Genomic DNA, 288,358 nt, shown 5'->3' on the forward strand with positions numbered 1-288,358 from the left:
TCCATCTATAATGTGTAATTATCTGCTCATGGGTGTAGGTACTTGGGGGTGGTTTGGGCAAAAGGAGACAGAATAGACTGAAGGCAAGCAAGAACATTTAGGAAGGTTAATTGAAGGTATAAATTTAGCTTTCTCTCCCCTGAGGACTTCCCCCATGGCGTGTACAAATGCACATAACATTGAGAAGGAGAACCTCCTACCACGTCATCTTTCGTCATCGGGGCCAGAGTGACCCACAGGGAGTGCGGAACTGAATTTAGGTGCAAGGCTTAAGGATCACTTAGGAAATGTCTACGAAGCTCGATGTGTCATTTGCAGCCTTAAGCTGACCCAGCTGAATTTAATCCCTCTTTTCTCTGTCAGTATGCTGGCCTTCTCCTGAGGGCCGGCACTGACATGGTGAGTGCCCTGTTAGCTTAAGGGAGACCAGGGATTCTGAAGGAAGCTATCCTGATATGGAAGCAGTAAACCTGGCCGTTAGGATGTAAAATGTATCTGTCCCCACGGCAGGCCCTCATCATCTCGAGGTGCTCAGACCTCATGCTGGAAAGGAGGGATTGCAAGTTTCCTGATCACTTCTCTCAGTTAGGGTTCTTTGGTTGCTGGTACGCAAAAAAGACTCTGGTTAACTTCAGCCAAAGGCAATTTATGGGAAAGAGATGGAATACCTCACAGATTCTAAAGGCCTGCTGGAAAACCTGACGTGGAAAGCGTCCTAGGGATTCAGGGAATAGGAACTGATCTTACCACATCTGCTGGGTGAAATCAGCTCCACCTTTAGTCTATGCTTGCAACTCTGTCTTTAGGATTCAACTCCTGAGCCTACTGACTTAGCTTGGGCTTTGTGTTTCTCCCATGGCTAGGAATTTAGGGAAAAACGTTTAACTGACAGTCCCATGTCATGGGGGAGAGGTAATTTTCCAAAAGCAAACCACAGTGCTTTTGTTCCCTAAGAAGGGGGAAGTCAATGCCCAATTCCTGTGATACCCCAGCTGGTCCACTAGCACATGTTAACCCCATGTGTGGCCTCTTGGTGGAGCCTTGGGCTTTGCCTCATTCCAATCAAGGAACGAGAGTATTTCCTTGCGTCGCCTCCCTCAACCTCATCTATAGAGCATTGGCGAGGCATGTAGACTTCGCTGAAGATTTAGGGGGGAGGGTAGAGAGGGTTGGCATTGACCATCATAGGGAAAGTGACTCCCCACACGTCTTGAGTAGAGACCACGACCATCTATTCGCCGTCACATCTCAATTCCTACTACAAAACTTGGCTTAGGCTTCTGGAGATAAATAGTTGAGGGAATGAATCCATTTTATAACCGAAATTCTCTTGAACTGGCTCCCTGCCTTTCTCTTCATCCTTTCCCCGTGTGACTTTTCCAGGACCCCCTAATGTCTTGGTCAACTTAGCTCTGGCTCTAAAATTCTATACTCAGCAAAATAAAAGGCTTATTGTTCGTCAGACCTACCCACCTTAGAAAGGCATATCAAAGGTATTCACCAAATACAAAGCAAGACTAGGTGAGGAAACAGAGCAATTCTGCTGCTAAAAAAATCAAGATGATTTCATTATGTGTATTATTTCAAATGTTTGATGATCATATATCCCCCAAATTCTGATTTTCCCCCTATACTGGGTTGAATGGTGACTCCCCTAAAATATATCCATGTACTAGTTCCTGGAACCAAGGAATGTGACCTTATTTGGTAAAAGTGTCTTTGCAGATGTAATTAGGGATCTTGAGATGAGGAGGTCATCCTGGATTATCTGGGTGGGTTCTGAATCCAATGACAAGTGTCCCATAATAGGCACACGGGGTACTTGACAGAAGAGAAGATACAGACACACAGAGGAGAAGGTGATGTGAAGATGGAGGCAGAGATTGGAGCTATGTGGCTGGCCACAACCCAGGTGGCCAAAGCACGCCTGAGGCCAACAGAAGCTGGGAGAGGCAAGAAACGGCTCCCCTAGAGACTTTGGAGGAGGTGTGCTCTGACACTGTGATTTTGGACTTCTGGCTTCCAGATCTGTGGGAGAATACATTTGTTTTACGCCATCAAGTTTGTGGTGATTTGTTACAACAGCCACAGGAAACTAATACACCCCCTCAAGGACTGTAACAAGCTCCCAACTGTCTTCTCAGAATTCCTTAAATGCAATCAATGTAGTCTTTTCTGCCTCTCACACCTGGAACACTCTCAACTCTATCTCTGGCCTAGCAAGGGGTATTGGTAATCATATGTTACCGCTTCAGGTGAGCCAATCAAATTGCCCAGGACACAAAGAAAGGTTGAGCACCACTGTTCCCACCACATAAGATAACTTGCATGCATCTCTTCCTTGTTCCCTGACAGAGCTTTAATTTAGAAGCTGACCACTAGGCTTCTCTCTGCATCCCAATATCTGCCTACATTTATTGTAGACCACTATCATTGGCAAGATATTACAAAAATGGAATTTTGGGTTTCTTATGTAAGCTCAAAGATCCTTTAGGCTAAGGGGTACCCAAAAGATTATCTAACGAAACCTGTGATTTTTCAACTGACTTTTAGATATAGAACTCTTTGCTGTACTAAAATTTCAACTCTTAATACATAAAAGACAAAAGTGAAGTTGATCGAAAATTGGTTAGGAAGAGGGAGGACGGGTGGCTCAGTTGGCTAGAGTGCGAGCTCTGGGCAACAGGGCTGCTGGTTTGACTACCACATGGGCCAGCGAGCTGTGCCCTCTGCAACTAGAATGAAGTTGATGAGCTGCTGCTCAGCTCCCAGGTGGCCACATGGCTCAATGGGTGGGAGCGCAGGCTCTCAACCACAAGGTTGCCAGTTCGACTCCTTGACTCCCGCAAAGGGATGGTGGGCAGTGCCCTCTGCAACTAAGATGGAACACGGCACCTTGAACTGAGTTGCTGCTGAGCTCCCGGATGGCTCGGTTGGAGCACGTCCTCTCAACCACAAGGTTGCCGGTTCAACTCCCGCAAGGGATGGTGGGCTGCACCCCCTGCAACTAGCAATGGCAACTGGACCTGGAGCTGAGCTGCACCCTCCACAATTAAGATTGAAAGGACAACAACTTGAAGTTGAACGGCACCCTCCACAACTAAGATTGAAAGGACAACTTGACTTGGAAAAAAGTCCTGGAAGTACACACTGTTCCCCAATAAAGTCCTGTTCCCCTTCCCCAATAAAATCTTTTAAAAAAATATTGGTTAGGAAGAGAGGGGTCCCAGCTAGTGTTGTTTCAACCGGACCCATTTCAGTCCTTTTTTGTCCTCATTTTTAAACAAATCCCTTGAAATTATCCTGGCTTCTGTTGTTGAAAAATTTTGTTTCTAAGTTTGTCTCATTTCTGGGCCATTGCTACAGAGAACAGCTCCTTTTCCTAATCTTGGTTGTTTCTTTAGGAGACCAATAAATCACTCTTCTCTTTTCCTCCTCAGCTTGGAACCAACTGAGAGATAATCACAGTTATTAGAGAGAAAAATGTTAGCTTCATTACTGGGAAGAGCTGGATTGGAAGATATTCTATAGTGGTGTAGTCATGTGGATGTCCTAAAATGGAACCCCAGAATTTGAAAGACGCCCCTGGTCATTGACACAGGTAGGCAAGCACAGGATGGAGTTTTACTAGTCTTACCACCAGGAAGAGCAGAGAAGACGGCTTCCGGAGACCTGATAGACTTTACAAGGGCTAAACTCAGTTCCTTAATCTCTTCACCAATTATATGTCTTCATCTTGGAAGAAAAATGAGTTTCTTGTTTACTTTTCCTTCCTGGGAAATTCCCTCTCTTCTATGGAAATGTAAGGAGTAAGGAAACATTTCCCCCTAAGAAAGTATTTCTCCCTAAGAATGTCCACTTCCATTCCCATGTACAAGACAGAGAAGTTCCTCTTGGAGACCCAGGACCCAAGTGGCCTCTTTGTAAGGCATATTGCATATTGGTCAACAGATTAGGCTAATAGCTGTAACAAACCTTAAATCTCCATTGCAAAACACAACAGAGACACATTTCTTGTTCAAATCACAGTCCAATGGAATGGTGAGTAGGCCGGTGGGATGGTGGAGGTGAGGCGGGGGAGTGGGGAGCAAGGAGTGGCTCTGGTCCATTATGCAGGGTCTCAGTCTCCTTTCATTTAGTTCAGGGATTTTAAACTTTGTGTGTGTGTGCCACGGTACATCACCTCCTAGGTCCCCAGTGTCCTCCACTGAATTCTTTGTAGGTGGTGAACAGATGGAGAAATAGCACATGGAGGGCTGTGCAGGAGATTTTAGTTAGCGGCCAGGCTGAAAGCCTGTCATTTCGGCCTTCTCCTATTGGCTGGCACTCAGTCACACGGCCCCAACTGACCCCAGGGGAAGCTCAGAAACCTAAGTCTTCCCAACATCAGAGGAGGAACATTCCATGAAGTTGCTTGAACACAAAGCATTGTCTCAGCACAGCATCACATTCACATAAACAACCCAGCCAAATAAATTCACATCTTGAGAAATCCAAAGATCAGATCTACAATGCTGCTGCTTTAAAAAAAAAAAAAAATTTATTGAATACTGTACCTTCAGGAAATCGCACACATCCTAAGTGTACAGCTTGATGTGTTTTTACAAACACATCAAGGGGTTGGTTCATTGGCAGAAAAGTGGACGGCAGATTGTGGATCGTGTGGCTGCTGCTTCCTGTGTCTCCAACCCAGCTGCCAGTGAGAATATAGTGGTACGAACCCCCTCTCCGTGGCTCCGTCGGTGTTCCTTTTTGGCCTCACCATATCCTGCGTTCTTGTGCAGGGAGCAGGACCAGAGACCCCGCATGACAGGCCTGCTGAAGAGGGTGCTGACCAGAGGCAACTGGACCATAAGAGTGACCCCTGTGCTGGGGTCCCGGAGTGCTCTTGCCGAAAGGTCTCTGGTCACTGCTCTGACTTCACCTGCAGCCGCTCTGATTAACATGCACTTGGGGGTGGGGGTGGGGGAGGTCCCAAGGCCCGAGATGAAGCTGAGCATCAACTCTGGAGAAATGCATTATCATTAATCAGCATGACTGGGGCCCCACTCACAGAAGTGGCCTCTTGTGATTAGGAACGGGCCCTTGAAAAAGAAAAACGCAGTGTTTTATCATTTTGAGTGTGTGCATTTGACAATGGCTTTCTGGATAGCTGTGGGGGGTCAGGAGGAGAGTTCATGTGCAGGGCCCTATGGTGTGTGTGTGTGTGTTGGGAGGGAACCGGCCTGGTGTCCAGGGCCTGAGGAACAAAGACAATTGGAGGAATTATGGGTCTGGCCTTAGTGACAGGAGAGCAGATTCTGTCCACTCCAGGTTGAATTCTGATGGGGTAAGTTTCTTTGGGCAGGAACTGGAACCTGCAGGGGTGATGAGGACAGCTGGGCTTGGAACTGCCTCTGGGACATAACACAATCATAATACACCTGGAATTCCGGAACTAGAAGGAAATAATCTGGCTCCCACCTTGGAAGGCTATTGTGAGACTCTAATCAGGTAACAAATAGAAATCATTTGGCTCTCCTCAGAAATGTTAGTTTCTCTTCCCTTCCCAATATCTAATCCTCACAATTACCCTCTGAGGGTATTACAAGCCCCAGACTGCAAATGAAGACACTGGGGCTCAGAGGAGGCCAGTGACTCCCATCACCAGTTAGAGGCAGAACCAAATCCCTACCTTCCGTTTATTCAGCGTGGACTGGGAGTCGGCAGACTTGGGCAAAGCTGACACTGCCCGTTACCAGCCCTAGCACCTTGAGCCAGTTATTAGACCTCCGTGAGCTCCTGTTTCCTCAACTTGATAAAGAGAAGGATGAGACCCACCTCATAAGATTAGCACGACAATTCGATAAGCTACTGTTTGGGAAGCATGTGGTACAAAGACTGTCCACAACAAATATTAGTTCCTCTGCCTTCTTTCCTTTTCCCTCAGATCAATCATCACGACAGCCTGAGGAGGTTGGTGTCATTGTTACAGATAAGGAAACTGAGGCTCAGAGAGATGATGACCCTGCCACTCGGCCATGTCCCACTGCAGTGAAGCAGCACTAAAAACACTTAGCACCCTCCTGCCATCAAAGCAGTATGAGTACAATGGGCCCAGGGGGTCAGCCTAAATTCCACCTTTAAAAATGATTCTATTCGCTGTCAAGCCAGTTTGGGGAACGGTTTGTTTAAAATCACCTTTTTTCCCTATAAAAATCTGAGTTGGCCCCAGTTCTGCCTTTCCTTATGTAACATATCCTGCAATGCACATGAAGGACGTGTTAATAGCAGCATTATTTATAAGCGTAAACTAGAAACGAACCAGTGTCCATCAATAATTGAGTAGGTCAAGTGTGGTTTTCTCCCACAATGGAACACTACACGGCCAGGAACAGGAACAAATCACTGCCATAGACAGCAATGTCGGCAAATTCCAGAACGTTGCATGAAAGAAACCAGGAGCAAAAGCGTATATACTTTCTGATTCCATTTATATAAAATTTGAGAATAGGCAAAAATAATCTATGGTATTAGAAGATCACGTTTAGAGAGGGGGCAATTACCGGGAGGGGCCATTGGGGGGTACACCTGGGGGTACTGGTAATTACTAGTACCTATTTACTGATTTGGGTTATGGTTCATTTGATTAAAATGTATTGAGCTGTAACCTCATGATTTGTATACTTTTTGTAAGGACAGTATAGTTTTAACGTTTGTTTAAGAAGATTATTGGGTAGCTAAGAGAATCAGGCTTCAGGCTAAGCCCCTGGCAATACATTATTACTCTGTTGCACCCTGTCAAGGACGAAGGTGAGCGAATGGCTTGCGGTAGATGGACTGCCACTAGTCTAGGGTACTGGGAAAGCTGAGACCAGAGGGTTGAGGTCTAGGATTGCAAAGCTTAATAGGAGAAATGTTACATTCCCACCCTGTGGACAATGGCCAGATGACAGCTACCCATGTTATCCGTTATCACAACCAGCATCGCTTGCTATGGCAAAGTATTATTGTGTATATTAGTACATTATCTCATATAATAACCACCTGTAGTGTAGGTATTGCTGTCACTTTAGAACTAACCAGAATGTGGCCCAATTTGGTAGGGATTTGTTCAAGTCACATACAGGTACTAAGTGGCAAAATTGATAGTAGAACCCAGGCCTTTTGACCCCAATTTTTTTTCTCCACTGCACGATGCAGTTCTTATTCTAACTTCTTACTTAGTATGGCATTATCTTAGGAGGTAATCAGGATAGGTATTGTTATCCTAAAGCCACAAGGAAGATAAATATCTTTTAAAGCATTTATCCACCAACTACTCATTCATCTACTCATCCATTCACCCATTCATCCATCCATTCACCTATTCACCTAATATCTATCCATCTGTCCACCCACATATCCATCGACCCATTGACCTATCCAAACATCTATCTACCCACTCATCTACCTACCCAAATACTCATTCACCCATCCATCCATATATTAATCAATTCATTCATCAATCTATCCAGTCACCATTCAATTAATCAACAAACATGCATTAAGTATGTACTATGTACTAGGCAGTATATTAGGGTACTGGAGCTACAAAGAAGCCTGGGATATGATTCTTGCCCTTGAGGCACTCTGTTTCACGGTGGAGACAGGGTGGTAAGTGTCACAACAGAAGTCTATTTAAAGGGCGATGGGGAATCAGGGGAAGGAGCAATCATCTCCCTGACACAGCAGTATAAAGGAACACAAGCTCTTCTCTGCAGGTAACAATGCTAAAAATACTTGGTGTAATGTGAACTATTGCCAGTGATCATACTCTGGGGCTGAGGGATGCTTTTGTCGTCAGTAGAAAGATGCAGATGCTTATTGTGTGTGTGTGTGCACATGTGTTGGGAAAGGGAGAAAAAGGAAAATTTAAACATATTTCACGGACAAGAATCTTGTCTAATTCTCAGAGAAAGACAAATACCATATGATCTCACTTATATGTGGAATTATTTAAAAAGAATAAATGAATGAACTAATCAGAAACAGTCTCAGAGACATAGAGGAAAAACAGGGTTGCTAGATGGGAGCAGGTGGGGATAAAGGGAAAGGGGAGGGAATTAGAAAACACAGTCAGTAACCACAAGATGGCCATGGGGATTCGAAAGTCAATTTGGGGAATGTTGTAAAGATTTTGTAGGGTATCCGATGGACACTTGTCTCATTAGGGAGACCACCTCAGGGGTGATGTAGATGCCTGATCACTGCACTGTACACCTGAAGCTGAAGTTGAACAATAATGAATGTCAACTGCAATTTTATATATATAGTTACAAGAAGTGGAGCACAGCATTAGGAATAGAGACAGTGGAAATGTAATGGCTCTGTGCCATGTCAGAGGGATAGTGGATGGGGGGAGGGGGATTGTCACTGTTTGAGGGATATAAATGATAAACATCTAACTATTACATTGTTTTGTGCACCTGAAACTAATAAAAAATGTTATAAAAATTAATTAAGAATGTTTTCTAATTCATGTTAGTATCCCCAGCACATAGTATAGTGCTGAATATATAGGAGGTGCTCAATATATGTCAGGAAACCTTGCTGTAATCTGCGGGGAGAGAGAGATGAAATGAATGGATCAGGAATGACATCAACAACCAACCGCCTACTACCACGTTAAAAGATACTCAACTTCATTTCTCCCCGACCCTGCTTCAGTTTGACTTGGGACTGTTAATTTGAAGGCAGATTTGTCTTTCATTATTCCTTGAGATCTGCAGATGGTCTTCCTACTTGCTCGAGCCTGTAAAAGAGGAGGCTACTCTGGTTTCTCATAGCATATGTTGGGTCAAATTTACAAGGGACAATTCGCCTTGCATGGCTCAGCTACTTAGGAATAAGTGCACTGATGACTGCCAAAGACACCTTGATGCATGGCTGCCATAATAATGTTTATTGTAGAAAAAAAAGAAAGCTGGTGCTGGAGTCATAGCATTTCAGTTCTGGTCCCGGAAGATGGTCTTAGTTCTGGTCCTAACTAGAAGATGAGCTTAGGCAAATGAGTTGCTCATGTTGGACTGTTCTTTTCTCATCTCTAAAACCAGGGGGGCTGGGTTGGATGAATTCCAGCACCTTTGCATTTTGGTGGCTCTGAATCCATGGCTTATTTAACTGATTCCTGACTGGGATCCATTTGTGTCCATTTGAGCTCTTGCCTTCCTCAGGCTGGAATTCCTCTCGTGACCCTGCTCCACCGTGAGCTTCTAGGACCACTGTTTTCTGCTGTGTGTGCTGCTAAGGCAGTCAGCATCCCTGATGCTGTGACATTTGAAATAGAAACGTGCACTGAGTGGGTCTGCATCATCCAGAGTCCCTTGTCCTATCGTTGGCTTCTGCTTAGGCTTGGCCATGGGAGGCAGTGACAGGAGACTGAGGGTGGGAGGAGAGAGAACACTTCTTCTTCGTTTTCTTTCTCGTTGATGTTGTGTCACCAGCAGTAGTTACAACTCCAAGTCCAGCTCAGGGGTCCCTTGTCCGTGGTGCTAGCAATCACCGGGGTGTGGTAACACTCTTCCCTCCACTGTTCCTTCAGTCTTAGGGGTGGTAACGGCTTCTCACGGTTGCTGGTCTCCGTGAGCCTCCTCTTTCTTCACCCTACCCACAATGTCTAAGTGTCCCTGCAAGGAAACCTCTTCATGGGAACCACCTGCGGCGAGTACATTTTCTTCTTAGGTTTCTGACCGTTTCATTCTATACCAGTGCCTTCCCTACGGTATCTAAGTGAGTTCTCTCCAATCTCCAGGATGCAGCCATTATCTTCCCATTTCACACCCAAGGAAACCAAGGCTCAGAGAAGTTCAATGACTTGCCCCAAACCACAGAATTTGGGTCGCCTGTTTTCAAAGTCTGTTCTTCCTCCCCAGTTGTGCTGTGAGTGAGGTTTCCATCTCCTTCCTTGTCTCTAGGCAGCGTGGTGTCTAAACGCTTCCGTTCTGCCTGTTTTTCCTTTCTGGCATCTTGGAACAGGATATTAGTCTGTCTAGGCTCTACCATTTAGGTCTAGAAAATGTCAATGTGCCTTTCCAGAGTCTTAAGTCATCTGTGTGGGCAATAATTGGTGTGTGTCGTTAGTTTAAACCCAGCTTTCACGTTTGGTCCACATTCAGCTCAGGCAGGTGGGGAGGCAGCGTCCTGCTGCAGAGTCAAGGCACAAATAAGGAAAAAACAACAGGCAGTCTAACACCACTGTCTCCAACCCAGGCCTTGAATCTTTCAGGTTTGGCTTTGACCTTGAATCTTTCAGGTTTGGCTTTGACTTTGAAAGCCAAAAGCCTCTTCTCCATTTGTCCCAAGGAACTACTCAGAGACCTGGGAGAAGAAGGATGAACAAAGATTGTAGTGGGGGAAAAAAAAAAAATTAGAAACAACCTGCATGCCCATCAGCAAGGGATTGGTTAAATAAATCACATGGCCTGACATTGGACATGACTCATTAAAAAATCCACTAAAACTGATCTGCATTTGTTGACATGGAAACAATGTCCAGAGCAAGTTGTGAAATGAAAGGAGCTGCTTATAAAACAGTACACATGGTGGGATGCCTTTTTTTTTTTTAAAATAAAAAGCCATCTGTTTTGCTATATCTCCATATTCAACCTGGCAACCTACAGTCTCCAAACTTCAGGCTCATTGACTCCTCACTGATTCCAAACACATCTGCAAAACCCATCTCCCCATCCCTACTGGGGAGCTCCTATTCCTCCTTCAAGATGGTTCCCATCACAACTTCTCGTACCTTCTTCTTCTGCCCTTGAGCTCTTTGCTCACCACTGTGACAGCTCCCATTGGGTTGGGAAGTTACTCATCTGATTTTCTGTCTTGCTCAGTCGTGAGGCCATGGTTGGATTCAATTTGGGGGCATCAGAGCTTGGCCTGTACTGCGTGCTCTGTACGTGTTTGTTGGATACATGATTGAGTAAATGGACCAAGGTAGGATGCTGGAGGAAAGGGTCAGAATGATCTAGTTTCTTTCACATTTGTGCTTTGGCCTGGGTCCTGCTGATGCTGCACATGATGTGAGAAGCAGAAGAAATTGGCACCAAGATTTAGAATTGTTAAAATGTAGAACACGCCTTTAATCCCCCATGGAAATGTTTATATTAAAAAAACATGTTTTTGAGTCCATACTGTGAATAAACAAACGAATGCTAGGGGTAGAAGAGGCAGCTCTTCTTTTCAGTAGGATGCCAACTGATAAACGCAGAAGGAAAGAGAGCTAGAAAGCTACCATTTTGCAACCGTCAAAGTGTATTCATTGATTCAAACAACAATCATCAGTGGATGACAAAAACCATTGGGTGAAATGCGGTTGGAGAGCAGGGCAGGGTATTTACACAGTCTCAGAGTATCTGCCTCAAACAATCGGTCTTAGATCACTGGTTGTTTACAAAGGCCAAAGAGGTACCTTTACAGGGGAGAAACCTGGCAGATACCACTTTCACAGTGACCAGCATCGACACCACCAATAATAGGACAAACTGACATCTGATACCTCTCCAAGTCTCTGACTGAGAAGGCCACAGCAGTGTATGCAGCGTTCCTGCCAGAATCCTATAGTATTCGAGAATCGAATCATGAGGACACAAATCAGACAAATGCCGCAAAACAGTGAGCCTTACTCTTTAAAGACGTCATGTTGTGAAAGACAAAGAAAGGCTGAGAAACTGTTCCAGACTGAAAGAGAGCAAAGAAGCATTGACAAGTAACTACAAAATGTGACTCGGAGTTGGATTCTGGAAGCAAACTTTGATAGAGAGGGCAGTATGAGACAATTGGCAAAATTGGAATATGAGATGTATGTGCGATATGTGGTTTTGTAGCAATGATAATTTCCTGAATTTGTTAGAAAACTGCTTAACTGCTTAAAACTTTCGAATGTACAAAAAAGTGGTGAGAATAGTATAAGCACCTGTATACTCATTACTTAGGTTTAACAATTGTTAATTTGCTCTCCTTTGTTTTATATGTAACTCATGACATTTTGCCACTTTAATATGCATCTTTAAAAGTAAGGACTTTTTTTTAATCATAACCCTAGTACCAATAACATGCCTAATGATAAATGATAATATCCTAATGTTATCTAATATTGATCCATATTCAAATTTCCCCCTTTTCTCTACATGTTTCTTAGAGTTCGTCGGTTCAAACCAGGATTCAACCAAGACCGTGTCTCATGCTTGGTTATTATATAAGAAGAGCCTTAAATTTATGTCCTAGATCCTTGTTTTTATCTCCTACTCAATTCCTTTCTTCTTTTCCTCCTTCCTTCTTTCTTCCCACAACATTGATCAAGAGCCTTATGATGTGTTATGCATTGGGGATACTAAGATGAATAAGATAAGCTCCTTGCCTCAGGCTTCTCACAGACTAATGAAGGAGAGGAACAGTCACGTGACGAGATAATTATAAAACAGTGTGTGAGCGCTCTGCCCGAGATAGATGCTGGGTATTCCACAACTCTTTGTAACTTCCATCGAATAATGAGAAGAAGAAAAGGAAAGAGAAACTGGTTTCGGGAGGCAGTTGGAAAAAACAATGAAATAAAATTTTACGGGTCATGATGTGGGTTTCAAATTGCCTTCGTCTCCTGCTCCTTCATTCTTAGGAGTCAACAGGAGTGGGTCGTTAAAATCACTTGCTGTCCAAATTGTTTCAAGTCTGTGTTTATTTCTCTTCACAGAGTAATAAAACCCCAACCCTTGCCTTCTGTTTCCAGTTAGCCTTACATGACCACAAACATGGAGAGTCCTTGCAAGGAAGACGTCCACTCCCTTAGAGTAGAAGTGGATGGAAGAATCCCTGTGGGACATAACCCACATATCAGCCTGTTGTGAACACGCGTGTGCCCACGTGCTGTTCTCAATGTTGTAACAGGCCACTTGATGTAGGGCTAGAGCGATGTGGTTAAAAAAACATGGGTTTTTAGTCTCAGAGAAACCTGGGTTCAAATCCTGCCTCTGACACTTCCTAGTTTCTGTGGTTCTGGGCAGATTTCTAAATCCAACCTCGAAGATGTTTTTCTGAAGTCTAAATTGGACTCCCCGATGTGGAAAATTTGTGCAATTTCCCCGCTGCAAAGCATCACCATTTTCATGTGTCATGGAAGTCTTTCCTTCTTGTAGCCCTAATGGTTCTCACAACATGCTGCCACACAAAGGAGTCAGAAGCACCCTGTAAAACTTCTTCTGGAACACACATGGATTTTCATAAATCCCTTGTAGAGAAATTCGTCCTGCCAAGGCCAATCCAGTGCTCAGCCTGGTTCCCGGGCCAAGGCCTGGAAGGTTCATTCACCTCTTCTGGGAGGAGACGGTGCGTAGGAGCCTGTCCAGGCGTGGAGCAAGAGCAGCTGTCTATCCAGAGCAGCTGGTGAGATGACCCCAAACAAAGGTTCTCTGTTTCTCTCACAAATGCTATTGTGCATGTAGCTTGGCTGAGGAGAGACGCAGAGTGACAAGTTCTGGGTTTGAAGAAATATTTCTGAACAGCCTACTTTTTAGTTTTCTATGCTGCCGTTTGCTGCTCTTTAATTAAATGCTCTTTATGGGCACATATGCGTCTTCAAAGCTCCTCCGGGGAGCTTGCTGATAATCTTCACTCCAAAGCTTTAGAGCTGTGCCCTAAGACTTTCTTTAGTTCACTGCTGTCCTGAAATATTCCTCCAAAGCCTTCATTTGAGGGTAAGGGTTTGGGAGCGTAGGGGTTTGGAGGCTTTTAAGAGGCGTGTTGGCCCAGGCTCCTATAATCATAGAATCTCAGAGTTGGAATGGTCGGTTGATTGTCATCGGGTCTAAACGCCCTCAGTTTTCAAATGAGAAAACTGAGGTTCAAAGAGAAGTGACTTACCCAGGGTCATACCACCCATTAGTGGTAAAGCAGGGGACTGAAATCAGGGCACCTGAATCCTGGGGTGGCCTGGCCTTGGATGGTCCATGTGATTGTGGAAAGTCACTTGTCCTCTGCTGCGTACCTGTGTTTCTGTCTATTCTGGGCTCAGGAGAATTCCACCCAGACAGACAACAGTATGAGCAAATGTGAAGATGAGTTTGGTCCATGGAAAGGGGTAAGGAGTCTCATTCTCTTCATAGCAGGATATGCTTTCATGGGTTTTCCAGTTTCATTTCACATTTATGGAAACGACTGGCTTGTGTCACCCTATTGAAGCTGTGACCCTCATGATCCAGCCCTAGAGCCAGTCACAGAAGCATAGTCCAAATAAGCCAAACCATGAGGAAAAGGGGATTTAATTTTTGTCTCATCTTTCTGGAAGGACATTAAGCAGGCTTCCGTGCATTCCCCGTGGCAACATGTCTTACAGGCGATTTCCTCTCTCCGTTCTTGATTACATCGATTGATTTGATCTTTTTTCCTTAGATCCTTCTACTTCTCCTTTGACTCCTCTGCTGTGGTCCTCCTTTGCTGACTCCAGACTCTGCACCAAAAATGTCGAGGATGTGGTCTCTTGGGGGACGGGGGAGAAAGGAGAATTAGGCTGTCAGTGAGAGGGCCTCTTAGGTAGGATAAAGGGAAGAAGTTTGTGAGATTTAATCGATTTTGTCCCATTTGGGTATTTTCCCACAAACGATTCTTTTTTCCTTCAAATATCTAACTACCATCCTTAGTCTAATTACACTTCTGAAGTTGCTAGTGCTGATTTATTCCTACGACACATGGGTGAATGCATGTTTGCCTTCTCCCAAGCCCGGCATGTGAAGATAAAGAAGACCTGGCCCCTGTCTGCAAGGAGACCACAGACTTATGTGGCAGACCAACCCAGAGACAATTATAATACTGTGTGCCCAGAACTATGATAAAGACTTGTGGAAGGGGGGTTAGCAGCACAGAGGAAGAAGCACCTGACTTGGCTGGAAGGGGCAGGAGAGGATGCTTGGAGAATATGATGTCTATTTGGGATTTGCATGAGTCAGAGGAATATGCAGCTAAAGAAGGAAGAAAAGGGAAGTTCAGGCAACAAAAACAGTCAGTGCACAGGCACCAGCAAAAGGGAACCTGGAGAGAGGTGGGATCTGGAATACAATGGATCTGAGGCTGGGCGAGACAGGCAGGGCCTGGAGCCCAGAGGACCTGTGTGCAGAGCTCAGGAGCCTGGGTTTTCTTCTGTAGGCAGTGGGAGCGTAGGAGAGACATGGTCAGACTTATGCTGTACAGAAGATCACTCTGCTGCTGTCTGCAGAACAGAGGGGGTGGGTGGGGGTGAGACTGGGGCAGGAGACGAGTTAGAGGGCTGTGCAGGGAAACAGGTGAGCGTCTGAATGGTGACATTAGCTGCAGCGATTGGGGAGGGATCATTTGGAGAGAGATTTGGGAGCTAGGAGTGAGAGGACTTGGTGTTTGGTTAAAACTCGGGATGAATGACAGGTGTGAAAAATGCACCCCCCCACGCGCCCCCAGATTTCTTGCTTGGACAATTGGATGCTGCTGCCTCCGTTCCCCAAGACAGGAAATGTAGGAGCAGGTTCTGGGGGAAAAGATACATTAAATTTGGGATATGTGCGCATTCCTCAAATTCAATTTCCCTGTAACTAAAGTTTAACTTTTCTATTTGGTTTCTAATTTCTATTGTCACACTAAATATATATTTAAACAGCTTTATTGAGATATAATTTACATACCAGACAGTTCACCCTTTTGAAATGTACAATTCAACGGCTTTTAGTGTATTTATGGAGCTGTGTAACCATCACCACAGTCGATCTTAGAACATTTTCATTACCCCACAAAGAAGTCTCACACCTCTTAGCCCTCACCCCCCATCCTCTTTCTACTCTCCTGCCCCCTCAGCCCAAAACCACTTTCTGCCTCTGTAGATTTGTCTATTCTATATATTTCATATAAATGGAATCATAGCCAATATTATTTAAAAATATAATTGAATCTGCTTTTTTATATTTTCAATTGTTACCAGTTCTGCAGACATGTGCTGGGCAGTGGAGTGATAGCGTGGGTTTTATCACCACTCTTTCATTTCCAAATGACAGCAATGCAACTTGACCTAACTTAAGCAAAAGGGAGATTCATTGGCTGACATAACTGGGAAAATGGGGTGGGCCTAACTTTAGGGCTGACTGGACCTAAACACTCAAATGATGTCATTCGGCTTCTCTCTCTCCTGCATTTTGTCTCTTTCCATCTCTTTATCCACCCCCACCCCTTCAATTTCTATAAACCTCAAGAAAGACTCTGATTGGCTCAGCTTGGGTCATGTGCATACCACTTGGACTGCTCACTGAGGTCAGAGATGAGTGCTATGATTGGCTACCCCTGAGTCACATGACCACCCAGGGACAGAAGAGTCCTGTTCTAGGCTGGTGGCACACAGACGTCCTACAGTTGGGATAGGGAAAGAGCAGATTCATAGAAGACTTCCTAAGAGGAAGGGATGTGAGTGTTGCTAAAAAAGAGGGGAAAGCGATGCTGGGTGGATGCATTCAGCACACTTCCTGACCTAGAAGAGCATCACACAGAAGGAAGATTAAACAACTAAACCCACATGTGGTTAGGACTACATAAATCCTCACCTGATGGTAACTGCTTCAAAAGTGCAGAGCATCAGGGCTCTTAAATCTAGTTTTTCTGTTACCCAAGATTTACCTTTATTTGGTCTGGTGGAACTTCATCTGGGCCTGGAAAAACAGGTAGGAGGATTCAGGCAAGAAATGGGAAGGAGTTGAAACTGCAGGGACCCAGGGAGTGTTCATCAATCAAAGATCACCAGTGTGGCTCCAGGAAGAGACTGTGTAAGAAGTTGGGGGATAAATTTGGAGACATGGGCCTGATCCCAAGGTCTGTGACCCCAATTCAGCTATGGGAAGTAAGTCCCCGGTAAAAGACTTTTAATATGTTTTGTTTCACTTTACATCTGTTTTATATAATATTTTAATTGTTTGGGGAAACCCTAAACCACTTTTCGATTTCCCATCATATGAGCAAACAGCATAATGTTTGGCTGTTTTTCAGGTTCTTTCCAAGTAGATAATCATTTCTGGTTTGTTTTTTTTTTTTCATGACTGGGTTTGAATTGGGGTGACTGTTTTTCAAAATTGGTTGTTCAAAGCAGACGGTTTCTTTTTTTGTTACATTTTTGTTACACATTATAGACTGCTTGTTGGATTTCTACTACTCAATATCCTGACACTGTATAAACTCATTCATTTCTGCTGCCTGTCCCTTCCTCTGATTTATCCATTTGGCAAAGTCCTACTCATCCTGCAAAACAATGATCAAGTTTCCTTCAGGAGGGAACAGACTATGCCTAACTTATTTCAACACCCAGCAATTAGCACAGGGAGAAGCGAACACATGTATGAGTAAGAGGATTCCTATCTATGTAGCCTAAGGACGGCACGTGGGTTTTGTGTCAATTAGGAGTGCATTTGATTGCAAGCATCAGACAAATCCGATGAGCGGTGGATTATCGAAATAGAAGTTTACTTTTCTAACATTTCAAGAAGTTTGAAAACTTTAATTGTAGCACAGATTAAGGGACTCAATGAAGCCATCAGGGGCTTATCTCAAGATCACCAATGCCTACACGGGAAGAAGAAGGGAGGAAGGGGAGTGGGACCAGCTCTGCAGTGGTCTTCTGTGTATGTCTCATTAGCCACTCCTAGCTGCAAGGGCAATTGAGTTTCTCACCTGAGGCTGGGGTGTGTTACTGGGTCTGTTAGCAGGAAGGAGGGGATGATATGAGCTAGATGATCGATGGCACCCACCATGTATTTCATCTCATGTTCTAAGGTTGATAGACTCGAGGTGGAGCTCTGTGTTAAGTATTATGAAGACTTGTCCAAGCCCAGCAGGCAAAGGCCTTTTGATTGATTATTAGTGCCTGCCGGGAGTATGGAGTGGGGCAGATGATCTGCATGCTTGGTGTGTACCCTTCTCTTTGGTGCAGCCCATAGATTGATCTGGGTACAGGGAAGTCGACTCTAATGGACTGGATCACTAGATCCCCTCACGCTCTGACTTCTGGTTGGGTCTGGCCATTGAGAGGCAGTGGCAGAAAGGCAGAGGATGGGAGGGGAATGAGGTCAGGATGTTTATTCCCCAACTCCCTCCCTGCTGGGTCACCATGGTTTATTGAAGTCCCCAGTTCTTCAGGTGGCTCGTGCTGAACCTCTCTCCTCTTATAGGTCCCAGTAACTGCTCCGTCCTTTACCCCTTCAGGGTACTCCATCCAGGAGGAAAACCTAGCCAGCCACCCGTGCCCATTTACATTTACTGCCTTTCCTTGGGTGTTTATCTCATAATCTCATCAACGCATTAGACCTGAGTTTCTAGTGAGAGAAACCCAACTCAAAAGGTTTTTAGCTTAAGTGAAAAAGAGAAATATGTAGGTTTCTATGAAAACTGGAAAGATGGGGAGCGGGACTTGGGAATGGCAGGGTCCAGGGACTCAAATGCTGTTGCCGTTGTGGTCACCACCACCACCACCACCACCATCCTCACCATCAAACTCATTATCATCCTCATCTTTCTCCTTTCATTGCTTCCTTGCCTCTTTTCTTGAATTTTTTTTTTGTCCTCACTCTATCTACAGACTGGCTTCCTCTCTCTGGCAGGGGCTTTGGCAGGTGACTCCAGAATGATGTCACACTCACATGGTAAAGGGGACTCTTTCTCCCAGCGTCTGATTTCTCCTGCATCACAACGCACCCGGCTCTGTGGACGGGGGGCTGGAATGCCAAGGCTCGCCCTGTGGGAGGGGTATGGGTCACCCCAATGGGCAGCCCTCAGGATCAGATGAGTGGAGAGCGAGATGAATGTACCTTAAAGGAAGAGAAGGTGGTGCAAAGAGGTACGGGGCAGATAAAAGCAGCAGATTCTTATTCCACCCTACTATTCTCTTCCACCTAAGAATCCCATCCATCTATTCCCTTTAAGAACCTCTTACTGGTTTCTGCCACCCTTTCATCATTCTCAATGGAGAAAAGATAGCTTGACATATTTTGCAGGGTGGTTTAAAGAACACAGCCCATCTTCCCTGTGGAGTTTCATGGCACCCAATTATCAAGGCTTCTCTTTGGTGCAGAACTTAAAATTAAAAGACAAATTGTTCTGGCTAGGTTTTCCTTTTGCTTTCCCCAGGCATTTGAGAACATCTCATACTGCTTTGCTTGAAGAATTTATTTAAATTCCTTGAGAGTGACAAGCAAACAACAAGGGTGGTAAATAGCAAGAGGGGAAGGCAGCTGCCCGCCAAAGGAGCAGCTGGAGGCTGGGTTTGGTCTGAAGTTCATGAATGGGCTGGCAGGACAGGACAACATGGGGAGATGAGGCCTGTGGAAGGTCCAGTGCTGGGAGCATACACAGAAAACGCCGGGTCGGTAGGAAACAAGTCAGCTAAAGTCACTTTTCGCTTTTTGTAAGTAAGAAATGTGCAGGTTAGGATTTGTGGATTTGGGGGGTTGAGGGGTGGTAAGGAGAGGATTGGTTAACAAATGGCAAAATCTCCAAATTCAGAGGTACAGGTATCTGGAACGTCATCCCAGACCTGGATCCAGCTTCTTCCTGTCTGCCTTCCTCTCACAAACATCCCATCTGGCCACGGCACTGCCTGGCACAGTGCCCCTCCCCAGTTAGAGCAGCAGGAGGGAAGGAACATTTGTGGAGGAAATACCTACTGTGTGCAGGGCACTTTGTGTCCATGAACTCACGAAATCCTCACACCAGATCTACGATGAAAGTCTGTACCTTCAGGTGTCAGATGAGAGATAGGGAGGTAAATTCCAAGATCACGTCGGTGATCGCCAACAGAGCTGGATTCAAACTCAGCTCTGTGTGACTGCAGAGCTGGCATTTTCCATCCATCCATCTATCCATCCATCCACCAAATATTTACGGAACATTTACTATGTGCCTGACACTGTGCAAGGACAGAGGATATGGGAGAGGGAACAAGATGGACACAGGCCTTGCTCTCCTGGATCTTGCGATGTAGGAGGATGAAAAAGACAGCAAAAAAAAAAAAAAAAAAAAAAAAAAAGATACATACCATGTTGTGAAAAGCGAGGTGGAGGAAAATAAAGTAGGGTTAGAGGAAAGCATGCCAGCTACGCAGGGTCAGGGCTACGGTGAGGCACCTGAGGCATGTAGGACGCAGAATTTAAGGAGGTGCCTATTCTCAGGGTCCTGCAAGTACAGGGTTGGCACTTGCATGACCTTGGCTCCTTAAAATTTTTGCACCTGTAGGTACCTTGCTCACCTCACCTTCGTCCTGGTCCTCCAGATAGGGAGTTGTGGAGGGCAGGTGATATCTGAAGAGAGACACCAGGAGCCCTTGCAGTGGTCCAGGTATGGAGTTAGGTATCTAGAGCATGAGCTTTGGGGTGGGCGCAAGGACTGAGCAGATTCCACAAAGCAGAAGACATCCTCACATCCTGACTATATCATAGACTGGGGGCATGCGGGGGACCGAGGGACGGAGAATGAGGAAGGGGTGAAGAAGGTCTGGAGGAAGAGATTAGTGGGCAGATATCTCCAAGGCAACTGGAGCCCACAGCCAATGGATGTGGCAGGATTGCAGGGTTTCCAAGCCAAGGATCAGAGCTCTCCCACAATACAACTGCGTTTGACCTCAATAGGGAGGGCATCTTCCAGAGAAGAGCCTCTTTGGAATTTTTGGTTGTTCCCTGTTTCCTGTATTTGGGAAGTGGGAGGAGAGAGGAAGCTTCTTTTATCTGAAGAATAGGCGTATGCATGCTTTATACACATTTAGTTTAGATAAACTGGCCTAACGCCTGTAAGTCCATGGAAAAATGAAACCTCTAGACCAGAGATTCCCACAGTGGGGTCCCTGAACCCTGAACCAGCAGCATCAGCCTCATTTGGGAACTTGTTAGCAATGTGCATTCTCAGGTGCCACCCAGACCTACTGGGTCAGAAACTTGAACCAGCTCTTTAGGTGATTCTGGTGCCTTTTCAAACCTCTGGTCTCGATGAGAGTCACTAATGAACGGTGAGGGGCTCTTTAAACCTCACGTGGGCAGAGACACAAAAGCCAGCCTTCTTGGAGAGATGGCAGTGTCCTAGTCACCAGTAGCCTGGGGACCAAGTGACTTACCTGAGGGTGAGTGGTGGTGCTGGGCATTGCCTGTAGGTCTCATTCCCATTCTGATACTCTTCTCTGCAGTGCTTTATGAATCTATTTGTGCAGCCCTGGAGAAGCGGGGCCTATCGCTTACTTTTCTACGTCAAAGAGATATGATAAAGATCCCCACATCAACATTTACACTGGTTTTTAACGTCCCAACGTGCGGTGTCCAACCTCACCCAGACGGGAAATGAGAAATGTGGTCATACGGATTTGAAACAGGAGGTGGCTGGGTTGGAACCCTCATGCTGTTCCCTGGGAACCTAACAGAAATGAAGAACCCGGAGCAGAGGAGAAAGTTATAAAAATGTTTAGTCTTTGCTTTATTGAGTTACAACAAATGAGCAACAAGTTAGAAAAATCGTATTTCCCCCGCCCCCAAACTCCCTATTGTTTTATGTGTGCAGTGTACTCAAACGGGGGGTGGAGGGGGCTTGCAAACACAATTCATATTGCAACATTTACACCAGCTATGTCTCTTGGTTTTTTTCTTAAAAAGTTAGGACTAACTGGAAAAAAGAAAAGTGCACTCAGGAATCTAAAATTGGCCCAAAACAAACACACAAACAAAAAAAAAAATCAATTCATGGTGAGGCTTCAAGCTGAAATCTTGTCAAATACCACACTGAAAAAAGGCAGTTAGGAACAGAAATGAAAACCAAAGCAATTCATCTTTGTATCATCTACATAGGAAGATCTCTTTTTGTTTTCATTTCACAAAAGTAATGATAAGGCTAACAAACGTGGGGGCCCTTTCTGCAGTATCTAAAACCGGCTTAAAAGGTCAGCCACCTGCTACCTAGTCCTCCCGGTGCTGGTTGGGCCCCAGGTCTGACCTAAGAGGCCAGGCCGTTGAGAAACCAGACTTGTAAGAGGCAGTTCAGAAAGTCTTATGTGTGGCTAAACAGGGACCCACAGGCAGTTGGAGGAACAACTGGAAACGGATTTGATTTGGAAGATCTACCATCTGTAAAACCTTCCCAGTTGAGACCGATGCCTGAATCCCAGCCCTTCTCCCCGAGAAATCTCCCAAATTTCAAACTACCTTTAAAAATGAACTCTTTCTACCTAAAATCCAGTAGATATAATGGCACTAATGCTAACATTCCCTCCCCCCCCAAATTAATAAAATAAAAATAAAAAAAGGAAGAAAGAAAAAAAAGCACATGTGATCAGCCCTCCCCTCCTGGAAAAACCTTACAATGGTAATGCTGGAAAAGGAAGTTGCCCTCGATTAAAAAGGTAGCAAAATTCCCACATTGTACAAATTGGTTCCAGTTGAGCAAGAAATGGGGGACAGGGCAGAGGAGCAAACTATTTACAAGGACCCACTGAAAATGCAGTAGTAGGACTTTGGCACTATGAACAATTCCCACCGGTCCTCTGGGAGGGGTGTGTGACGGGCTGGGTTCCTGTACCCCGCAGGCACACGCCAGCTAAGTAGTTCCGCTTGGAGTCTCTGGCCAGGTGGCCCACCAGCCCAGGAGGGAAGCTCTCTTCTTTCTTCAGAAGCAGAGCATCCCCTTTATCGGCACAGTTGTTCTGACGGACTTCCCTAGAAGGAAGACACAAAACCAGAGATAATATGTCAGGGAGGTGACTGGCATTCCCTGGGTGGACAGACTCAGGGGTGGCCTCCTCCTGGCTCTCCTGGGGAGGACGCCCTTCCAAAGTCATCCTGGGGCTTGGAGGAGAGACAAACAGCCTTCACGTTTGGGACCTGTTTTAAAGAGTTTCCTGAGTACAGTCTGACATGATGGAGAGCACGGTCCAGAATCAGGCCTCTGAAAACAGGATGGCTTTCTGGGGAAGTGAAGGAGATTGCCTGTGAGTCTTGTCATCCTTACAAGACCCTTTTATTATTGCTGTGGAGGCAGCCAGTCGCAGTGGCTCTGAAAAGGCCACAGTCAGACAAACCTGGACTTGGGTCCCAACTTTTCCATTTACTGGGGCTGCACACATGTGACTGATTCCGTCTAGGGCTTGCTTAGTCTTTGCTTCTACAAAACAGGAATGATAACAGCATCCACCTGATGGAGTTGTGATGATGAAGTAAATTGATATACGCACCAGCATTTGGAATAGTGCTCAGTACATGGTTAGTATTTTACATGCTTTCACTGTTTTTGTTAAATGGAGCCTTTTCCAAACAGGGCAGGAGATATATATATATATATATATATGTATATATATATATATATACACACACACATATATGTATATGTATATGTATACATATGTATATGTATATATACATACATATCTATCTATCTTAGTAATTATAATGAGATAATTTTTAAGTGCACTTTTTATTTAATATTTATAGCAACCCTCGGAGGTGTAGGTATTACCATTCCATTTTATAGGTGGGAAAACTGCGCACAGAGAGGCTAAGTAATTTGCCCAAGATCACACAGCTATTAAGTGGCAGAGCCAGGATTCAAACCCAGGCAATCTCCAGAGTCTGCGCTGATGCTATACACATGGTATTTTTCAAAAGAGTCAGTATGGAGAAATGTTTAATTCTTACATATACTTTGAAGTGATTCAAATAATCCCAGGACCTTGTTATGGGTTGAATTGTGTCCCCCCAAAAGATATGTTGAGATCCTAATCCTCAGCACCTCAAAATGTGACCCTACTTGTATATGTGCTGCCGAAGCGAGCACAGAATGTGACCGTACTGGTAAAATTCCCTTACTTAGGGAAGTTAACATGAGGTGATTAGGGTGGGACCTCATCCAGTATGACTGGTGTCCTTATAAAAAGGGGACACTGGACACAGAGATGACATACACTGGGAGAATGCAATGTGAAGGCAAAGACAGAGGTCAGGGTGACGCTTCTATAAGCCAAGGAATGCCAAGGACTGCCAGCAACCCCCAGAAGTTGGAGAGAGGCATTGGGACAGACGCTCCCTCACAGTCCCCAGAAGGAACCAACCCTGCCAACACCAGACTTCCAGTCTCCAGACTGTCAGAGAAATAAATGTCTGTTGTTTAAGCCACTCAGTGTGTGGTACTTTATGGCAGTCCTGGGAAACTAAGACAGAACTCTGTTATTCCTTTTGTGGGCTCCCGGGATCCATAGATCCTGGGCCAGGAATCCCAGGGGAGGGCTCAGGGACCTCAAGGGTGCAGCCAGTGTTCCACGACAGGCTGGAATTTTATCAAATGGTAGAAGCCACTGGCTTTTCCTTTGCCTCCTTCCTAGTAAGGACGTGTCACTGCTCTGCTGGCCACTTCTCTGTCTGAGAAAGCCCTGAGAAGTGGTTTTTCTTTCTTTTTTTTTTTTCATGGCACCAAGAGCCAGAAGACTAGATTCTCAGCCAAAGGTATCAGCTGATCATCTATGTAGTCATTTATTCCTAATGTCTGGCTACCAAATGTACCCACATTTCCTAGATGCGCCTGACAAATAAGACTGAATCTTGGAGTTAAGAAACCAGCTTTCGAAAGAAATGTCTATGGATGAAACCAGATTCCAGAGGTGTCCTTGGGATCTGGTACCGCCTGAAAGGGATCCAGCAAAAGTCACCGAATCATAAGAGCTACAGAGATCCTTATGGGTGATTGCAACACCACTCATTTTACGAGGGAAAAAAATGGAAGCACAGGGAGAAAAATTCATCTCCCTAGGTCACAAGACTCGTCAGCAGTGCAGTCAGAAAGAGTCGTGAATCACGACTGTGACCATAGTGAGAGGAGCTAATACTTATCTCACACTTGTTTTGAGCCAGGCCCAGGTGCTAATACAGAACATCTCATTTAGGCCTCACCGTAACCCAGGAGTTAAGTGACTGTTGGGCCCCCTCGGCAGTGAAGAAATGAAGGCTTGGAGAGATTAAATGACGCAAATCAGTAGTAAGTGGTGGAACCCGGATTCTACCTTGGTTCGTCCAATGAATTGCTCCTCTCCATACCTGACCCACGGCCAGGGCTCCTCGTCCTGCGTGCACAGCCTCTCCCTGCACGGCGCCTCCAAGGGACAGCAGAGAGCCCGTCTGCTTCAAGGGCAGGGGCTGGCAGTCCCCTGCAGAGCCACCGCACCCTGATTTAGGTGCACAGAGGACAGCCAGCCTCCCGTGTTCCCCACGGAACAGGCATTTCCCCAGCAAACGGGGTCTTTCACCGCCTTTGGAAAGGGGGCTGTCTCTGGTTGGATGTCCACCTGTACAGGTCTCAAGACACCAGGAAACAAGGCCCAGGACATTGGATAGACAGCTACTGTTCTTCCTTCTCCCAACCAGGCTGACGAACGTCCGGTCAGCCCAGGACTGTGGGTACCGGCCGTGGTGGGACAGAGTGGAAAGAGATGTGAAGTTGGAGGAAGCTGGATCCAGGCTCTGCCGTTTCCTCTGTGCCAAGCTCAGCAGACGTCCCCGAGCCTCATTCCCACAGTTCATACCCGACAGGCTGCTGGACGGTCATACATAAGGCAGGAAGATGCTCCAGAAACATCGCTTCTTGAGGAAGGCCAGGTGTCAATTAGGGTCTTGGGTGTAAACGGGCTCACCTATGTGTGTGAGAGTATACATGTCTTCTCCCTTTTTCCCTCTCCCATAAACAAAACTGAACCCTGTCTCTTCCAGTGATTGGCAGAAACTCACGGTTTTAGATAAACCTCAGTATTGAGGAGGATTTCCATCCATCTGGCAATAAGTTTTTATGATTTCCTGTGTAATTTCTTATGGATGTGAACATGCATAATCCTCCAACCATATGCGTGAATAAAGAAAAAAGATGCTGAACAAGTCTTTAAAAAAATTCAAACAAACAAACAAACAAAACCCCCAACCAACCAACCAAACAAAAAACCCCACCACAACAAAAAAAAACCAGATTGCAAGGCCAAAGGGATGACTTGGAGAAAGGGTGACCAAGTCACTTTTTTTTGCAGCTTTTGTAGACCTCCCAGATATCTGTTGTAAGCACCATTGGAGCTGCTGGACTTCAAATCTCCTTTGACCTTTCGCAGGGCAGCGTGGGCAGGACTTGGGCTGTGGGAGTTGGCAGCACTCTCACAGGAAGGCTGGGAAAACCCTGGATGCAGAGGGGGTGGAAGCAGAGGCAGGGGTGGTGTTTCCATCGGGCCCAATTGCCGATCCCCTGGGCAGCAAATTCCAGGTTGCCGGCCACTTCTCAGATGCCTGGTCCCAGCCACCGTTAGTTCTCGTCAGTTCTCCTTGATAAATGTCCCTGAGCAGGGGCTTCCCAGCACACCTTCCTCAAATTGCCTGGTTGATTGTACATCCTGTGAGACCCCTGAGGACATGGTCGGTACCCCTTCTACCCCCTGCCTGCACTGTGTCTGGCCCACTCGGGATACTCAGATGTCCATTAATGAATAAAAAAAGGGAAGAGTGCATGGTGCTGTTAGAGGTGGTTACACGAGGTTGGTGACAAGATTCACATTTCAGGGTTTTTATAAAGAGGATCAGTGATTTTTGACTATGTGGCCTCTTGCTAATCTCCTGGGTTTCTATGTGGAGTCTTACCCGTTGGTCACAGCCATTCTCCAACGCAGAGAACCAACGACCTATGCTAGAGCACCAGGTCTCAGCTTGGGGAGGAAACCGCAAGGTCATTGGGCCATTATTCCAACATTTCTACCAACCAAGTGGATAGAGACGTCCAAGTCCAGTCTCTCCCTGCACTATGCTGAGGACAGGGGACCCACGGCCTCCCGTAGCGGTCTTTTTCTATCTTGGGGGACAACGTGGACTGTTAAAAAGTACTATCTAATACTTTAGCAAATCTGCTTGCCTATTACTTCAACCATTGGGGAAACATGCAACAGTTAGAATTCTTTTCCCATGCGATAGCTTTTTGTTTCTGCTTCTCTTTAATTTTTCCTGTAGGGATTTCCCAAAGTCCTGCGGATTCAGGAGAGAATAACACTGTATTCCATGAGAAAGAAAAACAAGCACTGTGGTAGTGATTCATTCTCTCTCTCAATCATATTTCTGAGTCAAACGGTCTTTTATTAAGCGGGGACTATCAGAGTTGAATTAGAATCGAGATAAGGAAAATACAGTGGCATGGAGAGGGATGAGGCAATTTCCCAGCGGACACGGAAAACTCCATACCATCCCAGACAGTCCCCACACCAGACCTTGGCCAACTCTGGCACATCTGGCCAAAGCTCTTCGGTCAAGAGGAACCCCAACCGAAAAAGGCAGCTTGGAAAGGCAGGAGGCAGACGGCCAAATTCTTGTCCATATGGAGAAGTGTGTGCAGCTTCAGAGTCAGCAGCCAATGAGCAGCAGACGCTAATGCCAGGTCCCTGCTTAGGGGCTTCCACTTATAATATCTCATTTAATCCTGACAACAACAGACAACAACTCTATTAGAAAGTGTTACAGACTAAGGTATGTCCCCCACCTCTGTGTATAAATTGAAGCTTTAATCCTCAATATGCCTATCTGGAGATGGAGACTTTGAGGAGGTAATCAAGGTTAAATGAGGCAGTATGGGTGGGGCCCTAACCTGACAGGATTAGTGTCCTTATAGGAAGAAGAGACACATGCACGGGGAAGAACGGCCATGTGAGGACACAGAGAGAAGGTCTGTAAGCCACGGAGAGAGGTCTCATCAGCAACCAACCCTACTGGCACCCGGATCTTGAACTTTCAGCCTCTAGAACTGTGAGAAAATAGATTTCTGTTGTTTCAGCCACTCAGTCTGTGGTATTTTGTTATGGCAGCCCGAGTTGACGAATATAGTAGGTATTAAGGTTACAGCAACTTACTAATGGAAGAGAACAAAGTAAAATGTATAGGCATGTGGACGCTCTAGAATTTTCCACCATCCATCCTCCATTGCCCACTGGAGCAGAAAAGTCTAACCACCCAGACATTTGCAAGATGACTTTTTCCTTTTGTTTCTTCCTTGCGTATCTCACAGGGTCTCAAACTTTCTCTACAGGATCACACACACAGAATCCTTTATTGGTGAGTTAGAGGAGTTTCAAGGGAAAATTTGATTATCTGTGAGTCCATCTAACACCCCTGCCCTTCTTTCTATGCAGTGTGAAAGACTCATAGCCACAATAGCCACCTTTCAGGTCCCCTGATGTGGTACGTTCCCTCTGGCCTCAGAACCCGTGAGTGGTATTTTTCTGCCTGGAATGTTTGTCCCCTCCTCTCCACCCAGGCAACTCCTACTTAACCTTTTAGATTTTAATTCACCCACTAACTCTTTAGAGAAGCCTTCTTTGACCCCTTCAGTCAGGTTTAATTCCTCTATTCTATACTCTCACAGCACCACGTACCTTTCCTTCCAAATACTTGCCAGTGTAGTAACTGTCCTTTTTTGTTTGATGAAAGATGGATGACAGCTTCATTCCCCTTTAGACTATGGGCCCCATGAGGGCAGGGACAGGCTAGGCACCACTGCCTTCCAGAGTCTGGCCCATGACAGACAGTCCACAAATACTTGATGGATGAATGAGCTAAAGCACTGATCATGAATGTCCCTGAACTTGTCACTTCCTCTCGTCGGGGCCCACATCCTTCCTCTGAAAAATGAGGGGCTTAGGTTTCATGATTCCTAAGTTGCTACAAGCTACCCAAAGCACAGTGAGAATTCTTAGTGTGAAAAGCTCCGGAATTAGGTAAATGGAAGTGATAACAGTTCATGTTCCATTAGGTGTCAGGGTACTGAGGGTTTTGTGCAGTCCCTGAGAAGCCATCACCCAGTAAATATCCAGTGACCAGTCTTCAACAGACCTTTCCCTCGTGCTGCACACACACATGAAAAGCAAACTGTCCCCCCTAACTCCTCGGACTGCTGTCATCTAATGGGGCTAATGAGAGATGAAAAAAAAAAAAGAAAAAAAAAAGAGAAGCAAAAGGATGGAAATACCAGACCCTGGATAATTAAAAGCCAACTGTCTTTGGTAATTCTTAGGTTGGTTCAATAAATTGTTATTGAGCATCTGCTCTGAGTAAGGCAATGGGGATTCAGAGACCAATGGGCTATGGTCCCAGCCTTCAAGGGTCTGTAGAGGGGAGACAGGGAAACAGATAATTACAGTATTTCCTTCAATCCTTCCTCCCTCCCTCCCTCTCTCCCTTCTTTCCATCCATCCATCCATCCAAATATCTGTATTTGGGCAGCTGATCTGAACAGACTGTGGGGACATACATATCCTGGGTCCTAAATTGTAGCCAGGGTGCAACACTTGGCAGCCTTGAATATTTTAAGCAAGCTGAACTATGGAAAATATTTTGTTCTGACAATTCACACATTTCACCTCTTCCCTAATTATCAGGAGATGGGAATAAGCAGACATCAGGAGGCAGCAAAGTAGTGAGTGAATAGTTGTGTATTAGTCTCCATTCCCACACAGAATTAAGAAATGACCATATCCTGTTGGTTTGCTTATGTGGTGTCACTGTTGGAGAGGTGGCGGGCCATGGTGGTTGGGTCAGGCACTGGCCTGACAGACGAGAGGTGGCCTCCAGTCTCCACCAGCTGCTAGCTGAGGAACCCAGGAGAAGTCTCTCTGAGCCTGTTTTGCCTTCTGTGAAAAGGGGGAAAGAGCCATACCTATCTTATAGGATTGTCGTGAAGTTTAAATGACTTAATAGATGTGCTTAGAAAAATGCTGAGCACATGGCATATACAAATGAATAGAAACTCTTCGTAGTAGTAGTGCCGGAATATTCCATCTGGCCAAACATCAAGGCATATGTCTGACAATGTCTTGTTCAAGTACTCTAATTTTTAGGAAAGGAGTGATTTATGTTTCAGCCTCTTACCAGGACAAGTCTCTCAACGGATGGCTCGAGAATTATTTGGACCCGGAAATTGAATCAAGACAACACAATTCAAAGCTTAGGAAAGATTGCTTATCTCTGTGACTAACCCCAGGACCGAGGTGAGCCGGAACTGAGTCAAATGCTGTCATGAGCCTTGCAAAGAAAGTATCAGTCAGAGGAAATGGTCAGGGGAGATGCTTAACTGCTGCCGAGGAAATCCCACCCTAGTGTCAGCTCTCAGCTGCTTACCCAACTTCTCTCTCTCTCATACGTACATCATATCACACCTTTTATGAGGTCAAAACCATGCATTATTTTCAGGATTATTATATGTGTAACAACTGAACTCAACTGCAGCTTCCTAAATAAATATATGTTTAAATATAGGCATTGCTGAATATTTATGAATTTCAAGACACCCATGTGTTTGGCTCATAACAGCTGTGAAGTAATTTGGCGAGTTTATTTTCCTCTAAGTCAAAACGTTCCTTTAAGGAACCTCTGTCCAGGACGTCACCTTTTAGTGCAGACTGCAGCCCCTTCCTCAGTGCAATGGCACCTCCGAAATATCAGGAAGCCCGTTAGGGATATTGGATGTCGCTAGGTATTGAGTAGACCTTAGTGTCTGGTTTAGGAATATTTGCCAGTGCACACTTGTGGCATTTACCATAATTTACCATAAAACGGGGTTCCTGGGTATTCCTGGCTTTTCAGGGACACAGCCAGTTCCTACGTCTCTGAGTTATCAGATGTTAATGCAAAACTCAACTCCAAAACCTCTAGGTATTCCCTCCCCTGCTACTGGGGGGGGGGGTCAACCAGAGAAGGGGCATTTATGTCAGAAATAAAGAGGCAGAGACGACAGTGGGAAGAGTGAGGGGTGATGAAACTGGGGTGCTGGCTGGGGGCATGTGCTAAGTTCTTTGGTTTCTGAGTCTCAGTTTCTGCGTTTATAAATGTATAGATAACTTACCTCTCAGGGTTGCTAAGAGAACTGCATGAGGCCATCTGTTCCCAGAGCTCCCAGCTCAGCCTGTGCTACTCAGGACACTCTGCTCCACCCTTCTATCCTTCCTCCTGTCCTTCCCGAAGCTCCTCTTCATGGTTTTAGCTCTGCTTTCCCCTTCTGTTTCTCTTGGGCCTCTGGTGGAGGCCAGGCACAGTGGCAGCCAGCCCAGGTGGGCATTTTCAGCTGATGGTTGGGAGAGAAGGGATAGGGACAGGTGGCCTCTGGGGAGCTGCCCCCCGCCCCAGACAACCTCCCACTCAGTGATGGTCATCCAGAAGCACCGTGGAACTCACTCTGGGATACAAAGACATAGCATCCTTATACTCCAATGCAGCAAACACAACTGCTTCAGAATAGCTTTTGCCTGCTGTGGGAAACCACTGGGTTTTCTTTCAATTTGCCTCTTTTCATTGTTTACTGAACCTCAAACTCTGGTTGCCTTGTCTATTCCTTCCACTTGAACCACTCTTTTCCTTGTCTGTGGATTTGGGTAACTCCTTCCCTCAGCTAGCTCCTGAGTCAGATGGCCCTTCCTCCAGGAAGCCTTCCCTGATCTCCAACCTGGGTGCCCCTCCTGGATGCTCCCATACACGGCTGTGCATGTCTCCATCATACCCCAGAGCCTGCTGGCTAGGAAAGGGAAGAACAGTTTCCTCTCTCCTTGGCCTGGCTGAGCTCCATGTGAATGAGGACTCTGTAATCGGTCTTCACGATCTCCAGCGCTCACCACAGCTACCGACACACAGTGGATGTTCAGAACGTAGTCGTTGAATGGAACTGAACTCTATCATCTATTCAGTGGTAGGAGGAATAAGTAATCATGGAGACTTATGTCATGTATCTGAAAAGGTCAAGGACAGAAGACAAGGAAAGCTAGGAGCTTTCAGGCAGATTCTGACTAGACCAGAAAAGAAAAAAAACTGCTCCTTCATCTCAGTAAGGGAGACAGGGGCTGGACTGACAGGGTTTTGTAAGAAGCAGGAAAGTGGCCAGAGGGAGGATGAAACTGAGGTAAGCCAGATAAAAGTGGATAGTTGGTGCTATTGGTGACGTCAGTAGCCTTTAGCCCCCTCCTGTCACTAGCCCCCCCCACCCCCACCACTGGACTGCATCTTCACCCACAACCCATTACCACTTCCTCCTGAAAAGCGAGAGGAGAAAGACCTGATGGCTTTCTGACTAAATAGCCGGTGAAGCCAGCTAAAACAAGGTTGCGAGAGGACTTTTTTTTTGCCAGGTGCCTCATTTTATTACCGAATAAATAAATGAATGAGGGACATGGCCAGCCCAAGTTATCCACGTTCATTAATGAAGAGGCATGGTAATGTCCAGGGAATTATCAATCATTCTGGAAGTTCTTATCTTTATTTCATTATTTTGAAAGGTGACCTGGGGGACCTCTTCCATTGCCTTTTAAGTGATCTGTGGAGAAACCAACCTGGGCGGGCTGTAAACCCTGCATCTCCTTCCTGGTTTCAAGCTGTCTGTGGAATATTTCCGCTTTGGCCAAGGTGGACCTTTCTTTCCCTCCTGACTCCTTCTCCCCACCACCCTCCTTCCCTGACCCCCATTTTTAAATTCACCACCAAGCAAGCTGCTGTGCTTTAGGCCTTGATTTGCATGGACCTCTTGTGAAACACACACACCAAGGGCTTGGGTGACACGTCCCATCATGTGGATGACATGGCCATTAGTAACCATGGTAACCTCCCTTCCCCGGCTTCTGTGGCTCCACAGGCCTAAATTTATACCAGAGTCTCCCAGATATGAAGGGGTTCTGAGGATCCAATCAGTGCAGCTAGGAGCAGGGTCATTTAATGGGACACATAGTGCACCTTCCATTAGCCACGACGAGGCAAACATCCAAACCTTTCAGGTTAATAGAAACAACCCCAAATCTCTAACCAGTAAACTTGGATACTTACTCTTACAAAACTCCAAAAAGAAAAGGATTGAAAAAAAAGAAAAAGGGAAAAACACATCCTTTTTATGTTTGTTTCTTACAGCACCAAACATAAAACAGGCGGAGGATGTTCTATTACAACTCCGACTAGACTTTAGCCTGGACAGGCCCTAAAGAGGCCACAGGAAGCACTGCTGTCACCCATCAACACAGCCTTTCCAATAAGAGCATGAAATCTACCAGCCCCCCACCCCCATTTTTCTTCCTTTTTTAAAAAAAGAACCCATCGTCTTTGTCAACATCTGTGTATCCTACAAACTATATGGACTCTGGAAACATAAAGAAAGACACCCAGCATCCTCCCCTAGTTACCGGTGGGGGGGGGGGCAGCAAACAGGTGGAATTACCTGTCTAGGCCTGGCCAGCCTCGGCAGGGACGCTGTCGGAGTCTGAGTCGGCCAGCTCGGCTGTGCCTTCGGGGGCAGTCTGACTCCAGCTGTCCGACCTGTCTGAGATGGCGTCCTCCTCTCCGACTGTCACCTCCACCCAATCCACAACGCCGGACTCCTCATTTTCATCACTGCCCTGGCCATCCCGGCTGTTGCCCTCTGACCTGTCTGAGGTGACCTCTGAGGGCTTTGCAGCTGGCAAACTGTCTTTTGCTTGCTCGCTGCCCACTTTTACCCTGGGTACCACCTTCTCCGAATCCTCTTCACAGAGCTTTTTGGGGTCCTTGTAATATTGCTGACCCACCGCACTCCCGTTCTTTGGGCTCTCGGGGACAGTGGCTTTAGCTGCTTTCCTGGATGCGATGTCATAGCCGTGATCCTCCGCTACATGCTGTTGCTGGTACTGCTCCATCCACTTCAAGGTCCCAGTTTTTAGCAAGCATCTGTTCTCCTTAAACCAACGCACAATTTCAGTTCGGACCAGGCCGGTCTTGGCTGCCAACTGGTCATACTCCTGGGGGGTAGGCCACTGGGTCCTTGCAAACGTGCTTCTCAGGAGATGAACCTGCTCTTGACTTTTTGTAATGGCTGGTGAAGGGCTGGGCAGAGTACTGACCAGCTGGGCACTGGAGAGCTGGTCAAGTCGAGACAGAGCACCATTGGGGGCCACCACGTCTTGGCCTCTTTTGCCAGACCCCATGGAATCCAAGACTGCTTGTTCCATGCTGTCCCGGAGCTTCCGCCTCTCCGAGAACCAGGAGTCGATCTCCCTCCTGCTCAGCTTGGTCTCCACCCTTAGCCGATCCAGTTCTGCTTGGGTAGGAAAAGAGCTTTTCAAGAAGCTGTCTTCCAGGAGTTTAACCTGACCTTGTGTTTTCTCCTTGAACTTCTGTGGGGCAAAGTCTGGGTACGCATGGTACGTGCGACCGTGTCGGGAGGCTGCGATGGCCAGCTGGTCTTTGGCAAGGGATTCGCTGGTGATGTGGACGATGCCCCTTTGACAGCGGTACCGGTGGTCACTGAACCACTTTTTGATCTCACTCCTGGCCAGGCCGGTCACCTCGATGAGTCGGTAGACCTCGGCATCGTCAGGGAACTGGCTCTGGAGAAAGCTTGCCTTGAGATGTGCTATCTGCTCCTTTGTCTTCTTGCGGTCGCTGGATGGGGTCAGCGAAGGGTTGGCCACTTTGGGTGGGGGCTCTGGCACCTGAATGACGTGTGGACGCTTGGGCTCAGGGGCAGCTTGGGGAGTGACTAACGGTCTCTTCTGGCCGTGGTTGGTCACTCCGGCCATGGCAAGTGTGATGGGGGAGCAAGAGACAGTTGTCGACCCGCTCGTCACCTGAGTCAGCACCAGGCTGGTCTGGCCGAGGATTTGGCACGGTAGAGCCGTCTGGAGGATGGGCTGCGACATCTTTGTGGGGGCCAGCTGGGCGGGCAGCACAGTGATCGTCGGGGAGACCGTCTGGATGGTACCATTAAACATCTTCTTCCGGGCTTCCTCCACTTCCTCGGGGGACCAGCTGATGCCATGCTTCAAGCGCTGGGTGGCAAACCAGATTCTGATGTGCTCTTCTGGGTGTTTGGAAGCAGCTGTCAGCCAGGACAACTCCGCTTGGGTTGGGTAAGGGAACTTGTTGAAGGAGTTGATCATGGTGGCGTTCGTGTCCAGGGCAGAGTTGTATTTGGTAGTATTCAGTGGGACGGGGACCTTGGGGACAAGGTTGATATTTGGTGGGAGCTGGACTGAAGGCATGACGTGCCCTAACTCCTGGAACAGCTCCACACCTCCGAGTCTTGAGAGGATCTCAGCTGCGTCCGTTACCAGGCGGGCAGTCCCTTCCATGTGGTTCTCGGGGGCGGCCTCTTCAGGCTTCTTGGGCACCTTCTTGGCATCAGTTTTCGGTTTCCCCGTCTTCATGATGGGAGTTTTACTCACTGAGATCCCAGGGTCACTGTCACCACCTCCAGGGCCACTGGTGGTGATGGATACGATGTGGTTGGTGACTTCGATGGACTGCTCTAAGACGGTCTGATTATTGCGCTTGATTAACTTCAGCTTGAAGTTGGTCTCCCCGGGATGGAACTTGGAGTTGTGGTCAGACAACGAGTCGTACTTTTTGGTTGTGAAGTTACATTCGGCACACACGTACAGGGGGTTGAGAATGACATTGGGGTGCTGCGTGTCCACGTGCTCCGTGAACTCGTTCAGGTTTTGCGTGGAGTAGGGGCAGTATTTGCACTCATAACCACCTTGGAGCTTTTTGGATGGGTTCTCCCCTGTAGATTTCACCTCTATCACTTCATTTTCTTTGGAAGAGTTTTCAGGTTCCGCTGCCCAACTGTCCTTGGCCATTTCAGGCTGTGGCGTGCTGATCCCTTTTTCTTTGGCCCTGTCTCCTTCCTCGGGCACATCTTGTTCTAGCACTTGTGATGTCCGAACCATGCACGGGGTCGTAGATTTTCGTTTGCTTGCCATGGTGCTTGTCTCTGTGCAATGGCTTATTTTGGAGAGGGCAGGGCACGTAGGAAAGGGGCAGTGAAATTTTTGGAACAAATAAGGTCAAAGAAAGGCTTTTGGCTTTATCCCCCCTCCAATGGCTTTGGCTTCCTTTCAGTACTGAAATCTGGTGTTTGAGTTTCCAGTGTGATCTCAGCACAGAAAATTGTAATTGCTCCAATGGCTAAATACAACTGGCAGCATCATATCTGTAGGACAAGAACAAAGAAAGGGTCAGTGTTTCTTCGACAGGCGAAAGAACTAAAACTAGCATTTCTTTCTGAGTTGCACCCATGACACACCCAAGGGGCACCCAAAGCAAACACCTAGGAGAGCACAGATGGTGTGAGAGTGGGTGCACGTACAAATGAAAGATCATGTTCTTCTCCTCTTCCCTTCTCTGGGAAGGACAGTGGGAATGGGCCCAAAATATGCAAACAAGGATGTAGGTCACGAGTTCACGTTTAGAGACAAATGGACCCAGAAAGCAACAAAGGTAGTGGGATCCTCTGAAGCGGTTGGTGAACGTTGCACATGAAATGTGGCTGGGCTGGCAAGGTGCTTTAATTGACGGTAAATCAGAAGCAAGATGTTTACCTGGGGCTGGCAAGTGGCCTTTATTAACATATGGGCATTAGAAAATAGATAGTATGCACTTTGATCCTGTATCATAAACGTACAGGTAACCCCCGTATAACACGGTTGTTAGGGTCCTTAAAAAATGCCATGTTATACGAAACCCGTGTTATACAAAACAAAGAACTAGTACAAAAAAGGGGGTTAGGTTCCAAAAATTAAAAAAAAACATACTATTATATTTTTAAAATTAAGTGACATATCTTTATTAAAGCAATTTTCACCAAAAGTATAACATATTACTATGTATTAAATAATGTTTTCTTCATCATCATTGCTAAGCTTTTATTACATTCCGTGTTGTTCGGGGATTTCCCTAATTTCAAATGAGGTATGTTTTGCTCTTAAAAGGCTCTTCTTGCACTCTGTGTTGTTCGGGGATGTCTCTAATTCTCAAACCGTGTTAGAGTGAAGCTGTGTTCTAGGATGCCGTATGATACGAGGGTTTCCCCCAGTTTTCGAACACTGTTAGAACAAAACCGTGTTATAGAAGTGCCATGTTATACAGGGGTTACCTGTATAACATTTTCACTATAGAAAATGTTATTTTCACTATAGAATAAATGATTTTCACTATAGAAAATCCAGAAAATGCATTTAAGTACAAAGGAGAAAAAAATCATCCCAAATATTGTAATTCTTTCATTTCCCTTGAAAAGTTCCCGATTTTTATAAATATGGAGCAAAATAATGATTTAAACATGACTGTCTGATGCTACATTGTAGCGATATACCATACATAATACATTTAGCTATTCAACTTTTGTTGGACACTTATTTTCAATTTTTGGCTTTTCTTAACAAAATTGCAATCGACACCCTGAATCTTTATTTCTGAGAAGTACCTGTGGATGAATGCTTAGAAATAGAAGCACTGGGTCAAACAGTGTCAACATTTTAAGTTCTCTTGGCTCATATGGCCAAGGTTTTGCACCAATTGGCCTTTCCCCGGCAAGGAATGACAGTGCCCAACTTACCACTCAACCTACATCAACTATTACCATGAAAAAGCTGATAAGATAGGTTAAAATTCTATTAATATGCTTTTGTGCTTTTTCTTGATTGCTAATAAGGTGGAATGGTTTTCAAAGACTTACTTGCCTTTTGTATTCTTCCTTTGTGAATTGTCTCTTTATGCGATTTTTATATTGTGATTCTCAGTGGTTTTATTATTAATTTGTGAGAGTTCTCTATACATTAAGAATAGCAGTACTTTATTGGTTGTAAAATTTTCCCAGTCCATCATTTACGTGTTAGTTTTTCATATAGTGCTTTTCATGTTTTACACATCAAATTTTAATTTTTAGGTAGCAAATTTATCAATCTTTTCTGCTTGCGGCTTCTTTCATTGTGATTTTATGTATAGAAAGTGATTCCCTGCATTGATAGCAGAGACACACTATTTTGTAATGTAAAAATAATAAAGCTTAGAATGATTTAGCTTTATTTTTTACATTTAACTCATCTGGAATTGATCGTGGGTTCAGCTGTAACACACAACTCGAACCATTTTTCTTGAAAGTTACCAGTGATCTCAGTTTGCATGTATTGTGTTATCTTTCCTCTTCTCAGTTATTTGTGACACCATCTTTGTTATACATTCAAGTTTTAGATATTCTAGGGCATTTCTGGATTATCTATTCCATGTTTCCTACTGAGCTATTGAGTCTCACACTTACGCCTAAATTCTTCCCCCCTGTAGATTAGATTTTTTTCATATCTGGAGATATTAAGGGAGTTCTCCCTTGTTACTCTTCTTTTGCAAAACAGTTCTGGGTTATTTTGATCACCTATTCACATAAATCAGTTCTCGTAAAGCAGAATCATCTGCAAAATCTAGAATTTTGATTGAGATTGCATTAAACAAATATTAATTGGGGAGTATAGGAATAATTGGCTTATTATTAGGAGGTAGGATATGTGAACAGAACCCAACCCGGAGAATGGATGGGCTATGCATCTAAATGCATAGGCCGATGTGGAGCGGGCCTTGCATTTTGTGGCTAAAGGAGGAGGGAAGTGTGTTTTGGAACACGGAGAGCTGACATCTGGGGAGAGGGGAATGGAAGAGATGGAATATCACCTCCTGCTCCTTCCACTGGCTTGGTTTCAGGTCCCTTTGATGAGAGTGCTCAAGGGCAGAAGTGAAGACTTAGTTTCGTGAGCTACTACTCTGTGGGACTCTGAGCCCACACCCATCTCCTTAGGGGCTCAGGTGACAAACTTGAGCAGGACTCAGGAGAGGGGTATTCCTTGCCTTGTGAACTCAGAACTCACTCGAAGGCTGGAGCCCTGGCATTTTCATACTAGGCAACTTCATCTGTAGTGGGTAAGGGTCCCTCAGGGCACTGGTGAGGACAGGACACGGGCACAGTTAGAGCAGACTGGCACATGTCTTTTTGCTGACCACTCTCAAGTGACATCTTCAGCTCCCAGGCCCCCACTGAACATTAGATTCTTGATTCCCGCCCCCCCCCCCACATGCCTCACTCCCTCCAGAATTCTTTGACTCCAACAATGCTTCCACCATTGCTCACTTGGGCTAAAAACCGCTCTGCCTCACCCCACACAGTCAACCCATCAGCAATCCTGTTAACTCTGTCTTCAAAAGAAATCTAGTACCATACCACTTCTCACCACTGCCACCTCTCCCTGCCCTGTTTAAGGCGCCCTCACGTCCCACCTGGAAGCCTAGAGAAGCCACTCGTGGGTCTCCTGCTTCATTCCTCTCCAGAGCAGCAGAGGGATGTTTGAAGATAGGAATCAGTTTACGTCACCTCTGTGCACGCCAAAGGCCTGTCGGCTTCCCACCAGAGTGAACTCCAGCCTTTACTGTAGCCTGCAAACCCCGTACGTCCTGGCCTATGCTTCCCTCTCCTCTTTGCGCACCGTACACTGGCTGCTGGAATGGGTGTCCCACTTCCATTACAGATGCCAGAACATCCCATCCCTAGAACCCCTCAGTTCTCAGGGCTCCATTTAAAAGATCCTCCCACAGACCACCTTAGGGATACTGTGGATGCCTGATCATGGCATTGTACACCAGAAGCTAAACATTAATGAATGCCAACTATAATTTTACATATATAATGTGATGGCTCGGTGTGAGGTCGGAGGGATAGTGGATGGGGGGAGTGGGGTTCACAGTGTGAGGGATATAAATGATGAACGTCTAAGTATTACCTTGTCTTGTACACCTGAAACTAATAAAATAAAATTAAAAAAAAAAAAAAGATCCTCCCACAGAGAAGCCTTTCCTGACCACCACCCCATCTAAAATAATGCCCGCCTCAGGCTCTCTCGTTCCTTACTCTGCTTTGCTTTCTTCATAGCACTTGCCAACATCGAACATTTATTTATATATTTTTGTGGTTGAAGGAAGGAGGAGAGAGTATTTACCTACTGGTTGGTTGTTTGTGTCCCTCTCTACAACTGTGTTCGCAATATGGCAGCCACCAGTCACATGTGGCTCTTAAATTTAAACTAATTTAAAAAATGCCGTTCCTTAGTCACACTAGCCACATTTCAGGTGCTCGATAACCACACGGGGCTGGTGGCTATTGTATCAAACAGCGCAGGACATTTCTATCATTGAGGGACATTCTACTGGACAGTACTGCTCTAGAATGTAAACTCCAGAAAGGCAGAAACATCTCACTATGGTTTCCCCAGAGCCTGAAACAGCACCTGGCCCTCAGTATGCTTCCCACAAACATAAGGTGAATAATTAAATTAACTGTAACCGATACAGAGTGATCAGATATAGAAATATTTCTTGTGGGTGCTCAGTAATGTGTGTGTATGTGCACGTGTGTATGTGCCTGTGTACATATGTGTGTGCGTGTGTGTGTGTGCGCGTGTGCGTGTGTGTGTGTGTATTGGGACTTGTATGAGTGGAGGAACTCTGTAAAGGAAAGCAGGTCCTAAGTTCCACAGTGGGTATTATTGACACAGCAGAACGTAGCTAAATTTGCACCCATTAGTCCAGAGGCTTGGGCATTTGAATTACAATTTTGTTTTGAAGAGAGAGAGCAAAAGGAAACTTCTCTTTTGCAGAACAAAGAAATGGGGCAGGAATGGGTGTGGAGGAGAAGAGATCTTTCTTACAGAAACTCCCCACATCTAGAATTATTTAAATCTGTTGACAAGTGAGGCGGAGGAACGAGCCACATTGTGGGGAAACATCCTAAAAGCTTCCCAATGTTCCAAAAACTGTGGTTCAGAATAACCAGTATCTTCTAAAACTTAATTGACAACCCAGAATCCCAACCATAGCAGATTAAAAGGAAGGAAAGATGAAGGAAGGAAAGAGAGAAAAGGGGGAGGGCTGTGAAAATGCTGAGCCTTTGAAGAATTCATCTCTGGGCGGCCCACTGGGGGTGCTGCAAGAACCCTTGCCCATGGGAGACTAATCCTGGGGCAACCGGGGGTGAGTGTCTGTGAACAGCAGCAAGCTGGTGTCTGTCTTTTTGAAAGTCTGTAAGCCACCAATGAGGTCAGGACCAGTGAGGCCTGGTAATTGCCGGCATGAAGGCTGCCGTGTTTCTGGCAAAGTCTGCAGGTTCAGGTATACACTGGCTAAAGTTGGCAAAAACAAAAAACAAACAAAAAAACCTGAATGAACGAATGAATAAAATGCATGTTAAAACACCAACACAGTCCCTTCTACGCTGTGGTGAGTACCCCAACAGACCAGCTCTGCATTGGGGTCTTACCCTGGGCCAGCTTCCCCGTGGGTCTGAACAGGGCGCAGACACGTTCTGTGCCCACCTGCAAACACACCACGTAAAGGATTTCAACATGTGCAGTTTTGGGGGCCGGGGAGGGGGCAGAATTCAGCCCATAACAGCCGGGCAGGGCAGTGCCATCTGAATGCCCCTCGATGGCACAAAAACGATTTGTTCATGCAGTCAACAACAAATACTGACCAAGCACACATCACTGCTAGTCTCGGTTCTAGGCGCCGAGGATGCAGGAGTGAACAGACAGGAATCTGCTCTCGGGGAGCTTGCATTCACGAGAATAAACAGGCAGGACGCCCGATGATTGACAGATACTCTATGGAGAAAAGCCAAGCAGCAGAGGATGAGGGGGGTGCGCAGTGGGCAACGGTGATTTTAAGCAGGGAGGTCAGGGACTCCATGAAAAGGGGTCAGTGGAGCCTCTGGATGCTGCTTAGACAAGAAGGAGAAAGAGCTTATGAAACACCGAGGCGCTGTGCTTCATTTTGTAGGATGGGGAGGGAGAAGGATGCCTAAATGCTTCACAGGGGAGATAATGTTCCTCTTAGGAACAAAATGGCCATGACCGTGATCAACTGAAATTCTCCATACTTTGTTGATGAATCCTCACAACAACCCTGCAAAGCAGTTGTTAGTAGCTTCAACTTACGGAAGAGAGAACCCAGGCCAGGGAGGAGAAGTGCCTTGCCCAGGGTCACGTGGCTAGTTTGTGGCAGAGCTGGCATTTGAACAAAGTCCATCCACGCTGCGCTTGGGCTCTTGGCACACAGCACATGGCCTTTCCCGGTTAAGCAGGGCTCCAAAGGTGAGGTAGGCTTCTGCCTTGTAGAGAGAAAGGAAGAGCAGGCAGAGGAGACAGCAAGAGCAAGCAACTGTCTGAGGAATGACAAGGACAGAGGTTACAAGGCAGGGCGTGAGGGTGGAGCCGGCAGGAGGCTGACAAGTGAAGATAGTTAAGGGCCTTGAATGCCATGCTGAGTTAGGATTTCATTCTGCTGGCAACGGAGTGTCAAAGTCTTCCAAGCAGGGTCACGGAAGCAGCAGCGTCTCAGAGATGTTTGGGGGTGGGGAGGGTAGGAAGAGAAGGCACATCGATGAAGGTAAGAACCCCCAAGCAGATGAACCATAATCTTCACTAACCCCAAGTGAAACAGTCAGGGCTCCGGCTGCTAAGAGACACTCTCCTCTCCAGCCTCCAAGTTTGTCCTTGAAGCAGACATTGCGGATTCTTCACTTGTCACCTGGAACTTCCTTGCATTCAGCTTGGACTTTCTTCCTCACCAAGGTATGGCTGGATGCTTTGGGTTTAAATGTGGCAAAACTGTCCTTTCACCATTTTCCCAATAACAATGACAGCTAACGTTCCCTGAAGGCTTAGTGTATGCCTTCAAGTCTCAGTGTTTCACTTCTCAAAAAACCCTATGTAGCTACTGAGGCTCAGAGAGGTTAAGGAGCTTGGTTAGGGTCACACAGCCTGGAGCCACCATAGGGCTGGGATACAAGGTTTTTGTGCAAACTGCCTGGGGATCTTGTTCAAACTCGGATTCTGATTCTGCAAGACTGAATTTCCAACAAGCTCCCAGGTGAGAATGGTGCTGTAAAGGTGGCCCACGCACGGAGTAGCAAGGCTTTATACGCCTCCCTAAGTAAGCACTTCCCGCTGTCATGCCCTTGGTCGCCCTCCTCCAACCCTTATTTCCAGGGACAGGGTGGTAGCATTTCCTGACCTTTCCCTACTAGTGGACTGTGGCCCTCAAGGGAAGGAAAAATGGGTCAAACCATCAGACCAGCCCTTGGAAACTCTTCTCAAGGTAGCTGACATGCAGCCTGGCTGTCAGATGAGGGAAATGTCTCAGTTCGTGAGCTCCCTAGGGGGTCATCTGGGAGAGGCGAAGAGTCAGACTGCAGAGGCCCTCCCATGGCCAGGGGTCTCCAGCCAGAGGGGCAGAGGGGCTTAGAGTTCTGAGCAAGTGGAGGAGCCCGGGCTCCCGGCCTCCCAGGCGGACTTATGCCTACTACCGGGGAGTACATGTGCTCCTTTCAAGAAATCGCACCTTCAGGCTTCAGGGGGTGAGGGGCAGACACCACTTCTCATTTCAGAGCCTTTCATTAGGTCTGTCAGAGGAAATAACAAGGCTGTCTCGGAGCTTTTTCTTTCTTTCTTTCTTTCTTTTTTTTTTGGAGCTTTTAAAGGAAGTATCTTGTCAAGATATCAAAGCCAAAAAGGATGATTTTAGCTTTGCAGGGTCTTCTGACAGAGCTGTTAACAGATTCTGCTTCAGTTCAAGGGTAGATGCATGTGTGTGTGTGTGTGAGTGTGTGTGATTGTTCCTTTATGTTTTAAAGTCACAACACTTCACCTCTTCCCCCCAGAAGAAGGAATTCTGATGTGTGGGTTTGTGGTGGTGGAGACGAGATTGCGGGGTGGGGTAGGGAAAGGAATTGGATGCAGGGGTCCTCGGTTTTGCTCTAAGCTTCTGGCTGTGCAGCTTTCTCCTCATGTATCTCCATCCTTGCCTCCATTTTTCTCATCTGTTAAATGGGCATTACTTTTGAAAGGTCACTGGTGACCATGAATTAATTCCCAAGTTTTACTGATTTCTCCTCAGCCTTCTTTAAATCTACACTTGAATTTGGTGGGGAGCCTACAGCGTGCCTTCCAAACCAGCCTGGGTGCTTTGTCAAAATACCCATTCCTGAGCCTGAGTCCAGACTTATTAAAACCAAACATCCAAGAGCAGGCCCAGGAATCAGGATTTCTAACAAGCAGCCATGTGACTGATACGCAGACAGGATTGGAGGCCTTGGCAAGAAGACCTCCCTTGGTTTCTCCTAATTCAGACGTGGACGGGCTGAGGCCAACTCAGTGCCACAAAGACAGGAGATGCCGCTCACTGCATTCCATGCCGGACTGGAGCAGGACAGCGTGCTCCAAGGGAAGTGACAATTCAGAGGATGATGCAGAAATGGAGGGAGAACTGTACAAAAGAATGATGGTGGTAGAGAATAGAACAAAGAACGCTGGGTGCTCAATAACGTAGTGTCAGACATCTTTAAAAACAACAGGGTCCAGAGCAGCAGAGTTGGAGGCTGGGGAAGGTGAGGTTTAAGAGGTTACTTCCTGTTACCGGTGTCTGTGCTTAGCTTTTATTGCTCAGTTGCTCAGATGATATATATATATATATATATATATATATATATATATATATATATATATATATATATTTTTAAAGAAAAGAGGGCTTTGCGGATCTAGTTAAGCGTGGGCAGGAAAATGTAGTAACAAGGTACTGTTTACATGTAGAATCTTAATAGTCCCACAACAGCAACAGATGTGTGTATGTGATCTCCATTTCACAGGTGAGGAAACTGAGGCGCAGAGAGGTTAAATGGGCTGCTGAGCAGGATGGAGCCCATATAATCCTGCCTCCACACCCACTGCTTGGTTGTTAATCGTTAGCAATTCCATTTCCTGACACTGAGTCGATAAATTAGATTTCTTATAAATTCCAAGTGGCTTTCCCTCTCTGGGAGTGTTCAAAGGAGAAATATTTTAATTGAATTATAATGTCTTTTTCAACTTGCTACTCTCGAGGCACTCTCTGATGAGGTAGAAGAAAGCCTGCATGGTCTCCTCTAGCCGAAGAAATTCAGAGGATGACAGGAAGTTTGCGGCTGCTCCCCCTTACCCGCCACATTAGTGGCACCATGCCTGTAGGTGACAGGGCTCTGAGAGGAGGCTGTTGTCCTTCTAGCAGTGGGGTAGTAGTGGTGACCTGAGACACTCACTATTCAGTTAGTACTTAGGAGCAGAGAAGTCAGCTACGCCTGAGAAGGCAGACCCGTCCTGGGTCCTTGTGAACCTGGAGCCCAGAATTTAGTCATTTACTCAGACACGATGAATTCGAAAGCTGACACTTTTCCCCCTTCGGTAGGTGAGAACTGGGCGTCCAGTGGCCTTCCTTCCCTCAGCACTTATCATTCGTGTCCACCTGGTTGGTGGAAGAGGGCACAGCCTGGCGTCCGGCCTCCCCAATTTGGATCCTGGCTCTACCACTTACTAACAGAGGTATCCTTCTCTGGCCACAGCCAGGATGCCCACCCCAAAGGTCCCAAACACACCACAGCCCAGAGAACACCAAATGCAGCACACCCTTTCACCATGGCCAGCCTCAGTTCCTGCAGCTGTAAAATGGGGTGAATCTCCACCTGTAGGACTGGATTGAATGAACCTTTAACACTGGCAGTTGTGGTCCCCTTAAAGGATGATTTTAATTAGTGAGCTGGTATTAGTGACGAGGGACCGTTCTACCCCCCCTCCTCTTCCGTCTACTTTCAGATCATCTCGCCCTTTTCCCCCCATGACCCCCTTTAGCTGCCAACCCGTGTATAAGGTGCAGCCCGTTTACACCAGCTTATCTCACCTGAGTCATGCTGCTCCAAGATCTGTTTTCTCATCCTTTGTTCATGCCCAAAGAAATTTCTATGGCAACTGTGTCAATATTTTTAATTTCCCCAACTTTGCCTCTCTGTTTTAGTAGGAGATTTTGCCTTGTATCTTGCTGAGAATATCAAGGTCACCTGATGAAGGTCACAAGACAAAGATCACCTTCTTCCCCATCGCTATACTCATCTCTTTTTTCTCCACCTTGGAGGAAGTAGCTGGACTCCTCATTATAAGGCCAACCCTTCTACCTGACTCCAGCTCAGCACTCATCAGCTCTCTTAACTCTATCTCCTTCCACCAGATCCCCTCCCTTTTCGGTCACAAACACTGCAGGTTGCCATTTCTCTAAAAAAGTAAACGAAGCAAAACAAATACAGACAGCAACACCGAATTTCCCAAAGCTGCTCAATTCCGCCATCGTCTACACATTACTATCCCAACTCTTGCTTCCTCTGGCGGCAATGAAGTACTCAGGCTCCCGAGTGAAAGAGGCTTACCATCTAGGTCCGGTTCTGCCACTCATCAGTATGTGAATTTGGGCAAGTTACATCAATCTTCTGAAGCCTCAGCTTCTCCATTGCAATAGGGGGACGAAAATGGTACAAATGAGCTATTTGAGCACAATGTTTGGCTCTGGGCCCCATTCATGATGAGCTCTGAGCTTGCAACACAGGATACCTGTTGTTCAGATAACGTAACCATCAAACATCTCCAAGGAAGTTTGAGATTCCTGCTGTTCATTCCTTCTGTTACTGCACTGTCCGTCCCTCACACTCAGCACATTCTGTCCTCCTGTTCTGTTGATGCTTTTGTCATAAACTGCCAAATAGAGCCCATATTACCGCTTCTGGGGGGTGAACTGTCTTCCTCAAGCCCCCACCTCCACCACCACCCCGGCTTCCCTGGGACAGGCTCCCGGTTCTCCTGGCAGCCCTCTCTTTGCTTCCTCATCCACTTTCTGCTCTCATAGGTGCGTCTGCATGCCCTTGGCTCTTTCTCATCCCTCTTTTCTCCATGCTCCTTGGAGATCCCATCCACTCCAAAACTCTAAACTCATCCCTGTAGCGAGATATCGACCAAAACAGCCTTTCTAGTCCCAGCTCCTCTCTGCAGAGCCCCAGACCTGCCATTCTGACTGCTGGATGACAGTGAGGATGGGCTACACGGATTCGTAAGTGGACAAAGGCTGGAGTGGCCATTCTCCACTGAAACCTGATTTAAAAAAAAACAAAAAACACAACAAAAACAAGGCCAAGATGATTTATGAAAACCGAAGAAAGGACCATATAAGAAAAAAAACGGAAGATCCATTCCCAACAGGTTGGATAACAGACTCAACTCAGTTACCAACACCTGGAAGGTGTATCTGAAGGGAAAATTTGGCAGAGGCTGGAATGTCTGGCCTTAGTGCCTCTTCCAACTGTATATATACTCTGTGCTTTTCTGATCATCACTGGGAGTCGTGTGGGCACCTCCAATTAACACATGTAGAACCAAGCTCATCACCTGCCTCCCAAATCTGATCTTTCTGTAATGTTTCTTTATTCAAAAAAAAGCACCATAATCTACTCAATCAGGCTGGAAACCTAGCTGACTCCTACTCCTCCACTCTCCCCTCACCCCATAGTTTATTATGTACCAGGTCCTCCCAATTTTTCTTCCATCACGGTTCCTCATTCTTCATTCCTCTGCTTTAGACCGAGACTTCCTCCTGGCTTCGCCCGGCAGCTGCAGGAACTCCCTACATCGTGGTCTGGCCTCTGGGCTTCACCTGTTTGTGGCAGGCATCGCCTGTCCAGCATTCCTTCCTTCCCCCTTTGGCAATGGCAAGCCAGGTCTTCCTAGAGAAAGACCCCTACCCACTCTTGGTCCAGGTGGATCCTGCAGCAGTAGGCATGTGACTCCGGCCTGACCACTGAGAACATTATGTGAGTAAAGAATGGGCTGGTGACCCAGTGGAGCGGTCAGAACCAGTGCGGGCTCCATGCTGGAGCCTTTGTTGGAACCATTGGGAGAAAAATGTTCTCCTTTTCTGGTGGCGTTGGTGAAGGGATTGCACGTAAGCCCAGAAGCGCCAGTGGCCATATTGCCACGCGAGGGGGAACATGCCTGAGAGCTGAGAGGAAAGCCAAGCTAAGAGATGCAGAGAATGAGTCCTGATAACATCCCACTAGATACTGCCACGCCCAAACCCAACATCTTCCCGGACTTCTACATTATGGCAGTTTGCTTAAGCCAGTTTGATGGGATTTTTCTGTCACCTATAACTCAAAATATCCTGACAGAGTTTCAGGCCAACCTCTTCACTGCCACCATTTCTTTCTAAAACAGCAATTCTCAGCCATTTCGTGCCATGACAGATGTGCTAGGTGACACGCCCATTTGCAACATTCTCTCATTCTTGTTGTGTTGGCTATTACTCCGCACCATTCCCTCTTCCTTAAGAAAGAATCTTAGGATGTTAGTGGAAGTGACATTTTTATAGGGATAACCTTGAGTCCTTGCTAATCAAGAAAAGTGAGTCATTTATAAACTCCAATAGTTTATTTTTAGAAACAGATTTCTTGCCACGACATACCTCACAACTGATGCCATGATTGAACATCGTGTTTCTAAACACGAATCTGACCACACCATCCTTTAAAACCTCCCTAGAAGTATTGTGAGCTGGCTGTGCAAAGTGCTTCTTGCCCCCCATTTCCATCTTGATGTTCCATTTCCAGCCCCAAACATCCTTGGTATTTTAAAAGGGAAATACAGCAGAAGACCTAATTTTTTTAGAAACAGAAACATGGACCTTTCAAAAGAGAACACATTATCAGACCTACATTCCTCCGATCGTTCAATTCATTCATTCTCGAGTGCTGGCTATATGCCGACACTGCCTTAGATACTCGGGAAATAAGACATAACATTCCTACTCTCAAGGCGCTAATGGTCTAGGAGCAGGAGGCAGAAAATAAATAGAAAACAAAGAACTTACAGATAGTGGTAAGTGCTCTGTAAACAGTTTCTAAAAGTGACGTGATGGAGACTGAAGAGCTACTTTCCATGAGATAATCAGGGAAAGCCTCTGAGGAGAGGATTGATAGAGCAAACTTGACACAATAATGAGTACCAATGAAAACTGAGGAGGAGACTCACTGACTACTTATGACATTCGTGTTCAACGGCAAAGTAATTTTCACATTGTTCCGTTATTAGTGACAAATTCTATTCTCCTCAAAGATACTTCTTTTTTGAAAGGTCTCAAAAAGCTTCACTGAAAAGTACAACTGTTTTCCTGTTAATTATCAACATGAAAACAAAACTCTTCAATGGCCGCATCGCGGAAAAAAAGTTCTTCTTTTCCCTACTTTGGACAGTTCGGGACTAGATAAATATGAGATGAGTGGAGAGCCCCGAACAGCTCCCAAAAGGAGGAGGGGAGTCGTCTGTGCATCTAGATCAAATATTAGAAGACATTTGAATCCCAAGGAATAGTTTGGAGAAAGAGGATTCAAAAATAAAACTAGAGCACATTGTTTTTTGAAGTAGCCAAAACGAAGCACTGTCATGATAGCTGGTAAACACTTTGCCCCCAAATACCATATTCTGCCTTTAATGCCAGAAGCTAAAAGAGAAAAACCAGAATCAAGAAGGTGCACAGGGCATCGAAGTCGGAAGGCTCTTCGAGGTGACTTGAGCCTGTTTATTGGGTAAGGCCAACTATGATATCTGGGAAGGGAGAGAGTGCAGAGAGGAATCCGAATCTAGTCCTTTGTCATCATTATAAGACTTTAATGGCCGACTGCCTGGGGCAGGTGGGTGAAGTTTCTCTTAGAAGTGGTTGTGTTGGGGTGATGGGTTCTGCTGGGTGGCTGTCTATTCCCAATGTCATGGTGAGATCAATGTGTTTTAAGCTGAATTGGTCCCCGAGCAGCCAATTAAGCAGAGTGCGGAAATCCGCTAGCTTTGGCATTAGAACAGATCTGGGTGTGAATTGAGGCTCTCTCCAACACCCACCAGTTGGATGACGCTGGCAAGATACTTCACCTGTCCTAGATGTGGCTTCTTTACCTATAAATCTGGAGCTAATGCCTACATCCCAGGATGGTCAGGATGCCACAAACGGCGTAATGCTTGTAAAGACCTCATCAAAACACGAGGTAGCGGCAAACTCTCAATAAATGGCGGCAATGCTGATGATGACGCCAGAGCAACTCCACTACGACATATTATAAAGGAGGAGTTAGTGTTGTAAAAGATGGGAAGCTGTTGTTGCGTGTGTCTGCCTGGGTTTCCAATCACAAATCGATCATACTGGAACATCTTTAATCCCTCTCTTTCTCTGAGAAATACTTTTTAAAAAAGCAACAAGATTTAGACATAGTTTGAAGCAAAGTGGCTTCATTATTTTTGTAGTTAATATTTAGCAGTTAATTATCGTCTTCTCCAAGGCAAAGCATCCTTTTGTCTGGGTAGAAAGAATCATAACATCCACCACCCCATACAGGCACACACACCCACACACCCACAAACATGGAAAACCAGGGCTGGGAGAAGAGTGATGTGTTTCTGAAAGCGGAAAAAAAAAAAAAAAAGAAAAACTCTTGCTGCGACAGAAAGAAAAAGGAATGAATTCTGGTTTCCCATGTCATGTACATAAATAAATAAGGCACTATCAAATGCTTAAGATGGGCCGCCTCTGATTTACAATCCATCAAATTCTGCTATCAAAACGTTTAGAAAGGCTGTGAGACAGTAGGGATTTATCATATTGACAATTCCCTATGTAACCTTTTCATTTCATTCTTTGGGTGGTTCACGCACACTCCATCTTCTTCCCGGAGCCAGGAGAGTAGTGAGATTTCTCTATTCCCCAGACACAGATCAGGGCGAGACAGGGCTTTCCAGCAATCACTGATTCTGTCAGATCTCTCTCTCTTCTGTCTGCCAGCCCTCCCTCCAGTGCTCCTACCCAGCCTTTGCATCACCAAACATACAGCTGTCTCTTGAACCTCTTTTATCTCTACCTCGAAGAGACTTCCCTTCACCTCAAAGCCTGGGATAAAGGATGAAGGTTTACTTGTACTCTCTGGTACAATGTCCTCCACAAAGCCATTCATCCAAGCCCGTTCAATCCTAGACAAAAAAAATCACACAGGTTTAGATCCATCTGGGGGCTACACTTCTCATCTCTGCACAGGACACAGGCTATAAAGCAGACTGAATAATGGGCCTCAAAGGTTTCTAGGTCCTAATCCCTGGAACCTGTGAATGGGACCTTATATGGCAAAACAGACTTTGATGAGGTGATTAAGGTAAGGGTCTTGAGATGGAGAGATTGTCTTGGAACCTCCAGGAGAAACTGGCCTTGCCAATGTCTTGTCTTTATGGCGGTGAACCTTGTTTTTTGACTTCTGACTTCCAGAACTGTAAGAGAACTTGTGATGTTTTGAGCCACTAAGTTTGTGGTCGTTTGTTACAGCAGCCACAGGACACTAATACAGAGGGCAAGCTGAGCTAGGTTTGCAGCCTGTGATCTTTCTGTCACTTCATGCCACATGTTAGGCGGGCTCCTCCCTGTTTCTAGGCAGAAGCTGGAGGCCCGGCTCCCACCAGCACTGGTGCAATACGAAAATAAAAACAGTAATAGTAATGACGACAACAGTAATAAGAATAATAGGATGTCCTATCTTTATTGCAAACCCAACTTGTCCCAAGCCCAAATGACCACCTGGCTTCCTCATTTCTTCTCCCACACCTATGGGAGTAACCCAGCTTTCTGTCGTCCGGGATGGCAAACACAAGTCTTTTTGGATACTCCCGGCGCCGTGCCCTTCTTCATTATGTGTTCCCAGGGAGTGATACCTTAGCTTATGAGTGTTTTTCTTCTCTTCAATCTGAATACAAGCTCTGTCATTTCTTGTAACATTCTAGATGGTTCCACATTAGCCCAAGCCATCGTTATACCTCGTCTGGATTACCAAAATGGAATGACTTCCCTTTCTTCCCCCATTTCCCCCATTCCAATTTGCTTTGTGTCTGCTGCCAGGCAGACACATCCAAGCTCTGAGTTTACTCCAGCACTTATTTCGTTGATGCCCAGTCACGGCTTCCTATCCTCCACCGAACCCCATTCCAACTGTCTGATGAGCTTTCAGGGTTTCCCAAGACACAATTCCAAGGCTCTTACCAAAACTCACACACTCTTCTCCCTGAACCTTCTGTATCCAGCAGGTTCTTTGCATCCCACCCCTGCCAAATATTTTTTGATGACTCGCCAGGCAGACCTCTAGTCTAGGCATTGGGGAATGAATGAAACAGTCCATTTCCCCCTGGTAAGCCAGTATTCTTAAAAGCAAGACTGTCTGGCTCTTAGCAACCCATTAGTCTGAAGTTTCTTTATTTACTTAATAGGTATTTGAGCAACGACTAAGCACCAGGTTTTGTCCTGGGGGCTGGAGATGTGGGGGCGGGGGGGCGCAAGCTAGGCTTAGAGCTGTCCTCTTGGAGTTTAATTCTAGTAAAGGAGAAAGCAAATTACAGAAGCAATGATAATGCAGGCGTGCTAAGTGCAATCTTAGGGGCAGTATGGGGTGTTCAGAGAGAAAAGCAAGAGGAGAGCTGAGAGAGGCAAGCAGAGGCCTCAGTGGACTTTATCGTGAGGATGATGGGAAACCACTGAAAGGGGAGGGGGCGTAGGTGCCGGTGACTGGCATGAATTGACATGTGTTTTAGAAGGTACCAAGTTAAATCCTTCTATGCCTGACACTTCTGTAGCTTGCCTCCAGCTTTCCTTCTGGATCCCTCTGGGTCTGACTCCTAACACAATGCGACTTTGATCAGTCAAGGCTTTGAGTTTATACTGTTCATCTATTCATTCACTATGTCACTATGTCCCAGGAGCTGGACTAGGTTGTGAGGCTACAAAGGTGAATGAAAACCTCATAGTCCCCTATGACTGGTGGTAGGCTGAATAATGGCCCACCCAGAGATATCCAGGTCCTAAGCCCTGGAACCTATGAGCGTGACCTTATACGGCAAAAAAGATTTTGCAGATGCGATTAAGCTCAGGATCGTGAGATGGGGAGATCATCCTGGATTATCTGGGTGGGCCCTAAACGCCATCATAAGTGTCTTTATAAGAGGGAAGTAGAGGGAGATGTGAGAGAACGAAAGGCCTTGTGACATAAGCCGAGGGAAGCAGTCACACAGAGAAGATGCTGGCTTTGAAGATGGAGGAAAAGGCCATGAGCCAGAGAATGCAGGGAACGCAGTTCTGGCTGCTGGAAGGGAGGGGAACAGATTCTCCCCTAGAGCTTCTACAGGGAGTGTAGTCCTGCCGACACCTATGGCCTCATGGGAGTTCCCAACGACCCGTTGAATGAGAATACACTTAGGCCTGGTTTACAGGTGGGTCTGCACGATATGCCAGCTGGAAGGGAACAACTGCAAACGATATGCAGCCAATAGCTCATGGAATTCTCTGGTCTTCCATGTTCCCCATGATCCTGAAGCAGCCGGCTTCACAGAATGGTGGAATGACCTTTGGAAAGTTCATTTATAGCAGCCACAGGAAATGAATACAATTCCCATTTTCATGGCGCTTACCTTCGAGTGCCAGACGTGGCTTTTAATTTAAAAAAAGCACACGAATGAATAGCTAATGACAAACTGACAATAGCTGGACAGCCTAACTTTATAAGGGAAAGCATTTCTCCAGGGCAGGGGCAGAGGCAGGGGCAGGGGCAGGGCTGTCACCCTTGGCTCCTCACTGGCATGAGCAGGGGAGCTCTTAAATACCCCAGCGCTCAGGCCACACACCATACCAATTAAGCCAGATTGCCTGGGGGTGGGGTTCAGGCATCTGTATTTTTTAAAGCCCTCTAGATGATTCCAATGGGCAGCTGAGCTTGAGAAGCACTGGTCTCAGGAGAACCACTTCCCAGGAGACCTGAGTTGGGGAGCATGGGTGTTGCTTCTGTGGAGACTGCTCTAAGATGGGGGATGGGGGTTATTCCCACTCTGTTCTCCTGCTAGGTGGGGTCGTAAATCTCGGCTGTCATCCCACTTGAGCCGTTGTCAGAAAGTACTGGCCTGAAACTAATATACAAAAATATTGAATATCAACCATAATTGAAAAAGGAAACAAAAGACAAAGAAAATAAAAAAGAAAGTACTAGCCATTCTACTGTGTCTTCTGCCGCAGGTCAGGCCTCCCTCCTGTGTCACCTGCACTGTCACGGGGCCTTCCCACTGATCCCCCATACTCAGCCATCAGATTTTCCCAGGGCATTGTCCAAACTGCTGCCCTGTGATCCACCTCCAAAACAGATGATGGCACACCACTCCCTCCTCTAAACCCTGCACTGGCTTCCCAGTACTCCTCAACTATTGTCCAAATTCCTCGTGTCGTCATCCAAGCCCTGCCGATACTGCCTGGGTTTCTGATCCCCCCTCACCTGCACTGATTGTTTTGGAACCTGCCCTTCCCACACCCACCGCCAGGCCTCGTCCGTGCAGTTCTCTCTGCCTGGAATGGCTCTCCCTCCCAAATCGTCCTATCGAAGGCCAACTGAGCCTGTCTTTCAAATCTAGCTCCAACTCTTTTTCCCACAGAATCTGTCCCAGTCCCTCTGCCAGTGTTTGCTCTCTCCCCTACTCTCAAAGCACACAATGTGAAGTGTCCACAGGGTTCTATTAGAGTTACTTGTCCAGGCGTCTCTCCCGCCGTGGGTCAAGAGCTCATTCCGGGCAAGGACCTTGACCTCTCCATCACTGTGCCTTTCACATCTCAGAGCACAGGGGCCTGCTCAGTAGGTGTTCGATCAACATGTACTGCCCATCAGTCACACCCCATTACTTTATCCTCTATCCTGCACCTTTCCTTGGTGTCTAATGCAATTTGCAGAACACAGGCCCACTGAGAACCTCATTTGGCAATTATTTGACTTCAAGGAGGATGACAAATTAGTACCCTCTCGTAACAGCTGACAGTAGAGGAAGTTATATAGTCTCATCTATATTTTTCTGAATAGCAGGATATTGCTGGCTCAACTTCAAAGGAGGATCAGAGGTCTGTCAATACTCCTGTATTGTTAGCAGCAGAAGCAATCACAGCAATAACAACCCAGAGGCCCTTAACTACCCAGCCACTTAGGTTCGACCCACAGGGTATGGGGCAGGTTAGGTCTTCTGCTCTCTCTGTCAAGGCCACTGGCTGTTTGTTCATTGGTTGACTGGTTTGTTCACTCATTCATTCAACAAAATACGTACTGATGGCCTAATATATGACAGCATTATTTAGGGCACTGGGAATACTGCCCTCTGGAGTTTATATTTTGGAGGCCTGGGTTATGGCGAAAGAGAGAGAGAGAAAGAGAGAGAGAGAGAGAGAGAGAGAGAGAGAGAGAGAGAGAGAGAGAGAGAGAGAGGAAGTGAGATGGCATGAGGTCAGGGTTTAGCCCAAGTTCCTCTCTGCTCACCACTTGTTATGGGTTGAATTGTGGTCCCCCCCAAAAAAGATATGATGAAGTCCTAACCTCTAGTACCTCAGAATGTGAGTGTATCTGGAAATAGGGTCTTTACAGAGGCAATCTACTTAAAATAAGGTTATTAGGATGGGCCCTAATCCAATAGGACTGGTGTCCTTATAAAATGGGGAAGTTTGGAAGCAGAGACAGACTTGCACAAAGGAAGATGATGTGAAGAGACACAGGGAGAAGACGGCCATCTACAAAAGCCAAGGAATGCCTCAGGCTACCAGAAGCTAGGAGATAGGTATGGAACAGATCCTTCCCTAGATTCCTGCAGAGGGAGCATGGCCCTGCCGATCTTCGTTCAGACTTTTGGCCTCTAGAATTGAGACACAGTGAATTTCTCTTGTGTAAGCTACCCAGTTGGTGCTTTGTTAGGGCAGCCCCAGGAAAAGAATACACCACCCAATGCAGGGATATCTTCTTTCCAGGCCATTGTGGCCTGGAGAACCAGCCTGGCTGATTCTGCCAGTTTTGAAAATCTGGACTCACCTTTCATCAGGAAAGAGCACAGGGACTTGGAAATGGAAGTGCCTCACTTTAAGCAAACCTATGTGTGAAGACATGGCACTTACGCTCTCGAGAAAATGAGGGGTGGCTGTGTTACCGATAGGAACCGGTCAGAGAGCGTAGCATGGAGCTTTCACAATTCGAGGCCCTTCCAGAATTCTGGTTTGCATAAAAACCTTCAAGCAGCCTTCTACCCTGAAAGGTGTGCTATCCAAACTCCACCTTCACCTGTGATCAGTGATGTCAGCCCTGCCTTTGGGTTCTGCTCTTAGGTTCCACCTTCAGCTTCTCAAACTTCCTTTCTAGGGCCAACAGGCAGGTAGATGTGGTGACGTTGAGGCAGATTAAAGATGGCCACACATTCTTTGACACTTTTCCCACTGATAGGTGGGGTACATGTCCCCACCCTTACCCTCCTGAAAACCGGGCTGCCTTATGACTACTTTGGCCCGTAGAATGTGGTGAACGTGACACTATTACAGACAGTTCTGGGCCAAGGCCTTCAGGAGGACATGCAGTTTCTGCTTCCTTCCCCTTGGAGCTCTGGGCTGCCAGGTAAGAAGTCTGACCGCCCTGAGGCTGCCACGCAGTGAGGAAACCCAAGCTACCCACATGGAGCGAGAGAGATACTCAGCCAGCCCCCAGCGGCTCTAGTGCCATCATGTTAAAGTCACTCAACTGCGTTCCCCAGCCATCACGGAGTAGACGAGCCCTAATTGCTACACTCTGCCTGAACTTCTCACTCACAGAATTGTGAGGTACAATCCATTTCTGTTTGAGATTCCTAAGTTTTTTTAGGCAGCCATAGTGAGCCAGAACAGACCCAAGATATCAACCAAGAGTGTGACTTCAAGACTGACAGGTAATCTTAATGAATGAAGGGTGCTGAGGAAGGCTTGAGGTGGGGTCCATACCTGATGGGGCCACCTGGCTGGCTCTCTCAGCAGGACGACAGACACAAGCTCAACTGCCCCTCCGCAGCCCATGGCCACCCCCGGGGGCAGAGAGAGCACGTGACTAGAAGGCAAGAGCATCAGTTTCCATTCTAGGACACTACTGTTAATAGGTCTGTGCTGGCCACTGGGCCAGGTGCCTCACGTATTATTGCTAAACTTCACAAAACCTTGAAAGTAGGTGTTTTACAAATATGGAAACTGAAGCTCAGAGGTGTCGGCTAACATGCTCAAGGACTAGAGCTGGTCCATGGCAGAGCTGGGGTTCAAGCCCAGGTTATGAGGCTTGGCTTTTGGAAGGAATGCATGGGGGTCAAAGGTGGGGTGACTTGACACAGGAAACGGCGGGGGGAGCGGGAACAGGAGGAAGGCCTTTAAAAGAAACAAACAAAATGGAGTTCAGTTATTCAAAGGTTCCCCTTGAACGGCTGTCATGTCATCCATGTGGCCAACATGGAATATTCCAGACACCAATCTAGATGCTCGGCAAAGAGTTTTCTGCAGGACTGAGAGACTGACGCCGTATAAGCCCTAACATCTGCTGATTTTGTAAGTGGATATATTTAGTGGTGGAACAGTTTTTCTTCCAGTTTCGTAATACTTAAAAAAAAAAAAATCCTGCTTGTCCTATTTTATTCTTTTCTTTCTTTTTTTCTTTCATAAACTCGCAAGTGATGTCGCCATTCTTTCCATAGCAACACACTAGAATCCCGACTCTGCTTTGCTGGGAGAAGTTCAAGCAGGACGCGGGCAGAGGGAGAAGAAAATACGGGGTTGGCGTGGGGAAGAAACACTAAAACATCACCACTCAAAATGAAGGCAGAAAAGACCTCGGCCATTTTGGTACCGAGAGCTACAAGTATCACCAGCTCCCGCTCCTATCCCACACGGAGGGGACGTGTTCTGCAGCCAGGGAGCAGATTCTGGAGACCCTTGTGGATTTGTTCCCAATGGATCATGATGTTGACAGTTGTGTTATTCTTTCCGAAGTGCTCCCTTTCTTCAATTCTCTTTCAATCCTTCTGATGATGGTTGGGAGACAGCTTTAACAAGGTGACAACTTGTCTTCCGTATTTTTCCTTACCATCCACTCATCTTTGCTTTTTAAAGGGAGGTGGATCCAGACATTTGGGGAAGGTTAGAGAGTGGAGGAAGGAATGGAAAACCAGCCTAGGTGCGGGTCCTTGTGGTCACACACGCTGTCTCCTTTCCTCCTCTCAATTGCCGTGGGGTGGACATTCTTATCTCCATTTCCAAGAGAAAACTCTGGATCTGAGCCCAAAAATCCAGAGGGTGCCGTGTCTAAGCAAGGGCTCTAAAGGCACCGAGCTGGAGACAAACATCGGTGCCGTTTGTTGTGGTTTGGCATTGTCCGGTGCCTACGTGGAGCTCGGCCACTTTGGCCTGCAGGCAGAAAAGCCAGCACCTCCTCGTAAGGGTGACAAGCATTAACCAGATCCATTCTGCCCTGTTCTTTCCAACATGACCTTCTATCTCTCATTTCTATTCTCTGAGAGGCTGCCGCTGCTGTAGCAAAGTGGAGAGCACATGAGATGGAGAGTGCCCGGCAGTCATTAAAAAATAATACTTTGAAAGAAAGTATAATGACATGGGAACATCCTCATATAATGATAAGTAAAAAATGAAATTACAACACACCATATGATTCCATTTATCGTATGTCTGGAAAAGGCAAAATTAGAGAGAAAAGCCAGTGGTTACCAGGGGCTGGGGGTGGGGGTTGATGACAGGGGCACAAAAGAATTTTTGGAGTAATAGAATTGTTCTATATCTCGATTTTGATGGTGGTTATTCAACTACATGGGTTTACCAAAAGTCACAGAAGTGTACCAGGTGGTGATGGCCCTATCCCGAGGACGGTTAAGAGTTACCTGCGGTAGCTCTGACACCCTGCTCGGGGCTGGGATAGCCGCCTCTGTCAGAACACTGAGACCGAGGGGGATGTGACAGAGAGGGTCTTCCCCCACTAGCCCCACCTACACCCCAGGTGGCTTTGGCTCTTTCACAAATTCTGATGCCATCAGCTGAGCTTGGGGGTGTTACAGAGGGAGGAACTAGCTTCTTCTACAAGAACACCGAGGGCTGTCAGGGAATAAAAGACATTAGTCAGACTCCAGCTCTATTCTTTCCTCTCCCATTCATTTTACACTCCTTGAATGAGCCTTCTCTCTCAGTCTCCAATTCAGCTCCCCCATTCCTGAATGTAGCTCCCATCCTCTTCTCTTTCTATAAAAACTGTGATCCAAATACACGATTTCTTAAGGGCTACGCTAAGCAATATGCTAGGTTCTACTTCTGTCCCCAGGGTCTATTGCAGCACCTGGCACAATTGGCTGCCTAATAAAAATGTTGGCTGAACCACTGAAATGACAAAGGCGGGTCGGATACAGTTTCTGACTTGGGAACCTGTAGTTCCTGTGTCTCAGGTTCCTCATCTGTGAAATGGGGATAATAATGGCACTTACTTCATATGATGGTGAGGATTAAATGTGTTTAATAAGAGGTACTTTGAATAGTGCTGGAGTCAAGGTAAGAGCTCAGGAGATGGTAACCATTAGTTTTGTTATTACCACTTGGATGAGCCCAGACAAGACAGAGTGCCGAGAGTTATGAAAGGTAAAAGAAAGGTGGGGTCATTTCCCACAAGGGGATTCAGAGAGCCTTCAGAGCACAGACAGATGTGGTCTGTGGTACCTCTGAGAGGTGTGTTTACAGGAATCCTAATGGCTTCCCTGGACAGAAACTGTGCTGTGATTGATTACTGATGTCTGTTCTGGGCAAGGAAAGCGGCGTGGTGGTGTGTGTGCCTTCTCGGCCTATATTATGTTTGCTTTAGGATTCAGCCATGTCAGGGCACCTCTGGAATTCTGGCAGGACAGGCCTGCCGACAAGGTTTTGAATTCTAAGGCCTAAGGGGTTTTGGGGGAAGTAACGTATCTTTGGGGAAGGCACAGACCCCGGCTGAAAGACATCATCTTAGACAGCAGAAGGCAATGCAGTTCTGACTGATACTGGTGCCTGGTCTTCGTCAGAGCACTCTTTGGCCCAGAGCCCAATGATCCATGTCGGAGTCCAAGAGGAGGGGACAAGGAAAACCTGACAGAGCTGTCTGAACAAAAATCTCTGCATGAAGCAGCGCTGTGAGGGTGCCCTGGTGGAATGTCAGGAGGGGGGAGGGTTCTCCTCATTGCAGCAGGAGGACACTGTGGGGACTTGGGCACTCTGGCAGAGCACGGTGTGGCTGCTGTGTGGCCTCCCAGGGCCCAGGATAGGAAACCCAACTCTGGTACGTGCCGGTGGTGGTTTTATGGTGGCTCTTTAGAGTAAATACCCACAGTGCTCCCTGAGGACTCCCAGAAATAGTTAGGGGGCTGGAGATGATCCAGTGCTGAAGCCCCCACCCCAGTGGGTTGGGGACAAAGCCTTACGCGTAGTGACTCAAAGGTGAGCCCAAGGCTGGGAGCCCTGAGAAACACACAGGTCATAGTTTTAATGCCACGTGGGGTGAGAGCTCCAAGTGCACAGGCGAGGGAGTTGCTAGCTGTCTGGCATGGCAGCAGGAAGGCTTCATAGAAATGAGAGTTGAGCCAGGTGAAGCTGTGGATGGGGATCTGGAAAAGGAAGGACACCCTAGACCTGAGGAGATGCATAAGCAGACCTACAGAGGAATGAAAGGGATGCTGGGTCAGGGGATGGTGTGGATTTGGGGTGGATGGAGGCCAGGAGACAAGCGGTGGGCGAGGAAGCCAGGACGGGCAGGGAGTGGGGAAGCCAGATGGGGAGGACAATGCCTGCTAGGAACATAAGAAACAGGTAAAGTATAGGATGGATCGATGGAAGGAAGGAATTAGGATTTAGGAGAGGGTAGAGGCTCCCCTCCTTTCTTTGAGAGCAATATGGGAAGGAAACCCCGTTTGGCCTTTTAAAGGAAAGAAAACCGGAAAAACAAGATCATGAACAGATACAGCAGAAAACGAAGGGTAGGCGTGAACATATACGCACAAAGCAAACGGGTAAGAGATGTGTTGTATTCTCCGCTCTGGGCCTCGGAAAAGTACCTCTAGGTTTCAAAGAAAAGAAAAAGAAAAAGCAAGGCTCCGAAGCCCCTCTCCACTGGATTGAGGTGGAAAGCACAAAGCAAAGGGATGATTAGAGCGTTCCCAGGATGCAGTGCAACTTCCTGCAGGCACCCAGGGGAAAGGACCCCTCTTAACCTGGTCCTCGGTGCTCCCTTCCCAGCCTCCATGGCTCAAAGGGACACGGCTGGAAGACGCACAGGCCAGGTCGCCCCGCCCAGCAGGGATGCAGCGGTGAATGAGCCTTCTTTCCTTGTTCTTGCCTTGTTGCCTGTCTTTGGAGCCTTGCTGAGAAGGAGAAAAATGGGGCCAAAGCTGAGATGAAAGTGCCTGTCATCTCATAAAAGAGCCAGGCGAATGCTCTGAAAGGCACAGAGGAGCCAGCACCTTCCATTTGCACTTCAAGGTTTGAAATCCACTGAGGCAAGAGGACTGTCTGCCTTGCCCCGCCAGTGCCCAGACAGGGGTGAGTGATGGCCCTGGCGACCAGTGTCTGCTGGCCGTACACAGGGGCTGTAGGAGGATGAGGAGGAGAGGAAGGCAAACCGCCGAAGCCCTGGGCCTGAAACCTGCACATCAGAGGGCTGGTGACTTAAAAATCTATCATCTCCCCTCTTTGCTGGACAGGGGACTCATCGATCACTTTCTTTGGTCTTCGGACCACTGTGAGATGGGGAAAGGTACCCCCAGACCACAAACAGACATGTCCCTATTGTCATCACAAAATGAGACTCTACCAGAACTGAGAAAAGCATCGAGTCTGCTTCGGACGGGGCACTAATGCAGCCTGTGCTGCTTTTATTTGCTCTCCTGAGAAATTCTGTAACCCTGCTGGAACCCAAGGCCCGGACGGGGTCCGATGAATCACTCATATCTGGGAGAAGAAAGGTTTTTCTGGCAGAAATGTTCCACCCGTATCTGGGAGAAGAAATGTAAAGCCAAGAGAGCAAAGGCAGAAAGAGACAGACGATTTTCCAAGTGAAATCCCCAAACGACCAGTGCAGGTTCTCTAACACATTTCTTACAATTGATTTTCTATTTTCCACAAATGATCTAAGAAGAAGTATTCGGGGAAATCTCCAAGTTTGAAGAGAACACACCGTCCTTTTAGGTTGTGAAACACCAAGGTGGTGGGCGAGATCATGGGAAGCCGAGCTGAGGGGGAAGACAAGCTGCAGGATAAATTCAGGGGTTATTCAGCCACGTGTGTAGCACGGTGGGCTCTCAGTTACCCACTGTAATTATGGAAAGCCATCCATGTGGAGAGAGCCCTTGTGGAGGGCTCTCGGTTGCCCACTGTAATTATGGAAAGGCATCCATGTGGAGAAGGGAATCAGGAGACCTGAATGCTACTTCTGATCCCATTCCTAAGGTGTCATTGTATTATCTATAAGTCACAGGCATTGGACGAGATGAGCTCTCCGTGTTCAGCTCCGCCACTCTAGGGCTCTGAGATGCTAACAGCTTTCCTGAGAAAGGTGAAGGAGTAGCACGGCAGGCAGTCAGCAGGAATGGGTAAGTGGGGGTCGGGCAGAAGATGCCCAGTCTTGGCTGTAAGGAACCAGACGTGACACACCTAGCCTAGAGTTAGGTATTGGAAAGGCAAAGAAGAAAGCAAGATGCTCCCTTTTGGGAATAACATATTTATCTCAGCAGGAATAATCTTAGAGAGACGTGCCACCCCAAAGCAGTTTGTCTGGGGATATCTGAATTACAGACTGAAAAACCCAAGGGAGAGGCGACGAAGCTCGGATAACAGAGCAATAGGGAGAAAACCAGTTCTCCAGGAGCTGACTGAAGTATCTGAATTAACCTGTAAGATTTCTGAGTGAATTAAGGTCCACTGTTTTAAGAAATTAATTGCAAGTTTTAATCAGTTGGCGTTTTTTGGTAAGTGGCGAATCTTGGAAGCAGTAAAATGCCAAATGAAGGGCCTGAAAGGGCAGGTCTCAGAAACCAGGGGCAGGGTGAGCATTTCACTCCAGCAGAAGCATATAATGAGCTTGAAAGTAGGCCAGGGCTGCACCAAGGGCTGCAGGCGTGGCTGAGAAATAAACAGTGGGGCCCTTGGGCCTGTCAGGTGTCGGCAAATGCCATCTGCTGCCCACTCTGCCCCATTGTCTCCCCATTTCCCCATTTGTGATTACGGTGACCCTGGCTTGGGGGACTCAAGAGCTGTTAGTGCTCTTCTGTTCCTTCTTAGTACATGTTGCCACCTTGGGCCAGGCAGCCTTCCACAGAGCTGGCTGCCAGGACCAGGCAGAAGGATGAGAGCAGCTTGTCTGCTTCCTGGCTTGTCTGCTTCCTTCCTTAGTCTTCCCCGAGGTGCCAAGGACTGTGCTAGGTGCTTGGAATAGAACAATGAACAATCTTTTCTCCCTGGGTCCGAGGAGGAGGCAGATAAGGACACAGACAGAGAAGAGACAATAGATTGAGTGCTGTGAATGGACAGAGGATACTATAGACAACCAGAGAACAGAGTGTGTGGGGTCTGTGATGTGGAGGTCAGGAAAGGCTTGCTCCAGGAGCCAGCTGAGCTCATTAAGGCCATAGGTATAGGATGGGTTCACCATAGACTTGGCAGAGTTTGCAGGGTTCTATGCACACGTCCTTCCCTTCTTTCAATAATGGACAGTGTCACAAAACCCTCCTTTTGTCATAAGAGGGAAACAGGTTAGAAGGTGACTGGCTCAAGGAAGAGCCACGAGCGACTTGAAACACATGCTCTGTTAGTGAGCAGGTCCAAGCCAGAAAGACACCACATTCAGGCTCCACTGCAGATGCTGCCCAGACTGCTTAGGTAGTCCCCTGTAGCCCCTGAGTTTCGGGATGCTCAAAATAGGGCCCCTCAGCCTTTGCTATTTGCCTGCTCCTGTCATGAGGGGCAGTGGTTAGGCTCTGGAGATGGGCAGAAATGGGTTCAAATCTGGGTTCCTGCCACGCAAACTCTTGTATCTGAATGCTCAGTGCAGCACTATTCATGATAATGAAAAAGTGGAAATGCCTGTCAACTGATGGAGAGATAAATGAAATATGGTTACCCATACCATGAGATCTTACCTGGCAAAAGAGGAATGCTGACATGCTACAACACGTACGAGCCTTGACAACATTATGCTAAGTGAAATAAACCAGTCACAAAAGAACACATACTGTATGATTCCGTTCATATGAAGTGTCCAGAAAAGGCAGATGTACAGAGACAGAAAGGAGATAAGAGGTCGCCTAGCGCTGGGGGAGAAGGGGATTGGAGGGAATCGGGAAGTGACTACAAATGGGACCAGGGTTTCTTTCTGAGATGATGGGAAATGTTCTAAAATTGCACAACTCTGTAAACATATTAAAAACCACTGAATGGTACACTTCGAAGGGTCAATTATATGGCACATGAATATATCTCAATAAAGCCGTTATATCAAAAACAAATCTGGGCTCCCACCTCTTCTTGGTTCCCTCTAGACTGTAAGGTTCACAAGGGCAAGGACCCCTTTGTTTTGCCCACCATTGTCTTCGGAGGACCTGGCACAGAATAGGTGCTTTCATATTTACTAATGAATGAATACGTGGCCTTGGGCAAGCCCACAGGCTCTTTAAGCCTCAGTTTCTGCATCTGCACAATGAGATAAGGAAGCCTTCTGCAAAGGGCTGCTGACAATTAGGAGACAAAGCAGTGGAGGCCCTTGGCAGTCTGAGGCACACAGTAGGGCTGATTAAAGGGTAGTCCCTGGATTTGCAGCTCAGTGCTATTAACCAGGCTCTGCAAAGGGGACATTAGCTCCCTCCACCCCACCTCCCATCACATGTCCATTCTTAGCATTCAGTGACCACATGGTCACACAGCGCAGCCTGCATGATGCCACGAGTCGGCCATTAGAAGCCGCTGTGGAAGGTCAGGCTCACAGGCTCCCCAGTGCTGACAGCCCAGACCAGCAGGGGGGCTGGTGCATGCAGGCGTCAGGCTGTATTTTCTGTTTCTGTCTGACAGCCTCTGTCAGACTGTGTCTGTCACTGCCTGCAGGTCCGATGCCAGCTCCGAGGAGGTCGTGCTGTGTGCTAGCAGTACACACTGAAAAGGTACGGTATTTCCAAAACAGCTGTGTGGGTGTCAGAAGGTTCTGACCTCTGGAAGCCATGCCACCATCCCTATAACCTCATCTTGCAAAAAAACGTGAAAGGGAACTTCCAGGCCACCAGATACTTAGAACTCCAAGCCTATCTCTTTGTCATGTTCAAATGGGGTGGGGGGTGGGGTGGGGGCAGAACTTCAGTGGGGTTCAGTGGGGGGGAGAAACTCCGCTGGGGGTCCTGGTGGGCAGTCTTTTCACGGAGAAGCCCTCTGTGTGGGGAGAGCAGGGGGAGGAGAGAAGAGGAAGGAGGGGGTGTGGGGGTGAGGGTTGGAGGGGGGAGGGGGGAAGGGGGTGTGTGTGGTGTGTGACTGCAAGGGACAGGGAGGGCTTGAGGAGATGGTGAGGCTGGCCTGCTGGTCCCCTCTAACTCAGTCCACCCACACTTTTACCCCCCACCATCCACCCTTCATCTTGGCAAGCCCCTGTCCTCCTCTGGGCACCATCGGGGAAAGGGGGCAGTTTAAAGCTGGCAGAGACCCTACCAAGCAACCCAACAGGTGACTGCAAGGGGCCGACTCACTGGTTTTCAGCCGTTTTTGACTGAAACTCACAGTGAGATGTACATTTTATGTGGCAATCCTGTGTGTGTGTAGGCCCACGTGTAAAAACAAAGCGGACCAAATAACACCCTCACGATACAGGGTGCATTCTAATACCTTCTATTGTTTTCTGTTTCATTTCCGAAAAGCTTCCTGTCATGACCTGCCAGCAGGGGCGTGCAACCAATACCATGGCCAGGGCCCCGGCTCAGAAGGGGGTCCTACGCTTCAGCTATAATGTTCTGTAGTTACCGGCTCGAAATTCTAGACCGTTTTATCTGCGAATTTTTATTTGGTAAGTAAAGTTGGATGGGACACAGGGTTCCACTTCCCGGGTTGTGGACCACCCACTTCCTGCCCCCACCCAGCGAGGGCTGCTGTCCCCCCACCCATCAACTCAGGGTACTGCGCACTGACTCAGAATGGGTCCTGGTCAGATGCGTGTCCAGGGTACCCATGAGGGTCGGCACTCTCCCAGGGATATCTGCATGCCTGAGGGAGCACGACATTAAATGGTGAATAGGAAACACTGTGACAGGTTGAGAGATGGCAGAAGAAAGGAAAATACTTTTCCCTGCTTTTCAAACAAGGGGCCCTGCATTTGCATCTCACCCTGGGACCCACACATCATGTAGCTGGCCCTGCCTCGTGGACCAATTTCACAACTCCCTAATGAATTGTGACTGGCAGTTTGAAAAATCCTGCAGTAGGCAGCAGAATGTTGCAGCTGACCAAAATGCAAGCTTTCATCAGACAGACTGAAGTTTAAAGCCCAGCACCGCTATGAATTGGCTGTGCACCTTTGGGCAAGCCACTGAACCCAATCCACTTTGGTGTCCTCATTAGCAAAACCAGGATAACGACAGGACCCGGTTTTATAGTTGGGGTGGACACTGACTTCGATAAGGCAAGGTGCCAAGGGCAGTGCCCTGAATTTAAGGAAGAAAGCAGCTAGTATCCCTAGATCCCTCTGGTCTTTGTTCTGGCTCTGATTTTTCCCACTTTGACTTACTTCTCTGAAGAGGGGAGTCGTATGCTGAGTTTTGAGGAGCAAGCAGGAGTTTACCAGGTGAACAGAAGGGGGAGGAGGATTTCTGGGCCTAGAGGCTGCAGGGCAGAGGCTGGGAGGTGTAGTGTGTGTGAGGGAAGTGGGAGCTGAGCAGTTTTGAGAGGGTGCACTTCTGGGGGCGGGAGGTGAGCCTCTGGGAGAGCAGTGGGGCTGAGGGGGGCGGGGGGAGTGGAATCCAGGCAACCTGAACTTACCTGGTAGCCAGGGAAGGCAGGGAGGATTCCAAGCAGGTGAAAAGGATGCCGCTTTCAAGGATCACCCTGGGTAAGGGTGGGAGATGGACAGGGGAGGGTAAAACTGGAAGTGCCGAAGAGGTCAGGTGTCAGATTCAAGGTCCTGCATGGGTCACACAAGTGACAGTGGGGATGGAAAGCTGAGGGTGACGATCACCCAGGAGGTTGGAGTGAGCAAGGGAGGTGAGTGTGAGTGTCACCGGGGCCACCTTCCAGGTTTCTACTCTGAGTAAGTAGAAACAAGAGCAAGAAGAGGTCTGGGGGAGGCAGGAGCAGGATTATGTGCTCTGGGCTCCGGAGGTGAGTGTATCAGAATAATGTGTGTTTCGTTTATTTCTAGAAACTACCAGGAATGCAAAGTCTATAAGTTAACTGAAGAGAAATGACTATTCACAAAGTCGTCCCACCCACCCCCCTGCCCCCATTTTTATTTTTTTTTTAAACCAAACCTAACTCCTTTTGGCTACTATGCTCAAATCAGATACACTTTAGGCCACAGTACAGGTGAGTTCTAACCCTCATTGGTTCAGCTTTATTGATTACTGGAACCAGGTGGAAGAAATTTAGAACAAGTTAGAACTAAGTGGCATCTATGGAAGAGAGGAAATCACTAAGGAAACTTTCAAAGGTGATTGATCCCTTGCCCCGGGGCAAGGCAAGTTTCCAGCTGCCAACAGAGTTCAGGTAGACCCAGATCAGACCAGGAGCCAAACATCTACTTTGGAAAACAATGCCAACAACTGACTTCTTTTCTGGAAGGGCCGAGCTTTTCCTGTGCTTTCTCATTTCGTAGTTATTATCCTAGCCACAGCCATTCACTGGCAAGCAGTTTTTAAGTATTCTGAAAACTTAATTTTGGAGCCAAAGTCTTCAATGCCTGAAAGCTGGCTAGGTGAGGGAAACAGGTAACTTCCTACAGTTTTAGGAAGGGGGAAAGGGAAGATGGTGATAACCAGGGTTTTCCATACAGACAGCGCTTTACAGTTTACACAATGCTCCCACAGTCGCCCTCTTATTTGTGTTCACAATAGTCCTGCAAGATAGAGGGGGTAAGGTTTGTCGTCCCAATTTCACCCACATGGAACCCGTGGCCCACTGTGAACTAAATTATCGGATCAGAGGGCAAGTATATAGGCAGGTCTGTCTTTTGCAGCGGTCCTGTCATACTACCACCCACGGTGAACCCCTTAACTATCTTGAAATCATATACCCGGGGTGCCAAAGAAATGTATACAGGTGGACATTTTGGTCAACGTTGCTCAAGCAGTAGTTCGCCGTCATCAGAAGTGTCTGGAGGCTGATGGGAACCACTTTGAGCACCTCTTGTCATTGCAGAAATCAAACATGACTTGTATTTATCTTTTGTTATCGGTATATATTGAGTATTATTACAATTTTAATAGCTTTTTCCTTTCTTAAAATGTGTATACATGTTTTTGGGAAATGTATTTGGGAAACGCAGCAACAGGTATTAGAATTAGTTTGGTTTAGATAACACACACACACACACACACACACACACACACACACACACACTTCTGTAGTACCTGTCACACACCTTTCTCTGGGCTCTATGCAAGGGGTAGGATAAAGACGCTACCACTGCTACCACTTCTGAGTACTTAAGATCGAGGCACTTTATACATCTTTGATCTCATTTAATCCTCACGACACCCTTATGAGGTCAGTGTCATTAGCCATTTCCTAGATGGGGAAATGTCCTCCAACCTTTGCTCAGTGGCTCTGGGCATCCAAACCAAGGCTGGAGCTGGACTGACTTCAAGCGGGTTGGGTACCTTCCATGCAGCTGTACCTGTTTCATTTCTACAACCCTTCTGGGAAGTTTCCCATTTTGAGGAAACTGAGGCTCAGAGCTGTGAAGTTGATGATTGACCCTGAGATGGGGTAGGCCTTCAGGCTCTCTGTCCCCCTTAAGTTGAAACCATTTACATTTTTTAATCTCACACGCAACATCTGGAATTTATGAAAATCTAAATGACACGGGAGCACTTAAAAGGACCTCCCACCTTCGCTTCTCTATTTCCATTCCCCAGAAGTAACTGCTTTTAACGGTCCGATGTATATCCTTTTCCCGTGCACAAACACCCCCACACATGGAGCTTATTTTTCACAGAAGGACTGCACTGGATGCATTATTCAGTGACTTGTGTTATTCACTCAGCCACATACGGTGGTGATACCACGTCCTCACATAAGGAGTGATCCTTACTTATCCTCTCGGGCAGATCTCATTGTCTGAATGCAGCATAAACGACTCCCCTATTGATGGACCCTTGGTTGTCTCCAATTTCTCATTAATTCTGCACCAAACATAATTGTAAGTGTAACGGATCCTTGAGATATAAGCTCTCAATAAACATCAGGTAAGTTTTAGCCTCCTTAGCTTGGATTAAATGATGGCCTCCATTCAGTTGCTATTGGAATTTAGCGCTCATTTCAAAGAGATGGATTAACTATGCTTCTGTCTTCTGACCATTAGGAAAACTGGCGATTTTCTTGGCCCAGAGGTTCTAGTTACCTAACCCAAGACTGAAGTTGGGTTTAGATAGATAGTAGTATCAGTTCAAAACTTTTCCCAGATTTTCTGACTCATTCCCTAACTGAGGCTTTCTTGAAGGAAACTCATTAGAGTTGTGTTTTAGGTTTCTAAGAGAAGCTGTGGAATTTTTGCCCAATATAAAGAAGGGAGGAAGCCCGACAGCCTAACATTTCTGCTCTAGTCCAATTCATTTTATTCTACTAATTCCAACACCACGAAGTTGAGCATAGAAACTGCAGATTGTGTTCCCAGACCACTTTTTGCTCTGGATAGAGACCAAGTTATCCCTCTCTTCCATCTCAGAGCATCCTTGAGATTCAGACTGTCTTCCTTTTTCAAAACTGACTCTGCTTTGCTTTTTGTGGTCCTTTTCTTTCAAGATGGGCAGCAAAGTAGAAAACCAGTTGTGTATTCTTCCTTCCTTCCTGATATTCCCAAATTCCTTCTTTTAGCATTTTCTGTCTGTCTAGAGAACTTACTCTAGCCATTCTTTTAGGGTAGGTCTGCTGGCAACAACTTCTCTTAGTTTTCCTTTATCTGAGAATGCCTTGATTCCCCTTTCATTTCTGAATGCGGGAGCACATGTGTGCACTTGCGTGCGTGTGTGTATGTGTGTGTGTGTATGTTGTGTGTGTGTTTTGCTGGATATAGGATTCTGGGTAGACAGTTCTTTTGGGGCACTTGCCTGACTCCTTTTAATGGACCTAAGCCCCTTGAGGGAAAGGACTCCATCTTACTCATGTTTGTATCCTCACCACTTACTGTAACACCCAGCAGAATGGAAGCCTGTATCACATATTGGATCAGCAGAACTTGCCTGGAAGGGCAGACCACTAGCCACCTCACCTGTCCCAGCTACATTCTGATTCCACACAGTCCCTTGAATTAGGAGGTGATCTAAAGCAGGTTTTTGCCAGGCTACTCATTATGTTTCACACACAGAATAGAATTTCAAGGACCACAGAGCTCTCAATAATTTCTGCCAGAGCATATTTTTCACATCTGGGGAACCTGAGTTTTCACATCACTCAGTCCGAGGAGTGGAAAGTTAGCAAATCCCTTCTTGCCACATCTGCTGAATCCAGCTGTGACTTGAAAGGTTTATCAAAGTGGAATCAAGTTACTAATTTAGCCCCGGGATTCTCAACGGTAGATGGTTTTGTCCCCTTTGGGGACATCTGACAATGTCCGAAGACATTTTTGGTTGCCGCAATAGCGGGGATGTAGGATGTACTACTGGCATCCGGGGGTAGGGGCCAGGAGTGTGGCTACACATCCTCCAATGCGAGGGTAATCCATCACAACAAAGAATTAGCCAGCCCCAAATGTCGATAGTGCTGAGCATGAGAAATTCTGATTAGCCCAGCAGCCCCCAAATGTGCATGTGCAATTGGTTTCGGAGAAGAAACATTGCTTAACAATTAAATTAGGTTTTATGAGATTTTATTCCCAGAGAGCAGACCTAGGTCACTGGGGGAAAAATGAAAGTGAGCATTCTGTACATAAGTGGAACCATCTTTATTTGGGAGCTCTTCTGAGGCAGTGCTTTGAGAAGTAAGGTCTTAGGACCTCCTACCATAAACCCACCTGGGAAGCTTATTCAAATGCAAACTCCATAGCCTCACCTCAAACCCACTGAAGTAGACTGCCTTGGGGAGAGTCTGAGAGATCTCCAGTTTAGGCCATTTGTACAGAGCATTAATTATGAACACAAAATGGACTTTCATCATTCTGATAGCTGTGTCAGTCCCAAAGTGACAGTCAGGCCAGAGTATCCGGCGAAAGGCGTACCCTGTGAATGCCCTAACCAGATAACTCCAGACACAGGGTGGAGTGTGACCATCTGGACGGCTTTATCGGACTGCAGATGGGTGCACGGCACCCAGTCTTGAGCGTAAAATCAGAGCTCTCTGACAGCTCATTGCTCAGGCTTCCCCTGAGGAGTTGAGAGCTGCATCTGCAGTCCTCCCAGATGGAGCACTGGAAGCTTTGCCTCCTGACCGTCTCTCCAGCCCTACCCGATGCCCGATGGTACACACCCCAGCGCCATAGGGACACTCGCTGAACACCGGACGCTTTCTCTCATCTTTCTTACGTAAGACTCTGTTTGCCTGGCCTAACCCTATTGTTGCAAACCTGTGTGACCCTCTTGTGTGAAACTGCTCGACTATCGGAGACTATCCTCTGGCAGGAGGCTTGGTTAATGCCCGTGGTAAACCGAGTCAGTAGGACTAGATCCATGGCTTTATTCTACTAAAGGCTGACATTGTGGACAGAGAAACGTGTGTGAGACTGCTACTTCGAGAGCCACATCCTGCTCACCACAGGCACCCAAGGTGATTCAGACACACACTGATAGTTTTCATCAATTCTTCCAGAAGCAGGGAAGATAAATTGGGGGGATGGGAGTGGAGGAGGAACGCGGGGGGACAGACCATATGCGTGGTGTTTTTTTAAAAAGTTAACTAAAAATGCTCACATTCTAGCATGGTTCCTCCAGCGTCAGCCATTGATTCTCGTACTGCATTGTTGTGAGTTACGTTCTAGACAAATACCCCCTGTACTATTCTTTTCTTAATAATTGAAAAAAAAAATCATTTTGTAAATTCTAGCATCATGGGTAAATTCTACCCATGACAGCTTTGGTCAGCAGCTAGTTATATATTTTTTTCTAACACTAAGGATACGCACATAACTATGAAAATAAACAATATTTGCCCATGCCACTTATGAGCCTTTGAAACCAACCACCTTGAACCCAGCGCTAGGACAAAATGAAGGACCGACGTACTTTGAGTATCACTGAGCCTCAAAAACTGGAACCCACAAGTGTGAGGAGCACCCTAAACCAGTTTCCAGGATCATCCTCCTGCTTCCAGAACCCCCGCTTTTTAGGTTTGGTGGGGGTAGACAGAGGCAGAAACATGATACATTGAAGGCTACAAAAAATTTCATGTCTCTGCTAAAAATCAGAATAAACATCTGTGGCTTACATGTCCCTTCACATCCTTTTCCCCAAAGCCTAAACTTGACATACTGTTAGTTTTAACTGCACACAGCCCACCTTATTACAAATGCAGTGAATAAAGCAGCAGCACTATGTGAGTGTGCCTGTATTAGCTAACACCCCTTTATTTCTGTCTTTCCCTCCAATTTGCATTAAGTCGCTTGCATAATTTCCACCTCAGGTGAAACCTCTCTGCATCAGCTGTTTCCTGCTTGAAATACATTGATTTTCCATGTAAGTCAGAAGATTGGGAAGTGGAGAGGAAGGTGTGATTATGGAACTGGGTTAACAGGAGGTTAAGACATACCATTTTCAGACTCAGGCAAGACAAGTGCAGCAAAAAGGCCTCCCCTTACCCCCCAGCATTTCTTTTTTGGGGTAAATACAGGACATTCAAGGTGGTGTCCCTGTGTGAGGAAACTGAAACTCACAGAGAGGGGAAGTGACTTGCCCAAGGTGACACAGTTATGAAGCATGAGTATAAATACATACCCTTTTCCTACAGCTTCACAGGGCCTGTTATTTAAGAAGCTTCTCTCTTTGTACAATTGGAAACCATCCCCATTTAGCTCTAACTGGAAAGACAATACAGGGTAGGAGCTTCTTCTGTTAAGAAGCATTTATGGAGCGCCTACTACTACAAATCAAGCAGGTTTCAAGTATTGAGGACAAAAGTCCTGCTCTCCTCCAGCAGGAGTAGGGAAGATAAGCAGTTACAATATCCGTCAGGGAGAGGCAGTGCTCTCAGAGCTGTGGGCGAGGGGCTGTAGGGTGGTGAGAAAGTCTATGTAGGACTCACAGGGGTCTGCCGCTCTGGGGAGGGAGAAAAAAATACAAGATACGCTGCAGCCCTTGGGAACGTGGGGATTCCATCAGGATATGGATGAGGACCTGGGCTCATGGTGACCAGTTTGCTGTTTTGGACCCAGTAAAGATTCAGGACAGGTTTGCTGAATGGATGGGTGTTCTATGGCTGTTGACTGAACCCCTAATCCTGGACACCCAAGACTTTCGTGAAATTGTGAAGAGATCCAGAGAGCGAATATTGGACAAGTCCATGCAAACCCACTGCAGCAACGGGCAGAACCAGGCTGAGAGCAGGTTCTGCGGAGCTGCGCCAGGAGCCCAAAGGTGCAAAGGGGAGGAGCAGACTGGGGCGGCCTGCCTGGGCACATATCCCGGCATGGCCACTTTCCAGCGGAGTGACCTTGGTGGGTGACTTCGCTTCTCTGTGCCTCAGTTTCCTTATCTGTGAAATGGTTATAATGTTACGTGTCTCACGGGATTCTTAAGTAATGAATACGGGTAAGTGTTCAGAACAGTGCTTGGCACATAGAGAGTGCTGCATACGTTGTGGCTGTTATCATTTTCTTGTCAGTGGAACACACTGGGATCGGTTGGTTCTATTTGGACTAGAAGCGAAAGAAAACAAAACAAATCCTACGATGTGAAGCTTGTGATGTTTGAGGGTGGGGAGGAAAAAAAAAATTCAGAAGCAGGTCAACCAGGCTCAGTTCTGCCTCTGGACCTTGGAATTCATACTTGCAAACGTCATTCTTTGTTTTTGACTTTTTGCTTTTCTTCAAAAAAATCGGAGTTGAATACGTGTACCTGTTCATCAGCTTTTAGATCCTTTTTGGAAAGTGAATAGTTCATAACATCACCCCCTCCGCCACCCCGCCCCTAATCAGGATGAACAGCAGCAATTTTTCACTGATGGCTAACACCACCTCCATTACCATCCCTGAGGCTTTTTCTACTGTTTTCTCATCCCTAATACTTTCCCCCCCAGGGGTTTACCAGAATGAATAAGAGCTTGGCAATGAAAAAGTCCCCTGCTCGATAACTTCATAGCTGTGTCATCTTGGGCAAGTCACTTTACCGCTCTGAGTTTCAGTTCCTCATCTGTAAGATGGGGTTTCTGGTAAAAACTGGTGATAATGTACATAGCACCTAGCCAAGGTATGCTTGGAGATGCTGAGTAAATGGTGGCTGATTTTCACAGAGTGGACAAATTAGGGAGTACCAAATATGCCCAGTTCCCTTGGAGGACCTGAAATATGTCATTTACTTGAAGAGGACTGGTGGCCATAATTTCTCCTCATGAATTTGGGGTTCCAGGTTGAGCAAGACTGCTGGAGGCCTCTAATAAGCCAAAACGTGCCCTATGTTACCCGGGCCACCACATCTGGCAAGAAGAATCAAGCCGTCTTGACACACTGATTGGGGACACCACTGTCCCTGCATCCAGACTGCTCCTTCTCTTGGCCCACACTGCCAGCTGCTTGGTTTTACAGAGTTGACCTGGGATTGAGAGAAGAGGCTTCACCACTGACCAGCTTACAGAAACAGACTTAGTTCATTGTCAGAAAAAACAAAAATCACTCCATGTATGAGGCAACATCCTGGGACCTGAACCCAGGCTTCACTTGCCCCATTCTTTTAACAATCTGCTTCACTACATGGGAATGACATTGCTCCATTAAATCTCCAAACACCACATTAAAAAAACAAACAAACAGACAGAACAAAATATTCCCCGTCTGAAGGATATAAATTCAAAACCAAATAGTGGGACATGATGTTTTCCAGAAACAATTAGAGTTGATCTTCAAACTAAGAAATGTGATCATTAGTGATGTCTTAGACTTTCAGGGTTTCGTCAAGTTCTTTAAGAAAAGAACAAAGCTACGGTGCCAGAAGGCATTGAGTAATGGTGGCTACTCTTTTCCCCGGAAGATGGTCACTTAATTCTCGTAACAATCCTTTGAGGTAGGTAGGTACCATTATTATTCCCATTTAACAGGTGACAAACTTGAGGCACAGGGAGGTGACCAACTTGCTGAAGGTCACACAGCTAATAAGTGGGGAGCTGGAATTTTAACCTTGGTCATAACCACTAGGCAGTATTGCCTCTCATGAACTAGAAGAGACTCCAGCACCCTGTACCAGGAGGAGCTGAGGCTCCCAAGGACACCCAGGCGTATCAGGGTGCCAAGAAATAACTCCTACTAGCTCAGGACATCATGGCTTTTAATGTGTGTTCCCATATCCTGGTTGTTTGAAAGTCCACGTAACCTTAGGTGTTATACTTATCCCCATTCCACAGCCATGGAAACTGAGGCTCACAGGGGTTCAACAACCTCTGAGGTCACACCCATTATCTCCTAATTCCCAGGCACTGTTCTCTGCTTGATGACATGTAATTGAGTCTAAACAAAACTGGGTAAGAGTAGGGGGAAGCTTCAGACACTGACAAAGCTCTCTCCTTACCCAGAACCATGCTCAGACCCAGGGAGGCCAAGAGACAGCAGAATAGGGACTGGTTTCAGAGCCAGATAGGTGGCTATGTGACCTTGGCCCCATAGCTTCCTGTCTCTGATCCTTGGTGTCTTGGTCTATAAAAGGGCGCCTGGTATGGTGTCTCACAAGAGCATGTCCTGAAGAAATGCTTGCATGGCACTGTGTGGAATGAGTAACCCTCTCCACTTAGTCACAGACAAAAAATTCAGAGGCATTTTTCTGTCCGTTCCAGAAGATCTCAGTACGGCCTCTTAATTCTCATATTGTTTTTCAATCACCAGAATTGATTTCCTTCATCCCTCTCCCCAGGGTCATTGCCAAGGAACTGTATTAAATTGCAATTAATGTTGACATGTGTCCCTCTCCCTCTTTCGCTCTCCCTTTTGTTAAAGGGGGCACACAGGTGGTGGCAAATTGAAGAGCCAATACTAATCAGATCACAGGGGAGGTGTGAGGGCGGGCGAGGGCATTTGCAATTAAATTAGGTGGAGAAATGTGCTTTCCGAGGAAAGGGACACCAAGGGGACGACGCCTGCTTCAGGGGAGCTGGCTTCTCTTCAGAGGCACCGGCCGAAGACAGCCCAGAAGAGGGTGTGGCCGCTGGGAGTGTTACAGCATTATTGGCTTTGCATGGCTCAAGTTTAGCAATTTCTGTAAGCCCCTTTACAGTCGGAATTCTAAATAAATCTGTGCGCTCTCACCCTGTAGTATTCTTCCTGCTCTTTCTTTTGTTTCTCTGTTGTCCCCACTAGTAACAAGACTTCTTAGGTCAGGGATATGGACCAGATATTGTCAGAGCGACTATGTTTGGGATGCTACATTGCTGTTACAGGGGATGAGCGGGGGTCCCTGCCCTGTAGGCACCTAGGAACCAGGCAATTTCGATGTCGTGTGACAAATGCTGACCAAGGTAAGTGTAGCAAACGATCACATTCTGCACTTTGACCATCAGAACCATTTCTTTAAAGTCTCCTGTCGGATCCCCAGGAGAACCCCAGTCCTCCCACCTGCCACGCCAGACTCTTCCCAAAGAATAAGCTTTAGCAAGAGTTTCAATCAGCTCACTCTTCAGTTTTTTTTCTCTCTTGCAATCAGGGATTCATCAGCCCGCAATTTATTAGGACCACTATTATTGTCAGTAAGAGCACAGCTGGGCACTCAGTGTCCTGGCCGGAGCTCTCTGCAGACAGGAGGTGGCTGATGGCAAATGTAAGGGTGGGGGGAGTCCCACCCTGCCCCATCCTGGGATGCCGCTCAGGAGGGAGGCAGCAACGCCCAAGTCTCCTCTTCCTGGACTGATTCTGGAGCCTCCCTACAGCTCCTTGCTGTGACTTTTTTTTTTAAAGGTACAGTTTTTACTAAAAGGGACGAGCTCTCCTCTAAAAAATTCTTTCACTCCCTGCCCTCTTCTCTGGTTTCCTCTTGCACAAAATAGGCCTAGCCAGACCTATTGCCTGGGATTCTTGGGAGGATATAACAAGTTATGACGATAAACACCCAATGCTATGTGTCACTGGCATTTTTTGAGCACCAGTTCTATGTTTTACGTACTATGCACACAGTATCTCATTTAATCCCCACAGAAACATTATGAAGTGATTTTTGGGGGTTTGTTTTTCAGGAAAAAAATCAACAACTCTCCATTTATTGAGCACCTACTATGTGCCAACTATTACGCAACATTCTGGGGACCCAGCCATGAACAAGCCAGTGCCTTGCTGACAAAGAACTTATGTTCTAGTAGCTGCTGTTATAGCATTTTACAGACCAAGACGCCAAGGCTCAGAGACATGAAGCCACTTGGCCAGACAGGTGACACCTGTCTGGCTCTGAAGCTAGTCCCAGGTCCTCATGTGGGTTTCTCTGTTAGTGGGTGAAAGATGAGGGTCAAGATACTACGATGGATAAAAAGGTGACGAGGTAGAATTAGGAAAGTGGGTAAAGAGAGAGAGGAATACCATCTTCCCTTCTACGTATAACTTTATAAAAGATGTGAAAATACCAGGGGGTGCAGCTGGACCTTCCTTCCATAGTTGTTGGTCCAGAGTGACACGATCAGACTCCCTCAAGGAAACTGGGTGGCACAGAACAATTCATTCTTGCACCTCCTGAAGGAGACAAGTGGCTATTTCTGTGTCTCTGGACTGTCGACGCCGCACGCACAGTCTGCAGGACCAGAGGCAGTCCTTTGGGTTTATACATTGCTCACCCACGTTGAAGGATGAAATGGCTGCTGCCTGGTCCTCATATTCTCTTTTGGAAAGAGAACACCCTTGGAGAAGAGGGTGTGGGCTCCTGTTGCTGGCTTGGAACCTTCTATACAACCTTGGACAAGAGGAGATCTCTAGGACCACCCAGGGTGGGAGGCAGGCTTTAAATGCAGCTCTCAGGCTGGCCAGGGCCCAAGGGAAAGACTGGTCAGCTTGGGTCACAGCCATACACTATCTCACGAGGAGCCCTCGTAGGCAAGCAGGCAACACCCACAGGAAGAGGCCCAGACGCAGGATGGGGAGAATGGGATAGGGACAACCTTCGTTTGCCCGGGCCACCAGCTCCAGGCAGCTCTAGGGGACATGGCTCCTTGTCTTCTTCCTCCATCTACTTCTGCCACTTCGTTTTGTTCCATTTTCTTCCTTTTCTCTTCGTCCTTCATTTGTGTGTATGCATATTTTCATTTTTTGATGCTTTTCTTTCTTCTCTTGCCTTCTATCCACTCATACTCACCGATCAACCAATCTCTCTCTTCTATGTCACACACATTCACGCTTATACGGAGTGTACAGTGGCACAGCACAGTGTCAGGTACATGAGCCCAGGAAATAAATCTGGTTCAAATTCCATCTCTGATGCACATGACTGAACCTCTCTGAGTCTCCATTTCCTTGTCTTATAAAATGAAGACGATAATTAGAAATTTCCTCCTCGGGTGATGGTGGCGACTAACCCTATAGGGCTCAACATTTTACCTGCTTGGACCTGAGTAAATGCTCTTTAAATGAGAGCTGTTTCTTCCTTCGCAGTTCTGTTATAACCCTTGCCAACAACAATGACAATGACAACTTTTTATTATGCGTTTTCCTTTTTGGAAGCACTCAATAAGTGGCTGTTATGATAATGATAATAATTTTGTTAATTCCGTTATATCACATTGCTTAACTTGAAAAAAATCAATGGGCTAATTTTTAGAGCAGTTTTAGGTTTACAGAAAAACTGTGTAGAAAGTACAGTTCCCACGACGTCCTCTCCCCTTCTCTCTGCCATTTCCCCTAGTATTCACATCTTGCAAACGGTGTGGCCCATTTGGTACAAGTGCCAAACCAATGCCCACACAATGAAACTGACCACTAACCGAAGTCCACAGTTTACATGAGGGTTCCCTCTTTGTGTTGTACAATCTATGGGTTTTGACAAATGGATAATGACACGTATCCATCATTATAGCATCACACAGAATAGTTTCATTGCTGTGACTGCCCCCCTCACCCCCCATGCTCCACCTAGTCACCTCTCTCTGTCTCCCCCTGTACCCCTGGTAACTCCTGATCTTTTCATTGTCTTGATAGTTGGCCTTTAGCAGAATGTGATAGAGGTGGAAGTGTACAGGGTGTGACCGTTTGAGACCGGCTCCTTTCACGTACTAATGTGCACTTAAGGTTCCTCTGAGTTCTTTTGTTGGGCTCGATAGCTCATTTCTTTTATGGCTAAGTAGCACTCCATTGCGTAGATGGACCACAGCTTGTGTACTGATTCGCCTACGGAAGGGCATCTTGGTTGTTTCCAATTTTTGGCACACATTGCTTAACTTTTAGTGCCATTTTGGCGCATTTTCATTATTTTTTCCCCTTGACTTGGCAGCCTTTCAGAAACACTGATCTAAACATATGTGTATTCAACTCTTCATCAGTGCGTCCCAAAGATGCCGAGCAAGAGGTTTCTGTATCACATGAGGACAGCAGCAGAGTCCACTGGGCCCCACCGCCCGTGCTGCAGACCATGGGGTTTTGTCACAGGCCTGAAAAGGGTTAACGATTCCCCCCAATGTTGGATGTTTATGATATTTTAAATCAGGGTTTCTCAGCCTTGACACAATTGACATTTTGGGTCAACTGACTCTTTGTTGAGGGGGGCTGCCGTTGCGTTGGAGGATGGTTAGCAGCATGCTAAAATCCTTCACCCACTAGACACCAGCAGCAACCCCACCTCAAACTGGGACAACCGAAAATGTTTCCAGACATTGCCAAACGTTCCCTGGGGGACAAAGCTGACTCACTCAGCCTTCCCACTGCTGAGAACCACTGTTCTAAATATTTTGTTATTGTTAGTGTTAGGATGAGAACTTTTGATACCACCTCAAACCTCCAACACAAAACCCCGAAACAAAACGCCACCTGTAGGAGGGGCCTCTGTTTACTAGGCAATAAGGAGGTGCCCTCATCTCCCCATGACTTCCTGCATTTCACTCTCATTGAGTGTGTTTGCATTCATTACAGCTGAATGCTGCCACTGTGCAGACTGGCCTCTGGATGGTTCCTCTAGAGATGACAAATGCAACATTTCCATGATTTTAAGCTTTCACTGACTTGCCAAATATCATACTGCTGAGGAGGGCAGGCCTGTCTCCTGACTGCAGTCCAGTGACTTTTCCATGAGCCAAAAAGGTCTCACCAATGGAGTCATGACAGGCAAGAATCCTCCCTTCCACTCATTCCAATTTATCCATCAGCAACTCCTGTTGGCTCTTCCTCCAAAATATACCCTGAATCTGACTACTTTCCACCACTTTTCTAACCCGGGTCCAAGCCGCCATCTCCTCCTGCCTGCTCTCCTTCCTGCTTTCTGTCCTCCACTCATCCAGTTTCTACATTGCTTCAGGATAATATTTAAAAAATCTAAATCGGATCATGTCACTCCTAGCTCCAATAGCTTCCATTTCTGTTCTGAGTTTGGCAGCGTTGTTACCACTCTGCCTATGAGCTTTACCTCCACCCCTGAAGAGGTGTCTTAAGTGGAAGAACCAGAGGCTGGACATATAAGGGTCAGGAAAGGGCAGGTGGGCTCAGTGTACGTACTCCCTAGCTCTGCTGGGTTTACTGGGCCCACCTGCACCCTGGTTTCCACCACTTGCTCCTGACTCCAATAGTTTTCTCAGTCTCCCTTCCCCTCCCGAGAAGGCCAGGTGTCAGCCTGGCCAGCGTTACACCCTTGATATGGGGGCCGCTGCCAGCTTCTGCCCTCAGGTTCCCCCTGTCCAGTCCCCAAGGGCTCTGGCTTCTCCAGTGGCGGCCCAGAGGGGCCAGGTCAGCACCCTGAGCACAGGGGACAGTTAGTGCCAATGAAGACTCTACCCCATGGGAGACAGGAGAGGGAAGGGGCTGACAAAGATATTCCTCACTCTTTCTGCCCCGATGGGCTCGTCTGAGACATGGTCTTGTCAGTGCTGCTATCATGCTTGTTTTGAAAAGGCAGATTTGTTCCAACACGATTGATATACAGATTAGAGAAAAAGTTGCGAAAACCTAAATTTTGCATTTGTTTGTGTCCAATTGCATCTGTGAGAAACAGCAGGCAAACACAGACAACTTTAATCCAGCTGAACAGGGCCTCGCTGAAATACCCATGACGCACACACGCTCCCACCTCACATGTGGGCCAGCTACCTCAGTTTACCTGGTGTTCTGAGCCATTCTTGTCCACACCTGGTGTTACCACTTTCGTCCAATTTCATGCTCCGTCCTCAACTTCACAATAACCCACACACTGCAACCCCTATGACACCCAATTCCTCAAGCACACAGGTCCTTCCTTAAAGTACCCCATTTATTGTAGTGTTGGTAGATTTCTAAACTGTGTGTGAAACTATGCTACTGCTTTTATTAGATTCTCTCTCTCTCTTTTTTTTAACGTGACATGACAAAGTTTTTAAGTGTTGTGTCCTTAACCTCATTTTCCCCATAAGTCCTGTGATTTTTATTGTGCAGTTGTGCATTGTGTGGTAGCTTTGGGTAACATACATGCTGCAGTATAGTACAGCTGACTATATTCTATATCGCCCTTCTGAAGACATCCCAGGATTCAGAGGAACTGGCTAGATTTTCTGATGAAGTATGCAGTCCGTGGCACAATGCATTTGTAGCCTTGTTTTCTTGCTGCCCACCTGGCCCTGTCCCCACACTGCTCCCTCATAACGCCTTAGGATTTTGCTTCAGCCTCTGTTTTCCAGGGAACCCAGGCTAAGATAGAACATTGAACATGGAGGGACATACAGCAAATGCAAACCTGTAAGGTGGACGCAGGGTGGTTATATCTGGGGGACAGGAAGACAGCTGGCGTCGCTGGAGCACAGTGGGGGGGAGAGAGAAGCAATGTGTAGGAATGTGGTTGGAAGGGCAGAGAAGGAAGAGGTCTTTTAGGGTTTGGTCAGCCAGGGAAAGGAGTTTGGACATCAGTTCAGTCGCAGGGAGAAGCTATTAGATGTTTCTTATCCCTGGGAGTGACGTGATTTGATTTGCACTTTAGAAAGATAGCTGGCTCAGATGTGAAGGATGGATTACACGTAGCAAGACTGTAAGTGGGGAGATCACTCAGGTCCAGGTGAAACGAGGGGGTCTGGACCCAGGTGGCAGAAGTTGGCCCCAGGAAGCGGCAGGGCATCACAGTTGTCCTGTGGACTTGGAAGGGAAGGGAGAAATTCTAGGGGACCCAAGGTTCAGTTGTGTATATTTCATTATTTTTCAGTTTGGGGTGGGTCACTATTCTTCAGAGGAAGGAAGAAAGAATATTTAAAGAAATTAATGATGATTCCTGAGGGTGGAGGCATTGGACGTGGTAGTAAAAATGCAACAGCTCATCTGTTGGCTTTGGAATTATTATTAAAAATAAAAAGAGGTGTGTGTGTGTGTGTGTGTGTGTGTGTGTGTGTGTGTGTGTGTAGAATTATGCAAGGAAAGGCTATTGTTCCCATTCACTCCTTTCACAGAAAAATAACCACAACATGATAAACTGCAGTGCAATGCTTGTCTACGTCTGAAATGTGGCCAAAGAGAGGAAAGATTAATCACACAGGGGAAGCTGCTATCTCGGGGGCAGATTTAGACAACAAGCTAGCAATCTGGAGTCTGATTAGAAACCGCTAACATCAGAACTTCCAGTTAGGGACTATGCTTTAACAGCCGTCTTTTTTTGAGGGGGGCATGGGAGCAGGGAGGGAGATTGATTTCAGTTAATTAAACCTAGTGCTTCATTAAGTGTTCTCAGATACAAACGGTATCCTTTATGCATGGTTAATGCAAACTGCGTTCACAGCTCCATCAAGTTTGCTGGCTGGAAGTTTTGGGGAAATGGGGGTGGTTTCCATTAGATATATAATAACTGCGGGCACTTTTTTAACTGTGAGAATCGTGGAGTGGTACAATGGGTGACTTAGAGATGGGACAGAGCCCCCTTCTCAGGAGAGTCAGGCAGCCTGGAAAAGCAGAAAAGTTTAAGATCTTGGGGTCAGGGAAGCCGGCTTCCCGTCTCCATGGGCCTCTCACCAGCAGGGTGACCTCAGGCAAGTCACCTAGCCCAGTGGACTCTAAATGTTTTCATCACATGAGATGCCTTTTGTGATTCCATCCCCATGCCCTGATAAGGATTTTGTCCACAAACCGCATTTATCAAACTCGACTTCATGTCTATTTAGAATTGATTAAAATACACATACGTAGTTATCGCGTGCTTCCTACGTTTGTTCTAGGTAGGCCCTTGCTTAATGTCATTCCATCGGTGCTGCCACTTGAAGTGAAACGACAGATAACAAAACTGATTTTACCACAGGCTAACTGACATAAACAAGACTTAAGTTCCTGCGGTATCTCATCAACATTGTAAGGAGATGTGGTAAGGAGATGAACCAAATGACATTATTCATGGACGAGCTATCTGTTCTAAGCACATGGCATGGATTCACCATTTAATCCCCAGAACAACTCTAAGACGTAGACGTTATTATCCCTATTTTATAGAGGAGAAAACAGAGGCACAGAGAAGTAAAGTAACTTTGCCAACGTCCCACGGATAGTAAAGGATGGAACAGAAATCTAGACCTAAGGTTGAATGCAAAAAACAGAGTTTTTGTCAGTGTCAGACTTGACCTGTTTTGAGAGGGGCTGGCAGCCAAAACGTAGCTGCTCTGGCTTTGGTTTTCTTATGTGTAAAATACGGGCATGCATCTCTATCTAACTGCCTTCTAGGAGTTAAAAGGCGCCGACTTCAAGATGCTTAGAAAGCTTTCTGAGATACACGATATGGAGGATGAGGGTAGAGGGGCCTGAGTGCTCAAGCACGGGTCCTTTTGGCAACCTCACGTGCCCAGCAAATGAACCCGCAGCAGTATCTCACCTGAATCAGAGGAATTTGGTCACATAGGTCATTTGCTGTTAAGTGTTACAGTGATGATGCTATTGCCTTCTGAGTCATCGGGTCAGTGAACTCAAGCTTTGGATGGAGCAGGGTTTCTTTTCTGTTGTTTCTTGGGGCGTGAACTCCTGGTTCTCTATTGTTCCTATTATCTGAAGGGACCAGGTGCTTGGGCTGCATCTGTTTGAGATGCTTTTTAGGGTGGTAGCAGGGTTTTACCTTTGCTTCTATTGTGGCATGCCTCTTCTCAATCTCACGGTGCCAAAGGGACAACGACAGCTAGTATTTGTGGGGTCCTTGCCGAAGCTTTACATGGGAAGCCGAAAATGCAAAAGCTCTGGAGGCAGATGGCCTGCATACAAGTCCCAGCTCCACTATGGTGGAACCTCTGGAAAATCACTCAGTGTCACTGAGCCTCAGCTCCTCCCCGTAAAAATGAGACAGTAACTACTTCTCCCAGGGGGGTTTGAGGATGAAATGAGAGTGCCAGGAACATTTCCAACCATAGGGCAGCACTCAAGAATCTTAGGCATTCATTTTAAACTCCTTTACTTCTCATAACACCCCTATCAGGGAGATAAGATTCTCTCCAAGGGAAGGAGAGGGCAAGTGACATCCAAGGCCACATGTCTGCCAGAGGCAGAATCAGGATTTGAACAGTCTGAAGAGTATGTGGGAAGGTAGCCCTAGGACTGAGTTGCAGATTGGTGGTGGTGGAAAAAAAGTGAGAAAGGGAGAGGTGGGCTTCACACGTGGCTTTGAGGAAGTCACTTAAGCTCTCTGAGGCTCAGTTGTCTCATCTGTGAAATGGGAATAATGCTTGTCCTTATTGTTATGGGAAGTATCAAGTACAAAATAAACTCAAGGTACTGGGCTACTATGAAAAAAAACGATGTGGAATTAAAAAAAGTCCTTAGACAGGTCTTTCTGTTATTTGACCTACATTTCTAGGCAGACTGCCTTTAGGGCAAACCTTGTGTACCAAGGTCTGTAGAGAGGCACACAGTTAACCTTGAGTTCCCAGCGCTGTGCTGTACCTGCCCCGTGGGGAAGCAGCTTAGGACAAGCAATGCATCCAAACTTAGAGCTATCGGGAGTACACCAGGTCCCCATTCCTCTAGTGATGATTCTAATTGTCACCGCAGACACCTTGGGTCAGGGACCAGGTGCTAAAGACACAGATGCTAACATAATTGCCACGCGTTAAGGATTCACTCTGAGGTTAAGTCCACCTTGCGGCTCCTGAACCAGAGGAAATTATGCAACTATTACAAGATTGTCTTTGAGGACTCCTCCTCCCAGGTGGCTGGGTGATTTCATCTGGTGGATTTGGGGAAACATGGTATTGATTGTGGTAATAGTTCTGATTCTGTACCCCTCCTTGTATCCATGCTCTTTTACACATGACCTTGGAGAGCCCTTCCACTGTGCCTCTGGCCACGTGACTTGCTTTGCCCAATCGGATGTTTGTTAGCAGAGGGAATGCAAGCCAAGGCTTGGAAAAGGAATAGCATCTTTCTGCCTGCGCCCTCACTCCTCTGCCACCACGAGAACATGCCTGGGCAGGACAACTGGAGGATACACGACGTGTGGAGCTCTGTCAGCTCACCTGTCATCCCTATTGAGGTCACTTTAGATCAGCCAGCATCCAGCCGACTATAAAGAAATGGGTGGGCCCAGCGGACAACACGGAGCCACTTAAGCTGACCTCTTGAGTGAATCCAAGCCAGACAGGTTAAACCCTGTCGATTGTGAGCTAAATACATGCTTCTTGTTCACCCGTGAGGTTGCTGGGGGTTTGTTATGAAACACTATTATGGCAATAAATAGTGTGTGTGTGCACACAGACTTAGAAATGTACTATGCTATGGCTTTGATTATAATTAAAATTGCTACACGATCTAAACCTTCCTTTCTCTGCCTCTTTCTTTGCTTTTGGACGTTCTGGTACAAAATGTTTTCATTTTCCATATACATACCCAGTTGATACAGATATTCTCATGTTCTTCCAACTAAATCCTGCTAGAAAGAAATGGAAAACTCTAAAAGCTTTGTTCTACCCCATTATACCTCACTCTTCCTCTTCCAATCCATATAGCTTAAATAAAAATCTAAGATATATTGTAAGTCCACAGGTCATATTTATTCAACATAAGCTCCCACTCAATGCGAGAAATCTGTCTCTTGAAGAGTCAACCACACTGGGGTTCTCAGAGTCCTTCTCCATCTTCAAATCTTGTCCTCTATCCATGAAGACCCATGAGCCGTCTCGGCATCTATGTCCACGTCCCCTGCCCGTCCTTCCCGGAGCCCACTAGCCAGGCGCCTGTGCTCCCACAGCACCATTTGTGGGCTCCTGGAATTTCGTGTTTTGTTAGGTGGCAAATGCAGACCAACTGAATTCAAATCCCCACTTACTAGCCTTACGACGTTGGGCAACTTCCCCAAACCCTCTGAGCCTCAGTTTCCTCATCTGTGAGGTGAAGATCATAATCATGAGAGTATTACAGTGTTGCCTGTGAAAAGCAAATGAACTAGTATAACTCCAACACTTACCACAGTAAGCCCTTAATAGGTGTCAGCTATTATTATAATTGTATGCACGGTACCATGGGAACCTGGAATCCCAGCTAGCAGTTCTTTAAAACTTAACATGTGTCCACTCTTTCGTGTATTTTGATAACTGTGTCAGTGCTTTTTATATGTTTACTTCATGTTTTAAACCTCATGACCACAGTTAGGGGTCACATAGGTATTGTGACATAGCAATCGAAGACATTGCTATTGTCTTCAGTTTGTGGATGAGAGAACTGAGGCACAGAGAGGTTAGGTAATTTACCCAAGGGCACACAGCTAATAGATCACCATGTTAGTGCTCTCTCCACTTTATTATAGTTATCACCCATCTTTCCTATCGGGGAACTGGAATGTGTAGTTAATTTGTGCCTTTTCAGTGTTTAGCCCTTAGTCAGGCCATCATTGTGGTGGAGACTGCCACAGAATGTTCTGTGCCCCTGTGGTCTTTTCTCCTTTGGCACTGACTCTCTTGAGGGTAGGGGACTGGGTCCCCTGCTCCCTGCACCTGGTTATTACTGATTCAACCGGGTGGGACCAGATGGTGCACAGAAGAGGAACTGAGCTCCTTCTCACATTGGCACACACGTGCTCTGGGTTCTCCACACGCTGTCTTACAATCCAACCGAATTCAAGACACAGGAAGCAAACAAGGCATTCAGTAGCCTCAGGCGAGCAGCGGAGAAATTAGTAGATCAGTGTCCAAAGCAGCGTTTAATAATGCTATCACACTACCCAGTCCTCACGGAGCCGTTGTGACATTCTGCATTAAAGACGTGACAACCCTCGGTGGCTGTGCATAATGGAGGCCTGGCATCAGGCTGGCTCCCAGCCCCTGGAACACTCACATTTCCTGGCGACAATGGCATATAGGGATCAGGGGAACTGATGGCTTCCTGCAAAAATGTCCTCGCAGACCACTCGAAGCCCTTTGTAGTGTGGTTGCTCTTCTGCTCGCCTGCCAGGAGCACACTTTTCATTAAATATGAAAATATTTAAAGGCGCTGTCTGTTAAAATAATGTCGTTATGGTAACTGGGTGGGGGGCGGGCAGGGATGCTGAAATAAGCTGGTGTTGCCCAAATTGCAGCATATTAATCAAGTACTTGGTGCTATTTAATGAGCTTCCCTGTATGTCTCCCTAGAGCAGTGAATTTGGAGGACCCCAGGGCTTGGGGTTTGCCTCAGTTGTCACTGTCAAGGATGTGGGTTCTCATGAGTTCCTGGTGTTGTGATGGATGGATGGATGGATTGGATGGATTGGATGAATGGAAGCTGGAACCCAAATTTTAGATGTCCACATCAGAGCTGTTTCTGACAGCTTTTCCATTTTTCATATTCCCCTTTTATGGTGGAAACAGTTTTTTCCAGAGAACTGGGGAAAAGAGGTCAGGAAAATAACTGGGGGGGGGGGGAGAGGGGGGGGATGGGAAGCCACGGCCAAAGATTTCTTTGCCTGAAAGGAGAACTAAATGCCAGAATAGGGAGGCAAAGTAGAAGACTGTAGAGTCAGGTGGCCTGGGTTCAAATTCCAGCTCCATCTCCTCTCGTGGTATAATCATGAGCCAGTCACCTGCTCCCGCAAGCAGCTTCTGTTTTCCTACACCTCAAAGGGTTGATAAGTGTGCGGACCTCAGAGGGCAATGGAGGGGATGAAGGGGATGCAGTTCTCACCAGAATACTTGCCCAGAGAGACCGCTCAATGGATTCTGCAAACCACCTCTGCTACTTCTGGCAGTGCTACTGCTGCTCCCAGCACAACTGCTGTGAAAGCCACCCCTGAAGGGAGGCCCCGTGGTACTTTCACAGACTATAAAGGTCTAACAGGGCCCTGAGCAGCCAGTGCAGGATCCAAGCCCAGGTCTGGGACTCCACTGCCTGTGCTCTTTCTGAGGTTGGAAAAGTTTTCCCGTCAAGGGCCAAATATTTTAGGCTTGGTGGGTCACATGCAGTCTCTGTCACATATTGTTTGTTTGCTCCTTTTAAAAATCATTATTAGTAAGCAACCCTTTAAAAATGTAAAACCATTCTTAGCACACAGGTTGCTCAGACATAATCATAGTTGCCTGCTCCCTGCGATCTGGCTTAAAAGGAAGTAGAGGGAAAAAGGAAAGCAGAGTACAAGAAGATGTATATATGGGCATTTGGCCTACTAAGAGTGGGTTGAAGCTACATATAAAAGAGAAAACCTTGGGTTTAGGAATTTTAAAGCAATCCTAAGAAAAAAGAACAAAGCCGGAGGAATCACACTTCCTAGTTTCAAACTACACTACAAAGCTACAATAATCAAAACAGTGCGGCACTGGAGAAAAACAGACACGCAGACCAATGGAACAGAACTGAGGGCCCAGAAATAAACCCACATGTATATGGACAACTAATTTACAACAAAGCCAAGAATATGCAATAGAAAAAGCAGTCTCTTCAACAAATGGTATTGGGAAAACTGGACAGCTACATGCAAAATAATGAAACAGAACCATTATCCTACACAAAAATTAACTCAAAATGCCTTAAAGACTTGAATATAAGACTTGAAACAATCAAAACAATAAAAATACATAGAAGAAAACATAGGCACTAAGCTTTTGGACATTGGTGTCAGGGGTGTTTTCGTTAATTTGATTCCAAAGGCAAGGGAAACAAAAGCAAAAATAAACAAATGGAACTCCATCAAACTAAAAAGCTTCTGCACAGCAAAGGAAACCATCAATAAAACAAAAAGGTCAACTAACTGAGTGGGAGAAGATATTTGCAAATGGTATTTCTGATAAGGGCCTAATATCCAAAGATATATGAAGAACTCATACAACTCAACAATGAAAAAAACAACCCAATTAAAAAATGGGCAGAGGACCTGAATAGCCATTTTTCCAAGAAAGACATACAGATGGCCAACAAGCACATGAAAAGACATTCAACGTCACTAATTATTAGGAAAATGCAAATCAAAAGCCCCATGAAATACTGACTTACACCTGTTAGAATGGCTATTATAAAAAAAACCAAGAAATAAAATTGTTGGAAAGGATGTGGAGAAAAGGGAACCCTCAAACACTGTTAGTGGGAATGCAAATTAGTATAGCCACTATGGAAAACAGTATGGAGGTACCTCAAAAAATTAAGAATAGAATTACCATATGACCCAGCAACTCGTGTGCTGGGTATTTATACAAAGAACATGAAAATATTAATTCAAAATGATATATGCAGCCCTATGTTCATGTCAGCATTATTTACAATGGCCAAGATGTGGAAACAACTAAGTGTTCATTGATAGATGAATGGATAGAGATTGTTGTTGTTGTTGTTGTTGGTGGTGGTAGTGTGTGTGTGTGTGTGTGTGTGTGTGTGTATTCTTTGATTGTAAGAATACAGTATACAAGGAAGAACAAAAACTGCATGATTTCACTAAATGCCTATAGTGGGGTCTTTGTGACTAGTCCATCAGGACTGAATGAATGTCATACTAGTGGCACCTGAGACAGTGTACCTTGGTTTCCTGATCAAGTCTGTTTCTTCTGGTCCCTTCTCCTACATGCTGGTGGTGTCCCAGGGTTCTGTCCCAGGCTCTGAGCTGTCCCTGAGAGAGAAGGCTATCACCCCAGGGCTTTGCCTCTCTCCTCCATCAGCTGCTGTCCATCTTCATTCTTTCCCAATAGGCCTGAGGCATGTGGCACAGCCCTGCCCCTGTTGGTTTTTTCATAGGACAGTGAGGGTGGCGTGGGGGCTCTACCACGGTTGGGGAGGGTGACATAATTTGAAAAGAACCCAGGTGATGCTCATCTCTTCCTCCCCAGGAATACACCCAGCAGGGTGATAACCACTGACCTATATACAGATGATTCTTGAATTACGCCATCCCATCCTGAGCTTGCTTCTGTGTTCCAGGCACAGGTTGCACAGTTCCACTAAGATGATGATGTAAACACTAATCCCCAATTAATATCAATTTGAATACTCATGTAATGCAAGGTCACCCTCATTGAGGACTGCCTCTGAGCCAAGCGTAGTTCTTAATACCTTACGTGTACTGATCTGAACAGCCTTCTCAGGCAGCTAATAGCTGCCTAACGCCCACTATGCAGATGAAAACACTGAGGCTCAGGAAAGTTAAATGACCCCTCCAAGGTCACACAGCTAGTAAGTGGTTGAGGCAGGATTTGAATTCAAGCCATGTAGACTCCTAGACCAGCTGCTTAACCACTATTCTGCATTGCCTCGCAGGCCCTGGGCGTTCCACAGGCGTGTCAGCTGCTACATGCTCAGAGCCTTCTGCACCACCCATCACGTTTTCTCTCTCTGTTCACTCCCATGGTTAAGGAATCGCTCTCTTAGATTCCCAAGCCAGGATCCGGGGGTTCGCTTGTGATCCCTCCTTCCTCACTTCACATGTTCAAGTATAGTCAGTGCTTTCTCTGAGCTGGTGCTCTGGAACCCGCCTCGCTCCACCCCTGCCGTGACTGCCTCAACTTCGATGCCCATGCGCTCTCTCCGGGGCCATCTCTCTTCCGTTGCCTCCTGACTTACCTGTAGCTCACCCTCTGCATTGTGATCAGGTCACGTTTCTAAACTCCGGGTTGTATCACGTCACGCACTTAGCTTAAAATGTCTTAAAACTGCACATTGCGTCCTGCAAACAGTCCACTTCTGAGCATGGCATTCAAGGACTCGTCTGGGCTTGCCCATCTCGACTGCCACGAGCTCCCCAACCGCGCTCTCCCTCCTGCAGCAACACCAGACTTCCGACATCCTCTAAATGGCCCGAGCTCCCTCTCCTTCTGCACCTCTGCCCAGGCTTCCCCTCCCTCAGGGTCTAGTTGGAAGCCTCTCGAACCCACAGACAGAATGAAGGACACCGTTTCTGTGAGTACGAAGTTTACAATCTTGATGGCAATTAAGGGATCACATGACACACTGATTTCTGCATTTATTTACTTAATGATTGTGTTTTTATATCACTATACTCTGTGCCAGCAACACTCCATTAACTCGGTAGACATCCTAACTACCCGAGGAGGTGGTCCATTTTATAGATGAGAAAACTGAGGCACAGAGAAGTTAAATCACTTGGTCAAGATCACAGGGCTAGCAAAGGTGGAGCTGGGATTCTAAATGGGCCAGTCCAGCTCCAGAGTGTATGGTATCCACCACTCTGCAACACCACTTCACACTGGGTGGTACAGACTATAAGGTCCGTGGGAGCCCAGGGAGGGGACAGAGCCTCAGCGGAAGCTACAGAATTTGCCCTGAGTTCTGAGTGCTGACGTGATAGCCCTGCCTGCCCAGGCCTCCAGGTGACAGCTCCCTGGGCGCGCCTATGTTGGCTATGCCCTCTAACCTTGACTCCCCCTTGCCCACCACACCCTCTGTCCATCCTTGGGAGTGAGGAGTCTGAGGTTGGACAAGGATGAGGAAAAGGACCCACACCACGAGTGGAGCCTCAGTGGGAAGAGTGGGAAGAAGGATAGGGGTCCATTCCTCTTTTCCCCTGCCCGTGAAATAGTGGGAAGACTGTTGGCCATGCCTTCTCTTGGGGTGGGGCACATGGAGGTTTCTGAGGCAGGGGAGCAGGGCGCAGGCTGCAGAGCCATTTCGTTCTAGGCCTCGGGAGAGAGGACAGAAGAGAAATTTGAGGTCGTCCAGGATGGGGACCAGAGAGGAATGGAAGCCAATGGCCAGCATAAAAGGCTTGCACTTGTTCTCCTTAATACCCCAACTCTCAGCCAACAACCCAGGAATTCTGAGGAGCTCATCCGGGCTTCCCAGGCCCATCCCCTGCCCTTGGCTTCTGTGACCTGGGTTATGACTCCTCCAGTTGTATGAGTTCCTCTCTCCTCTCCCCATAGATTTCATTGCTCCTGATTTTTTTTTTTTTTAAAGTGGTAACTTAACCTTTCTCCTGAAGATTCTCAGGGACAAAGGCTGAAAGAGGAGGTCCTTTTCAAACTTTGTACCCATTTTTTTAAAAAAACAAGTAAAGCCTATCATTTGGGCATGCTCACACTCAAATTCACTTGGTATCAATTTGCCATTCGACCACCTTTACTGACCTGACTGTCCCTCAAACCCATGGAATTCGGGTTGGACACTTGCTGAGTTGACGGGAAAATGTGGACGTGGTCTAGTCACCATGTGGTCCAGTGCCCTCTAGAGAAACCTGCAAGCAAGCATTCGTACGCATGCAGCTTGGGACTTTGGCAGCATCAACTACTCCACCCAGAAGGCCAAGAGGAGAGGAACTCCAGTTGAAGGTTTACATGCACCTTTCCCAAAGAAGAATCATCAGGAATAAAAAGGAAGAGCCTCTGAAATACTAACAGGAGTCATGCGAAAAGTATGACACTATTTAAAAAATCGATCTGGAACATTTTCTTGAACATACTGCAAGAAGAAAATGACGCTTTCTGGGTGAATATAGATGGAAAGTGGTTCAGGGGGAGAAGAAATAGTGTTTTGGACCATCTTTTAGGAGCTAGCTCCCCTGCGGGGTCTCTTGCACATTGGATCTCATTTACCCTCCTGACTAGCCCTGTGGGGTGTATTATTTCCCCACGTTACAGATCTGGGAACTCAGGGGATCTGAGTGCTAGACTATTTTGTCTCATCTTCTGCATATAATTCTGGAAAAACAGCTTATTCCCAGCTACTGCAGCCAAGTCTAATTCAAATTCTCTGGCAATTTGAAACAGTAGAAGCAGAGCCGTCCATAGAAGGATTTTCTACTTCAAAAAACAACCTGCTTGTGTCAGAGCTTTGGTGGTAGCCATCCTAAGCACACAGAGTTAAGTGTCCTTTTAGGTCAGACACACCCTGTCATACGGTCAGACCAGCTGGGCTCAGATTACTGGGGCCCCTGCATCGACCAGTTAGCTAGTAGGGCTGAGCTGACTCCATGTACTGAAGGTCATCAAGCTGACCTGCGTGCAGAAGACCCTCAGATTAAGACTTTTCACTCACTTGGGTTGGTCCTAAAGTGGCACAGATTAATGAGGTTTAGCAGTGCTTTGCCTCTCAGATGTAAAACATAGCTGCTGATATAAACTGACGAAGTGTGAGGGCACGAAGGGGGTCTTAGAAATTGCTTTGTCTAGGGATGCCAAAAAGTAGCATGCATGCTACAGCCCTCCTTCTTGCCTCCTTAACAGACATCACTAATCCATGGCAGCACACGATTTCTTGGATCGTCCTCAGAATCCTTCTTAACACGGTGCCCCTGGCAGCCATGACCAGTGGATCAGAGTTGGCAGAAGATGAAATCTCTTTGCCACTCCTGACCTAGCCCAATCACTTCATCTGACTAGAGTGGAATGAGCTAAATGATTGACGGAGCTAGGAATTGGGACCTCTTTCCTCTGAATGCTTTGCCTTTGAAGCTGCCCTGGGAATACCCCCGAATCCCTGTCCCTTTCCCACTAAAGGTAGAAGTGAAGGTGGGGTCACTTGGCAGATGTTAGGGGGTCCACAGGGAAAAGGAGACTGGCATGAGTAACATTTTTAAAGACCCCGTAAGCACAGGGGCTGTGCTTGTGCCATAAATGATTTTGACTTACACAGTAGGATAGTAGGATCATAGGTTCCTAACTGTCCAGCTAGAATCACAATGTGATGGGCAGGGGCAGAAGAGGCAGGCCCTTGAATAAGCTCAGTCTATAGTCCCAGGTCCACTAACGTGAGAAATGCGACCTTGATAAATGTTTCAGGAAAATGCAATTTTTATTTGAAATATGCTACAAGGCCTAGTATGGTAGGTGGCGCGTTTGACAACACGAAGCATTGTTCTGAGAATCTGTCTTCCAGCCAAGAAGACAGCCAGACCTCACTGGGGAAGGAGGGGGAATCTGACATTGGCTGTGAGGCTCAAGATTACAAGACTCAAGCTTGATTTTAAATGATTTTCCATCTGTATCAACAGAATCTTTCTTTTTGTACCAGTGCTTTTCAAGTTTTCAAGACCATTTCTGCAAGGGAAGGAGGCTAGCACTGGGAGAAAGGGTTTGAGAAGTCAAATCGCTCTCCATGAGGCCCCCCCCCCAACTTGTAATAAAAGGCTGAGCTCCCCTTGTCTTTGGTCCAGTGCCAGGACCACGATGGACCGTCAGAAGGAAAGCAGGAAAATGGAGCTGCCCTTGACCGCTGACCGTATTCTCACATCTCCTTTGTAGAGAGTGGGCTCAGCAGGAGCAACTGCCTCCCCCATGCCCTCCCTGCAGCTAAGCCAGGGCTTCAGACTCCCCGTCCAGTGCTCTGTCCCCTGACTCACACTGTTATTTCCTGTTCCAACATTGAATTTTAACCTGGGGGTCATGTCCCACATCTAGAACAAGAATAAGGGCTACCCTGTTTCCCGAAAATAAGACCTAGCTGGACAATCAGCTGTAATGTGTCTTCTGGAGCAAAAATTAATATAAGACCTGGTATTTATTATATTATATTATATTAACTATAATACATTATATTATAAAGACCCGGTCTTATAGTAAAAGAAGACCGGGTCTTATATTAATTTTTGCTCCAAAAGACACATTAGAGCTGACTGTCCCTAGGTCTTATTTTCAGGGAAACGCAGTAATATTTATTAAGCTCTTCCCACATACTGGCACAGGGCCAAACAGCATGGCATGAATTAATTCACCAAATGCTCACAGCCAACCGGTGCGGTATTATTATTATCCCTATTATACAGACAGGGGACTGAAGCACAGAGAGGTCGGCAATTTGCCTAAGGCCCCACAGCTAGCGGAAGAGGCAGGGTTGGAACCTGGGCAGTCTGATTTCCAGGGCCCTGCGATTAACATAGACAATGCCTCCCTGAGCTGCCTCCTCACAACTTTTCTTTACAGTCATTCGACAGTCACTTACTAAGCACCTACTGTGTGCCAGGTCCTGTGACTCAAGCAGGTCCTGTGAATCCTTGTCTTCAAAGCCCCACTCCTGCTTGGAGATTCGCCAAGAAGGACCACGTCACGGTTCGAACGCACTGTTCAGCCCTCCGCTCCCCACACTGCCCTCCTCAGCACTCAGGACTCTGCTGAAAGCACAACCTATGCACAATGACTGTCAAACTTGATTCTCATCCAGGCTGTTAGTTTCTTAAAGAAAAACACCATCTCTGGCCTCCCATGGCGTCCTGCTCTCAGGACCCCTTGGTAAATATTTACTGTCGCCACTGCCCCAGGCCCAGGGGGGGAAGACCCAGTCACAAAGCATAAAGGAAGATGGGTCCTCATTATTCAGACCCTCCCATGGGCCATGGGTGTCTCTCCTGTGCAATTTCCCCAGCTGGATCTGGGGTGCAATTCTTCTCACACGTAGAGGACCAGGTCTCGGTGACTCGAATTTGTGGTACTGGTCCTGCCAAAGGGTCCCACCTCCATCGGAGAAGGCGAGTTCACTGTCCTTCCACAGCCTGGGGTTTGGAAGGCTCTGCCACAGAGTTCCCCAAAGCCATTTTCCTGGTCTGTGTGGTCTGGACCCTGGTTCAAATCTCTCGATGATGTGACTCGCTGGTAAACCTTTTGGGGGCCTTGGTAAAAGTGGGCTGCCTGGAGCGTTTGATCCAAACCCCTGTCATGCTTGGAGAGCCCATCCCATCCCATACATCAGGTGTTTGGGGTCACACCTGTGATATGAGCAGCTGTCTGGCATCAGCTCAGGGACAGCTGGCCGATGAACAGCACGTCATAGGAGAGCCCAGAGGGTCAGCTCATCCAGCAGCTTCTGAACAGTTTTGTAGCAGAACCCTGTCATAAAACAGGCTGAGAGAATGTGTGCTTGTGTGAGCTCAGCAGTTCCCCTCGCTCACTCTCCCTGAACCCTCTCCCTCATCCCACTGCCCCTCAGGGTTTCCAGGTCATCATGGAACAGAGTCTGTAAAAACACTGCCCTACTCAAAATTGCACCCCCGCCCCATGTTTCCCATCGATGTTTCTCCAACCTGTGCTAGCATTCTGCCAGCGACAGGGAACTCACTACTTCCACTGGACACCTATTTTGCTGTTGCAAACCTCTTTTGTTAGGAATTTTTTCTCAGGTTGTCAACAGCTATCCAACTTCCTTCCATCAGTGACAACCCTTTAAACACACAAAGGTACCTTTCTCATCTTTTTGTCTCCGGTCTCCTCAGGGCTATAGTTTACAAACCGGGGGGAGGCAGGTAGTTTCCTCTCTGTCTTAAGAATGTCTCCTTAACCCTGGTGAGATGTCCCCTGAAAACAGCTCCAAATACATGCCCTCTGGATGGTGAGTCTGAGCTGCTGTGGTCTACATGCAGAGGACAGAGGATAGCCCAGTCACCTGTAGGCTCGGTTTGCCTCTGGGGAGAGACTGGAGGGACCCCGGAATGCTAAGGGCCTCACATCTGGATTCTGTGCACTGTGCTGTTTCCGGGTGCATCTGGAGGAAAACAGTTTCAGAACTGCTCCTGCTGCTCCCATTCACCTCTTTTCCTTTCATGACATCCAACCAAGGCCCCAACTACCGCCGAACACATCGTCACTCACCTGTCCCATATCGCTCACATCCTGGGAATCTTTTTACACTTCGACTCCGAGAGCAGTCAGCGCATCAAGACCTACAAAGAAGAGCAATTCAATATTAAAAGCAGGGCAGAGCAACTGGGTGTCCAACTCCTTTTTTTCTGGCAGGATTGTGGCACTGGGGTGGGAGTGGGGGTTGGGGTGGAGATGGGGAGAAGAAAGGAAAAGGAAAAGACGGAGCTGCTCATTTAGCGAACCTCAAAATCTCTGGGCTTTGTCGCAAGCAATTCTGAGAGTTAAAAAAAAAAAGACAAAAAGACCCTCACCCTGAGTGAGTCAGCAGCTGGTTGAGAAGCAAGCCTTTTGAGAACTAAACTACTAGCAAGATCGGGGTGGGGTGGGAAGGAGATCTTGAAGCTCGCTTGGAGCCTCCTTCAGAGGCTGGTCCTTTGGAGCAGTGGCAGGTCCTTTGTGGTTCCATTTTGATGAGGGTGAGGGGAAAACGTCTGTGCTTAGGACTTAAGACAAAAGTCCCCAATGCGAATGTATATCCTGGGAGACTCCCGAACCCCGAACCCTGTGTGCTTTGAAAATTCCCCAGGAGAGCTGTAGCCGGAGGAACAAGGCGTGTGCCCGGCTGGGACGATGAGGTCCCAGCATGGCAAGTTGAGGCCTGAGCTCTAGAGGTTTCCGCCACTCGGCAGAGGCCCACCTGCCGTGCACATGTGCACGTGAAGTGGTGTGCTCATGAGCTGCCCAGCCCGCCGTTAGAGCAAAACTTGTTTTTTCTTGTTTCCCTAAGAATTCGAAGTGAGCAGAAGTTTCTCAATTCATCCATCCGTACTCTCAAGGGAGAATACCTTCATGCAATAGTTTCTGTTGACTGAGTACATACCATGAGCCAAGCACCTGATCTATATTCTTGCTGTGCAGGGGTGAATTCACGTCATCTGGAAGCTTGCTGGAAAGGCAGGTTCTTAGGTCCCACCCAGGCCTGCGGAATCAGAACCTGCTTTTTCACAAGCTCCTCAGGTGATTCCTGAGCACATTAAAGTCGGCAAAGTGCTTATTTATAATCCTCTTAATCACGAAAGGACGGATGTCAGTCAGCTAGTCAATCAATCGGGAAATCGCAGCCCATTCTCCAGGTGAGGAATTAGACTTACAAAAGCCAGAACGTGGCATTGTGGTTTTAGAGCCAGTAAGTGGTAGAGATCATCCAAACCTATGTTCATGAGATTCCCAAGCTGGTGTCCCTTCGACTGCACTATTTTGGGAAAGTAAAATGAGAGGGTGAAAGGGGCAGGCAGACCTGGCCTGGGGGGAGTGGGTGAGGGAACGGCAGTGGGCCAGGGGTGGACGGATGACCTCAGGCCCTGGAGAGGGATGGTCCTGGGTGTTCTGGAGAGCTCTCAGAGAGGGAGGCTTTAGATATTGGAGTCAAGGCTCCCCTCCTCCTCACTTTTGTCAAGGGCCAGCAAAATTTCCCGGTCAGAAGTCTGGGCCTCTGTCCTGCAGTGAAATCTAAGCTTCTGCATTTAATCGCAGTGATTAATTTATCTTGGTTCCAGGGATTTTAGCTCTCTTGCCCACTGCCCTTAGAACTAACCGTCCAGTAGGAGAAGGTATCCCAGGAGACAAGTGGACCTGAGTATTCCAGGTATTGACTTAACAACACTCTGCAAAACCCTTTATAGTTTACGAAGAGCTTCTCAGCTAATCTGCTCCTTCAAAGAACTCGGGGGTGAGGAAACTGAGGCACAGAAAGATGAAGTGGTTTTCCTGAGGTCATACAGCTTTTGGGCAGGCTGGGGTTGAGGTCCTCTGACTCCAAGGCCAGAGGTGTGAGCTCAGGTATTCCTGATGGGGAAAGAAATCACATCACAGGTGTATGATGCTCTCGCTTAGTGTCACCCAGCTCCCTATGGTCTTGCTCTATATTTTAACAGAATGGATTTACTGAACAGGTTCACGGACCAAAAGGAAAACAGTGCACAGCCCACATGGGGAATGTGAATGGTACCTTTCTCCATGTAAACTGGCCAGCTGGCATTCCTAGTTTATCAGTTAGTCATGGATTACATTAGATATCATTTGTTCTGCTGCACTTGCAGATTAGTGCATATAAGGTGTATGGGGGAAAGATGTCAATAAAATGAGGAGGTTGCACTGATTCACAGATAGGCAAATGTTCCCACCACATTAATGTGTTGCACCATCAAGTGACAACAGCTGGATACAAAGTACCCAACACAACAGAGTACAGCAAGCCACAGCAGACTCCTCTCTGTGCAGACGCCCACTAGCTCTACCCTCCCCCTTTCGGTGGGCGGGGCCTCGTGCTTTGCCTTAGGAGCTCTGGTTGCTCAGTTCTCCCGGATCTTTGTGCCAAGGCCATGGGAGGCTGGGTCCATCTCTGTACATTTTGGCAAAGCCTGAAACCTACTCTTCCAACTCAGCAGCTTCAACCCTGCTCTAGCCCTTCCATCAAATCCCCCCTTTGGGTTTTTAAGATATAGCCCTATAGGTACTCTGGTCCTAAACTTACTGTTTGTTTGTTTGTTTTTTAATTCAAAATTCAGCAAGCCCTTTGAACTGGGCCAGTACCATCATGAGGATTGTGCTTCATTACAGAGTTGCATGAATTGTGAGGGTTCTGCTGCACTCCAATGGTCCCCCAAAGCACTTGAGTTTTGAATTTTTCAGAATGCAATGTTTTAGAGGAATGCATAGTATTATTTTATAGCAGAAATGCTTACATAATGGAAATGATATTATAGGTACTAATAGCTATCCATAACAAATGTTTAATATATAGTTATTAAATATTGAACGTTAATATTAAATATTGATTATATTAAATATTTGATTAACAATCATTTATTGAGTACCCACGTGTACCTGCTTCTGTGCTACGCACCAGATAGACATAAACAAATAAGACACAGTCCCTACCCTTAGGAAACTCATGGTATAAAAAAGGAGAAAGACAAATAATAGACTGAGTATGAGAATGTACACAGAGGGGATAAAAGGTGGGAACCGCTAATAGATACCTCATTTGTCTCAGAATAAAGACCACACTCCTTAACCCGGGGCCTCTGAAGCCCTGAAGGGTCTAGCTCTCTCATCTGACCCGGACTCACCTTGCCCCACTGTGCTCTCGGCTCACTCTCTACCAAGCTTCTAGAACCTACTGTGCTCTGTGCAGCCACGTGTCTATGCTGTCTTTGTCCCTCTCCCTTCGATGCTCTGTCCTCCCTCTTCCCCTAATTAACCCCGACTTACCCTGTAGGACTGAGGGAGGTAACACATATAAAGTGCTTAGGATCATGTAAACAGGTTATGTTAACTGCTGCTATTATCGATAATACGTATTATCTTCAACTGATTAGGTGCTCCTTGTTGAGCACAGAGAAGTAGAACGACGTGGCCGGGGTTGCACAGTGCATTATTCTCAGAGCTGGGGAGTCTCATTGAAACGGTTCTGTTTCGCCATTTATCCTCGAACCCAGCACTGCACCATCGCCCTTGATCCTAACCAACATGGGGGAAAGAGTCCTGGTCTTAGAGGCAGGACGTCTAAGTCTGGTCCTGGTTCTCTCACACACTTCTTCTGTGCCATCACGCCAATCACTTTCCTCCTTGGGACCTTGGTGTCCTCGTCAGCCAGGTGGGCTCTAAAGAGAGCCTGCCTCCTTGGGCTGTGTGAGGGACCCAATGACGTGATGCCCAACACAGTTCTGCACGTGGAAAATGGCAGCTCTAGTTATAAGCATTACAAATGAATCAAAGGACTTTTCAGTGACCTTCCAGCTCTGAATGGGCACACATTTCCAGTCTTCCTGGCCCAGGACTTCTTTTGCCAGCAAGTATGGGTCCTATGAAGCAAAATCCCAACAAGGAAATATCTGCCTGTAGGATTTTCCCTTTTGGCCTTGTTTAAGCCTATCAAATTGCTAAACACCTACGAGAGGAGCTACTTGAATAGCTTGTGGAAGAAGAAAAACACCCTTCCCTAGGGTCACTCTCTCTAAGGCAGTTGATTCCATTCCATTTTTCGCTCAGCAAACATTTAGCTGCTGAGTAAGGAACTCCAGGTCTAGTAAACATGTCATTATGTCCTGAGATGATGGCCTCAGATTGATGAGAGGGTGAGCAATCATGGAGTACAGTGGAAGGAGTGATGGGCTCTGGCTCCAGACTGGACACAGGAGAGGAAGGTCAAGTTAAAAGAAGGTGGTGAGCTACAAGTCACTTCTGGGGAGCCATCTTTCTGCAAGCCGGAAGTCCACTCCTCTGCTGCCTGTCTTTGCTCCAGAAAATGTTTCACCTCAGTCACCACCAACAAATAGCCTTTAATTCAAAAGAACATCACTAGTGAATGACAAACGCAAGGGCCACCACTTTCTGAGGGCTTGCTCTTTGCCAGGCACTGAGCTGGGCCCTCATGTCTTATCTCTGTTTCCCACAGCAACTCTGAGGAGCAGGTATTCATCTACCCATTTTACAGATGGCAAACTTGAATCTTAGAGTGATCAAATAAATTGCCCAGTGTCACAGGAATAGAAAGTCCAGCACTGGGATTTAAACTCTGGCCTGACTGAATATAGTTTTTCCATTTTTTCCGTGACACTGCCTTTTAAACTTTGACTTCATGACTGGAGTTACTAGTAAATTGGGCCTTCTCTCCCACCAACCCCAACCTACTCTTCCACTAAGACCCCCAAGTGCACGGAGGAAGCCGAGTTCATAACCTCTGCCAGGTAGGCGGGTGCAGCTTGATGTCTTGAAGGAGAACACCGAACTCTCCTCTAGAATTGATCTGTGTTTTGTTTCCAAATATTTCTCCCTCAAGATTGTAAAGCGCAATTGACACTCTGGAAGATACGCCCAGCATCTTCCTGCTTTGTGGGGCATTGACTATGGGCCAGGTCTGGGAAGATAAGGTGGGCCCTGCCCTTGTGTTGGGTTGGAGACAAAGGCTTCAGTGACATTATCGTGCTCACTGAAGCGTACAGTGATGGCAAGATCACCACGAGAGGCACACCAGGATATAGCAGATGGGGAGGGGGGAGACCTGAGAGGTAATCAACAGCAAACCTTGAAAAGAGGGAAAAAAGAATTGAGAAAGCCAGAGAAGGGTGTGTAAGGGAACTGTGGTAGGAGAGAGTGGACACCAGACAATGGAAGCTGGCTAGAGAAAGAGCAAGGGCTGGATCTCCCAGGGACTTGCAGGCCTTTCAAGGAGTTGAATCTTTACCTGGAAGTGATAGGAAGTCACCCAAGAGTTGGCTTCTCAGGGTCTGCAGTTCCCAGCACGTGGTGGGTACGCAAAAGTATGTGATGAACAGATGGTGAAATCCATCCATTACCCTGGGCCCTCTTCATGTCCTCCAGCAATCTGAGAAGCAATGCCTGGGCCCCTGCCATCTTTACGCAGGGCAACCACAGGGCAATCTGATTTGTGTAGGGAAAAATTCTCCCTGGGCACCTGGCCTGAGCCCCCATCAGGCCTCGGGGAACCCTGGCTCCAGCACGGCTGCTGGCAGATGTGCAAGGATGAATACACCTTTGATTACAGCTCACGTTTCGGAGGGAAAGACACAGCTCCCTGGAGATCGGGAATCTATGAAAATGAGCCCTTGCAAAAGAGACGTAAGTGAGCTGGAAACACAAGCTCTCTGGGCAGGCAGTGGTTTCTTTCTTTAAAATAAACAACAGCAAAGAGAGGATCAACCTGGTTGATAATCAGGTTTTTCATAATCTCTAATGGGCAGGACTCAAAGGCAAGTGGCAGAAGGTGGTTGAAGAGACTGGTCTGCGAGAAAGTTACACCTGGCTAGGAGAGGCAGACGTGATCTCCAAGAAAGAGAGTGTCTGTCTCCCTCCTTGGTGGGAAGCTCAGCTCCTACTCAGCTTCCAGGAACACTAATTTAACCCTAATTTCTTTACCATAGGGAGACTGACAGACCCAGTTTAGAATATGATTTCTACCATTCAAGAGCTTTATGATCTTAGACAAAATATTTGATCTTCTCTGAGCCTTAGTTTTGTCATCCATAAAATGGGATATGATGGGGATTAGATAATATTATAAAAGAAGCATGCTGGGGTTTGAATCTGAAAGTTTGAATATAATTGTTCCATTTCCTCCACACTGCCTTTTGAAGTTGGGACATGTCCCCTCCCACTCATGAATATCTTGCACATAATAAGTGCTTAATAAATGCTTCCCTTCTTTTACACAGCTCTCATTTCCTACCATGTCTAGTACAAATCTGGGTATCCAGGAGGAGCTTAATAATGAACTCATGTAAATTGGCCCCTTCTGGCGGAACACAGTGGCTGTGAGTACAGAAGGAAAAGGCAGCTAGCTGTGTTTTCTCTCTATTACATCCTGTTTCGAACCCTTTATTAAATGTCTTAAGTATTACTTGCCTTCAGGGTCAAAATAAAATTTCCAGAGGTTTCCACTTTGCACTCATAAATGTTTCTCGCTAAACTCTTTTTCTCTTAATTTTTTTTTTTTTATGTGTGTGTGACAGCAGAAATGTACTGACTCATAGCTGGAAAAAACTCTCTCCTTAATACATTCCAAATTTGTCGAGTCACATGAATTGAGTAAGACCGCTTAACGTGGCTTGCTGGTCCCAGGCTGGCTAGCAGTTACACCAGCAACTTGGGGCTCCATTTCTTCCTTCCCCACCCCCTGATCCAAGCAAGTGTGTGGGGGGGGTGCTATGCAGTGTGCAGTCCTAGTTGATGCAGGCTCAATGAAGGGAAGGATTGGAAAGGATGTGGCAACTACAGAAGGCCAAACTTGAGTTCTGCAAGGCGGTGATCAAAAAAAAAAAAATCCAATAAAAATTTGCATGTAGGATTGCCAAAATTGAACAACTACACTTATTGACTCAAGTCTATCTGGGGCATTCTCAAACACATTTCACGCATGGCTCATTTAACCTTTACAGCCACCATGTTAGGTGATTATGGTTATCCTCATTTTACAAGTAGGGAAACTGAGGCACAAAAGTGTTCAGTAACTTGACCAAGGTCCCACAGTGTGCAGATGGGGGAGCTAAGATTCAACCCAGTGTAGCTCTAAAACAGATGTTCTTACACGCCCCACCATTCATTCTGAAAGGAAAGAATCCTTTTGCATAGAAAGCAAACTCCATTTATTCCACAACTATCTCTCCAACACTTAGGACACAAACACTACACCAAATGTCGAAGGGGAGGCTGGTGGTAGGCATGGGCAACATGGGGGCAATTGATTACCGCAGCCCATGAGTTTGAAATTGTATAGAGGAGCTATGATGTATGCCCAAATAGTTAGAATAAAAGTACGTGGACAGGCCAACGGCAGGATTATAAAGTGACATGGACGGGAGGGCTTGGTAAGGTGATAACTCTGGTTGGGGTGATCTGGAAAGGCTTCCTGGGGGAAGGGCCATTTAAAATGGATGGAAGGATGTAGGATTCGGACAGGAAGTGGCTAGATGAGGTTCTGCCTGCTGAAGACCAGTGAGTACACATAGATGGTTGGTGGCCTTGGCAGTTCCCCTCTTGGTTCTGATTTGGGACCCACCCACTCCAGGTGGGAACATTGTCCTTGGGGTGGGTGAACCTCCATGTCTGGCAGGTGAGGAGCACAGGTGGAGGGGAAAGAGGGGAAGAGGTGTGATTAGGGACTAGAAGATGGGGGAGAAGAGGCAGGTCATCGGAGCAAGGATGGAGGGTGCAGATCTATCCAGAACAGGAGTTCTAGTTCCACCTTCAACGGGGTTGGCTTTGAGCAAACCCCTTGCTCTTGGGCTTCAGTTTCTCCTATCTATAGCGAGGGAAATGAAGGAAGTGCCTGGAACCAGCTGGGCGGAACCTTGGAGAGCTCCCAATTTATCCCATTACTTTGTAGATGAGAGAACCAAGGGCCAGAGAAGCTGTATTAGTGAAAGTCCTATGATTTGAAGCCAGGTGTGTGGGATGAGGACTCATGGGTACCATCTCCCAATCTAGCTGCTTTTCCCACATTCACACCTCGGGGTGGGGGGGCGTGCTAACATCCATCAGAAGGCCAGGAAATGCCAGGCATGCTATGGAAGGGGAGACAGACCCCAAATGTGTCCACTGGCATCAGGCTTCGACTCCCCGAGGGGCCCTGGAAGCCTTGGCCACAGACTCTGAGAGATGCAGCTCCAGGGCTACTAGCCTGGGCCCAGCCCTCCCGGCACGTTCCCCTCTGTCACCTGTGGCTGGCACCTGTCCTCAGGGAGCCCCCTCACCCTCCACTCAGGAAGTTTCCAGGAAACCAAGACCATGACTGCAGCCACGGTTTTCCCTGACAAGTTGTACATCTGGTTGTGACTCACACCACTGGATTTCCGCCCAGGCCCTTACATCTTGAGTGGGGAGCACATTCTCTCGAGCTGACAACCTGCCCACCCCGCTGTGACAATAGAGGCTGCGGCTGCCCTTGTCAGCTAACGCTGAGGTCATCCACGTAGTGCCTTGAGCCTCCTGGCCTGACATTTCTCTCAGAACTGGCTCGAGCCTGGGCAGTTTTCAAGGGCCCCTCAGATACCAGGCTCTTCAACCAAACTGCCCTCTTTCCCTGGAATGCTCGTCTCCTTTCCTACACAACCTCCTCCTCCCTTGTCCAGCTCCGACAGCCCTTCCGGCCCACGGCAGACCGCCCTGAGCTGCTCTCCTCTGAAAGCCCAGTTCACCTGGGCCCTACACCCTGGAGGACTGTGCAGAGGTCCCCACAAGGCTGGTGGACCCCAAGCGTGGGGCCACGTGCAATAACAAGTGCAACAATCACAAAGAATATGCACAGCTGTGCAGGCACTGAGTGTGTCCACCTTCAGGCCTTTGCACTTACTGTTCCCCACCTAGAACGCGATGTCCAAAGCCTTTGTATGGCTGTCAGCTTCCTGTCAAAGTCACCTCCCCGGTGAGGACTTTCCTCCCCTGCTGCCTTCTAGTTTACCACCTGTTTTATTTCCTTAAAGGAAATAAAGCCCAGGTCCCAGTCTCAAATTATCGACTTGTTACCCGATGACATATGTACTTGGATATTATCCGGCTCCTCCAGGAAGAATGAGAACAAGGGATCTGCTCTGTCTTGCTCACCCCCGGATTCCCAGCCCCCAGCACAGCGCTCAGCATGGAGTATGTGCTCAATAAAGTGTTCCTGGAATGCAGTAATGAGTGCTGGGCGGCTGTGGATGTGTGTTAATCTCACTTAATCCTCACACCAACCCCGTGTGGTTGGTGTCATTGTCCCCATTTCACAGCGAGGAATCTGAGGCTCAGAGAAGGTGAGTAGGATGTATGGTGAGTAAGTGGCTGAGTTAGGTATCAAACTTGAATCTGTCTGAAATGAAAGCCTACGCTTTTCACCACTGGACTGGACTGCTTGCCTTCAATGTCTCTGGAACCCCCATAGTAGGGACACAGGAAACACCTGTGGATCGAACAATCTGGAATGCCATGTCTGATAGACTGAGTGGTCTGCTCCTCCCCCCACATTCATATGTTGAAGCTATAACCCCCCGTATGACTGTATGTGGAAATGGTCCTCTGAGGGAAGTTAAATGAGGTCACAACAATGAGCCCCTGATCCCACAGAATTAACATCCTTATAAGAAGAGACACCAGAGCGCTCTCTCTCTCTCTCTCTCTCTCTCTCTCTCTCTCTCTCTCTCTCTCTCTCTCTCTCTCTCCTCTTGCACACACTGAGGAAGGGCCATGGGAAGACACATCAAGAAGGTGGCTGAATGCAAGCGAAGAAGAGAGTCCTCACTAGAAACAGAATTGGTTGGAACCTTGATCTTGGACGTCCAGCCTCCAGTTCTGTGAGAAAATAGATTTCTATTGTTTAAACCACCCAGTCTATGGCATTTTGTTATGGCAGCCTGAGCACACTAATATACCATGTCTTATGGAAGCCTAATTGCCAGGTCTAGAAAAGTAAATGTTTCCCTCCCTCCCTCCTTCCTTCCGCCCTCATTTAAGCACTGACAATGTAGAGAAGCACAGGAATCCTGAGGTACTCTCAGGAGCCTCAAACTGGTGGCCCAAGGTTCCAGTCCCAGCCATAAAGTTGTTCTGTTTGGTTGGCATAATATTTTAAAAAACGATGAGGAATGAGAATGCCCTTAGGTGGGGCGCATATCCTCCAGCCCTTCCATACACAGCACAGCTCCCTGCTGTCCCTGGATCCTCAGGCTGTGCCAGTGACACTGTGTGAGCTGTGCTACAATAGAGAGAGTGGTATCCAGTGCCCTGGGGCAGAGTCACAGTGGGGCCAGAGAAGGGCACAGGGAATGGTGGATCAGAGGAGGCTGCATGGAGGAGGTGGTTTTGGTCTAGTCCATGAAAGATGGGAGGGCAATCAGTAGTCAGCAGGGGGAGGCAGGCAAGGAGGGGAGCAGGGGGCAAGGTCCAGAGGAAGAGGTGGCTGAGCAGGGAGGAGGGAGCAGCGGCTGGTTGAGTATGACTGGAGTGAAGGAGGTGGAGCTAGTACATGGGCTGGAGGGACAGGTGCAGAGGGCACATGGGGCCCTGTCCACCACGCCAAGGAGTTTGGACATTGTCCTATCCAGGAGTCATGACTGGGAGTCCCAGAAGGCCGTAACCAGGGAGGGGATACCAGACTATCTGGGTTAACACCTGTGGATGCTGGGTTACTATTTTCTAACTGTGTAACTGTGTGCACTGTCGGCTTGGCGCCATGTAGCTTCAGGCAGCTCATCTGTAAAATGGGCCTCTAAGTTAACGCTATATATTCAGAGGGGTGTTGTGGGGATTAGAAAGAAATAAAACATGAAAAGCCCCTAGCACAGTTCCAGGCACGTGAAAGCACCCGATAAAGGACAGCTATCATGATGGTTATTTATTGCAACAGTGGGGGAGGTGGCTGGGGGCAATCAAAGGCCATGCTTGCTAAGACCACGACAGTAAAGTAAGAAAAACCCTGAGGAAGGACCCAGGAAACACTTGCAGGAGGAGGTAAGTGTGACCGTAAGATCAACCTTCTCAACCTGTTTCCTCATCTGTAAAATGGGACTCTCCCTGCTTGTCCCCACAGGGTTTCTGTGTGAAATAATTGAGAAAAGAGATGTGAAGATGCTTTGAAGTTAAGAAACACCCTGTGACCAAAAGGGTTTCATTTTCCTTTTCCCACACAGAAAGGAAAGATGTCCCGCAGGCTCTTAAGTCTGTCTGCAAACCATTGAGGCAAGAAACGTAACAAATGACAGGACAGCCAGATGTAAGCAAAACTTGATAGAAAGGAAGCCCGCATCTTGGACCTTTCCTCTGGTCAGCTGGGCTCAGCCTGGCTTCATCCCAGCCGCCTACATTTTTGCATTCAGGCTGATGACTCAAATTACGCCCTGATTCTCAGGCCCCAAAGCATAGAGCTTACAAAATTCAAAATAGGATTGAAAGCACGCCACCCCGCCATTGATAGATGAAGCTGAATTGCAAAAGAGAGCTGGTTAAAACCCGTCCTTAGGAGACAGATGGCCTGAGTTCATGTCCTGCCTCAGCTGTGTGACTTGGGCCAAGTTACTTAACATCTCTGTGTCTCTGTGACTGGGATGAAATGGGGTTTATAAGAGTACTGATTCCCCAGAGTGGCTTGGGGAATAAGTGAGTTACTAAGTATAAAGCACTTGTAATGTGCCTCGTACCTAGCAAGACTCAGGGGATAAGAGTTACTATTATTATTTCAGGCCATAGGTTATTTGAATGATAGAGTTGGGAATATATGTCTTTTGATTCAACCTCGTGCTGTCTGCATGGCCCCACACTGTGGTATTTGATTCTAATCAATACGCCATGTTTCGTAAAGGGAGAGACATGGACTGACCTGTTTTTGGAATAAAGGACACATTCATGCAGCCTGTGCGCCCCATTTCTGGAACATTCCAGGCCAGCGAAGTCTGACATTAACTGAACTGAGCAATGATGCTTCGTAGACAACCTTTTTTTTTGACAACCTCACGTTGTACCATCCAGGGAGGCAGCAAAAATAGTTCTCAAAATTTTAAAAATTAAATAGGACGGAGACCCAAATCAATTGGAAGCAATCAGCTTTAGATGTCCCAGGCATGGCGATGGTCACTCTGGCACTTACGTGTGTCACTTTTCCGTCTCCAAAGGTCTTTCACCTACAGTCTTTCATTTCTGCCTCATGACAGACGGTGACTCAGAAAGTGGGTTCTGGAGTAAGACCAGTTGGTTCAGATCCTGCAGCTACCACTCACTAGGTGGGTAGCCAGGGGACATTTATTACAGTGTCTGCGCCCCGACAAATGAGGATATGACAAACACTGACGTCGTGGGTTGTTGGGAGATCTGAGGGAACACATACAAAGCCAGAGCCCACCCATACGCATTCCCTCATCCAGGAAATGTTTATCCTGTGCCAAAGACGTGTGCCAGGTGCTGAGGACTCAGCCGCCGCCACCAAAACAAAGTCCCTCCTTTCATGGAGTTGAATGTGATGGGGAAAGCAGACCATTCCACACACAAACACACACACCACGTCCAGCAGCACGATATGCTTTGAAGAAAACACAGGATAAGATGATGGACATTTTAGAGGTGCTAGTTTAGCGATGACCCAATGCAGGTCAGGGAAGGCTTCTTTGACAAGGGGTTTTTAAGTAGAACCTGAAGGAAATGAGGGAGAAAAGCACAAAGACAGCTGGGGAAAGAGGGTTCTAGGCTGAGCCAAAAGGCCAGGTGGCAGCAGCGACAGTGATCATGTGAGGCCTTGTGGATACCATAGGGACTTTAGATTTGGCTTTGAGTGAGATGGGGGAACCCATGAGGGCTTGGGGCAGGGGAGTGACAGACCTATGTTTTGAAAGAGTAGCTGTGAGGAAAGCAGACAGTCATGGGGTGTGTGAAGTGGAGGGAGGGGTAGTGGGTAAGAGATGAAGCTGCGAGGATGGCCACTGGCTAATGCAATGGTCCACATGAGAGGTGGCAGGGGCATGGCAGGGGCGGCAAGATGCAGCAGCATTGAAGTGGCCTCTCTAGCATGTGTTGTATATATAACTCAAGAGGTGCCATTCACATCCACCAAAATGGAAAGGACACCCTCCTAGAGGTGTGCAATATGGTGGTCCCAGAAGGCAGTGGTCAGGATGGGGATATGTTGAAGACAGAACAGACAGGAAACCAGGATTATTGAAAGGACAGGTAAACAGAGGTGATTGTTTACTGAGATCTTGAAAACTGGGAGTCACGAGTTAGTTTAACATGTTTGGGAAGCCACTTGACCAAAGGTCGCTGTGATGATGATGGTGATCATGAAATGATGGCTAGTGAGGATTAGGACAAGAGCCAACGTTGAGTGGGTGCTTGTGGGTGCTGGACACTGCTTGAAAGACTTTAGACATAATTTCCATAACGTGGGAGGCATTATTATCATATTCTCATTTGATAGACAAGTATAGTGGGTTGAATTATGCTCCATGCCCAGCCCATATGTCCATGTCCTACTCCCCAGGACCCGTGAACGTGACCTTATTGGGAAAGAGTCTTTGCAGATGTAAGGATCTCAAGATGACATCATCCTGGATTATCCAAATGGGCCCTAAATCCAATGGCAAGTGTCCTCAGAAGAGACACCCAGAGGAGAAACACACAGACAGAAAGAAGGTGATGTGAAGACAGAGACAGAGATTGGAGTGATGCAGTCACATGGAATGTTAACAGCCTTGAGAAGCTGGAAGAAGCAATGAAGGATTTTTTTCTAGAGCTTTCAAAGGGAGCCGGATCCTAGGGACACTTGATTTTGGATTTCTGGCCTCCAGAACAGGGAGAGATTAAGTTTGTGTTGTTTTAAGCCACCAAGTTTGTGGTCATTTGTTATGGCAATCGCAGCAAACGAATATAAACAAGGAAAACCAGGCACAGAAAGGTGAAGCAACTTGCCCAAAGTCACACAGCACGGGAGTTGCAGAGCTGAGAATGTCTGGCTACACAGCTGCTCACTCAGCAGGTAGGTATTGTTAATTCCGTGTCTCCAGTGAGGCAAGGGTGACCAGAGCTACAAGACCACACCATGAAACGGAGCTGGTGAATGGACCCACAGCCTCCCTCAGCCTCCAGTAGGGAGGCTGGATACCTTTCCCACTCTCGATCCCCACCTCTCCACTTTGAAAAACCCAGAAAAGCCTTTGTCCCACCACTTCAATGCTTCTTGGCAGCTGCCCCATAGATCCAGGGCTTTGACAGCAATTCTGTACAACCTGGTGTCTACATGCAAATGGCGATGAAGAGACGGTAGGGTAGTGATCTCAGTAAACAGATTTCAGTGGCACCTCAGGATTCATGACAATCACTGAGGAACTGCATATGGTCTGGGTTTCAAAAACCGCATCCTCTTTTCGTGACACTGAAAATCTCTTGGCTCCCACCAACCCTGGCCACGAGGACTGAGAAGGGAGGAGAGCTGGGGCAGGGTGTGTCGGCTGCTTCTGAACCTCTGCCAGCGGCTAAAACTAGTCTCTGAAGAAACAGAGACTGTCCACTTCCTCTCCCTCTGATGCCCAGGAAAATGTTTTACTGGACAAAAAACACACACAAACAAACCAAAAATTGGGAATCTGGGGAAAATATCCTGCCTACCCCCTACCCCACCTTGTCAAATCATCATTTTAACAGAGCATGACAGTGGGGACCTTTGAACAATCAGCCTGTGAATAGAGCTCATGACACTTCCCACACAAAACCATGTGCTTGGGACACTTAATGAGAAAAGGTCAGTTAATTTGGGAGGTGGGGGTGGGAATTGGGGCAGGGGGAGGTGTTCTACTTGTGAAGAATAAAATAATTAAATTCAGGTCAGTGGAGGGAGCCACTGGGCTGAAAGAATTTGGGGGCCAGTGAGGGAAGGCAAGAGGCACAGAAATGAGGGTTAGCGGCTTCAAAAGCAGGGATTGTCTCTTTTGGGGGGGTGCTTCTGGGGGCTGGGGGCTGGCTCAGCAGCCCCCTCCCCTTACAGGCGCACACATACACAAACACAACAGCGCATACTTTGTCTCGCACAAACACACTTGGGCTGTGAAGTCACGAGGTTTTACTCATCCGCTCACTCCCTTGGTCTTTCTTCAAAATGTATTTTGAGGACCAACTTTAAACACACTCACAGAACTGACCCAGTCAAAAGCAGACCTTTTACATTTATCTCAGTCATGTGGCGCTTGCCCGAGACATGTTTGAAGCCCTCCTTTGCAGCTGTCTTCCGAGTCCGGTTAGGAGGCAAAGAGTAAAACTGGGCACATTATTGTATAATTGCCTCTTATTCTGACCACCCATCCTCCCACGCCTGTATTTCTAAGGTGAAGTCGCATTCCTGGTTCCACAGATGTGACTGGTGGAGCCACCTGCAAAGATTTGCCAACACCAAGGACAAGCGTGTAGTGTGGGGGGAATGTTTTTGGGCCTCACAGGTTGTGAGCATGGCGCCACCTTTGGAAGAAGGGGTGGGCTTCCCAAGGCGATGACTCCAAGAACACACTACCCATTAGCCAAGGTAGTTCGGGGAATTACTAGTTTTATTATTCTTCAGAAGTCAGGTGTATGATGTCATGGCACCGGCTCTGGGCTTGGTACTGGGCCAAGCTCATGGGGGATGGGGAGTCAACAAGGCACAAGACCAGGTCTCCATCTCCATCCACCCAGCGGGGGAGCCAAGACTCACAGGCAAGGAGTCTCCTGGGCTGGATGACATCATGTGCCCGTGTGTGGGGCCCAGCGACTCTGCTGCGGAAATTCATGGGAGAAAGGCACCAGGAGGGTGGGGTGAGGGAAGGAGGTAGTGAATGAAGGTGGGGCTTGGACTCTACTTCAAAGCATGGGCAGAGGGGAGGGCACCTGGGGCAGGAGGCTGGGAGGACAGGCATCCTGGATGGTATGTTCAACCCACCACACATGGAAGGTAGACTTGCAAGGGAGGGGTGTGGAGACTGGGAAGGCTCCATGGGGGAAGGAGAACTTCCCAGGGCCCCAGCCCTGGAAGGTGCCTCCCCATTCAACCCCATATCATAGACTCCTTTGGAGCGGCATCCAAGAACAACACAAAATAGCACCCAACTCAGAGTCAATTCCACTACTGAATGTGTATATTGCAGTCTCATGGTGCCTCAGTTTCTCTATCTAGAAACTAATCATAAAAACAACAGCTAACGTTCCTGTGCCGAGCCCTGTTCTGAGTACCTGAACTCTTTGAATGTAATAATGCTATGAATATCATAATTTTACACGCTGTTGGCTACTACATTCTTTGGCCTCTCAAATATAGATGCTCCTCAACTTACAATGGGGTTACCTCCCGAGAAACCCATCGTAAGTTGAAAATATCATGGGTTGAAAATGCATTTAATATACCTAACCTACCAAGCATCATAGCTACGCCTGGCCTACCTTACCCGTGCTCAGAACACTTACATTAGCCTGCAGTTGGCCCAAATCATCTAACACAATGAATATACTGTAGGGTATCGATTATTGGCCCTTGTGATCTCGTGGCTGACTGGGATTGTGGCTTACGGCCACTGCCCAGCTTCATGAAAGAGAATCCTGCCTCTCACATCGCTGGCCTGGGAAAAGATCAAAAGTCAAAATTCGAAGTACCATTTCCACGGCATGAGTATCGCTTTCGCACCTTCGTAAAGTGGAAAAATCCTACGTGGAAGCTCTGTGACTTGGGGACCATCTATAGAGATTTCCCTGAGGCTAAAATCAAACAACATATATAAAAGAGGTCTTTTAATGAATTGGCACTCTACAAAAGCTTCGTATTGTTGTGGACGTTATTATAATTTCTTCAGGCTTCATCTACTCACAAGCCACCACAGAGAGTAAAGGTTATTTAAGGCCTGAGTACAACATGAAAAGAAAAAAAGAAAAAAAAAAAAAAAGAATCACTTTCAAACATTAGCAAAGGAAAGATCCCGTGGAGATTGGCAAAAGAAAAGGTTACCCAAAGCCTGAAACGTTAGAAGGTAGGACATCGGGGTTTTTGTTTGTTTCTTGTACCAGGCCCAGCGTTCTGAGAAACGGTCATTAATGGCTCCCTGGTTCCCTGGTGGCAGAAGGAACAGAGTGCCTTGCCAGGGGCGCAGCGTTCTTTACAGACAGACTGCCTGGGGACGGGCCTGAGCTCCCCCAGCTCACTGAAAGCATTTATTCAAAGCCCAGAAGCAAGTGAATATGACCTGCTCTTTGCCATCAGAGGGCTGAGTGTTTGGGGAAATATATCCTCCTTCCAAAAATAAATGCAAACAAATCTCCTGATCCCCCTCCTCTCGCCTCTGCAGACTTCCCCACCATCAACTACCCAGCAACCCCGTGGGAGGTTGGAGCCATCCCTGGTTTTCCCCTCCATCAACACTCCATCCAATCCTCCATATCTCTACACCCATCCACTTCTTTTTATCTCCATGATTGCTACGTCATCTTTTGCCTGAACTTCCACAGCCACCTCCCCAGGGGCCCTTGGCTCTTCCCCTCTCAACCAAAAGATCTAAAAATGTAGGTAAGAGCACAACACTCTCCTACTTAAACCTTCAAAGGTTTCCCACCGAACTCGGAGCAATCCAAATTCCTTTACCAAGTCCTACAAGGCCTGTGTGATGTGAATTCTGTCTGTCTTTCCCACTCAGCATCAGCTCCCACCCTGCCCCCAACCCACCCGAGACTATTTCCTGGCCTGTGGCATGGGCAGAATACTATCTATCTTCCAGGCTGGGTGTGAGGCCACCAGGATATATAGAAGTGATTTGTAAACTGGAAAGTACAGCATATTGTAACCAGTATTCCATTTGTAATTGGGCTTTTGAGTTTTTACTCCTGTTTTCATAGTTTCCAGTTCCACATGTTTGTACCTCTTATTGTTTGCAATTTTATATCCTTTTCAGACGTAAGGATATTTAAAGGTGCAAGGTTGTATTGAAAACTACAGCGACAGCATCTCAGTATTCCAAAAGTAACAGCCCAGCTATGGTGTGCTTAAAACTTGCACAATATTTGTTCTTCCCTGGGAAGAAAATCAGAATTTTAACTATGCAGTCAGATTGCTAGAGGCCTAGTGAGATCTCATTTAAAGGACAAACCAGTTAATCCCCTTACAAAAATGTGATCTTAGTATTTCTCCAACATTTCAATAGTGGCAGACATTTGTTAAGCCTCTACTTTGTGCCAGTCCCAGTATTAAGTAAGCACTTCCTATGCTTTCCCTTTGTTAATCCTCACCACAACATTAAGAGGTATTATTAGCATCCAGATAATGAAGCCAAAGTTCAGAGAGGTTAAGTAACTTGCCCAAGGTCACACAGCTAGTGAGAAATAGAGTTCTAATCCTCTGTCTATCTTGTTCTTTGCTTCTACTCTATGTGTGTTTGGGGACAGGGTGACCAGGAATGTGTGTCTCTGTGGGAGGGGCATAGGGATAATAAGGGCATAGGGACTTAAGCGAGGCCCACAAATGCAAGGGAGTTTGAGCAGTAGGCTCTCTTTAAGCTTCACTCCTTTAAGTCTATTTGCAAAGTTGTGTAATGCCCAATAGGTTTCCCTATAATCAGTGAAAAAGAGTGTAATTCTCTCTTGTAAAGAGTAGCCATTGCTTTTTTGCTATTTAACCCAAGAAATGTGTGTGTGTGTGTGTGTGTGTGTGTGTGAGAGAGAGAGAGAGAGAGAGAGAGAGAGAGAGAGAGAGAGAGAGAGAGAGAGAGAGCGCGAGAGAGCGCGCATTCAGTCACCAAGTGTTCCATTTCAGAAGCTGATGAAGGTGCTCTGGCCAGAGACATCCCCAGAGAAGTTTTCCTTCTACTTCCCCAGTCACTTCACTTACCATTGGCAAAACAATCACACACAAGGAAACAGCAACAATGACCACCATGACGACACCTACTTCTACTGCCAACCTCATGCAAGTTACCCCTCTCTCTGGGCCTCAGTTTCCTCGTTCGTCGTTAACCATCAAGATTCTGAGACTCCCTTCCAGCTCCCAGACCGAGGGATGGTTTCATAGCCACGATCTCTTGCGTTCACAACCTCCCCGAGGAGATGGGCAGGTCAGACTGGACACGCGAGGTTTGGGGAAGGTGGCACGGTTCAGTGGCAGACCCTAGACTAGAGGAGTTGACTCCCAACACCGATTCCCACGTCCGCTGACTCCACTGTGCTGCCTTCAAGGGAGTGGACAGAGCTTGTCCAGCACCTACGCGTGTCTAACATCTTACACCAGAAAGGATAACATTCTGAGGACACTGTGTGGAGATCTCGGCCACCCCACGGGATCACTGTCTGAGGGCAGTTCCTCCTTCCCTTTCCTCCCCACTTCCTGCCTTCCTTCCTCTGATCTGCAGAGACAAGAAACAGGTAAAGGAAGTAGAAGGTGCTGCAGGAAAGGCAAGGGTGGTTGCATGACTTCCTGAGGTCTCTCCCAGAGGTCAAATTAACTAAAAAAAAAAAAAAAGCAAACCCACAAACATGATGCATGTGTGTGTGTTGGTGATGATGAGAATTAAGGACTAGGTGTGGGAAAAGCCCTGTATTCCCTCTTTAATTACTCTGTGTTTTATATTTCTTCACAAACCCATGAGCTTCCCACGAAACTAGACGAATCTTCAGGAGACAGGGGGAAGGAAGCTTCCCCATGAAGACGCACAGCTGCAAGGGTGTAAGTCATGACATAACCTCCTCCACTTCTCTCTGGTGAACGTCTCTTCGGATCAGGTGCCAACCGTTCTTTCCCAAGGCCCTTCCATCTCTTCCAAGCAAACAGAATGTCAGCCAAGCTAGAACCCAGGCAGAACTCCACCAGGCTGCGGGGGGCGCAGACCACCATTTCTACCCGAGTATCTCAGAGCACTGTAGAAGCAGCACTCCCCATTTCCATGAGGGGGTCCCCTCTAAGTGGGCTAAATAATGAGATGAGTGCTGTCTTGTGGGTGTGGGCCCAAGGCTACTACCCATAGGGTACAATTGGTGGGGAACTAATGAAAGCCTCCTCCAACCGAAAATATCACCCCAACCTGTGTGGTGACCTCTTCCTGAACCTGGCTTGAAATTCCCATAAGAGTCACTCACGGCTGAGACAGCAAAGAGAGGGTTTGTGGGCTAAGGAAAATAGAACTTTGCCCTAAAAAGTCCTGATTGCACCGGTAGTTAAGTGCCGTCTTAGATGATCACTTACTCTCATCAATCCTTGCTATTTGAATCGGAAAACCCTGTGTAACAATGAGAAACAGTGGTTGCAGATATGTAGCTCAGGGCCTGGCATGTAGTGTGTGTCTGAGGGAACAGCAGCTATGTGTTATTATAATTATCTCAACAGTTTCTAAGGTCTCTGTTAAAAGGTTCGTGTGCTGATGGAGCTGTTTCACCCCAACCATCACCCATGAGTAAAGATTCCCTTGCTGATTTGCTAGTTGAGGTCTCAGGAAATGAGTTAGAGCAGTGGGTCTCCATTGGTCATACCCTCATCACCTGGGAATTTGTTCCCAATACAAATTTTGGGGTCCCATCTCCAACCTACTAAGTCAGCAGTTGTGGAGGTGAGGCCCAGCCATTTTACAAGGCCCCAAGCTGAGGCAATAACCACCACGCCTGGCTGATGATCAGAATTTCCTGGTAGCAGTTAGAGGAGAAATGCAGGTTCCCAGGCCCGATCTCCCAGGGATGCAGAGTCATCAGGTTCTGGGATACAGCCTGGGAGTCAGCATTTTAACAAGCTCCATGGGTGATTCCCCTCAGCAAGGGGTTCTGGGTTTGTTGGGAGAAGAAAGCAAGGAGGCTGGAAGAGATGCAGGGATGGAGGTGGCTGGGGATGGAACTGGAGAATGCAGGCCGGGTAGGGCTGGCGGTGCTGAGGGAGAAGAAAGTGCTAAGGGCCAGTGTTGTCAACCCCAGTTCTACAGATTTGTGCAATGGAATCTCCCGCAACCGTCTCATTTTCCAAGCAGGGAATCTGAGTCCCAAAGAGAAGTGACTATTCTGAGTCCACACACAACTCACGCCTGGCAGAGCTGAACTTTAGCCGGGGGTCCTGCTGCCAAAGCCAGCATCCTTTCCACTGAACTCGTGCTCATGTCTTTGCTCCCTCTCAGTGTCTTAGCAACAGGCTCCGCAGCCAAGCACTGAGTCTGTGCACATGTCCCCGGCATTGACCATTAGGATGAGATCGAGGGTGGGGTTGGAGTCAGACCTCAGATCTGAGGGGAAATTTAGGTTCTATCAGTGGGTCGTTGAACCACCATGTTACTTTCTCAAGGCCTCAGTTTCCTCATCTGTAAAATGGGGATCAAGCCTGACCTTACAAAGCTGCTTAGCAGGTTAAAGAAAAATCACATATTTGAAGATCCTTTCGAAGCTGTCAATCCACCCCACAGGTGCAGGAGCTAAAGAAAGAGGAGGAGTCATTATGATTTCTTACCTAGAAGTACATACAGTTTAGCTGGGGGAGAAGAAACACTCAAAGAGACTGGAGAACAATTGAGAGCTCGGCTCCAGGCTAAGGGCAAAGTCACACCTCTGTGCCTTTGCTGGGGCTGCCCTCTTCCTGGAAGACTGCCCCCCAGTACCCTGTATGTTCTAGAATCCCCCTGTGATTTGGCTCACAGTCTGTGCCTGAATCTCCCCACCTGTGAGCTCCTGGAAGGCAGGAAGTGAGGCTCATTCAGTTTCATGGCTCCAGGATGTCTGATGTCTCAAAGGTGTACTCAGGAAGTGGTTGATTCAGGTAGGGAAGCTTCCGGGCAGAAGGGCCTTCAAGACCTGGAAGGGGCTTTGCAGGTGGGCGGGTGCCTCAGAGAAGTCCTGTCATGCCCCACTGGAGTGAGCACAGGGAGGAGATCAGGGCTTCAAATCAGCTGGAGGCCATCAGCCCACTCCTCGCTCTTCTCCAGCCCCCACGTGTCTTTCACAGACCCCACCCCCGTGGTTCTCAGGTTCCTGCAGAGCATTGTCAGGCGAAGGCAGGGAGGGAGGAAAGTGAAACAGGAAGCATTAAAGCTCCACCCCAAGGGGCACCTAACGCTATTACATTCAAGAAAGAGACTAACCACGCAGCAGGCTTGCAGTGAATGCTGGATGATTCCCAGCAAACGCTTCTGCAGTTCTGGCTATTACTGTCTCCTATTTTCTTCCTATGTTCCTGGTCTGGGGGAATTAAAGGAGGCATGCAGAGGGAAGGGCTCCTGATTTAGGCTTGTTCTCCCATTTTGCCATCATGAGGTGTGACCTCGAGCTAGTTCCATTGGTTCTCTTGGCCTTGCTTTGCTCCCTTTGAACTGGAAACTGGGTGAATGAGGAGCTATCGGGTTGTTTTCCCCTAAAGAATAAAGCCAACAGTGCAGCCAATGGGGTAACTGCCACTGGTGCAGCAAAGGAAAATGGGCTCAAAGCTGGCACTGTGTCCTGGCCCTGGTCCTTCCATAGAAAACCAACAATACCCATGATGACGTTGGCAGCGACACTCTATTGAGTATGTACTGCGCGCCAGGCACCGGCCAAGCGCTTGTGATTCATTATGTTGTTCAGTCCTCGCCATGGCCCTTTAAGGCAGATGCTATCCTTATTCCCATTTCACAGCTGGGAAAACTGATGCTCAGAGAAGTTAAACCTGGGATCATGGGCTGGTGAGGAGGGGAGTCAAGAGTTGAACCCAGGCTGTCAGATTCCAGAGCCCACTTTCTTACCCACTGCACTTTACTGAACTGGGAAGTCTGTGTTTCCACATTTAGGAAAGATTGGAGGATCTAGAAAGGCAATGAACATAATTTTCTAGACTGAGGACTCAGCCTGGAAAGGAAGACCACAGTTGGAGAATGCACAAATTCAAAATCTACTAAATTTTTTCCAGTGTGGGAAACACCTCTTAGGAGCTTCGTTTAAACAGAGAGGCAGATGAGGTGCCCTGGAGACAACCCAGGCCTTAGAGCTCACATGCACCAGACTCCTCAGCTGGGGCCAGGCAGCTGCCCTGGAGTCCATTTTCTCATCTGTCAGGTGTGCCGGAATTTTGCTGCCCAGATTAGCAGAGTCCCATCAATGTCCACCTTCTCCACATGCCAGATTTTAAAAGAGTCTGTCTCTCACACATGAATTACTTTCTCCATTAACAAAGTAGTGAAGCATTTGTGTAACTGCTGGAGTTTCTGATCAAAACAAGGTAACCATTGTTATCCAATTCCAGCCCAGAGTAAAAAACAAAACACCCCCCTCTCCCAACCCCATGATATTTTTAGGCAGTCGGTGTCACCGTATCCTGGGTACTGTACAATTTCCACTGGTTTCTAGAAATACTGACTCCCATTATATAGACTTTTAGGAAAACACTTGCCTAAACAGTTTCTGAGGTTTCTTCCAACACACCGCATTCAGCAACCCGACAAAAGCGATTATGTCTGTAAGTGTGCTTGCTAATACTGAGTGTGAATCGCTGTTCTTATTTTGTTCGCTCGATGCTAGAAACGCACAAACAGAGAGGACCCCTTGCAGTCTGAAGGGGGTCAGCTGAGGATACTAGTTGGGCAGGCCTCTGCCACTTCACACTGAGGGTGGAAAACATGTGGAACTCCCTGGGCCAGAGAGACTGCACCAGCTAAAAATATAAACAAGTTCAAGAAGGGTTTAGATGAACTCAAGGAGGAGTGAACGATGGGTGAGGGGGATGAAAACTCTTCAGGTTTCGTCTTATGCTCCTGCAGTTTTCTGTTTCCTGTGAGCAACAGAATGCTTGGCTGGGCAGAGAACATGGATGGTTCTACTGACAGTGCAGCTGTTGTTCTCATGCGAGGAGATAAAAAAGAAAGAAGGAAAATGAAACAAAGAAATGAGGGCAGATAATAGTTTCCTGCTTCAACATGTAACTTACACAATCAGAAAAAAATATACGTGTGTGTGTGTGTGTGTGTATCCATTGTAGGAAATTTAGAAATAAAGGAAGCAGCATAATCATCTCTGATTCTGTGTCTCAGGATAAACGGTGTTAACCTTTTGGTATACAGTAGTCCCCCCCTTATCTCTGGTTTCGCTTTCTGCGTGTTCAGTTACCCAAGGTTCAAAAATACTAAATGGAAAATTACAGAAATAAACAATTAAGTTTTCAATTTCGCGCCACTTTAAGTAGTGTGATGAAATCTCCTGCAGTTCTGCTCTGTCCTGCCCAGGATGTGAATCATCCCTTTGTCCAGTATGTCTACAGCTGTAGACGCTCCCCACCCATTAGTCACTTAGTAGCCATCTTGGTTATTAGATCGACTCAGTGCTGTGTTCAAGTCACCCTTATTTTACTTAATAATGCCACATTCACATAACCTTTATTACGGTACATTGTTATAATTGTTCTATTTTATTATTAGTTGTTCATCTCTTCTAGTGCCTAATTTATAAATTAAACTTTATCATAGGTGTGTACGTATGGGAACAATCAGAGTATATATAGGGTTTGGTGCTATCCATGGTTTCAGGCAGCTACTGCTGAGGGTCATAGAACATATTCCCTGATGATGGGGGGTTGGGGGGGATACTGTATTTCCATCTGCATGTGTGTGTGTGTTTTCTTTTAAAATGAAAACTATGTATGCAGTACGTATCCTGCATTTTTCACTTAACATTTAATACTTAAAAAAAATCACATTACTAAATAGATTTGCTGTAGGACTTAAGGGTTTCTACTACTTATTTATTTAACCATTAATTTATTTAACCATGGACTTATTTTACCCTTCAGCTCTTGTTGAACATTGTTTTTCTTTTCTCAATTTTCTGCCATATAAATAATGCTGGGATAGGCCTGCCTGATTACTTCTTTTCAGAGAAATAACAATACATCTCAAAATCTCAGAGGGTACCATTTAGGAAGTTTCTCTTATGCACACAAAGGGCATGTGAGGGCCAGGAGGGCACATAAGGAATATTCACCAGGGCGCTTGCTCCACAGATTGCTACCATGCCATTTTAAAGTCTCCAGTACCCCACAAACCCATGCGTTCCCTTCATTCCCCACAGCTATTTATTTATGCTGAAGACTCTTCCTTGGTCCCTGCACACTGAACACTTGGAGAGAGAAAGAGACACACAACCAGCCAGGAGCTGCAGCCAGGAGCCAGGTCTGAAGCACACCAGGACACGGCCTTTAACTAAAAATGCAAATCTCTGAGCCAACGACATATCCCAAACATTGAGCTCATTAGTCCCCACTATCACCTTCCCCCCTGTTGGGTAGCCTCGTCTTCCATTTTATCTGAGTGAGCTGAAAGGGAGTTGGCTAGGCTGTGGATCAGTAATCTGAGAAGAAAGGGGTCTGGCTGAAATGGAATTGTCTTCCCCGAGTTTCAATTTTACCCAATAAGAGGAAGTCAGTTCCTTTCTTCCCAGCCTGAACTCTACGAAAACCCATTAAGCACCGCCAGAGACAGGAGACATTTATCTGTTGGCAAATGTGAATGCTGCATTCTGTACCTCCAGCAGAGATGGAAATTAAGCTGTTTACTTGGTGGCCACCCCAAGGGACTGAAATGTAGCTGTAATGTGACAGCATTTCTGAAATGCATTTTTTTCATGATTTTTTTTTTAATTGAGGTAGCATGGGTTAATAAGATTATATAAGCAGTCGTGAAGAAACTCAATCTCGAGATACAAGAAAACTCAGAAAGGCAGTTCGATGAATTCAGAAATAAAATGAGTGAACAGGAGTTACTTTACCAAAGAGACTGAAACTCTAAGAACGAACCAAACAGAAATTCTGGAGCTGAAGAACTCAATAAATGAGAAGACGTACGCATTAGAAAGCATTGGAAATAGAGTAGACCAGATGGAAGAGAGAACGGGTGAGCTTGAAGATAGAAATCTAGAACTAATTCAGGTGGAGAGAGAACTAAGATTTTTTTTTTTTTTTAATGAAAGAACTCTATGAGAACTATCGGACTTCATTAGAATGGGAAACATAAAGATAATGGGTATTCCAGAAGGAGAAGAGAGAGAGAGAGAAGGGAAGAGAGTGACTAGTTAATGAAATGCATTTTTTAAATCTCAAATTATCATCCTCCATTCCCCACCTGTAAACCCAGCAGGAATTTGCAAAATTAATTTATCTGAATTATACCCTGACCAGCTCTGATCACCACATGCAAATGGGGTGACTGGTGACTGACCTCATTAAACTGGTTCTTGTTTTGGAAAGGAGGGTGGGCATCTGAAAAATGTTGGGGCTGCAGGAGGGCTAACTCATTTTAATAACTAAGATCAATGAGAAGCCTGGTACCAGTTAATTTCCTTTGCATGGTCAGTCAAACTCATAATTTAACAAGATAAAGTCCCTCAATGTGGTATATTCAGATTCTCCCACTTCCTCAGCACCAGCAGAGTTCCCTACACAGTCTGTCCATGACATTCCTTCTGCCAGTCTGGGGCCATTGCTACTTCAGAATGCCACTACAAACTTCCCTTTTATATGTAGAAAACCTGTCAAGATGAATTCCATCTGGAATCATTTATTTTGTATCTATTTGGCACTCTAAAGATTCAGAGCCCTCAGCTCCTGGAATTACTGCTTTGCAATTGTTGTCACCTGACCTTGCTGGTATATTTGGTCTCCACCCCTAAGCACCTTAGCACTTGAAGGTGGAACCAATCTTTTATGTTTGGTCCCTGCTATGCTGAATGTCTGTGTCCTCCTGCCCCACATCCCCGCACATTTATGTTAAGTCCTAATGCCCAATCTAATAGCATTGAGAGGTGAGGCCATTAGGAAGTGATTCAGTCATGAGGGTAGAGCCCTCTTGAATGGGATTAGTGCCCTTACAAAAAGATCCCAGAGAGCTCCCTCACCCCTTCCACCATGTGAGCAACACAGTAAAAAGTTGGCCATCTATGAAGCAGGAAGTGGGCCCTCATCAGGTACCAAATCTGCCAGCCCTTTGATCTTGGCTTTCCCAGCCTCCAGAATTGTGAGAAATACTTTTCTGTTGTGTATAAACCACTCAGCACGCAAGTAGAGACTTTCTTACCCAGCTCCTAGAATGAGGTGGGAGAGTTTTCATACTGTTCTTATTCTTTTTCTAATTTATATGAATGTATATATGTGTATATCCTTATAAAGGGAATATAAGCACATTCAATATATAATGTATATATGTGTATATCCTTATAAAGTGCGTATAAGCACATTCAATACATTTTGAAAAGTAAAGAAAAACTATCCATAGTCCATCACACAACTCTAACCACTGTTATAAGTTCTTGAAGCTCTTTGGTGAGAGTAAAAAGTAACAGGCCTTGTTTACACGCAAATTTTGCAGATCCAAACAACTTATTTTTGGATTTGCGGATTTGGAGTTAAAAAGTATTGTAAGATGCCCTCGGTAGTGCAGTGTAGTTGTAATTAAGAAGGTGCATGCTGTCTGGGTTGAATCCTGGCTCAGCCACTTAGCAGTTGTGTGACTCTGGGCATTTCTGGATTCCTTAAAAAATGTTATTCTGCTACACATACACTTTATATATTCTGTTTTACCTAATATTCCATGCATACATCTACCTTTATTATTAGTTCTCATGACCAACACTAAAATGGTTATGTAATATTCTATTCAATTGCTGGCTCAGAGTTAAGTAAATGTTTTCTAACTTTTTGCAGTGTTTTAATGACTTTTGAAAAAAATCAATAGCCTCAATTTGTAGGATAAATTATTATCTACCGTCTCCTGGAAGCTCTGTGTAACTAAAACGCAGCCCATAAGACCCTGGTAGAACTCAAATCCATGGTATGTGGTTTATTCCCAGTGAGAAGAACCTGTAATTAGCCTTCTAGGAGACCATTCAGATACAGTGCGCATCAACCCTATGAAGGGGGAAATATCTGAGATGGAATGAACCACTCACCACATTCAGGGCAGCCCCCCTTTTATCCTGCCATACACCCAGCCTATGTCCCCTGGGGCTGCTTCAGGATATCCTGTACCGTCCCTCTTCCCACTGTTATCTCACTCGACCCTGAGGGCTCACCAGTCAAACAAGGTGTGTTACGGGATGGCATCTCCTGAGATTCCTCTAGCCTGACACTGTTGGAAATGTGCAAGGGTCATGGCTTTCCCCGTCTTCCTAGGTTTTGGTTTCTCTTCTAATCAGGCCTCTCACCCTTATTCCACATAATGACTCAGGTTGAGCTAGTTTGAGGATACACTGTCCGTTATAGTCACTCCTGAGGGTGTGTGTGTGTGTGTGTGTGTGTGTGTATATGTGTGTGTGTGTGTGTGTGTGTGTGTATACATGTACGGGTCTCCTCTCTCTCTCTTCCCATCTCTATCTTTATCTCTGTCTGTCTCTCTCTCCTTTTCTTTCCTTCCTTCCTTCCTTCCTTCCTTCCTTCCTTCCTTCCTTCCTTCCTTCCTTCCTTCCTTCCTTCCTTCCTTCCTTCCTTCCTTTCGTTTCTCCCTCCCTCCCTCCCTCCCTCTATCCCTCCAGTTCTTAAAAATAAACGGGAATTTTTGCTTTATTCCTCTCCTGAGCCCTAGACCTGTGCTTTTGTCCTTAGGTCAAAGCGGCTCTCCCTGCAGACCTGGAATCCAGTTCACAGAGGTCCCTTTGTTCCGTGCACACTGCACCTCCCTCTGCTCTCTGGACTGGAACCTTTGAGGTGCCCCCGGCACTCTCCTGGGTTCCAGCTCTTTTCTCCCTCCTCTTGTCTCTGTTCTTCATACTTTCCAGGGAGCTGGTGGCCCAATCCTACCATTTCTCAATCATTTACTTGTAGATTCTCTCCTTTCCTTTCTAAAGATTCTGATTCTGAAATCAGGTCTCGATAACCTTGGGCCACTTCCTTAATCTCTTGAGCCTCAGTTTTCTCATCTGTAAGATAGGGCTGTATCAGTACTAACTCACTTCACAGAGTTGCTGTGAGGATTAAATGAGGTAATATAGAAATAGTGCTTGGCACTGTGCTTGGGACAGAGAAAGCGCCCCAAATGTTAGCAATTATTCCCATCATCATTATCATTATTATAATAATCAATAACAACCCTTTATTATTCTAAACAGCCTAAGGTTCTCCCACAGCTTGTCATTTTCTAAATTCCTCCAGCTCAGATTTCCGCATCTCCTCCAAGGCATCCTATCCAACCCTATCACCCTTATCCAAACCCCCACCATCCTTATCTCCTGCTTCTTTTCTAGGGATTGGTAAAAAAACGAATCTGAACTCTACTTTCACAGAACAGTAAAAAAATGGCTTGTGACCCTGGGCAAGTACTAGTCATCCTGAGTGCCATCTCCCTCACCGAAAAAATGAGGAGGTTGGTCTGGAATAGCATTTCCCAGAGCAATTCTGGAAGCTTCCACCACACTTGCCCCCTACACATAGCCCCCCTTGGCCAGAGCAGTGCCATAAGGGCCCAACCTAGCACCTATCCCCCAAGCTTCACCTCCATTAGTTGGCTGTCAAGATTTGGACCCTGTCTACACTGCCTGGCGCCTCAGCAGGCTGCTACAGGGCTGACCCCGGCGTTTTGAATTGGCATAAATCTCAGCTCTGTAAGGAAGGAAAATGAACTGCCAGCTCTGCTCAAAAACTAGGACAAGGTTCTCTTTAGCAAATCTCCAGGTACTGTTCAGGCAATCACTGGGTATCATGAGCCTTAAAATATGTCCCGCCTGGTACAATGTCGCCTGATTAAGCTGGCTGCCAGGCCCAGGGCATTTCAGGCAGGCACGGTGAATTTCAAAACCACACAATTACTAGTAGTTTGGAAAACCCTTTTGAAACACCATGCCAATCATTTAATTCATCTCCAAGTCCTTTTGAATGCAAAATATGCTAATATGTTGTTGGAGGGTCCAGCAAAGAAACCTGCTAGAAACAGGGGCCTCTCTTGCTTGGAGGTTAAGTGGAGGGCTGGTGGGAATGGGGACGGTGAGAATAATGGTCCCTTTTCCCTCCAGTGAAGAAAAGAGGCCGAAGCCACCGGGCTCAAGGGTTTCTTTGTGTTCCCTTCAACTGTAGGAGATGCGATCAGTCTCGTAGCTTCTCTGCCCAGAGCCCAAGTCCTGCCTCTGGTAAGTAAGATGTGTCCCTGATTTGTCTGTTAGCTCCTCCTGGTGAGTAGGGGGTTATGAAGGAAGAAATAAAGAAAGGGTGACAGAGAAATTGTGGCTTGAAGGAATAAATCAATTTAATCCCGAAGGACGCAGTTCGGCCTTTGATAAATGGCACAGTCCAGCGGGACCCCCATTTCTCTTACTTGCATAAGAAAGGAGGGTAAATTACAGACCAGGGGGCTCTCTTAGATGTTTCAGGGGAATCAGCCTCTGTATCAAATATTACACCCATTTTGCCAAAAACACTGGGCTTCTTGCAAGCAACCTACTTCATAACTGATTCTATAGTGGCATTAAAAGTTGCAGTTCCTGCCTATTTAGTGAGCATATACTCTTACATATAACTTTGTATATCCAGTTCTATGCCTGTCTTGGGGAGGGATATGACACGTGGATCTAGTCCTTTACAGCTATCATTAATTGAGCACCTACTCTCTTCTAGGGACAACATATGCTTTGACTGCAGTGTGAGAAACGCACATCCAGGTGCAAAGGAAGTAAAGCACATATGGTAGCACCTACTGGAGTGGTACCCACCTCCCGGAATGGTAAAGCCTTTCTACTGAATCTACCGAATCTCTGGCCCAGGCCTTGCAAACAGGGTGGCTGAGGCTGGATTTGGCCTCCAACCACATTTTCTGTGACCTACACAATGCTTAAAACCTTTTGGAAATGTCTCATAAAAATCAAGATTCCCTACTTTTCTTGAAAAAACAAAAAGGGGATCTCTGGTCATCACTGAATCCACTTCCTGTATGGGAACAATCATCCTGAACTCAGTGGCAAGTGTCCCTTTTGGACTGAGCATGGGCTTTCTAATTTGCCAAAGTCACCACTACTCCCTACTACTTACCCCTGGCTAGCCTCTCACATTCCCTTCACCTGCCTGACATCTGTATGCACTGGGGTTTGCAAGCCTCATTTAGAACAGGCCCTTTACTTTGCAAATGTGGAATGTGGGGCCCAGAGACATTCAGAGATAGGAAACCAGTAAGACTTGAACCCTCCGCTGGACACCTGGGCCCGTGCCATTTTACTATGTCACACTGTGTATCATCAAGGGTATATGGTATAGGAGGGCCCTCATAATTATCTGATGGATGGAAGAGCAAATGAATGACTGGCCACAGATGTTGGAGGGTGTGGCAGGGCTGTGGTGGGCAGAAGGGCTGAAGGAAGCTTTAGGGAGGAGGTAGAATAAGAACAGGCCCGAAAGAGTTCAGGAAACGAATAAAGGGCTCTTGGCTGACTTGACCTGAAATCTCATTTATTCAGTTTTGTTTATTTGTGACTTTCAAAACACATATTTTTTTTTATTGTAAAATAGAGCACAGATACAGAAAAACACATACCACACACACATATACAGATTGTTTTCGATTGTTTACGATTTTTTGGGGTCCTGTTTTCTTTTCCAAAGCTATCAAAGCTGCTTCCAAATCAGGACTTTCTACGCTTTTTCGATCTGCACTCACTGCAGAGTAAGAAACCAACCTACCTCTTCTAGTCTGAGATGGTGTAGTGGAAATTTAGGGGGTGGGCAGCTGGGAGACCTGAAATTCAAGTCCTGACTTGGATAGTAGTTTATTCTCTGCAGACCTCAGACTGGGGGCTGGACCAGATCATCTCCAACGTGCCCACCTCAAATGCTCTAGGATTCTGTGAGGCTCTGAATGACTGGGGAGAGAGAAGGAACCTGCTAGGATGTCCGGAAAAGGAAGGTCAGTGATGCAATCACTTATTGGCTCAGGCCAGAAGCAAAACTGTCACTGTGGCTACATTTTACCAGAAACCAGGTGGCAGCATCTACCATAGATCCTTCTAGGTAATAGGATGTTGGTGAAAAGGGAACTTAGAGGTCATGAACTCTGAATCTGCCCCCCCCCCCCGCTTCCCCCCCCCCCCCCCCCGCCCCCGCCAATGACAGGGAGTACAAAGGAGTTTGGATGAGGGATGTGACTTGCCCAAGGTCTGATCCTGAGCATTATACTGCATCCTAGATGCGTTTCCTTTGGCCTTTATTCCAAGCAGGGTCTTTTGCAAGAGCCGGAGGCCTGGAAGTGTGCAGAGAAAGGCTTCTTAGACTAGGCCTCTTTGATGAAAGGGCATACATTTAAACTTTTGACACAGTCCGTACAAGACACAGTTGCATGTGGCCGTCTGAATTTGGGACTATGACAACTGTAGAATATCCTGAATTAATATATTCTAAATATAAACCTCGTGATATGCTAGCGTGTAGCATGAGTTTGTGGCATAGTATTGAGAGGTCAAAAGAGTTAACGTGCTGATTTAAATCTTTTACAGATCTACAATTTTTGTAATCAGTTTTACATTTTTTTCCTTCATATTTTAATATTCCAAAAGGCTAACATATGCAGTGGCCAGGGTCTCTCTTGACCTCTGCGAGACCAATGCTACGGTAGAGCTCAAGCTCCCTCCAGGATCTGGGGGCCCCTTCAGTTCACTGAACGGGAGTGAGGTGGGGGTATGATGAAAGGAGATGAAGCACTTCTGTCTCAGCCGAGGCAACCAGCACTTCTTGCGCCCTTACTAAGTGCCAGGAATGTGCTACCGTTTGAGCACAGAAATGACCAGGCCTTGCCCATGTGGAAGTCACAGCCTGGCCAGCAGCCAGACACTGAATGAGCTGTAAAGTAATGTGACAAGTATTATGACTGAGAGGTGCAGAAAGAGCTGGGGCACATGGTGGGGGGGAGGGGAGGCAGGAATGTACATATGCCTGACAGCATACCAAGAGGCAGATGGTGTGATGGGAGGTGTGGCAGACAGAATAAGGCCTCCTCCAAAGATGATCATGCCCTCATCCCCGGTGCCTGTGAAAATGTTGCCTGACATGACCAAAGAGACTTTGCCAATGTATCTAAGGTAAGGATGTTGAGATGGGGAGATGATCCTGGTTTATGTGAATGGGCCCAAAGTTAATAGCAAAAGTACTTAGAAATGAAAAACGGAGGCAGGAGAGTCAGAGTCGGAGAGCAGCGTCTTGAGAAAGATGTAACTGGACAGTGCTGGCTTTGAGATGGAGGAAGGAGCCTTGAGCCAAGGAATATGGGCAGCTTCTAGAAGCTGGAAAAGGCCAGGAAACGGATTCTACCCTACAGTCTCCAGAAGGAATAGCACTGTCATCACCTTGATTTTAGTCCAGGGAGACCCACTGCAGACTTCTGACCTCCAGAACTGTCAGATAACAAATGCGTGTTCTTGTAAGCGACTAAATTTATGGGAGTTCGTTACAGCAGCAATAAGAAACTAATACTGGAGGATAATCTGAGTAAGGGACAAAGCCCTGGGGGACCACTCCTGAAGTAGTACCAACTAAGCCTCTAGTTCTCCCTCCACAAAAACAAGAGCCGTGGGCTAGGTGGTCTCTAATGTCCCTTCCAGTTCTGACACTTGGGACTTTTATGAAGAATGAAACAGCCACTGTTCTATTGATATGATGGCTGGCAACTTGTTGCGAGGGTTCACAGAAAACAACGTTTCCCAGACTGTGTTTGGTGGAATTTAATTTCTATCGGCTGTTGATGAGGGTTAGTCATAAAAGAGGGCTATGCATGCAGCAAATCATTATTGCGCTCTTACCAGGAGCTGTTCTAGGTACTGGGGGAGTCAGTGGTGAATGGGGAAGGCAATGTCATCCCTGCCTACAGAGAGCTCACCTCACAGGAGTGAGCTGTGAACCCTGAGAAGGAATATGTCTGCCAAAAAGGACTCCTCATGTTTAACAGGGCCCAAATTCATAACAAGAATAGAGTAGCCATTGTTTTCAGAGGCCTCTCAAACACACTGCATATCAGGGAAAAGCTGCAGAGTACGCTGCCAAGCCTCTTGCACTGTGTTCTGCCTTCTGAGTCTACCTTATAAAGGAGTTCCTGGACATATTTTGACCAACGGGCAAAGACCCATCTCCTCCAATTGGAACTGTGCAGCTGTAGTAGTCTCATTTGCATCTTTACCAACCAATCAGAGCTGTTCCATATGACCAATCAGGACATGCTATTTGGAACAATCAAATGTGCAAATTTAAATTGCTTATTTGCATGAAAATGGACCAATCAGGGACCAGGGCGGGAACTCTCTCTCTCTCTCTCTCTATAAGTGGGCCTCCCCTTTGTCTGAAGGGAGTGCACTTTCGGTTTCTGCCTGAAGCTGCAGCTGTTTCCCCAGGTTTGCAAAGTGTTTATCTGAGTAAAGTTTCTCCTTTTACCGCACCCCAGATTGGGGACTCTTAGTGGCATTGGATTGGTGGCAGTGATCTTTTGTTGACAAAAGCCAATGCACACGGAACTAATGAACAAGCCATTTCCCACTGGTCATTAGTACTATGAAAGAAATGAAACCTGGCGATGAGTGGGACAGGGAGGCTGGCTACTATCAGCAGGGTGGTCAGGCCGGCCTCCCAGGTCAGATTTGACCGGGGCCTACATGACAAGATGAGCTGGGCATTTAAGGAAAAACGAAAAAAAATATTAAGCCAAGGAAAAGGGAAAAAAATTAAACAGAATTATATGTGGAGGAGTCCTGAGGGTTTGAATATATTAATTAATTGGTTCATGTGTTCATTTGACATATTATTTTATTGAACCAGGCAGTATTCCAAGCATAAGGGCTATAGTACCGAATAAAACAGACAAGGTCACTAGTGAATGGTGTATAGTTGGTGTGTGAGAGGCAGACAATACAAAAGTAAACAGATAAACATGAAAATTGGGATGCAAAAGAACTCTGCAGAACAGAGCAGGTAAGGGGATAAAGGTCTGAGCGGACCTCAGGGAGGTGTTGATATCTGAGCAGAGACCTAACACACAGAACGAATCAGTGTGCAACATTTCTCAAACTAAGGTGACAATGAAACCCTTTTGTCACAGAGCATCTTGCAAGACTCTTGCTCCTCAGAACACATTTTGAGAAACACTGGCCGAGACACTGGAAGCGTGACACTGGTGTCTGCATACTCCAGCAAGACCCAGGCTGGCATGACAGAACGGAGACTATGACTGTCATGAATGCAAAGTACATTTAATGTAGGAGTCCCCCTGCCAATGCATATCAGAAAATGGGAGTGACCGGGAGGTCCCTGCTGCATTGTAAACTTAGTAAATCCCTGCACACATTCTCCTGGACAGTCCCGAATTCAGCCTCAGTTCTGCTGGATGCATGGACCTGGAGAATACGATGAACCCATGATTGGACGAGCTGGCCTCTGCAGGCATGAACAGATGCTGGTTTTCACATGTCCCAGCGAGCAGAGTATAAGAACTGGAATCTTCTAGGGTGTTACGTGGTAAAGAACATATATGGGTTTTTAAAGTGTATCCGAGTGGCAATGATCAATGTCCAGAGTGTCGGGGATCTTTATCCAAGTTCTCCTGCAGTCTTGATAAAGGAATAAATTCTACACCCCAGGCCCAGAAACAAGATCTGGGGCCTAAACCAGGGCACACCCTGTCCTCATGGAAAGTACACGCCCTGAGAGAAAGACTAATATTCTCTCCAAGGAGCCACAGGGAGTTTTTCTGAGAAAGAACCCTGCTGTCCCTGCAATGTCCTTTCCTGTCTAGAGAAGGCCGTCTGGACTTTCTCACAGCTCACATCAGATGAGGCCTATTATGTATTCAAGTCCTGCTGCAACGAGCCTTCCAGCACGGCATCCTGCCTGGGCTCTGGCAGAAATGCCTCTCCTGGGAGCTGCCTCCATTCATGATAAGCTGGGCTCCAGGTCTGCTGGAGGACCGCTCTGAGAACCCGCAGCATGGGCTTTACCTGACAGGTGATGATTCCACTCACCTTCCACAGACCCTAGGTGAGGGGTCAACACAGAGACAGATGGGAGTAGTCTTCCCACGGAGCTGCTGTTTTTCCCAAGGCCCTGTTTCCCAGGAGTGGTGAGATGACCAAGCACACGTGTGGCTTCTCTGCTTCGATGCTCTCCCTGCCCTTTGTCACCTTCTTGTCTCCCATCATCTTTTTTTTAATCTCTACTCAGTGTCACTTCCTCTGGGAAGCTGTCTTGATCAGATCCAACCCCATCATTTTGGCTTCTGAGGGCACATCATGCCTCTTTTATGAGCACCTGAGATAGCTTCAAATCCAAGGTCTGCCACTGACTGTCCCTTGAACAAATCCTATCACATCCCTGGGCCTCAGTTACAGAAGGAAGGAGGTTGACAAGATGCTCCTTGTGGTCCCTCCCAATCCCAATCCCCTGGGATTTCCCTTCTTAAAACAACGGCCATGATCCCAGCAGTGACCTTGGGAAAATTCCCTTCCCCCTCTTTTACTTACTCAGCACTAAAAGGACAGCGTGTGCTACAATATAAGGCATTTATTAAAAAAAATAATGTGCAATCTAATACCTAAAACAGGCAAGAGTGAAGCGCCTTTGTTTGGTAGAGGAGTGAGGGTCTGGATGGCTCCTCTCAGTGTTGGCCTTTGAGGCACATCCCCCCACCGGGCTCCTGAAGCATAGTTTGAAAACCACTCCCTTAGATGGTCATTCCAAATCTAACACTGAGTCAAGTTCCAGTGTCCACCCACTCACTCTTCATGTCTACGGGTTGCTTGCATTCTGTGGGGTCTGGAGATCTTCTTTTGAGGAATGTCCAAAAGATACAAAGGTTTGCCTGCAACTCTTTAATCTTTTCTTTTTTTTTCAATTGCTTGATTTCAAGTGTTGCTGCAATTGACACAGGAAATAAGAATTATAAAGGCAGGAGAGGAGAAACCAATCAATTCACGCATTTCCAAATCATTGCTATGGACCCAAAAGTGTTGCAACAAAGGACACAAGCAACACTGCCAGCTCTGCCTGCTCGCAAAGGAGGCACTGACACCCATGGAGGGTGTCTGGCTCCCCACGTGCTCCTGGGCACCTGTGTCTTATCACAGCACCCAGTAGAGCTCCTCCCGTTCCTACCATGGAGGGCTGGGCAGCAAACCGGAAGACATGGCCACTGGTCCCCAGGAGCACCCAGGGGAGCCAAGGACACAAACAAGGACTTCAGGTTTCTGCAGAATCAGCCTGCCCCTCCTTCAGAATTCAGAATTCACTGGAACATTTCCCATGCTTCACTGTTACCCAGATGCGAACCACTGGGTGGCTTTCTACAGCCAGGGCTGCACATTCCTTCCTTCCTTTCTTTTTTCTAACACCTTCTAAATTAATCACCTGTGCGTGGTGAGCAGCACATGCAGAGGTTTCCAGAGAAAAAGTGAGTGCCCCTGCTTCCTGTGTCAGGGAGACACAAAACCCACTGAGAAATCCTCTGGGAGAGGCTCCAGGGATGGGCCTTCGTGGGTACCTGACCATAGCTTTTGATGTGGAAGCCAGAACGGCTGACCTTTCAGAACCAGAGAGAAACCATTTATATTCTTAGCCAGCTGATTATTATTATTACTTTTTAATGGCTCTAGAGCTCCTCTAAAACCATCTCCTGGAGTTAGAGCTTCCTTTAGTATTCCCTCAATGCTTATCGGGCTTATAAAAATGCATGAAATCAGTAGTCACTCTGCAGCCTTAAATGCATCCCCCACTCAGCCCCATCGTGTGGTGACGATGCTCTTTATCAATCCCAAGCCAGCAGCTGAACTTATTACACCATCCGGCATTTCCCCTTCATCCCCACTCCCCACCCCCTTGTCCTGTTCTGTCCTCTTAAATTTAAACTGTCAGCCCTCCAGTGACAGACATGGCAAGCTGGAAGGGGAGGGAGGTGGTGCTATTTATAATTCGGCGTTGTTCACCCTCAGAACACGGCCATTTTTTCCAGGCCACCTGCCAGAGCCACATTCCCAAGTCTCCATATATGGGCTTCCCCACAGGCCCGTGTGGCCATAGCCTTGTCCCTGAGGGGACCAAGGCAACCTGGCAAGTCAGGAAGGTAAGGTCTGATCTGCTCCTCCTGCTGCTCAGCCTGGGAGGAGGCCATCGCCAGCCTGGCAGCCTGGCCTCCCCCTGCAGGGTGATCTGGGACAGGGGAGACAGAGTGAGGAACCTTGGGGTACCAGCTTGACAGAGCTTGGAGAGCAACTGGCTTTCTCCCGAGGGCTTGAAAAAGAATGGCGAGGAAAAAAAAATGTATTCTTGCTCTAAAACATTAGGTCACCCCTTCTTTTGCCAAATCGTTTTCAATTGTTTCCATCGTGATGTGACTGAGGTCCATGGCGGCCTTGCCAGCCCCTGAGGGCTCCGAAAACTGGATTTATGGACACCCTCAGATAGGCAGATGGGAGGGGAAGCCCAGGAGGGCAGGCAAGTCAACGCAAGGGAGTGGGGCCTGGCTACGTAGGTATTTTCTGCAGGCTCTCAGCTTTGATTCCCATATATTATGGATATGAGAGAAAGTTGCCTGGCCTCTCATGGGCATTGGGACACGAATACCCCACTGTCCTCTAGAAACCAAGCTCAGAGGCAAAAGGAAGCACCTGGGCAGTTGACAACTCCAGGCTCCTCTCCTCTCTGTCCTTTCTATGCTGATGCCCCTGGGGCCAGGCTGAGGTCACAAACAGGCAGCAGGGCCCTACAGAGCAGGAGACCTGGAACCCCTCTTCTAAGTTCACATGGGCAATTTTACTTCGACTTCTTGAACAGACAGTATCTCCAAAACCTCAAGAACTGTCTGCAGTGGACACAGCTGTGTCACACCAAGTTCAAGGCCTTCCTCTACACAGCCTTCTGTGGCCATTTGGATATCTCTTCCTTAGGCTATAGAGCAGCTAGTTTTATCAGGTTGGTGCAAAAGTAATTGCGTTTTTTGCCATGCTTTTTAATCTTTTCAACCACAATTACTTTTGCACCAACCTAATATTGTGAATGGTTGTTACTATTAGTAACAACCTTTATTGAGGGCTTACCTTGAGGCCAATCACCTAACATATAGTATCTCATTGAATCCTCATAACGACCCTGAGAAGTGGGTGTTATTCTGAAGGTGAAGAAACTGGGGTGCAGAAGGGTTAAGCAGCATGTCCACATTCACCCCGTGGGCAACTAGCAGGACCCAAGTCTGTCCAGCTCCTCACTCCCAGCTCCTGCTGTCAGCACTGGTGCCTGTCACTCACTCCTGCAGTCTTCCTTGTTACTTGATACCCTTGCAGGTTCGAGGCCACGTCTTAAACATCTCGCCTCTTCTTTTCTTCTCCCCTCAGCATCTAGAACAAACCAGACCTGCAGAAACTGTTCACTTCCCTCAGGGGTCCTTCCACCAAGGGCACCTTCTACCTGCAAGTTCTCTTCAGCCTACGACTGATTTCTGATTCTCTTTCGACTCCATGGCCTCTGTAATCCTTCCTGAGCAGCCGCCATCCTGCATCTGAGGAGGACCCTACCGTCCCTTCCTCGTCACTTGCTTGCCTGTGGCACGTCAGTGTGGAAAAAGCAGCAGCAGGAGTTGATCAATTCCTAAGCAACGAAGATCCTGTTTTCATGCAAACGTCCTCGGCATTAAAGCAAAAACAAATTCCTCCCAGGGAGCCTCCTGGATGCCAAGACACATTTTTAAGTGAGGGTTTGCGCCTGCGTGAGACACTAACAGGGATGAGAGGAGAGTTGTGTGCCAAGTGCTGTCTCCTATGCACTCATTGAAACTTCACAGCCACCCAGCCTGCCAGGACGGTCGGGTCCCGCTTTGACAGATAAGGAAACAGGCAGAGAGAGATGAGGGACCGTGTCTGAATGTTAATCACCTGGCAAACGGCAGCCAGGGGATGTGACCAGGTCTGATGGAAGCAGGTTGTTTCTGACAAAGCACAGGTATCAACCGTGACTGCATTCATCTCACAGAGACTCAGGATATGGGCACGGACATTTCAGACCCACCCCCCCTTTTTTTTCTTAGTGTGCTTTTCCCATCACCAAATAAAAGGAAATTAGGATGGTGCCTGGGTATCAATTCTCTCCTTATAGAAAAACCAGACCTAGGTGTGAATCTGGATGAAATGTTCCAATTGACTAAATGCTGCTTAGTCTGTGATGCACTCAGGGCTCAGAAATGTCCTTGACTACTTGGCTCTAGGAGTGATCTTGGCTTTCTGGCGTCTGAGGCCAGCAGCAGGTAAAGTGAGGGTGACCATGAGAGATATCAAGAGGTGATGCAGGACCTATAGGTGGAATGACAACAAGCGCCCCTAGTTCTGAAAAGGTGGGGACCCCTGAGGGCTTCCTGGAGGAGGGAGATATTTTGATTCAACGCAGGGAGGATCTTGTAACAGACAACTTTGGCCGGATCCTAGAGGAGCTGGGTACCCCCCAACACCAGAACTACTAGAATATCCCCAGGGTCACTGGGCTTGCACAGTGGTTATTGAAATTGTCTGCAGGGCATCTAGTCTTCAGCTGGCTCCAGCAGCTTTGTCCTTTGGGATCATAGGTGCCCAAAAGAAACACACAGAAGACCAAGTCATACAATTCACTTTTGGAAAATAACCAGTCATACCAGGATTGTGGCATTGTAGTGCTGCAATATCATCTGGTACCATCCCCTTACCGCTGATGCCTTGCTCAAAGCTCATGGTCTAGCCAAGACTCGAGCTCAAACCTTTTTCCTCCTACTCTCTGAAACCCCCTGCATAGCCCCCTGGTCTCACACTGAGGAAGTAGTCACTGGCTTCATCACTTGCTCAGACATACCCCGTGGGCCCGGGACTGGTAACTACAACAGGCCTAACACCTGGCTGCAGCTTTCTCAAGCCAGCCTGACAACGATTCCAGGATGGGGAGGAGCTCCCAATGCATCTCTCTCTTCCTAGGGCCTAGGCAAAGGTCTAGTGCTGGGGAGAGTGAGTAGGCAAGCCTGGCAGGAGAATAGGGCCCATAAAGGGGCTTTGTGGAAGTTAAGAGTGACAAGAATCAACTCAGAGGAGTAGAAAAAGATGGACTTCGTGTATAAAGACCTGTTCTGGCATCCAGCACTGTCAATGTGTCAGAGATTGAGAGACCTCCCTAGTATCCATGATCCCCTTTCCCTCCCAGGTTTGTAGTTGGACTACATTTCCCAGCCTTCCTTGAAGTTAGGAGTGGTCATGTGATTACATTCTGGCCAATGGAATGGAGCAGAATTCCAGACTTTGCCTCTGAAAACCTCCCATTTGTGGTTCTCTCTCTTTCTTCATCTACCAACTGAATGGAGAGAGCTCCCAGGACTTGAGGGAGGCAGAGCCACAAAAAGGAAAGAGCCTGGATCCCTGAATCACTGTGTGGAAGAATGCCTGCCAAACACACACACTGAATTGTGTGAGTGGGAAGTAAACTCCTAAGGTGTTAAGCTATCAAAATTTGGGGGTTGTTACAACTGTTAGCCCAACTTGACTAATTACTAACCATGTGGCTTTGGAAAAGTTTTGTAACCTGCCCTAGCTTCAGTTTCCTGGTCTGCAAAAACCTTTTTGAGAATGACTGAACTAACTTTTGTAAAGCTCCTACAACCAAGGCTGCATTATGAATTCTGTGAGCCCTAAGCCCTTTGGCCTTTGCCAGTCCCTTTCTGCATTTATAAAAACCTACCAACACACAAAAACCATTAACAATTAGGTTTTACAATTCTAATTGGTATAAAGATGAATATACTCCAGGTGGAATTCATGATCATGTTTATTATTATTATTTATTTTTAAATTGATTTTGTATTCACTATTATTATATTCATGTTTTTCTTCTGAGTTTAAAAGCAATGAAAATTAAACACTTTCTGGGGCCCTGTAAGTCATGGGCCCTAGGCTCTGGGCTTATTGTACCTAATGGAGAAGCCGATCCTGCTTGCTACAGTGCCTGGCTCATGACTCATGCAATCCATGGTAAGTATTATGGATGTTTAAAAAATAATAATAGGAAGAAGGAGGCCGGAAACAGCACCAAATGGTTATGAAGCAGTTTCATATACCTCATTTTCTCCAAGTCCCACCTCCATTGTATGGGCATCCTCTATATTTTCCAATGGAAAAGAAAAGGAGGGTCATGGATATTTAGTGTCATACTCAAGAAGGGCAGGAACATCTACCACTCAGTTCTGTATGCATGATGCCTTATATTGGGCACGATGCTGGATACCTGTCTTACTTCATCAATTTTAATTTTCACAACCCTATGATGAGGTAGGGATACTCATATTTATCCCCATTTCATGACTGAAAAAAGAAACTGATGTTGAGGACAAGTGGCTGAGCGCAGAACTGAAACCACTTCTGGTGCCAAATCTAATGCTCGCTCTACCACCTGGCCTTCCCAAACCTATCAATAGCTGTGTCATGAGAATTGATACATGGCAGTGTCTGTGGAGGGTGTCAGACACCCCAACACCTCCTTCCACAGAGTGGAGAAGAACCTGCTCAGGGCTGACATCCAAACACACCATGCCAGATTATGCTTGTGCTTTCTCGTTCTCCACCCAAATGTACTCTTTAGAAGGTCTAATTATAGTGACTTCTATTTTCTTGTAAATAATCACATCTGTCATAACTGATTTAACGGATCTGAGGTTCCAAGTTGACAGTCTTGGCGGCCTGAGCCAATGTGTCAGTTACGCCAAGTAGGCTGTAAGCAAAAGTTGCACGAAATGGAAGAGAGAAAAAAATTAGTCACATGTATCTTAAGTGGTGGGGATCATTATGTGCTTTTTCACAACGATAGTATCAACACAAACTCCTTCACGTGGCCAATGGGTGTCAATCCCTTAGCAACCCAACTTAGTAAAACAGACACAGCCAGGCAGATCCCAGGGAATCAAAACAATCTTTTTCATGTCAACACAATTCTAGAAACTGGCTTCTTAAATACTTTGTGAGTCTAAGTAGATACCCCCAGGAATTTGCCACAGCTCTTTATGCTTGTTTTCAGGAAGAAAGACAGAGGGAATTGCTCCTATGATTCTAGAACATAGTCTTAAGGGCTATATTCTGAGTGGCTGTTCAGCCAGCTTCGAGTAGTAGCAAGAACTTTGGGTCTTATCTTGGGTACAAGTCTGCTCTCTCCAACCAACTTATCCGTAAGTAGTGTGACTAAGCAACTAAGCAAATCATTGAACTTTTCCGAACTCATCTCAGCTTGCTCATCTATAAAGTGATGACAACTTAGAACCCTGGTGGAACTGATGACATAATGACTGTGAGTGACAGCTTGTTGGAAAGCGTAAGCACTGCATAAATGCTAATCTTCATCATCACTAACAGATCAGCCTATACTGAGTCCTGTTTTCAATCCATGGGGATGTCTTCTTTCTCTCCTCAAATAACTCTACGCAGAAACAATCACGTTTTATGTCAGAGAGGGGATAAGAGATGGGATCTACTTGGGACTTCTTTCATAGAAAGGTGTTGGAAAATCATCCTGCCAATCAAGCTCTGAGAGTCCCCGTATCTGATGGGAAGCGGTGAGAAAGAACCTTCCAGGTAAGAACATGGGGAAATGAAAGGTGCCACTTATCCACTCCCCAGCTGCTCACGGGAAATGGACACGTCTTTTGGTGACCCAAATCCTGTGGCTGGTGAAACCTTCCTGGGGTCTGGCCAATCTGTGTGAGCAGAGTTAAGAGCACAGACTCTGAAGCCAGACTGACTGGGCTTTGAATCTAGCTCAGCTCTTTGCTTACGGTGCGACCTTCGTTCAGCCAAGTTATCTCATCTTTCTGTGCTGCAGTTTCCTCATCGATAAGATGAGGGTAAGAACAGTACCTATGTATCTCTTAGGGTGATGGTAAGGAATAAAGAATGGACACATGTCAACAGCTTACAACAGGGCCTGCCCCACAGGAAGCAATCAGTATGTGTTGGAATTTATTTACTACGATGGCTGGAACGTTCATATTACAAGTCCACGGCCTTCCTTCCCTCATCAGTATTTATTAACATGTGTGTTTAACATGGTAACCATCTTCAGATTTTCCACATTAAACCCCTTACTGAGAAGGACATTGTATAGCCCACCTAGAAGATCTGGCAGCAAAGCACGGTGTTAAGAGCTCCCTGATCTGTACCCGAATCTTCAAGAAAGGGCCTGAGTCACCTCCTTCAAAGGAAGTTCATTTCTGGGCCAGATATGTGGGCGAGTTCTGGACTGAGAATTGGGGACCCAAGTCCTAGCCCAGTGCCATTTTTCCCACTCTGTGGCCTTCGACAAGTCACTCCCCATCTTTGTGTATCAATTTTCTCAGGTATAAAATGAAGGGGACTTTTGGCTATAAATTTCAGTTTATTCATCTGTAAAAACAGATAAGAAGAACTATTGTAGAGGTGCTGTAAGGTGTGACCCACATAACGCCATCACACACTGAGATGGATGAGGTCCTGACCATGACCTTGAGGCTCTAGGCCATCTGTGTCTCCTGGCCCACTGTCTTCCCTTCACTGTTCTGCTGCACACATTGGTCTCCTTGTTTTTCTTGCACCCCTCAGGCACTCTCCTGCCTTAGGGCCTTTGCCTCAGCTTTGTTCCTCTGACTGGACTGCTCTTGTCCCAGAAAACCCCATGACTCATTCCCCACTTCCTTCATGTCTTGGATTATTATTTTTTCCCCCATGGCAACAATCATTTTCTAGTAAAATACACGATTTCCTTACTTATGATTTTTGCTTATTGTCTCTCTCCCCAGACCCAGAATGGAAGTTCCATAAGGGCAGGACTCTCTTCTTGTGTTGTTCCCCAAGAGCCTGCAAGACCTGGCACATAAGAGGTGATCAATAAATATTTGACAGTACATTGAATGAATGAATGAATGAATGAATGAATGAATGAATGAACAAATGAATGAATGGAGAGCACTCGATACTAAGAAGGAGCTTACTGAATTTTTGGCAATCTTTCTAAACATGAAAGAGGGATTCTTACTCCTTACCCATCTTCTTTCCATGTGGAAGGATCCCCACCTAGACACCCTAGACCTGTTACTATTCTGCTTTCCCTTTTCCCCTGAAGGTGAAGCAAAGGACCTGGTTGGCAGGTGACAGTCACTGGTCCATTTCTCAACTTGGTGACATTAACCTGTTCCCGTGGGGCTCGATGCTGTTTTGCAAGTCACTAGATTTGGCTCATTCTTCTTGTCCATGGAGACCTTCTAGGGCTCATCCCACAAGTTCACTGTCGCTCCCAGTTTCACCTTATCTCTGACCACAATGGTGTCTGCTGACTCTCTGCAAGGTTCAGGCACAGGGACCGGCATTCTCCTACATCATCCCATTTAATCCTCCAAATAAGCCAATGAAGCAAGTGTTACTATCCTTCATTTTACGGATGAGAAACGTTTTTTTTGTTTTTGTTTTTGTTTTTTGTGGCAGTGTCTTCATGTATCATTGTAGCTCATAAGTAGCAGTGTGAGCTCCAAAGCCTGCACACCGGAGGGCTTCTAAGGGTAGCATTTAGGTCTTCATTTAAGCCACAAATAAAAACGTGGATGGAATGGGAGTGTGCCCTGGGGTCTTCAGGCTCACCCCGAGGACCTCAATCCTAGCTAGGTTGGCACCCTTTGGTGTGCCCATTTAACTTGCAAACTTATTCAGTGGTATCGTCCAACATTTCTCCATCATGTTCCCAAGGAGCGCATGAGTGTCTTTTTAAAACACCTTGATAGAAACCAGAGATGCCTATTTTGTGTCTTTTCCCTCATCTACCAACTCAAAAGCCATTAAAAATAAACAAGAAGAAGTGAATCTGGCTCAACCTGACCTTGGTGAGCCCATGCTGGATTCTGATGACCACCATTCTTCCCTCTCTAAGCCCTGACAACAGAGCCCAGGGAACCAAGAGATTTAGGGCAGATAAGACCGACACTACCTGAGTCCAGGTACAAGGTTAGACCTGTATAGTAAGGACTGTCTACCTTCATCAGCAAGTCAGTGACAGGGAGGTGAGAGTGGCATAGGCTAAGGAAACAAAACAGTTCCTCTGGCAAGCAGAGATCTGTCTCAAGCCTACCTGTTCCCCTTTCCCACTGTAAATCTGGAGCACTAGGGTGCATTCAACCGAAAGAGTGACCTTGACTCCCTTCCTGAAGCACCCAGGAAATCGTGACAGCAAGGTTTTGGGGTACACAGAAATTAACAGACTCCATTTAGTAAGCTCTTACTATCTGCCAAGCATTGTGTACAGTGCTGGGTGTACATAATCGCTTCAAATGTTTTAAAAATAGTTTTAGCCAAGACATACACGCTCATGGTCAAGAAATCAAAAACTACAAGAGGCTTCTAATGAAAACCACCAGCTTGTAATAAAAACGAGCCCTCTTCCCTCCCCACACTCCCCAAAGGTAAACTTTTCTAACTCTTTCTGTTTCTAGTTCTTTTGGTAGTTGTCTCTCTAAGTACAGGATCTCTTAACCTTCAGAATGTTTGGATGATGAAGATAAAATTATTACCTCTCTTTACAGATGAAGAAATAGTGGCATAACATGGTCTCAGGTCACCCAGCTGGGAAGGAGTGGAGCCAGGATTCAAACTCACATGTGTCTCACTCCAGGTCCTGCTCTTAAACTTTAGGCTTCGTGGCTGACATGTCTGGAGTCTAGTAAAGGATGTGCCTTGGCACATCCCATGATGGCTTCTGAGGTCACCTGTTATCTAAAACCACTCCCGGTGGACATGACTAATAACACCATGGGATTACACATACGTGAGCTTTCTTTTCTCCTGGGAGGTTTGTTTTCAACTCTTTCCAGTTTGTCCTCCTCTAGCTACTTCAGCCGCCCTTTATGATACAACATGTGACTTCAGAGGGCAAGTCTCTTAGGCCCTTGTACTTGCTCTCCAGGAACCTCACAGCTTCCTGTCTCATCCTGGGAGACGGAGCTAAGGGCATTTATCACCATTTCTGTTCCAATGCGGCAAAAAAGACCAGTCCCTTCCAGATTCAGGTTTTATAAAAAAAAATGGTTTTCCTTTGCTTTGTGGCTATCGCTATTTCTTGACACAATGTGTGTGCAGTGGAAAATGTAACAACATCGACAATATTTGTTAATAATATAACTAGGAGTCCCGGTCTAGACGAGTCAGGTTCAAATCTTGGTAAGGGCACTCACTTACCAATTCTGGTAACCTGGCAGGTTATGCCCTTCTCTGTAACTGTTTCCTAGATGTAAACCTGGAAGGGATGTGGTGGGAATTATGGATTATGAATGATTAATTAATTAGGTGGGTGAACAGATGGGCTTTGAACTCTCCTGACCAGAGCCAGTGTTCTATATCGGTTATTATCATTTATTAGTACTGTTCTCGTCTAGCCCCCTGCAGTTTATTTGAGTTATACCCATACATCATATGTAGTCCTTATATCTAAGAGGAGTCAGAGCAGAAGGGATCATTAGTCTCTTACAAGTATTTAAAGGTATAATTATTAGCCCCATTTTACAGATGAGTAAGTAAACTGAAACGCAGTAAGTGACCTATCCAAGGAAACAGGATGATTGAGTATCAGAAGCAGTCACTGAGACCCATTTGAACCCTCCTGATAACAAGACTGAGTGACTTTGTTTCGTTTTAATATTTAAAAAAATAATTAAAAACCAAAGTTTTCAATTTTCAGTGGACATTCAATGTTCTATTAGTTTTAGGTGTGTAGTATAGTGGTTAGACACTTATATTAACTTACAAAGGGATCCCTCCTATAAGTCTAGCACCCACCTGGCACCATACACAGTTATTGCAATATTATTGACTATATTCCTTATGCTGTACTTTACATCCCTTGACTACTTTATAATGGCCAATTTGTACTTCTGAACCCCTTCACCTTTTCAAGGGCTGGATGACTTTGGGCAAGTCACTGTACCTCCCTGAGTCTCATTTGTAAAATAAGAGGGCTGAAGCTAGGGTCTCAGCTCTATCCTCTCTAACAGAGAGGAAGTTAAGAGCCCCAGTTAAGAGAAGGTACCCAGAGTCAGACTCTGGACTTGAATTAGGGGTCTTCTACTTACACCTGGATGACGTTGGGCAAATTCCTTAATCTCCCTGTGCCTCAGTTTTCTCATCCAAAAACTGAGGCTAATCATAGACCCCACCCTAGAAGGTAATTGTGGGAACTGAACGAGCAGACCCATGTATCGTCTCAGGACAAGGCCTGGCACACGAAAGCACACGGTAAATGTCAGCTATTATTACTAAGCCTGCGTGGTCAGCCCAGCCTCCAATACCATGTTCTGCTCTAAGCCCTGTGTGTAGGTACCAGATCACGCTCCTGACGGTGGGGTACCCACTGGGCAGGGTATCACCTGGGCTTCCCAGGTGGGGTGGTCTCAAGCAGGAGTGTTAAACTCTCAACCTACATTCAAAGGCCACTTCCAAGTGCCAAACATTTCAATCTGCATGGAAAACCCCAGTTTTTCTATTTCTGACAATAACATGGATAATGGTGTTTTGCTTTCCTTCCCATGCAGTCTGGAAATCCTGAATAAATGTCAAAAAGAATTCACCGAGTCAACAAATATATAATAGTATTAAAACTCTTAGCAGCGAACCATTTCCTATATTACCAGAAGCTTAAAGGGATAATATTTTCAATTACATTATTCAATAAATATGCTATTTAGGGCTTAAGTGATGTTGCTATAATTCGTAGTTAATAGGTCAGTGGTTCATTCATTCAATTGGAAAATATCTGAGCCTGCCTAGGAGCCAGGCCTTGCCCCAAGCTTTGATGAGCCCACTACAATAATAACCTTCAGACCTAGCACGGAGCTTTGTATACAGCAGGCGCTCAATAAGTAAGACTGAGCTCAAAAAAAGATCTATGCTTCAGAGGTGTTCCTTTGAGTTTGAGAGGGTGCTGACCCACCCATGTCCCCTGCCCTTTCCACTTCAGTGGGCATCACCTCACTTCTAACTGCGGACACCGGTGTTTCTACGCCTGGAGACTCCCTCTGGTTTGTGGGCTCATTTCGCTTTCTAAGTGGCAGGCCTGAAGTGCAGGGGAGACCCAGCCCCTCAGGGAGCAGCCCGCAGCCGTGACTGATGGGAGCTGGTGGAAAAGTACCATATCTCAGCCCTCAGGTGTGATGACACTGAGGTGCATCAGTCTTACTGGCCCAGAGGTGCCCGGTGGGGTTGAGCCCCAGTGGCGCACTGTGTTAACTTGCTTGAAAATGCTCCATGTCCTGCCACCTTCTCATCCTGGTCTCACTTCTTGGCTCTCCCGCCAGAGCTCCCTTCATTTCTCAAAGAAACGATCTGCACATGAATCTTGGTCTTGGGGTCGGCCTCTGGGGAACCCAAACGAAGACAGTCTGATTCTTGGCTTCATAGAATGAAAGAGCACAGAATGAGAGGACTTCCGGGGTAATAACCTTCCAGGGATAGGAAACACATGGGTCTACAGCCAGAGAAGGGCAGAAGCGGGATTTATCCTGTGTGCAGGCTGAGGGCACAAAGCAGCTGGCAGCTGCCCTGCACCCATGGAGCTCCAGGATCCTGGGTTCTAATCTCAGCTCTGGACGCAGCATTGTATGCTGAAAAGAACGTGGGCTTTTGAGAGAGGCAGATGTCGGTATGAAACGAGGCCGGGCCACAGGTAGGCCGCAGGTGACCCCTATAGGAAGTTATAAGGCCTCTCAGTACCTCAGTTTCTTCAGCTGCTGTGATGACGTTCAAGTGTGAAAAGGTAAGTAAGACACCCCACTAAGAGACTCTAGGTTTCTTTCGAGTGTCTTTTTAGGAACTACTCATTGTATGTTCTCATTGTTTTGGGCACACCTTTCAGTCTAGCAATGATCTCATTATATGGGCAACCCTGTGTAATTTACATATTTGCCTCCCAGGAGATTGAGGTCAAGTTTTACTGAACATTGCATCGCTAGCACCACACCTCGCATGAAGCAAGCACGTAAGGTTTGTTGAATGAATAAATGATAAAAATGAAAGAATCCCTAAAAAAAAACATCTACCAGTGATAACCGGTTCTTTGGAACATTCGTTCCTTCATTGAGTCTCAGCACTGAGTCCTACCATGCGCCAGGCACTGTTCCATGTACTGACAACACAATTGTGGCCAAGACCACCACGTTCCTCCCTCAGGTAGGGGCTTACCTTCCAGGGGAGAGAGCGGTGATCCTGAAGTCAGGCTGTCCAGCAGACAAACCTGGGAAGCTTTTAAAAAAGAGTCCACGTACTGTAGATATTCTAATTGAATTATATGGGGTGGGCCTGGGCATTGAGAATTTTTTAAAAAGCTTCTTGGGTGGATATAATGTGCTACTAAGGCTGGGCACCAGTGTGATCACGAGATCATTTCAGAGTGGGTTGTGAAGAAAATAAAAGAGAGAATGCGGTTTAGTTGGTGGTTCTCCATGGGGGGAGGGAGGGAGTGACGGGACAATGTGTCCCCCAGGAGACCTTTGGCAACATCTGGAGACGTTTTTTGGTTGTCATAACTGGAGGGAAGGTGCTTCTGGCATCTGGTGGGTATGCCAGGGAGGCCGCTACACATCTTACAATGCACAGGACGGCCCCCCGTGACAAAGAATGAGCTGACATCAAATGTCGATAGAGTAATTCTGATCTAGAGGGACAGGAAGCAAGGACCACTTCAGGGAAGGCTTCCCCTGGTAGGTGACAGAGGAGCTGAGACTTGAGTTCCAGCACAAGTGTCTGGAGCGTGATGAGGAGCGCTGAATGGGAGGTGGGCCCCAAGCCACCATCACAGCCTTGGACGGAAAGACACCAGATAGTTAAAACCCCCAAGTCTGGCTCACATCACCCACTAACCTAAGAAAGCTCACACCTCTGCTCCTGGTGTCATTTGTTGGGGTGGGGTGAAGAGAGGGAGGGGCAAATCCGCCCTTGCTTGGCTGCTTTCATTTTTAAGTCTCCACCCCCCAGATTCCCCACCCCCTTACCAGGCTCAGAACAGGAAAGGGGGAAGGAGAGGGTGTTAATCCAGGCTGACCAATGAGATGTCACCCACACCACCTGCAGGCTCACTTCCTCCTCTTCTCCTAAATCATCTCTCACTGCCACCCCCTGGTCCCCTAAAGCTGTAACTAGGGGGACAGGGAAAGGAAGATTTCTTTGGAGACATGCTGCCAGCTCCCCCCCCCCCCCCGCCCCCTGCAGAAGTGATTTCTCCAGAGAAACAGGGTTCCATAAATAAACACGGCATTCCAGGGAGGAGGGGTGGGAGGGCAGCTCAGCCAGCTTTGTCCCTGTCACTGAGATGGCCCATTAACTTTTCCAGCCAGGCACTGGGACCTGAGAACCTGCTAGCCCTCCCCACCTACCAAGCCCCCTTTGCTTTCCCTTTCTTGCTGTTTCCCTCCAAATCCGTTGCAGTCCCACCGCCTTGGGAGTTGGAACTAGTGGGAGCTGCGCAGAGCAGCCTGCTTGCTCAACACCACATGGGCTTTCCAAGGAAGTGTCTACAGTTCCCTGAGCAATTTTGGTGGAAAGTCGAGTTCTTTTTGTACAGGCTTCCAGAAAGCTCTGGGTCAACAGGCTGCTCCGAGGAAGCCACGGCGGCGGCAGGCCTCTGACAGGCAGCTCTACCTGCACAGGTCTTGCCCACCTGGAGCAGACAGAGAGAACCCAGTCACAGACTGCTGAGAAAAAGAGTGACTCAGAAGCTGTGAGGCCACTTCCACCCCACAAGTGGGGAAACTGAGGCCCAAGAGGCAATGAATGACCTGGTCAAAGTCAGCAAGCAGTGGGTGGCTGAGCTGGGTGACCCTCCTCCTGACCTCTGCCTGTGTGTGGAATTTCTATCAGGCCACATACTTATTCCAGCATAGTGGAAATGTTCCATGTCGACTCATCCAAACAGAAAGACACTGTCCAGAACTGGCAGCCATCTTCCTCCAAATGTGCAGTTGGAGGACACAACTAAACATCTCTGCTCCCTTAGTCTAGATTTCTCTTCTGAAATGAAAACAGTTCCCTTGTCTTCCCAGAGTCCCCAAATATAACCCCCATGTCAAAATCCTGTTCATGAGGAAAGTTGTCAAGTACCAACTTATGAAACTCCATGTCACACAAAGGGGCATTATGGGAAATTTGCAGGAACATGTTTACTTAAGAAATTATTGTATTAAAAATAATTTGCCCAATATGCCCCGAGAATTTTATTAAAGATACCCATGATGAAGTAGGTAATTAGCAATAAATAGTCCCTTTCTGCAAACCTAGGATTAGGAATTTTTCATGGGTTGTTATTTTAAACAAACACTACACAAATATACAGTCTTTTCATTCATCGAAAGCCTTGATTTACAGACTTGAATATCTACAACCCAGAACTTATAAAACAAACCATCAGCTTTGACGTATGTTTGCTGGTCAAAGTTGTACACAAATACCTATGCACTATCAAACAAAAGACTCAAAAATATTAAACTTTTCAGCAATGCTGTGTGTGTGTGTGTGTGTGTGTGTGTATGCACCTGTCTACACATGATATAACTTCCAGTTGTAGGTTTTTGTTTTGTTTTTATAAGTCTTTCAGGCAAGCCTCCCACATGGTTTTGAAAGAGGAAAAGAAAACCACCCATGTTCTTTGTTCTTTAGCTTCTGCAGTTTAATATCATTCTCTCTCATCCTCCCCCCGCCTCCCCTCCTCCCTTGGGAAAAGACTTGGCTCTTTTCTCATGATTAACTCAAGCAATCACTGTTAACCTGCACTTAGGGTTACTGATAGCACATGGTGCAAAGACATTTCATTAGTTGCCAGAACAAATGACCAATGTGCCAAATCTCCAACAGCTTGTGTCCTGGATAAGGGTCATTGTGGATCCATTTGGGGCTGCCTGCCTCAGAATTTCCACAAATATTTACTGAGCATCTACTCTACACAAGGGGTGGCCACTACAGCTTTGGGGCTCCACTATGTGGTTCAGGACACAAATACTACCCCTTCCTACACCACTCCACTGTTTTTGCAGAAACCAAGGGTTTCAGGCCCAGCACCCGCTTCCTTTGAGGGTGCCTAGCAGAGAAGAAAAGCTAGGGGTCACCACGGTCCTGGCTACAATACCACGTGATCCCAGGACAGGGAAAGAGGGCAGGATGGGATGGGGTTGGGATGAAAGGGACATAACGGTGACTGGTGTCTTCTGTCACAAAGGCCATCTGAACAGCCAGCCAGCCAGACTCTAGCTACACCAGATGAGCTAGTGGGAGCCAAAAGCATTTTCTTTTTCTCCACAGTAAATTCAAATGCCTGTTATTCATGCAAAGGTGTAGGGTTGGTGGGAGGCAGGTGGACAGGACTCTTCCCAAATCTCAGAAGAAGGAAGTCGCCTACACCTCAAGATCCAGCCAGGTTGCCTGGACCAAGAGCTTCTCAGAGTCAGAGGATTAACCCCTGTGGGCTCCCTCATCCATGGAGATCATCAAGTCACACTGTTACTTTCTGGGGACCAAACTCCAAAATTTAAGCCATGAGTAAAAAAAAATCGTGAAGTTCACCAAAACAATATCTAACAGATATACTTTGTGGGATTTGGATCTCCTCCACCTCCATCCCCCCAAAGTCTGAAACAATTAGTTTGTCAGAGAACTTGGCACGAAATTCTAATATTGAGAAACAAACAAGAAAATAACTAGAATATAGCGAAGCACGGGCAAAAAGCGCAGGGCTCCAGCCCAGGTTCCACTGCTACATAGTAACTTGAGGTGGTGTGTGTCCTTCATCTGCTCTGTGATGGAGAAAAGGGTGGCTGATGCCATAACCTCCTCCTCATACCTGGCGGCCAGGCAGGTGATGAGGCTTGTAGGCTCTTCTGCTCTGGGTGCCCTACGGTGGTGAAAAGGCTTGTTGTCAAGGTGTAAAGGGCAACCGAGGGGTAAAACACTGTACCTTTAAATTTGTAGAGGAGCGAGGAACACTTTTTGTAATCATTGATAAAATCTGTTGTTCTAGAGTGAGCTTTGATTTTTGAAACCTTTTAAAGTCGAAGAGGGGCCCTGGGCATTTCACAACCTAGAGAGAACCTTGGTTTCCTCTCCTATAATAACACCTCAGGGTGTTGGACTAGGTGATCGCAAATGTTGGCTTTAATAGTGGTTGGCTGCTTGTTTGAGACAGGGAACGAGTGCAAAGTTAGTAACCAACAAATGCCAGGCTGGCTAATCACAGAACCAAATGGGTGAAGAGGGTCCTTGCTTTTCAAGCGGAGCCCAGGTGCCAGATGCAATGTTTTCGGAGCCAAAACTCAAATGATCCAAGGTCTTAAGTGACTTTTCAAGCCAATTTTTTAAAATCTAGAAAATTCCACAGAGAAATAAACAAGTCTAGATTGAAAGCAGTATCTCATTCACCACTGTGTATCTCTGTGTCACCTAGTAGGTGCTCGAATATTTCCGGTATGAATAAACAAAGTCTCCAGCACGCATCACACTTCTGACACCTTGAAATATATAGACACAGCCGAATACACAAGAAATATGTAACTACTCACCCGAGTAGCACTGGTTTTTCATCCCTGGCTTTTTTTTGTGTGTGTGTCCCCCAACATACTCCCAACCTCCTAAATTGAGTATTGGGTTGAGAATCAGCTAGACCTGCCTGTGAAGCTGGACTCTGACCCTTCCTATTTGTGTTTCTGCACCTCTCAGAGCCTCAGTTTCCTCATCTACAAAGTGCAAACAATCAGATCTCTCTCAGGAGGAAAGTAACAGTAAGGGTCTCCGAGGGGACGTTGAGTAAAGTGTATAAATTAATCCACGCCGTGCTGACAATCCATCTGGCACATCGAACGTGCATGGTAAATTACTCACTCTCGTGCTCAGCATCATTAGTGTTTGGCAATAATTAGGGGCTCATTAAATGTTAATTTTCTTTACGCCAGGCCGGATGCTCAATGTAAAACCAAATTGTAATGGTGTTGTACAGCATCTAAGAAAGGTAAATATGCTGCGGTGAAAGTTTACCTTTAATGGTTCGTGGTCTTTCAGATCACCACACCTCTCCTCCTCACAGAGCCCAACATGGCACTGGACTCAGTGTCAGGAAGCTCCGTTCAGCTCTGGGCTTCGTCACTGGTACTCATTCACTGATGCTCAGAGAGGCTGAGAGGAACAATGATTTGCTGAAGCAGCACAGCCAGTCCAGGGTGTTGCCGGACAGAGACAGGTACTACCAGCCATATATTTCCCTGCTCCCCCATTTTCCAGGCTGTGAGGCGGAGTTGTGTAAGCAGAAGTGTCACCTATAAAAAGTGTGTATGTGACCCTTCAATTTTCTTTTCCTCTGCTCCAACAGCCTAAAATTGTGTCAAAGGACGTGGCTACCAAATGTAGGCAGCCTGCGCCCCTAAGTCATAGCTTGGAAGAAAGCTACCTGGAAGAGCTGTTATTCTTCAGTGCACTTGGTGAGCGTGAACAATAAAACTTGCAGTGTTGAACCACTAGGATATTGAGGCTTACTGGTCACTGCATCATGGCTGAGCTTAACCTGACTACCACACACCTCGTTTGATGACACTTCACTGTATTGCACTGTACTTTGTTGCATATTTTTACAAACTGAAGGCAAGAACCCTCCACCAGCAAAAAGCTTACAACTCTCTTTACTGCGATACTCACTTTATTGTGGTGCTTTGAAACCAAACCCACAATATCTCTGAGGTAGGCCTGTGATCACTCTTCAGTGCCGATTCCAGAAGGTTCATGCACATTCGTCACAGAATGGCCAGTTATTGTCTATTATTTAAGTCTCTCTCTCTCCCTCACACACACACACACACACACACACACACACACACACAATTGAGATGTCAACAAGACCAGTTTTCCTATCACACAAGCTAGCCCAGCAAGATTGTTAAGATTTACTAAATTTGACCATCTCTCTCGAGACATGTATTTTTTTTTTCTTCCCTCCCCAGAAGAAAGAAAAATGGTGACAAAACTGCAAGAGGACAAGTATCTTGAGAATGAGAAGCTGTATTAGTGCCAAGAAACACCTTTTCAGGGAAAGGGAAAAGATGCTCCTGTTACTAATTCTAGTCGTGCAACCTTTCATAAGCAAATCTTGAACTCTGGAAGGGGGTACAGAGCAAAGGGGTGGTGTTGCACTTGCTAAGGCACTTAACACAGAATCTTAATGCCCTTTATTTAACACTCCAGCACTGTGATGTGGCAGGTACCTGGGCTCTGACGTTACTCAGACCTGGCTCTCAATCCCAGCTCAGCCATGTACTGTGTAACTCGGGCAAGTTAATTTCTTGAAGCCTCCATTTCCTGATATGTAAAATGGGTATAAAAATTTCTACCAAGCAGGGTTGTCAGGTGACTTAAATAAAACAAGGTGGCGTACACAACATGCTTGGTTCAATGGTTGGCATACAGCAGGCATCCAGTTTGTTTCCTTCCTCTCTGTACCACGTTTAGAGTTTGTTCTCAAGTTCAGACTCAGTCAAAAGAAAGCTTAATATTGGAAGTAGTAGTAAGAACCTGCAAGAATACCGTGACATTGCTTTCGGTGCCACAAAGAAAGGGGGAGACAGTGTTCTTAAGCGGAAACAAAGGGTAAAGCCAAGTCAGAGAAAGGAAGCGGATTCAGAGGCCAGATATCCAGACGAGGCAGCAGGGCTGGGCTAGGGAGGCAGGCAGACTGGCAGAGTCTGGCTAAGAGACCTTGAACCTGGGACAAAGCCAGACTGGGACCGGAAGCTTCCCTGACGGCTTCTCGTTACACAATGGTCCAGTGACTGTTCTTCCAGGTGGTGGCAAGTACCTGCCACCAGGGGCAGTGGCGAGCAGCAACTCTTATTTCCCCGAACTTGTGCCCATCCCGAGCACAGGCTTCCAAACAGACTCTGGTGAAAGGGTCCTTTACTTCCACATAACCATCCAATCACTTAAAAACGTTCGTTTTGAGCCTGCTCAGTGGGCCAGCCCTGTGCTGGGAACATGGAGACAAAGAAGAAACTCTCCCTTGGGGTCGGGGGGCGTTGAGCAAAGTTTTTCGGGGAGACAGATGTGCAAACAGATCAAAACGCACATGCTACGATTTCTAAGGGGTTATTTCCAGGGCACATTAGCCTCTCAGAGAAGAGAGCAAGTATTCTGTAGCAGGAATGAGGGGGGTTTGATAAGTCTGGAGGAAGAATCTTTCTGGGCAGAAAGACCTACATGTGGAAAGGAATGAAAAGGGAGAGAGGATGACACATCTGGGGTTCAGGGTTCAGTCTTGTATGGCTGAAGTGTAGGGCATATGGCAGAGGGGAAGTGGTTATAGCAAAATATGCCTGGTAGGTAGAGGTTAGCTCTCGACTCTGACATATTCCCCACCACTTCCTACCAACCTACACTTCACCCCCTCACTTTTCTATGCTACCTGAACAGCCCCTAAAAGCATTTGGGTTTATGACTCCTGGGCAACCTGTGATCCGTGGAGGTTTTTAGGAGGCTAATGAAACACGGTCAGATCGAGTGTTTTAGAACCACACGTCAGCGGAGTTGAGGCAGGGAGAGAATGGTGGCCACGACATGTATTCCCGCCAATAAGATTTTCTCCTGTCCTCTTATTGGAAAAAAAAAAACCAAACATGCAAAATATCAACTCCGAAAGAGTGTCTGCATAACTTCTCCCTCATATTTCAACACACACCAATTCTCTCTGTTGTTCAATTCTATTGATCAATTAAACAGCTATTTATTGAGCAACTACTCAGCCAGAGCTAGGTGTTCAGGTGGCAGAGGGTGGCGGTGGGGACATGGGAATCAAAACGTAAAGCCCCAGTGTCCAGCACGCCTGAGTCTTGTCATGGCACCAGCACCTGATACCGACGCTGGACAGAACAAGACACCAGGCTTCTGAGACACACGGTGACCCTACAGCACAGACCGCCCGTGTTTGGGTGTGTCCGCAGGTGTGTGCCAGGCATAGCACGTGCACAGGGCTTTGAGTGCACCTCCCTGAAGGTCTTAATACCTTTGGACCTGTGGTTCTACCAGCAACCCACTTTCCCCTGAAAAAGGACCCCAAGCTTCAGTTATTAAGAGAGGAGACCATGTAAACCGTGGGCAAAATCAAAGTGGCCTTTGGCTGAACTGAGCAAGAAAGCTTCATCATTTCTATCATTTTGTAACTGACACGTATCTTCTATATCCAGAAATCTTGACGTTGATTCCCCAAATCTTCTACCATGCTCAAGCAGTGGCCTGGCCCACAGTTTGTGCCCTATAGACCATACTTGGTACTTCTTATTATGCTCAAATACATATCTGTTGCTCAACTGAAAGTTGCCTAAAGGACCTCAGGGTTCCGTTACTTGGGGAAAGTAAACTGGGCAGTCACACTAGTGATTGCGTATCCCTTCGGGACGTATGCCTGCCCATACAGGACTCCCCATCAGCTACTTCTGGCTGCAGCCTGCTTGTGGTGGATAAAACTGCTCTGGTCTCCGATTCCACAGACCTGTATTGGAGTTCTGACTCTGCCCTTCACACTATCTGCTTGGCAGGGTTGCTATACAAATGATTTGGGCTATGGTGTGAGGGTGGAGCCTGTACACAATTGGCATTCCATAAACTGGAAAAAACAAACAAACACAGACCTATCCATGAGAAAGCCCTCCGTCAAGCCCCAAAGGCATGCCCAGTTTTGCTGTTATCCTCAGCATTGGCTGGTGGCTTGGCCACTAGTCAATGGAGAAGGAGCCCCAGGTTCCCAGAGGGCAGGAGAGGGTAGTGTCGTGTGACTGCCTGGTTTCCAGAAACCTTGGACAAAAGACTTCCCTACTCTGTACTTCTTCACCTATTAAGTGGGGTAACATAGTCCCCATCTCACTTAGGACCATCATGAGCTAACCCACAAATTAGCGCTCAGCAGTGTGCCTATGATGTCATTCGGAGCTATGACATCATTGAGTTGCTGCTAAGTGCCAAGTGACTGTGATCTCCCTGAGGGCAGGGCCGTTGTTTTCTTACTCTGGCAGGTGTTCAGTGAGTGTTTGCTGACTGGACAGAGACAAAGATGTGGAGGAGGGAGGGAAGGTACTGGGATGGAGCTGGTTGCTCAGGGAAGGCCCAAGGAAACAGAAAGGCCTTAAGCTAGACTGAACAGAAGAGGAAAAGCAATACTCTGCCATACGATCATTAACTTTGGGCAAATTCCCTTTCCTCTCTGAGACTCAGTTTCCCCAAGCTGGACGAGGTGATCCCTAAAGTTTCTTTCAGTTAGAACATCCTACTAATACACCACGTTGCTATTATTCTCATCCCCACACGTCCTTCTCTGGAGATCTCAGAGGACATTAGACTTTTTACCAGGAGACCCACAATACCATTTCCAAGAGTCCTGAAGTCAGGCCATATCCAGTCTCAGCCCTCAGTCTTTGGAATGTCTACCATTAACCCAGTGACAGATGCAAACAGTCTCTTCTCTGGTTCTGTGCACCCAAGAGCCCTTGCTTTTGGAAACAATGTGCATCTTCCAGCTGTCTTGAACTGTGTGGCTCAGGGAGAAATCACCATGTGCTCAGAATTAATTCTGTAACACAAGGTCCCCCCTGAAAGAAAGTAACAGGCCATTCTGCAAGACAATGGAACCTCAGTGCTCCCTATTAGGGCAGGTTAGGTGAGGGCCTGTGCTTCTCTCCCTCTCCCCTGAAGCCACCACCAGCCCTTCCCCAAAATTTCTTGGCCAAGGGGCAATCTCTTTTTCCAGCTTTCAGCTGTTAGTTCATGTCCCTCCATTATCCACCCTTACCCCCTGCCCCACAAAAAAGCAAAGACACACCGCATCCCTGAGAGTGCTGACATTCTAGCCTTTCCCTTCCCCCTCTGGGCCACCACCCACCGTAAACAACTTCGCCATGACATCCAGCTCTGACCAGGCTGTGTGTAAATATCTTAAAGGAGCTGTTTCCAAAAAGTGAAGGGGATACATTTTTAAATGTCCTCCTCCACAGGCCAGGAGATTGCATGGGGGCTCTGGGTACACCCAAGGGCTGGGAGAGCCTGAGATGGCTTTGTCGTTAGAACAATTCAACCCAGTCTTGTATTTTAAGAACAGCAGGAAAGTAATATCAGCTGAAAGGAGTTTTCTGTGCGCTATTTAACTAAATGGCTCTATAGCTGGAAAAAGCCATAAGCCGACGTGTTATGATTCATGGGCTCCCAATGACAATGATCCTCTTTTATTGTATAAAAACAGCAACACAGCCATTCTCCACCCTCCCAAAGCCTGCTCGCTGTAACCCCTCCCCCCAGTGGCTGGCAAAGCTGCTCAGCATCTTGAAAGTAGCATCCAGATTCTTCTCTGTCTCCAACTTTGCAGCCTTCAGTCCACTGGGATTCCTTCTCTCCAGAGCCAAGGAGAGGATGGAGAGGGTGCAGTGCCCCCTGGAGAATGTTCCGTTACAGACACTGATACAGGCTTTAGAATTGTCTTTGGGGAGGGTGGGTGCTAAAGATAACCGGCACAGATTTGGATTCTCTTCTGTTTGGACTAAGCTCACACACACACACACACACACACACACACACACATATGAGTACACACACATGCATGCACACACGTACCTCTACACCGTGTTAGCAGAAAAGCATTCAAACTATCCCGTAGCACGTTCCAAAACTGTCCTCTCTCTCCACTCTTCCTTCCAGGCTGGGGCGGGGCTGGCCTTCAGATGACTTCAGAAAGATCTGATGACAGCGAAGACCTTTGGAATCAGACTGATCTGAGTTTGAATCCTACTCGGCTACCTTCTCTTCGTGACCTTGGGCACGTACCTAACCCCTCTGAGCTTTGAGTTACCGTTTTTAAAACGGGGCTATATCACTGCTCTCAGTGCACCCCTCATGATCAGACGGAGTGATATAGTCAAGGGAAAGTGTTTGGCAGCATGCCTGGCACATACAGAGAAGTGCCCCCTTGGCTGAGGTTTCGCTTTCCGCGGTTTCAGTTACCCACAGTCAACCATGGTCCGAACATATGAAATGGAAAATTCCATACATTTTAAATTGGGTGCCATTCTGAGTAGTGTGACAAAATCTCGTGCTTGTGTTCAAGTCACCCTTATTTTACTTAACAAAGCCACAGTCACATAACTTTTATCACAGTATATTGTTATAATTGTTCTATTTTCTTCTTATTGTTGTTGTTAATCACTCACTGTGCCTGATTTATAAATTAAACTTTATCATAGGTATGTCTGTATAGGACAAAACAGTACAAATAGGGTTCTGTAGTTTCTGAAGATTCAGGCATCCACCTGGGGTCTTGGATTGTATTCACCATGGATGGGGGGGGGCGACTACTGTAATAGGTATTAAGTTTTGGGGAGCTGTTGCTGCTCTTAAGATGGCGAACACTGTGTATTTTTGGTGTGTCTGGGTGTGTAGGAAGCTTTGTATGTGTTCGATCTCACCAGCTAGAGTGGACAGGCTGGGAGTGGGGATGGGGAGATGGTTGTGGGGTCATGAATGTCTGCTCCACGGAGGAGTGCTTTTCTTACCTCTTTCTGCAACACTGATTTAAACCGTCATGTTTGCACAGCCCATGCATGAATGCTGCCTCCTCCTTAATTTAGATTTCTGGGCCTTCCTCGGTTTTCTGCAGATGGTTTGGAGCCCAGAAGCTGCAGCGGTAGGCATCTGCTCAGGCCAAGGAGAACCTGTAGCCCAGGAACTCCATTTACCTCTTCCCCGTACCCTCTGGACAGCAGGCTCCCTCTCTCTACCACACAGTATGTTCCGGGCCTCCAACAGGGAGAATTCCCTCCCACAGAAGGCGCTCACTCCATGTGGCCACTCTCTGAGGCCCCAGCCATCTATGAACCCACTTCCCACACTGATGTTGACAGCAAATGGTTCCCAGGCTTTTGCCAGTTTCCCCCTGCAAGGTAAACTCCATGTGGCTTTAAACTCAGGAAGGTGAGCCCAGCATGCACACCCCACTTTTCCATCCTAAACCAAGTCTCTGCACCCCTAAAATATACCATAGACCTCGTACAGCAAAGTGAATGCCTGGGTCACAGTCTTTAATATCGATCCCCCACGGATCAATAGCACAAGCATTTCATTCACTGCAGATTGTAAGTGTTAATACTATCGCAGTGAAATACTGTATAATAAGATTTAATCTCTCCATTCTGTGTTTCTAGTACTGGGGGACTGGAGAGGGGTAGAAAGAGGAAGAAAGGGAATGAACTCTGGCTTTTAACAGGGAAATTGTCTGCCAGGGTGTAGAGACAGCTGTCAGCAAGGAAACTGGTTCTGGCTCTGGTCATCTCCATTCCATTTTAAAGTTTGGAAACTGATGTACTGCTCTCCCTGGGGGTCTGTTACACACACACATGCATGCATGCATGCACACATCAACACACACAGACACACAAACACCCATGCTCACGCCATTGCCAATCAATCCCTCTTAAATACATGACTGGAAGCCTAAGAACAGGAAACAGATTGTGGGTGGATGTTCTTAAAATCACAACCCATTCAGTGTAGAGTGGGGGCCTTAGAGAAGGCTGGAGGAAGGGCATTCACTGGAAGGGAATTTTTATTTTTCAGTTAAAAATGAAACTACTTTATCAATACTGAAAAACAATGTCCACTCTATTGTCTACCACAGAAACATGTCAGAGCCGAGTATCCTTCCAGAACTATGCCCTCTGGATTTGACCACGACACAGCTCGTTATTACCTGAACACTCTACCAGGCTCTCCCTGCGACAGTCCGGGAGACTGCATGGGTGCATGAGAGTGGAGGCAGGACAATGACAATGAGATGGGGACAGTCTAGGTCTCGGAATCAACAGAAAAACTCTATGCACGTTAATTACTTAGCACCTGAAGGATACAATAAAGTCACAGCCTAGTGACAATGATGAGATGGTGGTGGTGATGGTGGTTTATAACAGGTAACATTAACTGAGCACAGTTCTATGTATTAGGTGTTTGCTAAGCCCTCTTATAAATTTCTTCTTGAACTTCACAAGAACCCATAAGGCAGCTAGCTGCTAGAATGATCTCCAATTGTGAGGGACGAGGAAACTGAGGTTTAGAGAGCTAAGAGGCTGAAGTCATAAAGCTAATTAATTGAGCAGAGAATCAGGGATGTGGGTCCTTGCAGGAGGAATCCACTGAGAGAAACCTAACAGGAACGCCCTCCGAGGGATTCTGATATCATCCCCCGATTTAAAACAAAGGTGAAGGGGCATGCCCAAAGTTATTCTGCTAATGAGTGATGAAGTTGTGGGATGACCCAGGAGCTCGAGGGAGAAAGGCAAGTATAGTGTTTGGGGAGTAACTGGAACCCCTTTTTACCGATTTCAGTTCCACTGAGTTATAACAAAAGCAGAGCTAGTTACCTCCTGGAAACAGCTGACTAACATTGGGTTAATTTTGGATTCTTATTGGCAGGACCTGAAAGAAAATCTTCCCACCATCACTTACTTTCTTATTGTATGCTATCTCCTTTTTGCCCTTAAGGCAAAACTGGTGCCCTGGTCTGAAACTTTCCAGAACTCATTTTATTTCAAATAAGAACCAAGCTGATTTCTCTCTACAAAGCCTACCGCTGTCAGTCTTCCCTTCGTAAAACACAGGACATTCCCTCCTCAGCAACCTGCCATGCTTCCTAGTACCTGTAGATTAAAAGCCAACTTCCTCCACATCCAACCCCAAGTCTGAGGTCATCTCTGCACAACCTTCCCTGCAGCCCCTCTCCACCTCTCCAGGATACACACAGCTCCCATGATGCAGTTTTCATTTTGAATATCTTTCTTTCTCTTCTCATCTTAGGCCACACACACTTTATCTGCCAACTCAACAGCTGTTCATTCACTCCTACCTTGTAAGTTGAACCCAATTTGTTCACAGCAGCAAAATACCTAACTGAAAATATTTGACTGCCCCTCCCTGGTAGGATTGGAAGGCCAAGTGGCACAGTTCTGGCCAATGAGCTAAGGACAGAAGTCCCTCAGAGATGTGTTCCTTCCTAGATGTAACAGTAAAGCCACACGAGGTAAACACTCTTTATGTCTGACTCATCACACTTTCTCTTTCCTTGAATGCAGATATGAGGCCTGGAGATGCAGCAGCCATCTTCCCACCATGAGACCATAAACCTGGGCCAAAGGTCTCTACTCCACAGATGGAAAGACAGAGTGGAAAGACAGAGTCTAGATTCCCACTGGTACAACCAAGACATCGTCCCACCTGCCCTTCTTGTTGTCTGACACAAATGAGCCCCCATATGGTGAAGTTGCCAGTGGATAGGATTTCTGTTGCTAGGAGCTGAATGTAACAATGTCTGATACACCTCCAGACACTGTTCCTCACCATTTATGGGTCAATTCAGATGCTACCTAGGATATCCTCCACAGGTCCTTCCCTCAGAGCAGAATAATCACGCTCTTCATTGTGCTTCCACATAGCAGTTACTTTTCTCAGTCATAGCCCTTATTTAATTCTGCTTGATTTGGCCCTAATGAGTGTTTCCCTGCCGGTCTGCTCAAACTCCTAGAGGGTAATAGGGCTCTATCTCACCATCATCTTCGTAATGTCTGGAGCAGTGCCCTGCATTGGAGGATGGAATGCACGTGGCACCTCATTTATTAGCTGTTTGGTCTTGGGCCCCAAGTTAGAGACCCTCTCTGTATCTCTGCTTCCTCGTCTATAAAAAGGATAGAAGGAGAGTGCTTACCTCACAGGGTTGTCACAAAGACAAAATAGTTTAATCATACGCACTTAGAAGAGTCCCTAGCATATAAAAGTGCTTAACGATTGCAGGCTCTTATTAGTGTGATGAATATTACAGTTGCTGAAGCAACAAATACATCAACGCATAGTTGGTAAATAAGTGAATAAAGGAATGAAACCCAGGATGATTCCTATGAGTTCAGACCACAGGACAGTGGTCACTGTTCCCTCTTTCCTGCCCATCCCTAACCTTTCCCTTTCATTCTAACGAGGACTTTCAATATCCAGGGAGCTGCCATAATGGTGTATTTAAAGCTAAGGAGCCAGTAAAAGGCCTGGCTTCAAATGCTGATTTGACTTTTTGCTGTGCAGCATGGGGAAAGTTTCTTCACATCTCTGAGCTTCAGTTTCTTTAACTATAAACTGGGGATAGCAAAAATACTAATCTCATACGGTTATGGTGAGAATTAAATAATAAAGTGTTGTGCCTGGCATACTGAAATAGCAAGTGTTGGCAACTGTTATCACACATTGCCTTTATTTATTTAGTCAAATGCACAGCATCTCACCAAATAACAGCCCTTCCGTGCATGAGACACGGGGTGGAGTCACTTTTCAGCCCCATGAGGGCTTGTCAAGATAGACTGCATTTACATCAGGGAAAATACCCTTCCCGAGCGCCAACACACAGCTCTGTCATTTTGATCTTTTCCTTTAAATGGGGATTGTTTAATACACATCAGGTGCTCAAATGATGTCATTTCATCCAACGTCATGTCGTCCAACGTCATTTCGTTCTTACGTTGATGAAACAAAAATGATCGATTCCCAGCCCGGGCCACTGTCAGTGTGGGGTTTGCATGTTTTCCCCATGTCTTCGTGGCTTTCCTCCGGGGTTTCCTGTTTCCCCTCACATCCTAAAGATGTGTATATTAGGTGAATTGGTGTGTCTAAATTGTCCCAGTCTGAGTGAGTATGGGTGTCGGTGTGAGTGCGCCCTGCCATGGAAGGGTTCCTGCCTTGCAACCTGAACGACAGGAACCGTCTCTTGCCACCGGAGACCCCGGACTGGAATAAGTGAGTTGGAAAAATAATTGTGTTGCTTGTTTTAATTAATCTTTCTTAGGTGAATGTATAGCTCACATTTCTTTCAATGTTTAATATTAGAAGTGTTTTGGGTATTTCGAAGTTTGGTGATTTTTTTTTATGATCAGAAATAGGCTGTAGGAACTTAGCTCTTGATTATATCAATTAGCCTAGGGGCAAATTGGTTTTGTTACGCATCGTTTAGCTTAAAGCTACAGTTTCCACAAACCTATTGATGACATTGAAGACTTACTGTATTTGGTTTACCCTAAAACCCTGGCCTCTGGATTTCCTGTTAAGATCTGTTAACTTCAGATGCCATCAAACCTGGCCAGAAGGCACCTGTGCACAGAACAATCAAGGAGCGGAGCTTTTAAACAGCAAAGCTAGTCATTCCCACAGTTCACACGTCCAGTGATCGTCAGTGACACACTTCAATCTTACTTGCAGAATTTTTCCCCTTTGGCCTTCAAAGAAAATGTGTATACAGCTCTATATAACTTTCCCTTTAAACTTAAATCAAGCCTTTAGGTTAGTCCCATTCAAGCACTTGACAGCTCTATTAATCTATTTTCACTATTAAACATGCCATTTTACAAGATATTTATTCCACTTGGTCGTCATCCAAATGCTTTTTGACATTACTGCCCTGGGACTGAACTGCTTAAACTCAGTGCCCTCATAGATAGAAAGATACTGTTTGACAGAAATCTTGAAGAGCTCTCAGGACCTCACCCCCTTCACTTCAACAGGCATTAATTTCTGCTCTCCATAAAGGAGTGTGTGTGCATGTGTGTGTATTTTAAGAGGGTAATTGTGGGAGGTCTGAGTGAGCTGAGGATTGAAGGCATGGATTCCTGCCCCCCAAATCCTGCTCATCAGGGCTTGCCTCAGATCTGGGGAGATGCTAACTTGCAGGGAGAGGTGCTTAGCAGAGATTAGGTAGCCGAAGAACTCGAGGGCCTCAAAAGATCCCTGGGGCCCAAGCTGCGCAGCGTCTCTTTCCAATGGGAGCGGTCCAGAGAAAGTCATTATTCTTCCCTCTCCCTCCTCCCCAACTCCCGGACAAACACGAGGCCATCGCGGAACAGCTGAAGGCAGAGACCCCCACTGGCTTGGTAGCCCATCAATCAGGTGGAAGAAAGCCTGAACAAATCACAACTTGGCTTCCCTGTCAAGTTTTCTCCCCAGCCTAACAAACCACCCTCCTCCTGCTCGTCCACTGTCTCTGAGCACCGTACATCTACGAGGCCAAGGGGACTGTCCTGTGATGCTCAGTGGTTTCCAACTTTCCGCTCTTCTTAGTCTCCGCAGCTTCCTGCAAAGCTGCTGGGGAAAGGACAAGTTTGCAAAGGCGAGCCTACCAAGTCCTAGGGAAGCCACAAAGAAGCTGCCACACCAACAAAGATTAACCTCTTGTGGGGCAGACGCAGAGCGCCAGCTGCCGTTCCGGGGGCGAACATGGGCTGGGGCTGGTAGAGGCAGGCTGAGGGCGTGGGCCAGCCGGGGCGGACAGCCAGCCCGGGGACCCCGCCGTCTCCCAGAACCCCTCCCCACGCGGGTGCCCCGGCACCTGAGCGGGGTGTGGGGACAGCGCCACGCTCTGGCCCTGCCCGTGGCAGGTAGCTCGGGCGCCCGCCTGCGCCGCGCGCCCGCTGCCTGCAGCCACCAGGAGCTACGAGAGAGGAGAGGCAGCCTCAACCCACGGCGTCATGCTTCCTGCCACCACATTACGGCGAATCGTCACCAGGCGAGGGGAGAAGAGGGGAGGGAAGGGAGCACATACACGCAGCCCCCCGCCTGCCAAAACCCGCCGAGACGGGGCCACGTCCCGGTGGAGTCCCCGCGGGACCTGCCCCGTTTGCACAAAGCGCCGCAGTTGGGCCAAGAAGGGAGGGAGCCGGCCACGAAATAAATAAATAAAAAACAGAGTCGGGTCTACGTAACGCCCTGTCGAAAGCGGACGCCATATTTTTTTGTGGCTTATGTCGACATAGGGAAACGTAGACATGTTTTTTCTCCTCCTCCTCCTCTCGGGCTGGTTCCCATTTATCCAAACTTGTAATCAAAACTCTTAAAAAAAAAAAATCTCTCCCCCAGCCCGGCTCTTCTTATTTCCTCCCTCCCGCAAAAAGAGCCTGCACCCCCCTTTCCGCACCCCCCCTCCCTTCCGATCACAAACCCGGTTAAGTCCCATTAACAACACATTTTCGGAGCCGCGGCGACGGCGGCGGTGGGAAAGTTGGGCTGGAGTGGCCGGCGCCCGGCGTGCGGGGCTCGGGGCTGGCGGCGCCGGGCGGGGGGTGCGGGGCTCCGAGGCGAAGTTTCTTACCTGCGCCGGGGCTGGGAACGCGGGGACCCGGGCTGGGAACGCGGAGACGCGGCACGGGCGTTCCAAAATGGAACTCTGCTGGCTGCCCCCACCCACTCCCCACTCCCCACCGGGCGCCCTGTTCGGGCTCCGTGGGAAAGAGGGGGAAAGCCAGCCCGCCGGACAGACAGACAGAACAAGCCCCCGTACGGTGAACAGTGGTCAAAATTTTTAAAAGGAAAAAAAAAAAAAAGAAGGAAAAAAAAAAAGGGGAAAAAAAATGTCTCGATCAGTGGGGAATCTACGCCAAAACCCACATGATCTGTAACGTCAGCATGCGTATTTGCATACGATACCACCACCCGAGCTGCCACCCCGGCTCGGGTTCCGCAGAAAGTTACAAAGTGAAATTCAGCCCCCTCCGGAGACGCCGGCGAAATGTCATTTTCAGGCGGGAGCTGGAGGTTGGGGCGGGGGGGTGGGGGACGCTAGTCCTAAAGGCGCTGGTTACTAGCCAAGGTTGGGGGTGGGTGGGCAGTAAATTAACTTAAAAGTCTGGGCCCAGTAACGGAGTCGGTGGAATTTCTGTGCGGGGAGGGGGGGAGGCGTGAGCGAGATCATTGAATATTAAGCACGACTCGGCGCGGCGGCCGAGGCCGAAACCTCCCGGTGCAATACCCATTTTCTTTATGAAAAGTTCAAGGTGTCACTGATGAGCTCGACAAACTGTTGATCCTGGACCACGTGGAGTGGCGGACTGAGGACCGCGGGGCGCGGCTGCCTGCCTGGAGCGGGGTACCCCGCGTCTCTCCCGCAGCGAGAGGGGCTGCGCGCGGGTGGGGCTGCCACGCGCCCAATGGGCTGCCTGTGCCTTCTCGTCTTTGGGCTCAGGGAAATAATAATAACTTTTTTTTTTTTTTTTAAAAGAGACATTTTAATCCTGGAATAGTAACGAGAGGGCTTGGGGCAGGGAGGTTAAGAAAAAGCCCTACGTTATATAACTGCTTGAAATTAGGTGTCTTTTGCTGGGGAGATTACGAGATTTCCGCTTGCGCCAGGTCCAAGGTTGGTTTAAGAGTCTCCAACTTTTCCCCTGAAGAGCCAATAAACAAACAGACGCCCCGAGAGTCGACTTCAACTCGTGCAGAGCCGGCGTTGGCTGGGATTCTCAGGCTCCGAGAAATGTACCCTCCTGCGGCGCTCGCAGGGAAGTCCCTCGGAAGCGAGGCGGGTCACTTTCAGAGTTGGGACTTTGGAAATTCCGGAGGGAGGAGATCCCTAACCGCCAGCGCCTCCTGGCTCCCCTTAGAGCACCGGCGGGCGGGGATCTATCTAGCTGCCCTTCCGAGGCCTCGGGAACCTTGAATTTGCGTCTGGGAGCCGCGCTCCTGCAACAGTGCTCCGCGAATGGGGCTCTAAGGGATTCGGAATCCAGGGGACGCCTGAGAATCTCACCGGGCAACCTGTGGGCGCCGCACATTCCTGCTCGGATGGACCCATTTCCCTTCCGTGGGCATCTCCATGCGTCTGCATCTCCCGGGCATGAGCTGGGTGCGAGCGCGTACCCGCTGAGCGAGGGCGAGGGCCTGCTGTCTGGGGTCTACTTTTGACACTCTGAGCGCAGAGAGAAAACAAAGGGAGCCTGGGACTGGAAGGCTCTCCCGAGTCGCCTCCCGCCCAGCAGGCACGGAGCATCGGAGCTTCGGAGCTTCGTGGCCAGCCTCTGCTCCCGGGAATTAGAACGAACTCTAGCGGTGGTTTGCGACTCGGCTCTGGGCACGAGGGCAACAGGTGGCCATGTGCGGTGGAGGGGTGGGAGGCTGGGACAGAGACGGGGGTAGGGACAGCTGGCCTTGAAGGTGACTGCTTGGCCAACGTACTGGGTGACCTTTTGGTTTTTTTCGTTTCCTAGGGTGGGGAGAAAGAAGTAAAAGGATTTTCTAGGGTATCCCCTAGGGCTCCAGTTTCTCTAACTTAACCCCGTGGGTCCCCAGAAATTTTTACAATAAAAATAGCTTGTATGCAAAACTTTCTTACTGGCCTGCATCTGTTTTGTTCAGTTATTGCTGATGACGAGTCTGTTTGGTTTTTCATGCATAAAACAAGGTCCTGGCCTGGGAAGGGGTTCACAGGTGATGCTGAACCCTTGAGGTGAGAATGCCCAGCTCTTAAAGGATTCTGTTAAGAACTTTCTTGATGACTAGGATCCAGAGCACATCTCATCTTTCTCAAACTCATTTGATAACCTATTGTCTAAGATCCTCATCTACTTACCATCCTCCATTGATGCCATCAACATCAGAATTTAGGGATGCTGGGTTTTTTTTTTCCTTTCCATTAGGGGTGTGCCAGAAGAGTAACACACACACACACACACACACACACACACACACACACACACTCACACACACACCAACTTTAATATTTTTACATTTCTTACCTTGACTCTTTCAGGTCTTACTCTTACTTACTCTTGACTCAGGTCACCCCACCACTTTCCCGCTCCTTTTAAAATGAGTATAGTTCTCATTTTGTTTCCATGGAAATTACAAAATCCTTAAGGAAGCAATTCCTGTTTTGAGGCTGCATCCCCTTTTAATGGTCACTTAGGAGAGTTTCTGTAAGCCAAGTTTCCTTTACCTCCACCCCATTAGCACCTGCTTCTGGCTGGATGAGAGATTCAGAGGGTGGGAAGGGTCAAAGTGTAGCCTACAGTTCCCATGTCTGCAGGGCACCTCTATCTCCTGGATACTGGGGGAGTTTCTGATGTGCTGCCACGTCCTTCAGTTGGTCAGAACTTAGTGTGGACTGAACTTTTACTGTACAAACTAACAGCAGGGAATAAAATAAGGGTGACTTTTGCAATAAGTGCTATGATTCTAGTTTGCCTTATGTGTAGGTGAGGTAGGCACACCCCTATCTGATATGATTCAGGAGTTTTGGAATCAGTCATTATAAGAGTAATGTTTACTGAGTGCTTTGTATGCATGTGCCAGATGCTACTTAATCTTTTCAACAGCCCTATCTGTCAGTGATTTTCAAAGTTTCTTTTTTCTTTTTTTTTCTCAGGTCTCCTTTAAACTCTTAAAATTGTTGAGAACCCCAAATAGCTTTTGTTTATGAGGAAGATATATATATACACACACATATATAAAAAGATCTATTTATATATAGATAGATATTTACCATATTAGAAATTAATCATACTAGAAATTAAATTGGAGAAAAATGAAAGCATAGAAATTTACAAACACACTTTCTATTACCCATCAGAACAATGACACAAATTATTGTGTACTTGTGAGAGAATGACAGTGAAAAGGGCAAGTAACTTTTTAACACTATTATGAAAATAGTTTTGACCTTGAGGATCCCCTAAAAGGGTCTTGGGGACCTCCAGGGTCTCAGATCACATTCTGAAAACCACTGTTAAGGTACATTGTGTTATTATGCCCATTTTGCAGATGAGGGAACTAAGGCTCAGAGAAATGTAGTCACTTGCCCAAGGCAAATGAAGCAAACAAGGATTTAAACTGGGTTCGTTGGAGTCCAGAGCCAGAGTTCTTAAAGATTGCACAATTCCGCTGTTCTGTTACAACCCGATCTCCACTCCCAGCCTAGAAAAGCCTCTAGTGCTTCCTAAGACTACTTTTATTAACAGCAGTCATGTTTTGAGGCCCTACCAGCGCCAGGCACAGTGCCAGCCCTTCAGATGCATTATCTTGTCAAATCCTTATTCCATCAACCTTGTGGGTATGGTTTCCACCCATTGACCTTGTGGGTATGGTTCCCACCCATTTTACAGATGACAAAACTGCAGTTCAGAGAGGTTAAGAAGCTTCTCAAAAGTCACTCAACCAATAACTGGTAGAACCTGGATTCAAATCTTTGCCTGGTGGCTTCAAAACCAACAAAGGACAAGAGTCCATCATGGTGCTTTATAGAGGCCTAGGGAGGAGAAAGCAGCTTCTGTTTATAATTTGGTAAGAACAAGGCCTGGCTAGGAAGTCTTGAAAATTTATAAATGGCAGGAAAAGAATGGAAAACAGCATTACCCTTGAGGAACCCCTCATCTAATGACAACAAATCCACGCTGGCTTGTAAGCCCAAAGCAGTCATGTGAGACACAGAAAAGATTTGGAATTGAGAGGAGAATTGCAGGGTTGCCCCTTCCAGCTGTCTGATCCCTGCACATTCATCACACACACACACACACACACACACACACACACACACACACACACACACACACACAGAAGCAAGAGAAGGAAACCACTTATCAGCAGTCCAACAAGCTACTCGTGATCATTTTGGTATATATCCTTCCATATGTTCATTTATTTAATTTTGCCATTATAAGACTCTTAAGAGAAAGGAAAACTATTAAATATCAACTTGCCAACTGTAGCATGGACCAGCCAATACTTGTAACAAACTGAGACAGAGTGTGATCTTTTGGGACATTCAGATGGCTTTACCAAATATCTACAAGTGGGAGGGAAATAAGGAAACGTGCTGGACAGATTCCATTTCCTTCCATGTCTGCATGTCCTCACCCTATAGTTTGATATAACATGTCTTATGCTTTGAGGTGTAATCCCATGGCATTGGAAGGACTGGAGCTGGGACTTGATGTTTTCAAGTTTATACAGGAGCTTGACTTATTGGCAGCCTGACTCTGCTTGGTGTAGAACTGAATGTTTAAATAATGGGGAAAGCTCAGAGCTTATTATGTATTTGATTTCACGGTCTGGTTTGATCCTTGCGTCATCCTTGGAAGCTGAGCAGAACTGGTGCTATTATCCCCATTGTACAGAGGAGGTGACTGAAGCTTATAAAGGTTAGAGTAATTAGTTCAAGTTCACAGACTAAATTCAGAACTGTGATTTAAATCCAAGTCTTGTAATGACAAGGCCAGTAGTATCTCCATGCCCCTTCTTTAGCATTTGCTATCATACCAAACAGGGACTACATGGCCACGATCTGATACTGTCTCTCTCTTTTTTTTTTTTTGTGGAAGCCTAGAGGAGAATCATCACTCCAATGGTCTTTTTATCACATACTATTTCATATGTACTTCTTCATTTATTTGTCTCCCCTCTAGAATATAAGGTTCCTGCAAGCAGGTACTGTGTTTAGTTCATTGCTGTATTTCCAACTTAAACCTGCCTGGTGTGTGATAAGAGCATCATAAGTGATTGCTGAATGAATGAAGTGAATTTCTTGTTAGGGCTCATCCAGTAATAAGGAACCAATGCTGTTCAAGACGTGTATACATCTTCTGTTTACCTAGAATGATTTTAGCTAAGCGCTGTGTTTCCCGGGGTCAAGGCTTTTGTTTCTATGGAATATGGACTTTGTGTCTGGTGAGGATATGCACAGGCGGTCACCTTATCTGGATTCCCAGCATGATAAACATTAGCTCTGCATTGATCCTCAGGCCTCTGTTACTCCAACCAGCTCCTTTACAGGTGGGGAAACTGAGACTCTCAGATGGTGGTAATGTCCACACCACAAGCCTAGGTTCCCAACTTCTGGCTTATATGAATTTTTCTACAGATTTGCTTATAAACAACAAAACCTCAAGCATGCCAGAGAGAAACAGAGTGGTGCATTCAGTCAATATATGAAAGAGCTAAGAAAGATCTGTCCAGCCAAGCATTGTGGGGGGAAAAGGCTTACATAGGTGTGGTACGAGACAGACAGCAAGACATGGTCATAGAGGCCCATGAATTTGTCTTTCAAGCGAGGATAATAATGCCTGCTGGCTCCCTTTAGAAGATTTTTGTGAGATTCTGATGAGACACCCTGTGTGAATTGCCTTCCTATTGTTTATAATGAACTGATCTTATAAACAATAATATATTATAAACAATCATGATGTATACATTGATCTAGTTAGTCATTTTGTAGCTGTAACATAGAGGCTGTGGGGTTTGCATTCTAGCTCCAGCGCTCACCTAACTTTCCCAAACTTTAGTACCCTTATCTACAAATTCTAAATGGTGATAATGGTTACTACCTATCTCCCAGGGATGTGGAGATAATGCATGTAAAGTACTGAGCTTTAGTGCTTGACTCACGGTGAGTGCTCAGTAAATGTCACCTATTATTATCATTTCTCATCTGAAAATAATACATATTCATTGTTGACAACCTTAAAAATTTACATACATAAAACATATCTGTTGAAGGAATGCATAAGCAAAAATAAATACCTAAGATAAATGGATAGATAGATATCACTTAATCTTACTCCCCCAAAGAAAGCCCTGTGAATGTTTTATTAGATGCATGTGCCTACATTAAAATTTTTAAAATTGTCTACTTTTTTCCCCCCACACATTTTTCTAGGGCCTGGGATGCCAAACTTATATTAGATCTAGATAATAAGTAAATATATATCGGGTGATAAATTCCGTGAACATAAATAAAGCTTAGTAAAAGGATAGAAAGAAATGCCCCCTTTTTGAGCTGATATTTGAATGTGTGATGTAAGGTACCTGGAGAGATGTACAAAAATATTTTAAGTGGCCCTATGTATACTGAACCCTCTGTGGTGAATGTGACCCTCACCTAATGACTATGTCTTCTCGTCCCCACTTATTATGCACCTATGATGCACCAGGCAGGGTTAAGTTGGGGGTACAGCAATGAACTAAACATAGTACCTGCTTGCAGGAACCTTATATTCTAGAGGGGAGACAAACAAAGAAACGAAGAAGTGCCTTTTATTATATGCCACTTTTGACAGCTCCATAAAAATATTCCATGCAAGGTGGAACAACAATAAAATCAGCCCCAAAGCTTTATGAGGAGGCCGCATGGAGGAAAAGCAAGATGCTAGGGACATCAGCCCCAGCTGACTTCTGGATGACATTGTTAGACTTTAGCCGGATGCTCCAAGACGAATTAATCCCCCACGTAACTATAGCCCGAGTTGACGTCATATACACATAGAGCAGAAGAACCATCCAGCTTAACCAAGTCAACCCACAGAATTATGAGAGACTATAATAAAATGGTAGTAGTTTACCACTAGTCAGTTGGGGGTGGTTTATTACTCAACAATAGATAACTGAAATGGGAAGTATTTCCCATGTGTCTTCATTTGCACATATATCTAAATATTCTTGATGTCCTTCCCACTGATCTCAGTAGGATGTAGCTTTCTGAGATCATAGAGGAGGCCAGGTCAGGGGATTGGGGTTCTGGTCCATGATACCTGGGCTCTTCTGCATCAAACGCTTTTTTTTAAAACAAAGAGGAGTTTTTTTAAAAAATTTATTGGGAAATATGGGGGGACAGTGTGTTTCTCCAGGGCCCATCAGCTCCAAGTCGCTGTCCTTCAGTCTAGTTGTGGAGGGCGCAGCTCAGCTCCAAGTCCAGTCACTGTTTTCAGTCTTAGTTGTAGGGGGCCTAGCAGGAGGTGCAGCCCACGATCCCATCCCGGAATTGAGCCAGCAACCTTGATGTTGAGAGCTTGCACTCTGTCCAACTGAGCCATCCGGCCGCCCGAACACTTTTCCTGACATCAGTTATTTCTCACAAAACAGCTGGATTCAGCCTAAGAATTCCCCACCCCCCAGGTCCCAGATCCTAGGCAGATGAATACTCTTAGGTAATACTTACCAAGCACTGACACTCACTTGGTGCTGGAGGTAAGTTCCTATGTGGTGTTGCCCAAAATGGAGGTTTCTATTCTTCCAGAGAAACACTATGATGGGAAGTCCAAGTGCCCACGATGTACAAGGCAACTTAGAAGATGCTTCTTATACTTTGTTTCACCACTTTGTGAGTAGGTGTATCGTCTCCTAAACTTGTAGGAGGAAACTGAGGCTCATAGAGGTTTATGAATTATCCGTGGCTCATCCAGCTAGTAAGTTAGAAGGAGGGCTTGGACTCAAGCTTGGCTGCAAATCCTGCCTGCTTCTCATTCCACCAATATGTCCCAAATTAACTCATTTGCAAAGTACCTTCACAATTTTTCCCTGATGGTATATGTACCATCTGCAGTATTATTTATTTAACATTTTTATTTATAATGATTCACATTAAAAACTTAAATGCACTTATCTAATAATAATAATAATAATAATAATAATAATAATAATGCTTTTTTATCACAATGGAATAAAGAAAATCCAATACTGATTTTAACAAATGACAGATACCAGCAAAAGTAATGCACAGAAAGAAACAATGCTATGAAGCGAGCTAGGTCCTGTTAGTTGCAGAAGGTGGAACTGAGGGTAAAGGTGTTAGAAAGGTGTTAAAGATAGACTACCACCAAAATGAGAACTTTTTCTGGAGCTTATTTAAAAGGATGGGAAGAGAACTGAAGAGGAATATCTTTCTGAGTCAGAGCCATTGCTGCTGTGTCCACGTGTCATTTAAAACCGTCTCATGTACCACACATGTTACCCATGGCACACGCCTCATGCTGTGACACCTGCCTGCCTCTCACAGATGAATCGGTAAGAATATTGCTCCCTCTAAAAGCACAGGGTTAGTTTGAAGACCTTGAATGGTGGAAACACCAACTAACACACTTCCCTGGCTCCAGTTCTTGTCCTCAGTACCCCTGCTGTCACCAATACACAGATCTTGCTTCATCATTTCCCTGCTTCCAATCTTTTGCTGCTTCCCATTTCTTTAGGATGACATGAATCATCTTGCGCCACCTGGTCCCCAGCAACTTTTCCAGCCTGGTCTTCCATCTCTTCTCATCTTGTCATCTAAGATCCAGCATCCCTAGCTGACTTGTCACTCTCTAAATTTGCTATGGTCTTTGTAAATGGTGCACCTTGTGCCTAGAATGCCTTCTGTCCTCTGCTTCAAGACTAGATCAAATGTCACTTCCTTTGAGAAACTCTTCCCAAGAGAGTTAATCCTGCCTTCTCTGGAGTCCTACAGAATATCGCTCTTTTCTTGAATTAGTAATTATTGCCTTATCATCTAGCCACTTCTTTATATTTGCCACATCCGCTTGACCGTAAGTCCTTTATGGATGGGTATTTTGCCAGTCATTCCCATGTCCTCATTTCTTGCCCAACACGGAAGATGTGATAGGTAGAATTATAAGGTGGTCCCCAAGATTCCAGCCCCGGGTTATTCAAACACTAACCCAGGCACCGCTGTGAAAGGATTTTGCAAATGTAACTAAAGTCTCAAATCTGTTGACCTTAAAATCCAGAGATTATGAAGATGATCTGGATAGGCCTGATCTGGTCATGTGAGCACTTTACAAGAAGACACGTTTCTCTGGTTGGTTGAAGATTCCAGAGACTTTCAAAGGATGGGAGAGATTTCACACAAAGCACAAGGGAGGTTCTCTGTTGCTGAGATGTAGGGGTCACATGGCTAGGACCTGAGAGCCACTTCTAGAGAGCAGTCTAGAAGTGGTTGACAGTTAACAAGGCAGTGGAGGCTTCAGTCCTACAACCACAAGGAACTGAATTCTGCCAGTAACCACTGAGCTTGGAGGAATACCCTGAGCCCCAGACTAGGACTGCAGCTCTGACTGACATTTTGATGTCACCCAGTGAGACCCTGAGTAGAAAATCTAGTTGTGCCGTGTCCAGATGTCCGACTGACAAACTGGGCAACAATGAATTTATGTTGTTTTATGATGGTCAATTTGCGGTAATTTCTTACACAGCACTAGAAGACTGATAAAGGTTAGATGCGGAGTAAATGTTTGCTGAGTGAATACGTGAATGGAAACAAGCATTGGTTGGTAGTCATAAACGATATTTGAGAGGAATACGTTTCCTCACTCCTGGTTCCCACAAAAAAGTGTTTTCTGTAAGGATGCTTCTGCCTCTCTCTGCCTCTGGACATGTTTGGCTCAGCTGCATGCTTCCTCTCAGGGGCACTTCTCTGGAGAATATGCGTCTCCTTTGTTCTGGTCTTAGCATGAGTGATGGGACCCTAGGCAGCACTGCGTTCACCGGTGTGGGTATATCGGACACATTGTGGCTTCTGGATGAACAGCCCACAGGTCTATGACTGTCTTAACCTGCTCTGGTTGTCAGAACAAAATACCACAGACTGGGTATCGTAAACAACAGACGTTTATTTCTCATGGTGCTAGAGGCTGGGAAGTCCAAGATCAAGGTGACAACAAGGTAGATTTTATTCTGAGGACTCTTCCCTTGGCTTGTAGACACTGTGGGCTCACATGACCTCTTCTTTGTGCACACATGGTTGGAGGGGCAGCTATCACTTCCTCTTTTCTCAATGGCACTAATCTCATCCCCGGCACCCCATCCTCATGACCTCATCTACCCTAATTACCTCCCAAAGATAATTAGGATATATCTCCAAATATCGTCGCATTGGGGGGACACATTTAGTCCATAACACAGACCTCCTTCAGGCTGGCTTCTACCAGTACCGGCCCATATGTACTTTTTATTTTATTTCTCAAACTTGTTCTAAACCCAGGTGGGGAAAATAAGTACTGTTTACTGAGGAGCAGGTCGTGTGGTCCCTTGGAGACCCCAATAGTCGACGCAAGCTATTGTGAGATTTGTATCTGTGGCAAGATAACACTTTGGGAAACCTTTACAGATAGTCTTGCCTCCACCTATTTCCTTATCTCTTGGATCTTTCCCTCTATTCCATCCAGGTGGGCGCGAGACCTTTTGCTTTTGCTTCAGAGAAGGAATGAAGTGAAAATTGCGTTTTGGAGCACATTCCTACTTTTGAGTTTTAAAAATGCAAATCCTCAGGGGAATGGAAAGAATTTAGGACATGGGCAAAACATTTTAGTGAGAACGTGATGAAGGCGAGAAGTCCCCTCCCCCACCCTGAGCTAGGCACAGATTCCTTTGGCTTGGGGGATGAAGACTGAACTCTGTGGAGGCAAAACTTGAGGACCTGTGTCGTACTGGGTTAGAGTTCTGTTGGTGGGTAGCAAGACTCCAGAGAAACAGTAATTTCCTGGCATGGCAGATTGACACAACACTACCCCCCACCCCAAGTGCTAGTCTATAACGTGAGCTTGTCACCCTCTCTCGGAGGGTGGGGTCTGTGTCCCTCTCCTTCACCCTGGATCGGTTATGAGGGCTTTGACCAACAGGTGATTCTATGTGATGTCCATGGTTAAGACACAAAAGGCCAGCCGGCGTCTACCTTGTCCACTGGGACACTTGAGTGTTGGAGACCTGACCCGCTGTGTAAGAAGTGGGACTTCTCTGAGGCCGCTGGGTTGTAAGGTCACCTCTGCACTCAAGGAGAAGCCCCAGGTAGCTGATTCAGTTAGCAGCTCCTGCTGAGGTCCCATGTGACGGCTGGCATTGATCACTAGACATGGGAGTGACTATACCTCCAGATGATTCCAGCTTCCAGGTGTTGAGTCACCCCCAAGTATTGGGTGTTACCAGCTAATTCCCTGGACATTGGGAGCAGAGACAAACCATTCTCACTGTGTCCTGTATGAATTCCTGAGCCACAAAATCAATGGGCATAATAAAATGGTTGTTTCACATCCCTAAGTTTTGGAGTGGTTTGTGACTTAGCAATAATAACTAGTGTGGTGGGTGAGCATGGAATGACCCCGAGTGTCAAGGGTGGTGTGGTAGGCAGAATAATGCCACCCCCCACCACCAAGTGTCCACAATCTAACGCCCAGAAAGTATGCGTGTGTTAAATTACATGGCAAAGGGACTTGTGGATATGAATAAGGATCTTGAGATGGAGAGAATATCCTGGAATAATACCGAGTGGGCCTAATGTAATCACAATGGTCTTTGTAAGAGGGAGGCAAAGGATCTGAGTCAGAGAAGATGCATCAATCAAGCAAGAGGCCAGAGTGATGCGGCCACAAGCTGAGGAATACAGCAGCCTCTAGGAGGAGGAAAAGGCAAGGAAGCAGATTTTCCCCTGGAGCCTCCACAAAGGAATGCAGCCCTGCCGACACCTTGACTTTTAGCCCTAAACGCCCCCTTTCAGACTTCTGACCTGCAGAACAGTAAGAGAATATATTTGTGTTGTTTTAAGCCACTAAATTGTGATAATCTGTCATAACAGCCATAGGTGGTATGGATGTGGTGCCCCTGGGTGCAGGAGCCCTTGCAGGTGGGGCCCAGGGATGTCTGAGCATCTGCTTGTGTGGACCAGTGACTGAGGGATGATGGGATGACGGCTCCTCAGAAGATGGCAGCATGGACAGATGGCTCTGAAGATAAGAGTATGCTTCTCCCCTTCTCTCCCCCACTTCCACATCGATATCAGGCTCTATATACACTTTCCAAAACTTGGGCCAGCCCCCCAGGAAAAGGAGCCAGGGGCAGGAGCTGAATTGCCTGAGATTATTTCTGTCATATTGGCTGAATGCCAGGGAACTCAAAATACAAATGAAGTTGCATTATAGAAATTAAAGAAAGCTGTAAGCCTTCCACACCTCAGTTGAGATTTCTGGGTTATAACTGATAAGGCTCTTTGCAGAACGTGTGCTTTTCCAGGGCGGTGGGTATATTGATACAGTGGTCATACCTAGGCACCATGACCTGAATGTGTCTGTGGTCTTTTAAGAATTGATTGAAGGTGAAAAAAATAGAATATTAAGTGTGTTTTTTTAATTACAATTTTTTTTTTTTTTTTTTTTTTTTTATATATTTTTTTTTTTTAGGGTTAGGGTTAGGGTTAGGGTTAGGGTTAGGGTTAGGGTTAGGGTTAGGGATAGGGTTGGTGTTAGGGTTAGGGTTAGGGTTAGGGTACGGGTTGGGGTTGGTGTTAGGGTTAGGGTTAGGGTTAGGGTTCGATTACAATTTTTTTATAATCTTGAAATAGTTCAAGATTCCCAAGAAGTTGAGAAAATAGTGCAGAAAGATCCCATGTGCACTTCCTCCAGCTTCCCTCTGGTTATGATAGCTTATATAACCCTAGTACATTTTTTAAAATAAAGAAATTGATGTTAGTAAAATGCTAATATAGGTTTTATTTGAATTTCACCAGTTTCTACATGCACTTTTTTTTTTTTAAGTTTAAAAAAGTGTTTTTAGGTCTATGATTTTTGAAGTTTATTTTTTATGTTGTAGTGACTTTTTAAAATTAAGATTCTTAATTTAAAATTATAAATTCACAAGCAGAGGATCCCTCATGTTGTCCCTTTATATCCATACCCTTTTCCTCCCTTGTCCCCTTTTTAACTCCTGGCAACCATTAAGCTGTTCCCAATTCCTGAAATTTTGTCATTTCAAGAATCTTATGTAAGTGGAATCATATAATATGTGACTTTTTAGGACTGGCTGTTTTCCACCCAGAATAATTCTCAGGAGATTCATCCAGGTAGTTGCATGTATCAATAGTTTGTTTTTATTTCTGAGTAGCATTCTTTGATATGGATGTATTAGTTTGTTTAACCATTTACAAGTTAAAGGACTTCTGGCTCTTTTCCAGTTTCCGGCTATTATAAATAAAGATACTATAAACACTTGTGTACAGGTTTTGGTGTGAACCTACAACTTCATTTATCTGGGATAAATGCCCAGGAGTATGATTGCTGGGTCATATAATCAGTGCATTTTTAGTTTTATAAGAAACTGCCAAATTGTTTTCTCGAGTGGCTGTATCATTTTACATTTCCACCACCAATGTATAAATGATCCAATTTTTCTGCATCCTCATCAGCATTGGCTGTGTAAATATTTTTCGCTTTAGTGTTTCTGAGTGTGTAGTGATACCTCATTGTGGCTTTAATTTGCATTTCCCTAATGGCTAATGATGTTGAACATCTTTTGATGTGCTTATTTGCCATCTGTATCTCCTTTTTGGTGAAATGTCTCATCATGTCTCTTGCCCATTTTCTAATTGGGTTGTTTGCTTTTATACTGTTGAGTTTTTGAGAAGTCTTTATATATTCTAGATTGCAGTCCTTTGTTGGATATATGGTTTGCAAATATTTTCCCCCATTCTGTAGCTTGCTTTTTCATACTTTTGATATAGTCTTTCACAGAGCAAAAGTTTTCATTTTATGAAGTTCAGTATTTAATTTTAGTGTTCAGTTTTCAAGTATTTGGAGATTTTTCTGTTATATTACTGTAATTGATTTCTACTTTGAAACCACTCAGTTGTGTTTGGATAATATACTGCGTATAGTTTCCATTCTTTTAAATTTGTTGAGGCTTGTTTTATGGCCCAGTATATGGTCTATCTTGGTATATATTCTATAGACACTTCAAAACAATGTGTATTCTGTTGTTATTGGATGGAGTGTTCTACAAATATCTATTAGATCCTATTGACTGATGGAGCTGTTGAGTTCCATATCCTTGCTGATTTTTTGTCCAGTTGTTTTATCAATTGGTGAGAGAAGGCTATTGAAATCTCCAACTATATGGATTTGTCTATTTTTCCTTTCAGTTCTATTCGTTTTTGCTTTATAGATTTTGCAACTCTGTTGTTTGGTGCATACACAATTACCCCATATGGGGTTCACTCAGCTTCTTAAATCTGTAGTTTTAAGTGTCTTGTGAAATTTGAGATGTTTTCAGCCATTATTTATTTGATAATCTTTCATTCTTTCTCCTCTCCTTCTGGGACTTCAATGACACAGATGTTAGATCTTTCGTTATGATCTCACAGTTCCCCGAGGCTCTGCTTCCCCCCCCTCCCCACTCTAGTTCTTCTTTTATTTGGATTGGGTGATTTCTATCATTCTATCTTTGAATTCACTGTTTCTTTCCCCTGTCCCCTCTATTATGCTATTGAGTCCATCCACTGAGGTTTTTATTTTGGATATTGTATTTTTCAGGTCTAAAATTTTCATTTGGTTATCTTTTATATCTTCTTTTTCTTTATCGATATTTTCTATTTTCTTGACGATGCTTTCTATTTATTCATCTGTGTGAAGCATGTTCATATTTGCTTTTTAGAGCATTTTTGTCATTGCTGCTTTCAAATGTGTGTCAGGTAATTCTAATGTAATTCTGTCATCTTGGTATTGGCATCTGTTGTTGTCTTTTTTTATTCAGTTTGACACCTTCCTGGTTCTTGGAATTTCCGACTGAAACATGGACATTTTCATATTACGTTATGAGCCTCTGGATCTTACTTAGCTCTTCTGTTTGAGCTGGCTTTTCCTGACACCACTCTGGCATGGGAAAGGAGAGGGGCTCTGCCTTGTTACTTACTGCCAGATAAGGGTAAAAGTCCAGGTTCCCCACTTGGCCGCTGTTGGTACCTGAGATGGAGGACTCCTGATTACTGCTGGGATCCCCATGTGTTCTCTATATGGCCTTGTGACTGGTGGTCTATGTTGAGTGCTTTGAGTCTCTATTAGGCCTCCTCTGATGTCACTCTGTAAGGAGGGGAGAGACACTTCATTATTGCTGGGTGAAGGTAGAAGTCCAGGCTCCCACATGGCTTCCACTGAGACCAGTTGTGATGGTATTTGTAGGTTGCTGGTTTCTTCAGCTCCAAGTCTTGGGCATATGAAGTAAAAGGAAACCCAGGGCAATCACTCCCATATCATTCCTCAGATCCTGAGACCCCGAGTTGGTCTGACTTCTTCTCTCCACCTTTCAGTTTTTTTTATGTTTGCTTTATTAATAATGTCGAGAGATTTTAGTGTACCTCGTAGGAGAAATAGGGGAAAGTATGTCTACCCCATCTTTCCAGAAGTGGAAATCCTAAACGAAAGAATTTTAAAGACATTTCCATAGGATCATCATGCGTACCTCCTGCCTGTAGGATGGTGATCATACTATTACCGCCTTATGAAGGGTGCTCGGTTGCTTTTGTGAAGGGAACTGGGCGCTGTGGGGACATCCTGACTAGAAGATCTGCCTTTGACGTATCCTGGATTTTTAAAGGGTCAGGACTCATTTCCCTTTTAGAAAAATAAAGAAAACGTTTCCATCTGCCCTCGCTGACACACGGTTTCTCAGCGTGTCTTCTAGGCTTGAATCCCAGGTCTTTCATGAAAGTTTGAAACTTTGAGCATGATCAGTGTAAAAAGAGCACTAAAGAAGAGGTCAGGAGAATCGTCATGCTGCGTGTCCTTGGGCAATTCATTTCTACTTTTGGCCTTTCTCGGTGTCTCCATCTTAAGTGAAAGAAACATAGCGATGGATCCAATCAGCGTTTCCAACTTCATTCATTTATATAGCACCTGTTTGAGTTTGCTATGGCAGGACCACCTGCTTTTTAATGTACTTTTCTCCAAACGGACTCTCTTTAAAGAGGAAACTTGATGTTGCTGTGGGACACGTGCCCCTTAGCAGAGGGTGGTTACGCTGGCTCAGTGCACCCACGCCCAGTGTTTAGTCATGGTGTCCTCTGAGGTCTCAGTGTCAGCCTGAACGAGACGGTTACTTGGGCTTATAAATTCAATATGTTACCTCTACACTAACCAAGAGTCTAATACAATGTGTCCTCCTAGCAGTGGGCCAGTTATGAAGACTCTCCAAGCACGAATGCCATGAGCTGTCCAGTGTGGTGTTGGTTCACCCTCCTCAGCCTGTAGATAGGAAATCTGTTGTTGGTTAATTTGAAAATTTCCAAACATGCCCCTCCTCCCTCCGTGCAATTCTAAGGCACCTCATTAAAAACAAACCAACAAACCCAAACTCCCTTATCCCCAAACATTTTGGAGCAGACATTTAACATCAATCATGGCCTTCCTTTAACATTCCTTCTGCTCTCCCTCTCCCATGACAGAATGTTGTTTGCCAACATAGTTATTCTTTAAATGAAAGTGAATGGAAACTCATCTCCAGGGGACCCCTTGTAAGGAGAACTTCATGACACTTCTTATGATATTTGGAGAGCCCGGGGGATTTAGCACAACTGGGAATTAGCTAGACCCTGCTATAAACCAGCCAGCCCCTCTCTGACCCCATTCTGGGATGTGACTCTGGGAAGTGCCTGCGTAGGTGACTGCCCCCTCAGAGCACCAGACTGCCCACTGACAGATGGAAGCCTCCCTGGAAGGTAGGGAAGGCACATCCCAGCTGGGACCAAGTGTGGGACTCTTGTTTCTCCTTCTAACTCATCCACTGTCTTTCTGAAAAGCTCAGTTATAACTGGGAGGTGTCATATAGGTACTAAACTTATTGGGGTGATCACTTCGTAAGGTATATAAATATCTAATCATTATGTTGTACACCTGAAACTACTATAATACTGTCTATCAACTGTAATTGAAAAATAAATTTAGAAAAAGGAAGTGTCTACACAGGTCTGGGAATAAAGTCAAAGTGAGTTCAAATTGCAAATAACAAGTAAGGATGAGGGGCAAAGTTATAAAATGTTTATATATCTTTTTTTCTCTCTGGTTTTTAAATGTAACATTCCTTTATGATATCTTTTGAATTGATTTTAGAAAAATTATAATTTGTCAAAACTAAGGAGGAAATGTCCTTACATGATGAGGGCAGCATTTCTGTCTTTTCTGTTTACTGCTGCATCTCGAACACTTGGAATTGTGTCTGGCTCTTGCATATAGACTTTCAATGAATATTTGTTGAATGAATAAGTTACACAGCTGTCCTCACTGACCTCTACGTTCTATGAGGCAGAGACTATTTCTGTCTTATTGAATCTCCAAGGCTTAATACATTACTGGGCACATAGTAGTTGATCAGTAAGTATCTACTGAACTAAGCTTGCTCCTAGGATGTTCCTGATTAATTCCTTAGAGGAATCACTGTGGCTTTGAGGTTAGGAGCTGGAGTTCAGAGTCTGACCGTCCTGAGTGGGAATACTGACCAAGGCATTTTCTTTCTGAGGATCTGTGGCAAGACCTTCAACTCTTTGACCCTCAGCTTCCTTCGTGAAAGACACGTATAACAATACCCACCAAGTTACTTCACAGTTGTTGAGAGGATTAAATTGCAGGCACATACATAGCACTCAATAAATGGCAGTTATAATTATTCCCATTGTTGACATTATGTCTCACTTCTGTGTCTTATGCAGATAATCATGCCCACACCACTCTATTGGGTTTAAGTGGGAAAGGTGACCTGGTGATATATCAGGGAGAGCTGGATAAGGCCTGAGCTGTGTGTCTAGGCAGTGGCCGTCTTTCTAGAGCCCACAGGAATGGATCTGGGTGCTTTGAGAGTTACCTGAAGGTTGTAAAAACTGCTACTGGGAATGCTAATTTGTCCTTGATAAAAGTGTATTGTGTATGTGTGCGGGTGGGTGGGTGGGGGTTGGCATTGCATGGTCAAACAATGAATTGATCATTACATAATAAATGCTGTTTCCTAGATAAACTATTTCAATCCCTGGGAGTGGTGAGAGGAAGTAACAAAAGGGGCCTCCATGTTGTTCCTAAGTGACCCTCAGCCTTCACCTGTCCCTGAGGGCTAGAACAGAGAGGTCATGTCTTGACCCATATCTCCCGCGGGAATCTGGATGCCTGCACCTGGAGTTGTACTGCCCTGGGCAAGTTGCCCTTCTGCTTCTCTTTGTTCTCACCTGTAAAATGGAGGTAATAGTAGTAGCTACCATGTAATGTTGATTGTGAGGGTTAACTGAAACAATTCACATAAGGAGCTTACAGCAACACTTGGAGTATTGTAGACGCCCAATACATGTTACCTACCATGAATGGATAATCCTAGTTGCTTTACCTTCTTCACAGGTGTTATTCTCCAGCCAGCTTCCTGGGTCCCCTCTCACCTCCATCATGTTATACTGACTCGAGCTAGTTGTGGGGCACAGGTGTGGACACAGCACTCGCCTGGGGCCTGCCATGACAGTGTTAGGGGACGATGACCTCAGCCCCAGGAATACTTCCTGATGACCGCTGGCTTCTATTTATACCCACCAGCAGTAGGATTGCTCAGAGAACGCCAGCATGACTGCGACGCCATTAGCTTGTCAGTCACCTCGTGTCTAAAATTGTCCTCTGTGGTTACCATAAAGCGTCTCAGAATAATATGGAATGTTGGAGCTGATGTAAAGCCACAAAAGCCTCTTAAATGTGATGGATAGAAGTAGTCACAGCCATGTCCAACATAGGAAATATTGAAAGGCCCCAAATTTGTAAGCTTGTTCTAGTTTTCAAAAACTACTACGGAATCTCTCTCCCAGCTCACTCCTCTCCCTTTTCACTGGCATCTCTTGCTCAGACTCTACAGGAGTCTGCGAACAGGTCCCCCTCCTGGTACTTTAGGGCGCTTCATATCCATTCTCTAGAGCAGGGGTTTGCAAAATTTTTTATGTAAAGGGCCAGATAGTAGATAAATATCTTAGGCGTTGCAGGCCGGAGGTCTTTGTTTCAACTACTGACTTGTGCTGTAGTAGCATGGAAGCAGCCGTAGACCATATGGAAATGAATGGGGGTGGCTGTGTCTCAATACAATTTTACTTATGGGTGCTGAAATTTAAATTACCTAACAGGTTCATGTGTCATGAAATCTTCTTCTTTTGTTTTTTTTCCCAAAAACCAATTTAAAAATGTTAAAACCATTCTTAGCTTGTGAACAGCACCAACCTAAAAGGCAGGCTGGCTTTGTTCGGGGAGTGACCGTTTGCTTACCCTCAATCTAGAATGATTTTGCAGAGATGCACTGCAGCTATTAGGATGGCTGCTACTTCAAAGGCATCTGCTGAGAGCGTGAGAGGCACCAGGCCCTGCACTCAGAGTGCCTCCTGGGACGTGCAATGAACCTCACCCACAGTACCACAGGCACTGTTTGCCTCCTTATTGAGAGGCATAGGGCTGCCCTAAGGCACCCAGCCAGGAAGTGGGGGAGGCATTTGAAGCTGGTTGTCTGAGCCTGCTCTCTTATCTGCTGCGCTCCTCCGCTACACTGCCTAGGGTGGAACCGCCAGTAGTTTCCCTCTGCACCTGGAAGGTCCCTAGGGTCCCTCCGATGGTCCTTGGAGGCTCAGGAAGTTTTCATCTCCCTTATGCCTCTAGCTCTCCCCACCCCCAGCCATTTAGATTGTCTTTTGGTTCCTTGAACTCTCCAAGTTTATTTTTGGCTCAGGACTTTCACCTGCAATGCTCCCCTCTCCTCTCTGGGCCCAGCGAATGCCTGTGGGTCGGAGCTTACGTGTCACTGTCTCAGAAAGGCCTTCTGAAATCCCTACAGTAGTCTCTCTCACAGAGCGGATTCTCTCCTGCAGTATTTTCACGACAACAGGCGGCTGCGTAGCTATGTATTGACTTCGTATCCGTCTTCCCCACTAGACTGGAATCCTATGTGGCGTGATGGGGGAGCATAGCTGGACACACCTTGTTAATATGGAGAGTTGAGCCCAGGGCCTGGCCCCAAATAAGTGCTCAACGAATATCCGGAGAACGAATACAAATACGTTTTGCCTCTGAATCCTTTCAATATATCTGGGAAGTAGTTATCACTGTTCCCCCCACGCCCCAACCCCTTATCATTAAAGAAACCTGGATTCAGAAACATCAAGTAGCTTTAAGTCCAGGGTGTCAGGAATGATAATCAAATTCAAGGTCTCTAATGCCATGTGCAGTGACTGTTTTGATGTGCCACGAGCATTCCCTTATGGTTATTCATATGTGTGTGTGAATTCATGTACATAGATTTATTTTGGTATAAGCGCCCACATTTAGAAAGTACATAAAAGGAAAGAGCAAGAAGTCCCTGTCCCGTTTTTGTCTCCCAGCCACCTAGATCCCTTTCTGAAAGCCACCAGTGGCACCAGTTTCTTATTATATATCCTTCTGGAGGTCATTTAGGCATATACCAGAAAACACCTGTATTTATTCTCCTCCATCCCCATACTTCACACAAGTGGCAGTGTACCATACATGCTGTTCTTACTCTTTAAACTTGGCAATATGTTGTTGAGATACATATCCTACATATATACCCCTTCTATGTCCTGCAGATAGAGCTTCCTTCTTATTTTTATGGCTGCAGAGTATTTTGTCCTACATGTATTGCACAATTTATTTAACCATTCTCCAATGACAGACTTTGGGGTTGCTTCCAAATTTTTGCCGTGACACATGATGACTAACTTTGTAAATATGTCAGTTCACACACGTGCAAGTAGATCTGAAGGATAATATTGTACAAGTGGAGCTGTTGGGGTGAAGAATATCGAGACTGCAATATGTTTTTAAAAGTCTGTCTTTTCAGAAAGCATGTTTTAGAAAGTATGACACATAATTTCTCAGGTTCAGAGTGACCCTGACAATTGAACCATGTAATGGTCCAATTGCTAGGTCAATGCCAGGTCAATGTCTAGAAAGAAGCTGGTGGTAGACAGATCCCTTTCTAGGGAGATCTGAGAATCAGCCGAATACATTCTTTCCCCCAACAGCCTGGCTCTTCAGTACCCTTACTCCGGTGGAATAAATCCTTGAAAGGCAGCGTCCCATGATAGAGGCAGCCTGACCTCCAAGATCAAACATACCTCAAATCAGGTACCAGCTCTGTAATTTATAAGCTATGTGACCTCGGAAAAGGTACTTAACCTCTCTGAGTCTCAATATCTTCACCTGTAAAATGGGGCTAATAATGCCACCCAACTCACAGGGTGGTTGTGAGGATTAAATAAACCGATACATGGATCATAGTAAGCACACAATACATGTAAGTTTTTATTATTATTATTAACTGTGAGGCTATAGAATTCCAAATGGCAAATGTTGACTAGACATGGAAAGATAAAAGCAATGGTCTGGGAGTTTAATGTGGGTCTGAGAAGGGGAACGAGATGGGGCAAGGCAATTGGGGTCCCAGTCGACTTGGGGGCAGCTTAAAGCCACAGGGTGCTAGGACCAGGAGTAAGAAGGTGATGCAATAACTTCAGAGAACCTTTGCTTCCCAGCTTAGCTACAGTCAGCTTGGTTAATGGTTAAGTGAGCGGCGCTTGCAATGTGGTGAGCATGGAAGGGTTTCCTGTGTACTTGGGACAAAACATAGCCAATTAGAAACATCCTCTTAAAGCAAAGGCTCCTAAGGTTCTGTCCGCGGGGAGTTGTGTGGAGAGTGATCAGGAACTGACTCAGCTGGTAAAGTCTGACAACTACTGGGGACACCATCTTTGCCGTTGTCAAAGCTGCTGTTGTCACCACCGCCCTCCTTCACTGGGCATCAGGTGCTAGGTTCTGTGCTAAGAACCCGACATGCTTTTATCTCTTCCCAGCAACACCGTGAGGGAGACATTATTCCCATTCCACAGATGAGGAAACTGAGGCTTAAAGAAGTTAATTGCCTAAGATGACATAATGAGTAAGGCGTGGAGCTGGGATTTGAACCAGGTGTCTGTGTAACTCCAAGCCTATACCTTTACCCACTGCACTGTAAGGCGTATGACATCACCACCATTCCCACCACCTCTCCAGCATCACTTCTGCCATTCCCACCACTTCTGCCACCTCCATCATCACCATTATCACGATCATCCTTGTCATCAATTTCACAAAACCAATTTCACATATGTCATCCCATTTAATATGGACACTATGTGATATATGTCATGAATACATTATCTCCATTTTATAGGTGGATTACATGAGTTACTACATGCAAGTGTTTAGAACAGTAACTGGCACATTCTAAGCTTCCAACGAATCTTTGTAAGTATTAAACTCTCATCATCATCATCATCATCGTCATCATGTCAATACTGCCCATATCAGACCCTCTGTGAAGTCACTGGGGCCCTCACCTGGGTCATAGCTCCTTCCCCCGGCTCTACAGCAAGGAGCAGCGTGATCACTGAATGTCTCCCGATTGCTCTCCTGTGGTGACTGACAGGGCCTCTGCCTCCCAGGCTGCCGACAAGCTGCTCAGGGGTTGGCTTACTGCCATTGCACCCCTGGGCCCCACATCTGGGCTGAGCAACCTCCCGTCTGCTGAAACAGCCTTTACCCAGGGCCCTCAGATGACGTCATGAAGGCATGACCCTACCAAGTCCAGTTTCCAGCTGCCATCTCAGACAGGTTTCATGTTCGTCACTGTTTCCCTTCTGGATTGTCTTACCTGGGGTGCCCCAGCCCCCTTCCTGGAATGCACAGCTTCCCTTATCTGGGGCTTGTCTCCTCTCACCGACTGCGTTCTCCAAGACCATTCCCTTCTCCTCTGTGTCCTTCATACTTTATCTACTTTCCCATGCTCCTCTTTGAGTTTTCATTTTTGCAAATGAGATCCAAGGCTTGTAGTTTAGGGACACCTTTGCCTTCCTTGTTCAAAGTCCAGGTCTAGCAGAACTTGCTAGGCACCTGACTGGGAAAGCTGACCAACTTTTGGTCTTGAGTGTGCAGCCATAACTTTCCCAGTATCAGCCAGCTGTAAAGGAGATGGGGTGGGGAGGCCCTGGCAAGGCCCAGGTCTGACTGGGACTCATGTCCCTCCGTGAACATTGGAGCGCCTCCTGGGGGCCCCCAGCCCTGGAATTCATGGGTTGCTCAGTCTGTGTGCCTCACCTGTCAAAAAGCAGCAACTCCTCTAATATTGAGTCACGGGGAGGTAGCCCTGAACCCCAACTCTGGGATTTCCAGCCCCTTGAAGATGTCACAGTCCCCAAAGAACATGTTGCAAAGACACATGCACAAAAGGCAGACACTCAAAGCAGGGTGTATGTGTGTGTGGGGGAGGGGCACAGGTTCATTTTCTGGCTGCACCGTCTTGTGCTCTCGCGTGGGTGTGGGCCACACCCAAGTGACCACACGTATGGAATATTTTGAATAGGCAAGAGCTTTAGAGCTGGGCAGGCCTGGGGTCTCGTTCGGCTCCCTCTCCCACTCCCTGCGACCATCGTCCCTGTGGCAGACAGAATAAGAGCCCTTACAAGTGTGGGCTCAGGAGTTAGTGTGCCTGGGTTCAAATCCTGTCTGCACTGTTTATCATCGGTGGAACCTTAGGCAGATGGTTTGGCGTCTCTGAGCCTCAGTTTCCTCACCCGTAAAATGGGCACGATGATTACACTAATCTGTGGCTGTTGTGATGCTGCCAAGTCCTCCTCCCAAGGCCAGCAAGTAAACTTGAATAAACTGTAGCTGCCAGTTTCTAAGCAGATGAGGCCACTAATTGTTCTTAGTCTTTCTCTTCTGTAATCGTGTCTGCGGAGAAGGCCGAGAAGCCTCCGCGCAGGAGCCGCTTCACCGCGCGCCACTCTCCTGGTTTGACCCCCAAATGTCTCAATTTGCCGGTCACAGTCACGTGAGCTGAAGACAAAATCCTTGGCGCTGTTTGAGGAGCTTAACAGTCAAGATGTCAGCCACGTCTCGGCTGCTTTTCTCCCCTTTCTTGGCTTCAGAATCTCTGATCTAATGATTTGGCCTGGTATCCTCAGATTTCGCTGTCAGTGGATTTTGCAGGCTTTTCCCAGTGGAGCCCTTGCTGAAGATGTTCTCAGCCAGGGAAATTCTTCTCTTCTCTAATGCGAGGCAGACGCCACTTACCTAAAGGATGTGGGGAAACAGACACCAGAGCTGGGCTTCCCAGATTCAATTCTATATTCAAAGTGGCTGAGGACATCTGGCCATCCCTCGAGGGTCTCAGTTGAATGTCTGGTGCCTGGTATACCTGCAGGACACCAGCCGGGGAGATGGGCTGGGTGGGCTTGTTTGTCCAAAAGGAAAGATTTGGTGTATACGGGGAGAGATGATGGATAAGGAAGGAAGAGGAGAACCAAACTCATCAGTAAATATATACATTTCCTGGCTGCTTTGAATCCTGAACTCTTCAGATTACAGTTGTAATCTGGTGTTGTACCTTCCTTATTCCCTTTAGCTATTCTTTCCCCTTGTTTATTATTTGCAATTTAAACAGAACTGTTTTGTTCAGGTGCGAGATATTTTGTATTCCAGCTTGTGTGGAAGAACCTTAGCAACATAAAGCCATTTGCATATTATTTCCCAAAAGAAAGAAAGAAAGAAAAGGCATAACCATCCCTTCAACAACATCCCACAGACTTTCTAAAATAAACCTTTCTTCTTAATTATTTCTGAATGGACATCTTGAAACAGAGTCCTGTTTCATACGAATACAAAAATGTTGCTACCAATTGAGGAAAAAGAAAAGCACAAGTAATTAATAGGAATATTAAACTTCTTCCTTATGTTTGTATGAAGTTTCACAGTTAAAGAAAATATGCTTTCCCAGGTTTCATTTTATTTAATGACAAAAACAACCTGTTGGAAGCAATGGGTGAAGTATTACTATCCTCATTTATTATTAGATTGGTGCAAAAGTAATTGCGGTTTAAAAGGTTAAAAATAATTACAAAAACCACAATTATTTTTGCACCAAACAATAGATGAAAACACCCAGACTCAGCGAAATAAAGTATTGTGTACAAAGGTAGGCACTTGGGAAGTGGCTAAGTTCATTTCTAGCCCAGGGTTTTTGACTATAAATCCAACAATGCTCTGTGTTGTAGGATTCCTAATATTTGATGAGATCAACAACAGTTTCTGTGTTCTGTATTTAGGTTTATCCAATTTTTCACCAGATATAATAAGCTTCATTTTGCCTGATGGAAAGCTTTTGTTATCACCTTCTTGTGTGTCAGTATTAATTTCATATGGGTAATTTCTGAAAATCTCAAATCTGTTGACACAAATATCAAGTCCTACGATGTTTCGGATTTTAGTGACATCAGCCATGCCTTGGTTGGCTCTTTGTTTTGTGAGGCCTATAGGCAGCTCGAGAAGGGTCCCAAGTGTCCTATGGCAGGTGGTGTGACGAGACCTGGTTAACAAAGCAGTGGGGACAGAAAGGAGAAAGGGCTCACTATAGTCCTGGGAGGATGAACGAGGGAAGGCTTCCTAGAGAAGGTAATGCTTCAGCTGAGGTGTTCAGTATAATTAATCTTGCCCTGGCAGTCAGGGGTCATGGAGGGGGCATTTCAGGGAGGTAGCAGACATACGGAGGAATGACACAGCCTGGTCTGTCCATGGAAGCAGTCTGGTGAAGCTGGACAGAGAAGCCTGTTTCAGGTAGGGTAGGGCTGCTGTGGGGCAGAAGTGAAGGTCAACCCAGCCAGAAAGAATTCATGGAACCCTCCAGTCTGAGAGTCCAGCTCTTGGATTCTCCAGCACAAAGGAGATTTGTGCAAACCTTCTGGACCTGTGGTTCTCAATACTCATGCACATTAGAACTATCTCCATGGTTCTGGTTCATGGACCCCAGAATTAAAAAATAATTCCTCAGGTAATATGAGTTAACTGTTAAAGAAATAATTGTGCCAACACTGGTTAAAATGGTAAGGAAGAAAAAAAAATGGTAAGGAAGATTTTCTTCAAGATTCTTGCAGTGGAGATATTGCAGTAGGGGAGAAAGATGGACTTTAACTCCAGATACAACAAAGATAAGTGAGGATTTATAGTCGATAAGCAGAGTGACCGGGTCAGTGATGGAAAATTACTAAGAGGAAACATCAAAGGTAGGGGGGGTTCTTGCTAAATGCAGACCAAGGATTTAGACATCAAAGGTAGGAGATGAAGAGATTAATCGGATATCAAGGGTCAGGGAATCACTTAGAGAGTTCTTTGCTGAGATGGGGCTGTGTAGGCCAATGACCGGGTGAGGACCCAGGTTGAGACCTAGTTGAGAAGAGGGCTCAGAGGAACCTGATGAAAGTTTGGTCAATGAGAGAGTCTTTGTCAATGAATCTGGGGTGGAGACCCTTGGCTCCCAACTGTGGCTGGGGCATAGAAAGTATCCTCAGTCACAAGCTCATGGTCACACCCGTGGCTGCAGAATTTCTTATGTTCAGTAGTGCATTGAGTGTTTTCTCAGTGTGACCTTGAGAAGGTTGATGAAGATCCAGAGGCCTGTTCAGAGGTGTGAGGAGAGCTGAGATTTCAGGGGGCAAGTGGCAGACTGGGAGGAGAAGCAAGGGCGCAAAAATCCCACAGTCAGCCTTGAACTCAGTGACTCACACGGTCTGCCCCTCGGCAAGTTACCTGAACTCTCAGAGCCTCAGTTTCCTCACAAACCCAATGATGACAAACATGATAATTACTGCATGGATTATTGTGAGGAAGAAAGGAGACAAAGTATATCAAGTGTCTTTCATCACACCCAGGGCATAATTGGTGACATTAGAAAGTAGTTGACTTCAAAGTAGGATTCTGAGTAAGGAAGGAAGCTCAGAAGACATGATTTCCTATCTTGTGCTAATGCCTTGCTCCCTCTCCAATAATGATAATGATAATATACATCCTATACTTAATATGTCACCTGGTTATTTATAATATAAAATATAAATGGTACTTTGGATTCACATGAGAAAACCTATCAAAGAACACAGCTTTCTTTCACTGCTACTGTCTGGGCTAGAGAGGGGGTACAACCTAGTGATTAGCACTAGGCTTCCCAGCTAGAAGGTCTTGGTTCGAATCCTGGCTCCACCATTTACTGACCTTGGGTAAGTTATTAAACCTCTCTGTGCCTGAGTTCCCTCACCTGTAGAACTGAGATAATAATAAGATCATTCTCATAGGTTGTCGTACGGATGAAATGAAGTAAAACGGGTAGCACATGTTGAAAAGTGTCAGAAAATGCTCAATAATTATTGGCTACAATTTAGACTTACGGATATGTATTATTTTCTCTCACTGCCCTAACAAATTACCATAAATTCAGTGGCTTAAAGTGACACACATTTATTATCTTACCATTTTGTAGGTCAGAAGTCTGACATGGGTCTCACGGGCTAGTCAAGGTATTGACAGGCTGCATTCCTTTCTGACGGCGCTAGGGGAGAAGTTTTTGTTTGTTGGTTAGTTTGTTTTTCCTTTGCCAGCTTCCACAGGCTGCCCACATTTTTTGGCTCACAGCCCCTTCCACCTTCTTCAAGGCCGGCAATGTTGTAGTTCATTCTTTCATAGTCACAGTTCCTCGGACTACAGCCAGAAAAAACTTTTTAAGAACCTGTGTGATTTAACTGGGCTCATTTAGAGGAGCAGCAGGATAATCTCCCCAACTCCATGCCCTTCATTTAATCCTATCTGCAAAATCCCTTTGTCATACAACATGACATAGTCACAGTTTCCCGGAGCAGGACATAAACAGTTGGGAGTCCATTTCTGTATCTACAACAGGATGTATCCATAGAAAAGATTTAACATTGCCCACAGATACAACATGATGGCATCAGTGCCCTTTGTAAAAAACGTTAACTGATTAATTAATTAAATAAAAAACGGATATCTAATTGCCATATGACATTGTGTAAGTTTAAGGTGTACAATGTATTGACTTGATCCCTTTGTATATTGCAACATGATTCCCACTGAAGTGTTGGCCAACACCGCTATTGCATCACATAATTATCATTTCTTCTTCGTGGTGAGAACTTTTAAGTTCTAGTCTCTTGGCCTATTTTACAGTATTGTTGACCATAGTCACTATGCTGTGCATTGGATACTCAGAGCTTACTCATCTTCTAATTGCCACTTTGTACCCTTTGACCACCATCTGCCCAAATTGCCCATGTCCTACCTCTGGTAACCAATCCCTCTGCTCTCTATTTCTATGAGTTTAGCTTTTTTAGATTCCATAAATGTAAGTTAGATTATACAGTATTTGCCTTTCTCCGACTTATCTCATTTAGCATAATGCTTTCAAGTTCCATCCATGTTGATGAAATGGCAGGATTTCCTTGTTTCTCAGTGGCTGAATAATATTCCATTGTATGTATATATATATATATATATCTGTATATATATATTTGCATACATATACACATATACATATATATGCACTCATATACATATATACATATACACGTATACACACATATATTCACATATATATGTATATGTGTATATATGTATATATGTATATGTGTATGTGTATATATATAACACATATTATATATAATATATATAACATAATATATATAACATATATAACAATATATATAATGTTTATTATGTATAATAAATATTATACATATTTAATGTATATTATATATAATATTATGTATTGTATATTATAGACACAAATACACACACACACATACCAGGGCTACCAAAAAACTGTGTACACATTTTAAGAGATGTTATCTATGTATTACTTTTCAAAGTTGAATTGAATTATGGTAGCAATGTGTAGTATAACGTTTGCTGATAGTAACTACTTTGAGCACCTCTTGTAATTGTAGAAGTAAAACGTGACTTGTATTCATCTTTTGTTATTGGCATACATGGAGTATTACAATTTTAATAGTTTTTTTCCTTTCTCAAAATGTGTACATTTTTTTGGCATCCTGTGTGTGTGTGTGTGTGTGTGTGTTCTTTATTCCCTCATCTGTTGATGGACACTTAGATTGTTTCCATAGCTTGGCTATTGTGAATAATGTTGCAATTGTCCTTGTTCTTTAACTTGTTGATGAAGGTTTTAGAAGGGCTTGTTCAGTACCAGGTTCTGGGCATGAGAGAGTGAATGACACAGCACTGGTCTTTGCTTTTGTGGAGATCAAAGTCTAGCAGACACAGGGCATTGAACAAATGAATAAAAACAGACTGAGATGGGCAGAGCGAAGGAAGTCAGTGCTGTTGATGAGAGAGAATAATAGGGGCACTGAATTCAGAGCACACATCATGAGATCTATTTAGTGGGGTGGACCTGCATTAAAAAAGAAAAAAGAAAAATGAAGTAAAATAGGAAATCTAAGAGTATAATGGATATAGGAAAAGTAAGTTGTGTTTTTTTGAAAATTTTGTTCAAAAAAAGTCCACACGTGTATGGACTGTGGTGTCTGCTATGGATCCAGAGTCACTTAGTGGCAACTCTGCAATCCAGGCCTATGGAACTTCCACCGGCCTGGAGCTGCACCATCTGGAACTCATAGTCTCTTTGCAGATATGCCTAGGGAAGAGGATTCTGGAGAGACTCCAAGAGGCAATTAAATGCCTGGGCATGAGAATGACACGCATCATCTCTGCTCACACGCATTGGTCAGAACGGGTCATGTGGTTCCAGTCAAGTACAAGGAGACCGGGAACTAGAACCTGGTGTACTTTCTTGTGTCTACTACACACTTGTTCAGACTTTGCCACTGGGTCCGGAAGCAGTGCTATGCAGACCCCCATACCTCAGAATATCCTTCCTAAAGGCTGTCTTTTCAGCATTACTTGAAGCATTTCTTTCCTTTGGGTAACATAAGACTCCAAGGTTTAGATCCCATCTTCTCTGTTCCTCTTCCTTGTCATGTGTGTAACGTGAAAACAAAACTCCACTTTCTGTTGTAGTCATAAAACCTCTGAGCTGTGGGTCCACTGGAGAAGAGTAAAGGATTATTGAGCACAGGGAGAACCCAACTGGGGCTAGCTAACATGACTCGATTTGATAAAATGATTGATGATTTGATGCCAGCAGGCTGAGTGGCTCAGAGGTAGAGATGATGGGGTAACAAATCTCTAAGCCTAGTGACTAGCAGACTAGGATTGTGAACAAAGCACACATTTTAAGGTGGCTGGAAGGATAGTATTAACTGACCGTGGGGACTCAGACAATAGGAAGGAAGGAGATTACGACATGTTTAAGAGACTGGAGTCCACTGAATCTTACACTTAAATAGGCAGGAGTTCATTGACTCTTTCCTAGGACCTTTTAAGATGGGTAATATTCTTCTCCCCAGTGAACAGATAAGGAAACTGAGAGTCAGCGTGGTTTTATTATCTGCTCAGGCTCATAAAGCTTGTAAGAGGTAGCAGCAGGACCAGGACCGAACTTTGTTTAACACTAGGAACAATATCCTTTTCACGGAGATGGAAGAGTAAAGTCATGAAAGGAGCCATATAAGCCAAAGAGGCCATGTACCCATCTAGGTAGCCATTGTGGCTCTGCACCTTCCCAGACCAGGTTTAGGGGAGCCCAACTTGCCCGGTCCAAATCCTCTGGAGAATGGCATCTGAAAGTATGATAATGTCTTCTTGCATGTGGTCCTGTGTACCAGCATGAGAGGTAAAGTTCATGGCTGCAGGAAGGAATTTCCCATCTGTTGATATTCAAGTTCTTCAGCCAACCACCCCAAAACTGAAATGCATATTTAATAAGCTGACTCTGCCACAAAGCCATTCAACTCACTGATAATTATGCAGGTCCACCTCTCGCTCTCAGGATGCTGGCGTCATTCACAGTGTCCTTGATTTGGCACATTGAAAACCCTTCTATCTGTCTCGGGCATTTGAATTCCCAGAGATGTGATCATTATTTTGGAAATATCAAGAATTCAGAGCCCTGCAGCAGTACCACCTTTCCACGAGCGTTGGAAGACAGACTGCCCAGTTAAATTTGAATTTCAGACAAACAATGAAGCATTTTTTAGTATGAGTGGGTCCCAAATATCACATAGGACATACTAACATTTATTTTGTTAATTATTCAGATTTCATTGGGCATCTGGTATTTTTATTTGCTGAATCTGGCAATCCCACTTTCCATACTGAATTAAGATTTCTAATTGCTCACAGATTTCAGCTGAATCTTTAGCTCTAGGATAGAAGGAACCTCAAGCATATGAGAGGACTGTGAATTGGGGGAGTATAGTCCAGTTTACACACACCTTCTTTTTTGCTTTTTTCTAAGCAGCCATGTTTATTCCATAGGATCCACACTCTTGGCAAGAGTGGATTGGCTGGGGTTGAACATGTGAGTCAAGTTGAGTCAATCAGATCTATTTGTGAGAATTGGGATTCAGAGAGAGCCAGTGAGGCTTTCCAAGTGGTTGGAACTGAGGTGATGGTCTATGAGACACCCCATTGTTGCTCCCACAAAACTTCTCCTTTTTGCTGAGCTGGACTGAGTTGATTTCTGTTACTTGAAACCAAAGAAGACTTACCTGAGAAAGGATGGTAATCCTAATCTGTGTTTAGTGGAAGCATGAAGGAATCCTCTCCTGGGATTGCCATGCCAATCTCTTCCCCAGGCTGCTATAACAAAATATCACAGACCAGGTAGCTTATAAACAATATAAACTTATTTCTGAAGGCTGGAAGTCCAAGGTCAGGGTACTAGCACGGTTGAGTGAGGGCCCTCTTCTGGGCTGTAGACGTCTTGTAGTGTCCTCACAGGGTGGAAGGGGTGAGGGAGCTCTCTGGAGTCTATTTCTAATGGCACTCATCCCATTCATGAGGGCTCCACCCTCATGACATAAGCACCCACCTCCTAATACCATCACCTTTGGGGTTTATGAATCTTGGGGGAACACAACCATTCAGACCATAGCACCCACCCATCCACCCACCCACCCAAATCTGACTCATTCTTCAAGACCTGATTAAATCCTATCTTCTCCATGAAGCCTGTGTTAATGGTCCAGCCCATTTTAAAAAAATCTGACTCTGGTTCCTGGTTACAAAGGGCTTCCTCAACTGAAATTTCAGTATATGAAATCCCATCAGAAGAGTAGGGATTTCCTGGAAGCTGTAAAGAGGACATTTCTTTTCAAACTTTCCATATTCCTCCGCTTAAAAGCTCCATAGACAGCCATTCAGGGAATCGTTCCATTACCTGAGACCCTTCCAGGCTGCACCCTCTGAGGTAGGACAAAGAAAACTGCATTAACATGCACTATATTAAGTTTCTGCTTTGACTTCCACTTTTGCTACATACCAAAGTGTGACTTTGGACAGCTCACTTGGGATGTATTTTGGCTGTGACTCACCTGCTCTGAGTCTGCATTGCTTCTAAGTGGATGAACAATCTCCTAACTCCTGCCTTATCTTCAGCTTTTCCCCACCATAACCTATTCCATACACTTCTACAGATTCGGTCTCTAATTTACAACACTGCTAGACAAAGGAATCATAGCCTTAATTTATGAAGAACTTATACAAACTAATAAGAAAATTACTCTGACTCCAAAAGTCTATGTCTTAGCACTCCTGGAAGTTACACCTCTTTTTCTTTGCACATACTCTACCCTCTGCCCGAATCTCCTTCCCTTATTTCTCTATTCACTCTTTAAGATGCAGCTTACATGTCACTTCTGTGGAGCCGTTCCAGTCTCTTCCAAATCCCCTCTATCACAATTGAATGTGTTTTCCTTTCTCTGTTCTCCCCATGCGCTTTGTATATTCTTGCGTTATAGTGTTTATCACATGGTATTATACTTATTATTACACGTCTTGTATTTGCTTGCAAATCAGCCTCCTCTCATAGACTTCGAGCCCTTCAAGGGCAAGGATGGGGTCTTCCTGTGCATTCAGCACCTGGCACAATACCTGGCACATATCAGGTGTTCAGATGGAAACTCTCAGGATGAGAGTAAGTCCTCCCGCTCACACTTGCTGCCTCGTGGGTTCTTGGCCAAGTTATATATGAGGAATAGTAGTCAAATGGGGGACAAAGTACTAACTTGCTTAATGATTGGCAAGCACCAGAAGGCTCTCCAAATGAAGGCCTCCGTTAATAAAAGCTGGATAGGAGAACAGGTCCTCAGGCCAAAAAAAAAAAAATGGGGCTTCCTTCTCCCTGTTCCCTCAAATCTAAAATGGCAGGACCTGTAGAGCTGCCTCAGAGTCCACTTATCCAACCAGCTGCATGGGCAGGGATGGCTGGCTTGCACTGTATACCCAGTAGTGGGCACAGAGTTAGGCAGAGGGATGATGTGACGTAGGAACTGGGAAGGGGGCTGTCTTCCTGGATGAGGAAGTGAAGGGGTGTATTAGCTCCACCCACTAGGAAATACGGTCACTGCTTATTGTGTGCTTACTGTGTAGCAAGCACTGTGATAAGCTCTTCACGTCCCCTGGGCCCCTTGGTCCTTACACCTCCAGGATAGATGTATTATTTATTATCATTCCACATGGTGGATGAGGAAACCAAAGCTTAGAGTGGGTAGGGAACTTGCCCTAGACACTTGTTAGGAAGTGGCAGAGCTAAGATTTGAAATCTGACTCCAGGAACTATGTCCTTAGGGAAGGGGACATTTCAGCTAATCCTTTAAGGAGCAGTGTGTGTGTGTGTGTGTGTGTGTGTGTGTGTGTCTGCCAGGTGGACAGGGGATAAGGACACGTCAGGCAGGCAGAGGAACAGGAGCAAAGGTATGCTGAGGCACTGTGGATCTTGCAGAGGGGTTGCTGGGAAAGTGGGATGTGTTGGGAAAGGTCTAGATAGAAGCTGAAGTGTTTGGCTGGGGCCAAGCTGTAATGGATTTCATTCACCCTGCTAAGAACTTTGGGCTTAGAGCTATTGGATGGGACACTTTTAAGCCCAGAAATGACATGCTCAGACCCGTGTGGCAGAGAGGAGAAGGGATCGTAATTGCAGAGGTAGCAGGGAAACCAATTAGGAAGCGACAGAGATTTGATTTGCCTTGTTCCTGCCATTTTCCTAACTCCCTCTGTGGAGATGGACCTGGGCTGGCTGGTAAATGAGCTGAGCACCTCCCCTGGGATCATCGTTTCAGCAACTAGCTGTTCTTCCTACAGATGAGCAGGGTTTGCAAAGCAGCCCACAGACTGTCCTGATCTATAAATAAGCCTTATCTGTCTCCACTTACCCCGTCCCCCAGTATTCCAGGCAAAGCCTTTTCTAGAATTCAGACATCTCCAGAGAGATCTCCAAAGCCTACACTGGGATTGGGAGAGAGGGGTGGGCAGGTAGTACTGAGGGATGTAGGTGGTGGACATGTTTGAGCTGGACACAATCTAGAGAGAGGAGACCTGGAAGACGTGGGGAAACTGAGGCCAGAGATGAGTGCCTGGGTCTCCTGGACCCTTCCAGGTAACACAGCCCCACCTTAGGCCATTGCTTTATCTATTTCTGTCATCTAAAAATGTTCTTTTCCCAGGAAGTCACTTGCAATACTTCACCCCTCTCCTTCAAGTTTTTGCTTAAAAAAAAAATCTCACTTTCTCAATGAGGTCTGTAGTGGCCACCTATTGCAACCTGCTCCTCCCTTCGTCTACACTCTGTTCCTTCCCCCTTTTGCCATAGCACTTGTCACCTTCTCATATACAATGTCCTTAGCTTGTTGTTTCTGTCCCATGTGAGCTTCTCAAGGGTAGGATCAATGTCTACATTGTTCAGTGAGTAATCTCTAGAAAGTTCCTGGCATCAACAGATGCTCAATACGTATTTGTTGGACTAACCACATTGCTTGTCTTTCCCTCTTCCTGGCTGCCTCGAATGGCGATTTTCAACTGGTCTTACTGATGGTTAAAGGGAAGTGCAAATTTGACAAAATGTTAAGAGGCGTATAAATATGACAAAGGGGTGATGGTGATAATGACGATAATTTTTAACTAAGAGCCACAATCAAATTGTTGAGGAAGACCTGAAGAGCTTGTAAATCCATTGAATGAATCACTTCTCTGAACCCATTGGTCTAAACATCAGGCAGCTCTGTCCCATGGAAATAGAGTATAAGGGCACACCTTATGTTATAACTTTTCTAATAGCAAATTAAAAAGTAAAAATAACTAAAGGAAAATAATCTATTTTATTTAATGTTGTCGCTTCAACAGGTTGTCACTTCAACATGTAATAAATATCAACATAATGAGAGACTTTACATTCTTTCTTTTTCCTCACTAAGTGTTTGAAATTCAGTGCCTATTTTCTACTTTCAGCACATTTGGATTTGGACTAGCCACATATGAAGTGCCCAAGTAGCCACATGTAACTCGTGGCTATGGACAGGGACGTTCTTGAAGGGACTCATTCCTTGCCCTCTGGGAGCTCATATGTAAGCCAGTAATTGCCACTTTGTGCTAGATTCAAGAGGAGAGGTAGAAAGTAGGGACTAACAGAACACTAAGGGAGATGTGCTTACTTTTGTTTGAGGGAAATCAGCAAAGATATGAAAAATCAGGTCACATAAGACTATATACTTAGCAAACAAATATGGGAACATGTTTAGCTTTCCTATTATCAAATAAATGAGTTAAGCTAATATCAAAGTTTTGTTTGCTACCATTAAATTAGGAAAAGTGAAAACTAATGCTGTTGGTACATTCATGAATGGACAATGGTATAACACCTTTGGAAACCATGTTTGGAATATGTCTCAAGCACCGAAAGAAGCCTTTATATTCTTTACTCCATAATCCCATTTCTGGGAATTCATCTTTAAAAATAATTCGACATGAAAGGAAAAAAAAAAAAGCAAGTCACGATATCGTTAATTGTAAGGTTAATTAAAAAGCAAAAAAAGGGGAAATGACTTAAAGGAATAAAACAGCTGCATCCATTTGGAAGAATACTTCAAAGAAAATGTACTCACATAGGAAATGCTATTGTGATAATGATAAGGGAAAAAAGTCAAACCAAACGTTCTATCTACTTGGTTTCTGCAACTCCGTAAACATTATCCAAGTATCTCAGAAAAACTGGGAGGGAATGTGGAAGGATTGTTTCCTATGGTGACATTGTGATGACTAAAATGTTCCCATATAATGTGTGTCTTTGTACAAAAATACAAACATTTAAACAAATTTAGGAGGACAGGTACAGGGCTAGAATATGCTTCTTGCTTGTGAGGAAAATGCAAACAGAGGAGTCAGGGTTGGTGGGAAGTAATCTATCCTACAAAAACACTCTTCAAGCATGACAATTGTGGGTCTCTTTTTATAGGATGGTCTTGTATGTGCACTTCTGAAAATATGATGGTGGGCCCCATGTTTTCAAGAACTTTATTTTTAGACACAGTGACTTGAAAAATTGAGGCTCCAGTCTTTTAATTGTGAGTTAGCCGTGTTGATAATTTTGTCTTTAAAATTGGCATCATAAAAATAAAAACACTAAATTAAAAAATTCTTACAGAGCTCTCACACCTCTGAGAAAAGAATTAGACCTTCAGGGACCACGGAGATCCTAGTGTGTCCCGGTATGAGAAACACGATCCAGCAGGATTCCTCTAAGCTAGGAGGTGAAATTGGGGTCTTGCAAAGGTCTTAATTGGCCAGGACATTGCTTTAAAAAGTCTCTAACTAGAGTGACTTTAAGTGAGTCCTTTGCATCCCGGTGGGCTTAGGGTTTCTGTTATGGGCTAAATTGCATCCTCAAAAATTTCGTATATTGAAGTCCTAGCCCCCGGGACCTCAGAATATCACTTTGGGTGAAGATGGGGTCTTTTAAAGAGGCAATTAAGTTAAAGTGAGGTTATTAGGGTGGGCCCCAATCTGGTATGACTGGTGTTCTTACTAGCAGAGGAAATGTGGACATGGAAAGGCACAGAGGGAAGGCCATGTGAAGGCACAGGGTAAAGATGGCCATCTACAAGACAAGGAAAGAGATCTGGAGCAGATCTTTCCCTTGTGGCCCTCAGAAGGAACCCACCCTGTGGACACCTTGATCTTGGACTTGCAGCCTCCAGCACTGGGAGAAATTATATTTCTGTTGTTCACGCTGCCCAGTCTGTGACACTTTTTTAGGGCAACCCTAGCAAACGGGTACAGTTCCTTAACTCCCTCCTGGCCCTCTCCTCCCTTGGAGGTCCCACTCCTGCCACTTCCTTCTATGTTCCCAGCCTTATTCCTGAAACACTGCCTTTGGCCCTTAACCCCTGTGGCACTAGCCCCTGCCTTTATGTGAGCTCCAGTACTTTGCCACTCAAGGCAAAAAGAAAAGTAAATTAGGACAGAGTCAAGATGTCACTTGCAAGACTGCACCTGTGGTAACACGGGAAAGTCTAAGTGTAATGATGCATTATGGGTCACTGTCTGGGAAAGATAGGTAAGAGCCTGGCTTTCAGCATCAGAGGCTGGCATCACGTTCTTGCTCTTCCTCTTACTGGCTTTCTAATAGTTGGCAAATTCTCTATTCTTGGTAAACCTCAGTTTTCTCATCTGTAAAATGGAAATAACTTAGGACCTATATGATAAGGTTGTGCATAAACAATATACCATATCTAAAGAACTCAGCAGGTGCCTAACACATCAGGGCTCCATCGATGTGAGTGATTCACATGATCAAAGTGCCTGCCTGGCATAATATGCACAAAGTATTAGCTGTCTCCCAATCTCTTCCCTTTGGGTTTATTTCAATATCACTCAATATTCGGTGAAACATTCAATAACTCATAGACATGGAAAAGAACTTGGAGTGACTATGGTTCAACCTCCTTATTTCACGTGTAGGGATGTTGAGATTAAGAGAGGGGAAATGACTAGCCCAAGGTCACACAGCGAGTCACTTTCCTTCTCAGTAAAATGGAGATAAAACCCCTCCTCCATTCTTCTTGCACTGTTCTTATCAGGAGAAAATGGGATCACATGCAGGCATGAGTTTTGCAAAGAAGAGATGGCTACAGCACCGTGACTTAGCACACCTCTAAACATGTCGCTTCCAAATGGACTCTTCCTGAGGGGTTGTGACCCTCAGGTTTCTCCATGTGGTGAATGCACTGGGGCTTAAGGGACCTTGCTTGTGTCTGTGTGCTGCCACACTGTGTTGTGGGTCTGTTCCTTTCCTGGCCATTGGTGATCTCTGTATAGAATGTCAGAATGCACAGTCTCCTATGCGTGGAAGGAAGAGGCCCCGGAAACAGGCAGATCAGAGCTTGTATGTTGGCTCAGCCAGTTCTTGCTGGAATGATGTTGGGCCCATCCGTCACTCTCTCTGAACTTTAGTTTCCTCATCTGTAAAATGGAAGTGCCCACAAGGCATATCGTATGCCAGGTTATGGTGGTGAGGGCTCAGTGAAGTGGCTCATGGGAGATGCTCAGAGAAAGGTTTTCCTTCCCCATCCCTTTCAGCCTCAGCTTTTGACGTGATTTATTTCAGCCATTGCACTCTTCTTTCTCTGTGCCTGGAACCAGCTGCGGACTTTGGTATGTTACCTCTTAGAATCCTTACGGTTGCTTCTGTTAAGTTATTGAGGGGTGAAAGTGAAAAACATAGCCAGAACCATATGAAAACCTGACTTTTCCAAACTGGCACAGGTGTTACTTCTCATATTTCTCTCACCTCACTCCTTTCTCTCCACGGAGAGCAGGCAGGGGCTTGTGGGCCTCACATCTGCCATTTGTTTCCATTCTGGTTTCCCCTGAAACCGCCTGAGGGATAACGGGAGAAGCTGGACTAGCTTTGGGAGGCACTCGTGGGGTCCTGTACTCACCTGATGGGGTTCCAGAGGGCACCCTGGCCACTCCTCTTGGAACTTTGTCAACATGGCTTTTCTTCTCATTTCTGTTCTCTGTAGAAGGTGAGAATTCAAAGAAGTTAGAGTAAATAACAGTAACGCCACCAAGGTTGTTAAAAATATATCACTGAATTCCTACACATAGACAGAAATAAAAATGGCGTGGACTTGAGGCCCTGCCCCCTGGTGGCTGGTGACACCTGGGGCAATCCCTTCACCCCTCAAGTCTGTTTCCTTCCCTGCAAAGTGGGGGCTGATCCTACCGCCCTGCCAGGGCTGTTGTGGAGAGTGGCATGTCAGCTTTGTAAAGTTCGATTTGCTGTGCACATATTGGGTAGTGGGGACCAATTCTTTATTAGTCTATTGTTAGTGAGCCCACACGTAGGGCCTTGTGGGAGAAGCCTGATTAAAGTAGCAGAAGAGAGTTAAATGAGTAATACCTCACCACATTCTAGTCCTCTGAAGGGAGAGGAAACCCTCATGTTAACCCACGGTATAGGCAAGGTGGGTTTCATGGGTTGAATGGTATCCCCCTGAATTCATGTCTTCCTGGAACCTCAGAACGTAACCGTATTTGGAAATAGGGTCTTGCCGATAGAATTAAGGTGAGGATTGAGGTAAGATCATAATGGATGAATGTGGGCCTAAATTCCTTGCGAGTGTCCTTATATAAAGAGAAGACACACACAGAGGCAGGGAAAGAGGCCATGTGAAGATGCAGGCAGGTCTCACCAGCCAACAAGGGGCAGGGCCTCCAATCCAGGCTGTCTGATTCTGACCCAGTGCTCCACCCACTGCAGCAGGGAAATGGTCATCAGGGGCCCAGGAGGCAGGCTGATCGTCCCCGTGGCGGGATTTCAGGGGGAACACCTTTATCTTCAGGGTTCATAGATAGGCCTTTGATTCATGTGCTCCTGGCACATGAAGCCACATTCTTATGAGCTTGTAGGTCTGGGTGGTGCTGGAGGGGAAGTGGTCTAGAGAGTGTGAATCAGCAGGTCTGTAGGGGAGACAGTGGGAACAGGGAGGAGGGGATGCAGAATGGGGACTTGAGAGGACAGCTAGTATCTTCCCTGGTAGTTAGTGATACCCTGGAAAGGCCCGTGACAGTAATCAGGAGAGGTGAGGACTTCAAAGATTGGGCTAGTCCTGTGACCTAGTCCTGTAACTTGTGTGTCTGTGGAGAAGCCACTTGTGTTTCTCTGGGATCCAGTTTCTTCATCTGTAGAATGGAATTTATTTTTGTTCTGCTTACATCATAGAGCTGTAGTGAGAGTCAAGTGGAATTCTGCTCCTGAGAAGTTATCCTATGAAAAGAATTAAAAACAAAAGCATATAAATGTGTGACAGTATTCACTGCAGCCTTGTTTATAATAGCGAAACCCAAGAGACAAACACAAACACCTCCAGAAAAGAACGAAACGCACAAAGAAGCAGAAACCCTCAAATAAATCTGGAAGCTATCCTGTATCATCAGCTGGATGGAAAATTGTGTAGTCATTAATGAGCACAATTCTGAAGCATGTGTAGTTACATGGAAAAGTGTTTGAGCATTCACTGTTACAGGGAATATAGATAGTCTCTGCTCTAATGCATGTGAAGTCACTTATACATGTGAGGACAGCCTGAAAGGAATCATGGGAACATGAGGAGTCAGTGTGTCGAGGTGATAAGATTTTGAACCAATCAAAAACTCTGTATCAATACTAACATGTTTTGAAGATGAATGTAAATTGGAGAAAAATTCAAATAAAATATATGTGAACGTGTATATTTTTATCTAGGGATGTCTAGCTCAGAGTTCCTCATGATGGGAAGTGCGATTTGTAAGCAAAGCTGAGAAGGTTTCAGGGGAGAATAATGAATATGGGTCAGGTGATGACAACTTGGAATGTGAGATCCATGGGGACAGGTACTGTGTTTCCTACACCTCAGGGTCTTTCACTCTGCCTGGTCCATAGGAGGCTCTCAGTGGGGAATCATGTCTAAATCTCTTAACACGAACCAGGGCCAGTAGGCAGGGAGACTATTTCCATTTTACAAATGAGGAAGCTGATGCCTAGGAAAGGGTGAATCACCTAAATTTCCTGGCAGTGAACAGCCAGGTCAGGCCAGACCTCACACCCACTAACCCCCAGATCAGTGCCTTTTTGGTCCCCACAGGGTTGCTTGGTCACCGCCGCAGATGGACAGTGGACCAACTCCTCTCTGTTCATCCAGGTTCCACCCCATCTCTGGAACAACAGGTGGGGTAGGCAGAATAATAGCTTCCCAAAGGTGTCTACAGACAAGTCCTCAGAACCTATGACTGCCTTAGGTCACCTGGAGAAGGGAAATTAAGGTTACAACATGGAATTAAGGTTGCTAATCAGTCGACCTCGAGACAGGGTTATTCTCTTGAGTTATCCCAGTGGGTCCAATGTAATCAATCACAAGTGCAAGCGGGGTGCAGGGGAGAGAGAACCCGAGATGTCAGTATAAGAACGAGTCAGCCCAATGTTGTTGGTTTTGAAGACGTAGGAAGGACCATGCGCCAAGGAGTGTGGGTGGCCACTAGCAGCTGAAAAAGGCAAAAACATAAATTCTTCCTCAGAGCTTTTAGAAGGAATGCAGCCTTGCCAACACCTTGATTTTCAGCCCAGTGAGACTCATTTTGGACTTCTGACCTCTAAAGCTGTAAGAGAATAAATTTGTGTTGTTTTGAGCAACTAAGTGTGTGGAAATATGTTACAGCAGCAATGGGAAACTAAGACAATTGTATTTCTACACTCCTGGCTGGGCACCTCTAAAATAGACTATTATGACCTCCCTTAGTGAGCGGACATGCGTGGGCAAAGCCCACATTTTTGCAATTAGTCATCATGCTTAGTTTAACTTTTTACTAATCCAATGAGTAATTTATCCATCAGCAGTGATTAAATCATTTTCAAGCCAAGAATCTCTTGTTTTAAGTCCCAGAAAAAGTTCTTAGTGAAGCCCTTGGGTAGGGGGGTAGGGAGCACCCTACAGGGAGGCCTGTGTGAATCCTTATGGCCAGCCTCTGAAGTATTGTTATCTCCATTTCGTGGATGAGGAAACTGAGTCTCAGGAGGGAATCAGAACACTGTCCAAGGTCCCACAGTGAATGGTAGAGCCAGGGCTTCCATCCAGGTCTGTTTGGCCTGGCTCTGCATTCTACACACTCTGACCTTAGCTGCCTTTTCCCTGAATGTGTTGTAGGGGAATTTCAGGGTCCACTCTCTGTTGTGCACTGTGGTTATTATGCTAAGTTGACACACACACTTTCTCTGTTGATGGGATATTATCCTTCACCCTCCCCCCCACAACCTCCACCTAAAGTTCTTGCCTCCTTCATTAGATGACACAACACTGAGAAGCAGCATCAGTCCTTCCGAATTCTGCTCAGTGCCAGAGCCTGCTTTAGGGGTGCCCCCAAATTACTACAGGATGAAAGAATGAAATCTACCAGGAGAGAAGAAACCCCTTCCTGTATTTTGAATCTGTGGAGAATTCCCACCCCCTTCCCTGAAATCCCAAACCCATTTTTGCAGCTGGTCATTACTGGGTATTAACAGAGGTGTGTGTCTTAGCCTAGAAATGCTTTTAGTAGAAGTGTTAAACACTCAACATTAAAGGAAATGATAGGTATTGTTTGAAGTGCATGAGAAGTCAGATAGACTTTTGGTAAAGGGGTGTGAGACACACACACACACACACACACACACACACACACACACACAGTTTTTAAAATTTTTTTTTAAACCAAACATGAAAGATTCTCTCTGCTTCCTTCATCCTCAAATAAAGGTTGGTTTTAATTCCCGGGAGCCCTTCTGTTGCTGTCCTGGCTGGGTGGAGAATGTTTCTGCATGTCTTTTGCTCTGCTGGGCTTGGTAAAACCCTTCAAATAGGATTCCCACTTGTCCTTATGGCGAATAGTGCTGCAAAAAGGGCCAGGAGAATTTATGCAGCAATGTGGTGCAGAAGAAAATACACTGGCTCTGAAGCCAGAGGGATTCACCAAGGTCATGCACCTAAACTATGGCCCTGAATATTCGTTCCCCTGTTCCGATGAAAGTTACATATATGAGTGCTCAAAATCTGCTTAATCGACAAATTAATGTGTGCCCCTGGAATTGTTTGTGCAACCAACTTCATGTGAATCTTGAAGAGGCGAGGGCGTCAGAAGGGTGAGCGTCTGGGATATTTTAATATTCAGTATTTCCAGACTCAGCAGGCAGCAGGCTAAATCTGTCCGCTGATGGGCAGGCATGAATTATGAAACCACTCTCGGAGGTTGAGAGGTTGCCCAGAGCTGGGGAAGTGTCACCACCAGTATCTCCTCAAGTTGTTTGAGGGAGGGGTGGCTCCCCCGGACGGAGGGAAGGTAGGATGTGGACTGGTGAATGGTCACAGTGGACGTGTGACCCGCACGTAATGGGGCTAGCAGGGGCTTCCCAAATCCCGAGCCTTCATACAAGGTGGGTAGGGAGATGAGAAAACTGAAAAGGACCCTCAGGATGGCCCCAGCTTTCTGTGTGGCTGGAGGTGATGCTGCCCTCTAGTGGTTAAAGTCCGCACCCGGGACGAGGGTTGAGGGGGGGCTGAAGTTCAAGGATTCATTCGGGGGACTAATGTGACCTCTTCCTGCCCTGGGTTCCTCTGCCTCCCCACCATGGTGGGGGCCCTATAGGCTGCGGGTGCCCTAGTGTGAGCCTGGAGGCTGAGAGTCAAGGTCTAATCATTAAGGGGAGAAACCTGAAGGCTAGGGGTAGGGGTTGGTGGTGGTGGATTGAGTTCAAGGGCCAGGGAAGAGAATGAAGGAGCCAATCTTCTGAAATAGAATTTATCAGCAACACATTACTGGCAACCATTTATTGATGCTCTGTGTCCAAGATGGTGCTAAGCACATTACATGTATTTTCTTAATTCTTCACAACAACCCTCCCTGTTCATTAGATATCATTATTCCCACAATTATGGATAAGAGGCAGAGAATCCAGTGTCTCGTGTCTGTGGTAGTTAACAGGCACGTGATGCTTAATTTAACATAGGCACTTTACAAGCATTATCTCATGCAGGCTCTACACTTACTTTAGGCAGTAGGTTTTATCATTCCTATGTTCATTATTTCCATTATATCATCGAGGAATCTGAGGCTTAGAGACGGTGTGTATCAGTTAGCTTTTACAATGTAGAAGTCACCCCGAAATTTAGTGGCTTGAGACAACACTCATTTACTTAGTTTTTTATGTAGTGAGTTGGCAATTTGGGCTGAGTTCAGCTGGGTGGTTCTTCTGGTCTCAGCTGGTCCAGCTAGCCCGTCATGCATCTGTGGCCAGATGCTGGTCAGCTAGGTGGCTCTGCCCCAGGAGATTGGTTGGTTGTGGGCTGGGGTAATGGTGGAGACCGCTCCATGTGTTTCTCATCATCTAGTCCTGGCTTATTTTTGGGCAGGGGTCTGAGAGAGAGAGAGAGGACACATGCAAGTTCTCTTGAGACGCAGACTCAAAACCGGCATAGTGTCACTCCTACTGGATTCTACTGGCCAAAGCAGGTACAGGACTAGCCAAGATAAAGGGAAAGGGAATCTAGACTCCTGATGGGACGTCCTGGTATCACAGAGCAAAGAGTAAGTGTAGATAGTTATAGGGAAGGGTGGAGAACTAGGGCTATTCTTGCAATATATCATAAGGTGGATATGGGGAATGGGTGGGGGTGGAATGGTGTTCCCAGGTAGAAAGAACAGAATGTGCAAAGGACCCCTGAGACGTCTAGGCAGGAAAGACCATGTGTTTTTGAGAAATAGGCAGGTGTCATTGGAATCCAGGAAGAGGAAGTGGGAGAAGTTAGGGATGGGGTGCTGTTCTGACCACTTCATCTGCATTAACTCAATCATCACAACAATCCCACGAAGGAAACACTATGGTTACCTTCCCTTTTTCTAGATGAAGAAACTGAGGCTTGCAGAGGTTGAACAATACCCCAAGCCACACAACTAGAAGCAGTAGTGTCAGGATTTCAATCCAGGGGCTCTAGCTCTAAGGCCCACACTCTGAATAAACCACTTGCCATGCTGCTAGCACCACAACCCATAGAAGGAAGAACATGGAAAAGAAAAGTTCTGTGTAGAGTACAAGGGCCTGGTGTTGAACTGTTTTCCTTACAGGCCCAGAGACAGTAAGGTTGAGATTTCCTGTCACCTCCTATTTGCCCAAGATCAGGGCTACTTATGTCTGCTTGGAGGTGGGGGAACTAGTCTTTCTGACTCTGTGACCCTACAAATAAATGAGTGTACAAGAATGTCAAGTGTACTCACAAAGAAACTTTTGTTTTTAAGCAAAAGAAAATAATTTGGTCTAGCTCATGTTTCAAGAGAAGTATTACTTAGGAGAGTATTGCGATAGCTCACAGAATCAGACAGTCTTAGGAAGGGCAAGAGCTTGACAAGCCCCTGGAACCTCAGAGGCAGGAGTTTGTGAGCTCACTTTATAGTTTGCTTTCAGCCACAGGATTCGATTCTATAGACGTACCATCATGATGTCTTTTTGTTTACATTTTGTTGACTTCCCGTGAGAGAGAACCTGATACAACTTGGGTCGCATGTTTTTACATTGGACAAATTGGATCTGGCCAGGAGAACAGGGACATGAGCAAAGCCAAGGCCACTGAGAGAATCACTATGAAGCCATCACACTGCTTGGCGGTGGGATTAGTTTTAAGCGCCATCCACCTGGACAATTCCGCGGACACATCTCTTCCAATGAAAGGAGTAGAGAAACTAAAGTTCCAGAGATTCTAACCAAACTTACTTCCAGCTGCTTTGTTGCAGATACGAATTTTCAGCAAGATCACTTGAATATGGTTTTATTAATTGCATTTATTTGATTGCAATTTTTTGAGTTCCGCTAATAGTTTTCACTAAATCATAACAATCCAAGGCAGATGATATCTTTACGCTCAAACAATTTTGCCACATGACTTTACTTATACGGTAGTGCTTTTCAATCCTACTTCCTAAGTGATCAGGTTATAAAATATTTATTAGCATTTCAAAGCCATTGCCCTTGTGAATTCAATATCTTTTCTAGGAAAGATGTCAGGGCAGGCAGCTCTATTTGGTTGATTTCACAGTGTGATGTTCAAAGGTGCTCACTCATTGCGTTTGCCGAGGGTTGAAGCTGGGCTTTATAGACAGTCAGCTCCTTTCCTGAGATTCCTATGTGATTTGTCCCCATGAGTGAAAAGGCCACTTGCACAGAGTACACGAAATCCTTGGTTTTCAGAAATAAATTTGCCTACTTAAATTTCTGGATGGGTGTTTATTATATATGGATACAACTAGCTTCCATATAAATATTTTATAACCAATCATTCGGATTCTTGACGTAAATACCATTTTCATTGGAATGTAATTTGTTAGCAGAGTATTTGGGGTGGGAATTTAAGACTCAGATACTCAACAGGCCTGGGTTTGCCACCAATCAATTGATGATACGACCTTAGATAAACATCCCAGCTTCTCTATATCTTGCTAATCTCAATTCATCAAACCAGAATTGGTAAATATCAGTTAGGAATTTGTTCAACTACAAATAACGGAAAACCTGATAGGGGCTTGTTTTTCTTACATGACAAATCAAGAGGCAGAGAGTCAAGAGTCGGGATGTTATTTCGGCCCGATAACCTAAAAATAAAAGGAGTTTCAAAGTGAGAGGTAACACGCATTTATTTGAGATCACAAAGAATAGCTATTTGGGAATCACTGGTTCAGGCATAAACCCAAACAGTGTTTCGGAAACAAAGGCAAGGGGTATTTATAAAGAAAGGGAAGAGGAAGAAGTAATCAATAGAAGAAAGTTATTCCTACTGGTGCCGATAAGCTAAAATAATGACGCTAATTCTAAAGAATGTTTTTAATTTTCAGGCCGGCAGTCATCAGTCCCGTAGCCATATCTGCTTTTCTGTTATCCTTGTAAACAGTTCTCTGGGACACAATGTTGTTTTAGGCCCAGTCCAAAGGTTATTTTGCCATTTTAAAATTCCAAAAGTTTGAGTCATAAGACATGCAAAGCATTTCCTCTGGCCTGACAGCTCTGACTCCATTTTAAAGTGGCTCCATTTATATATTTATATATATATATATATATATATTTAAAGGCCCTTTCTCTATTTCTGTGATCAGCTTATGGTTTTTGTCCTGATGGTGAAAAGATGGCTGTTGTATCTTCTGAAGAACGAAGAGGGAAGGGCAAAGGGCACAGTTCAGAGGAAAATGCTAGCTGAGTTTGTTGGCTGTTTTCTGGGAAGGAACAAATGTTCTGGAACCAACCCCCAAATAGTCTTCCCCTTACATCTCATTTGCCAGAGCTGAAATATGGCCACTCCCACCTAGAAAGGAATCTGAATGAAAAAAGAGGCATCTGAATGAAAAAAAAAAAGCCCTGAATAAAATCAGGGATCTGTTGGTAAAGAAAAATGGTAAGTTTTAGGTAAGAACCTCACTGTGTCCTTTTTTATCTCCACAGGGTAGAAGGAAACTGTCATTCATTTGTTCACCTATTGGTCTTCTACGCCCTTTCCACCAGTCATCTCAATTTAATACTCATAACATATATGTGCAATAGGTCTGAACTCTATTTTAAAGATGGAGAAACGGAGACTAGGAGACATTAGGTAAATTGCTCAAGATAGTAACAGCTATATATGACGTCAGAGGGGTAGTACACTTTGAGAGGGTTATCACTTTGTGAGGGGTGTAAATATCTAATCACTATGTTGTTTTGTACACCTGAAACTAATATAAAATAAAATAAAATTATAAAAGAAAATCTCCTCTCTCCGTTGAGTTCAGGAGGGCTGGAGGAGGACTCACGTTACTCTGAATATTTTATGTTGGCCTCTAGGCGAGGGGCTTAAAGCATTTCTCTTCCTTCTTTTTACTCCACACCCCTGAAGGAGGTAAGGGAGGAGCTTCGAGGGTAAGGGAGGAGTTTCCAGAGGCCCAGGACCTCCCTCGGAGCTCCCATGGTGATGTTTGGGGGTGCTGGAACTCTTGTCTGGACCTGTGCTTCCCTGAGGATGTCATCAGTTTTTCCTAGATTTTTCTGGAGCAATCTCCCTCTAAGGCTTCTCCCTGTCAGAAAAAGGTCACTTCCTCACCGTTGCCCCACTGCAAACTTCATGCAGGTCACCTGTAGTGACTTGAGGGAAATGGAGCAGGATTCAATTATCCCCAGCTCTTACGAGCAAGTAACCTTGATTAACTGGCTCCCACAAAGGGGCGATGTTGTAAATAGTCAAGCACACAGTCTTGGGAGTCAGATTGCTGCCTTTGAATTCCACCTGGCCACTTTCTGGTCATGTGACTTGCAAGTTACTTGCTTACTGTATACCTCAGTTTCCTCCTCTGTAAAATGGGTGATAGTGATGGTACCTATTATAGTGTTGTGAGAATTTACATACATGAAACACTGAGAGCAATGCCTACCCATGCAGCTAAGATTAGTGTGGGCTTATGTCAGCTCCTTCTGAATGTCCTCTCTTTTAGATGTTTTTGTGACTAACTTGCTTTTATAGATTCATTCTTTTGAATCTTGAAAGCCAAGTCTCCCAGGGTTGTTTCTAAGTTACGATGTGTTTTTAATGAGTCCTGTAGTTATCAATTAATGTCTCGCTTCCTGCTGTTATGCAGAGCAAGAAAAAATAAGAGGTAATATTTAAGCTCTTACTCTTCTGCTTTTCTAAAATATGGATTAACAGTACAGTGAAGGTTGTGCCCCCTGGAGTCGTGAAATATGGTGGCCCTTGGATTAGGCAACTTGGGAGAGATGGGTTGGTAAATAGTGAAGATCATTTCGTTTTCTTCACCTCTGGGGCTAAGCCTACAGGTTTGAAACCCACTATTTTCCTTGGCACCACATCTACTTTCTGTCGTATGTGTATATATGCTCACCTGAGGGTGAAATATATTTCTCAACACGGATCATGGTGGGTCCTAAGGGGACCACTTCAGGGTGCTGACTTTCTGTCTTTCCTCAGCCTGCAGTCCCTGCCCAGTGACACACCATCTAGGAACAAGAGGTCAAAGCACAGGGCTCCTGTCCCTCATCTGCCATCGCCTCAGGCCACGAGGTCAGGCTAGTCACTGCCCCATTTGGACCTTCAGCTTCCCCTTCTACAAGATGATCTCTAGGGCCCTCTCCAGCTCTACCATTTTCCAATCTTCACTGAAAGGTGAAGGTGTTATTGGGCTTTAGAAGCAGAGTGTGCTTGGAAAGTCTTGGTCATGAAGTGTTTCTGTTGAGGATTGCCTTAATTTATTGGGCATCTTGTTGCTAAAAAATAATATCAAGAAAGCAAAGACTCAAGTTCCTTTTCCTTCCCCAAATGGGATGCTTAAATACAATTCAGATGCATGGAGCAAACACAGAGGAGTAGAAATGGATAGGATTTCTCCTGTCAGTGAGCACTCCCAGAGGAGGCTGTAAACAGCAGGATAGCTTTTCAACCAGATGGGCCCTGAGCTTGGAGAGCCAAGCAGTCAGTGAGAATAGAGAAATCAGTGGGAGAAATGAAAAGAGGCTGGGGGCTGTGATGTCAGTTTATTCTCAGAGTGGAATATCATCAGCCTGGAGACCATAGAGAAGAAAAACCTCGCTGAGAGGCTCTCAAACTAGGGCTGGCGGGCCGTGACGTTCCAAGTCACTGTTCAGGTCCAGTGGGAAAATGGTCTATTGAGCAAACCTTGGACACGAGACCGTCTTGAAGGTAAGGTGGGTCTCAGGGGACATCGGGACGGGGCAGGAGTAGCTGGTACTTGAACCCCCATTGATGGCTTTGCCTCATTTTTCTTGATGCAAAAGCCTCAGATACCCAAGGCCTCTTACTGCCCCTGGAACCCATCTTACTATACCTTTCCAAGCCAAATCTTGATTTATTCAGTGACTATTTTCAAAAATTTTTTCCTTCCCCTTCCTTTCACCATCAATCTTATCAAACTTTTCCTTGGGAGATAGCATGGTGGAATAGAAAGAATTATGACATTTTGACTCAGTCTTATTGACTAGGTCTTATTTTCAGGGAAACACGGTATGGTGGGCCAATTTTTATTTATCGTTGTTTTACTAGTGATGACTTTCGACTTCTTAAGTATCTATGGAGTGAATGAATGAATCTACATGACAATGTGGATTTCACAACTAACATCCATAGCTGAATTTTAGATAATTACAGCTCCTTGGGTAGTGTATATGTGATTTATTATTCAAAAACTTAATGTGAGAAAATCATTATAACCTGGGGTTAGGCAAAAGAGTTCTTGCTAATAATAATAAAAGCATAATCCATAAAAGAAAAAAAGGGTAAATTAGACATCACTGCAATGAAAACCTTTGCTCCATGAAAGATAGTAGTAAGAGAATAAAAAGACAATCTAGAGACTGGGAGAAAATATTGTGCGAATCACATATTCAACAATTTTGTATCACAGATTTGTATCTACAATATATAAAACTTTAGAAACATATGACCTATTTTAAAAAGGAGCAAAAGACTTATTCACCAAAGAGGACACATAGAAGGCAAAGAAGCACATTGAAAGATGGTCAGCATCATTAGTCCTTAGGGAAAAGCAAATTAAAGCCATAATGAAATACAACTATTAGGTTGGTGTAAAAGTAATTGTGGTTTAAAAGGTTAAAAACAAAAGCAAAAACCTCAATTACTTTTGCAACAACCTAATACATACCTATCAGAATGGCTAAAAGAAAAATACTGACAGTACCAAGTGCAGATAAGCATGCAGAGCAATTGGAACTCTCCCATATTACCGATAGGAATAAAATATGGTTCAACTACTCTGGAAGACAATTTGATAGTTTCTCACGAAGTTAAACACACATTTACCACATGGCCCAACCATCCCACTCCCGAGAAATGAAATGAAAACTTACGGTCATACAGAACCTGTCCATTTATTTAGAGCAGTTCTAATCATAGTCACCCTAAACTGGAAACAACTCAAACGTCCTTCAGCAGTTGAATGAATAAACAAACTCTGGTATAGACATACAATGTCATAAATTCAGTAACAAAAAGGAATGAACTATTGATATACACAACAAACTTGGAAGAATCTCAAAGGCATTATGTTGAGTGAAAGAGGCCAGTCTCCGAAAATGACATGCTGTATGATTCCATTTGTTCAGAGGTTAAGGGTGGGTGTAGGGTTTGACAGTAGAGGGATAGCACCAAGGAATTCTTTGGAGGGGGGAACTGCTCTGTATCCTGATTATGGTGGTGGGTACATGAATCTATGCATGTGTTAAAATTCATAGAACTGTACATCAAAAAATCAATGTTCTTATACGATAATTTAAAAAAAATGCTTTTTATCATGTAGAGTGAAGTTGTATTTATTTGGATCTTTTGGTCTCCATAGATCTGTCCCATCCAACACAGTAACCGCTAACCACGAAGCTAGTCCAGCCTGAGGTGTGAAATGCGTGGAGAGTGCACGCGGGATTGTGAAAATTTAGTATGAAAAAGAGGAAAAGAATTACACTATAGCCATAAGTATATTTTTATGTTGATTTCATATTGAAATCATACTCTTTGGATAGATTGGGGGTTAAATAAAGCATGATTAACATTAATTTCACTTTTTACTTTTGAAAATGTGGTTACCAGAAAGCTGTAATTACAATATGTGGCTTGGGTTATATTTTTATTGGACAGCACTGCCTGGGGTGACAGTGCCACAATGGGAGGTCTGGATTTTCCCCTCTCCATCTGGACAGGCAGGTGAAGGATGGCCTCAGATGAACAGGGCCAGCCTGGGCTTCTGCATTGGTCGGTCGCCCACTTCCTCCCAGCCTGTCTGAGGAGGTGAAGCCTCTGCTTCCTTTACTGTCTGGTTGTCTTTTCCTAACCTTTGGAGGAGAAAAAAGCAAGTGCAGGACAAGACGACGTCTAACAGAAGTGGGGTAGGACGGGGGATTAGATGCAGAAGAGCATCAGGCCTTGTGGTTAGACTTGAGTTTGAATTCCATCTTAACCACTAGCTGGCTGGGCAGTTCTTGATGTTTCTTAACCCCAGTTTCTTCATGTGTAGGAGAGAATAGTTCCCCCGGGGGTTTGCTTATCTGTGGCGCTGTGGTGAGGACAAATTACAGGAGAGCATGGAAAGCACCCAGTAGGCCTTCAGATAACAATCATTTTGCTGTTGCTCTTCCTGCTTAGTGTGGTGTTTGCTTTCCCAGTTCAAGCTCTGTTTTTTTTTTTTTTCTCTCTCTCAGTTGAACCCCGCAGGCATTCTGCCCAACTTTTCTCCCTGATTCAGCACTGAGAAATGCCGAGACAAGCGTTCCCATGAAGCTGCTTGTCAGCAAACACCCACTCCTGTCTCCACTCTCCCCATGTGTCAGAGACAGGCCTGGACTCCACGCGAGGCCCTGGGTTGTGCCAGCTCCCGCGATGACTCACACACACTCTGCTGCACGGAGACATAAGGCTGCGTCCCCAACCTGTGAGATTAGAAATCAGAGGCTCCCAAATGATGCGATGATCCCGGGGGAGAACATCCTCCCACTGTCTACGGGGGCTGTGGCAATTTCCCTAGAGTCAGTTTCAAAGGCACGGACGCCTGGGTTTCACACATTTAATTGGTGCATTGTCTGCGTTTTTCACTTTCTTTCCTTGGCCTTTGGTTTTAATTGAGCTTTTACTACGTTATTCTTGTTGCTTGCCTCAGAGTTGGCATCAAATATTAGGTGGGTGCAGGAAGCCTCATCAGCCACATGGATTTTCATCAAAGGAGCTTAAGCAGTAGCTGTCTGGCATGGTACTGTATGAAGTTCTGTGGAAGGGAAGTTAAACAGACACAAGTGGTCTCTTGGGAGTTGCATATAGGGGTGGTCACACTTGCTACCTGGTACTGCTATCTTGATCACCATTAGGACTGGGAGAGCTGCAAGGTCCCTGGCAGGGATCTGAGGGCTATGGTTTAAAGACCTCAGAAGCAGACCTGGAGTGGGATCTTGGCCCATCAGAAGACGCTCTAATCCATGAGAGAGACAGTGTAGTACGCTGGGCAAGCACATGGATTTTGGCACCTGGCAGCTCTAGGTTTGCACCTGGGCTCTTCCACTTACAAGCCACCTGGGTGTGACATCTAATCTTCATGGGCCTCAGTTTCTCATCTGTGACCTGGGATCAAAACACCAGTGTCGTAGCTTGTGAAAATGTCATACCTGCCATGTATCGAGCTACTGCTCTGTACTGGGCACCAGCAAAGTGCTCTACAGTGCTTTTCAAATTTAGTGCTCACCACAAGCCCAGGAAGCAGGTATTATTCTTGTCTTCATTTTACAGATGAGAAAATTGAGGCTTAGGGATACAAAGAAGGAAAAGCATGGTGCCTACCTTTGAACAGCTTCCAGTCTAGTAGGAAAGCTAGATTTTGCAGACAGAACAAAGGGAATCAAGATATAAGACAGAGTAGCCAATGCATGTGTTCGCCAGGTACTCTTCCAGGATCTGTACATATCTGAACTCATGACATCCTCATTGTAGCTCCATGAGGTGGTGATTTTATTAACCCCATTTTACAGGTGACAACATGGAGGCATGGGATGGCTCTTTGATAGCAGATGTGGGCTTCAGGCCCTCTAAGTCTAGTGGGCCCTCTAAATCTGTGCTCTTAATTGTAAAAGCTTCACTCTGTTGCTTTTTGCTTGATAACTTGTGATTTAAGGCTGTGCCTGTAATCTTGGATGGCATGTAGTTTTGCCTTGAGATCCAAAATGATAGATTGTTATTGGCTGACTGAAGCTCCACGTTAAGGAGGTTTCCAAGACGAAGCTGGGACTCAGAGAGGAACGAATGACATGATTGATTAGTAATGCCCACCATGGGCATGAGAGGTGGTGTTGTCAGCCCAATATATGTGGTATCCCGGGTCTATTTAATACCTAGAGCAAAGCGGGTTTAATCAATTTATGAACAAATAAAGTCAACACCAAGCAACTGATTCATTGACTGTTTTCCTCACTTTTCAATCTGTGTTCTTGCGTTAAGGCTCTATCACGTATATGGCAGCATAGGTCCTCCTTGTTTGAAGCCTTAGCTTTCCTTTCTGGAGATTAATGTTTAAAATATCAAAACTGCCACCCTTCAGGCTGACATAACACCTTCATTGTCAAAACAATAAAGATGTCAGCTGTGGCCAATATTCACTCCATTGCACCCTGGGTGCAGCCATCAGCTGGGATGGCATGGCCATGAGAGTAAGAAAAAAAGGATTCTAACTGCTGAATTCAATTTCTGTACAAGGAAGAATCTGTCAGCTGACTTGGGGGACTCAGCCATAAGAGACTCCAGCTGCAGCACGCATCATTAGTGGAATCTCCGGCCTGGAAATGTTGGAGGCTTTCCTCTGCAGGGAAGGTTCTAGGAGCATTGTCTCCCTCCACCCCATCCTTAACCTCTTTTCTTGGCTTTTCTTTCCCGGGTACCACTTCTCCCCGGGCTCAGACTTTTGTTTCTTTCATATCCTTTCCCACACATTCCTAGGAATGGATCCTACCTTAGTCACCTGGAGATATAGATACCGACTAAAATGCTCAAATGATAAACAGGTTTTCTCTTGGGCCAGTTCTGATCAGTTCTGTGGCTACTGAAACGCTGAATTGACGGACTTGGCCTGAAAGCATGTTGGAATTGATTAGTGATGTCTGCCATGGGGATGCGCTAGGAACAATAATTTGCGTAGGCTCCCACTGGCTCTGCCGAAGTGGAAAGCCTACACGGCTCTGATAGCTGTGATGTTAGGGAATGTACTTGGGGTATGGTCCTAAGAGACGCAAATGCAAGTCCTGTCTCTTCTCTTTCTATGGGGATCTTAGATGTGTCGCTTATTTTCTCTCAGTCTTAGTAAAACTTGAATAAAAATAATCCTCCTTATAAAGTGGTGGTAAATATTGTAGGAATGATGCACATTCATTCCTTCATTTATTCAACCCATATTTGTTGAGCACAGTGTGAGGAGTTTGGGGTACAATATGGATGTGGTTCCTGCCCACGCAGAACGTATCATCTAGTGGGGGGTAGATTAATTTTCTATTGCTGAGTAACAAATAAACACAAATTAAGAGGCTAAAACGACACACATTTTTATGTTACATGTTCTGTGGGTCAGGAATCTGGGCCCAGCTTAGCGGGCTCCTCTGCTCAGGGTCTTATACGGTTTTAGTCAATCATGTCCGCTGAGTTGTGTTCTCATCCGGAAGCTTGACTGGGGAAAATCTGCTTCCAAGCTCATTTCGCTTGTTGGAAGAATTTACCTTCTTACCATGGTGAGACCGTGGGCCCTGGCTTTGGCTGGCTGTCAGCTGGATTCCACCCACAGGTTCTGGGTTACCCATACGACCACCCATGACAACTACAGGCTTCCTGCAGCTCCTTGACAAGTGGGCTTCTCCAACATGGCCAGTCACCTTATCAAGCCAGCAAGGAGAGCCTGTCACTCTAGTCTGCTGACATGGAGTCTTATGTAACCTAATGTAACCACAGGAAGAACAGCCCATCACCTTTCTATAGTCTATTGTTTAGAAGCAAGTCACAGGTCCTGCCCATACTCAAGGTTGGCCGTGGGGGGTGAGGGGGTTTGTTGCCAAGGCATGGACAATAGGAAGTGGAAAACACTGGGGGTCACTTTAGGGTCTCCACCACAGAGACATACAAATAAGAGTTCATTTATGAGTGTATATATACATATATATATCAGGGAGATATTAGACACAAGAACAACAATGGTGTGATGATTGTTATGACAAGGGAGATTCAAGGTATAAGAAAGTACATAGGGGGACACTTGAACAGTCTCAGGGGGTCAGGGAGGGCTTTCTAGAGGAAATGATTTTTTTTTAAAGGTGAGACCTAAAGGGTGACTAGGATTAGCCTTATCCTAATGGCTAGGATTATCCTAATGTGACTAGGATTAGCCTTATCCACATATTAGTTCTTGTTTTCATTACCACGTACCACCCAGGATTAGAACAAGTCTTCAGATAAGGTCTTTTCAGCACTGATAACAGTGAGACCCTTTGCAGACCTGCTCTAGGATTTCTTCTTTGTTAAGGCACCCCAAAGAAAGTCAGCTCCTGGGCTCAGGTTTTGCAGCATGGCAAGGAAATAAGCACCAGGCTGGGAGGGTAATGGTGGAGGGGATTCCAGGGATGTGTCTGTTCAGCCCGTGTCGATTTCCATTGATGTTTCCCTAGAAGGATGAGAAGCCAATGGCGGTGCTAGGATAGTGAAAGACTACCATCTGTTTCAGATTGGACCTATGGTTGAAGAATTGCTGGCTTAGCCAAAGCTTTCCCCATCCCACATGGATCTGTTTAGAAATAATGAGAGCAATAATAATTGTCATCCAAAGTCATGTTTCATTTTATTAAGCTTTTAATAGGCATTACTTGCCATTATTGGGAATAATGCATCATAGTTTTGAACGTTTGCTGTGTGACAGGCGCTGGCCTAAGCCCTCAGTGTTTGAGTTGCATTATCTAATCTCCAAAAGAAGTTTCCTCCATGTCTTCTAGCACAAAAAGGTTACCCTCCCCTTTCCTTGCTGCCTATTAAAATTTTTCTCATCCTGCATGCTCCATCTCAAGTCTAACCTGTTCTAAGAAACTAGCCATGAGCTTTCCAGTACATACCATTAATACCACCAACTTCATTACTCCATCAGCTTCTGTCTTCCATCACTTGCTAATGAGAATCGTAGCATTTTGGTGCTCTGGCCCACCTGTCCCTTCCTAGCTGCACTTCTACCCTATGATCCTTCCTCCCGACCATCTGACTACTTTCAGCCTGGTCTCTCTGCCTGCAATCCCTCCCTCCCTCTGCTTCATCCTGGGCAGTGCAGACAGATTGGATTTCCTAAGGTTCAACCTTGATTGTGTCACTTTATCACTCAAAAACTTTCAGTACCTAATCTTTAATCCACCAATTTCTCTTCCAGCAATTTATCCTCCAGACATACTTGCCCATGTGTGAAATGATGACTGTTATGCATATTGAGTGCTGTATCACTTGCAATAGCAACAAACCTGCAACAACCTGCATATCCATCAATGGGGGCTCAGTTAGTAAGGTCTGGTACATTTATAACAGTGGTTTTTAAGCCTGATTGCCCGTGCAGGTCACATGGGTGTGGTACATAAGATGACCACAAATTCTCTGCCACTCCTATTGAGAGGTGAAACCTAATTCCTCTTCTCTTAAATAGGAATAGTCCTTTATTTAGGGACTTGCTTGACCAATAGAATGGGATCAAATGGATGATCTGAGACTTCCAAGGCTAAGTCATAAGAAGCCTCGCACATAGCTGCCCCACTGGCCTCTTGGAACTTTAACTCTGGGATGAGCCAGCTGCCGTGTAAGAAGCCTGACTGTCCTGAGACCACCATGCTGTGAGGAAGTCCATGTTAGCTGTACGGAGGAGAGAGAGAGAGAGAGAGAGAGAGAGAGAGAGAGAGAGAGAGAGAGAGAGAGAGAGAGAGGAAGAAAGATCCATCCAGCCACACCTGTTGCAGCCATCCCTGCCCAGGCACGAGACATGTGAGTGAGGAAGCCTTCTTGTGTATTCCAGCCTCTGCAGACATGTGAAGAATAGGCAAGGATCCCAGCTGATATTAGAATCAGGGCCCCAGATACATGGCTCCATTCGAGCCATTCCAGCCACCTCCCAGCCACGCATGTCACCTGTGAAGCCCTCAGTCACTCCGGAGTAGAGACAAGCTGTCTCTACTGTGCTCTGCCAGAATTCTTGACCCTCAAAAATGTGAGCATAATGAAGTAGTTATTGCTCTTGTTTCTATGTTTTGAGGTGGCTTATTATAGAAAGCTAGCTAACTCGTTCCTGGGGATCTTTCAGAATCTCCCCAGATCATTCTATAGAACAACCATGCTGAGAACCACTGGTCTATACATTTAAATGCTATTTATTCATTTGAAATGAATAAGGAAGCTCTGTTTGTTCTGCTAAAGGGTGATGTCCAAGGCATATGGAGGAGGGAAGAAGAGAAATTTACCAGAACAATTTTTATATTATGCTACCATTGTATAAATATAGGTATGGATTCTTTTCTGCAATAATACATGAGAAAGTGGTAAGTAAGCCAATTTTTTGCTTCCAGAGATGGAAACTGAATAGCTGGAGAAGAGAGGAAACATTTTGCTTACTACCTTATGATAGCATTCACGTTTTAAAACATGTGAATGTAACAATTCATTGGTAAATAAATCCTGCCTACTGCTTACCTGGAAAATGCCAAATCCTTTAGCTTGATCTAGACTTAGCCTTTATTTCCAGGCTTATTATCTTATTATTTATTCCTCTTATTTTACACTAAAACTGGTTGTGGTAAGCAGAATAACGTCCCCCCACCCCCCACCCCACCACATACACATACCAAGATGTCCATGTCCTACTTCCTGGAGCCTGAGCATGTTACCTTATTGGTAAAAGGAACTTTGCAGATACGATTTAATGAAGGATCTTGTGTTTGGGAGATTATCCTGGATTATTTGAGTGGGCCCAATGTAATCGCAAGGGTCCTTGTTAGTGACAGAGGGAAAGAGAAGAGTCAGAGAAGGAGATCTGGGCATGGAAGTAGAGGTCAGAGTCATGTGATTGCTGACTTGAAGATGAAGGAAGGGGCCATGAGCCAAGAAATGTGGTGACCTCCAGAAGCTGGAACAGGCAAGGAAACAGAATCTCCCTTAAAGCCCCCAGAAAGAACACAGCCCTCCCTGCCAACACCCTGATTTTAGCCCAGTGAGACCCATTTCAAACCTATTGTTTTAAGCCACTTCATTTGTGGAAATTTGTTATAGCATCCACAGGAAACTAACACAGTGGTATTTCCCCAGATGATATTCCAAGAAATAGGCCTTTTGAGGGAGCGTTCATGAAAATAATCAAAAAATTCTTTAAAGTCAAAAACAAGTTATAATTTTAATCAACTTAAATGAGGTACAGTTTACATACAAAATGTACAATAAAACATACACATTTTTTTGTATACCATTCAGTTAGCTTTGGCATGTCCATACACCAAGGTAACCCACCATCCCAATCAAGAAATGGATCATGTCCAGGTACCCAAAGATGTTTCCTTGTGCCCCTTCCTATCTCCACCCCTTGCCCCAGGAAATCACTGATTTATGTTTTGTCACTAGACAAATGATTTTTAACTGTAGGGGATCTTTAATATATTAAGATCATTGTGACTGTTCAAGGGGAGTTTCTGTAGAGCAGGTTGTATCCTCAGGTTTATTTGACCGCAGGTCCTTTGGCCTGCGGCATCTCCCAGGACGAGGGGCTCTCAGAACACACCTGAGAAATGTTTTATTGCTCATCTGTCTCAGTTCAGGCATTTCCTTCTTTTGGAGTGCCCATGTCTAGCTTTCAAAAATGTACTCATCCTTCAAGGCCCAGCTCAAGGATGAACTCCTCCACGGAATAGACCCTTTATTTGGCTAAGTCTCATATCCGTTAAAACATCCGTTAAAACATATCCATTAAAACATTTACATACAAAATGTACAACAAAATGCATACATTTTATGGCACACAAATTACATAACGGTCAATATTAATGCAACATTATGTTATATTTGCATTGTCAATCCATAGTCACATCGTCTTTTTCTGAGGGCGAAGAATGACTATTTGCGTTCCTATTATGATTAGCGGGAAGTGGTCAAATGTTCAGCAGGAGTCAAAGAAGGCACACTCCCAGGTAACGTTTGAGCTGCCCTAGACTTGAGAGCACATTTTTAAGCTCTGTCTCAGTATCCCATAGCCATGTGAACTTAATGGGCCGATGGTAAACGACTCCCTCATCTTCATACCCCATGTTCAGCCCAACACATCCCTGGGTCCTGTGGGTTTTACTTCTGAACCGTCTCTCCCATCCCTAGCTTTCTGTCTATCCCCTCTGCCAGCGTCTTCTTCAGGTTTTATCACTTCTCACCTGCACTATTATAACAGCTTCTAAATGGTCTCCCACCTTCAGTCTTGATCCTCCTCTGGTCTACTTTCCATCCTAATGCCAAGACCTTGATTTTGTCTTTCTGCCTAAAAATCTGAATACGGATGCCCATTGTTTATAAGATCAAGTTGGGAGGGTTGGCATTGGCAAACGTGCCGCTTTCCATATGAGATCCTTCCCCTATCAAGTTGCACTTCTTGTTCTATGCACCCTCTGTCCCAACCATTGGGTGGGGAGCTCCTTACAGGTTCAAGAGCACACCACGCCTTTCATGGCTCCATGTTGTTTCTTCAACTGGTATGCTCCTCTCCTCCATCTGGCAAATTCCTAGTCAGTGGAAGACCTTTCCAAATATCATCTCAGAAGCCTTCTCATCTCCCCAAGGCACGATGAATCCTTTGCTTCATTACATTCCACAAGTACTTGTATACATTCCTTTGGAAAAACTCTTATCTAATCGCATTACAATTATAATTTAGATGCTGTCTCCCTAGTTAGAATTTGAGTCTTGTAAAACACAACTGCCATACTTTATACTTTATCTTTTCATCCCCGGCACGTAGCACAGTGCCTGGCAAAACATATTTGCGACTAATGATGACTAACACTTATTGAATTCTTACTGTGTGCCAGGCACTGCACTCAGCACTTTTGTGGATTAACTTGATTATTTCACTTATTTCTCACGCAACTATGAAGACGGTTTTGTTAATGTCTCTGTTTTGCAGGAAATGAAACTGAGCCTTGGAGAGGTTAAGGAAATTTCTAGGGACATGCAACTGGTAAGTGGTACAACTTGTATTTGAACCCTAGTTTATCCAATTTGTTCTCTTAATACTAGTTATTAGTATTTCTTGAATGAATGCATGAACACTCCCAGTTATTTGAATATTTAAAGTGTGTATCTTCAAGCAGCAAAGCATGACCATTCCCTTGGCTTGGAAAAGGGAGAGGAGACTTTTTTGCAGAGACTTGCAAAGCCTGAACGTAAGGGATTGGAGACTCAGAGGAGTGAAAAGACTTGCCTCAGAATGCAGGGTAGTGAGTGACAGAGTCCGGATTTTAACTCAGATAGGTTTCCAGTGTGGGGGTCATAAAGCTTGGTGCCTGCTCCGGAGCTCACTTTTTTAGGGACATTCCAACACTAGGGCCTTTCAAGTTGCAGGTTTAAGGAGTAAGAGGGAGTTCCATGTTTTCAGGGGAAGGCCACCCCTCCCAGGCCTCCCTCCTCCACAGCCAGTAGCCAAGAAGTACCTGAGCTCTGGGTCCTTTTCTGGCCTCCATAGGACCTTACAACGAAATTCTAGAATTCTCTGTGCTCCTGGAAAATGCCCTGTTTCTTCATCAACATTCACAGCCTCTGGTTCCTGCTTTGGGGTCCTCAGGATCAATCTCATGTGCCCTTTATTGCTGCTTACACCAGTTCCCAGGTTCCCAGGCCATCCCTCATCTCTTGCACCTTCATCCCCATCCAGCTCTGTAATCCCCTTCCATAAGCCTATCACTTACTGCTCCCTGTCTCCTGAAACCCTTTTGCTATCCCTTTGGGACTCGTGGTTAGCCATCAGCAAAATCTCCTATATTCTCATCATCTTCTTTGAGTGTTGTCTTTACTTCCTTCCTCCTAGAGAAACTGGATCTCACCTGAGGACTCAGTAGCCCTTTCCCAAGGCTGAAGTATAGAGTAGGTATCCTGTTTGCCCGCCTTGTGGTTCTTCTAGATGATTTTTACCATCTCCTCACTAAAAATGCAAACTTGAAATCCTCCCAGGAGCAGTTGGAATACTTACCCTACTCACCTCAACACGTTGAAGATTTTAGCTCCTGGCTTATGGTCATTCTCTCCCAAACTACTCCTGTCCCAATTCTTGGTGATTTCACTATCTGTGTAGATAATCCAGTGCCCTCCAATGATCATGTCCATCCTTTACCTGAGCCACAAACTCCCATGGTCATACGCTGGATTGGCACTGTCCACTAGAACTTTCTGTGTTGGCAGAAATGCTCTTTATCTGCACTGTCCAATAAAGTAGCCACTAGCCACTCATGGCCATTGAGCACTTGAGAGGTAGCTGGTGCAATAGAAAAACTGGATTTTAAACTTTGTTTCATTTTAATTAATTGAAATTGAAATAGCCAACATGGTCAGTAGCTATGTATTGAACAGCACAGCCTGGACCACGGAATACCACTAATTGTATCCTCTTTTAATCCCAGTTTCAAGAATCCCATTGCCTTCCACCTTCTAATTGTCCAGTTTAATTCTTCTAATTCCTGACCCCAGTGCGTGCTTGAGTTTACTGGGACCTGCAATCCAGTGATCCTGTTACCTTTTCACAATCCCTCACTTTGTTTGAGTCCTCACATCCTTTATTTTAAATCTAGCATACATTCCGTGATCCTTCATTAGAGGCACTCCCTTGCGTACGACTTCAACAAACGTGTCCCTTTCTCACTTCATTGTAAGTACCTGGCTAAACGTCAACCCTTGTTAAATCCAACTCCCCACTGTCTACTTGTCTCCAGACTTGAGGCAGAACTTGGCTGGAGAAAAACAAAAGGCTGTTGATGTGTCACCCAGATGGAATCAATGCTGCTGCACCAGCACACATGTCCTGGTCGGTTCAGTCTTCTAGACAGCGATTTCCAAACCAATCCTGTCTCCTTATACTTCCAATACTCTCCTTCTCCTCTCTCTCAACTGGCAAACTTGATTCCCATTTCAAGGAGAAATCTTAAACAACAGAGGAAACTTACAGGAGCGTCCACCACTTTGTTTACCCACCTCTGGGAGTACATTCCCCCTTCCCTCACAATATTGGTCAAACTCCCCCATGCTCCTGTTTTGGGCTGGCCTCTCATGTGTGCTGGAGTGCATCCTCTTCACCTATCAAAGACGTCATTCCAGTTCTTGCCTCTCCCTCAAGCAATCATCAGGGGATCCCTCTCATCAGTATACAGCTGTCCCTCAGTGTCTGCAGGGGATTGGTTCTAGGACCATCCCTCGCAGTTACCAAAATCCATGGGCACTCAAGCCCCTTATATAAAATGGTGTAGTATTTGCAGGTAACCTGCGTCCACCCTCCCCTATAGTTGAAATAATCTCCAGATTGCTGATAAAGCGACTAACATAAATACCTTTAAGTTGTGGTGCTGTATTGCTGAGTGAATCATGACAAGAAAAAGAAGTCTGGATACGTTCAGTTTAGATGCAACCATTGTAGGCCTAACTACCTCGTCCACATCGGCAACAAGGTAACATTTTCTTTTTTTGAATATTTTCAGTCTTGAAATATTTTCAGAATCTGCAGATGTGGAACCTGTGGATATGAAGGGCAGACTATACACACACTGGAATTTCTCCTCCCCAGAGCTTTGCATTTACTCTTCCCTTTACCTGACATGCTGTTCCAGTAAATACCCACCAAGCTTATCTCTTCATTTCCTTTGGGTCTTTGCACAGACATCACCTCCTGACAATCCTGCTTAAAATTGCATAACTTCCCCTCTCCCTATCCCATTTTAATTTTTCTTTATAATACTTACCACCATATGACATCATAGAGACTCTCTTCATCTGATCCTGGAGGGCAGGAATTCTTCATCTTCTTGTTTTTCATTACTGTATCTCAGGACCTAGAATAGTATCTGGCCCATAATAGGCCCTAATGATTATAGAAAGAGCATCGCAGGGACTTCCGTTCTCTGACGTTCCTACTGGTTTGTAGCAATGGTGACTTTTTTCCTCACAAAGAGGGACAGTCAGAATGAGTTACCACCCACCGCTCTTAGAAGTTTCTAGAACAGAAGTTCTCAAATTTTAATGTGCCTTTGAACACCTGGGGATCTCGTTAAAAACGCAGCTTCTGATTTGGCAGGTCTGGGTGGGGCCTGAGATTCTGCATTTCTAACAAGATCCCAGGTCATAGAGATACTCTTGATTATGGCAACACTTGGAGTCTCAAGGCTGCTTTGCTCATCTTAAGCCTCCTTCTTTCTTTTTCAAAAAGTGGAGTGAGCATAAATACTTCCGCAGCACATTTCCATATTTACAGCATAAGCCTGACCCTGAGTTCAAGCAGTTCTGCGGTCAGCGCCTCCGTAGCTGCAGGTGACATATTTGTGCCGAGCTTCACCCATTTCTGTGTGTGTCTGGGAGTAATGCTAGCTAGTTAGGCTGTTAAATAATGACTGTTCACTGTTCTGGACAGAATTCGTTTTTTTGTCTTGTTTTGTTGTAATGCCTGTGTGTATGTGTGCAAGAATCTGATTATTGATGCTAATAAGTTTCCTAGCCGTTGCCTGATGTCATTTGCCATGTTTTGGCACGACATCAATGCAAAGACGAGTCCTGCCTTTCTGCTCTCATTATTATTATTATTATATCACTTTGCTTCTGTCTAGAGCACAAGGTGGAGTGCCGTCATCAATTAGTTTTAAAATCATAGTCAGGACCTCTTTACAAACTTTGTACAGTTTGTAAATGCCACAAAGAAGCCTGGCCATGGGGGGAATGAGGTGGCAAGGAAGGATTGAAAACCAGCCAACACCTCTTTGCCAAGCCAGGTGCTCTGACTGGGGTTGCATTGCCTTTTTCACCCAGAGGGTCTTCCTTTTTGCAAAGGTTATAAAGCTAGGGAGAACTATACAGGAAAATAGAGAGTTCCTCTCTCTATTTTCAAAGAGAGCACAGCACTTTGATTTCAGGGATGTGGAGATACTGAAGGCTAGATCACTTGTCCCAATCGCCATCATCACCATCATTATAACCATCACTGTCACCATCATCCTCTATGTATTGAGGACACAAGATACTGGGCCAATTGTTTTACAGCCATTGTCTCATTTGTTCCCTACAACCCCCCCCCCCAAGTCTAGTGTTATTCTTATTCTTATTTTATCCTCATTTGTAGAGATGGACACTGAAACTTGGAGAGGTTATGCAACTTGCCTACGATCATAGAGCTATATTAAGTATAGTTTTCAGACATAGAAATCATGACTCTTAGGCAAATATCAAGTGATCCCGTGTCACAGATTGTATTTAACTCATTCATGACTGAGAGAACCAGTAATATACTCATAGACTTATACAAAGTGCATGAGAGAATTTAGGCATATGCAGGTGATTTATAGAAATATAAGGAAAGTAAGGTAGGCTGAATAATGGCTCCCTCAAATATACCCATATCCTTATCCTGGGACCTAGTGAATATGTTACCTTACATGTAGAAAGGACCTGGCAGAGGTCATGAAGGATTTAGAGATGGGGAGATTATTCTGGATTATCTGGGTAGGTCCAATGTAATCACAGTATGCTTATAAGAGGGAGCCAGGAGTGTCAGAGTAACAGAGAACCTGTAAGAATGGAGGTCGGAGTGAAGTGCTTTGAAGATGGAGGAAAGGGCCACATGCTGAGGATTATATGTGACCCTAGAATCTGAAAAAGGCAAGGTAGTATATCATTTTCTAGATCTTCTAGAAGGAACGAACCCTGCTGACAACTGATTTTAGCCCATCCAATTGACTTTTGACTTCTGACTTCTAGAACTCTAAGATAAATGCATGTGATTTTAAACCCTAAAATGTGGTAAATTGTCATGGCAGCAGTAGGAGATTAATAAAGATCACTAGATTAGATAGAAAGCTGGTTAATGTCCAACAGGGCTATAAATCATAACTCTGGGAGCTAATTCTCCTACCAGAGTTAAATTATTTGCATTTTTACTAGACCAAAATATGCAAGTTAACCTCTGTCCCCACAGAAATGAAAATTGTCTAGTCTTTAGAAAGTCAAGTTCAGGGTTGTACTGAAAGAACACCCAATAATTTCTTCCGCATATCCCAACTTTAGGGTATTCTTTTGGACAGCTAGGAAGTGGGAGAGCTGGGATTGCAACCAGGCCCTTCCAAATACAAAATGTATGCTTTTCACTGTGAAGGGACCTACCTTCTCACTAGCGTTAGTGGGTGGACTAGCAAGGACATTGAGGCAAAGAAAATTGTGCTTAGGAACAGAGAGCACAACTCAGAAATTGCCAGCATGAGTTTACCAACCCTTTCATGGTGCTTCTCCTAAACCGGGGACCCCAGAAACAGCCTTGCTCCTTTCTTAGTGCCCACAGTAGAAATTCCTGCGCTAGCTCTCTGAACAGTTAGAATCAAACTTGTAGTAGGTGGTTTAGATAGATTCCTGGCTGTAACTAGAGAGATGCTGTGGGAAGCTGAATTACCATCCCCATTCCTCCCCACCTCGCTCAGGAGCAACGCTCTCTGAAAGTCCCTTCTGTAAAAATACGAGTATATTTTTTGTTTAAGCACTGTAACACTTGCCTAGTAATGTTTGATAAAGGTTTGAATTGCAAATGGTTTGGGGGAAAGGAGAGGTGAAGACTGGGGTTGGGAAACAGACTGCAGGAGCACGGGAGTGGTATCAAGAACGAGCATGACATTCCGAAGAGATGGTGTGGTGAAGGTTTTGACTACAATTGGGACCTTTTATAGGGAAGTAGGGTCTGTGGTTGGACAGGTCAAGTGTCTTGAATGAGGTCTGAGGAATGTAAGTTTACCTTATGGAACAATCATTCTTAACACTGACTGAGCATTAGAATAAGCTGGGAAGAGTGAAGAAATATGAATGTGCAGAGGCTGTATTCGTTGGTGAGGGCTGCCATAACCAAGTACCACCGACTAAGCGGCTTGAACAACAGAAATTTATTTTCTTACAGTCTGGAGGACAGAAGTTCAAAATAAATTGTCAGCATGGTTGGTTCCTTCTGAGGCCTCCCTCCTGGGCTTGTAGAAAACCATCTTCTCCCTGTGTCTTCATATGGTCTTCCCTTTGCAATGGTGCCCAAATTTCCTCTTCTTATAAAGCTACCAGTCAGATTGGATTTAGTTCCATCTAAAGATGTCATTTTAACTTGGTTACCTCTTTAAAGAACTTATCTCCAAATGAAGTCACATTCTGAGGTATTGGGGGGGTAGGACCTCAACATATAAATATTGGGGGGACACAGTTCAGCCCATAACAGGCCCCATCCCTAGAGACTGATTCAAGTGATCAAGAATGCAGCTGAGGCTTTGGTGTGGACAGCTCCATTTTAATGCATGCCCAGGAATGCCCATTGCTGTGGGATCTACAGTGCAGGTAACTGGGGTAAAAGCTGGAGATGAAGTGGGCAGAGTTCTCCTGGTAAAAGCCTTGCCCTTGGCACTCCACTGCCCTCATCAGTGAGTGGCTATGGGGAACGTCACTCAAAGTCATTGAGCTTCAGTGGTTTTATCTGTAAAGTGACGACTATCACATTTTGCCTGCCTTCAGGCAGGAAGCTGGACCAGGTACTTTCTTAAGGTTTCTTCCAGTTTTAAGATATTTTATTCTGGAGGCAATTATAAGGCCAATTCACAGTGGTGGTGAGGATTGAAGAAGACAAGAAGAGAGTCAATTTGAACAGGCTTTGACGACCACTGCAGCCACCCCTTACCCCCCACCATAATCAACCTCTCTAGCATCACTAGGGCCTACCTCCATTATTATAAGCATTATCACTATCACCACTGCTGTCCCCATGCCTGCTGCCATCACCCCTCCTCCACTGTCACTAACAGGGGCAAATATAATGGCAACATTTGCAGCCGCCACCGCTCCCATGTCGGTAGAGACATAGGCAGTCACACACATTTTAGAACCGGATCCCTTAGACCAAGTTCTTAATTTCGTATTGGGTGAAACTGAGGTCCAGAGAGGTTAGTTGACTTATTACAGACAACAGAGCTATGAAATAGAAAAGTTAAGTTCAAGATCCTTATCTTTGGACCTCATATTAAGAGATCTTTCTGCTGGCCCACACGGTCTCATTACAGCCCATCAGCCTGGGGCTGGGCTATGGAGACCCCCACCATCTGAACTGGCTGTTCTTTCCAGTCAGGAGCATGCCATCATGGAAAGAAAGCAGCCTCATTAAACACAGATCCCCTGTGCCTGGGTTCCGGCGTTCCCCTTCCAAGAGGCTGGAATGCTCTGGTTTAAGAGTGAGGTATGATCCGTCCTTTAATTTTTTTGTTAGGACTTGGTCAGTAAACAGTGACATAAACCCAACCAAACATGAACTGTGCAAAACAGAAACTTATTGGCTCATGTAATTGAGAAGCCCAAGGGCAGCTCTGGCTTCAGGGCTCTCATGATGTAATCATGGGTCTCTCCACGTGGCTTGTGCCCTGCTGGCTCAGTCTCAGGCTCCATGTGGTGGCATGATGGCAGCTCTGGCCCCTGAGTCCTCTCAGGTTTCTGGTACAGCAACAGACAGGTTTCTCAACAGCTCAAAGAAAAGTCATGGAATTAAATAATTCAGAAAGATATTTATTGAGGGCCCACTATGCACCAAGAACTCTTCTATATACTGCAAATACAGAGAGGAAGAGACAGAAGCCCACCCAGACACTGAGCTTTCACATGAGAACCTTAGAGGGCTCTGATTGGACTGTCTTTGGACATATGCCATCTGTGAACCAATCATTATAGCCGGGAGTATGTAATGTGCTGATTGACTTGGGCTCGGTCCTGTGCTCCACTTAAAGAGTGCAAGCTTTTTTTTTTGAGATGCAAGCACATAGTTAATATGTGCCCTGTGTCCCCAGGGCATAACTCAGGGACTTGCCAGTAATAAGGCAACGAGAAATGACGTCAAATTGTTCAGTGTGTGAACAAATGTGTAAATAAGCAAAAGACAGAGAAAGTGCATGATAGGTAAATGTATAAAAACACATTAAGTAGGGGCAACCAAACAAATCAAATCATGAAATGATGGTTATCAGCTGCCAATCAGAAGAGATATGCAGTAGTCACCGTAGAATGTTCGTTAAAACCATTTCCTCTGTATGTTTCTTATCAGAATCAGAAAATCCTGCTTATTATTCAGAGGAGCATTAGGAAAAAAACGAAAGTCGTGGTTACTTTCAGAGTTGTCCCTGGGGTCAACAAACCCAGGGGTCACTCTGGGTCTCCCACTGTAAGGAACATGTGAAAGAAGAAATGAAGACAGCTCATAGCTGGAAGCTAAAATATGTTGATGTCATGATGTAAATGTCTGCCACCCTCACCTTTCTGCTTTCACTATCTCAGCCTGCTGTGGGCACTTGGGAAACATTTCTCCCCACTGTCTGACGTTCTTGGGCACAACTTCTCAGTCCCTTTGATAGAGGCTGACCTTGATGTTCATTTTATGCATATTTCAATTGGTAAAAAGGGACAAGGCAAGAAAAAAGTCTATAAGAAAAATTTGTCCCTCTAAGATGTGTTAGCACATGTAGTTTATTGGTCCTAGATCCTAAAAGTTTGGTTCTATTCTCTTGCATAAAACCTAGGTGGGTCAACATTTGGAGGAAAGTGTGTAATTTTAGTCATTGCACTGCTCAAGGAAGGACATGTAGAGGACACATAGGAAGTGGCAAACTAAGTTATTGGGAGGAACCTACCTTTGAGCAAGAGCTCAAAGGATATGGACTCAAGTATGGAAAGGCCAAAGCCTTAAAGCAATAAGCAAATGCTATGAATTTATGAAGGGCTTAGAAAAGATGCGGATAAATAAACTTGCTCACCAAATTCCAATATCCCCAAATGAGAGGGGAGCTCACGAAGTTTCAAAAGTCTCAAAAAAATTATAAATAGTGAGTGTGAGTGGTTTCAGACAATGGTCATAAACACATGGAATTCATTATTCTTAGAAGTAGCACTGTTTGAAAAGATAGAGTCCCTGAAGAATTTGGGTAAGTTCCTGGGTGGCAGAGCGAGTAGGTCTTCAGAGACTAGAGGATGCTTTAAATAGAGCTCTGCCCAGGGGACGATCACATCCACCCCCAATTCTTCAGACAAGTGTCTGGATGGATCACAGACAGGCCCAGGAGAGGTCTCAGCAATGCTTTGAGAATAAATCAAGAGATTTGCCATGTGTTTGAAGTGTGTGTGTGTGTGTGTGTGTGTGTGTGTTTGATACGGATGGTTACATTAGAATTAATGTCATGAATGAATGATTAACGAAAAACAACTAAAGGAGAACAATGAGTCGAGAGCTTTTTGTAACATTTAATTGTGAAATAATTATATACTCACAGGAAGTTGCACAAGTAGTAGAGTCACGTGGCTCCTTCACCCAGCTTCCACCAATGGTGACATCTTATAAAGCTGTTAGTAGAATATCAAAACCAGGAAATTGACATTGGCCCATTACTCTTGACTACAGACCTTATTTTGCTTTCACCGTTTTTGAGCCCGCATTCATTTATGTGTGTCCATGTAATTTTATTCCTGTGTAGATTTGTATAACCACCATCACAGTGAAGATACAGAATTCCTCTGTCACCATAGAAATCCTTCACGTTACCTCCTGTATTCCCACTTCCCCCTCCTCCTCCTTCTCTGGCAACTGCTAACACTTTCTATAGTTTTGTCATTTCAACAAAGTTCTAGAAATTGAATCAGACTTCAAAGGGTATGTAACCTTTACAGACCAACTTTTTTCATTAGGCATAATGACCTTGAGGACCATCCAAGTTGTCACATGTACCAATAGTTCATTTGTTTTCTTGTTGTGCAGTATTTGAGTGGGTAGATATACCAGAGTGTATTCTATCACTCGCCTATTAAAGGACATTTGGGTTGTTTTCAGCATTTTGCTATTATGAATAAAACTTCTACAAACATTTGTGTACGTGTTTTTGTGCGAACACAAGTTTTCATTTCTCTGAAATAAGTACCCAGAAATGTGATTGCTGGGTTTTATGCTAAGCATATGTTTAGTTTCGTAAGAAACTCCCAAAGTATTTTCCACAGTGGCTGTATGATTTTTACATTGCCACCAGTAATGTACGAAAGCTCCAGTTTCTCTGTATCCTCACCAGCATTTGATATTATCACTATTTTTAAATTTAGCCATTCCAGTAGTGTGTCGGGATATCTCATTGTGGTTTTAACCTGCATTTTCCTCATGGCTAATGATGTTTAACAACTTTCTTGTGCTTATTTGCCATCTATATATTCTCTTTTGTGAAATATCTCTTCATGTCTTTTGGCCATTTTCTAAGTGGATAGTTTGTTTGCTTTTTCAGTATCGAGTTTTGAGAGCACATCACATAGTCTTCATACAAGGCATTTGTCAAATACGTGACTTGCAAATATTCTCTCATGTCTGCAGCTTGTCTTTTCATTCTCTAAACAGGGTCTTTCACAGCAAAAAACAAGTGGAGGTTTTAAACTCCCGTGTAGAAAAGCCTGACCTCTACTTGAGAGCGCAGGACATGGTCACTCCGTTGGTTGTCACTCAGGAGGGCAGATCACAGGTCTAATTCCCATTGGGGTGTGCTCATTCAGATTTCTAGTAGCTCACCTCTCACGGGCTTAACTCTGTTCAGTGGCCACAGGTCCGTGTTTTTCAGGACATCACAAAAAGATGAGCTGAGGAGTGGTCCACCACTGAGAGGGCAGCTTGAAGGGCAAATCCGCAGTGATCAAGAAAGTGACTCTGTCACATCCTCCCCTTCCTAGAAAACTGAAAAATGCACTGTCATCAGTATAGCGTGAAAGCCAACATTTAAAATGCTAGGAGGCTTCTTGAGCCATTTCATACAACATAAAGTAACAGACTTAATTGTTTGGGTGACTTTAACCAGTACAGAGAGCCCAAACACATATGGAATTCAAAACCAGAAATAATCTTAAGTTTGAATCATCCAGTGTGCTTGTCTACATTGCATTCACCAGGTCAAAGTCCAATCCAGTGCATACGGCAATTGCAGCCTTGGCTCAAGGTTAAGGGTTGCTGCCATGGAGACCACAAGAGTGGAGATTTTCTGATACCCTTTCACCCTTTCAGCTTGAAAGGAATGGATTACAGCTCCATCTTATGTAAATTTCCACTGGGGGAAAAAAGGATGAAAAGGAAAATAATCATGCGTTAATCATTTTCATTTAGGGTAATAAGATCCTTTAATGCCTTCTTGGAAAAAGAGGCAACAGCTGTCCTGTCACAAATGATAAGGCACTTTACTAGACATTTTGCAGGAACCCAATCTGTAGCTGAAATTTTGACCTAATGGTTGCACTGAGTTTTGTTTTTAAAAGAAAGATGGATTTTCTTTAAACATATGACATAAGCCAATTGGCCCCAGACGTGAAAAATTAAGAGCAAATTGTACCAACCTAAATTTCAGAAGTGGACAGAGAAATCTTATCCTTCCTGTCTCTCCAAGTTCAGGCTGAGTGGGTGGGAAGAAGGGTGAACGATTAGGTAAAGACCATTTCACAGGGTCATTCAGTGAACATTGGATGTTTGCTTCCACAATATTCATTCTCTTTCAGTTTTGGTTGCAGTCCACAGCTTTCATGTGAGGATGTACCTCACCCCAGCCCTCACCCCATGGCTGCATCTCATTCACACAGCTCTTTGATGTAGTCATTATTATTATTATTATCATTACTACCATTACCCTCCTCAGGCAGGATAACTTGCTCAAGATGTCAACCAGGATTGGAACCCAGGTCTTACTCCAGAGTCCATGTACTCAAATCTTCCCACTCTCTGCTTCTGTCACGTTGAACGTCCATCTTTGGTCTTTATCTATAGCCCAGAATAAGAGGTACCCTCGGTTGTGTTTCTCCAGGGCACCGGAAAAGTGTGGAGGGATTTTGGGGGTGAGTCATCTAGAGAAGTGAATCTTATTTTGGAATTCTACTGGCAGCTTAGGGTGGGGAAAATTTTCTTTTTCCCCAACTCCCTCTAGGTTCTATAAGGAAGGGGAAAAGATGGTGAGAGGATGAGATAGAAATGACGGTATTCTTTCTTGGCTCAGTTAATGGGTAAGAAGCTTATAAACTGTGAGATTTAGACTAACCCAGGGTACCAAACTCCCAGCTGCCAGAGATGGTACCAGTTAATACATATCTGCCTGTGGGCCCAGAAAGAGCTGAAAGTCAAGGGCATGGCTCAGATCCCTGGGAACAGCCAGGATGCATATATCAGAAGAATTTAATACTCACGAGAGCAGGGGTTTGGTCAATTTTGTTCACTGCTGGACCACTAATACCTGGACTGGTGCCTGGCCAGAGAGTGGCTCCATAAACATTTGATGAACGAACAAATAAATGAAAAAATGAATGAATGTAGCAGATGCTGGCAGGGCTTCTTGTTTTTTCAGTTACCATGAAGGTGAAGGACATAAAAAACAGGGGTATTTAGACACTCATCAAAAAGTTTCAGCTGTCATACATCCTGACTTGGTACTCCTAATAATTATTTTAATTCAATGTTTTTTTTAAAGAACTAACTCCCCTTCCTTTTGTTATCTTCAGACTCCCCTCCGACCTACATCTGAACTTGACCCTGTATCTTTCTCTATGACCTCTCTATTTCTACTTCTCCTGTCAGCCAAATTTCTTAGGTCATCTACAATTTGTTTCTACTTTCTCTCTTTCTATGCAATCCTTAAACCCACTGCTAACTCCCCCTGCACCTGCCAGCTTCCAAAACCCCATAAAAGTATTGTCATCAATGTCCACTATTTTACCAATCCAATGAATAGATTGCAGTTGTTTATTTTAATGAAATATACTTTAGGTGCATTTGAAAGACCTTGTCCATTCCATGTTAAAATTCTCCTTCCTTGGTGACTGTGACATCATTTGATTCGGATTCTACTCCTCCTTCTCTGACCACTCTTTCTTTGCTGATTTCTCTTCCTTTGTTCACATGGAGATCCTATGTGGTTCCATCTTCCGGCCACTCTTTGTCTTGCTCCACACATTCTCTTTACATGAGCCCTGTGTTTTAGCTCATGAATGGTCATATGATCCAGCCAGACCAATCAAAATCTTCCCTGGGAATTTTGTTAGAATTATCAGGAAGGAACTTCTCTTTTCTTGGAGACAATTGGCTTTAAGGATCATACCATGTTTCCCTGAAAATAACCGGAAAGTAAGCCCCAGCATGATTTTTTCAGGATGACATCTTCTGAACATAAGCCCTCATGCGTCTTTTGGAGCAAACCTTAATATAAGACCCGGTCTTGCTTTCGGGGAAGCACAGTATTTGTTTGGAGCTTCCTGCAACCATCTTCTCCAGGAGCAGAGAGCCTGCCTGAGAATAAAGTCCAAACTGGGAAAGCAGGGTGGAGAGATATGTTGTCATCATATTGCCCTTAGATTGAGGCATACATGAAGCTTGAATTAATCCTGGATTCTAAAGTTCTGTGAGTTAATATGTGCTTTTTAAAGCAGAATTGAGTTGTTTTTGACACTTGCGAACAAGAGTCCTGAATAATATGCCTTCTACTGCATTCCTATTTCCAGTGTGGTCCTCATAACTACACCTTCCCCACTGCTGCTAGGGGGATTAACATAAGATGTATACCTGGTAGTTCCACTTCCCTATTTAAGACCCTTTGATGGCTCCCCAGTGGCTACTCAGGCAAGGCAGGCTCAAAAGTCTTGAGGAAAGAGGCAGATGATATAAATGAGGGAAGAGGGCCAGTAGAAGGGGGCTCAGCTGGAGAGTAGGTGCCCTGCCTCCAGCCATCATATTCAGAAGGCAAACACTGTGTGCCTGCCAAACAATACATGAGGAGGGTGGGTTTGACCTCCAGGCTCCAAGTTTGCAATCACTGGCCTATATTGCAACTTCGAGTTCCAGCACACAGTCCAGGAGTGCTTTGTGACCAAGTCCCCAGTGCTTCCCAAGACTCATTTCCTGTCATGAAAGACTCTAGTATTACCAAATTAGTGCCAACATCTTTCACCCTCCCATGCTTTTGCTTATGTTGTTCCTGTATCTGGAACCTCTGTCTACCCCATCCTATCATCATCTTCTTCTTGCTAAATTCTTAATCTTTGTTCATCAATATTAATCTCAAATGTTATCAATTCCTTGTGGTGGGACAGGTGTACTTCCTCCATGCGCCCATAGCTGGCTGTATGTTTCTCTGTCATTGCACCTGATGTGCCCACCAGACCCTGTTGATGGCTAACCCATAACTAACCCACCACCATTTCTTCTCCTGTTTACTTGCTGGCAGAATTTGCCTCTCTCAAAAAAAGGCTGAAAAAACCCCGATACTCTCTTTCCCAGCCTGCTTAGCATGTAGGGTCTGGGATGTGATCCAATTGTGCTCAAAGGGATTGGATGGGAACACTACCAAGGGATTCTTGGGGAAAATTTTCCTCCATGACAACAAAGGGGTGATGCAGAGAACACCCTTCCTTTTCATTTCTGCTATTGGATGTAGTTCTGGGAGGAGTGATGTTTGGAGCTGTAGCAGGCATCTTGTAGCTAGGAGGGGAAAGCCAAGAGAACCACAGAGAAGATGAAGCAAATCCCTGAGCCACTGAACCAACCTGGGAACTTGCTCCTCTAACCTCTTTGATATGTGAGATACGGTGATAACCCCTTGATGCCTAAGTCACATTTTTGCGGAGTATTACGTGGGTCAATGATCTGATATGAATGTTACATCATCTCAGTGAAATTGACTAGTGCTCTTCAAATTGCATACAAAGCCCAGCACACGTGTATAGCAGATAATAGTGTGGTGTATTGATTGAAGAAGAGAGGTGGGGGTGGGCACGTACAGCCCCCTCTCCCATGCTGAGCCTCTTTCCTATCCTGCTGTGGTCTCTGACCCTCTTTTCTGATTCCATAATCTCGAATCCGTCCAACCTCTTGGATGTCCCTTGATCCTTAGTTGGTACCTAAACTCTGTTATTCAAAATTGGAAGTTGCCATTAGCTTCTTAGAGGTTTGTGAAGTTCCATTTTTATTGAAAGGTTTAGAGTGTGACAAATAGCTTTGGCTAAAAATGGTGCAGTGAATCAAAAGGAACAGTTACTTTGGAGAATCCATTTGGCAGCCCCAGTTCTCTAAGTACATACATTTAATTTTATGGTTTGTTATACAAATCTATCGAATTTGTCATATGAGAGGGAGCCACTGTGTTTCAGCAACCCTTGTAAACTATGAGCAGAAATTCTTATATGGGCTTTGGGCTGTTTTCTTCTTACTAATAAGGAAGGAAGGAAAATCACTTTAGATTTCAACATTGACTCACAGAAAAGCCATTCATTCCACTTTTCATATTTCCACGTCAATGTTAACTTAAGTCCTAATCTCCTTAGATCTTCTTGACTTTCCAAGTGATTTAAGAGCCTAGAACCTCTGCAGCCAGGAGAGTGACTTATATAATGGTGCTGTGGGGGAGGGTGGGGTGATAACATTATGTCCAGATCATTAATGACCACACACAAAAGAAGCCCAGTGTCTGAATGTGTGTGTGTGTGTGAGTATTTTCTAAGGGGAAGAGGTTTCTATTTCTGCATGGCCACCAGTTTGCTTCCCTTTAGTTTCAGAAAAGTAAATTTAAGTTTATTTGCTTAGATGTATTACAACCCCTGGCCAACCCACTACCCTATATCATTAAACTCTTGGCTTAGTTCGCTTCACCTCTGTGGCTCCCCTGATTCCTGTCTCTTTTCTAAGGAAACAACATTCTCAAAGCCCCCTCATTTTCAGTCTGTTATTTCTCTCATGCTCCATGTAACCCAGGATGGAAAGATACTTTTTGTTTCCTCTTTGATCAACAACACGTCTTTGAGATCTTTACACTCTTCCGTTCATGCTATAATTCCTTTGCAGCTTATATTATCCATCCATCCATCCATCCATCCATCCATCCATCCATCCATCCATCCATCCATCCCTCCATCCACCTATCCATCCATCCATCCATCCATCCATCCATCCATCCATCCATCCATCCATCCCTCCATCCACCTATCCATCCATCCATCCATCCATCCATCCATCCATCCATCCATCCATCCCTCCATCCACCTATCCATCCATCCATCCATCCATCCATCCATCCATCCATCCATCCATCCCTCCATCCACCTATCCATCCATCCATCCATCCATCCATCCATCCATCCATCCATCCATCCATCCATCCATTCACCAACCCACCTACCTATTTATCCACCTAACAAAACTTGAGCACTTTCTATTTGCCAAGAGTTCTTCTAGGAGCTGAGGATACAGTGGTGAATAAGCTGGGCAGGTCTCAGTTGTCATAGAGTTTACATTTTAACTTGGGGGCAACAATAAACAAATAAAACTAAATGTCTGTCAGACAGTGAGAGTGCTATAAAGAAACACTGTAGTGGCCATGAGAATGGGTCTCTCAGGTCTCATACTGCAGGGTGTGTAAGTGACCGAGAGACCCTCCCCTCCAGCTGCATTCTGAGATCCATCTCTTTGTTTCCTGGGGACCATCTTCTCTGCGGCTGCTCCCTGCCAATAATGGAGCATGGCAGGGACAGTAAGATAGATGCAGGACTCATGGATAGGAAACTTTGGTTGAGTACTCTCTGAAGATCTTGCTGAAATTTTCTTAGAAGTGTATTGTAGTATCAGACCCTCCCTGTTCCCGCCTTGTCTTTTTCCTTCCCTTTCAACCTCCCCAACCTCCCTCCCTCCCTCCCTTCCTTCTTTCTTTCCTTCCATCCTTCCATTCTTCTCCTCCCTCCCTCCTTCTCTCCTTCCTTCCCTCTCTTCTTCACTGTGGAACAGACCTTCACTGCAGGCTGCCAGCTCTCCTAGCCTATTCCAGTTCCCTCCTTTTATACTCTGATGTTTCCCCAGATGAAAATTTGCATTTCTTATCCCACCTTAGTGTCTTTTTCCTAGAGGACCTAGACTAACATAAGACCGATGCAGCCTGAAAGAAGGCTGTCACTTGGAGTGGGAACTACTTGAGGAGATGATCCATGCAAACACCTGGGAGAGGCCCACTTGGGGCCGAAGGAAGGAGGAAGAGCCATGTGGAGATTTAGAGACCTGGATTTCTGAGACCTGGATTTCTGAGACCTGGATTCTTAAAACTGCTGAGAGGTGGGGAGTGAGAGCAGGCAGACCTCTGGGTCCCCTCCAAATTTCCTTCCCATTTTGAGTGGCTCTATCTTTATCTGCTTTGCATGTTTGGCTTCCCTGAAGATTTCATATGAACAAAGAGCTCCAGGTTTAAATATAAGTACTCTGAAAACCACTGCTCTGGATGAACTCTATGATCTCTGGCCCATTTTACTCCATGAGGTGATGGGCCTTGGGGAGAATGGGCAGTGGAAGAAATTACCACTATTGGGAAGCCTAATTGTTCCACAGAGATACTGGGTTAGTGCGAGGCAGGTGTAGATAAGGGGAATTAGAGCAAGATTAGAGGATTTAATGCATGGAACCCAGTAGAGAGAATTGGGGCTTGATAACTTGGGGAATTTCATGTGAAGCTCTGAAGCTCTGCAGTTGGATGGCAGCCAGAGGAGACGGGCACATATCAAGCTGGCAGAAGTGGACACATGGCAGACGTGAGTGCTAAGGCCTGGGCAGGGTGTGGGGGTTAAAGGGTTGTCTTCCATGTGGAATGGAGACGCGTTTAGGTGAGCAGTGGAGAATAACAGCTCTGCTCAAGGACTGTGATTTCACAATGTAAACTATTAATATCGCCCAGGAGAAAGGTGAAAGAACCTACCTGTTACCAGGGGTTTGTACCTGAATTTATCAAAATTTTCTGGCATTTCTTCAGTGATAAAACTTTATATTTTTTCTCCCTTTGTTTTCAGTAGGAAGAGGTTAGCAGCAGTAATGCAAAGAGTGAGCTGGATGTGAAAGGCTTTCCCCCCTTTTCAACAGTCCTTGAAGACTGTGTAGAGAATGCCAGAACTACTGATAGGGGAGTGAATATATGTACAACACACCGAGATGAAGATGTGTTCACCGAGTGAGGACCCGGGGAAACCTTGAAGTATGCTTCACTTAGTTTGTAAATCAGAGGTTCAATTACAGTGGCTAAAACATGTAAGAGTTTACTGTCTCACGTAAAGGAATTTTGGAGGTAAGTAGGTACGGGGTGGGGGGGCTAAGGCAGCTCCATGAATTATCAGAGACCCACAAGCCTTCTATCTTTCTGCTCTGCCATGCATACCTTCCATCCTCACGATCCAAGATGGCTGCTTAAGCACTTGCCATTACATCTGGATTCCAAGCAGCAGAAAGGAGATCTGTCTTGTCCCTGTTAAGAAGCCATCTAGGATGTCCCATACAACATTTTTGCTTATATATTATTGGCTAGAACTTAGTTTCATGGGCACATCTTGCTATAAGGGAGGTTGAGAAATAAATGATAATGTTTTCAGTTTAACATTTAGGTTTTAGTTCATAAGGAAGAAAGGGAGAATAGCTTTTGAGAGGCAACTAGCTCTCTGAGTAAACTAGTTACTGAGTAAACTAAGGGCACTGTTTTTGCCCTTAGAGTGTTCCTTAAGTGTGTACAGATAAGGGCAATGGCACGTGAGAAGTGATCTGACAGATGAGTCTATGTACAGTGATAGCCAGAGAAAAATTTAACTCTGGTTGGGCTGGGAGCTTTGCAGAAAAGGAGACATGTGAAGTGGGACTCGGAGAATGATAGGAATTCTTCAACTGTGGGTGAGGAAAAGGCATTCTGGGTGGGAGGTGTGGGAGGACTGGCAGTAGATGCCAAGTCCTGTTGGTGTGAAATAGGATGAAGGATCCATTTGGGAGCTGAAAGTACAGCCAGAACAAAGCTGAAGAGATGACAGAGATGGACAACGAAGGCTGTGACGTTCTGCTAAAGACTTAAAAAATGCTAATCCATTGTAGCCTATTTGATTCCAATAAAGGATGGAAAGCAGTTTGAGGCATTTAGGCTTTATCCTGTTGGTATCAAGGAGCCACAAGTGGGTTTGGACGATGGAAGATGGGCTGAAATGACAGTGTGCCAGTTTTGAGCCTTCGGAGGCACCACTGTGCTTGCTCACCCCTCTGGGAGTTTCCATTGGGAAGAGCATGCCCAGTTCTTGGGGTTCCTTCAGCCTGGGCTCCAGAATGAAATTCATGGGGAAGACCTGAGCTTGACCCACAGCTTGAAGCAGAATTACCTCAGCCACCTCTCAAAGCTACGAGCAACAAAGAGATGCTGATTTTGTTTGCCTCACAGATTTGTAGTTGTTCGTAAGACACCATCATTGTTGTGGAAACCTGCTAATATACCTGGTAATTAGATTCCTCTCTATCATGTCACACTGTGCATGCTAGACAGCGCGGGTGGTCAAACCTACCTGCTTGGTAGAGCAGATGACCTCAGAGGGAACTGCCACACAATAGCAGCATTCCACAAACAGGGATGTGGGGCTCATCAGGACAGGAGAGCTGGCACTCAGGTGCATGGAGGCCCAGGTTGGTTTAAATCACGGCTTCTCAATCTCAGCAATACTGACATTTTGTTGTGTGGGTCTGTCTTGTGCACAGAGGTTTAGATTCACCCCTGGTTTCTACCCACTAGGTGTTGGTGGCACCCCTTCCCCCAATTTGTGACAACCAAAAATCTCCCCAGACATTGCCAAATATCTCTTGGGTAGCAAAAGCACTCCCAGTTGAGAACCACTCATGTAGCTGATCCAGCTTCAGTTTTTCTGTTAAAGATAAGCACAGAAATGACAACTAACGACACCATTCATTGAGCTCTTACTGAATTCCAGGCATTTCGTTAAGCACTTGCAGGAGTTAATCTAATTTGGACAGTATATTACTTAGCTGGGTTGCCATCACAAAGCACCACAGACTAGGTGGCTTAACCAATAGAAATGTATTTTCTCACCACTCTGGAGTCTGGAAGTCTGAGATGAGGGTTGGTGAATTCTGAGATGTCTCTCCATGGCTTGGAGATGGTGTTTCCTCAGATGGTTCTTTCTGTTTGTGTGTCTGTATCCGAATCTCTTCGTGTAAAGACTCTGGTCGTGTTGGATTTGGAACCACTCTAATGACCTGATCTTAATTTAATTACCTCTTCGAAAACCAATTCTTTAAATACAGTCACATTCTGAGGTACTGAGGGTTAAGATTGCAATGTATGCATTTTAGGGGACATGAGTCAGTCATAGAAGAAAGTTCATGAATGAGGAGGATGAGGACACAGAAGTGAATTAACACTTGCTATTGTAACGTGCTTAGATATGGAAGAGCCAAGGCCAGCTCTTCTAATTCCAGACTCTGTGCTGTTGAAGATGTTTTTTACTGCCTCGCCAAAAGATTCATCCTGCGAGGGACTCAGAAAATGGGGCACAACACAAATGTTATGCAATGAGTGTGTGTGTGTGTGTGTGTGTGTGTGTGTGTGATAGTAGTAAAAAAGAACAGGCTTGTTCAGGTATAATGCTTGCTCCCCTACATACCCGTGCGTGGGAAGAACCTCTCAAAATCGGTGTTTCCTAGCTCATTTGAGAGAAGCTACTCAGATTGCATGAAGTTGCCAGCCACTGCAGGGCTGGCCTGCACAATTCAATCCTACTCAGTGAAAATATATTTTTAGAGCCTGTGCCTCTTTGGTGATAGAGATAAAAAAAAAGACCTCAAAAATTTCTACCTATTTATCTTACAATTCTACTCCTTGGAATCTATCCGTAGGAAGGAATCAAATATGTGTACAAAGATTTATGCATAGGATATTTGATTTTAGCATGATTTGCAAGAGCAAGCATTGGATAGATATTGGATAAATAAATTACACATGTCCATATGGTGGGATGTTCAACTTGTAGATGAATATATTCTTCCAAGGGAAAAACTTCATGATATGTGAGTCCTTGAGAAAAAACAAAAAAGATTTGAATGCCTTATAGAGTATGGACCCAGTTTCTGAAATTGTGTGTATGTGGCACCGTCATACTGGACAGATTTGGGATTTGTAGGATGCAATGGACATCAATTGTATTCATGGTCTCCTGCTGTCCCCTTGAGCTTGTTCTGTAGATTTTATCCTACTCCTTGACAAAACTGGGGCAAGTCCCAGGACTTTTTTTGTCATTCTTATCTAAGAAAAAGTCATCCAGTCACTTCTTTTTCAAAAACAAGTCTCCATTTAGTAATTAATCTATCCACTCCCAAGTAAGGACTCAAACCCTCCAATCTTCATTGACAATGAAAATTCCTTCCCTCACCCAGCTCGGTGGCGTCAGGCTGGCCCCTGGAGTGAGAAGGGATGTAGGACTGTTGTGTCTCTCTTTTTGGACCTGGTGCTTCTGTTTCCTTCCACATTCCCTGGGCTCTCACTGGCTCCTCCAGAATTGAGAAGGGGGAAAGAGGAGGGAAGGGGCGGCAAATGACTCACTGGACTGGTGGTGTCCTAGTTGTCATTGGAGTTTAATGCTGACCCATCATCTCCTGCGTTCCTTCGTGGTTCCTTCGAAGCCAGTGCCTCCTTATTCTTGGTGGGAACCAGCAGTGTGTTTGACCTGGAGCTTGTGTCCCTTCTGATGGTTCCTGCATGATTTCTCCCTCACCCCCAGCATCTGGTGGCACACCTCCTAGACCAGTTCTGTGTCACTGGAAACTTGCACACGTCCTTGGCCCTGACAACTTGGGGAAAGCAAGCCACCTGAACAGAGCCTCCTTCACTTTACCCTCAGTGCAGCTTGCTGGCCACAGTCTCCGGCCCTTTAGATTTCTCAGGGTGAGTCAGACATCAATCTACTAAGCGAACATGCATCAAGCCTTCTAGGAGATCTCATTGAAGCCCCTTTGCCTTGGTTCTGGGTGAGAAGACAGAGCCCCTTCCCCATGGGAAGATGGGCGTCTAGATATGACAGCTTTCTCCCCAGATCCTTATCTAACACCAACGCCTATCGCTGCCTGTCCAACTTCTTTAAGGTCCTGGAGGTGGATAGATGGATCGCTTAAAACCTGGCTTCTCCCTAGGTTTTGGTGGTGGTCTTACCCCTCCCTTTGAAATGGGAAGCAGCCAGCTTTTGCCTTGTTGCCTCCGCTGATACTGAAAGAGAAAGAACCTGTTTTTAACATCCCATTTTGCACAAACAAAATAAAGATGGCATGTACATCAGTCTTGCAGAGGCATCTGGGGGAGAGGGGAGGATGGGGGTCTGGCTAGAATGATCTTCAGGATTCCTTCCCATCCAGAGATTGCATGGCAGGCTGGCAAGGAATCAAAGATAGTATCAAACATATACCTTGACTGGGATGTTGGAGAGACAAAACCCCCATGAAGCATGACAACAGTAGAGCATCATAAATGTCCTTGATAGAAATATGAGGTGTGATCGAAAAATATGGTGACTGTTTAAGCAAAAAAATTTATTACAGTAAAAGACAGATTGCCATTAATCCTGCTCAAAATACTCCCCCTCACTTCGAACACACTTATCCCATTGTTCTTGCCACTTTCTGCAGCAGTTCTGGAAGTCCTCTTTCATGAGTGTCTTTACTTCATCCTCCATCGTGGCAATGCTCCGTGTCACACATCGCTTCTGGTATATGGCAATTTCTGTCAAATAAAAACATTACAGTGTGTTTTCGTTCACCTTATTCACCGGATCTGGCACCATGCAGCTTCTGGCTCTTCCCCAAAGTCAAAATGACCATGAAAGGAAAACGTTTTGAGTCGATTCAGGACATCGAGGCAGCCACGACAGCGCAACGAAAGACACTCATGAAAGAGGACTTCCAGAACTGCTTCAGAAAGTGGCAAGAACGATGGGATAAGTGTGTTTGAAGAACAGGGAGTATTTTGAGGGGGATTAGTGGCAATGTGTCTTTTACTGTAACAATTTTTAAAAAATTTTAACATTAACTGTATTTTTTTTTTTATCACACCTCTGGAAATGCCCTAACCATAAGTGTGAATTATCAAGCATTGATTCATCTGGAACAAGCTTTATACGTCAGAGAATAGAGAGGGGTCAGCTCATCACTGTAGGAAGTTTCTAAGAGGAAGTACATGAAAACTAAAATTGGTGTTCAGAAAGGAGAGGGCATGTCTCTCTTCAGGCCTCCACAGCCTCTCCTCTCGGGCTCTGCACTTACTTGTTTCCCTCAGATGCCATCCTGCAGGAAAGTCATTCTCAATCTCTGTAGCTGGAGGTAAACAGGTCATCTCTCAGCCCCCCCTGCATTTTATCTACACCCCTGTTCTGCCTTGGCTCATGGAGGGAAACACACACATGCATGTCATTATTACTATTAATATTTCCAAGGTACTGAGTTGGTTGTTGGCTGAGTCAGGATTAGAGCCAAGTTTCTGGGTACAGGACTCTCTCTACTCCCTCCTTTCTGGCCTCCCAGGTCTTTCTCAGGCCCCAGAAGCCTGGAAAGCACTTTGCAGAATATTCTAATCCTGCTGGCATTTGTGATGGGTCTGAGTGCCCAAATCCATCTTATGGGTTTCCAACTGGGAGCCTCCTGGAACGGAGGTGCTCCCCAGAGACAGAGAAATGAGGCCCAAGCCAAGCGGCCAGAGAAAGCTGAGTCCCTAGCATAGGCCCTGCTGAAGAGGGCTGGCACTCGCCACCTAGCCCCCCTCCCCCCACTGTGTATCTTCAAGGAGCGTTTGGCCTGCGTTTCAAGCAGACCTGGGCTTGGGTGTCTGGCATGGAAATGAACTCCCGAGTTAGCTCTCTAGGAGAAAAGCAAAGGCCTGGCCTTGGGCCTGATTGGAGCCCCACTTCTCTGCCAACGCTATGTAGAGAAAAGGGCAGTTGTGTTGAATTACAGCAATTTTAAGTAGCCCGTTCAAACCTTCTTATTTTGCAGGGTGAAAACCAAGGCTCAGAGAAGGGTAGTGATACCCAAGTTCATCCATCTGGTTTAGGAATAGATGTGGCCACGACGAGGTCAGCTGGAGAGAGATCTGAATCGCCTCCAATTTTTGGCCAAGCGCCAGCTCATCTGGGGCCAGTGCCCTGCTTCCCCAGGCTGGGTGAGACGCTCCCCTATGTACCGGTGTCCTCGCACTCATCCTTCCTCTGTGGGAGCCCGCCCCATGAAGCCCCGTGTCCCTGCAGGGCCAGGTCTCTGTTTATCATCTCCATGTCACCAGGAGGGGGCCCATTGTGGGCTGGGGCACTGGCATCAGGAAGTCAGACCCTGCCTTACCTCCCCTTTCATCACAGGGAGGCCGAGAAGTCTGTTCTGAGGATTCCACCCTGTTCGTACCAGGAGGGCAGCCCTGCCAGGGGGCAGCTGGAGTTTCTGTCTGGTTTCCCAGTGCGAAGGAAAGCTGGAAGAGGGTGTAGAACAGTGTTGTCCAATGGAACACTAATGTGAAAACAGGGAAAAGAAACCGGTGAAATTAATTTTAATACTAGGTTTTATTTAACCCGAGATATCCTCAATACTACCATTTTCACAGGTAATCAATATAACCCCTTATAAATGAGATATTTTGCATTTTTTTTTTGACTAAGCACTCAAAATCTGATATGTATTGTATACTTACAGCATATCTCAATCTGGATTAAGTTTTCACTGAAAATTCTTGATGTGTATTTCGATTTTTATAAAATGTACAGTTGGAAAAACAGATTCACCTGGCCATAGTGTTCCAAACGTAAAGTGTCCCAACAATTGAAGTAAGCATCTGTTTTCACACTTAGACCAATTAAAATAAAAGTCAAAAAGTTCCGTTCCTCAGTCACACTGGTCACTTTTCAAGTCACACACAGGGTGGGGTAGGTGCTAAGGGAAGAGATAACAGAATCAGGGAAGAAAGCCCAAGGAAGGTGGTGGCAGCTTCGTTCACCATTTCTGTGTCCCCAAACACACATTTTACTTGCATTCCTCAAGACGGCAAGGGCTGAAAGCAAGTGCCAGTCATGGTGGGAGGCTCAGCTAGTTTCCAGTAGTCTTCAGTGGATTTCACTTCTGTGCACTTTCTGCAACATCAGGAAGCTTGGACAGCCCCGCCATTGCTGGGGAGACATGGACGATTGAAAGTCTGGGGGAAGTTTCCTAGTTAGGGACCCCTTTCCCCCTCCCCCACTCCTTGCGGAGGGCCTTGGAGCTGACAGAGGGAACAGCGGCTCCGCCTACTGGGAGCCAGAGGAACTGCAGTCCTGCCTGGCTGGAGTGACCCATGAATGAACAGGGCTGAGGCAGCCCGTTATTTTCTCCATTATTATAGAGTCGCCCTTCATGTATGCGTAGGAGGTAGTGACAGGAGTCTGGTGGAGCGCGGTGGGCAGGGACCAAGGAAAGGCTGTATCTCTTTTGGGTTTCCAAGTCTCGGAATACAGAGGTCCCGGACTTTGGAAGCATAGAAATATTAGGGAGGAAAGGAATCTTAGAAGGTGAGGGTAAGATTATTTAATAAAGTTCTGTGACTTCTAAACTCAATCCAAAAGCTATTTGCTTTTCCCTAGACTTGTCAGCCAACAAATATTTGTTAGGAATCCACAATCATCATATTCGAAAAGGCCTCACCTGTGAAATACGCATTATGAAAAATAGCTAATACCTTCAGTGGTCTCTTCTAACATATTAATTAACTAAAAGCAATAATGTACATAGGAAAAACTTGAAACTGTGACAGAAGGTTACACAGTGGAAGTAAAAGTCCTCTCTTCTTCCCTTGAATGTCTTTTTAAAACGCTCAAAGCAGTTGGCATACGGTAACTGCTCAATAAATGTTATAGTTTGCTACCCATGAATGTTGAAGGTGGACCAGAAAACTAACAGCAACAAAAACAGTATTATTAAACCACAGACCAACTGGGCGTAGAGTGAGGCAGGGGGTCAGTGGGCCACAGAAGGGGGTGTGGCAGCAGGTTCTTCAGAGTTGCTTTTGAATTTCATAGTTTTAATAGTTATTCAGTCCAGGCACTGTACCAAACACTTAGAGAAAACACTCAGATTGAATTAGTCTGGGGTCTCTGTTCTCTGCAGAGAACCCAGGATAGTGGGGCAGACAGGGATGTTGCTTTTCAGGGCCTTTGGAGGACAAGTGGGGTGGAAGGGCTGGTGTTGGATGTGACAGGCATGACGCCAGAAAAGGAAGCTTTGAGCTTGGTTCTCTCCTTGGCAGATGTGTTGAGTGACCTGGGCCAATTCAGCGGATTCTCAGGCTAGTGGACAGGGATGAAAAGAGGACTCAAATGCAATCTTTATCCTCAAAGAGTTTGCTTCTGGGGGAAGACAGCAGTGTCAACTGCTAATTGATAATATAACACAGAACATGCTGCTAGCTGCTGGCACATTTCCTTAGGGTCCAAAAGAGGGCTCACATCTGGCCTACCACCTGCCTTTGGAAATAAAATTGTGATGGTCTGGGGCATGCTCATTGGTTTCTGTGTCTATGGCTGCTTTCGCCCCCTAATGGCAGAGTTAAGTAGTTGCAAGAGAGACGGAATGGCCTTCCAAGGCTGAAATACTATCTATCTGGCCCTCTATAGAAAAAGTTATCCATCCCTGGTCTAAAGGAAGGGACAGCAATTTTCAATAGAGAAGCCATGTTGGCGTGGCTTCTGGGAATAAGGAGGAGAAGAAAGTGGGGGAATTATGGGTACCTGGCAACGGTCTGAGCAAAGGTGTGGCGGCCTGATTCTAGGATGGAGGAATAGGCCAGGCTCAGACTCAGCTCTTGAAGCTGTTGGTCACCTCTGAACTGAAAGGAATTGGATCAATTTTTCCACACCTTGTAGGGGCGCGAGAGAGGATGAATGGCCTGAGGTCTGGAAATGCTTTGAGAATACTATGAGAAAAGCAGCCATTCATCAAAAGACATTATTTCTATTTTATTGTTCAATAAGTGCTAATTTTCTTTTCTTTATTTCTTTTTTCTTTCCAGGCCTGGCTGCCAGTTTCTCCCTTCCTGTTGTTCTGCCTTGAAAAACAAAACAAAAGACAAAACAAAAACACCAGGCACAACCACACATCACAAATGGGTTTCCTTCAAGAAATGTTTTTTTTATTCTTTTTCAGATAGGTCCCCAAGATCCAAATAGGTGCACATAGGTTCAAATACATTTCATAAGGTCCAGAAGTTGGAAGGTTTAAAGGGTGTAAGAAGGAATGCCTCCCTCTCATTCTTCAGCCTTTTTCTTCTTCCCCCTGGAGGCAGCCAGTGGCGTCAGTTTCTTGCAGCATAGATCCTTCCTGAGATCTTTTAGGCAGGTACACATATTTATACATATATTATTTTTCCTTCCTTTTAACACAAACGCTTTTCATATATATATATATATATATATATATATATATATATAAATGATATATATATATATCATTTGGCACTTTGCTTCCCTCCCCCCCATAATGCCTTTTGAAAAGTGTTTCTCATTCATATAGACAGAGCTTCCCCATTCTCTTTCATTGCTGCATAGTGTCCCATCACATGGGTGTACCATATTATATTTAAGTGTTTTAGTGGCAAATAGGGCTGTTTCTCCCCCCTTTCCTGCCAGCAACAAGCCCTGGGTTGCGTTGCTGGCAGGGTCTTTCCGCCTACCGTGTTTCCCCGAAAATAAGACTTAGCTAGATCATCAGCTCTAATGTGTTTTTTGGAGCAAAACTTAATATAAGACCCGGTATTATATTATATTATGTTATATTATATTATCATATTGCATTATATTATAAAGACCCGGTCTTATTTTACTATATTTACTTATTTTATTTAAATTGATTTTTGCTCCAAAAGATGCATTAGAGCTGATGGTCCCGCTAGGTCTTATTTTTTGGGAAACACGGTAGTTGGCCACCTGAGGGTTTAACCCTCAGTTTTGAGCTGATTGTGACTTCTCAGTGCAGGTAGAGAGGTGGGGAAGCGTGGTGACAACTGGGTGTCCTGAGGAAGATTCCACCTGAGTAGCTCTTGCCCGCCCTCTTCTGGGCACTGGCGGCTATGGCTACCTGCTCTTCCAGAACTGGATATAAACTGCCTCGCGATGTGATTCCTGTCTTCTTGTATCTGCCCCCATAGCTTCCTTAATTACTTACAAGTCAAATAAGAACTTTGCTTTTTTTAGTGACTACCGTGGGTTTGTCTGTGTAGAAAACTCTTCCAACTTCCCACTGACCTAGATAGTCTTCACTGTGGGATCTCAGAGCTACACAAATGTCAGAATATTAATTTCTGCTAATTTACATATCTGTCCTATTTATTTGTCTGAACTGAGGTCTCTTCAGTTTATTTCAGCCATTGAAGAGGTAACATGTTTGAACTTTATAAAAAGGTAAGGCTTGCATATTTATATTCCCGTGGAGAATAATCTTCTCATCAAAAGTGTGCTTTCATCAAAGTGCAACAAATCCATGAACATATTTTATTATTCACAATAGAATAAAGGCAATGACCCAATTAATGATTTTGCTCAGAGGTAATTGCTGTTTACAGGGAATTTGGGCCTGGAACACTGATCAGAAACTATCCCCAGGGTTTTAGATCTCATGAAATGATGGAGATACCTCCCAGCAGAACACCAGGCTGGATTCTTGGACTTACTGTGGGTGATGGAATTATATTTTTCTGAATAAGTGGTTTTCCTGGGGCCAAGGCTAAATCTTTGCCTTTGCAGATTGTTTAGCAGACTCTTATTCAAATGCCTTGGCTCTAGACCCAGCGATTTCTTCCCGGTGCCAACCTCATCTTGCTTCCTTGGATCCACATCCATTCAAGTCCAGCTCACCTCTCAAGACCTACCTCTCTAATCTCTGTCCTCTGAGATCCCTTCACTGTATCGGGATTTTTCTTTCTGCTAAACAATAACACTTCTGTAATTTGTGGTATTTATTTAGCAAAAGTCATGTATTATCTTTGTTGTTGCTTTTTTTTTTTTTTCCAAAGAGGGCACAGCTCACAGTGGCCCACGTGGGGATACCAGCACCATGCTCTAACCAACTGAGCTAACCAGTCACCCCCATGCGTTATCTTTTGACATTGTTTTACTTTTTAATAAAACATTACTTATAAATTTGTACTGTTATTTAACTTTTCAGAAGTTTGTGTCCCAATGTCTTTACTTGAATAATAAAACCTTTCATGCCAGAAACTATATCTCACACTGGGTTCTTTACCCCCTACACAGAATGTTCATTATCTATTGCTATATGTTCAATAGATGAGCAGCAAGCTATCGACTGATGGGCTGTTGTATCATTTACCTGTCTTAGCTCTAATTAGTATACTTTCCTGAGAACTATTTACAAAAGACAGATTGGCCCAGGATATCGTTAACGCTTCCCTGAAACATTTTCATGCATTTAGATACTTTGCAAATAGTGCTGTACATCTATGTGTGCACAGGACAAAGGGAAGCCAATCATCCTTTTAATTTATTGTTGACGCATGATCATTTTACAATTTGATGTTTCATTTTTATCAAAGTTATGCACTTACATAAGATGAGGGGCTGTCTTAGTCTTCTTGGGCTGCCATAACAGAACACCATAGACTGGATGGCTTAAACAACAGACACTTATTTCTCACAGTTCTGGGGGCTGGAAGTCCAAGATCATGGTGCCAGCAGAATTGACAGTTTCCTGGTATTGGTCCATTTCTGGCTTGCCTTCTTACTGTGTCCTTGAATGGCGGGGAGTGGGGGGGGGGGAGAGGGAGAGGGATAGAGAGAGAGAGAGAGAGAGAGAGAGAGAGAGAGAGAGAGAGACAGAGACAGAGAGAGAGAGAGACCTAGTCTCTTTTCCTCTTTTTATAAGGACACTGATCCCATCATGGAGGCCCCCAGCCTCATGACCTCATCAACACCTAATTACCTTCCAAAGACCCCATCTGCAAATACCATCACATTGGGGATTAGGGCTTCAACACATAAATTCGGAGAAACACATTCAGTCTATAACAGGGGTCAAAAAATTTCACAAGGCACATTAAAAAACAGCAGCCCCCCTATCCCACCATTTTCCTGCTTTCTAGAATCAGCGTGTTTAACTCTTTTACTTGATTATTTTGATATTACCTCCTTATCTCTATAATATGTTCATACTGCTCCTTTCTTTTTAATGCTTCCAGCTTTCGGCATTACCTATTAGCCTCCCAATATTTCTGCTCTCTTTCACCAGCCCTACCCTGCTCCACCACGTACAGTTCTGCACCCCCCCCACCCAGGATCTCACTGTGGTTATTTCATCCTTTTCCTTAGGTTAATATTTAGTGTGTATATTATCCTGTTTATATAAACACTCTTCACAGCTGAAACATGATTATTTTAATTTTCTTGTACAGCGTTTTGGTTTTCCTGGAGTTAATAGTTAATATATTGTTTTAACCTCCTTTGTTTTATATTCTAACACTACTTCATCTCAAACTCTCCTCAGTTGCTCAAATCTCCTCTCGGTCCATCCACTCACCTCAGGCCTTCCAGCAAGGCCACCTTTTTGGTCTTTTCTCCTGTCCTCTTCTGAGCTGGTCCAGTCTGGACTATTTTCTTTCGAGGCTGAGTGCACAGCTTTTCTTCTTGGATCTCCCTTCACCTTTATCCCTGAGATGCCTTTGGTTCTTTCATGGATTGATGCTCATGTTTTCCAGACCCTATGTCTTCCTCTCTTTTGGTTTACCTCCCAATTTTGGATGAACAACTTTAATAGCAGCTTCTTGAGAAAGGGTGTATGGGAGGTAAATGTTTTGACACCTATCGTGTCTGAAATGTTTGCATTCTACCCTGATGTTTAATTGATAATTGGTTGGGTGTGGAATTCTAGGCTGGATATGATTTTTCTACAGAACTTGGAAGTCATTGCTCCATGATCTGTTTGCTTCTAGTGAGGGTATTGAGAAATCCACAGTCATCCTGTTTTTTAGAGTAACTTTTTGGGACACTTTCAAGACTGTTTCTTTGTCCCTCTCATTCTGAAAATCCATGATGGTAAATTTTAGTATGAACTTGTTTTTGTCTAGCTGCTGGATATTTACTGTACCCCTTCAGTCTAGAAGCTCACGCCCTTCAGTATTAGGAAATTATTTCTTGTGGAATTATTTCTTGTGTTTTCTTCTCTTCTGTTTCCATATTCTCTTTTTCTGAAACTTTAGTTATTCAGATGATGGACTCCTAGACTGACTTGTAAAGTTGTTTTCTGTCATATCCTTTCTATATTTGAGTTTCACTCTATTTTCTAAGTGATTTCCCTAACTTTTTCTTTTGACCCTTCCATTGAAAATTTTATTCTGGCTCTCATTGTTTGAATTTCTAAGAACTCTCTCTTGTTCTATAATTGTTTTCTTTTTGACAGACTATGGTTTTTATTTAGTAAATGCAATAACTTCTCCTTGATTATTTTGATATTACCGCCTTCTCTCTCTGAGGATGTTAATGACAGTTCCCTTTTCATTTTTAATCTTTCTACCTAGTTCTCTATGAATTGCTTCCCCCTCCCCCTCAATATTTTGGCCTCTGTTTTTATTTTTCAATTTAGAGAATTTCCTTGGAGGTCTGGTGACCATTGGCTAGTGCTCACATTTTAAAATGGGACAGTTGATTACTATAGTCTTGTAGTATGATTTGATATCAGGTGGCATGATACCTCCTACTTTGTTCTTATTTCTCAAGATTGCCATAGCTATTTGGGGTCTTTTGTTGTTCCATATAAATTTTAGGATTATATGTTCTATTTCTGTGAACATATTTCTGTGAAAAATGCCATTGGTAGTTTGATAGGAATTGTGTTGAATCTATATATTGCCTTAGGTAGTATGGACATTTTAACAATGTTAATTCTTCCTGTCTATGAGCATGGAATGATTGCATTTATTTGTATCTTTTAAAATTTTTCTCTTCAATGTCTTATAATTTTCTGAGTACAGGTCTTTTACTTGTTTGATTAGATTTATTCCTAAGTATTTTATTGTTTTTGAAGCAATTGTAAATGGGATTGTTTTCTTAATTTCTCCTTCTGATAGTTTATAATGTTATTAGTATATACAAATCAATTGATTTATGTTAAGTGAAATAAGTCAGATGAAGAAAGACAAATACCCTATGATCTCACTTATATGTGGAATCTAAAGAACAGAGTAAATGAGCAAACTAAAAAGAAATAGTCTCAGAGATATAGAGAAAAAACTGATAGTTGCTTGATGGGAGGGGGTGGGGATGAGGGAGAAGGTATGGGGAATAGACAGCATACATTGGTAACGACAATATTGCCACGGGATATGAATGACAGTTTGGGAAATATAATCAATAATGTTATAAAAATTTTGTAGGGTGTCAGATGAACACTTGTCTTATTAGAGAGACCACTTCATGGACGGTGTAGATGCCTGGCCACTGTGCTGGACACCTGAAGCTGGAGCTGAATAATATTGAATGTCAACTATAATTTTATATGTATTCATGCGATGTGGAGTACAGCATAGGGAATAGAGTCAATGGAATTGTAACAACTATATACAATGTCAGAGAGGTAGTAGATTGGGGGAGGGGGTTCATCACTGTGAGAGGTGTAAATATCTATTACATTGTTTTGTATGCCTGAAACTAATTTAAAAAAAGGAATAAAATGAGACAGTTGAAAGCTAACTGTAAACGGTGTGTTTGGGGGGTGCAACTGTTAACTGTGGACTTCACAAAGGTGATTTATAAAGTGTAAGATGGTTGGGTTGGTTTGATTCTTCAGGGGAATTCTGCTATCAGTATGTCTTGTGTCTTCTTTTGGAGTGGATAGATTTTGGGGACATTTAGGAAATAGCAAGAAAGCAAATGTATTAGTCAAAATTCTTCAGAGAAACAGAACCAACAGGATATATATTCATATCCATTTCTTTATCTCCTCTCTCTCTCTCTCTGTATCTGTATCTATATCTATATATTTGTATTTATAATAAGAAATTTGCTCCCATGATTATGGAGGCTGAGGAGTCCTACAATCTGCTGTCTACATGCTGGAGACCCAGGAAAGCTTATGGTGTAATTCAGTCTGAGTCCAGAGGCCTAGACTCAGGAGAGCCAAGAGTATAAATCCAGTCTAAAAGCAGGAGAAGACCAATGTCCCAGCTCAATCAGTCAGGCAGACAAGGGCAAATTCCCCCTTCCTTCACATTTTTTTTCTATTCAAGCTCTCCATCCTTGCCTGAGGCCCATCCACATGGGGGAGGACAATCTGTTTTATTTAGTCTATGATTCAAATGCTAATTTAGCAACACCTTCACAGACAAGCCCAGAAATACTATTTAGCCAAATCCTCGGGCATCCTGTGATCCTCTCAAGTTGACACATGAAATCAACCATCATAGCCAGTGCAAACTGAGAGGGGGGAGCAAGAGGAAGATTGGCAAGTGATGTTATCAGAGGGATGGGCTAAGGCTCAATCGCAAATGGGTTTATGGAACAAGACAAGGGGGCTGGATTTTATTCTAAGTTGAGTGGGAAGCCTTTGGAAGACTTTGAGTGGGGAAATGACATGATCTGATTTACCTTTTCAAAATGTCGTTCTGTCTACTATGTGGAGAATTTACCGGGCAGGTGGTGGGGGAGGGCGATGACATAGAAGCAGGGAATCAAACTGGTAAGCGTATAGTCAGGGTGGGCTGAGTAGTGCTGCGGTAACAATGCTTCATGTTTTGCAGCTCTGCTCTATAGCATCTCCACTCTAGGATACAGAAGAATGGAGTGGCTCTACCTGGAACGTTGCTGGTACCTTTGCAGAGACAAAAGACATCATGGTGACTCTCATGCTGATTCTGAACTTTTCTGCCGGAAAGTGACACGCATTTCAATGACCAAATCAAGTCGTGTGGCTAAGCCTGGCATCAGTGAGGGTGGTGGGGAAGTATAATCCTCTCTCAAGAGGAGCTGCAAATACTCAGAAACCATGGTAGCATCTACCACCAGAGACTATTATAATAATCAAGGCAAAAATGAAGCTGGCTAGGGTGGCAGCCGTTGAGGTGGTAAAAGTAGGTCAGATTTGGGATGGACCTGAGAGGACTTGCTGATTGAGTAAATGGGAAGTCTAAAAGAAAGAAGAGTTAGGAAGTATTCTAGGGTTTTGGTCTGAACCCGTTGGTGAATGATGGTCCCACTTGTACAGGTGCAGAAGACTGAAAGAGGGGCAGGTTTAAGGGGGAAATTTTGGAATCCCATTTTGGACATGCTGGGTTGGAGATCCTTAAGAAGGGAAACATTGGGTTTGAAGATAAAATGTGGGAATCATCAGCATATAGACTGTCTTTGATGCCATGGGACTGGATGAGACCACACAGTGGAAAGAGGGCGGCTGGGACTGAGCTGTGGGCCATGCCAGCTTGCAAAGTCGGGAAGAAGAAGAGAACCCAGTGGAGGAGAGAGGGCGGAGGCAGGCTGGGAGGAGGAAAACAAAGCACGTGGAATGACCCAGAAGAAAGGGAAACAGTGTTCCATGAAGAGAAGGATTGACAGTGTCACCTGCTGTGGAGGTGTTGAGAAAGTTGAGAATTAAAATCCCATGTTGGATTTGGCCAGGTGCAGGCACTGGTGACCTCAACAAGCCATTGGTGACCTGGGGGTGAAAGTCTTATTGGAATGGGTTGAGAAGAGCTCACTTGTCCTTCTGACTCAACGTCCAGTGCCTCCTTGCTGCACTGCATAAGTTCTCATGTCCAGAATGGAGTTGTGGGGAGAGTTACGGAACCAAAGGATTTGTATCTTGTTCTTGGAATCACTCAGCCTGTAGGAACAATTGCCTAAAAACTTGAATACAACCACCTGAGTATAACTAGTTCACTGCCTTTTCTCGTGTGTGTGTGTGTGTGTGTGTGTGTGTGTGTAATAAAATGTGTGCAGAAATCTCTCTCTCTAGGCAAAGTCTCCATAAATGATGGACGTGTTAGAGATTTGTTAGCCTCCTTAACCATGGACGCTCCAGGGGAGGCAGGGAAGTAGAATTGGGAAAAATAGAAACATCTTGTTTACTGTTCAGCATTAAGTAGGAGAAAGCCAACCTGCTTCCAAGAGCAATACATTGACTTAAATGAGGTGATTTTACTCCCGAATAGTACTCCAAGGGGGCATTCCAAAGTAATAAACCCGTCAGCAAAAACCATGAAATAAAGTGAAAGAATGGGGGAGGTGGGGGAGTGGAAAAGCAAAGGAAACGCACACCCACTACTGTGTGTGTGTTTGTTTGGCCTGTGGGGTATGCCTACTGACAACTGTTTCCGGTTGTGCATGAGATTCGCCATGGTGATGTGGGAGGGGCAGATTGTAGGTCTCTCTGTGCCTCGGCTTCAGGTCCTAATACATTCAAAGCAAGCCTTCCGGGTAAGACCAGGAAAGCCAGGCTGGAGAGTGAGGGGGTGTTCTATAAATTTGAGACTCTCCCAACATTTTCCAAAGATGGTTGTCATTCCTGCCTCTTATGTGTGTGCTCCCAGTCAAGGGCAGTATTCCAAATATTTAATGACTAGTAAAGAATAGGCCAGAACTGATTGGAACAGACACCAGGCTAGTCAGAATACAGGCTGTCTATACCCAACATTTTAGCCCGAATACCAGGCTTGTTGTCCACATCTAGTGAAAAGAGGAAAAGCTGAGTTCAATCTTGGATGTTTCTTAGAATTCCATATAATCTTTTGCACGTGAAAGCTTTGCTGAGCATTGTTTTCCTCCTGTGTAAGAAAGATAATGATAGTGCTTTGTGGTGTTATTTTGAAAACGAAATGTGTTTCAGTTGTCTATTGTCATATAACCAATCATCCAAAAACTTAGTGGCTTAATGCAACAATGATTTATTCTTTCTTGTGATTGGGTGGGGCAAGACTCCAGGCAGGGGTCGGTCAGGTGGCGCTTCTGCTTCACGTGGTGTGTTCTGGGGGTCGCTCACTCAGCTGCATCTACTGCTGCCCCTCCACGTGGCCTTTTTCTCCCCACATCATTCTCATCATTCAAGAATCTGAGCTTCTTTATAGCATGGTGGCTGGTTTCTAAGAGCTAGAGAGGAAAGCTGCCTGATATCCTTAAATTTAACCCCAGAACTGGCACAGCAGCACTTCTGTCACATGCTATAGGACACGGCAAATCATGAAGCCAGGCAAGGTTCAAGGGGAGTCAAGAGACTCCACCTCTTGGTGAGTGGAACACCATGTGTGTCCAGGGAGCCAGGGAATTACTGGTGATCATCCTTGGAGGCTCTCGACCTCAAAATGAATGCCATGAAAGGACCTAATGCAGCGTTCAGAGCTCCCTGCTTGAAATCCTTCATGGCTCCCAGTGTTTTCAGGCTCTTCCTTGGCATGGTATTGAAGGTCTTCAATCACTCTCCACCCCCGCCTATCTCTCCAGCCTCATCTCTCAGTGCTCCCTTCCTCACAGCTTCCACTCTAGTCGTACAAACCTCTTGTCATACTTCATTCCACTTTTGTGTCTTTGTATAGGCTACCCTCTAAATAAAACCCCTTTTCTTCACATACTCCTGTCGAACTCCTGTTTATACTTCAAAACTCTGCCCAGGGGTGCCTCCTCTGGAAGGCCTTCCTAACTCCCACTATCTGCCTCACTTCTGTAGACCCACTATGCATGGACCTTCACTTACAAGGACAAATGTAGACTAACGCCTCACGTCTCCATAGGGTAAACATCTGCCTGCTTCTCCCCCCGGGCTCGTTAGGGTTAGACCAAGTCACTGTATCAGTGCCTGGCACATAGTAAGAGTTTTCCACATCCAGTAGTTGACCAAATGACTGAGTAGACATGCAGCACCTGTTAGCTTGTGTGGCTCGACATGACTTGGTGTAGAGATCTGTTCATTTCCTTCATGTGAACAGGTAGCTGGGATGGAGTGAAAGAAAAGATGGCTGGAGTTAAGAAGTCAAGGAAGTGAAAGGCCAGAGTGTTGGATGTGTCATTGTGTCGTTTATGAAATTTTACAGTCACCAGGAATAATAAGAGGAGTTGTGACAAGGGGGACAGTCAGCCAGGCTTTGAAGTCGTCAATAAATTATGAAGAATAAATTATGAAGAATGAGAAGATAGAAATGGGAGAATAAGTGATAATAAAGCTGGGCAATTAAACTTCCAAAGTGGTGAGATGTATTTTATTTATTTATATTTTATTTTATTATTATTTTTAATGGAGCAAGAAGGAGAAATTCCTTGGAAAAAGCAATGGGGAGCCAAGAGAATACCTGCCCCAGCCCCTACGGTTTAAGGATTCTGGAAGAATAAAAAAATAATCTCTGCTTGAGAGGGCTGTGGAAGAATCAGCATTCCCCAGGGACTGGCTAAATTTTTATTAATAAAATAAAGTAGCAGGGATGGTCAAAGAAGAGGGGGAGGATGAAGGGGAGTTTTCTGGTGAAAGCCTGAGTGGTAGAGGGCTCTGTGGAAAGGTTGGGGGTGGGAGTTGAGGGGTAGGAGATGGTTTTGATTAGAAGATGTACAGCACATGAAAAAAAGTGCCGTGTGCTGATGGGACTTTCAATGGTGGATGAGATGACTCAGATGTGAAGCATGATGGAATTGGTCCTGGATGGTGAGGACAAGAGGATGGATAATCAGCTAACAATATAGTCCAGTATTTAGCTGGGGCCATCAGGCAACTGCCCAGTCCTGTGGCTTATAGGGCCAGGATGAAAGCAGGCAGGAGGATATGATTAGTAGCTCATGAATTGTGGGTAGGATTTAGGGATGGCCCGTCTCTTCCTTAGGTAGAGGTGTCGGGATACCTGGGAGCTCCAGCTAGGTGAAGACTGCATACCAGTCAGTTTTTCTTTTGGTGGGAAGGGGCTTACAGACTGGAGTGAGTTGAGTGAAGGTCTAGGTGTGTCTTTCATGGTTGAAGTGTGGCACAGAAGAGTGCAGGATGCAGGCAATGATTTGCCTATGGCCACATAGTCAATACATGTCAGACCTGGAGTTCAGACTCAGGTTTTTTTGAATTTTAGTTCATTTCACTTTCCACTACCCTCCTTTCATGGGGGTGAGATGGACCCACCTAAAGAGAAGAAAGATGGCTGAGGAAGGATGGAGAAGCAGGAAGTTGGAGGGTCTGCTAGAAACTCCCGACGAGTGTTGAAGCATCTCTCAGCAGAAGCAACTCTTGTCCAGGCATCCCAGGATGTGCCCTGTGTGACTCCCAGCCTTACAGAGAAGTTCATCTTCATCATGGCACCTGGCAGTCGAGGGGAAACAGCTGAGGGAGGTGTCTTAACAGATGAGAGAAGGCAGCACACCTGGTTCTCTGTGGCCTATGAATGCAGTAAGGGGAGTAAGAGATTCACTAGTTCCCAGGTAGCCCTGGGAAAGTATAATAGGTTGAAATTTGGGCCTCAAAAGATGTGTCCAAGTCCCAACCCTTGTACTTGTGAATGGGACCTTATTTGGAAATTGGGTCTTACAGATATGATCAAGTTAAGAATCTAGAGATTAGAGCATACTGGGTTTAGGGTGGGCCCTATAGCCAATGATTGGTGTCCTTAAAAGAGAGAGCAGAAGAAGATTTGAGACAGAGACATGGAGACAAGAAGGCCATGTGAAGATGAAGGCAGAGATTGGAGTGATGCTGTCACAGGCTCAAGAAGGCCAGAGCTACCTGAAGCTGGAAGAAGCAGGGAAGCATGCTTCCCTTACAGGTAGAGCTCTGAGAGGAGTGTGGTCCTGCCGACACCTTGATTTTGGGCTTCTGGTCTCCAGAATTGTGAGAAAATAACTTCTGTTGTTTGGGGCCATTCCAGTTTGTGGTAATTTGCTATGGCAGCCCTAGGAATCTAATACAATAGGGGAGATGTGGAATGTGAAATAACTGTTGGGCTAGCAGAGGCTTAGGTTCAGGACCAATTATCTGGAGACTTCTTAACTGGAGGCGAACAGCCATGAGCACAGACTTCAGGAGATAGTGGCCGCTTAATGCCTGAAAAGATGGGAAGGGACGCCCTGTACCCGAGGAGACATCTCGGGACTTCCAGGAGACATCTCGCGGGACTTCCAGGGTCCAGACCAGCCCAGCTGCCTCCCAGGAAAGACTGGCCATGCTCCTCCCCAGTCACCATGAGCTGAAAGCTGTCCTCTACACGGGGCATAGGAGAAAACCTGAAAGACTGAGCCTTTCCGTCCCAGTGACTCAGCTGGGAAAGGTGCTGTTTTACGCTGGAAGAGGCCGAGAAGCCTTCAAATGGTGAGTACCTGCTCCCCTGTGGAATGGGGCTCACGAGTAAGGTTAGATAAGGTGTAGAAAACAAAGTGATGACCATTTTGGGGGGCACAATTTAAATTTTATATATATATGTAATTTACATCTAGTGATTTAATAACGTATATAGAGTGATATCTGTATATCTATTTCTAGAAATAGATGATCTATTATCTACCTATCGTAATTTACTATTATCTATCTATCTATCTATCTATCTATCTATCTATCTATCTATCTATCATCTATCCATCCATCTATCACCCATCTCACAATCTCACACCCCTTAATATTAATGAGAAGCAAAAGGAATTCTGTTATGGGGCCCTGTTGCTGGCTCCCAGCGTGTGAAGAAAGCATCCCCAGTTGCCAAAAGTTTGCATGGGGTCTTAGTTTCTAGGCTGTGGGATTACTTTCCTGGGCTTGCTAGGGAAAAGGGTGAAAGGGAAGAAGTGAACTAGGAGAGTCAGGTGGCATTTTTATGCTGGGACTTGGGCAAATTATATAACTGTCCTTTGCATTCAAATTTGCTCTACTTTCACTGGATATGTTGCTGAGGGGACAAGAGAGATTCCAAAGCTCAATTCGCCTGTGTGTGCAAAATGCTAATAAGCTTTGCAGCCAGCAAAGTGACAGAGGGGGCACACCTCTTTGGAGAAGAGAGGAGGGTGAGGCCCCCCCAAACTGGGAGCCTGGAGGAGGAGTCCAGCTGACTCAGCGAACCCTGTGGAATGCACCCCTCTCCTAGCTCATTACTGCCACAATCTCTTCTCTGTGGGAAAGGGGAGGACACAGAACAACTGTGTTCTTTTTTTTTTTTAAAACAAGAAAGATGATGTGCAAGAGGGTCATTAACAATAGGATCGGGGGTTTAACTGTGAGATGGCATGTGGATGGCATGTGGGAGGTGCTAATTTTGGGAAATAAGTCTATCTCTCTACAGATGTGCTATTCCGAGTACCTAGTTAGATTTGAAAAAGCCTCCTCTCTTCCTCCCCTGCACAGCTCTGAGCATGGAACATAGCAGATGGTCAGCAAATATTTGTTCAGTGAATGAAGGAATAAATACAGTCCCAATGCTTGGTTTATGGGTGAGGGAATTGAGACTCAGAGCAATCAGGAGATGCGTCAAGATCAGGCATCAAGTTGACGGTTGATTCAGGCCTCTGAGATCCAGGATGCTGACCACCAAGCTGGGAGTTTTCTTTCTGTTCCATCTCGCTGCTAGGACAACGGTAGCCACCAAAAGGATGCTTTAATGCTCTTGAAAGTTCTCTGGCTGAATGTTGCTATGATACAGGCTTGCAAAGAACTGATTGCTCAGTTGCAAGGGCAGGTGCTATCTATGCTGGGTAAATTAGGAGTGATGCCTTGCTGATGATGTCACTCGTTAACTGCCTCTTCCATATTTGTGAGGCGGCTGACTCGGTCACATTGTGTGCGTGTAAGCACTGGAAAATTTTACAGGGGCTGGGATAATGTATTGCTATGTGATTTAAAAAATCTTGCCCTTCCTTCATGTTTATCTACATGACGAAAAAAACACCCATCAGAGAGGACTATATATATATATATATATGTAGGAGATGAGCATTTGCTGAATCTCTGCTCTCCTCCAGACCTTGTAAGAACTGTGTGTGGGGACAGAGCCCCAGAAAGCAGTTTCCAGGCTCTCGGCCTCATGTGGAGAGGTGCTGGCTCAGGTGGTGAATGGCCGTCAGCTGTGGCTGGTTGGCCATCAGCTGTAGCCATTAAGCCATTGGTCACTGATATAACTGCCGCGGCTACGGAGAGGAGCCGAGGAGAGTGAAGGAGGAGACTGAAGGAGAGTAAGGAGAGTCGAGGAGAGTTGGTCGGTTGGCAGCAAAGCGGACAGCAGGTCGCACGTCGTGTAAATCCAGCCTCCAGTGAGACCATAGTGGTATGCCTTCCCCATTTATGGCTCCGTGGGTGTTCCTTTTTGGCCTCACCATGTCCTGCGTTCTTATGTGGGGAGCGGGAGCAGAGACCCCGCAGGCCGCCTCACCGGACACCCCGCACGACACTGTGACATATGAAATCTTATTTAATCCTCACCATAATCCTGAGATTTGTATCATCACCACCTGTAAGCAGATAGCTTTAGGAGATGATGTCTCTGCCCCACCCTTAAGCTGTCACCCACCCAGGAGGCCATCAAAAACTCTGGTGGACTGTTTCTATCCATTGCAAGGGAGTCTTAAGTGTGGCATCTTTGTGTCTCTGACTGCAGGTGTTCTCTGGCCCAGGGAGTATGCTCAGTCCAGGTAAAATTTTGGGGAGGCAGGTCACAACTGCCAAGGAATTAATTCCAGTGGAGCAACCTTTAAACAAAGAGGGGAGGGAGCTGGTGGATAAGCACCAGTTTCTTTATCCCGATCAGGACTCTTCCAAGGTGGCGTTCTCTAGAGGACTCCCTAGAGGATTAGGCCCAGTTGCCCATAGCTGGCACCCTAATATTAATGCACGCTGCACTGGCATTCTTCCCTTTCCGGTCTCTCTTCCCCATTCTTCACCATGTGTCTTAGGTTGGGTTCCCTGAAACAGACTGAGATGGAGATTTGTATACAGGAGGTTTATTGGAGAATACACATTGCTATAACACCTGTTAGGAAGTGAGAAAGCAGGGCTGGGCAGAGGGAGAAGTTTAACTTGGATGGAATTGCAAAAGAACCCTGAGCCACCCCCATTGGAGCTCTGGAACCGAGATGGCTTTTCTGAGGGATGGGGCCCAGGCATTGGACCCATACACCAACAGTCTGTGGTTGTGGGCTGCCCCTTTGTAGAGGGTATAGCCTTGTGCTAGGCAATTTTCTTAGGCTGAAGGCAAGTCCCAGAGAGGGATGAGCTAGGAGCCACCAGCACCCAACCCTCTGGAAGCTGGGAAATGAGTACTTCGGGGGTGTCTTGGGGATTTCTGGACACTGCATGGCAGCATCTACTGAATTTTACCTCTTGCTCTGCTAAAATTCACTTGCTTTTTCTAAATTCACCGCAAGTGTGTCAAAGGGAGTGATTATAAGTGAGGCCTCTCCCAAGTCCACTTCTTGGTCCTTGGGTCCATGTATTCTATTTATTGGGTACAAAGCCCCATAAAATGGTCATTGATTTAGGGGTATACAATGTCCTTAAGGATGGCATTTAATCTGCGTAGGATATCATCTCTGAAGCACACCTTTCCTTCCTCTGAGAGGCTGGCTATTTCTGGATAGTGCAGTATCAGTTAGCACTTGTGCATTCAATGGTCCTTGGCCCATTGCTGTGGGGTGCAATGGAGTTCTGGACTGAAACAATGGACTGCGGGGCCCATTTTGGTGGCTCTAACACTCTGAAAGCCCTTGGATGGTGGTGCTGGCTGTGACCTTGTCATGGCAAACCTGCACCTGTTGATTTCATTCAAGTGTCATCTACTTGCCAATAAGTGGCTGCTTGAGAACTTTGAAAAATGGTTCCATACATGGAGCTCAGCATTGGTCTCTGCTGCTGGTAGGTTGGTTGTTTGGCAGGGGCTGAAGCTAGATTAGCTTCGGGGAATGGGAGCCCATACTCCATGCACGTTCTCCATCCCTGCCACCATGGCCACTCTGTTCACACCAGGGAGGAAGGGGCTACTTCTTCAGGCCCAGAGGGTTCGGGAGGACCTGATGGGTCAAGGTTTCTAGTGCATTGACCCAGTTGTCCCCACTCAAGTTTCCGGATCCTATTCCTTCCTAATCAGAGTTGTTGCCTAGGCACAGAAGCCTCACTGCCATTGGGATCCCAATCTTCTCTGGGGCTCTGCTATCTTTGAATGAACTCCTGGGCCTGACGCTCAGTTTTTTCTGCCTTCCAGCTGCAGGCGATGAGGTTTTCTTTACTTGCTGCCAAAGCAGCCCTCTGACTTTCATTCCTTACTTTTTAATGATGATGAATCACCTTGCCTTTCATTGTCTTTCTCTAGTGCATTTATAGCACCCAGCAACAGGCATCTGAGTCCATGGTGCTTATAATTACTACTTCTCTTGCCCTGTGCCTCTCCAATGCTTTATGCATACAGCAGCCAGTGCATTCCCTTCCAGAGGGAGGTATCCCGTCCAGTTCAGAACAGATGACAGTTTTAACAATTGCAATTCCAACATGCTGGGGCTCTCAGTACTGTACCTACGGCCACTGATGGGGTACTTCTTGCTAGCTTGCTGGTGGGGATCCAACTCCAAAATTTCTGTTTTAGAATCTGCTTCCTAGGACACCTCCTGACAATAAGCCTTAGTTCGAGTCCCCCAGAAACAGACTGTGAGACGGAGATTGGCATGCAGTAGTTTTCTTAGGGAATGTACTTGGGAACAGCACCTGTAATGAAGTGAAGGAAGCAGAGCTGGGCAGAGGGAGAAGGTAAATCGCAATGGAGTTGCATTCCCACAGCAAGATCTGGAACTGGGATAGCGTTTTATGGTTGTCCTGCTTTGGGGAAAGAGAGACGGGATTTTTGCCCCTGCATTGACCAGTCACTGGATGTGGGCTGCCCCTGGGGAAGGGGGATCACTTGGGGTGAGGCAGGTCTCTTTGACCAAGGGCGATTGCTAGAGGGAGGTGCCTCTGTGATCAGCATCCAACATTCCCAGCTGCTGAGGTAATGAATCTTGAAGGGGGCATCTGGGCCATATGCCACAATCACCAGTATTCTGGTGGTTCTCCACTGGGGGCCATGTTGTCTCCCAGGGGACATTTGGCAGTATCTGGAGACCTTTCTGTTTGTGGTAAATTGAAGGGGGGGGGGTTGTTACTGACATCCAGTGGGTAGAGGGAAGCTATGGATGTCGCTAAACATTCTACAGTGCTCAACATTGCCCCTCACAACAAAGAATGTTAAGGTCCAACTGTCGATAGTGCTAAAAATTGAGAAACCCATGATATGCCATACCTCCTTGGATCAGCTCCCAAATAAATTACTTGCATCAAAATCCTTGTTTTAGGGTCTCTGTTTGGAGGATTCCAAACTAAGGCAAAGGGAGGTATCAACGTTCCAAGAGACAAAGTAATTTGCTGGGGGCGACACAGCCTGTGGGTGGGCATACAAAGACTACACCGCTGGACTTCCTGTGTCCTGAGCCCACATTCTTCCCTACGTACCATGCTGCAGCGATGGTGGGTGGCCCAGTCTCCGGAGCTCACAGCACATGTGGGACTTGGTGATGGACAGTATTAGCATGTTCCTGGGTATTTTGGCAAATTCTGGTTCACTGACAGGTTTGCTGGCTATTTAATAACCATACAGCCTTTCTCAACTGGACGGCAGAACACAGACAATGATTTGAGTGGACTGTTTCTCAATTCTCCCAGAGTTGGTATATAACTGGTACCATTGTAGATGAACAGAGATGTTATTCATCATATACAGTGCGCGCCTTAGAGCGTTGACGTCTAATTCTCTTGCAGAGACGTGATTGAGAGTGGTATTATGCCTAGGGATAAGTCTTCGCAAGTTGCTGAGCTTCTATTTATTAATGCATTTGTTCATGTCATCATACGTGTTACTTCATGTAACAAGTAGTTAGGCTCAGTGGTAGACGCTCCCACACCATAGGCATAATATTTCACAAGAGAAAGCGCCTTGAGCTATCATTGTCAGAGGATTCTACAAATGATGGAAATGAAAAATCCTGAGAGGTTGAGCAATTTGTCCAAAGGTCTGAGAGCTAATTCAAGACACAATTAGGGTTAGAACGAGATTCCAGAGAAGGACAAGTGTGCCAAGTACAATCTATTACCTCAAGAACAGGACTATGTGACCTCTTAAAATGAATGTTATTAATATGCATCTTATATTAATGATTTCTATCCACTGCCCAAAGGTGCAGGGATATAGCCTTTCCTCTCTCTAAAATTCTCTAGAAATCTGTGCACCACTGGGAGCTTTCCAGCTAGTAGGTCTCATCATCCTGGCTTGAATTTAATTTGAGCCAAAGGAGCTGGTTAGATTCTAGAAGTGCCCCTTCCAGCTTTCATTCAAAGTGCAGGAATGTGAATGCTTCCCAATCTTTGAACTTGCCATTTAAGCAAACAATGGGAAATTACCTGCTTTCCCTAAGCATTACATCAAGCCAACCTTAATCGTGAGCAGGGAAGTAATTGTCAAGAGTCCATAAATTGGATTTTCCGCAGGCTTAGAACCTTGTGTAGAAGCCATGGAGCTTTCCCACTCTGCCCCAGTCCCTGAGCAAACTTAACATTTCCATTCTTCTGGGAATGAGTTATGCCCCTTTTGTTGCTGGTGCAGTGCTGGGTGAGAGATCTGATTTTGTTCCTCTTGACACAGAGACCAAATGTACTCTGCTGAATTCAGATTTGAATGCTGCCGATTTCCAATCTCGTAATCTCATCAAAAGTATTATGCTATCAGTACCACAAAGGTGACTTTCCCTGGCACTGGGCTTCTGGCCTCATGTCAAAGATTCACATGGGTCACCAGGAAATGGTTCCCAGTACCCAGTACAGGAAGTTGGAGGAGAGGTGTTTCCATAGTTACCACACATGCTGGGTCAATCGCTCCAGATTTATTCCTGGTGAATTTAACCCTAGATTAATTGCACTATGAATTTCTATTGTTATGTTTACTTTTTTTCTTCTGTTCCTATCCTTATATTAGGTAAGGACTCAAAGTTGCAGGTGAACTAGCACTTGCTTCCCTGCTAGGGGGGTTGTTGGCTCAGGAAAAGGGGAGGGTCATGGATGAACTGGCCTTTGTGATACCTGGAATCAGGGGCTAGAAAGCTCTCAGTGTTTAGTTGAGTCACTTCAAACTTAATAGGGGTAACAGCTTCCCAGTCTTGGTACATCTTTACCTGTGGAGGCAGTGCCACTATGCTAACACTCTGGCCTTTCTCTGTCCCTTCCCTTTGCAGAGGGTTGCAACATTGCTGATCATGAATGATGGGAGAACAGACTGGGTAGTGTTCTCACCTCAGCTTTTCCACCTCTTAGAATCTCTTCTTTGCCCCCATGCTTGAGGGAAGGGCTCTGGTATTCTAATACTGTCCAGATTTGGGTGGGAAAGCCTGCTTCACTCTGGGCTTTCCTTTTACTTATTTCCTATTTCCTCTATGTTCCCACAAACAGAATCCACCTTCTCCAGCAGGACCTGTTGTTAGTAATAAAGGTGATATTTTGACATCCCTAGGCCTGATTCTGTCTATTTCTCAAATGATTTGGAACATGGATGGGGAAAGAAGTCTTATTTGCCAGGCCCTCTCCAATGCCATCATTGGTCATTCATTCAGCAACTGTTTACTGCACGATCCTCATGTACCAGGAGCAGGACCTGTAGAGTCAGAGAGAAAGGAGATGGTTCCTGCCTTTGATGGGCTCACAGTCTAGTGAGAGCTGCCCACTGACACATCCCCAGGACCTTGCACACTTGAGAAGTATTTACTGTATAAAAGAAAGAATGAAGACCTGGCATGATGGTGTGGTAATTGTGCAGTGCATGCAGTGATGTGTTAAGATTTCCCTTCAGGCGCTCCTTCCTCTTTCTTGGGAATGGTGGCTGCTGGAGACTCTCAGCTGAGTCCCTCTCTAGGGAGAAAGCAGCCTTACTCAAGATCATGTCCTCTCCCTAAGGACAGCGTATGACTGGCAGTGCTATGTACAAAGGCCGCCCCTTGCTTCAGAGTGGGGCCTCTCTGAATGGCCAGCTGAGCTCCAGAGCTCCCACCACCACACACAGGAAGCTTTTATGTGACGGTATCACAGTTCAGCATCTCCCTCTGCCCAGTCTTGCTTCCTTCAGTCCTTCAGGTGTCATCTGGGAGTATCTCTCCATAAATGTCCTGCATGTGCATTTCCATTTCAAAGTTCATTTCTGAAAATCTAATTAAGACAGAAGTCCAACTGTTGTGGGATCACAGGGGTGGGGCTGTCTGGTCAACCCTGGGCTTTTGGAGAAAGAGAGACAGTTCTGGGATTAGAGGAGAGGATGGGAAGTTCAGGCAAAGGATGGCAGGGGGCTTCCTAGAGAAAGGAGGGCAGGGTGTGCTGGGAGGAGAGGTGGCTGGTGGGGGGTTGGAGCTCACGCGCACAGCTGAGACTCGATTGCTCCCACCTGCTGTTGTTCTTGGTTTACGCTGCCCTTTCCAAGGAAGCGCTTGGCCAGAGAGTCAGGGAGACAGATGCCTGGACCCTGGGTTGCAGCGGTGGTAGGAAGAGCAATGGGAAGAGCAAATGTGGAGTCAGGGATCTGAGTGGGGCCCCTGGGTGGAGAAGACCAGAAACCAGAATGTCATGGCCGACACTTTGGAGGGCTGGCTGTATCTGACCAACTTGGGAAGAGTTTGCCCCTGGCATTCCCTGATATAATGCCAGGGCCTGCCCAGGCTGCGGGGAGTGGAGAGAGGGCCAGGAGGCCTGCTGTGGTCAAGCGGGGTTAGCCAAGATTAGCATCTGGTCCTTCTCTGGCAGGTGCCAGGGCAGAAGGACAAAGCCAGCAAGGAGCACGCTGCACAGAGAACAGAAAGATGGGGAAGAGCAAGAGCTGAAGTGGTCCAAGGAGAGAGCCAGGCAGAGGCCGAGGCCTCTGACTTCATTTTCTTGGCTATTGATAGAAAAATCGGTCCCCTCCACCCCCCAAGCTGAAGAAAGAAAAGCAAGTAGCTTCAGTGTTCTAGATGGCTAAAGGTTTTCTTCATGCTCATGGCTTCTATCTAAGATTGGTGAAATTAGTATCCAATCCAAATAACACTGAATATCTAATATATGGCAGGAGCTGTGCTAAGCAGCCTGGCTTCATTTGCCAGTGATTATAATTAAACAAGCAGTCCCTCAGATAATTATCTTGAATGCGAGAAGGATAAACAGCAACTCCATTTACCATTCGGTTCATTGTTCTTACCACAGACATTAGCTAGGTTGGTCTTAGCAGTGAACACCTAGTCATTTCAAACATTTATGAAACAAAGTATTATTGAATGTATTTGTGGTGACAGACACTGTGTCAGATGCTGCAAACGTAAGTGCTGAGTGTAATGGAAAACAAGGAGACGAGGCTTGTAACACCCATGGACAAAATAATTAGTTTTGGGCTATGCATTTTTTTTAGATTTGAACGTCTTTGGATGTTAACTTTCAGGAGGATTTAATTCTTGAATGTGTCTTGTATTCTAAGAATTTGATAATGGGACGTCTCTCGGTTGTAATCATTCTATTAGGTGAGTGTCTTCATGCAGTTCATTATTGGAGCATTATAATGTTGTCATTTAATCTAACTGCTGAATCTTGGATGTGCTGTATGGGACAGTGTCACTGCACATTGCGATTTGGGAAATGGAAAAGGGAATACACTCATAGCCTTGCTTCTGGAGTCATCCTGGCGTTGACTGAATTTTGGTTCTGACATGTTTCAGAGCTTTCTGGAAGCAACGTGTAAGTCACCCACTGAGGTCCATGAGTGGCGTTTGGTACTGGAGACGCAGCCTCGTATTCTGGTCATCGCCTCCTGTGGCGACCATGGCCACACCACGCTGTGGCTCACCATGGACTTAACAACAAAGCAGACTGAGCTGAGAGCAAAAAGCTGAAGAACGCTAAGGCAGAGTGTTTCTTCCCCACCTCGGATGTTTCCATCTGTTAAAGAAACTCAATTAGATTTCTGGCCTCTCTCTTCTCCAGGAAAGGTAGAGTGATTTATGTGACTGGGAATCACAACCTGGACACATTCAGATCGTATTCACCTTCTTCCTCTTGGGAATGAGCTGCCCTCAGGGAGCAGGAGTTTCTTGTGATTCTTATAGGGAAAGGCTTGCCCCATCCAACCCAGCTGCCTGTGTCAGGGTGGGAAAGCCCACTTACTGTGTTTCTCCGAAAGTAAGACCTAGCTAGACAGTCAGCTCTAATGCTCTTTTGGAGCAAAAATTAATATAAGATCCAGTATTTACATTATATTGTATTGTATTGTATTGTATTGTATTGTATTGTATCCAGGTCTTATAGTAAAATATGACCAGGTCTTATATTAATTTTTGCTACAAAAGACGCATTAGCGCTGATTGTCCAGCTAGGTCTTATTTTCGGGGAAACCCGGTAATTCACTTAGTCCTCTTATGTTGTATTCTAATCTGTCCCAGAGACTTTTTGAAGCAAAGTGGAAGCTGCCCACCAGTGGTTTCAAGAGATCCCAAAGGAGCAGAATTGGCCAGCAGGTTCATTTGGCTCTCACAGGAAGCCCCATCCTCCCAACTCTTTAGTACTGAGGGGACTATTTTGAACTCTCACCTGGAAGTCCTGTTTTTCAATTTGGAATTCAAAAGTGGAAAAATAGAGTTATTTATTGTTCTCTCAAAATCCCAACAATGGAATCTTGTAAGTGGGAGGAATTCGTGGGCATATGGAATGAAAATTCAGGCTCTGCATACGTATGCTAATTTTGAGTATGGCGTACTATCTGGAAAGTGGAGGCAAATGAAATCATTTGTCCTTCATGGGCCAGCTTAGTCTGATGTCCTAGTATCTCCTGAAGCAGCCCTTCCTGAGACTCAGGATGGCTCCCGCTTTGACTTACAACTCTGGAAAGACCCTGAAACAAAAAAAAAGACTCCAGAGTCTATCATTAGAATGATAACAGAACATTATGCTAAGTGAAATAAGTCAGTCTCGGAGAAAGACAAATACCATATGCTCTCACTTATATGTGGAATCTAAAGAACTGAATAAATGAGCAAAGTAATCAGGGAAAAAAAAGAATGGTAACGGACGATAGCATTACTAAGCTTTTCTTACCGGTCAGGCCTAAGAGCTAAAGTTATTTAATTTAAACTCACAATATTATGGGATAGGTGCTTTGAACATCTTCCCCCCCACACCCCAGGTGAAGAATGCAAGGACCACGGGGCAGGGGTGTTTTTTCGTTTTTGTTTTTGTTTTTGAGGATGAGGAGGTTGAAATTTTTTTGGTCTGTTTTGCTTTATCCCTAGTGCCTATCAGTGCTCGGTATATATTAGGGGCTCCGAATGGATTTGTTGAATGAAAAAGCTCAAGGCCATTGAGCTAGTGAGTAGAGGAGACAGCATAGGACCCCAGGCAGTTTGATTTCAAGGCTCTGCCTCTGACTGTTACATTACAAAATGATCTCCTATACACGTCTGACATGGCGCATTGTGTTTGCTAATCATTGCATGTTTATTAGTCTCCGTGCCCCCTCCCCCAAACCATGAACACCTTGAGAGAAAGCCAGATTCCTTCTGCACTTCCCCGCCCTCCATTGCTGCCTACACAGTAGGAGTGAGTTACATGTTGATTGGTCGCTTGGTTGCAGGGGCGGCCTCATACCCATGCAGCTACAAGTTCTTGGTGGAGGATTTTCACTTGACCCCAGGGCTGTTCCATCTCCCCACAGGCCTCCTTCAGGAGACCCAGCCAGTGCACTTTCGCGGCTCCACTAGGGGGACCCAAAGGCAAAGGAAAAACCTCTCCTGCACTCAAGGTCATGGGTTCCCTACCACAGCCCTCCGAAGGGGTAGGCCCTGGCTCGGCAGACCTCAGCACACATACATGCCTCTGCACAGCTCTGGTTGGGCTTTCTCCTTGCCTGATGGTGGCGTTTACAATCAGGGCTTTGGAGTGAATTTCACGCTGGTGGAGCCAGGACGGCTCAGTTCCTGGGACCCTTGCTGCTTCTGCCTGTGCTGACGTATGGCTTTGTCTTAGGAGCAGAAAAGATGGCTTTCGAAGGGCTGCCAGCCTGGTGATGAGGCTGCTCTGGTTTTATACAGGAAGCCCTGAAATCCAAATCTAGTTAATGAAGGATACTTCATCTTTTCTTCCTCTCTAAAATCAGGGGGCCCTCACTACACTTTGATTTTTCAGCGTGGGGCCCAAGTTTAGTGCTTTTCATTCTACAGCACCAAGAACTGAAGACGTGGTTTTCACTAGGGCAACCTGACTTGTTGAGACAGATAGAATGATCTATTTTGACAATGAATCTTACAAGGATGGATGTATTTGTGAAATGTCGGGCACTTTTATTTTATTATTATTTTGAAACACTAAGCTGTAGAACATTTTTTCTGTTTTTCGAACAGCTTGCAAGCATGCTGCAGGCATTTGGGGGGAATTCTCAGTTATATATTTTCTGTGATTAAAATCGGATACAAAGTTATATCTTTTCTATGATCTCAAATTAATTTAGTTTTTATTGTAGAGGGTTTATTTCTTTTCAGATCTGGACTTTTCCTTGAGGAAGAATGACATAGATATTCTCAGTGAAACATATTTAATAGTCTGGGCTTTAAGGAAGTTTTAGAACCAGTGGCATAGATCCAAAATGGCACTGGCAGTGAAGGGGTTCATGGTCTCTTTGCATGAAAGATGGGGTGAAGAAGACTGATGGACGTTAAAGTCAGTGGGACAAATCTTTTCACAGACTATGTGCTCTAGAGGAATCCTTAAAGATTTTCTCATTTAAAACTTGCATTTGACAGATGAGAAAACCAAGGTCCAAAGGGGCAAATGACTTAGCTTGCCACATAACCGGTGGGTAGCAAAGCCCTGTAGGCATTTGGTCATCACTATTCATTATCCCACAGATTTTTGTTGTGAACTGCGGGTGAAAGTGTTTTTTCCCCCATGGCTTTTCATTTTACATTAGTCTGCCAAGGAAGTGTCTGAAATAATGCAAGTAAAGCAGAGGGAAAAAAGAGAGGGCTTTGACCTTGTGCGATAAAAATGTTCTGGTGATTCAGTGCCCTGTGACCCGGAGTTGATGTGAAGCGGAAATGGCGAGTAGCTCTGTCTGGGAGCACACAAAAGGCCACAGGAACCTCTGGAAGGTTGTCTCTAAGAACAGAAGGCCCACTCAGCAATCTTGGTTCAATCATCATCTAATGAGAGCATTAGGGAGTAGATGCTGTGGAATGTGCTAGAAAGTACCACTTGGCTTTGTGTACATCCTTTACATTTTCTAAGCACTTGCCCACACATCATCTCTTCCTTTATTTTGATACTCCCTGTATCAGCCAGAGTTCCTGGTGACTCTGGATCACTTGATTTCTAAAGTAAAGGTGGGTCACACAATGACAGGGCCCAGCGCTGCTCTGGCGATGGAGGGAAAAGGAACAGGAACAAAAGGGCAATCTGTCCAGGGCTCTCTGCCTTTGCCCTGCCTTGTCTCTGCGTGGATTTAGTTTGTGTGTTTCTTTGCTTGGGAACCCCATTCAGGGTGAGGTATACGATTAGCTCAGCCTGGAGCACACATACTCATACACTCCTGGACCAGGGTAATGTTAAGGCATCTTGATATGCACGCCCTTCAAGGCTTATTCCAAAGCAAAATCTGAATGTTCTTGCTGGAAGGAAGGGGAATAACCAACAAATGTCCCCTATAAATCCTGTGAGGGGGGATGCTAGATGAAATGGTTACATCCATGGTATAAGTGAGAAAGCTGAGGCTCAGAGAGGTCAACTGACTTGCCCAAGGTCACACAGCTGTATATAGCAGAACCACATTATAACTCCAGATCCTGTTCTTTCTATAAAAAGGAGTAAGTGAAGTTTGTATTTAACGCAATCCCTTCTTCTTTCTTAGTGCTTATGTCACCTGCTTCCTACCACTCCTCCACAAGAGCCCCCTGACCCCATCAGCTGCTATCTTTGGACGATGAAGCTTATGATTTTATTCCACTCTACTCCTAGATCCCCAAATTTTCAGGTACCAGTGTAATAGACTGAGGAATATTTCATACTGTGCTAATGGAAAGAATCACTCCCAAGCTGGTTTTCTGGACACTATGAAAATCCTCTCTCATGTCTTATTCCACTGATTAACTCATTGTTGGGGATCTGGGTCTTGTAGGAAAAAAGCTCAGGGAACCTAGGAAGTCATCCATGATGGTTTCTTTGAAATGAGGTCTGTCTATGAGTGAGGCGGCCTGACCAACGACTCATGGCCCCATCACAATATCATTGTTTAGAAGTGAATGTACGTTTAGGGACAATAGTGAAAAAAATAAAGGATTCTCCACTGTCTATAGAAAAAAAGCCCATATTCCTTTGCTTAGCTCCATGATGTTCCATTTCTGATATCTGGGGTGCTGGTTATAAAAGGATTTTGAGTCTCTGGGAAGAGTTGGAACGAATTTCATATCTGACTCGTGATGTCTACTAGGGGTGTAGAACAGAGAGATGGTGTGTGTGCTGTGGATTTGATATTCACAATGGAAGTGCCGTGTTCTTCTGTCCCCCTCTCTTTCTTGCTGCCTCTCTCCTTCCTCCTCTGTACTTTCTCTACTCTTTGGTGCTATGGTTTGAAAAGTTGAACTGAAGTGTTTCTGCAAATGAAATTGCATGGAGAAAGAAGCCCACTGTATAAAATAAATGTAAAAACCGAGATGAAGTGGGAGGGGGCTTCAGAGTCTACTGTGGCCCTCAGGGTCTGCCCTGGATTCCCCTGGAACCACTCCTCTAGTCACACGCCACTTTCCGCTCCTTCTTGGACCGACTCCATATTTTCTCTCCTCTTTGCTTTTCCCCTTTCTGCTACCTTAATCTGGAATGGCATCCTGCCAATCCTTCAAGATCTCAGAGATCACCTCTTCCTTAATCTTTCTCTAATACCCTCCAGCTGGACACATTCTCTCCGAAATCCAGAGCTTTTCTCTTGAATTTATCTGATGACTTTATATTTGCTCATTTGAGTACAGTTTGTCCTGATAAGTTATCAACACCTTTGGGTAAGTCCCTGTGTGTTGAGGAATCTGAGGTCTTTGCGGTCAATTCTGGTAAAAAATGCTAATATTTTAATTTATGCTATTGTTTATTTTGCTTTACAGCTTTTGCAAACTTTGTGTTGTTTTCTACCACCTATATCCACCTATACTTAACCTTTCTGGACATCTTTGTTTTTGTGAAATTGGGTTTGTCTTTATTATGAACTCCATAGAGTTTCTGAGATGAGTTACTTTCTGCAAGTGCTTATAAGAACACCTGGCACAGAGCTGGTGCTCAGTCAATGGTACTTATCACTACCATTGTAATTATTACTGTTACCTCAACGCCAGTAAGATAACAATGCTTCTCCCTCTTGACTTCATGCTCAGGCTCCTGCTCGAGGGGCGGACCTGAGTTTGCTTTTCACTGGGAGGGATACAGGAAGAAGTGAAGCTTTTGACTTTGGCTTGGATCCTGGGTGTATGAAGTGAGAACTACTCATAGCCTCATTCACAATCTGAGAACATGCACACTTGTCACACCTGCTTGGAGAAGCTTAGATTCAACCAGCATTTCTCAAACCCAGCCTGTGCTCTGGGGAAGAGCTTGCAAAGGCCTCCTCACAGTGCCACAGTGACTTCATTCAGGAACTGGCCCCCCTGGGGAGCCAGTGGCAGAAGCTCCCCCAACTGTAAGGCAGGAGAAAGCTGTGTCAGCTGCAGCCATGTTTTCATAGGCGGGGTTCTCCCAGGGCACGTATCTTTGCCTGTTCTCACCCCAAGCAGCAAGAATGTCCTCTTGCTAAGAGAACAAGAACCTTTCATGGAACTGCTCCCTGGAGGGGAAGTGTTGTGGTGCCAGATTCTTGGCTGGAGTCATGAAATGAATTTATAACTTGATCTGCTGCAAATGAAGCGTTCATCCTGATAGGAAGGCTTTAGTGGGGTCTTGGGTGCTCGTTTTAAGGGGACACTTTGTTTCTCCTTTGTCCTCCTGTTGGCCTTCACAATTGCTGGACAACGTGCATTTCCTACATTTACCATGTTTTTTCTTTCTCACTCCTGGGACTCTCTCCCTAGAAAACTCTCCCTTCTCCTCTTCCTTACCTCTTTAGGCTTCAGTTTACACACTCTTTCCCCCCAAGTCTCTCCCGAGCTCAAAGAAGTTTGGACACTCTTTTGACACCATGTACCTCCCTTTCCCATGATGCTCCAAACTCTGGGCATCACGGCCTGTTTCCTCGTCTGTATCTTCTGCTGGAAAGTCTCCTGCGTGCTCCCATGGGCTGTGTTGTTTGTTCATGGTTGTAACTCTAGGGCCTGGCTGGGGACCTCTTAAAAAACAAAGGCACAAATGAATGAATAACCAAATGAATGAATAATGAAAGAATCAAGAACAAATGGTTATTTCTGCTTATCTCACTTCTAATGATCTGATCCAAGCATGAGAAGGTGAGCAGTGACATGGAAGAACAGATTAATCAAACATTGTTCCATAGTAGCACCCTTTCAGTAAGAAACTTGTGCACAGCATCTCAACTTCTGGAACAGATGAAAGCAGGACTTTTCTGGTTCCAAGAGATGCGAAGCCCTATTGGTGTCCCTTCTCTCTTTCTCCTTTGGGAGTTGAGGCTCCTCAGGCAGAGTGTGAAAGCCAACCCCTAAAAGGAGAGTACTGTTTAAAAAAAAAAAAACCACAAACAAACAGCGAAGGGTCTGCAGTCCAGCCAGGGTCCTGATTTCCTGCTTATTTTAATTTTATTTTTTAATTAAATTTATTGGGGTGACACCGGTTAGTAAAATTACATAGGTTTCAAGTGTACAAGTCTATCATACATCACCTATAGTTCACATTGTGTGCAGTGGTTTCTTCAAATCAAGCCCATTCTGCTTGTAAGCTGATTTCCTTCCTTGTCTCGGCTAATACCCTGTTTCCCCGAAAATAAGACCTAGCCAGACAATCAGCGTTAATGCGTCTTTTGGAGCAAAAATTAATATAAGACCCAGTCTTATTTTACTATAAGACCGGCTTTTAATAACATAATATAAGACCGGGTCTTATATTAACTTTTGCTCCAAAAGACGCATTAGAGCTGATTGTCCGGCTAGGTCTTATTTTCGGGGAAACACCGTAGCACTGACTGCGCATGTAGATTGGGCCAGTTACTCTGCTAAGTGCTTTGTTTATATCAATTTTTAATCCTCACAATAATCATATGTGGTGTTTCCTATGCTTATTTCTATTTTAGAGAAGAGATACTGGAAGCCGAGAGCAAATACAATGCCTGGGGTCACATGAGCACCGAGTAGCTGAGTCAGGAACAGACCCTGGTTTATCTGCCTCTAGAGGCTGAGCCCTGAACACACAGACACCTAGACCAAAGCTGCAGAACCGTCCTTCAGGATAATACTGTGGTACCTCGGTTTTCGAACATAATCTGTTCTGGAAGACCATTCGAGTTCTGAAATGTTTGAAAACCAAGGCACGGTTTCCCCATAGAAAGTAATGCACAATGGATTAATCTGTTCCAGACCTTTAAAACCAACCCCTAAAACTGCAAATTTAGCATGAATTTTACTATCTAATGATACCATAGATCCATAAAATTTACAGCGTTCATAAATTGAAATGTTTGTCAATGGAAACGTTTGAAAACAGAGGTACCACTGTACCTGCTTCCATTGAGTGAGGTGATGGCCCAGCATCAACTAAGTCCTTCACAGCCTTAGCTCATTCTACCTTCAGGACACCCCCAGGAAGTGGAGACAATTGCCATGTGATCACTGTGGCACCAGAATTGGCTCTATCTACCCTCCTCAGTGGGTCAAGGCCACCTATTGCCAACAAAGGGGTCAAGTAGAAAACAATCAGCTCAGCATTTACATACTTTTTGTAACAAGCTGACCTTTTTCTTTCTAAAGAGAAGCACAGATTACTTAAGACCAATGATGTTAGTTAGGCTTGGCTGATTCCTCAGGATAAAATAAATCAACCAATCTACTTTTCTTGGAAGCAGAAGGTAGGAAAGAGGCTACTTCTGAGCTGACTGTGCACTAAAAGACAGATCCTTATTTCATATCAATTGTGAAAATTCCTCTAGATGAACGCAAGAGGGAAATCTGGCACAAGCCTTAGAGCAGGATAAAGATATTTGGACATCCTTTCAGAAATCGTAACTCAGATGCCTCTTCCATCTGCTCCATTTCTGCCCATTTCTACCAAGAAATATGACCCCCTGTCTCAGGATTCTCAGCACACTGGAAGACTCCAGAATGACATGTAGAGTAGGAAGCAGTGCTGCTTCTCACAGAGGACAATTCAAAACCTCATGGACCCTTTTCTGATTAGCCACTTAGGGGCCTGCGAGCCCTGTGACGTGAAGTGTAATGAGACATGCTTATATTAATGACTGTCCCTGTCCAGTTTTCCTTCGAGGGAATGTCTGTGACCTATGAAAGCAGAAAGATTTATCAGCACAGTCAGGAAGGAAAGGATCGAGGACAATGGGATTCTTTTTAAAAATCAAGAGGATGAGATTATGAGGCCATGGTATTCATTAAGGCTGTTCACAGATATTTTGGTTCTGTTCTGGGCCATGGTAGGATTGCACTCACCCGACCTCATGAAATTTAGGCATGGCCGGGTGACTCGCTTTGGACAATGAAATGTGAGTGACAGTGATATCTGTCAGTTCTGCAAGAAAATCTTACAAGCCATTGTGATTTGTCATATTCTCTTTCCCTTTGCCACAATAACAGGCAACATTCGAGATGGTGACTGATTCTTTAGCCTGGTGCTGATGGTTAATTTTATGTGTCCAGTTGGATAGGCTATGGGCCCAGTCATTTGATCCAACAGTCTACATGTTGTTGTGAAGGTATTTTTTAGATGTGATTAACATTTAAATCAATAGACCGAGTGAGCAGATTGCCCTCCATAATGTGGGTGGGCCTCATCTAATCAGTTGAAGGACTTAAGAGCAGACTTAGGTTTCCTAAAGAGAAAGGAATTCTCTTCCAGGCTGCAACATAGAGACATTTTCTGAGTTTCCAGCCTGTTGCCTTGTGGAATTCAGTCCCAAGACTGCAGCATCAACCCTTATCTGAATTTACTGGTCTACCCTACAAACTTTAGACTTGCCAGTCCTACCACCATCTTGTGAGCCAGTTCCTTAAAATAAATCTCTTTTTCTCTATGCATATATCTTATTGTTTTTTTTTTTTTTTTTTTGTTGTTGTTGTTGTTGTTGTTGTTCTTCTTCTTCTTCTTCTTCTTCTTCTTCTCCTTCTCCTCCTCCTCCTCCTCCTCCTCCTCCTCCTCCTCCTCCTCCTCCTCCTCCTCCTCCTCCTCCTCTTTCTCCTTCTCCTTCTCCTTCTTCTTCTTCTTCTCGGACTAATATGCTAGGTAAGGTTGGCCTGGAGAAGAAACCTCAGACAACTCATAATGGAAACATAGGGTGAGCATGAAATATACCTTTGTTGTTAAAGCCACAGATTTTGGAGTTGTTACTGCAACATAACCCAGACTATCCTTACAGATAGAGAACTTACACAGTCTGTTCCATTCATCCATTTTTTTTCTTAAACTTTTTCAAGAGCATAACTGAATCTCAGTTGGACCTCATGATTCAGCTTGGCTTAGACAAACTTAAAATTATTCTATTGATTACCCCTTCTCTACATGTTGATGTGAAATATCAAAGCTGAATCTACAGAGTATTAGCTGAGAGGAAGAAAGGTTGGAAGGAAATTAATATTAGTTGATGGCTTGCTTCTGAACCAGGTACTGAGCTAGGTGCTTGGCATATATTGATTTATTTCTGCAACTAGTTTATAAGGCATGCTTTATATTAGTTTTGTAGGTAAGGAGACCAAGGCCAAAGACACAGTTAGTGAATGCCAGATGTGGAATTTATAGTCAGAATTATGTGTGCTGAAGCTTATGGTAATTCTATCAATTAGGGTTTTTAGCAGCAGAAAATGAATTTATTGCAATGGCATCAGGTAGTTCACAGAATCGATGAGGAGAACTGGAAAACAGGTTTATAAAACAACAGGTATGTTGAGAGTGTCAGAAATCGAGGAAGCAGGAATGTTTCAGTGTCTCACTGGGAGATACTGCTGGAATGAATGGGCTCTTTCTGGTGTTTTATGGTTTTGTGCGATTTCTGGTCAAGTTCAAAGTCTTGAATCCAACCAGCCTGTCTTAGATCATGGGCTCACTCCCTGACACTTGCACTGACTGTCAAAGTAACACTACCTACCGCTGGGGGGAGATGACTCAGAAGGACCTCAGGGGCTCTTGTCACAAACCCCCCTCCCTCCCCTCTCTCTCTCGGATGAAAGGTAATGAATGTTAGGTGGCCAAAAGGAAGAACAATTATAAGATTTGGTTGGACTGGAAAATACCCAATTTTCTATCTGTTGTCCTGATGTCACTTTAAAAGAAGCCACTTTCATCTTAAAAATGTCCCAGTGTGGAAGATAAATGATGGGGTCACCAAATAGCACCCCCTATATACAACACTACTGGTTACCTAAACCCTTGAATAGCTGAAACGGGGCATTTCATTGGGCATGGAGGTCTATCACGGAGTTGTTGTTCCCTGGATTTGTTTTGGTTCAGCTCACAGCAGCATATTTCTAAACTGAACCATTTTTATCTGAATGGTTACGTCTAGTTCTACCAGCTAGAAATTATGTGTGTCCTTTGCTGATGAAGAATTTTGCTGTTTCTAGGTGACACTGTCTTCTTTCTGGTGAGAAGGACTAGTGGGGGTGGGTGCTGGAACAATTTCCAAGCTTTGTGCAGGGTTTTGATTATTTGAGAGGCTGTACCAAGGATATGTGTCACGTTGGATATAATTATGAGCAGATCCTATAGATCCCAATTCCTAGGTATCTTTTGAATCCGTCCATTCCACCTTAACTGCTGATAGCTTGGTTCATGCCGCCACTATTGGTCACCGGGATTGCCACCGCCTGATCAGCACCTGGCCCTCAGTGTTGTGTCTGGTCAGTCCACTCATCACCTGGCAGTCAGAGTGATCTTTCTAAGGTGACAACCTGATGAGGTCGGCTCCCTTGCTCTGCTGCCTCCTTGCTCCTCTCAGTTAAAGTCCAAATGCCTTCCCCCGGCCTGCCAGGCCTGCCTGATCTGGCCCCAAATAAACCCTCTGCCTCCTCTCTCAGCGGTCTCCACCTGCTGCCCTTTCCTTCTGATGCTCTTGGGCTCAGGCCTACTGAAGATGTGTGTCCTTCTATCTGGACAGATCTCTGTTTCTGCCTTCCCCACGAAGCATGTCCAGGATACTCTTTTCAGAGTTGAACACAAGAAACCATGACATTGGGGTTGGATGAATTAGTGCGAAGGTCCTGGGAGCAAGAGTGATTTAAAAACAAAAAAATGTAACGTGCTGGTGGTAGAAGGAGCCTGGGATTCAGAAGAGATTTGAGTTCAAGGTCCAGATTCTGCCATTTTCCTTGGGCAAAGGCATGACTCTTCAAGTTTTCCTTAATAATACAATGGGCGTGAATATAATGATTAACTCCTAAACCGTTCATGCATGAGCACACAGTAGAAGGAACATGACTTTGTAACTGGAAGCCCTGGATTTAAGCACTATTTTTCCTCTTCTCGATGTACAATCATAGGAAAGTCATTTATCTCTCTGAGTCTCCCTTTCATCATCTATTAAATTACCCTAAAAATAGCTTTAACTTCAGAGCAGATTTGGGATATTAAATGAGAAAACAGAGATGAATATGTTACGATAATTTTATATTTGTTATTATCACTAAGAATGACGATAATGACTTTCTTCAGAGTCCCACCTTACAACTGTTTATGCCTGACTCTTTCCAGATTGGGGGGTAGGGGGGGTGTGATAGGAGCCAGCTTTCCTTATACATAGCAGCACAAGTAAGAGAAAGCTGCATCATTTGTGGTAGTCTCCTGGGTCTTCTGGATGTGGCATTATTAGCAGTAAGGGAATCACAGTAGCAGGGAGATGGCACCTTGCCTGCTGGGCCAGTGAGCCCCACTCTGGCTTGCACCTGCTAAGCAGTGACTATAGGGCTACTTATACAGCATAGACAATGCATAGACACATGATCAAATATGAAATGAGTGGCGCTCCCTATAATAATGTAGTGCACAACTTGTACAACTGTACGTGATGGCTCTGGCATCTACCTGTCTGTCCATCCATAGACTTCTAGATTTTCTTCCGGTGAAGTTGTGTCTGAGCAAAAGATCTGGCTTTTCTGTTGCGGTTTGTATAGTGCTAGAGGCTATATTGGAGAGTTTTCCTCACCTGAATCAACAGGGGACCTCACAACTAAGGCATGCAGAGAATAGACCCATGGAGGAAGATGAAATCTAGGAGTCAGAAGTTCAACCCAACTGGTTGTCCAAATGAAGGGCCCTGATACAGCTATCAAAGTTGGGAGGGGAAACAAGCAATTCCAGAACAAGGGAAAAGAACAAGTTCAAGTAGACACAGTTCAGGGGGAAGACTGAGGTAGCTCCCTGAAACAGGCAATGTTGGTCTGACATTTGCTTTCATGTGCAAGCTGAGGTTCATGAAACATGAACCTGCCAAGTTCAAAGGCCAAGAATTTGGCTTGGCTCTTTACAATAGAAACCATCAAGTCATTGTTTACTTTAAAGGTTTTTATCTTGTCATGTAATAGAAGACCAGAGATAGGCGTGTTAGCACCGGGGGTGATGGCCTTATAGAATGATCTGGGAGCCAGACTCCTTCTATCTTTTTTCTCCAACGTGTCCATCTTAAGGTCACCTCCTGGTCCAAGATGGCTGTTGGATGCCAGCTGTTACAGCAGCATCTTAGGTGTCAGGATAGAGAATGGGGGGAATGTCAAAAAGAACAAACTTCTTGACTGAGTTAGTTCCTTGTAAGCGATCCTCCTGGAAGCCCCCCATACTTCTGGTAACCATCTTGGGCCAAAATTAGTCTCATGGCCACATCTAGCTGAAAGGGGGAGGTTAGGAAATTCAGAATTTTAGCTGAGTACATTTCTGTCCCCAATAAAATTGAGGTGTTGTTTTCTAATGAGGAAGGGGGATGTGGTTTATTATAGACAAGTGATAACCTCTGCCACAGGAGTCTTTTGCATATCTCTTTATACAACGATTTTTGTTGGAATTACCCTTCTTAAAAAGCAACGAGCAAGCACAGGTGATTGTGCTGGGCATATAGTTACTGCTCGGTAAATGCCAGCTGGGTTATGGAATTAGATTGTTTGTTAAAGCATTACACTGATTGAAGGGCAGGGGAAAATATGAGCTCCTTCGTTTGAAGACGTGGTGGTCAGGGCCAGAACAAACATTCTTCGTCATGTCAACCTGGCTTGCAGAGAAAGGAACCCAACTGTTCCAAAAACTCAGCATGGGTCAGAACTTGATCTTGCCTTTGTTGCTGCTTCAAATGACAGCGCTTCATTACTACATTGTGTATGGTGGCTACTGGTGCCATAAGAAACAGGTTTGTGATTCACGAAATTACTTCTTAGCCAGAAATGTATTAAGCTAAAGTAATGAGGCAATGACATTTTTTTCCCC

At 45.5% G+C, this 288,358-nt stretch overlaps 1 protein-coding gene across 1 annotated transcript; it reads right to left on the reverse strand.

The window, feature by feature from the left end:
• Positions 1-21,439: 21,439 nt before the first annotated feature.
• ZHX2 (zinc fingers and homeoboxes 2) lies at positions 21,440-165,649 on the reverse strand. The gene is made up of 4 exons (XM_081070161.1): positions 165,091-165,649; positions 96,987-97,057; positions 33,229-35,979; positions 21,440-22,700 (listed from the first exon to the last, which is right to left on the reverse strand). Exon 3 carries the CDS (start codon positions 35,747-35,749, stop codon positions 33,233-33,235), a length of 2,517 nt encoding a protein of 838 aa, XP_080926287.1. The 5' UTR covers positions 35,750-35,979; positions 96,987-97,057; positions 165,091-165,649; the 3' UTR covers positions 21,440-22,700; positions 33,229-33,232.
• Positions 165,650-288,358: the final 122,709 nt, after the last annotated feature.

This window comes from Rhinolophus hipposideros (genome assembly GCF_964194185.1).
Source record: "Rhinolophus hipposideros genome assembly, chromosome: 13".
Taxonomy (NCBI): Eukaryota; Metazoa; Chordata; class Mammalia; order Chiroptera; family Rhinolophidae; genus Rhinolophus; species Rhinolophus hipposideros.

What these genes read in the sequence shown, in the direction of transcription:
- ZHX2 (XM_081070161.1), bottom strand. Translation starts at nt 35,749, where the DNA reads ATGGCAAGCAAACGAAAATCTACGACCCCGTGCATGGTTCGGACATCA.